Below are 288,358 nucleotides of genomic sequence, written 5' to 3'. Positions count from 1 at the left end.
TATTCTGATTAGTGGAAGATGTTGGTCTGAGGAATGTTCGTAGGATCAACGAATGGCGGCAGCATGAGCCTCAACCTGCAGCACTAGTGGGCGACCCAAACACCAGGGGCTGTAGTCCCCGACACATAGACTGATTCTGCTGCTCCCTGATGAAAGAAGAATGTTTCTGCTGGTTCCTGTTCAGAAAAAAATAAGAATGCAGGTGTAGAAATGTTAACTTGGTGTTGCTGGGAAGGTTCCTGTTCCAATGTTCTGATCGTGGCTCTGGACTCTGAGGGTAACGTGTTTTTCTAGAACAAACCAGATAAAACTTTAATGCCCTTGCAGTGGCAAAGAGCTTTGGTTTTATTTGATTATATTAATGTTTAGGTTATAGATTTACAAGAAATATGTTAACTGCTACTGTGTAAAAATACTGCTGTTAAAAAGCACTTTATTTGTTGACAGTGTTTGCAAACCAAATGTAACTGTATTTTTTTCATATAGCAGGATTGGAAAAATAAAAGTGCGAAATACATTACTGTTAAATATATAAATAAATATAGGGCCCTAATATTGTTGGTCCTTAGCTTAATATTTAAAGTTGCCAGGTAAACCGGTAACGTCCGCCTTGTTTCTCTACTGGAAACACTTTGATTCAAAGTCTGTTGTTTTAAATTTGCTGTATGAATAACGGTGACTTGATACAATTTGACATCTTGTGTGATCTCTCTCTACATGTCTACAATCTGACATGAGGTGTATCAGTTTCACCAGCAGGGATGTTGTAGAAGCAAAATCACTTACTAGGATCTACTGCTGTGCAGCTCTTCCTGAGTTTCATTACATCTGCAGGACTTCAGTGGGTCGTATTACTGTCTAATCTGTCTTATCAAAGCTTCCTTTTTCCACCAGAACGATGACTGGAGGATCATCTGTGTATTACACATCATCATACATCAGTTGCAATGTGAACAGAGACCTTTACCTTAAATAATTTGCTGCTCTTTTTAAAATCTTGCTGGTTTACTGGATTGGGATGCATTAAATTTACATTTAGAGCACAGCAGCACTTTAATAAAATGTTCCTGATCTGTGAGCAGCTTCAGGAGTGAAACCCTGAGAGCTTTTTGCTTTCTTTCTTGTATATCAACTAATTTAAAATTCTGAACTGAAGATATTTGTTTAAATCCGAACTGATAATGCCAAAAATATGTTGCAAATAGCAGTACTGGACCTAATGGAAAGCCTCTGAAATATGTCTCTTTTAAAAGACTCATTCAGCTGTGAATTTAATTTTTGTGGCAGAAGCGCCATTCATCCATCCATGCATTATCTATAATTATCTTATTAATTCTTTATTTTACCAGGTATCATAAACATAGGCAATTTCTCATTTACAATGATGACCTGACAATAATAAATACAACCAATAAACAATACATATACTAAAAAGGATGCACAAGTGTTGCTGCAGGAGGGATGCAGGAGGTTGGAGAGGTACTGAGGTGTCTCCCTGCTAGGGTCTTGTAGATGAGTAAAAGCCGGTGCTGGAGTCACCTGGTGTAAAGGGAGGACCAACCCACCAGTTAGTAAAGGTCACAGTGGTGGGTGGAAAAAGAAGGACCAGCAGCAAGACGGATGGCTGAGTGATGAAGGACATCAAGCCTGTGAAGGGAAACTTAAGGGTCATTTTATAGATGGCATCACCGTAATAAAACATGAGGAGGATGGTCATCTTTACAAGAGTATTTTTGGCAGGGTATGTAAAGGAGGCCTTATTAGGGTAAAGGAACCCCAGTCTGGATTTGATTTTAGCCTGTAGAATGTTGATGTGAGGAATGAAAGAGAGTGAAGAGTCCAGCCAGAGACTAAGGTATTTGTAGGAGTTGACAAACTCCAGATCTGAGCAATCTTCACAGGTGATCTTTGGGAGACTGGAGACGCCGTTTGTCCGGTTGAATAGCATAAATTTTGTTTTCTTGGAAATGAGGCACAAGCGAAAGGTCATGAAAAGACTCCTCGATGTGAGTTGAATGCTGAGTTGAAGGGTAGATGCAGCAGAGTGAAGTGATGGGCCAGTGGAGTAAATAATGGTGCATCAGCGTAGAGGTGTATCCAGGAGGCACTAATAGCTTTGGCCACATCATTTATGTAGATGGAAAACAACGCTGGGCCCAAAATGGAGCTTTGAGGTACACCCTTAGTGAAGGTCAGAGGTTTTGACATAAAGTTCTCTGACTTTACTTTAAGGTAGCAGGCAAACCAGTTAATACAGACAGATCAGTGCTAGAGAACCTTGCAGAAGGATCGTGTGGTCCACTGAATCCAAGGCCTTGACCAGGTCTGTGAAGGTAGCTATGCATGTCTGCTTGTTGTCCATAGCGGTAAAGATGTCATCAAGGACCTTCAGGATAGCGGTGATGATCAGCTGCTAGCGTGCAGTTTTGGTATCTCACGTTCTGCCTAAACCCAAGAGTGTGGTGTTTGGATTTTGGAGTGATTTTGTGTTTAATAAGCCTGCCTTGTGTTGAATTTTGGCTTTGTTTTTTATTTGGGTAAATAAATATTTTTTTGCTACACTATCAGTTTTCCTGCCTCTTTACCTGGTTTTTCCTTTATATTTGTTCCTCCCTTCATGCCCCAGCTCTGGGGGATGTAACATATGACAAAGATGTGACCAGTTGAAATGTTGAAGACCTTCACCCACTCCCTCCTTCCTCTGCCTGATCTCTAACAAGCTACCCTCCATCTTGTATCTGCAGCACAGCTACCGTGAGGTCGGCATCCTGCTGCTCTACCTGGCCGTCGGAGTGTCCGTCTTCTCTGGTATCGCTTACACTGCTGAATATGAAGAGGTGAAGTCTGAATGATTGTAGACTCTGGGCTCAGCTTTCTGATTTTATTTTGTGTTTATATTCCTTTGTTGTATTTGTCTTTCAATGCTTACTTCTACCTTTTTAGAACCACTGAAGCAAAATGTCTTGATTCCTGCATGAGTCCTGTCCTGAAATCTCAACTGCAAACTCCATTATCACATCCAAATTTTTTGATTTGTCCAGTACTTTGATTTATGATCAAATATCTTCAAAATAAACATATTCCTAATCGAAACAGCTGCTCTGTGGCATCGACACTGAAAATGAACAAAATTCCAGTTTCTTTTCTTGAGTTCACCATAACAGATGTTTTTCCGTCGTTTTCACTAAGCAGAGTCTGACTGAGTTTAGTGTAAAAGTTTGCAAAGACCCAAAGTTTTGAAAGTATAGAAGTATTTCAAATGAAAGCAGAAAAAAGGTGGTTTCTCCGCTATGAAACGTTTGGATGGTGAATTACAGCAGCACAATGTACAAACACCTGAAGACAAAACACAACTTTACATGTGTTTACTTCTTCCCTGCTCTGTGTTCACATATACTGTATTTTAACACAGCTGAAGTCCCCATAAAGCTTATTTTTATGTAGTTTTCTCTTTCTGTTGTCTGAGACTAGGTGTTAACCAGCAGTTCCAAGCTGCTGTCAATTAGTTTTTGTAGTTTTATCTATAACGTTTTCATGCAGATCTGTGTATGTAATAAAGCTAGAATAAAAGGAAACGTTGCTCTGTCATGTCAGAACATCACGTGGTGTGAAATGTTTATTCTTTTTAATGTCTTCTCCTGGAGAAAGAAGTGTTTTCAACATTGCATGTTTTAGTTTTAAATAATGGGGTGTATTCATATTTAAATGGGTCCTGTTGTTGAATTAGAAAGATGTAACCGCCTGAATGAACAGCCTGCCTCTCTGTCTGCTGTCAGGACGTGGGTCTGGACACCATCCCGGCCTGCTGGTGGTGGGGGACGGTGAGCATGACCACGGTGGGTTACGGGGACGTGGTGCCCGTCACGGTGGCCGGGAAGTTGGCGGCCAGCGGCTGCATCCTGGGCGGCACCTTGGTGGTGGCGCTGCCCATCACCATCATCTTCAACAAGTTCTCCCACTTCTACCGGCGACAGAAAGCTCTGGAGGCGTCGGTGAGGAACAACAACCGCAGGAAGATCAAGATGAGCTGTGAGAATGAGCCAGAGGAGGAAGAGGAGGACGAGGAGGAGGGATCAGACGGGGACAGTCGCTGTCTGGACGATGACGACATCGATGAAAGTGAGGAGGACGATATAGATTTTGAGGATGAAGGAGGTGTAATAAACTACAGCTATGTGGAGCATCCGTCCTACACGTCGATACTGAGGAAGAAGGAGCTGAACCAGCTGTGAAGACGAGTCAAACCTCTGAGCTGCTACAGGCTCCATTCACACTGGAGATTAAACCATTTCAGATTCAAATTTTGGAAACAAATGAAGTCATCTCTGACTTTCATTCATATTTGGTCTTGAATCTGACTTTTATCTGAACCAGAGTTGTTCAAAATATAGTGTGAGGTGTAGGCTTTATGTGTGATCTCGATGACCGACCGCTTTCTTCAACAAAGCAAATCTGGAGGAGAATAAAGGCAGAGGGCTGCAGTTTGAGACATAAAATAATCAAAGCTGGAGGGGCCATGTTATACATGACAAATGTCTGACATCAACCTGGGGCTTGGACCATCATTTCTGGGCTTCCATGATGATTAATATGTGCATGTTGACTGTTTCAGGAGTGTAGTTTATTCATTCTGATGTTGGATTTGTTGAAAAAAAAAACTCTTGAAGTGAATGTTAAGACCTGCAGAAGGACTGAAGTGAAGTGAAATAGCATGCACCCATGAAATGAAGTGAATAAAAACTATGCCAAAGCACTGCGAATAGTACTTTTGTGGAAAGAAGCTCAGTGAAGACAAATTTAAAGACTCAAATGTCTCTCTGGTAAATATAATCCTGTAAACAGCAGTCTGTTAGCTTAGCATAAAGACTGAATACAAGGGGAAACAGCTAGCCTGGCTGTCCAAAGCAAATAAAATCTGCATACCAGCACCTCTAAAGCTCCCTGTTTAACTCCTCACTGAAATATGGTAAATTGTAATTTTTACACAGAAGAGGAATGTGCACAGACATTTTGAAGGGCTGTTCTAATCTGAACAAAAGCGATTTCTTTGACATTAATGCCTCTATGTTAGCCAACTGACTTCATCCTTGCTTAAAAAGAGCATTTCAAGTCTCCAGGCTAATAGTATTTCTGGATAAATAACATTTCCTCCACCATTAATATGCAGATATCTACACTATGGCTAGTTCTGGGTAGCTATAGTCCTGTCATAATTCTGGTTCAGGTTTAATTCTCCTTAAGTCAACAAATGTGCATTGTTGGTTTTGGATGTCTTCAATTTAGTTTGAACTGCTAAATATCTATTGTGAATGAATGAATATTGACTGAATATCTTGAAATGAGTTGTGACTCATCAAAATGTAATTCTCAGAGCTTTTACTTGATCACAGCTGTTCTTCTGTTTTTGATCACGGTGAAATTACAGCTAATCAAAATGACGTTGTTGGGGCAAATGAGGTCCTCCACACAGAGTCTGTGTAGAGGACACTAAACACAACACTTTGTACTATTCAGAGCATCTACTCCAAATTTCATACAAGTCCATCTAGTAGTAAGATGAACCAACCATCATAGAGCTGCTAGTGAGGCTGAAAATCAGAAATCATGCCAGCTGGACTGGTCTGAAGAAGAACCAGTTCATCACTCAATCAGCTTGTTTTCCCTTCTAATTACCTCTGAATGTGCACACAACTCATTTTGAGTTTCAGAACAGATGAATTTAAAGGCACAACCTTTAATCTGAGTTATATGTTGCCTCATCAGACTCCAGTCAGACTACAGTCAAAGTAAAATCTAGACGTGATGATCTGCAGCATCAGATTTTCACTCAAAAGCAACCATAGAAAAGAACATTTGAAACAGAAGCGCTCGTCTTTCCTAGTGGGTCTGTGAGGACAGAAACCTGTGATTAAGAGCCAAACCCTGGAACTAAATAAAGAAGGTTCTGCAGTATTTGTAAGTTCTCACAGGACAGTTTGAGCCTGATGCGTCAGTGGCATCGTGCCACAGAGTTCATTTACAGGATGACTTTGACACACATCCAGCTGCTCTGTTTACAGGAAAATGGATCAAACCTGTCAAAGTGTCATTTAATATCACTGGTGATCCTTCAAACGCAGGAGAGTGTAGAAGCTGCTGTGCTGACGGCTGCTTTGAGCATCAGCGAACTCTGCATCCGTCTGAACTCATGGCTTCTTTTGTCTTGTCTGGTTTACTTTGCTTCCATCTACTTTCTCTCTTTTTCTGACTCCATGCTTTCTTTTCTTTGTTTTTACAAAGACATTTTTTAATTTCTTAAACAATATGATGTCTTAAAAAAAAGGGCCGCACAGTGATCGGTGGTCAGCACCATCACCTTACGGCCTTCCTGGATCTTTCTGCATGGAGTCTCCATGTTCTCCTGTTCATGTGTGGGTTTTCTCCAGGTTCTCCAGCTTCCTCCCACAGTCCACAAACATGCTGAGGTTAACTGGTGATTCTAAATTGTCTGTAGGTGTGAATGTGATTGTTTGTCTCTATGTGCAGTCCTGTGACAGTCTGTTACCTGTCCAGGTGTCCTCTGTCTTCACCCTCAGTCAGCTGGGATAGACTCCACCCCCCATGACTCTGATGAGGATTGGGCGTTGTCTGGATAACTGATGGATGTATGTCTTAAAAACAAAAAAATAAGCAAAATAAAATTCTAGATCCAAAAATAAAAGTTAAACATTAAAGAAGCACACACAGAAAAACTAGGCTTCTGTATGGTGGTGTTAGCTGATATAAATCTTGGTTAGATTAAGATTTATTGCTGTCTATTGTTTTCTCCTCAGACATGTACAAAAGCAACATCTTACATATAAAACACCTTTATTGGCATGATGTATGTCCCACATTCTCACAGTAATGCCCGTTATAAAATATATGTATGTATTGTTTTCATGGAAACCAAGTTATTTATAAAAGAAAATTGTTTTTTTTTATTTTGACAACTGTTAAAGAAAAAAAACTCACTGATGGAATATAAGTATACCTAAGAGCAGCTTTTACGTACTTCTGCCTTACTTTCCATGTTATGCTACGTTCTGCTTCAACACTACTATACTTTGAAGGCAAATATTACACTTTCTAGTCCACTACTTTTCTTTTAAAGTTTTAGTAACAGATCTATGTACTTCTTCCACAGCTGGAAACACTCGTTGCTCGTCGTCTTCTGATGCATTTTTGACGGTGGCTTAATTTTTGTGTTCTGCTTAAAGTGGATTTCTCTCATTTGGGTTTGTGTGAGCAGTATCTGACTGGCAGTTCCACCTCTGATTTTCTCAGTACCACCTAAAAGTGTACAGACAGAATCTTTGTTGCTACTAATTCAGACAACTTAAAAACTCTCTCAAATTAAGGCCAAACTATCGGTGAGATCTGCTTTGTGAGAACTAATCCCTTAAATGCAGACACCTCCCCTCTACTCAACCTTTGTTCTCAAAGACAGGTCAGGAGGAAAACTGTGCGACTCTCAGGAAGAGGAATGACATTAAGATGCTCTGCAGCTCAGATTGTGTTTCACATAATGGACGCTCCAATCTTCCGGCAGGTTTCCTTCCTCTCTGAGAGCATTAAGAAGGAGAGAGAAGATGATGCTAACACCATCTGAAGCTCTGCCATGATGAGTCAGGATGAAAGTTCTGTTGTCTGTCAGAGAAGATGAACAGAAACTGATGATGGTTTCATCATTTTGGTGTTATATTTCTCTGCTATAATGTTCAGGTCAGTTTCTGACTGGCATAATGACAAACAGAGTTTGGGAGAAAACATACATTGTTCTGTCTGCTGGACGGAACAGCTGGACGGATGGGATGTTATTTCTCTTTGAGTGTTTAATTGTAAATCAATGACTGTTTGAACAATGCATTAATTTTTTTTTCAAATTCAGCACAAAAGCTGACTTCGACTCAACAATGAACTGATTAGACTTCAGTGGTCAAATGTCAGAGGTCACTGTGACCTCACAAAGCACATTTTTTGCCGTAAACTCAGGCCACAGTTACAAAGTAGATAATATGTATTCACTCCCTTTGAAAAATTGACCTTTTCTTGTTTTTCAACTTTGAATCTTGGTCTGTTTAATTTGTTTTGTGACAAGCAGTAATCCCCTTTAAACCACCTCATTTAATTTAACACAGGTGCAGCCGGTTGGTTCTAATGGACACAGAGTGAAAAAAGATGATCAAATGCAGTGAATGTGTCTCAGTACTATAAGGACACCTGTCTCTGGAAGGTCCAGTCACTTCCAGCAGTCCTGACTATAACTACACCATGAAGATAAAAGAAAACTCCAACCAGCTCTGTGAAAAGCTCGTTTAAATCCATAAGTCTGGGGATGAACACAAGAAAATGCTCAAGTCACTGAATATTCTTTAAAGTAGTTAAATCTATTATTAAGAAATGGAAGGTACACAATCCATGGGTAAATCCTCAAAAACTGAGTGGCTGTGTAAGAAAGAGACTAGTGGAGGAGGCCACCAAGACCCCTGTGAGTCCTCTGAAGAAGTCCAGCAGCTGAGATGGGAGACTGTTCATACAACACACATTTATATTTCCTGTTATTCAACAGTCAATGCCTAATGGGAGAGTGGCACTGTCGAAAAAGTAATTATTTAATCTTGACCAGAGCTTGCAGGACAGCGTCTGGAAGACTCTGAAGTAAAGTGTAAGAAGATGCTTTGGATGGATTAGACAAAAACTGAGCTCAGATCAAACTGAACACTATGTTTGATGGACATCAGACACAGACTGAACATTTTCAGTGGAGATCAGTGGAGAAGCAACTGGACTTCTGTTTTTGGTCCAGTTCCTCTACTACATTTTCTGTTGTTGAATGCAAATATATGCAGTATAGTTTCCTCTGACGGGACGGATAAAACAACATAGTGACGCAAAATGAACAATAATTTTCCCTCTTTTAAAATTAAGTCAATGTCAAAGCTGTTTCCAAATAATGTCGCAATAACTTTTCAAAACTGGTCTAATGAACTCTTGGAGATTTATTCTCTGTGACTAAACACTTTCTCCTCTTTATTTGGGTTGAGGGAAACAGCACATCCGCAGTCACAGTGAAGGAGAGAGATCAAGTTCTGATTAAAAATTCATTTCCGCTATTTTAGCAGACAGAACTCTCGACATGGAGAGAAAACAAGACAACGAGAGCAAGTCGTGCCTTGAAAGTTTTGCTGTTTGTGATGGACCTGATGGGACAGGAAAAAGCTTTTAGAAAGTCTGCCTGACAACAAGCTCAGTCACATGTGAGAACTCTAAAATACACTGCCTGGCCAAAAAAAGGTCACACACTAATATTTGGTTGGACCGCCCTGAGCTCTGATTACGGCACGCATTCACTGTGGCACCATTTCAATAAGCTTCTGCAATGTCACAGAACTTATTTCTGTCCAGAGTTGCATTTATTTTTCACCAAGATCTGGCATTGATGATGGGAGAGTTGGACCGCTGCACAAAGTCTTCTCCAGAACATCCCAGAGGTTCTCAGTGGGGCTGAGGTCTGGAGGACAATCCATCTCATGCTCCCACATCCACTCATTCTCAGTGTGACCCCATGAATCCTGGCATCTTCATCTTAGAACATGTCCATACCATCAGGGAAGAAAACCTCCACTGATGTAAAGACCTGCTCATTCAGTTTATTCAGGTATCAGCTGACCTCATTCTTTGGAACATAACGTTGCTGAACCTGACCAACCCCAGATCATAACCCTAACCCCCACAGGCTGGTAGGCACTAACCATGATGAGCTCATCACTTCATCGCCTCTCTTCTTACCCTGATGCCCCCATCACTCTGGAACAGGGTAAATCTGGAGTCTTTATTTCCCAACTCACTGCATGGAACATGGCACACACTGTGAACCTTATTGGTGGTGCCTTCCTTAGACCTTTTGATCAGCTGAATGCATTCATGCTGAGTCTCTCACAGATGTTCTACCAAAGAAGGTATCTTCAGTTCATGACAAAAAAAAGCTGCCAACGGGAAGAAAGGCAAACATGCTTCCAAATCCATGTGCAACAAGGTGGAACTCCTGGTTTGCTGCAGTACAGTACCTTTCAGAGCACTTTGGACTGTACAAGGAGTTTATAGAGATGGAAATAAATGTAAGATATACACACACTGAGCAAACATTTAATCAAAAGTAATAGAGCTGTAAAGATAATTATTAAATTTATTGGCAGCTATTTTGATCATCAATTTGAGTTGATTTACTAAAAAGGTCAAAATTCTCTGATGCTTGCTTTTTAAATATGAATAATTTCTGATTCCACTGTTCCTCTGACAGTTATCTGAATATTTTTGGGTTGAGGACAAAGCAAGACAGTGGAGGAAGTCATCTTCAGCTTTAGGAAACACTGATCGTAACTTTTCACAATTTTCTGTCATTTTCGGCACCCCTCAGAGATAACATGTACACCAGTGCTTCTGTGATTGAGAAGTATTATTTTGATTGCATTGACACAATTTTGACTAGTTTGTGATTTTATTCATAGATCTGCGGCAGGAGCACACCACAGTCTGTGGAGAGACTCCACGAAATGCTGCAAAATCCAGATATGGCTCAAAGTCTGCAGGTCCAGATCAGCATCACGGCATCATCGTTCAACTCCTGGACTTCTTCCAGAGCAGACCCCCTGTGACCACCAATATTTTAGACTACCTGGAGGATCTGCAGATCAACGTTGCTGCAAATAAAGAGCTAAAGTATGAAGCATGTGCCCAGTACGTCGAGGAACTTGACATAACCTTTTCTATCAAGACACACATCCTCAACACAGTGCACCAGGCACACTACAATGCTGAGGAGAAACTCAGCGAGTACAGACCAGATGGACTGCCTGCCATTAAGTTTCTTCAGGAGGTCAGGGTGATCCTCGTCATACTGCATTTACAAATGATGATGTGTGTCACTACAAATACATCCCAGGCTCCAGTGCTGTTCCTAAAGAGGAACCGAATGCTTACTTTATCCGCTTTGATCCAGCAGCAGCCAGAGCTTCAGCATCTGGACTGGTGGATCTGGATGTGTTCTGGGATGGACTGAAGGAGAGACTTCCTGTGCTGAGCATCATGGCCAAACAATACAAAGATGTTATTATAAACCCAGCAGATGCTGAAAGAAGCAACAGCATCTACAAGCTGGTGTTGTTCAGCCAAAGGAGATCCATGACAAACAATCACCTCAAAGCCTTGGTCCTCTTACACCACAACCAACGACTCACCTGTGATTCTTTTAAAAGAAATAGGGTGAAAGAAGATTCTGAAGAGGACATGGAGGATAGTGAAGTCTAGTCAGTTGTCAGGATTTGTTGACTGACTCTGCATTTGATTTTGTTTACACTTCAGTGTTATTTGTGTTCAGTTATAAATACTGAGAAGAAGACATTGTTTTGTATTTATTAATTATGGATTTCTGTGAACCTGCACCTCATTTATTAGTGCAAGAGAACCACACACAAACCAAGGTTATAACACACCTCACCATGATACTATGAAAGGTAACCAGAGTGAACCTGTGGAGTCCACACACATTGGCAGTGACCAGAAGCAGAACTGAGCGCTTCAGGCGCTCCTTTGTGCCCACCGTCATCAGACTCTTAAACAGCAGCGGAGGCCACAGTACATCACTGCTCTGACCCCCCCATAACTACTGTACATAACTCCTGTTGATTACTGTATTTAACTCTTGTTACCCTTCACACTGTCACTTTAATATCACTGTCACTTTACTTCACTGCACTGCATAGCTCAGCTGTCCTGGATGACACTTTTTTTCACATTGTGAATACCTCATACTGTTTGCTGTTTATTGTTTCCCCATTTTGTTTTGTTTATTATATGTCACCCTCGGCTTGTCCTAAGACTATGTGTAATTCTTGAACCCAATGCATGCTATTACCCTTGTATCCTTGTATTTGCTCTGTGCTGCTGCAATACCTGAATTTCCCCTCTGGGGATCAATAAATCTATCGATCAATCTTATCTTATCTTATCTTATCTTATCTTATCTTATCTTATCTTACTAATGTGCCAGTGAGTCCTGTTCATACTGATGAGAATATCTTCAACCCACCTCAGATCCACAAAATGATTGTGGAACATGTCATTTGAAATGAATCAACCACTTCATCATCCACACAAAGGATTCAAACCTTCTCTGGTTGGATGGCAAGGCCAAACGGTGAAGTTGACTATGACCCTTGGCGCACCCAGGTTGATCTCCGTTTCAGTGATCCCTCCATTAATGATGCCCTAAAGGTGAGGAAAATCCTTGAAAGCTGACTGAGCCCAGTGATTGTGAAGCCCCTCAGACTCACCTCACCACCAAACACTTATGTTATCAGCTGGATTCTGCCTTTGGAGTTGTGGAGGATAGAATGTTTTTTCACGGCATTTCTCAGCTCCAACCAAAACAACGGCATGAAACCCTCTGCATACCTGAACAGACTTCATAGCCTCATCACTAGAGCAGTTTCTAGAGGGGGAGCCCCTACTGGAAACTCAAATCACCATTTACTCAGACAATTCTGCAGGGGATCTGTTGGGATCAGAGTATCAGCATAGGCCTGCAGTTAGAACACAGGAAAAGCAATCCACCATCATTCCATGAACTCTTCCTTATGTTAAGAACTGAAGAAGATTGCAGGTCAGCTGAGCTGGACAGGATGAAGAAGCATTTTGGCAGTACCAAAGCTGCTGCACATGCTCACTCCATCTTTGATATCTCTTTAAGAGCACAAGCCTCTCTCCACTTCCAACATAAAACAAAGTGAGACATCTAGGATTGATAAAAGGATAGCTGAGCTAATTAAACAAGCTGAAAAGTTGAATTGGGCGAAAGCACCAGAAATGACCATCTTGCTGTTAGCAGTAGCAGCATGAGGAAACCTTTCAAAGTACATGGACTGTCAAGGGCATGGTTCTGCTTTAAGTGTGGAGAAGCTAACCACATTGCTGCGCACTGTTCAAATGAACCAAACCCCATGCTAGTTCGCAGCAAGTCAATATCAGTCAATATTGTTATCGTTTTTTTATGTCTACCACGAAAACTGATAAAATAATGCCTGGATTTCGCCGGCATTTATCCATCCATCCATTCTCTATACACTGCTTTATCCTCACTAGGGCCGCTGGAGTCTATCCCAGCTGACTCGGGTGAAGGCAGGGGACACCCTGGACAGGTCACCAGTCTGTCACAGGGCTACATATACAGACACACAATCACACTCACATTCACACCTACGGGCAATTTGCATAACACATGCCTGTGACACAGCACAAGGTCATTTTTATTAAAGATTTAATCTGTCGGAAATTATACATCAACTGAACAGCCTTGGTGGAGTACTGCACTCTGAGTGCTTTTCTTATGTTGTGTCAACTGCTGAACAGTAAAATGTGAATTGAAAACATAGTTTCTGCATTTACTGTGGAAGTATTTATCAGTAATACAGTGAAAATGAGAGGGAATATGAACATTTACTTTGCAAGTCGATTTTGGTGAGTGCCCCTAAATTTTCTGCTTGCGCTCCTAAAATTTGAAGTTAAGGGCCACTGTGATCCTAAGAAAAAAAGTTAGTCTGGAGCCCTGATATTGAAATACCAGAACCTGAAGTGACACGTATCACCTGTTACAGATGACACGTATGTAGCAACGGAGGACCTGGTTGAGAGCGCTGACATTGGAGCACAAGAACCTGAGCCTGTAGGGTTGAGATGTTCTACTAGGGAGTGACACCAACCTCCCAAATTCACTTATGAATAAGGACAGCCATTGATATAGGAGATTAGTTCATTATTTTAGGCCTTGGGACTTGCATTCTCCTGTTCCCACACACATCCCTTCAGTCAGGTGTGCATGCAGAGCCTACATAAGGTTTCAGGTAGGTTTCCTCTAGGATCTTTTTGCCGGGACAGGTTCTCCGGGAGCGGTGGCAGCGTAAACAATTGACATTTGACTGCCGATTTTACTTTTGCATCTTATTCATGGAATGGCCAGTTGAAAATGGCTTTTTAAAGGCTGAATGCAAAAATAAATAAAACAATAAATTATTATTTTTTCTCAACCCGTTTAGAGTCCCCGCTTAAAGTCTGTGCTTCCCTATAGGTTTTTCTCCTCTACTCTCATGTCTTTCCCCCTGCTGTACAGTCGTGGCCAAAAGTTTTAAGAATCACACAAATAATGATCTTCATTAAGTCTACTGCCTCATTTTTTATGATGGCAATTTGCATGCACTCCAGAATGTTATGAAGAGTGATCAGATGAATTGCAATTAATTGCAAAGTCCCTCTTTGCCATGAAAATGAACTTAATCCCCCTAAAAACATTTCCAATGCATTTCAGTCCTGCCACAGAAGGACCAGCTGACATCTTGTCAGTGATTCTCTCCTTAACACAGTGAGAGTGCTGATGAGGACAAGGTGGAGATCACTTTGTCATGCTGACTGAGTTAGAATAACAGACTGGAAGCTTTAAAAGAGGGTGGTGCTTGAAATCATTGTTCTTCCTCTTTTAACCATGGTTACCTGCAAGGAAACGCTTTTTACAAAAAGGGTTTTACAGGCAGGATACTGCTGATACTAAGATTGCACCTAAATCAACCATTTATCGGATCATCAAGAACTTCAAGAGAGGGGTTCAATTGTTGTGAAGAAGGCTTCAGGGCACCCAAGAAAGTCCAGCAAATGCCAGGACCGTTTCCTACAGCTGATTCAGCTGTGGGATCAGGGCACCACCAGTGCAGAGCTTGCTCAGGAATGGCAGCAGGCAGATGTGAGAACATCTGCACGCACAGTGAGGCGAAGACTTTTGGAGGATGGCCTGGTGTCAAGAAGGACAGCAAAGAAGCCACTTCTCTCCAGGAAAAAACATCAGGGACAGACTGATATTGTGCAAAAAGTACAGGGATTGGACTGCTGAGGACTGGGGTGAAGTCATTTTCTCTGATGAATCCCCTTTCCGATTGTTTGGGGCTTCTGGAAAAAAGCTTGTCCGGTGAAGAAAAGGTGAGCGCTACCATCAGTCCTGTGTCATGCCAACAGTAAAGCATCCTGAGACCATCCATGTGTGGGGTTACTATTCAGCCAAGGGACTGGGCTCACTCACAATTTTACCTAAGAACACAGCCATGAATAAAGAAAGGTGCCAAAACATCCTCTGAGAGCAACTTCTCCCAACCATCCAAGAACAGTTTGGTGACTAACAATGCCTTTTCCAGCATGATGGAGCGCCTTGCCTTAAGGAAAAAGTGATAACTATGTGGCTCAAGGAACAAAACATTGAAATTTTGGGTCCATAGCCAGGAAACTCCCCAGACCTTAATCCCATTGAGAATTTGTGGTCAATCCTCAAGAGGTGGGTGGACAAACAAAAACCCACAAATTCTGACAAACTCCAAGCATTGATTATGCAAGAATGGGGTACCATCAGTCAGGATGTGGCCCAGAAGTTAATTGACAGCATACCAGGGTGAATTGCAGAGGTCTTGAAAAGGAAGGGTCAACATTGTGAACTGACTCTTTGCATAAACTTACTGTAATTGTCAGTAAAAGCCTTTGACCCTTATGAAATGCTTGTAATTATACTTCAGTATAATATTGTAACATCTGACAAAAAGATGTAAAAACACTGAAGCAGCAAACTTTGTAAAAACCAATACTAGTGTAATTCTCAAAACTTTTGGCCATGGCTGTACTCTTTGCTCTCCTTCACTTTGTTCCACGGCTCCTCCCTGTCTAATTTTACTTGTCTTATACAATTACATTAACATTAGATAATGTGTACTCACATCACATTTGATTTCAAGTGTGAACACAATTTTTTACCTAACCATCATCATTTATGAGTCAGTAAAAGACTAATCATACCTGATAAGCGTCATCTTCATCAGGTGTCTTCTGACAGAAATATTGGAACAAACTCATCTGTAAACACAGTCAGCAGTTACATCATGACGTAGATATTCGCGTAGTGCTATGAATGAGTTTATTCGCTGAGTTGGCACCAGGCCCAATTAACTGAAGCTACTGATATGTTAATTAGCATTAGCTGGACATCAATATTTTGTCCATTCAGGATTTTGTAGGCATTTATTCTGAAATTAATTATTTAATAACGCTCCAACTCATTTACACTAGCTGGTGGGAAATTAGCAGCAGCCATATCCTGGTTTAAAATGAAGTACTTGGTAGATTTAAGGCACTAAATGATCATTTACTGTTGAATGAATCATATTTGGACATGTCTGTCAGGGGCTTAAAAAGTTAATTTCACTTCCTGGCACACACGTGTTCACACACACACTCACGGCTTGTCAAATCAGTTAACAAGAAAAGCACTCAGAGAGCACAGTGCTCCACTAAGACAGTTCATCTCCTGACCTTGAGCTGAACACAGGCGTGTGTCATGTGTGTCAAATACATAGCGGGCGACAGGAATTGATGGGACTCAGAAACACCCCCACTATTTAATCAGTTGTTCCCTGTATCATTTCCAATACGTCCACAGAGGTAGATTTGTTATAGGATCACAATGATGTGATCATCAGCAGGCTGCTGAAGTAGCGTTCACTTGTTGCCATGGTTACCGTGCTGCTAGCAGACGCCGTGCCGCTACCTCAATGGGAAATTCTTAACAAATCCCTGGATCCAGACTTCAAGCTGCATCACTGCCAAAATCTAATCACTTGGTCTTTGGGTCATTTATGATCTTCACTGAAAATTTCATCCAAATCTCTTAGTCTGTTTTTGAGTAATGTTGCTAATAGAGAAAGGATTCACGTATACTGATTGTCACATAACTCCACCACGTTCCTTGGTGGAATAATTAATCTAATTTATCTTCATTCTTTCAGTGCTCTAACAGATCTGTATGCAACAGTTTCCATCATGGTGATTTATCTGGTCTGTGGTCTGCTCCTTTCAGCCGTTCTAATATGTGTCGTGGTAGAAAAGTGCTTGTCAGTCAATGATTTTTTTTGTATTCCTCCACAATATTGCACAGGTGTACAGCAATTTACTTCCGCTTTCGTGAAGAACGTCAGGGAATTGTTTATCACGGTCTTCAGCAGTCATTCTTGTTGGTAAATGAGAGACATTAGAATCAGACACGTCTGCATCTTCAAACCATAAACAGGAAGTGAATTTGGTGATGTACGTGCATTACGTTTGTGCTGGGGACTGCTTTTAATGGTGGCACTCATGGGAGGCGGGACAAAATTGCAGAAAAGTTGCAGTGATTGGACAATTACAAGGTTGCGCAGAATTCGTGGAGATTGGTTGAATTTGTATGAATTGGTGCGATCGCAACGTGGCGAATTCCTGGAGGGACTTGTAGTATCTGACCAGCTACTTGTGGGAAAACATACATTCCTTTTTCCCTATGTAGGCAGGTGGTCTCTGACCTGAGATGTGTTTTTGTCTGGGACTGTTTATGTTAAAGTGGTTTCTGTCTGGGAGATCGTAAAGTGATGTGGGGCCTGTCATTGAAGGGAAGCCATATGTTATGTTAGGTTTCCATGCATGGACCTATATCAGTGAATGACATCTGTTACCCTAGAAGAGAAACCCTATGCTATGTTGATTTAGGGGTTCCTGTTTTTACCAGAGTCGTCAGATGTTGATTTAGGGGTGCATCCTGTTTGTCACCAAAGTCTCAGAAGTTGAACTCACATCCTTACCAGAAGGGTATAAAACTGATCACTAGCCCATTGTTTGAGGAGGAATCAATTGGCAGGCTCCTTCCAGGCATCTTCTGTCTGTATTGATCCTGTTCTTTCTTTTAATAAAAAAAACTTATAAAGAAAGTCAGTGTCACGGACGTTTCTCCTTCACCTGCACATCACAGACATCTGAGAAACTACGACAGACTGGTTATGAGTTGTCTTAAGCTCATAAGTCTACCTTTTCTCCGGTAAGTCGCTGCCCTATTTTCCAAGATGACACTCCTCTGACACTCTGACCAGGTGGTCGACGTGACGTCACTTTCAAGGCCGCGCTCTCGCGAGTAATTAACGTCATATTAACCCGATTATCAAAGAACAGATACTGAGCAAGATAGTTACCTTAGTACTCATGAGTACCCAACACAGTGCAGAACTCTGCTGTGAAGGTGGAGACATGCGGCGGTGGTGTGTTTGCAACAATAAAAAAAGACAATTGAAGGAGCGGCAGCTAGGATTTAGGAATAGCAGCCTGCTACTCCTAAATGAATGGAGAGGAAACATTGACCTTTTTTAAGCAAGGCAGTGTATAAATACCAAACTCTGTTCATGAACACAAAGACGAGTGCCTTAAGTTTCATCATTTTTTTTATTTTCTTAGTTAAACAAGCAACCAGAAACAAACAACAGACACAAACTAAATACCAGTGATCTCAAACAGATTCCTGACTTGCACCACACATTTTAAGGCAGACACACTTCAGGAACAGAAAACTCAGATGCTTATCCTGAAAAGAGACAGTTTAGAAGATAGAAATGAAGCAGTGATAACTTCTGATCTTGAGTCTGCACAGCTTCTTGCTCACCTGCAGTTTGGCCAAAAATCTGATGAGGTGCAGCTGATCTGAGCCTGAAAACACTGACATTATGAATCCTAAATAAAACTTCCAAACCTTTCTGTCTTTTGTTCATTTACTGGTTCACTTTTGTAGACTTGGGTTTTCTGTGGAGGCCAGTGATGGTTGACATGTAAACACCATGTTTGTGCTTCAATACAAAGCTGACATTAAATTGCATATTTTACACAATATGAGCCAAACACCTGCAAAAACAAGAACAATTAGATGGAATTGACTGACGATGAATAAATTAGATAGTCGTTTATAGTGGCAAACATGAGAAAAGATGAATCCAGAAGCCATTTATTTTTCAGTAGGATTTACACTCCTTAAATAAATTGAACTGAAACACTGATTAATCTGAGTTCTCTACCTGAAACAAGCAAATAAATTAAAACAGAGGGAAAACAAACATTTTCCAGATATGTTTCACTGAAAAAAAACCCTGAATTTTCAACAAAGTGAAAGGTAAGTTCGCTGCTACTTAATCCTCGGAACCCCAAAACCTGCCAGGCAAGATGGAAAGGTAAAAGTGAAAAATGATCTTTGAATTGAGTTAAAAAATCATTAACTCAGCTGTAGTCTACAGTCATGTAACAAAAATCTGGGAATATTTGGCATGTTTACCCCTATCGGTAACACCTGTGTGGTACATATAGATTTTTTCCTCTTTTTTTTAATGATTTATGACATTATAACTGTGTCATAATGCACAAAAGAGATTTTTGAGTTCTCTCTACTTGTAGCCGTTGTTGTGCTGTGTCCATAGAAGTGCAGGAACAAAGAAAAATCAGCCCACAGTGGATGGAAATGTGATGAGAGCAAAAAAACGCCCAGAAACAGCTTGAGGTTCAGAGGGTTAAGATGAAGCAGGAAACAGTGGGAATTACTGTCCCAACCTTGAACGACCATTAAATAACTCAACAAATACCTGGTTTTGTTTTGGAGTCATTAGACAGTCATCAAAATCCCTTAAATGTCCATTTTGTTGATTAAAAAGGTAGAAATGAAACAGAAGTGATTCCACAGCATCCGGACAGTTTCATTTGCTCCTCTGTTCTTCAGTGATTTCAACTAAATGTTTGATGCGTTGCTCTTCTAACAGCAGAGTAACAACACCTGTGCATCAAATGTAATCAGTCAGGCGGCATGACTTTCAATATTTACCCTTTTTCCATGCCGATTCTGAAACCAAAGTAAACAGTTTTTGACCACTCAAAAAAAAAAAAGCTGTTAAAAACAACAGTGCATCCAAAGTTGACAAGATAAGGCAGAAAAACGAATCCCTTTTGCTTTGCTTTTAAACACAAAACTGAAAAATGAAGCGAGTTGTGCTCATGACTCAGTGTATTGCAGAAACATGGAGTTCTACACACCAAGAGGCCACAACACAGGCCTGGACATCCCAGATCAAATCGAGCTGAAGTGTTTCTCTCCAGAAATATCAGATGTTTGATAACTGCTCAATATTTGAAGCAATAATTCATTTTTTATCTAAACGCTTTAAGATTGCACCCTTCGGCCGATAAAACAAAACCTGATATACACATACAGCCGAGTGTTGCTCGTATATACAGACGTGACTCTGTATGAAGAATCTCAACTATCTACAGTCATTTCTCACCACTACCGTCGTTATCTTACACCCCTGAGGAGTTTCATGACCTGAGAAGCTTGTTTTTAATTCCCTCACACATCAGTGATCAAAACTCAGCCGTCTCCTCTCTGACCGCGGCGCCACTAAACCTACGTAGAAAAATAGAACTGTGCTTTATGCTGGATGTGCACCAGAAATGTCTGGAAAAATGAGCGGTCAAGCAGCTCCGAGGAATGTTAGAAGTTAAGCTGGACAAGACAGACCTGGGTCGACGCCAGATCAAGCTAATAAATCCAGGAAACACGAGGTTTGTTAAATATAAACCATGCATTTGTCAGCCCAGGTCTTTGTAGCTTACTCAGGAAGAAAAACAGACGCAACAAATCCAAAATTAAAAAACTAAACTACCTAAGAAGGGCACTGGTGGTTATAAAAAGGCCAAAGTGCTAACATCTCATTTGATTCCCTTTAAAACTGTTCTGGGTCTGTTGACATTTGACAGCAGGTTGCTATTTCAGGAATTGTGATCCTATTAAAGAGTCTATACTCTGCACATTTACAGGTTCATAGTTTCATTTTTTGGCTCAACCAGAACACGTCTACATGCATTTTCTTACGCTTTACACTGCAGCTGTTCTTTCTAAAACATTCTGTTTAAGCTCCGCCCCCCTCATCGGAAAAACCCCGGCTGTTTTGATTGGCCACTTGACTAAAGTCAGGCAGCCTCGGTCAGCTGGAGGTCTAGAGAGAGCTCTACCTCCAGCAGAAACATCTCTAGTGGGAAAACACTGACGGCTCATTCTTTGTTTGAGGGTCAAACTAGCGGAGAGGCAGGCGTCACGGAGATGTATTACTTTGTGATGTAGAAACGTAACGGAAGAAAAGCCTGGACTTGGAATGAGGCGTTTTAAGGAACAGGGTTGTTTGTGGGAGAGAACAGCTGCCTCTGATGAAGACTTCAGCCTTTGCCCAGTTTGCAAACCTTTCACGTGCTAAAAAAGCTACAGCACACTGATGGAAAGGTGAAAACCCAAAAGCAGAATACAGGCTCTTTAAATGAAGCCATCTGAAAAGTGACCACCATTCTGGAGAGATTCAGAAGTGAAATTAGCCTGTAAACTGAAGGCACAAGGAAAAATCAGAGGAATACTTTACCATTACTTCCATCTCTCCCAGTTTGTGCTGATGAACAACACACATTTACCAAACGCTTTGTAACACACTGGAATGATGGAGCTGCTACACTGTAACTCCTCCTGTGAGCACCAACCAGTGGAAGCTGCTGAATGAACACGCACCGAAAGTCAATGAACGTCCAACTAATATGGAAGCTCAGAGGAGAAGATGTGCATGTATTACTCTACAGTATGTTAGAAAGCATTCACTAAATAGTCACATAGTGATGAAGATGCTTTTGTTTCTTTTCAGAATTGTTGACCTACAGAGTTGAGTACTTTTTAAGGACAATATTTTTGCTTTTCACGTCTGCTGACAGTAAAATCTTCTGTGTAATTGGTCCTATAATTTAATGGCTCCATGAAGTTCAACATGACACGAGCAAAATTATTTGATACTAAAGCATTAATCTCCACCAGCTGCCCTTGGAAACAAACATGTTTAGAGATGACGAGGCATCGCTGTCATGAGCAGCCATTAAGAGTTTTAAAAAACCCTAATTACAGACCGAGCTCAGCACCGAATACTCATTTCTGCCTCTTAACTTCATGCTGATGCTGCAGAAATGGAAGAAAGCGGTCTCTAGCAGACAGCTGAAAGAACAAAAATATTTTAAAAAGGATGTTTGTGAAGTAGAAACACAAGCTTGAATATAATGAAGCGTTTCCTTTGTAACCATGAAGACTCATTTGTCGACCTTTTGAGAAGGGATTCCACTGCGGCTCCATATTCAGCACTGAGAAAATACAACAATGAGGAACACGTACCAGTTGAAGAGTTTTCATACAGTAACCAATGCTAAAAGACCTTTTTTTCAGTAAGAAATCAAACTGTAAATACATATGGAGAGTAGAAAATCTGACAGATACCAGATAAAGTTACAAAGAAAAACAAATCCTGCCATTTAAACCATGAAACTAAACTCAGTAGGACTGAAACCAAACACATGGTCTGAGGGCTGGAACAACTTTCCTCCTGTATTTTCAGGACTTTGTGTGACTTTGTTTTCAAAAATTGATCCCTTTCTTGACTCTTCTAGATGTTCTCAGTCTGCAGAGGGAAACAGAGAACTTGATCGTTGTTTGCCAACGATGACTGAACAGGAAACGGTCGAGGAATGAACAGACGAGTACCTAAGCTGAACCTCAGCGCTTACAATGAAGATGTACCGCACTATGAAGTAAAAAAAAAAACTATCGTAATGAGATCTGATGGGCTCTTTTAGCATTTTCACCGTACTATAGTGAATGCAAGCAGAAAGAAACCAGATGAGCCGATTCAAACCAGTTCATCTGGACTCTGATGATAGGAATGAAACTTTAACTGTCATTTCTTGAATTGTTCACAACAGAAATGCACCTCAGCTCTTCAAAGAGAGTTTGAATTCATTTCAGCTTGATGTGTTTTGTGTCAGTCTAGCTCATGCTAACTTTGTACTGATGTTTCACCTCTCTGAACTCAGCTGGAAACAAAAGACGCTGAGCTCTCCTGTCTCCTGGTTGTAGGAGCTATAGAAACATGTTTATTCCAGCTCGCTAATTTCGGTTTACTTTTCCATGGACTCAAAAATGATTTATGTAAAAATCGTCTTTCTTTGAAACGCTGCAAGCTAATTGCCCCCAGTTTAACTGTTTCTCCAAACCTCTACGATGAGGGTGGAGTGCAAAGGCAGCATGACAATCAGAGCCACAACAGTCATATTGATGGATATACAGCAGGTTGTAATAAAATATATTACTCCCCCTAAAGGCTCCAGATTACCTCAAGAAGGTGGAAAAAAGAATGAATATGGATCTTAAATCAAACAACAGTAAATGTCAATAACATTCTGTAGAAGAGAGAAACAGCTCTCTGGAAGTTCTTCTTTACCAAACACAGCAGTTTGACATCTGAAGTGATGATGGTCACGTCCTTACATCCAGCTGCATCATCTCATGACCGGTTATTAGGATGAAGAATTCTGAGCACAGCCTCAGTGACGTTTCTCCAAACTGCTGTAGAAACCATGACATCGATTCTCCAGTCGCTGCTGTGAGGAGCTCACAGGTCTGTCTCAGAAGTTCTGCTGCCGCCGCTTTTTGGCCTCAATGGCGTCGAGGATGGGCTGTCTCTTGGCCTGGTACCGCTGACGGATCTCCTCAATCTCCTGCTCCATCTGAGGGTCCAGAGAGGCGAGTCTCAGCCGCAGCTCCTCCACCGACCACGAACTCACCTGGATCAGAGCACAGAGTCAAAGCAGTTAATCTCATCTGTATCAGACAAAAACTCAGCCTGACCATCTCTTCGCTGTTGCATCACTAGACTGCAGGTGTGTTCCTCAGGACAGAGCGGACAGTTAGGAAAAACCCATGGACTACTGATGGATCTACTGCAGTCACAGCACTGATGTGAACCAGCCTCAGTCACAGCAGAACAATTGCAACACATAACTGATTAGTTTTCAACTTCATCATCATGATGAGAATTTTCTGCTGTCAAAGTCAAAGTTCTCCGACTCCAGCTCTGGAAATGGGATTACTTAATGTTTGTTTTTACTCCTCTGTGACGGTAAACTGAATACTGTTAGTTTGTGGACAAAAAAAGACAACTGAGAAACACTGACATTTTCCACTGTATTCTGAAACTTTATAGACTAACTGAATAATAAAGAAAATAATCAATAGATTAATCAACAGCAAAAATAATCGCTAGTTGCTGCCAGAGCTTCAGTATGCAGTCCTGCAACATGTTAGTTAGCTTCTATGCTAACTGCTTCCCTTCACTGTCGTTTCTGTCTTGTGCTGCTGGATGATTTGATGAAGCTCAAAGATTGATAGGTATCCAGTCCATTAACGGACACTTAAAAAAATCTTTACCAAACCTCAAAATATCTCACGTGTGACAGCAGTAACCAAGGTGTCTGATAAGAGCATCTATTTTAGTAGCTTTCAAAGGCTACATCTATTGACATTTATTCAATCTCTTTCTGTCTCTGTCGGAGGCCTCAGATAGGGACCTGGTGCCTGCTTTAGCTTCTCCCCTGAGGATTCCCCCTCTCAGCTTTTACCAGCAGCACTACACTCTCAGACTATTTATTACCCACAATCGATAGAGCTAAAATAACACTGGCGTCCTAGTCCACTAGACAGATAACCGTGAACAGAGGGTGGAAGGTCCTACAGCTGGACTACACCAGGGTCAAGGTAAAACAGACGCTGAGGGCCAAAACCTCAAATCATTATTAACCTCAACATTCACTGTAAATCCCTTTAATACAACATAATTAATGACAACTGTTTGGAAAATGAATTTATCAAAGTAGCAATTACTTATCCACACTTGGGAAGCTGTATGTTTGCAAGTTGGAAACACTTTTAACCAACTTAAAAGATTCAGTTATCAAAGTAGCCAACCAATCTTAAGTCAATAAACTAACTTAAGGTATGTGTCCACTGGATCCGTCAATTTCCCATTCATTGTCTATGTGAAACACACAGAGTACTAGACTCAGTCTCTACTTTATGCAAATTTGATGCGGCATGCAAAGATCTGATGCATCGCGAAACTTTGGTCAAACGTCTAAATGAGCTGTGGTTGAACAAAAAGGAGGACAGATTCAGTAACTGCACGGCTCATTTCTCGCCTCAAATGCTTTCAGAAATACTTTGCACTGAACTGTAGGGCGGCCCTGAATACCAGTTTCTGGGCTCTGGATGTCAGTAGCCTGACTTTTAGCCCATTTCTGTGCACATTGAAATTTGAGGCTATGTTTGAAAAACAGCATCTCAGGGACCACTGAATATAAAAGCCTGAAATTTGAACTGTGATTTTCATCATGTCATTAATTTCAATGCAACATTGGACAATTATATCAGATAATCTCTGATGATAGGTGAAATATAAAAAACACTTAGTCCCACTAATCAGCACACATTAAAAAGATTATAATGCAGAAGCCAACTAGTGATGTTTTCTGAACCAGGTGTAGTTGAATGTCACACTAATACAAAACTAAGCATGGAGATTACTTTATCATTTGAAATACATGGTTATAAGTAGGGCTGGACCTGAATATCTGAATGTTCAGTCGTTGTGGTGGTATCTGACTATTAAACATGAGATCTGAACACTCCGCCAAGCAGCTGCTTTACTGTCATGAAGCACTGGTATATCTCAGTCTTGTGGACTGCAGTGGCCTCTGGGGTCTGCATTACTTTTGATTGGCCAGTTGGCTGGCTGTATCACGCGGACCTACCAACTCTGACGTCACGCTTCACTTCACCTGTGTTTGTAAACAGAAGATGGAGATATCCATGCTACTGCTGTCGGACTCCGATGATGAACACCCTGAGGAGCATGATCAAAGTGCCAAGCGAGAGATGGAGCAGTGTTTAGTGGACTCCAGAGTCCAGTCTGGCCCCCTTGGATGGTGAAAACGAAACTGTGACTGCTATCCTAAACTGGCATTAGCAGACAAATACTGCCTGTGCGTTCCGGCCACTGTCACCCCATCGGAGCACATTTTTTTGAAGGCTGGCTGCACTGTGAACAAAACCAGGAGTTCACTCTTGCCCAAAAACGCATATATGCTCATCTTCCTGGCACACAACATGACGAGAGTGTAGGTAGGCTACTGACATGTCCGTTCATGTAAATACATGCTGTAATTAGTATTTAATTAGTATTTCATTTTGTTTAAAGTCCCTTTACTGTTGTAATAAATGAAGAAACAACAAGCCGAATATTCGGATATTCAACGTTAATTGAGCCCAAATATCCGGAGACCAGAAATCACTATTTGAACCAGCCCTGGTCATAAGTTATTTACATTTAACTTTCTAAACTGACTGAGCAGGTAGGAGAAGTTGCACAAAAAAAATAAAAGTACTGTAGTCTCATCCAAAAAGGACAGACGTATGCAGATTCAAAATGTTCTTCAAATAGAACTTAGAAATCAGTTTGGCTTTTATGTTAAATGTGGGCACATTTTTCATTTTCCAACCCCACCATTTCATTGGATGGCTTGAGATGGAATAACTAAGAGGTATGTTTTCAGCATCATTTGTCTAGCTGCAAGCGTAATTACACAAAAACTACAAAGCAGGCTGAATTTCATGAAAATAAGAGAGGTAGAGAACAAGAAGTTCAATTTTTGGTGTGACTCTGTATGAGCTTTAAAACAGTAACAAGGCCTTGGTGGAGCTCTGAGTCTTATGAGTGCATTTCTATCCACTTTAAATGATAGAGGGAAACAGTTAAACTGTACGTCATCACATGATGGTTAAACTGGGGCTGGGCATCCATATCCATATTTCTAGTTTGAGGAAGCCACATTTGGTGATTTTAATGAGGAACAGGAACATTTACAAGAAGATGCTAGTTTCTGCAAAGGACAGGAAATCAACTTAAATGTACACCACCGTTCAAAAGTTTGGGGTCACTCAGACAATTCCATGTTTTCCATGGAAACTCCCACTTCTATCCATGTGCTAACATAACTGCACAAGGGTTTTCTAACCATCAGTGAGCCTTTCAGCACCATTAGCTAACACAATGTAGCATTAGAACACAGGAGTGATGGTTGCTGGAAATGTTCCTCTGTACCCCTATGGAGATATTCCATTAAAAATCAGTCGTTTCCAGCTACAATAGTCATTTACCACATTAACTATGTCTACACTGGATTTATCATTCATTTAATGTTATTTTCATTGAAAAAAAAACTGCTTTTATTTAAAAAATAAGGACATTTCTAAGTGACTCCAAATAGTAGTGTATAATAGAAACATTTTGGAGAATTAAACCACACTAAAGCTAACTTAATGCAAACTCCAAAACTCTAGAATCAGACAATCTTCCATGATGTTCAAATGTCTGTCTGATATATAATTCACTCTAAGACACCAGATCACAGATTGAATGAAGTCCATTTTTAAATTAAGAGAGTCGCCAATGTGACTTCTATTCAGGTCTGAGAAAACCACTCAGAGTTCTAGATGTGCTGCTAAAACAGTCAGGAAATTAAATTTAAAAAAAAATACAGGGTTTGAATGATGGCAGGTCTTCAGTGGATATTTAACTATTAAACTATGACAGAACATGTGACTTGTGATGGGTTCATCAATAGTTGAGCCTGCATCCTGAGACTTTACCTTGTGTTAGACAACACTGTGGAGGGGGGGAGAGCAGGGAAGAAGTAAACCAGTAAGTCAAGAATAAAAATAGACAGGATGAAAAAATGTTAGAAAAGGAGGAAGGACAGAAAAGAGCAGGAGCCTGGTTGTTCTATGCCTGCTTCTCATGAATAATGTAGGTTAGAGCTTTCACATCACATGTTCTATGCAGCATTGTCACACAGCTGAAGTGCCCAAAGCTAAAGCCACAGTTTAAATGGTAAATATTAAGGTAAGGCAGCTAAATAAACATGATATTTTATTTATCATGGATTGAGAGCATGCTTTAATAGGTAAGGATTAAAACAACTTGTGTAAGAGAAAAGTGGCATCCTGCAATGGTAAAATGAAGCCTTAAATGCATATGAACCACAAACTGATGACCAGCCAACATGACTGTCCTGACTAACTACACATTAAGAAAACATCTGACAGCAAAATACGAAAATAGCAGAGTAGACGTATCTAAAATTAAACACAGTCAGTATGAAGCTGTCAACAAGCTGCCTCAACGTATTAAAGATCCAAAAAGAAATTAGCTTTTTATCCTCACATTTGCAAGTCTAATGGAACAATAAATCCCCCCGAGTGGGAATTGAGTTGTCAAGTGAAGCCTGTTAGATTTCGTCAAGCTGCCTCATACTACATGGTGCAGTAAAGTACAAAGTAATAGTGGTTTCTGGCGAATATTCGGATACCGCCGTAGCGAACGAATATTCGGGATATTCGGGTCCAGCCCTAGTACAAAGCTATGTGATGTTTTACTTCCACTGCCATCAGGTCTTGCTTCTGTGACAATAATCAGCATGTTACCACACCACATGTAGAGTCATGGAAAAAATGATTAGACCATCCTTGTTTTCTTCAATTTCTTGTTCATTTTAATGCCTGGTAACACTAAAGGTATATTACTTGAAGAATACAATGAACATGACAAAAAATGCAGCTGATTCCATCATACTTTATATCCTATTTGACATGCTTCAGTTTCATTGTATTCCAGGGTATATAAGAGGACATTTCAAGTCATCAGCAGCACTGCACATGTAAAGGTCTAGAATGGTTTCCTGCTGACATTCAAGTCGTAGCACAGCTCAGAAGTTGTCAGCTCTCACATAACGCCTAAAACTAAAGAATTATGTGAAGACACAAAGACAGCCATCTTGGTACTGCTGGAAATTGGTCTGAGTGAGAGACAGGTAGCCAAAAAACTGAAGATCTCCAAGACAGTCGTTCATTACACCAAGAAAAAACAAGCTGAGCATGGTTTTACCAAACTGCTAGCTGGTCAGGAAACATCTTTCTACCCACCAGATGACCATCACTCATCTGGTTCTGTGTCAGAAATCATCCTCAGACCTCCAGGGACCTTAAAAATGAGTCGGTACTGTTCAGAAATGTGACTTGTTTGGCAAGGACAGTTGGAAAGCAACTTGTTGAAGCTGGTCTGAAGTCACACAGGGCAGGAAGAAGCCCTTCATCAAGGAAAGGCAGAGGAAAGCCCGGTTAGTCTTTGCTGGGATCACAAGGATTGGACTGTTGATGATTGGGCTAAGGTTCTCTTCAGGGATAAATCCAGTTTACAGTTGATGTTCACTCCAGACAACTTACTGGTTAGGAGGAAGCCTGGAGAAGCTACAAACCAGACTGTCTGCCCCTACAGTAAAACATGGGGGTGGATCAGTGACCATCTGGGGTTGTTTCAGTCTGGGTGGAACAGATAGATAGATCGATAGATACTTTATTTATCCCCATAGGGAAATTGTTGTATCCGGCAGCTCATATAAAACACTACAAAAAAACACATAAAAACATTGTCACATGTGAAAACATAAAAAACATAAAAGGGGCAACCAACTTGAAGGCCAATGAACCAGGTCATGTACAGGACTACTCTTGAAAACAGCCTTCTTCCATCAGCTGGAAAACTCTTTCCTGCCTCCAATGACTGGATTTTCCAAAAAGACAAGGTCAGTTAAAGCCTGGATGGAGAAGCAGAACATTGGAACCATGCCTTGGCTGCTCAATCACCAGATCTAAATCCAACTGAAAACCTGTGGGAAACCATCAAACACTAAATGGAGAACCACAAACTCCAAAAACAAAGCAGATTAGTTAGAATTAGTGCAACAGGAATGGGCTGCTGTGATCAGAAGCTGGTAGAGAGCATGCCAAGATGCATGGCTGCAGTCATCAGAAACAATGGTTATGAATCAGTACTAACTCCTGAGTGGATCATGTCACTAAAACAGACAGAAAAGAAACATGGAATCCTAAAAGCTGTTTTTGGCAGAACAACACCATACACACGTGGACAAAATTGTTGGTACCCCTCAGTTAAAGAAGGAAAAACCCACAATTCTCACTGAAATCACTTGAAACTCACAAAAGTAACAATAAATAAAAATTTATTGAAAATTAAATAATCAAAAACAGCCATTACTTGTGAATTGTTGATTAACATAATTATTTAAAAAACAAACTAATGAAACAGGCCTGGACAAAAATGATGGTACCTCTATAAAAGATTGAAAACTATTTGACCAGAGTGACATGATTAACTCAGGTGTGTCATTTAATTGACATCACAGGTGTTTCCAAACTCATAATCAGTCAGTCTGCCTATTTAAAGGGAGACAAGTAGTCACCCTGCTGTTTGGTGAAAAGGTGTGTACCACACTGAACATGGACAACAGAAAGCGAAGGAGAGAATTGTCCCAGGACATCCGAAAAAAAATTATAGACAAACATCTTAAAGGTAAAGGCTATAAGACCATCTCTAAACAGCTTGAAGTTCCTGTGACAACAGTGGCTCATATTATTCAGAAGCTCAAGACCCACGGGACAGTAGCCAACCTCCCTGGACGTGGTCGCAAGAGGAAAATTGATGACAAATTGAAGAGACGGATCGTTGGAATTGTATCCAAAGAGCCCAGAGCAACCTCCAAAGAAATTAAAGGTGAACTCCAAGGCCAAGGTACATCAGTGTCAGATCGCACCATTCGTCGTTGTTTGAGCCAAAGTGGACTTCATGGGAGACGACCAAGGAGGACACCACTGCTGAAAAAAACTCCTAAAAAAGCCAGACTGGAATTTGCAAAAATGCATGTTGACAAGCCACAAAGCTTCTGGGAGAATGTCCTTTGGACAGATGAGACCAAACTGGAGCTTTTTGGTAAGGCACATCAACTCTATGTTCATAGACTCAAAAACCAAGCATACGAAGAAAAGAACACTGTCCCTACGGTGAAACATGGAGGAGGCTCAGTAATGTTTTGGGGCTGCTTTGCTGCATCTGGCACAGGGTGTCTTGAAAGTGTGCAAGGTACGATGAAATCTGAAGACTATCAAGGCATTCTGGAGAGAAATGTGCTCCCTAGTGTCAGAAAGCTTGGTCTCAGTCGCAGGTCATGGGTCTTCCAACAGGACAACGATCCAAAACACACAGCCAAAAACAGCCAAGAATGGCTGAGAGAAAAGCGCTGGACTATTCTAAAGTGGCCTTCTATGAGCCCAGATCTGAATCCCATTGAACATATGTGGAAGGAGCTGAAACATGCCATTTGGAGAAGACACCCATCAAACCTGAGACAACTGGAGCTGTTTGCTCATGAGGAGTGGGCCAAAATACCTGTTGACAGCTGCAGAACGCTCATTGACAAATACAGAAATCGTTTAATTGCACTGATTGCCTCAAAAGGTTGTGCAACAAAATATTAAGTTATGGGTACCATCATTTTTGTCCAGCCCTATTTCATTAGTTTGTTTTTTAAAATAATTATGTTAATCAACAATTCAAAAGTGATGGCTGATTTTGATTATTTAATTTTCAACAAATTTTTATTTATTGTTACTTTTGTGAGTTTCAAGTGATTTCAGTGAGAATTGTGGGTTTTTCCTTCTTTAACTGAGGGGTACCAACAATTTTGTCCACGTGTGTAGCTACTGATGGAAGAACTGAAGTGACTATAATTATTATCAAGAGAAACATGGAAAATGTCTGATATCAGCTCTGAAGTTAAACTCTTATGAGATATTTCTGTTGTTATCATTATATTTGTCCAATGAAATGTACCTTTAGTTGTACCAGACATTAAAATGAACAAGAAACTGAAGAAAACAAGGGTGGTCTAATCATTTTTTCCATGACTGTATATTGATAAAACAGGCGAAGCCCTTTTACTTAACCAAATGCCTCAAAAGCAATCGTACAGAAAAGAATAACAAAAACAAAGATAGACAATAGCACACTGAAATGAGGACTGCAATCAAAGAAAGAGAATCTTGGTCAACAGGATGAATATCTACGAGTTAACCAGATGATTGGTCGCAGGAAGGGAAAAAAGTTGTGAATGAACTCCACCTGCTATGGCTTTATTAGCCAAAATTATTAATAAATAAATATGCATAAAAAGATAGTTTTTGCTGCATATTAATCCTCTAAATCCCCTAGCATGACAGCCTTAAAACTATAAACTAAAATTATATCATTTACCAGAGCCAGAAACTGTTAAAACGTTGAGAGTATTGATATTTTCAATTTTCCAAAGGGGTGTAAACTCATCATGTGTGAAGGGCGGTTCAGTCTCATTAAACTATTACCAAAATAAAACCATCTGCAGCAGAGCCTCTAAAAATAAAAATTCGGTGCACCTCAGCACAACAAGGAAGCAATTAGAAAGTCAGCTGTGATCAACAGTTGTGTGACTGATCATGATTTGACATTAGAAGTACGCTATACTGCAAAAAAAAAAATACGAAGAGTTTAGTTGCAAAAACAGATAACTTCGTTTTTATAAATTTTCAAAAAACTTTTTTTAATTGTTTACTTGAGATAATATCAATCAAACTGAAGTTGAGTGGTTTTGACTCAGTAGAAAAATACATGAAAAAATAGGAAAAAAATGAATTATTAACATTGTTATTATCTCAAGTAAACAAAAAAATATGTTTTCTGAAAACTTATAAAAATGGAGCTGTTTTTGCACATAAACTCTTCACGTTCCTGACTCGTCTCTACTTCTTCATGGTCGTGTTGTTTCCGTGGAGGTGCAGGACGTTGGATTGCAGAGAAAAATGAGTGAGTGAAAACAAGCAAGACAGGAAATATTTTTATGTAGCTTTACAATGTTTGATGATACTATCATAATATGTTTGAGTTAATTTAAATTTTGTCCCATTCAATTCATGATATTAGAGCAGCTTTCAGCTGAGCCACGTTGTTCTCTGACTGGCATCACTTTGAGATGATTCTTTTACTAAAGGTAACATAAAATCTGACAGTACAGGTCACAGCAGCAGTGATATACCTTGAAGGTGATGCTGTGTATCTGTCTTTGTGCCAGTGTTTACAATATTAAAGATGCAGCGAAACAAGAGTGAAAATCCAGGTCAAGCGGTGGTTACCTGTCACTGTCTGTTAGTCTCACAGCTTCAGATGCACAATGGCTCAAATCTAAGTTTAAGCACATGTATGGAACACACAGACACACACAGACACAGACACACACACCACTGTAAAAAGCACACTTTGGTCACAACATGCTAGAACAGCCATTGTGGAATTTTACATAATTTAAGCACAATGTCTGCATTGCTAAGAACAATATCTGGATTTTTTCCCATTTCATGATCAAAAACATCAAGAAATCAGTGCCTAGTTGCTTTGGATGACATTTATTTAGGCTACTGACTATCAGCTGTGCTTGGCACAAAGACAGCTGTGTGATCTGGTAAGAGAAACCACCTCGTATTTAAAGGTCACATATTTAATATTTAATCCCGACAGCAGCCATTTGTCCTGCTTAAATGTCTCTGAGCATGACAAACAACCTCTGCTTTATCATTCACTGTGGTTTGATTTACACAAAGGCACTCAGGAAGGTGAGAACAACACAGTTTGTCAAACTGCACTTTTTAGCAGTTTTGAGAAACAAACAAAACCTATAGGAGCCACTAATTTAGAAAATAACGGAATATACTATTTTTATATCTTAAAGCTTTGAACTGAAATGACTATTTCAGAATCTTTTAACATTAGATGTGTTCAAAGGCCAATCAGCTGGACCTAAAGACATCATTTCAGCAGTATAGACACACACAGAGAGAACATCCACACAAACTGCACACAAACAGGTTGAAAACAGTCGTTTACAAATCTGACTCTGCATTGCTACAAAAAACACATCTGATGGTGACGCATTATGATCAAAACTGATGATGGTCATTGGTTTTTTAGACTTACTGACAGAGAGGCCCAGTGTGATGTAAACAGACTGAATGTGACGTGGATCCTGATTTGGGTCCACATTATTTACAAGACCAAAGCGACTTCACACCCTGATTATTGTAGCCAAAATAAACTGTGATTATCGCTCATCACTGCTGAGGTTATACTCTTTTACGGGTGGATTAAAGCTCGTGTCCGGAGTTTGAATCGCAGCGTCTCCCAAAACACTGGTGGTCCCTCCCTCCCTCTGATTTCGCCCCTTTATTTGTGCACGTGCGCAGTACATGAGAGAAGTGCCCGGAGTGCTGCAGCATCTTGCCTGTTTTGCTGTTTTCCACTCTTCTACATTTAGTACATTTAGTAAATAATAAAGGAATTACGTTAGAATGCTGTATTGAGTCTAACTTGTCCTAATACCAAAATAACATGAATCTGCTAGGACGAACGAGTAAAGTTTCAATATGTGATTACACTCGTGTATCCCTCTGGATGACGTTGTTTCAAAAACTTAGTGCATTTACGCGTGCATATGTGTTACTTTGTTTATTTATTTCTATCTGGAGTTCAGAATTGCATGACTTCTCTGACAAAGAGTATGTCCCAGACGCCCCAACATCTTCCTCCAGAGGTCGGGCATCTAAACGAAGCCGTCAGGCGGGCTATGGAGGCCGTGGTCGGGGAGCGACGCGAGCACCCCGAGCCAAAAAACGTCCTGCAGTCTCTTGGCCTGACAAGCCGTGGGATTGGTAACTTTTCTGGAAGTTGCTGAGCCCTGATGCTCTCTCCTCCACAAGCAAAACAAATGTGCGCGCGGTTGCGTAGTGTGTAGCTCGCCCACCTCTGCATGGACTTGCTTGCTGTGCGCGTAACCGTTGATTGACAGCATGACAAAGCTGAAGCTCGAACTTGATTGGTCGGCAGCGACCGGCGCTTTTTAGAATAACATGGGGGTCTATGAGAGGAAGGCGGAGCTCAGGAATAAATTTTCATATCACGTCATACTAACATTATATTATAGTATCGAACTAGACTAACACATTTGAGCTTTGTTAAACAATGATACATAAATTAAAAACAAACGGAAACTCCGGACACGAGCTTTAACCATAGCGGTGGAAAGTCGTACTTCTATTTCTTCACTGGGTCAGTCCGTCCGTCCTTGACTGACATGTGAAACAATCGATTTAGCTGTTGTGTGTTCCAAAGATAAAGCAATCGTTAGCTTTTTAAAAAAACAAATGAGGAGATAGAGGAGGCTGAGTGGTGCAGGCCAACTGAACCAGCGAAGAAGAAAACACGATACATTTAAATACAGCACTCTAGTAGGAATGCAAAAGAGATGAATATTAATCAATCATTCTTTTGACTTGCCCTAACTACATAAACGTGATGATCAACACTTAAAAACGTGCTCTTCTGATAGAAAAGTCTGCGTGCAGAAAACACACGTAGCTCCAGCCTGTTTAAACTCGACATCATGACCCTGTCACTCTTTTCCAGCTAATGTTTTGTCTCACACTAGTGTCTGTGAACAAAAAAGAGGGTGAGGAGTTGTGAGAAAGTTGGGCACACTGCTGCTACCAGGGAAAAAGTTACTCTGAAGCCCAGTACACGTTTATTACAGAAGTACATGATGAGCATCCTAACTGTGAGCATCTCTACGATGGCCCTAAGCTAAATTCAGACTAAATAAGAGCCACTGACAAATTGCGCATGTCATAATTCCGCGGTCGATTATTAATTTCAACATAGTAAAGTATAACATTGTCCAAACTCACCACTTCAAGATCTCCTTCAGCAGACAGCTTGCGGTTGTCGGCGTTGTTTTCTCCTCTTCCTCCTCCATCGTTGTGACTGTTGGCCTCCTTCTCTTTCTGCTCAAAATACTCCAGGAAGGACGGCTTGGCTGGCTGCATCGTCTCATCTCTCCCTGTCAAACACACAACCAGCAGCGTTTACTCCAGGACAGAAGATGACCAGCAGTCTTCACTAAAGTTGATAGTAAAGCACAAAAACACACAAACGAAAGACCTCTAGATGAGGAGAAGATATTCAGGGTTTAACAGCAGTGGTACATGCTGCAAAACCCAATGGCTGCTATAATGAGAGGAAAGACATTACTGTTTACATTATTTATTTCCGTTCACCAACTCCTCTGATTCATTTTCTCTTATTTAGAAGCTTGTAAAAGCAGTGGGTAATGCTGCATTCCTCAGTCACATCAGGATTAGCGACAGGAGAACAGGATTTTGCGATGACAGTAAGCAGAATAATTCACACTAATGCACTGAGTTCCCCTAGTTTCCCGTTGAATTTTTAATGTTTTACTTTTGTTTAACAGAAAAAGGGGTCTTCTGTTTGCACTTAATTTAAATCATTCACTGTTGATTTATTTAACCTGACGTCAAATTGTTTATTCCCTTTTTTAGTCATTGGTAAAATATTTAAATTGCTGTAGTGATTATAAAACATGAAGATGTTCAAGACGCTGGCAAACTTTAGTGTGCAGGCTTATGATGAAAGAATACAATTTGACCTCTTTTGTATCCACACAAGATAGTCTTAGCCTCTCGAATGAAGTCTTTTGCATCGTAAATTGTTAAGCAATGGAGGAGGGGAAGCAGTAGCAAACTGAATAATGCTATATTTTAGAATCAGTGTTTCAATAAAGACAGAACAAGAAAAGCACCGAGAGAGCGCAGTACTCCTCCAAGGCTGCTCAGTCTTTGGATGATTTCTGACAGACGAAATCTTTAATAAAAAAAACAACGTTGCGCTGAGCACAGCTGTGTGTTCTGCATGTGTACGTTATGTACAGATACCGAATCACGTGACCTAAATATGTAGCAGAATTGATGGGACTCAGAAACACCCCCACAGTTTAATCTGTTGTTCCTTGGATCATTTCTGATGGATAAGTCCTGATAAGTCCTCAGTGGTGGATTCATATCAGGATCACAATCAGCTGATGTAGTGTTCACTTGTTGTCATGGTTACAGTGACACCATGCCACTATCTGGAAATGATACAGAAATCTTTAACAAATCCATGGATCCAGACTATAAGCTGTATCACTGCCAAAATCTGATATGGTCCTTGCCATTTCTGACCTTCCCTGAAAATTTCATCCAAACCTGTTAGCCTGTTTGAAAGTAATGAGACAGACAGACGGACGGATGGACAGACAACTCCTCTGAGTTCCTTTGCGGAGTAACAACATGTGAAAACTGTCCTGCAACCACAAGATCTAGGTGCAAACATGCACACCAGCAAACATCTGCACTTTAAAATCCCTCAATCCCAGTTCCAGGTTATTATGCCCCGCCTCCACGAAGTGGAAAAGGGGGATATAGGTTTGGCCTCCGTCTGTCCGTGCGTCTGTCCGTCCCAGATGAAGGGGACAGCTTTTCTCGGAAACTATTACAGCTAGGATTACGAAATTTGGAGTGTAGCTTCACACCATGGACACCTTGATCAAGTTCGAAAATGAGACCTGTGCAGTAATATTTAACAGAGTTATGGCCCTTTATCACTATTTTGGATATAGACTCATAGACATCACATGTGGCGGGGGATATTGATGACCATGTCGTCTTGTTCATTCTAACTTCAGCAAACAAAAAAAAAGAAAAAGAGGAGTTCCCTTCAGTGGAGGGATCAGTGGAGCGCTGCATTATTAAAGCAGCAGTAAGCATGGCGCTGATCAATACCACTGAGTCACTTCCTCAGGTGCTTTCAACCATTTGCAGAGAAAAACAAGTATTTTCTAAAATAACTACTGCTAGTGAGACATTTACTAGTTATTGGTTCATTAATTGTCTGATCAATAATTAAAACGGTGCATTGTTTGATTAAATTCACAGAGAGGTTAAAACACAGGAGCTATACTTTGTTCATCAAGTCTCTGAGCAGGAATTCATTTTAATTCAAGTTAATAATCAACCATATTCATTCTAGATGCTGTGGAATTATTTTTGCAATACAAAACAATTCCAATCAGGAGCAAAAGCGACCAGCTCTGCTAAAAACACAGCTCATTTTAAGGAGTGTAATAGTGCAGTGGGAGATGCAGCTTCTAATTTTAAATGCAAAAATGACTGTAAAACATGAGTTAACTTCAGTCTAAACTATAGCAGAATAAATATACATAAAACTAGAACATCAAATCAACAAAAGGACTCCAAATCATTTTCATCTGGCCATTTGCAGGGATCACTTGAGGTAAACTGGAACTGGAACTATATCAGCCAAAATGTGATATGTAAAAGCCTCATGTGATGGCAGATGACATGTACATCATATTCATGGTGTACGTTAGTCATGAAACATTAAATAAGACCTCAGAGTCTCCATTCTGTTGGTTTGACAGAGATTCTGTTCCTCCCAGAGCAAACAATAATGGATTAATTCAGGAAGCCTGCTGATGTAGAGTTCTCTCTTTGTGAAGGCACCACTGGCGATGGTCTGACTGATGAGAAACTGGTGCTGCCAACCAGTCAACATGAGTTTACATTACTAAAATTCAGTGCTTGTTTCACCAGCATACAGGCAAATAAATCAAGGTATGATGGAAAACAAGTAGGCATGACCTCTTCTTGAATCACTTATTATTAAATACATTTTTGTCAATGCTTCTCAGCCGCAAATGGCAATAATTCCTCATAATTAATGCAACCTAGACACAAATAAGTGACCGTGATTGGATGGATGCACCAGCCCAGAAAATGATTACAACATTCACCAATCATGAGCCAAGTATGAATTTACAAGAAAATAAAAGAGTGTATTTAAAACGAACATAAAAATACAACCACCTGAAGAGTTCACAAAGATAATTTAAGATATTTAAGATAAACATGACATTTCATTAAAAAAATGATCCAACATAATTAAAAGAAGCTGCATGTGTGTTAATGAGTGGGATGTAATGAGATTAATGAGGTTCTCTGTGTGTGTGTGTGTGTGTGTGTGTGTGTGTGTGTGTGTGTGTGTGTGTGTGTGTAAGTGACAGAATGAATGTGATTGTATCTGTGTGTGCACTGAAAAAGCAACAGATCCACAGACAGTTAGTGTGTGGAGTTGAGGAGACAAAGCCTCGTCTGTAGCACCAGAAGAGCGGATCAATGAGGATATCATGAGTGCAGTTTGATTCATGGCTTTAATCGGCTGCTGTGGTGTTACAAGGCTAACATTCCCACTCCTGCAGAGTGTTCACTTACAGCCACTCTGATCGCTGTGATAACGGTTAATACTTCTGTTAACAATTCACATTCTCAGCTTTCTATCACGGTCCATCACGTTGACCCCTCCACTGTTCATTTGTAAGACATTATTCACAGACTCATAGCAACATGGCTCTGCTCTGAGACATTCAGTCCCATGTTTCTCCTGATGTCATAAGAAAGGGAAATTAGTGGTTGGTTTATGTGGGTACTCAAACATATTTATGGCCAAAGGTTCTATTACAGTACATGTTGTAACTGGGATGTCAGAGGGCTGACTTAGAGCTGCTGCCTGAACTTGGAATGACCAAAGACATGTTTGGACATTGGTCCAGGTGGCTGTGTGGCTTCTCCATTCCTCAGGTCTTACCGTTGCTGATGCAATGAGGACTTTTACTGATATTTAGGTCTGAAGGGATTGAGTTAGAAATAAGAATCCAGGAGCTGGAGCATTTCAGTATTTTGCATTTGTTGGCACTTAAACAGGGTCGATGTTTTCCAACACAAGTTTTGAAACTGTCAAAAGGTCAGTTTGTTTTCACACATTATACCACTTAGACCTCATTTCATTGGGTTACACAGCCCGGCCCACACATGGATGCATTTCTGAGTAACCCGGCAGCACAGATTCTATCCAAGATGCATACTGAGCTATCCTGTAAGCAGCTGCTGAGCCACAGCCGCTAATTCAATCAATCTCTGAGAGGTCCACCGGACAGGACTGTGAGATAACGTCCATAAAAATTAAATACCTGTAAAGAGCAGTGACAAACATCTTCTGCCACAAAAACTTCAACGCACCTTGAAACCCTCCCCAAAAACATTCGATGTTACAAACAATGGAGGTGGAGAGCCCAGTCCTAAACAAGCCCTCTGTGATTTTTAGAAAGATCTAACATATTGGACGGAACTGCAGAAAATTGCGTTTTGTTTTGCAGATTTTCTCAAAATCTGCTTCAGCTATGTGGTACATTTGAATGTGAACATAGCTGGAGTCATTTTGTTTCCGCAAAATGTACTAATTGTTAATATGCTAGCTGTAGAGCTGCACCGTTAGTTCATTAAAATGGCTGCAGTTCTTGGTAATGCATGGTTATAAAGATCTGTATATTAGTTTATACACTGAAAATATGCTAAAGTTGTCACGGTGTGTCCGCCTTCTAGTGGTCTAAATGCAGATTTAAACTCTCAAAAAACAATCAATAAAACAATCCATGTCTTTCCAAAACTTTGTCCTCGTCTTCTCTGCTTGGTAACGGTGATTAATGTCAACTGTCTAATGGGCTCATCTCACTTGTGGCTTTGTAGTTCGTTTTCATTTAAGCACAAAATCAATTTTAAGACCAGTGCTCCCCTCAGTAGAATTAATGACTGTATATTCTCTGCTCCGGCTGCCACTGGATTAAGCTGCCAAGAGCACAGACCTTGGAAAAGTCACTGATAAAGATAGTAGCCTCAGTTTCCCCAATATGGAGTTTTTTCAACATTATCAGATAACAGGAGGACAAACACATAAAAAACATGATCTAACTTCTCTTTGAATTCAGTTTGGTGTCCAGTGTTGTTTTATAACTTCAGCAATTATCTGACATGCCAAAGACTTTTGCCAACTGTGCTGCACGTTGCTATCAGCGGTGGCCTGCTGTGCTTTGTTGGTTGTCATGCCAACCCCATGTGGAGGCAAGCAAACGAGCGAGCAGTGTTTATTTATACTTGCTCATGTACACATCTTTATATTTTCTGTCACTGGTGCTGATAACTGGGATCATTAGTACACATCACATCTAGAAGAAAACAGGTTTAAGCTAGGAATGTCCATCCAGCTTTCAAAGAGAGAAGATCTATTTTTATGACCAGATTTATTCAACATCTTTACAGAGATAGGAAAGGTACCGTGTTTACTTCCTTTTTTCAGCCTGTCTGTCTGTTGTGTAACTCAATTTAAGAAGTGTTTGGGCAGTTTCAGCTGAAAAAGTTTTCTTGAATCCACACAAACACAGCATGAAAGCGTTAGACTTTGAGTATTTAAATGTGTTAACAAACCATGGGGGGGGTTTTCAAACATGATTCTTCACTTCAGTTTGAGAGAGAAAAAAATATCCCAAATTCAAAAGCAGTAGATCGCTTGAGCTGTTGGACCCAGCAAGGCAATGGTCCAAGTTGAATAATTTGGAATTTACATAAAACTTAATCATAGATACGATCTTTCCATACGACCTCTATGACAGTGAAACCAGGGCTTTGGAATGACTCTCATCACAGATTTGCATATATCAAAGAATTACATTATGAAGATGAATTAAACAAAACATTTTCTGGTCTTGCACCTCTGCAAGTAGGCTACTCTGTGTACACTAAGTGAATGAAACACTGACTGTTATTTCTTTGAAACACTAGGCACATATTTTCATACTGTAGGCCACCATCATGATTCTGATGCTGCCAGATTCCAGACAACCTCTCCTACCCAACAGTAAAAACATATATCGACTGTAACCATTTTGCGGTGAGACACAGGTTAAAAAAAAAGCAATTTCATAATATCAATCAATCAATCAACTTTATTTATAAAGCACTTTAAAAATGACACTGTCAACCAAAGTGCTGTCCATGTTAAAACAAAATAAATAAAAATATAAAGCATAAAAATACAACATAAAACACAGGTTGCACAATAAAAGCCAGCTCTAAGCTGAGCCATACGCCAAGTTAAAAAAGTGTGTTTTAAAAGAGATTTAAAAGTAGAGAGAGTCTGCCGATCTAATATGTAGTGGGAGCTCATTCCACAATCTAGGAGCAGCCACAGAAAAAGCACGATCTCCTCTCAACTTCTTTTTAGTCTTTGGCACCACCAGTAAAGCCTGATCTGCTGACCTCAGTGGCCGAGATGGGACGTGGGGAGCCAGCAGATCACACAAGTACAGGGGTGCCAGACCATGAAGACATTTAAAAACAAATAAAAGAAGTTTAAAATCAATACGAAGGTGCACGGGGAGCCAGTGGAGGGATTGCAGGATGGGAGTTATATGGACAAATTTTCGCGATCCTGTTAAAAGTCGAGCGGCAGCATTCTGAACCAACTGTAGTCTCGACAGTGAGGTTTTGCTGAGTCCTGAGTAAAGTGCGTTGTAATAATCTAAACGAGTGGAGATAAAAGCGTGAATCAAAATTTCAAAGTTGTGAGGTGATAAAAAAGGCTTAACTTTGGCAAGTTGCCTCATAATTTAATCAATTGTTCCTTGGATCATTTCTGATGGATAAGTCCAGATAAGTCCTCAGAGGTGGATTTGCAGTAGGGTCACAATCATGTGCAATCATGTAGTGTTCACTTGTTGTCATGGTTACAGTGCCGGTATTTCACAATGATACAGAAATCTTTAACAAATCCGTGGATCCAGACTATAAGCTGTATCACTGCCAAAATCTAATGAGGTGGTCTTTGTGTCATTTCTGACCTTACCAGAAAATTTTATCCAAATCCTTTCATCCGTGTTTGAGTAATGTTGCTGACAGACAGACAAACCAACGTCGATCATCACATAACTCTGCTACGTTACTTGGTGGAGTAACAACATGTGGAAACTGTCCTGCAACCACAAGATCTAGGTGCAAACATGCACACCAGCAAACATCTGCACTTTAAAATCCCTCAATCCCAGTTCCAAGTTATTCATTTTAACTTCAGCAAACAAAAAAAGGAAAAAGAGAAGTTTCCTTCAGTGGATTATTTCAACCAAATCTGTCAGTCCATCTATGAGTAATGTTGCTAACAGACAGACGCCAATCGACACTTAACTTTGCTGCACTTCTTGGCAGAGTAATAGTAGTATACTAAGGATGATCAAGATAACAGCTTAAAGGTAAAGCTAGTAAAATGACCCTAAAACAGCCGACAGCTCCTGGGGTTGAAGGATAACTTCAGTGTATTTCAACACGTACAACAACAAGAGTTTGGTCGTAGGATAGTAATGGCAAAACTCAGACATGTCAGCTAACTAGTTCCACCAGAAAACTTTCAGAGTGTCTCAGCTAATGAATGTAATTTTGGTTTTTCTCCTGGCAGTGTTAATATTGGTAATTGTGACAGAATGCTGCAGCCCTGAAACCAGACTGAACATAAACCAAAAGTTAAGCAACATACAGGTTTAACACACTTTCAACTGAGAATAAAGACCAAACCATGGTGGACTCTAGAGGACGTACTTCTGATCCTGCAAGTTCCCACAGCAAAATGAAACTTTAATAAATAAACAGCTGTGAGAGATGAGAATCCACACAGAGCTCTTCCATCTTTTTTAACGAGGCTTCTTACAAAGAGGCTTTTAGAAAACACATTACAGTGTTTGTTTTTTGGGGGCATTGTCTGCCTTTATTAGATATGACAGTGTGAGAGAGACAGCAAACATGGGTAGAAAAGTAGGGGAATAATATGCAGTAAATGGCCATGAGCTGGGTTCGGACCCATGACCGCTGCTTCAGGGACTACAGAGTCTGTCTGTGGGTCACCTGTTAGCCCGCTGAGCTTTCTGGGAGCCCTATGGTATTTATTTTGTTCCATGTGCTGTTTGTACTTAACCTTGCCAGCAAGTTGATTTCTCGCGATATTTGTGAGTTCACAAATCTCTCAAGAAAGCATCTTGCTCTGCTCCCGCATTCACTTTTCGTACAGCACCAAGTTGGCACGGGCCAATCACGCAGCAGTATTCGTGTGTGGGGCGGGATATTCGGGTGTGAAGACGACACCAAGCGCCAGTAGATCAAAACAAACATGGCAACGGAGGACAACGATCGTGTAGATGCTGCTATTAAGTCAGTTTTAGCTGAATCTCCTATCGCTTCTTTGAAGGAAGAACAACGAGAGGCGCTTTGCGCATTTCTGGATGGTAAAGATGTTTGTGCTTTTTTACCAACGTGTTTTGGTAAGAGTTTAATCTACCAATTGGCTCCGCTCGTTGTGAAGATCCCGCGATTGGCTAAAAACAAACCTGTCAGAGGCGGGACATACTGTTGCATTGTCCAATCGGTGCCTCTTTCCTCCGAACGGATTTACATGGAGCGGTCCCAGATTGATATTGTGGAGTACTATCAAGTACTACACAATTATTAATCTGGCTATTGCCAGGTTAGTTTGTACTTTGAAGTTGCTAAATAAATGTAAAGTACAGAAATGGCTAAACAAAGTATTTTTCACAGAGCAAAGCGTTAAAGCTGTGGACGAGAAAAATCCACTTAAATAATAATTCTGTCAACATAATGATGCTGTCTCCATGAATCTCAAACAACAAAGAGAAAGTTTGAATTGCCTTCACTTCACAGTGCCAGCTACCCTTCAGATTGTGTTTGTGTCAATCTTAAATGCATCTACCTGTTTTGGGGATTTTATCTCTTTTAGTGACTTTCTCTTACATTTTGAAATAAAATCCTAAAATACATCACAAGCTTTGTTCCAATAAATCCGGACTTCCTACAAGGGTATTGAGCAGCCAACTAGTGGGGGAAGTAGCCAGCTAGGAGTGTCCAAGGGCAGAAAAGGCTCAACTTGGTAGCTTCTAGCACATTTCAATGACAATACTCCAGTGAAGAGTGAACACTGAAAAGGAGAACTAGGCTTCATGTGCTAACACAGTCTGTAAATAGCAATTCTGACATAATTTTTCAACATTAGCACAAATTGGCAGATCCCTAAAAAGGTCCCAAGTTTTACATCAGACATGTGGGCACAAAAACGCCACTTTAAAGCCAAATGTCTGTCTAAATATACTCTAACTGCTGTACATACCTTAATATGAGAATGTGTAATCTCAGGCTACAACTACTCTTTTTATTTCATTAATATTAATATGACTGATGATCCAACAAGTGGAACTATTTTTAAAAACATGGCTGAAATGACTGTGCAATTGTAAAATGAGTTTATAAGTTCACCGACAGACTGCTTCAACTCCACTGTTGGGCAGAAAAATGCACAAAAACATCAAAAGAGTAGCTATATTATGAAAAATGATCCAATTTTCAGGCAGATTCTGAGTGTAATATCCTATTTTTAACATGAATGAGTTGGAGAAGGAGTGCAGAAGACAATGAGAGGCTTCTGATATGGATTCCAGTGAGCAACGGTTAGTGGCTAATCAGTGTAAATTAAAAGGCTTTTTATTTTTCAGTACCATTAGGAAGGATCAATATCTGATTTAATGTCTTATCTGGATCCTCGGGGTCCCTTCAGCATCAGATCACTGGCATTAGTCTGAGACACACACACTGAACAAGGAGCTCAGGCACAAGAAGATACACACTGACACAAACACACAACTGAAGGATATCAGGGTTCTAATGCAATTATGAACTCTAAATGTTCCTGCGTTAATGCAGTTTAAACTGCTGGCAGAGGAGATCCATAGTAACTCAATAGGAGGACATCAGACAGGAGACACCGTGTGTGTGTGTTTGTATTTATGAGATTTACAAGCTGCGATCGTGACACGGTAAATCACTCAAATGACTGTTTGTGCATGCGCTCATATCTACGGTAGGTCTAATGCAGGGCTGTTACATCAGTGGTGTAAATCAAGTGTGTGACGTTAGTGTACATGGTGTCCATCGCTCTGTTCAGCCTCTTATCTTAAATGTGTATATTTAAACTGCCATCATTAATCAGAGAAAATGTCAAGTCTTGTTTCTCTGTAGACAGCTCATTACACGGTGGCTCCAGATTACTGCAGGATGACAAATTACCCTGGTGAGCACCAAATGCTGCTAATTTCTGTCAGTGGCAGTAAATGTAACCGAGCTTCGCTGACCCAAACATGAATCTCATTAGATGTAGGGCAGGAGCTGTGATGCTATGACATAAAGTGGGGGATCAGTTATTAATGGCTTTGATGCAAAGTCAGTATTTTAAACCAATCCACAGCTCTGAATAGTTTTTTTCTAAAGTGCTTTAATTCAATGGAAGGTTTTTCTTCAGTATCATAACTGTTGCATCATGACATCGGCCATTTTTACAGCTTTAGAGGTTTGTGCCTGAAGCAGAGTTCTGTTTATAACTTTTCAAAGAATCAAAGTTTTGAACGTGTGAGATTTTGGGATTCCAATTTTAATTGTAATTTTCTCCGTTAACGATCAAATGATCAATTGTTGAACTCAACAAAATACAGTGGTACTGTTATTCCATATGCTGATAAAACCATTTTCAACCACAGACACGAGACGTTCACAAAAAAAAAAAAAAAAATTAGTCTGGAAACAGGAATTTAAAATAGATGAGGCAAACATCTGGTTACTTTAGTTGTACATGGACCTAAAGTTACTTAAAGCAGAGAGCTGCTACTGCAGAGTTCATCAACAGTGAGCAGTTACGGCTAGATTATACGGGCAGCTACAGACACCCATGGTCATGTAGTAGTTGTTGTACTAATATCTAGTCTGCTTGTAGTCTGCTAGGAGAACACCACTGCTATATAATCAGATCAGTCTGAACATTATGACCACCCGTCTAATATTGTGTTGGTCCTCTATGCTGCTAAAACTCCTCTGCCCCAGTGGTTCATGTCCTGTGGCACCGGGATGGTTGCAGTGAATTCTGTGGGTCCAATGAGTTGCAGGGTGGGACCTACTTAGATCAGACTTATCCTGGACCATCCCTCAGATGCTCAATAAGATCTGGATCTGGGGAGTGTGTCAAACATCCACATGAATGTCAGGACTCAAGGTTTCCCAGCAGAACATTGCATTAGAACAAGCTGATGGATGTTGTTCTCTTCACCTGTCAGTGGTCAGAATGTTGTGGCTGACTGGTGGGCTTCATACATGTAGCATAGTCGCCACATGGACAAAAATTCTGGGATGAAGGCGGATATCTACAGAGAACTCTGAGTGGAGTTTCGTCGACTGGAGGGATGATGTAATTTACATCTTGTGAAGCCTTCATAATCTTGGAATTGCAATTAATCAATTTCCAATTAATCATCAGTTTTAGAAAATGACAGGAGCTGCATAGTCAAGTCAGTACAGTGTACAAGTTTTTAAAGAGCCAAGACTAAAGACAGCAAGTAAGTAATTTAAAAAAAACTACTTCAAATGATCCCACAACAAAAAGGTGGTTTGTACACTACGTGAAGTTAGAATGGCGTCCCACAGCAGAATACACGAGCACCTGAGAAAACTCACTGGTGTTACTCTGGACGATGCTCCAGCAGAAAAGCTGTGTGCTGTCTATCTGCCAGCAAGCATAAAGGGAGCTTTAATACCTTTTGTCCCTGCAGCTGGTAAATACACTCACAAAACTCTAAAATAAAAAAACTTAAATCAAATGGTTGAAATGACTATTGGCAGAAAAATGATTTCTTTAGCAGCAGCCCTGACATATAAACCTACATAGTGTCTTTGTTTTCATCAGGAAATACTGTGGTGGTGTTCAGACACTCAGGGTTGTGCACTACAGGAATCACACAGAGCAAAAGCAAACGTACACACATTCACTATGCTCTGGTGTCTCACTGGGGTTGATTCTTTGTGCAGAAAAACAAACATATAAAACACACTCACAGACTGGCTGCACCAATGAAAGTCCAGTTCTTATTGAGATTCCCTTCAAAAGCACCCAATGCTTCCAACCCCCACACTGCAAACAGACTCCAAGAGACTGAAGCAGCATCAGCAGAGCTCTCAGTCAGGCGACCATCAGCACAAGTTCAGGTATTCATTACAACGTTCTGATGCTGCATGCTCTGTTTGGTCTGCGTTTCTTTTTACTCTCTGGCAAATAAAATCTCAATAAAATTAAGTGAACAGTGAAAGTGGTTAGCACAGAGGGTGTCCCAAAAAATGTATACACACTTTAAATAATTGTAAACTCTGTGTTTATTATAATTTTCAACATGTAAAATAATGTACAGACATCATTCTATTCTTTTGTCACCGCCTGTTCTCACACTGATGTCTGTTCTGGTCCAGACACTGCCGACAACGTGAAGCGATGGAACAGCACACACCATGAAACAGTTCCTTGGTATCTGCGTACATTCACGTTCAATGGCTGCTCTCAGTTCAGTGACTGTTACAGGTCTCATTGGCAGACTTTGTCTTTTAGGTATCCTCATAAAAAGAAGTCTAGTGGAGTGAGGTTAGTTAGTTATCAGCTGCTAAAAGGTGTATACATGTTTTTGGGACACCCTGCACATACCAGTGTGTGTGTCCCTGGTTCATGTCACTGCAGGTCACCTTTTTAATTGCCCCCTGGGGACAAATAAACTTTCTGAATCTGTCACTATCTAAAAAAGAAAAACTGCCCAAAAAATCTTCTTAAATATTTCTTAATAAGGTGAAGCTAACGGTTAAATGTGTAACTAAAACCAGGCACAACTGCCGTTTCTATGACAGCAGGGCTGTCAAACATGCGGCCCACGGGCCAAAACCGGCCCTCAAAGTGTAGAAATTACAGAGCAGACATTAACTGCAGACTATGAATTAGTAAAACTATACATTTAAAATAATTTCTAGACCATGACAAGTCGTTTTGATCAGAAAGTTAAATACTAGATAGTTTATTGTTCTTTTGTGTCTCATTTTGTAATATTTTGTCTTTCTTTATCTGACCTTTGTCATTTGTCATTTTGTGTTTCCTTTGGGTCTTGCTTGTGTTTTTTGTCTTACTTTTGCCATTTTGTGTATCATTTGTGTCATTTTGTTTGGGTCATTTTTAGTTTCATTTTTGTCACCTGTCCATTTTGTGTCCCTTTTTTTGTTTCGTTTCATGTTGTCTCATTTTTTGTCATTTTGTCTCATTTTTCTAATATTTTGTTTTGTTTTTGTTGTTTTGATCATAAAGTAAAATACTACATCATTCAGTTCCAAATGACTAAATGTTGTGCTCCTTTGAAACGTGTAATGTGTAAACAATAAACTGAGGCATATCATTGATTTTTCTTTAAACATTCATAATAGTTAATTAGTAAAAGATAACTGCTTAAATGTAAACTTTCTTGCACTAAAACAAAGGAAACATCTGGAGTTGGGGTTATTTATGGGTTATTATGCTGTGGTTTTACTGGTCTGGTCCACTAGAGATCAAACTGGGCTGAATGTGGTCCTGAACTAAAATGAGTCTGACACCCTGTATTAGAGTATTTGCCTTAACAAACAGAAAAAAAGATTCAACTTTCAGATTTAACTACACGTGCTGGATGGTGAAACATTCCTGAGATGACAGGTGGTTTAAACCCCGTTGCTAGCTGTGAGGCTCATAAATGTACGAACTTACAGGATGAGGAGTCAAACGCTGTCTCTGAGAACCAAGAAAAACTCACAATAGCACTGAGGTGAATCTTACTACTGAAAAGGCCTCTGAAGGAAATGCATTCAGAAAAAGAGTTTTTCCCAAGCATACAGGAAGAAAAAAAACTAGCTGATAAAACAGAAAGGCAGCAGAGCTTTGGGTTCATGACCTTTACATCTCCAAACAGTTACAGCTTTTTAAAGTTATTTTACTATTAAAAACTGGAATGTATATATAAAAAAACACATTTGGAAGTCATTAACCACTGTTGCAGAAAGATCAGTTGAGTCACTACGTGTGAGAACACTAAGCAGTGTCCAACACACAACACAGATTGTTGAATTCACAGGTCAGTGACGGTCACACTACGCCCCCTAGTGAACAGCAGAGGTTTTAGTGGTGCTCTATTCCTACTTTTTGTTTTCTGATGTTTTTACTGTATTCATTAATCAGGTAAATGTATTTTAAATGTGCTAAAGAAATAAAGTGCATAGTTATTATTATTAATGAAACTCTGCAGCAGCTACACAGAGAGATGGACCAGGCTACATCACATTACATACGATCAAGCCACAAATTCTTTTTGACAAAAGCCTGATAACATTTCATTTCCAGGATTGGGTTATTAAGAGTTTGCACTGTTATATTACTGGAACTTTTAATGAAGAACTCCCCTGTCCATGTTTAGGTTTTATTAGTACATTGTTCAGTAACATGTTTATTACGGCTAGAGAAACTCAAAGCAGCACATTGATGCGTGGTGTAAACTAAAGTGAATACAAATTAAAGGTGAAACAACATGTTTCATTTTTCTGACCTTGGGTTTACAGTGACTTTCAAAGAGTAACTTTGTTTTCAATTAGTGCCAGCATGTTCCTCATCAGCTAGTTCCTCTTACATGATTTGGAGTAAACTGGGAGCCAATTGTTTCTCATCAGACATGACAGTTTCGTGTAACAACTGATGCTCATATTAATCTAACTCATTTAGAGTTAGACCAACATCATCCAAACTGTCATCGTTACCACTACCATTACTAGTACATTCAGTGTGGGAGTTACGGATGGCTGATGAGGTCAACAAACTCAGGAGGTACTGCACACTTAAATAGGTTTGGAGCTGTAAGTTGAATGATAAAGTTGTAAAAACAAATCTAAAACTAAAAAGCAACAGCAAAGGAATGGGCTAATGAAGTAAATAAATGCACATTAGAACCGCAGCGAGGTCTGGAAAAAAGATTTTTGGAGAAATCTACTAACCAAAATGGTTGGTACCGTTTTAAAGGCAACCGATTTGATTTAGTTTTTCTGTTGCTATTATTATGAATTAAGCTAAGTGATGAATAAAAAACACTGAAGACACTCTCACTTTACTTTCAGTGCCAAAACATTGATTTAATTCTCTTTGTTGGACAGCCATAATGGATCACCTCTATACTGGGGTGTGGTGTGAGGAACTTACTTTTCATGGTACCAGCTTCCTCCTCATCCTCATCGTCAGAGTTGATGACCATGGTGCCTAGCTGTGACTGCATGGTTCCCGTGTCCTCATGCTCGATCATAGTCCGTGCTGTGCCACCAAGTGAACTTGCTAATGAACCGGCTGCCCGAATGGTTCCTGAATCACCTGTTCCCGCCCGCACCATCGTGCCCTGGTCGACCTCGTCGTCATCCTGAAGCAAACAGGCAGACAGTGAAGCACTGAAGTGTATCTGCAGATCCACTCACTTCCTTTCTACATGTTTGACTAGGCTTGTGGGTGTACTGCAGAGGTTGATGTTATTCTGATGACACTGATCACTATTCTATCAAAATCACATGTTCAAACAAAATCTTGTCGAGTCTCAACTTTGGTGCTTCAACACTTTGAGCCATTTCCTCCAATGTTTAAAGCTCGTGTCCGGAGTTTGAATCGCAGCATCTCCCAAAACACGGTTGGTCCCTCCCTCTGATTTCGCCCCTTTATTTGTGCACGTGCGCAGTACATGAGAGAAGTGCCCGGAGTGCTGCAGTATCTTGCCTGTTTTGCTGTTTTCCACTCTTCTACATTTAGTACATTTAGTAAATAATAAAGGAATTACGTTAGAATGCTGTATTGAGTCTAACTTGTCCTAATACCAAAATAACATGAATCTGCTAGGACGAACGAGTAAAGTTTCAATATGTGATTACACTCGTGTATCCCTCTGGATGACGTTGTTTATCAAACTTAGTGCATTTACGCGTGTATATGTGCTACATTGTTTATTTATTTCTATCTAGAGTTCAGAATTGCATGACTCCTCTGACGAAGAGTATGTCCCAGACGCCCCAACATCTTCCTCCAGAGGTCGGGCATCTAAACGAAGCCGTCAGGCGGGCTATGGAGGCCGTGGTCGGGGAGCGACGCGAGCACCCCGAGCCAAAAAACGTCCTGCAGTCTCTTGGCCTGACAAGCCGTGGGATTGGTAACTTTTCTGGAAGTTGCTGATCCCTGATGCTCTCTCCTCCACAAGCAAAACAAATGTGCGCGCGGTTGCGTAGTGCGTAGCTCGCCCACCTCTGCATGGGCTTGCTTGCTGTGTGCGTAACCGTTGATTGACAGAATGACAAAGCTGAAGCTCGAACTTGATTGGTCGGCAGCGACCGGCGCTTTTTGGAATAACATGGGGGTCTATGAGAGGAAGGCGGAGCTCAGGAATACATTTTCATACTAACATTATATTATAGTATCGAACTAGACTAACACATTTAAGCTTTGTTAAACAATGATACATAAATTGAAAACAAACGGAAACTCCGGACACGAGCTTTAAAGTCTTACTGAGTTGTCGTCATCTTCAGCATCCTGCTCTCTCTGTTCGGCCTCTTCTTGTCTCTTCAGTTTAATCTCCATGGCGTCTGTAATCAGGGCTCTGAGGATGGAACTGGGCTTGGCTGACTTAATAAAAGGATGCTGGAGGGGAGAAAGACAAAATTTTAAAAAAAAATAAGGAAGACAACAGTGATTAGATATTTTTCTTTTTCCTTCCGAGCAGAAACACGAACAACAGGAGAGGAAGATGCATTTTAATGGCTCTGAACTGCAGCAAGAGTTGCTGATTATGGTGAAAAAATGCATCTAAACGATACAATAGTTAATGTAGTAAGTGACTTTGTACATCCATCTGTCCGTCTGTCTAAAAGAAAAAGGCTGTAACCGTGCAAAATACTCACTTGATATTTATAGCTACAGCTGGACTTTAAAATAAATTCTTACACACAATGAAGGCTTTGGATTTGATACCCCATTTCTTATTTTGCAGTTACACAAAGTAGAGAGGATCCACTGAAGTCCTTTCATTAAAAAGTACTAATACCAGACCGTACAAATACTCCACTGCAACTTAAAAGCCCTGCTTTGAAAAGTAATAGTTGCATTTTACAGTTATATGCATAGTTGCTTGGATTTTTAACTATTTTGCATTGAACTGCAAGCGATTATTTTTCACTTTCATTGCTCATCTTCAGTCGGCTGCTCTTTGTGTAATTTCCTTTGTTAACTGAAATGATTAGGTTTGATTTTATGGAACAGTTTCTTGGTTTTGATGAATCAGCGGTTGATTAAAGCTACTTCATGTCCTATAAATAAAGCCAGTCCAGTCGTACCTGTAACAACTGTGTGGCCGTCGCCCTGGTCTCTGGGTTTTTCACCAAACACTGGCTGACAAAGTCTTGAAAGGGTGGAGACCACAGATCTGGGTTTCGAAACTTTGGAGGAGGGTTGGTGGGAATCATGAAAATTGCCTAGAAGAGGAAACACACACAAGATGAAGGTGTGAACATAAACTTAGAAGATACAAACCTTTGGCACACCAACTGAACACACTCTCTCACCCTCATCGGGTGTATGTCTGCATAGGGCGGTTTGCCCTCTGCCATCTCTATAGCTGTGATTCCCAGGGACCAGATGTCGGCCACACAGTTGTAGCCGATCTCCTGTATAACCTCTGGAGCCATCCAGAACGGCGTGCCAATCACTGTGTTCCGCTTCGCCATGGTGTCCTGAGAAACAGAGGACGGCCAAGAAGAAAGATGAGGGAAACTACCAGAGATACTCAAAAGCAGCTCCAACAACAGCAAAGGGGTAAAAAGCTGATGTTAAATGACCAGAGAAAGAGCTGCCCCACCCAAACATTCAACCAGGTCTGTCTATTAAATTAATCAGAATGTGATGTGTAATTTTCAGGGATAAAACTACCTAATGTTTTCTTTGCCAGTTCACTAACCTATACTGTACTTCCAGTGTCGGGTCAGATGTGACAAAGTATTTAAAATACAAAAAATAAAATATCTAAACAAAAGATAGTATACATTTAAGCCTTTCGGTTCTGGAATTCCATAGAAGTATGTGGCGTGGTGCACATTTTTTGCATAAACCAAGTTATTATTAATCAAAAATGGCTCATTACACAAGGATCAGAAATACGTCTCAGAGCCACATTTGAACCAGCTAAATGCTTAACAAGGAAATATTTCAGAGAGCACAAAATGTGTCCTTAAAATGAATCCCACACGAGTCCTTCTGCTAGAAGCTTTTCCATTGCCAAATAGGCAGACCACAAAGAGCTTGACGGTTTAATATTTAGTTCCTTACTGTCAGCTGTCCAGCAACTCCAAAGTCGGCTAATTTGGCTTGACCCTCTGTGTTCAGGAGGATGTTGCCTGCTTTGATGTCTCGGTGGATCTTCCTCATGAAGTGAAGATACTCCAGACCTTTCAGAGTCGACTGCAGGATGGTAGCAATCTCTTCTTCTGTAAGCTACAATTCACAGAAACGCATAAAAAGTGATACAGGGATGAGTTATGACACACACTGATACACACACATTCATGAAGCACAAAGCTTCAGCAAAGCATGGACGACTGCTCATGTGTACAAATACGGGATAACTAGATGCTGTTGTGGACCAGTAGTAAATGTTCAAAAATTAACCAACTTGTGGCATGAATTTAAAAGGATTCACATTAGAATTCAGGTTCCATTAAAAGCTAGAGCCCCGTCAATACAAACACACCACTCAGGGCTGCTTCTGTCGCCCTTCATTTGCTACTTAGTGCAGACTACACAAACTACATCCAAGTGAGTGTGGGCTGGAGTATTACGTTACCGTTTTGCTACGTATTCGGATGATATCAGATACTGATCCGGCACCACAATATTCCATGACGATCCACAGGTCGCTATTTTTGAAGTAGCTGCCGTAGTATCGCACTACATGTGGACTGAACACACAGACAGAGCTCTGTAAGGCCGCAGGATTTTTAAAAAATTTTACAGTTATACATTTAAAAGTGGAGTTTTCTACAGCATTCTTAGGTTTTATACGGTGCTCCTCTGAGATCATGTGATGCCTGAAATTCACTTTCTGAATGATTAAAAAAGAAATTCTGTCAATGCAGCAAAGCAGACATTATCCACACATTAGTGATACACCTAAATAGAAGATATCACAGATACTGCCACGTCTCACCACCCATACAACAGGCACACACGGTGCACTCAGAAACTCTTGGGACTCTTCACGTTGCACATGCATGCAGTGTGTGACGGTCCTGTATGTGCAACATGTGTGCTAAATGGTTTGTGTGATCCCTGGCAAAATTAAATGAAATTCAAGTGAAACGGTGGCCATAAAAACTGAGTGGAAGAGATTCAGAGGTGATTACAGATGCTTACAAAACAAGGCTTCAAGGCAGCATCACAAGAATTAAAGGAGCACCGGACAAAGAGAATACTTCAAAAAACAACATTTCTTTCTATGGACACCGTCTCTGAACTTTTTGACAGTCAAATCCTGCCTTGGTCAGAATACCTGTCACATCTGGAATACCTGTACTCATTCTTTATGCAACTCTTGGCTGATTATTAGCTCATAGGAAACTCAGCAAAAGACTCACTGCTAGCCATGTTGGACAGAGGCACCTGCCAGATAAAAGCGCTGATTGCTAATTGCCTTAAGTTTCTGACAGAACAAACCCTATCCATCCACTGTTCTCTTATAGGGGACTGTTACTTTTATTAGGTTTAGGGTAATATGTATTCCACAGCAGTAGAACATCTGGAAACAAAGAGCAGAACTGACCATGTAGCGCTCTGTCACACCAGTGGTGCATTTACTGGCTTTGTCCAAACTAAAATCACATTTGATGGCACACAGGTACCTGTTGCACTGCTGCATGATGGAGATTTCCTTGATTATCTCCTGAAGATCAGACTCCACAGGGACTTGTTTGATGGCCACAATCTCCCCTGTTTCTTTATAATGTGCCTTAAACACACAGCCATAAGACCTGCAGAGACAGACAGAAAGGTTTAATGTGCTGTTTCAGCTGTTTGCCTTACCTGTGAATGAGCATGGGACCAGTACATTACTGGTCAAGGCGATCTATAACAGGGAGTGTCAGTTAAGTTTTTCTGCCCTGATGCAATCCAAGTCACTTAACATTTTGTGTCTGCCAGTACTGAGTGCCAAGCAGACACTATTCTCCAGGAGAAAACAACTAAATGTCAATGAAACTGATTCTGTATTCTTCCTGATTGCAATTTCAGAGTGGTACAGATCACCTTCTCTATAATTACATCCTTAATAATCAAATAAATTACAAAGACTTGTAAAAAGTTCATACACAAACTGCTGAATGTTAAGTTTTAGCAGTCGGTATTATCTGAATGTTTTTTCTAGACAAAGTATGCAGATGATTTTTCCCTTCCATTGGCTGAACAGTAGGTATGATTTAATCAGACCAAGATCTGATTTATTTGAAAACAGCCCTCCAGAAATAATGAAGTAGAACAGAAAACCAGGATTCAAAATCAGCCCTGTTTAATTTCAGTTGATTTTTTTTCCCCAGCTCTGAACACAGCTGGTATAAATGGAAGTCTAGTTAACACCAGTGCTGCTGCTGAGTGGATTATGTTGAAAAAAGAAAGTAGACACAGAGAAGGAGTTGGAGGCTCATCCAGTTGTGCATGTCATAGTAGAACTGACTACCATTACACACACACAGACTCAGAGTCAATCAGCCACTCAGAACAGGAAGAACGTTGAGAAACAGGATATGAAGAGGCAATGTTTACGGTGACAGGCAGCCGAGGAGGGAGGAGCTTCATGGTTGACGAGAAAAACGGAGACACGGCGACATATCAAAAGGGACTGAGAGTGACTAACAGAGAAAGCATGAAAGAGAAGCGGATTATTGCAAACACTTCTATCTGATTGAAATGCAGACAGACTGAGGCGGTGGCACTTATCAGTAACGTGTCACTCATGGTCTGACTGAGTTCACTGACTCACCCTTCACCCAGCTTCTCCAGGACATCAAACACTTCCTCTGGCTGCTTGGTGAGGCTGTCCTCGCTCAGCTTCTTTAGCTGTCTGTAATGATAGAAAGACACTGGTGAAGAGAGGTGTTGAGGAGAGGAACGGACCAAAAATGAGGAGAGACTACGAAGTTAAAACGTCCAGAGCAGGGCTGCAACTAACAAATCATTTTATGTCTATAAAATGTCCAAAAATAGCTAAAAAAAAAAAAAAAAGTTATCAGTTTCTCAGAGTGAAAGCTAAATATCCTCAAGAGTCTTCTTTTGTCTGACCAACACTATGAAACCTAAAAATAATCAGTTCACAGATTAAAGGTAAAAAAAAAAAAAAAAAAAAAACTCAGAAAAGCAGTGCTTTTTACAAGACAAGCTGCAACTAGAAACAAAAGTCCATCTGTGCTGGGAAAAACAGGCCAGACCTAAACAGTGTGATGTGAGCTCAACAAACCAGAGAAATGTGAGCAGTTTGTCTTCCTTGTCTTTGAAAAGTCCAACCGTTTTTTTTTTACATTGTTTTTAAGCAACTAATTCATTTTCTGATAATAATGAACCTTTCAGTTTAGTTTTTCATATACATTAGCTCTTAGTTCAGAGTTTTTATAGTCCGAACGGTGATTAATAAATTAGCTGGAAGATAATCTGTAGAAAGAACATACAACTTGAATTGCAGAAAAGTTTGAAATCTGCACAAGGCTAAAATTTTCAGCAGTAACTGAAGCAATTAAGCAGCCAATATTCTTGTTTCTCAATAGTTGTGTGTGTAGTCAGGATGTGCTACTTTAAGAAATGAAAACTAGGCAGAACATTGAACTCATCCTGTCTGTGGGTGCCACTGATCACGTTTACTCTCTTGTGAAATGTGAGCAGAACTATAAAGCCTCTCTAGATGTCTGAAGTCAAGACAAAAATAGTCTGAGCACACAAACAAAAATAGATCCAAACATGTCCTAGATGCAGCTTCTGACAAAACAGTCTGAGGATGAATGCAGGAAGGCAGGAGGAAATATCAAATTAAGTCTGCTGCTGTGTGGCCCCATGGCTGCAGCAATGGCAGGGTGGTGGGTTGGACCGCCACCAGATACCTGCAAAACTAACGACATGCCCAACAGGCTCAGTTGCATCTGGTGTGTCGTGACACTAAGTAAGCGTTAGCACGCTAATACTACATGGTGAACAATGACTTGGAAACATCCGCTTTTTAGCATGTAAGCATTAGCATTTAGCTCTAAGCACAAATACAACCAGGAATTCAGGATGAAATTCACAGTATCCCGGCTGAGATGTTGCAGCGGTCAATGAGGAAACAGCAGATTTCAAGAATGCATTCATACAGGAGGACGCCATCTACAGGAAGTCATTTTTTTTTAAAAATGACAATTCCATCATTGTTTCTTAAATGGCATGTTTTAAGGTTTCTATTACTACGAATAAAATATTTTTCTTCCATCATTCTTGGTTTTATTGGAATGTTAAAAAGTTTTTTGCGTCACCCTGTACATGTCTGAGACTGTGAGGCGACCAGTTAGAAGTTCAATGCAATGGAGCGAACTGAGAAATGCCATTAATAGTGCAGATAAATTAAAAGGTCTACATGGTATTACAATGACTAAAGTCCATGTGTATCTACATTACCATTCAAAAGTTTGGGGTCATTCAGACAATTCCATGTTTTCCATGAAAACTCCCACTTTTATCCATGTGCTAACATAACTGAACAAGGGTTTTCTAATCATCAGTGAGCCTTTCAGCACCATTAGCTAACACAATGTAGCATTAGAACACAGGAGTGATGGTTGCTGGAAATGTTCCTCTGTACCCCTATGGAGATATTCCATTAAAAATCAGCTGTTTCCAGCTACAACAGTCATTTACCACATTAACTATGTCTACACTGGATTTATCATTCATTTAATGTTATCTACACTGAAAATAAATGTTTTTCTTTCAAAAATAAGGACATTTCTACCCCAAACATTTGAATGGTAGTGTACATATGACAAAAGTATACCAATATAAGCAAACTGTATTTAGACTCATTAACTAGATATTTTCCAAAGTGTGTACTAGCAACTAGTGATGTCATAAAAAGCACTGCTTTGGTATGAAGTCAGCAACAGGTCCATTGAGAACTGTGTGAAAACAAAAAAACAAACAAACAAAAAAAAACAGCGAGAATCATGCATGAAGATATTCAGTGTTTGAGGTGATCATCAGGGACCAGTTATAGAATGCCAACATGCTAGCAGAGTCACAGTGGAGTGAAGTGAGGACACACTGATCAAAACATCTTCAAGAACAGACATCCAGATCTGCACACAGGGTTTGGTCGAGAATTTAGTGTTAAAAATTACAGAAATTCATATAAATTTCTGGTATCGTGAGATCCCCACTATCAAAGCATCAGTGTAAAGTTACATACATAGATGTAAAAAAAGAAAGATAGGACTCAGTGCTGTAACAATGGTGCTTTTCATACTGGAACTAAAGTAAAACAGCAGAGGAAGCTTCCACATAGACAAACTATGATCGATTTACTGTTCCGTATTGAGATGAAAAGGCAGCTGGAAGCTGCTCTGAGGCCTTTCCCTCAATAACACATTTATTAAGAGAACATTTCTCAAATTCAGCCTACACTTCTTCAACAGAATTAACCCCAAGCGGTTTCTGGGCTGTCGTGGCTCCTGTCACATCTTTATTGGCGGTAGGCTCATTCTCACCGCTATAGAAAGTCCTGCACCTGCATGGAAAGAGCACAACCATGACTAGAAGAGAGCAACTATTTTTGGCACACTTCTGTTTGATGGCACAGATCGAATAAAGTGATTTTGATTAAATGTCATAATTTTTAAGCTGAGATTTGGGTTTGTTCTCCTACACAATGACATGTCATAGATGAGTAGCTCAGGGAGGATCAGAGAGTTAAAACCCAATAGCTCTCAAACCCACTGGCAGTTTCAGAAAGTTACAATTCAGTGCAGCAGAACCACTGACAGTTCTTCATTATTCATATATTTTTTCAAATATGCACAAGTATTCCCTTTGAAAGAACAAAATAGCCAGGTGTTGAGCAAATATAAGCATTATTTCCTGCCTTCTTGTTCTGGTTTGTATTTGTACAGTGTAGTACATTGATGTTTGTCATTGTTTAATCAAATTAGTGTGCACAGAGAGATAAAAGTTTTTAATATGTTACAGAAGGGTCTTTATTTTAGGTTTCTTAATGGCCATACAGGAAATGATAATCTCCAAAAACCAAACTTCTCCAGCAGAGTGTTGCCTTAGGGTGCTTTCACACCTGTTAGTCCATTAAAGTGGTTCGTTTGGACCCAAAAGTTGTTACAATGTTGCTAATTTCAACTGGTTCGGTTCACATTCACACCAGTGTTTTCGCAGTTGAACCAACTACGATGAATGTTATATCTCCCTCCAGTCGTTTGGCGGCGCTGTTCACAAAACTAAGGTGTTTTAGATGACGTAGTGAACGCTGATTGGCGCAGCATGTGAAGAGGGAAAAATGCCGGAAGGTTTATTCGTAAACAATGAACTATGCTCTCCTGTTCGTTCTTGTTGCCATATATTCGTATCATTGCTTTATGCAGCAAGCACAAATACTGCTGTTGTTCCAGCATGAAGCTCGCATTTGGTACGAGAACATTACACAGTCGTTTTTGGCACGGAGAAGATGCATTGCAAGACGTTATCGTTATTCCAAAATTCCCTGTGCAGGTTGCTACAGAAGCTCCCGTAGACCAAAAAGTCTGCTGCACCATCAAGCCGGTCCGAATGGAGACAGGTTTGTGTTCTCACCAGGAGCAAACCGAACTGGAGTTCACATAGAAGCGGACCGAGACCACCTTCGAGAGGTGGTCTCGGTCCGGTTCTTTAGTCCGCACCAAAAACATCTGGTCTGCTTTCACACCAGCCCAAACAAACCGTACTTGCTGGTGTTGTGGACTCCAGTCCGCTTTAAGCGGACCAAAAGGCGTATGTGTGAAAGCACCCACTAAGTTACTTTTAGTAACAGATGTGGTTTGTCAGTAACTCTGTGGCTCTACAAAGCCTCCAGGCCACATTTTAGACTTTGAGCTGTCCAGTGAACCAGCTTCAACCCAGCAGCTGCACAAAACCAGGAGCAAAGCATTGAAATGTTAATCCACGGCAGCAGCCCTTAATCTGCTTTCCCGGTGGACCCTGTGAACTTCCACAAATGTATGTGTGAGGGATGATATGCTGCAGGACACACCAAATGTTTACATTACATTTAATATGTCTTTCCTGAGCTCCATTTTTTGGTTAATTTTTGAAGTACCGTACAGTGGTTTCTCGTCTATCGTGGTGGTTACGTTCCAGAACTCCCCCACAATAAACGAAAATCTGCAAAGTAGCGACCATATTTATGTTACTATTTATATACACTTTAGGGCTTTATAAACCCTCCCCACACACCCCACACCACTATGAGCAGTTATAAGACGTCTGTGAAATGGGCAGGGCCAGATGCTGAATGCTGCTATGAACAGGAGACAGAGGAGACTGATGCTATGGTCGCTGAGCCAATCAGAGCGCAGCGCCGGATGCTACGCATTTTATTTCAATTAAATATTCTTTTAATATGTTTGAATTATTATTTTTTTATATTATTTTAATTCTTTAGGCAACAACATTCTTATTTTACTGCAAAAATAATGAAAATAACGTAGCGATCGCAGTGCCGGTCGCTGTGACTGAACTGCTGTACTGCAATGCATCATGGGGGTTCAGGGTGTTGGGTTTAAATGTCAATATAGTGGTTCTTGTTAGTGTTCCAGTGTTATTATGTTTTATTGTGTTTTTGTGGTTCAGTCAGCCTAGTTAGATTGCTTAAGTGTTATGCTGTCAGGACTGTGCGTGTGAAGTGTGTTCGATCACTTCCTGCCACATTTTTAATATTGCTGCCGTCTGTGTGTCAAAAAAAAATCATCTGTCAGTTGCAGAGTGCATCAAAGCCAGATATCCTTCAATGCCGTTCTTCAACGCAGCTCACCACAATAATAAATAAAGGAAAATACATATACTGCAAAATGTAATTTAAAAATCCGTGATAGAGTGAGACAGCGAAACGTGAACAGCGATATGGTGAGCAGGGTTTCCTCTACATGTAATTGATTGTGGCGCACCGCCACGGCAAAATAAAAGCCGCCACACCTTCAGAATATTTTTTTTTTACCTTGTTTTTATGTTGTTTTATGTTTATATTAATGACGATTATTGTATTAAATGTGATTTCGGCACAAAACGTGGCGTTTTTCGTGAAATGTGAGGCTACGCTGCAAATACCCTACCCTTATTTTGAAAAACCAACACCAGAGTCACTGCCTGGCACCTGCCTGTCTAACTGCTGCGCGTGAAATGCGAAGAGTAGAGACAACAGTCAGACGTGGAGGGAGAGAAAAGGGTGAAAGAAAGGTACCTAAACTAGGTTGTATTTGACACAGTTTTTTTCAAACCAGTGAAAACGAAATATAGATGGATTAGGCTACAGAAAAAAACCTGAGTCGTGATAAATGTGTTATTCATTGTTTAATACAGGATACGCATTATCATTATTTCAGAGAGATTCTTATTTTTATTTTATTTTTGTACCATTGACACTTGTTAAAGAGAGATTAATCTAGGCCTAATAAAGCATGTCGAGTCTTTGGTTATACAGTAGAGAGATAATATTTTGTTGTAGATTATTTTTTCTTTCAAAGGCCTTTTTATTGAGATTTCACGGTTCAACATGAAAACATCAGGCACTAACAAAGTGACTTTTCTTTTTTTTACCCTTAACATGTGCAGCACTCTCAGTCAAGAGAACGGTAGTGCTGGAACACAACAACAAAGTGCACACCTACCCACCCACCCACTTACCCACACCCCATAAGAGGAAAACAAAACAAAAAAAAACAAAACAAAACAAAACTAGACAAAAAACAACATCACACACACACACACACACACACACACGGGGGGGGGGGGGGGGGGGCTACTCTGAAATTATTGTAGCAGGTTTGTTAAAGAAATCTAGGAAGGGACGCCAAATCCTGTGAAACCTGTTGATTGATCCTGAAATAGTGCAACGAGTTTTTTCGAGACACAGAAGTGTCATCATATCAGCAATAGATATAAAAGGAAGGAGGTAAAGAGTAGAGTGTATTCATGCATATATCTATCAAGAATCCAGCAGTAGGCTTGAAATGCAAGTTATCCTTCAAAAAAATGACAGCACTAAATAGTGGAACCCAAATACTGCAGCAGCTGTGCTACATTTTTGTATTTTCCTACGTGTGATGCAAGCAAAGTGTATTATAGTGACGTTCATGGAAAACTCAATAAAAACCGTTAAAATAACTTTAAAAAACAATCATCATTGATTTAATCATTGAATTTCTTTCATCAAAATGACTTTATTCTGCACATATCATTCATAAATGTGTACAAAATAAACTGCACAAAACTAGAGTTTTATATTGTCTCTACTTCCACTGATTCCAAAAGCTGCAGAACTTTTTGTTTTTGAAAAATAACCCCACATTCAGTAGAAAAAAGAAGAAATGGCCAGAAATTACTGCTAAGTATCGTAGTAAGACATTAAAGAGGAAGAATGAATTCAAACCCTTTCCTGCATCAATAAAAAGGGATGAAAGTGACTCTGAACTCCATTCTTACATCAGCTCGGTGAGGAAACAGTGGACAAGTGAGTGGACATGATAACAGCGAGCAGCGAGCTTTACAGTCATCCTCCTGATAAGTGGACAGAATAGGAACTCATCAGTTCCTAGTGACAAACACAATGAACCAACAAACTAGTTCCTAAACAACAAACAAGCGCACGTCATTTAATAACCCATGCTATGAAGTCTGCTTTCTTTTATGATGTTCACAGGTTTCTGACAGTATCTGTGGTGATATTCCTCATAGTTTGAAGAGCATAAGTGGACCAGCTCATCTCCAGCAAATACCACCAGCATTAACATTACAAAAACACTAAAATATTTTATAAAAACCAAGCACAGTGTTGGTTTAGGGTGACAAAAAAACCTGAGATGAGATTTGTTAGAATACATTAAAAAAAATATTCAGTGTTCTTTCTCAGTTAATCTGCTGTTTCATTTTTGGATTGACTTTTGCTTGATAGAATGTCAGAAAACTATACTCTAACGGGACCCAATACAATATGTGATGGATGGATGGACGGACGGATGGATGGATGGATGGATGGATGGATGGATGGATGGATGGATGGATGGATGGATGGACGGACGGACGGACGGACGGACGGACGGACGGACGGACGGACGGACGGACGGACGGACGGCAACTCATTCTTGATTGACTTTTGTTTGATAAAATGTCAGAAAACTATGAAAAATACAAATGGTCACCTCCTAATGGGACCTGATACTGTATATACTTTTCACAGAAGACCACCAAAACCTTAAACATGCAACACTAAAGACAGTGGATAATTTGGAATATCAAAAATAGCTGGCCAATTAATCAAAACAATGTTTCACCTTTAACTATAATAACTATGATTACGGATCAAGGCAAACCTAAAATGAATTAAACTCTAACATTAACACATTAAAACAAAGAACCAACAGGATTTTCAGTTCAACATCTGTATCTATGGTTTGGTCTTCATCAGGTTTGGATAACTGAACTGACTGCATGTATTATAAATACAGAAGACACCTCAGTCACACACTGGACTGACCGACATGATAAAGACCCATGTGCTCTGTGTACACGACATTTCATTAAATTCTCAACCTCACTCTTTCCAGTGGCCTCATTTCTCTGCCACAAACCCAGTGCTGTGGTCTGTGATTCCCCACACACTTCGCTGCCAGAACGCTGCACCTGTGTCTGCTCTGAGCTCATTTGGTTAAACCTGATGAGATTAAAGCAGCTAAGCCAAGATCTACAAACACAGTTAAGGCATTTAATTGGATTACCAGGGCTTTGATAGTGATGTGAACAGCAGGTCAGGTCAATACAGGCCCTTCAGTACGAGCTATGTGGAAGTAACTGATAATCAGTGAAGCAAAATGGGCAAGTTCCAGCTTCAGGTGCTGCTTTTCTCTGTTACATTACAGTTAATGAAGTAACCGGTGGGTTTGAGGGGACAGACTTATGTACAAGTCACTATGGAATAGGGCTAAACGTATGCAAAATCCAACAGATAGGAGATTTAGAGAGGTCACGACCAACAAATCCTGATGCAACAGAACCTAAATATCATTGTTTGTATATTTGTTTCAATATAAAACAAATGCAAAGATTATCATTTCCTCCACATTCACTGCTCCTATTAAACTGTCTATCAAAAATAGTGGCAATGTGACTTTTCAGTTTTCTGTATATCACTCAGACCTGTTTTGGATTTACTGTCATCAGTTTTAGCCCTAGACTCATGTTTAACTTGTGAGAATACAGGCTTACAGAAGGACTTAAGGAAGCAATTTGAGAAACAGAAAATACTTCAGAGGAGCTTCAACATTCAACCAGAATGCTTTGAACTGACAGCACAGCAGGAAACATCTGATAAGAAAGTTAGACTGAGGAGCTGGAAATGCATCCAGAAATGCTTAAATGTGCGAGTTTAACCGTATCTTGTTGAGTTAGTGCTGTAATGTGATGCAACCTACTGACAGGACACTCGGAGGTGGAGGCTGGTCGTCTATTTGGCACATTTTCAGCCAAACTTCACCGAAGGCTAACAGATAAAATCAATGAGATGCCAGACTATTCCCGCCGTGTTTTCATTCTCAGCATAGCTTTACCTTCGAGGGTGGTTTCTCATCTGCACTTTGTCCTTGTTCTCCATGTTTGTCCTCTTCAGCAGACTCCTCTGAATCACTTGAAGCGAGCTGCTTTCAAACTACACACTGGATGCTAACAGGAGCTAACAGGCTAACAGCAGCTAACCTGCCGCCGCTGCCTGGGAGCCGACAGAAACACAACCTCTGCTTATCATTTTATAAAACGCCATTTACACGCTGCACAAGCTTGGCCTATCGGCTGTGGTGTCCTCCTCGCCGCTGCCGGGCTCATCCTCCCCTGGGTCCGGACAACTTTGGGCTTGTTTGACAGACCGTTTGGCAACCTCCGTGAAAAAAACCAGGAAGTGAAGCGGAGAGTGGGCAGGAAGGCGGTGCAGACAAAGACTGCAGGGACACAGTGGAACAGCAGGGGGCGATAGATAGATAGCTAGATCATTCTAGTTCAGATTCCACATTCAGCCCAATTTGATCTCCAGTGGACCAAATCACAGCATAATAACCTATAAATAGCCACAACTCCAAAATTTTCCCATTGTTTTAGTGCAAAATAGTACATTCTGAAAATGTTCACATTTAATGAACTACCTTTCAACAAAATATAATGAACAACCTGAAGTTTATTAAGAAAAATAAATTGAATTTCAACAACATTCAGCCTCAGTTTATCATTTCCACAATACAACTTCCAGATCAGAGTGTCTACAAAAGAACACATTTAGTCACAGGTATCTGGAACTGATGCATAGTATTTTGCTTTATGATCACAACAACAAAAGTCAGACCAAAAAAAGCCTAAAAATAACAAAACAAGACAGTGTTACAAAAATGAGACAAAATGACAAAAAAGACAAAATAAAAAGAAACAAAATTTGATTTAAAAAGTTACAAAACAACAAGAAAGGGACAAAAACCACAAGTGAGACAAAAAGAAACACAAAACGACAAACAAAATGACAAAAACATGAGACAAACGACAAAAATCAGACAAAACACAACAAGACAAAATATTACAGAACAATGGTAAATGGTCTGCATTTATATAGTGCTTTACTATACCTGCAAGGTACCCAAAGCACTTTACATGATACATCACATTCACCCATTCACACACTGATGGCGGAAGCTGCCATGCAAGGCACTAACCACGACCCCATCAGGAGCAATTCGGGGTTAGGTGTCTTGCTCAGGGACACCTCAAACACGACGGGGCAAGGATCAAACCGGCAACCCTTCGGTTGCAAGACGGCCACTCTACCCACTGAGCCATGCCGCCCCTCAATGAACAATTGAGTATTTTACTTTATGATCAAAACAGCTTGTCATGGTCCAGAAATTATTTAAAATTTATAGTTTTACTAGGGCTGCACAGTGATTCAGTGGTTAGCACTTTTGCCTTGCAGCAAGAAGATCCCCGGTTCAAATCCCGGCCTGGGATCTTTCTGCATGGAGTTTGCATGTTCTCCCTGTGCATGCGTGGGTTTTCTCCGGGTACTCCGACTTCCTCCCACAGTCCAAAAACATGCTGAGGTTAATTGGTTACTCTAAATTGCCCGTAGGTGTGAATGTGAGTGTGATTGTGTGTCTGTATATGTAGCCCTGTGACAGACTGGTGACCTGTCCAGGGTGTCCCCTGTCTTCACCCGAGTCAGCTGGGATAGACTCCAGCACCCCCCATGACCCTAGTGAGGATAAAGCGGTGTATAGAGAATGGATGGATAGTTTACAATCTGCAGTTAACGTCTTCTCTGTAATTTTTACATTTTGGGGGCCGGATGTGACCCTCTGGAGGGCTGCTTTTGGCCCACAGGCCGCATGTTTGACACCCCTGATGTACATGAAGAGATGAATAACATTTTCAAAATAAGATTAAACTGAATAAAAATGACCTGAGAGACAAAGCAGCCTTAATGACACTCTACATTTGTCTCTGTGTTATTACTGACATGTCTGAACTTCCTCATGGTCTGACCTCTTCTGTTCAATCAAGACGTTTAACTCACCAACGTCTCTGGCAGACCAGAAACTGTTTAAAATGGTAAATGGTTGTATTTATATAGCGCCTTTATCCAAAGCGCTTTACATGATACATCACATTCACCCATTCACACACTGATGGCGGGAGCTGCCATGCAAGGCGCTAAGCACGAATGATAATCACTGAATAAACAATGTTGTTGTTTTTTTTTTAATTTTTGCAATCGGTTTTCCCTCCTGGACTAAAACCTTTCAGTTCAAATGTCATTAATCTGATTTCAGCACTTGGTAGCTGAAATAATTAACTGATCAATTAACAGAAAATAATTAGCTGCAAACTTCTGAAGCTAAAAACACGTGAAAGCTTAGCGTTAGCAGCATGACTGATCTTAAAAGACCCTTCCTTCACCCTAAGTCAGGTGGGAATGACTCTGGTCCCCCTCCACCCTGCAGAGGACTAAGCGGTGTAGAGATAATGGATGATATTAAAACATCCTTCTGACTGCAGCAGCTGCACATCATTTTATTTTGTGCATAAGTGTCAAATGACCCGCTAAACGTGCACAGAATTTGAAGCAGGAAGCCTGAGTTGACAAAGTAAGCTGACAACCACCTTCATGCTACCGGTTAAATCTGATTGAAGGAAAAACTAACTTTATGATATGTAGTAACAGAGGTAAAGACATCGATTGTTCAGTTAATATTGATGGTACTGAACTTAATAGAGTGAGGGAAACTAAGTTGTTGGGTGTCATAGTTGATAAGAATCTGAACTGGAAATCACACATAAATTATGCTAAATCGAAAATATCAAAAAGTGAAAGGTTTTTTAGATAACAAATACTGTACATGTTCTATAATTCTCTGATTGTTCCATATCTGACCTACTGGGCTGAAGTGTAGAAATGCCTGGAAGACAAACATCCAGTTTTAATTGTATAGAAAAGAACCACAAGAATAATCAGTCAAAACAAATAGATCCAGCAAACCCATTATTCCTTCAGTTAAAACTGTTGAAATTTCACCACATAGTAGATTATAGTATTCAGAAAATTATGTTTAAAGCTCATAAAGAAACTTTATCAGTCAAAGTCCAGAAAAAGAGAAGGTTAGTAGAACTTAAAGGAACAGAGACCTTCATAAAATCAAGATTTAGGACCAAGTTAACGAAACGTTTCATGCAAAAGGGGTCAAATCACGGAATGAACTAGACAGGAATCAAAATTATCTAAATCACAGATTTAAAAATGTAATTAAAACCATCATATAATTAAAATACAAAGAAATGAAGCTCTTCTATCTGCTCCCTTTCATTCAGAAGTTTGGAATCTTTTATGTTTTGTATTGGGTTTTTTTTTCCTTTTATCAATGAATAAAATAAAAACTAACTGAGGCTTTAGTTTTTGTTGACTTCCACAAAGAAAGTCTAGCTGTGTAGGACCTGCTTCATGAACACTTCTCTGCTCCCCAAACGTTTCAAAATACTCAACTTTTTGGTAAAGTTTGATCGATGCAAGTTATATTAGACTGAATTATAGATTACATTATAAACAGCACAAAGACAAAACAGCTCTTACATCATTAGAATAGTTTATTTTCTTAGAGGAACAAAACAGCAAAGCGATGTTCACATCTGATCAGTAAATAACATGAAAGGAACCATCTTCAGACCAGGAATGAATGACAAGGGGAGCAGAGCTGCAGGGAGAAGAGAGAAGAAACAGCTGTTAAAGACAACACATGATGCTGAAGTTTGATGCTGCAAAAACCTCACTCACAGCGGTTTTACTCCCCGGAGGGTCGCACGCTCTCAAAGATACCGGCTTCCCTCATGGCCTTGAACTCTTTGGCGGCATCGTACTGCTTGTAGAAGTCAGCGTAGGCCTGTTTCCTGGGCTCTGTCACTGTGTACTGTGGGCAACAACAGAGCAGTCATGAAAGAAAACATTTGAAACACTGTCAAGTCCTACGCAGTACGTGACAAATGAAACTGTACTTGGATACAGCGGGATGAGGGAAACCTCGGTGCTACATTATTATACGCTGGATTAGATTTATTGGATCTTCAACACCAAAACTCAGCAGAGGATTCAAAAGATTTAAAAAAAAAAAAAAAAATTTACATTTATCAAAGCAACTAAAAACTACATGAACACTGGCTTCAACTGAACATGTGTGAATTGCAGCTGTTTAGTGAATCACATCTAAGCTTAAAAAACTGGATATTTCATCACTGTTTAAGAAAAAAAAGAAAAACTTTTTTTGTCAGAATCTATCTGCAAAAAAACACACAAAAAAAAACGGCCTTTCTTAATGCAACTGAAAACCAATGAGTGACTCAGCAGCAACATGCCAAAAATTCTGGGACTTCTGACTGAACTGCAGGCTGTGCCTTCACATCGCAGAGAGATGAGAAGTCTGGTAAACTGAAAAAATACGTGACAAAACCTGCATAGTAAAGTGTTGGTAATACCTGGAGGTATCTGGAAAAATGTCCATATTTTGTTTCAGTTTATTTTTTAAAACAAATAATTACAACTTATGCTATTATAACTTTGTTGTACTGCATAAAACAGATTTCTGAGTTGTTTCTGTTTATAGCCATGGCTGTGTTGTTTCCACAGAGGTGCAGGACTTTACGTTGCTGTTAAAAATGAGCCCACAGTGAGGAAAAATGCAACACAGGGAAAAACTCAGAGGGTTAATGTCATAACATTTCCATGTTGTGTCTGAAAGGAATCTCCTGTTAAATACATCTTTTAAAACATTTCATGAAAAATCTCAACTTGCCAAATAAATAGTAACTCTATATATATATATATATATATATATGAAGAGTTCATTTGCAAAAACAGATAACTCTGTTTTGATAAATTTTCAGAAAACTTTTTTTAATTGTTTACTTGAGATCATATCAATCAAACTGAAGTTGAGTGGATTTGACTCAGTAGAAAAATACATGACAAAATAGAGAAAAAATAAATTATCAGTGTTATTATTATCTTAAGTAAACAATAAATAAATTAGTTTTCAGAAAATTTATAAAACGGAGTTGCCTGTTTTTGCAAATGAACTCTTCATATATATATATATAAAACAAAGACTCGAATCCTGAAAAAACTGCACAACTAAAAAACACTTTATCTTATCTTTACATCAGATCTTTGATCTAACTATGATCAGTTTCAGTGAGGTTCAAAGACAAGAGACAGGAGAGGAAACAGCAGAAACTGTCTAAAGTTTTGGATGATTTCATGCTGAAACCTCTGCAGTGTTGGTAAATGGAAGTACACACGTGGACAAAATTGTTGGTACCCTCAGTTAAAGAAGGAAAAACCCACAATTCTCACTGAAATCACTTGAAACTCACAAAAGTAACAATAAATAAAAATTTATTGAAAATTAAATAATCAAAAACAGCCATTACTTTTGAATTGTTGATTAACATAATTATTTTAAAAAACAAACTAATGAAACAGGCCTGGACAAAAATGATGGTACCTCTATAAAAGATTGAAAACTATTTGACCAGAGTGACATGATTAACTCAGGTGTGTCATTTAATTGACATCACAGGTGTTTCCAAACTCATAATCAGTCAGTCTGCCTATTTAAAGGGAGACAAGTAGTCACCCTGCTGTTTGGTGAAAAGGTGTGTACCACACTGAACATGGACAACAGAAAGCGAAGGAGAGAATTGTCCCAGGACATCCGAAAAAAAATGATAGACAAACATCTTAAAGGTAAAGGCTATAAGACCATCTCTAAACAGCTTGAAGTTCCTGTGACAACAGTGGCTCATATTATTCAGAAGTTCAAGACCCACGGGACAGTAGCCAACCTCCCTGGACGTGGCCGCAAGAGGAAAATTGATGACAAATTGAAGAGACGGATCGTTGGAATTGTATCCAAAGAGCCCAGAGCAACCTCCAAAGAAATTAAAGGTGAACTCCAAGGCCAAGGTACATCAGTGTCAGATCGCACCATTCGTCGTTGTTTGAGCCAAAGTGGACTTCATGGGAGACGACCAAGGAGGACACCACTGCTGAAAAAAACTCATAAAAAAGCCAGACTGGAATTTGCAAAAATGCATGTTGACAAGCCACAAAGCTTCTGGGAGAATGTCCTTTGGACAGATGAGACCAAACTGGAGCTTTTTGGTAAGGCACATCAACTCTATGTTCATAGACTCAAAAACCAAGCATACGAAGAAAAGAACACTGTCCCTACGGGGAAACATGGAGGAGGCTCAGTAATGTTTTGGGGCTGCTTTGCTGCATCTGGCACAGGGTGTCTTGAAAGTGTGCAAGGTACGATGAAATCTGAAGACTATCAAGGCATTCTGGAGAGAAATGTGCTGCCTAGTGTCAGAAGCTTGGTCTCAGTCGCAGGTCATGGGTCTTCCAACAGGACAACGATCCAAAACACACAGCCAAAAACACCCAAGAATGGCTGAGAGAAAAGCGTTGGACTATTCTAAGTGGCCTTCTATGAGCCCAGATCTGAATCCCATTCAACATATGTGGAAGGAGCTGAAACATGCCATTTGGAGAAGACACCCATCAAACCTGAGACAACTGGAGCTGTTTGCTCATGAGGAGTGGGCCAAAATACCTGTTGACAGCTGCAGAACGCTCATTGACAAATACAGAAATCGTTTAATTGCAGTGATTGCCTCAAAGGTTGTGCAACAAAATATTAAGTTATGGGTACCATCATTTTTGTCCAGCCCTATTTCATTAGTTTGTTTTTTTTAAATAATTATGTTAATCAACAATTCAAAAGTAATGGCTGATTTTGATTATTTAATTTTCAATAAATTTCTATTTATTGTTACTTTTGTGAGTTTCAAGTGATTTCAGTGAGAATTGTGGGTTTTTCCTTCTTTAACTGAGGGGTACCAACAATTTTGTCCACGTGTGTAGCTTGCTATAATACTATAATGTCAAAGCTTCTGCATCACAGCAAAAACAAGAAAAAAAAACATACAACAGAGCGATGCGACATAGGGTAGTGTTACCATTAAATCAATATGACAGCTAGTCGATACAAAAGCTGAAGACCAGAGTCAAAAAAAGAATTCCTCAGATTCTGTCACCAACAGCTAAGTTAGCTACTTGAAGCTGCGTTAGCATGACCTCAGGTAGTGATGTCACCCATCAGACAGACTGAAGGTGACTAAGTTACCAGTAGTAATATAAATATAAGCTACATTTGTTTGACTAGTCTGTCTTCACCATCTTCCACTTTAGTCCAACTTGCTGTCTAATGGGCTCATGCCCAGGTGTGGTGCCTCGTCCATCTGGTGTTGTGAAATATTTTAAAAAGCTCAATATAATATATAAACTCTGCCTGAAACAGGATATTACTGTACATAATCGTTGGATTCCTAACTGCATTAGAAACTAAAACAAACATCAGTGCGGTACTATTTGTGAATATGCAGTATCTGCAGCACATTAAATGAACACAAAACCTCAATTTCAATATTGTCAGGAGAAAGAAAAAGTACGGTGTTCACTTTGGATGACAGCACTGTAGAATTTAAAACCAATCTGGAGCTGCACTTTCCTCTGACTTATTTTCTTCACAACTTGACAGGACGCCACATGATTCATTTTGTTCCGGCAGTCTGCTGAGTTTTAACACTGAAGTGTCTCCATGTGTACTTATCACTTATATCACAACATGATCAGGTTGAAGCTGCAGCCACAGTGATGTTTGTCCTCCTCCTACCTTGAATGCGATTGCAGCCGCGATAGAGACGCTAAAAGCGATGGACAGATGAAACCTCAGACGCTTGGCCAGCAGCCCCCTCATCAGTGGCTTTTGGAGAGACATGGTTGATCACCTGCAGAGAAAAGAAGACAAACTCACTATTTAGAGGACCTGTGCATTTGATATTTAACTCTGATGACATGAGGACCAGCTGGAACTAACAATTATTTCAGTTATCAATATTCCTGCTAATAGCTTGGAAAATGGATCAGTTGCTTTGTCTGTCTGATGTCAAGAAATATTTAAAAAATGCTGAAGATAAAAAAGTCCAATACAACATTGTTTACCAGCAAGTAAAACCAACAAATACATCATTTATTTGTTTATGTGAGCGTTTCTTATTGTTATATTACCATTAAAATAATCTGCACATAACTTGATAAACAGGTTAAAATGGTGTATAAAATCACTTCAATTATCTATAGCAAAAAATAGGCCATTAAATAAATCATCCATAATGAATAACAAAGAAAACGTAACTTTGTATCTTGACTGCCGTAATGTTGGCTACCTATGTGCTTTTGCTTTACATAATTTTTAGTGTTTTTTTTTTTTTTTACTAATGTTCCATACATTTCTGCACTATCCTCATCTCTAGGGCTGAGTACCGAACTTCGGTTCTTTAATGGCATCGACCGAAATGTTTCAGTACTAATGAGTATCAAAATAAGCCTCATCTTTCGATTCCATGTTCCGGTACTTATCACGTGATTATGATAAAGCAAACCTGTGATTGGCTGTAACATTACACGTGATTGTGGCAAGCCGGAAAAAAAACATGCTGTGGTGCGCCCCCCCCCCCATTCACAGACAGGTTTCATGTTAGGTACATTGACTTTACTGCAGTTGTGTAGCGTGTCGTCGAAGTGGGAAAAGATGCCTCTGAGGTCTAAAACGTGGCTCTACTTTTGTAAAGTGGACGCCAATAGTGCGCGGTGCAGTATATGCCAAAGCGGGTGGTAAACTCCATCTAAGGCTAAATACCGGCACGAGACCGATAGTCGACAAGTACCTTAAGGGAAAGTTGAAAAGAACTTTGAAGAGAGAGTTCAAGAGGGCGTGAAACCGTTAAGAGGTAAACGGGTGGGGTCCGCGCAGTCCGCCCGGGGGATTCAACTCGGCGGGTCAGGGGCGGCCGCTCGGTGCGGGAGGATCCCTCACGGGACCTCTCGCCGGGTGCGGGCCGTCCCCCGCCGGGCGCATTTCTTCCGCGGCGGTGCGCCGCGACCGGCTCCGGGTCGGCCAGGAAGGGTCCGGGGGCGAAGGTGGCTCAGTATGTACTGAACTGTACATTGCTTGCAAATGTTCTTTTGCACTGGAAAATTAAACTCAAGATGTGGAAAGTAATGTGTAATGCAATTTTCATTCTGTTAGAGTATACATTGTAAAACTGGTATCGAAAAAAGTATCGTTTAGGAACCGGTATCGAAGTGAAGGTATCAGTATTGGTACTGGTATCGAAACTTTTAGATTGATACCCAGCCCTACCCATCGCTAACGTAACTCCTTTAATGATGGATAGCAGTTGGAAGAATACAGTTCTTTTTCTTTTTTAGACAAAGCAGCTAAATTTGTAGTGTGGCCAGAGGATCTGATGGCTCACACAAGTTGATGTAACACTGGGGTGTCAAACATGCGGCCCATGGGCCAAAGCCGGCCCTCCAGAGGGCCGAATCAGGCCCTCAGGACAACTGTTCTAAAGTGCAAAAATTACAGAGAAGACATCAACTGCAAACTGAAAATCTGTAAAACTATAAATTTAAAATAATTTCTAGACCTTGACAAGCTGTTTGATCATAAAGTAAAATACTAGACTGTTCCTTGGTGGAGTTATGTGACGATCGGCATATGTCTGTTCATGTGCAGCATTACATCACTCAAAAACAAACCAACAGATTTCAATTAAATTATCAGGTAAGGTCAGAAATGACAAGGACCACCTCAGATTTGGCAGTGATACGGCTTATAGTTTGGATTCATGGATTTGTTGAAGATTTCTGTATCATTGCCAGATAGCAGCACAGCGTCACTGTAGCCATGGCAACAAGTGAACACTACCTCAGCTGCCTGCTGTTGATCTCATGATTGTGAACCTACTACAAATCCACCACTGAGGACTTATCAGGACTTATCCATCAGAAATCATACAAGGAACAACTGATTAAACTGTGGGGGTGTTTCTGAGTCCCATCAATTCCACTACATATTTTTAGGTCACAGTAATTCGGTATCTGTACATAACGTACACATGCAGAACTCACACCTGTGCTCAGCACAAGGTCATTTTTTATGAAAGATTTTATCCACTAGAAGTGATACAACTGCGCAGGATTGGAGGAGTACTGCACTCTGGACGCTTTTCTAGTTGTTCTTTTGTGTCTCATTTTTGTATTTTTTGTTGTTTTGCTTCTCATTTTTGTCATTTTGTGTTTCCTTTTTGTTTCATGTGTGTTTTTTCTTATTATTGTCATTTCGTGTTTCACTTTATTCATTGTTTTGTGCATCTTTTTGTCATTGTGTTTTTTTCCTCACTTATGTTTGTCTATTTTGTTGTCATTTTGTGTCTTATTTTTGCATTATTTTGTCGTTTTTGTCTGACTTTTGTCATTTTGATCATATCGTAAAATACTACATCATTCAGTTCTAGATGCCTGTGAATGACTGTTTTATGTCTTTGTAGATAAACTGTGATCTGGAAGTTGTAACTGTTGAATAATAAACTGAGGCAAAATGTAGTTGAAATTGATTTTTTTTTCTTAAGAAATTTCAGATTGGTCATGACGTTTAGTAAAAGAAAAAGATAATTCATTAAATGTGAGCATTTTCAGAATGTACTTTCTTGCACTAAAACTGAGGAAAAATCTGGAGTTGTGGTTACTTATAGGTTGTTATGCTGTGGTTTTACTGGTCTGGATCACTTCAGATCAGGCTGGGCTGAATGAGGAACTTGAACTAAGATGACTCTGACACTCCTGGTGTAACACAAGTTAACAACCAACAGGTCAATTAACTTAAGTCATCGAAATGAAGCCACCGTTCTCAAAGTACTGACTTTTACTTCACCAGCTTGAAAACAAAGAAAAGTCGATTCTATGAGGAAACATTACCACTGGTCCTCATCTGTCATTAAGGTGTTCCTGAACGCATCATGCACGGCTGCCAACTCATGTCAGCACTCATATCGTGTGACCTTTCTGTGAAAGTCTAACTTTACTACCTGAAGCACGAGTCCTTTTTCACTATTAGAGTCGCATATTAAACATATGTCAACATCATCAACGTCCTTCAGCAGCACAATGGCGACTACCGTCAGAAGTCTGGGTTTAACTGCACCAGCGGAGGGTCAAAGTACTGTTAGCCGGAGCAATACGACACGGAGAAACCTGTTTATCTAGTCATGTTAGAACAGTTTGTCTCCTAAATCATACAAGATGGGGAAACACTAAAATAAGTTGCACATGTTGCTACTTTGGTATACAGTTATTAGGAATTACGAGCTATCTGTTAGCACTAAGCTAATGACAGTCGCATGACGAGCTAACCGGAGCTAGGTTGACAACAGCTAACGGCTAACTGCCAGCAACAGAAAAGCGGCAAAATTTCGGAAAACTACAAATATCCAGAAATCCTTAATTGTTTGAAAAAGCAACACGTTACATCCAACATCCGACACACACGGCTCAATAGCTGTAATTAGACGAGATACTCACGGGTTGGACTCACGACCTTCACAAACACCGCTTAACACAGTTCAGCTGCGCTTCTCACTGCCGGAAGAAACTCTACTGGAACCGCGGAGGGACAAACTTCATGGAGTAAAAGCGAAGCGCAGCAGGGCAGCTGAGGTCAAGGAAACCGAAGACATACAGACAACAAGTAAGGAAGTTAGAGGGAAAGATAAAGGTTATTCCAGCCCAAATCATCAGGAAACTTCTGCTGGAAGATTTCTGGTTTAATTATAATTTAAAAATGTTCTTAGAATCATTTTCAAAACCCAGAACTTTGTTCTATTTGATGTAAGTTATCACACAGAATTTCTGTTTTTGTTTTACAACTAGCCATACCTGCTCAGTATTAGACAGTATTCCACATGTTTGGTTTATATTATTGTGACATGCAACTACATATGGTAATATGATTTTTTTTGTTAATGTTTGCTTCAAACATCATTCTTTAAATGCCTCAATAAATCAGCACCACAGCCACCCTGTGTCTTCAAAGACAGAAGAGCAACAGAAGCTCTGCTTAAAACAAATGCAAAATTTCTTACTGCTGAACTACATTTGGACAGACAGTCTTTTAAATCAAAGGCTGTCACATCGGGAACACAGTACCAAACAAAATTAACATGTTAGCAAATTTTAAAAAAATTACAGCAAAAGCTATGTATTGGCTGAAAGAAAAACAAGAATGTGTCACCTATGACATCTATAAGGTCTGACTGACTGTGGATTGTGTCATTATGTGTTTGTGTAATGTAGTTTAAAATGCTGTCTGTGCTGTTTTTACGGCTGTTGTTGGTCCTCTTTGTCTACATTAAGTGAAAAGTCCAGCCAAGGACTCCTTCATAATGGCATACTTGAGCTATTGTATTGAAGTGTGGGGAAATTGTTACAAAACTAATTTGTTACCTTTAGTTACTCTGCAGAAACGAGCCATCAGAATTGCTCATAAAGTGAAGTATAATGATCACACTAATCCACTATTTCTTAATACCTTTAACTTAAAATTACAAGACTTAGAAAATTTTAAAACAGCTCAAATTATGTATAGAGCATAAAAAAATTCATTGCCCAATAACATCCAAAATTGATTTCAAAACAGAGATGCTCTTCATAAATATAATCTGAGAGGAACTGATAAATTATACCAGCCCAAAGTAAAGACAACCCTAAAGTCTATGTGTATCTCGGTGAAGGGAGTCATATTATGGAACAGCCTATCTGAAGAAATTAAAGCTTGTAAAAATTTAGTTAGGTTTAAAATCACATTTACAGGGCTTAAAGTGAGAAAAAATCCTGAGCCTGAATTTCTAAGATCCAATTTATAGTGTCAATAAATGTATTTAAATGTGTTTTAAAACGCACTAAAACACAATATATATGAGATTCTATTAATTCAGAGCAAATATGAGGTCATCTGGTGGAAATAATGCCCATTATGATCCCACTATTTTATTGTTGCTCAAATGTAAAACCTTACTTGGCCAAAACTTAAGACATTTTAGAAAGTGCCCAAAGTCAGATTTTTTTTGTGTTGATGTTTCAATACCACACCACTATAATTGCAAAGATTTATTTTAGTGTAAAGGGGAAAAAATCATGAAAATCAAGTACATGTATTATTAATAACTTTTAATCATTTTTATCTCTTCAGTAGATTTAACAAGAACTCAAAACAACACCAACCACAACAAAACTGCTACAAAACTCTGCTGCTTTCCTTCATAAGGCACAATTTTTACTTACAACATTATCTCAAGTGTCAGTCTCAAGAGAATATAAGTGCTTGGAGAACACTGTTTGAAAAAGTCATTTCTTTTTTCGTTTTTGCTTTGTGAATTTTCTGAACATTTTCTTTTTAACATGTTGTTCAAAATGTTGTTTGTTGAAATAAACTGCAAAACACAGACAACAGAATTAACTTGTTTAATATTCTCTGGAACACTACAAGAGAATAAATTGTCATATGTCACTTGCTATACCAACTTTGTATTTAAGCAGGTAATAAAAGTACTAGTATTAACTCTTAAATGCAATTTTAGTTATTGCCTCACAATATAAGATTCCTCTGAATAAGTTGATCATGATGCTGACTCTCTCAAACTCTGTAACTAGCAAAGAAATTCGGGCCTTCCTGATCTGGTTTATCTGGGTCCTGGCGGCAATGGACTGCTCATGCTGAAGAACTTCTACTCTGGCCTTTTCCTCTGGAGTCAGCCCATTTCTCACAAAGATGTGATTAAGAAGCCCTCTGTAGCACATAACCACACATACATGTTAGTAACTGCTCATTCGATACACCTCAATAATCTGTGTGATTAGTTTAAATCATTTGATTTTTAATTTGAACTGACACACATTTTGTTTGTTTTTGGTAAGGGAAAAAATGTATTCACTGTATAATTTGTTCAGTTGGCTTTCAATTTAAATGTTTCTATTTTTTATCTATATTTTGGGAAGAAAAAACGGTGAAAAGCAAGCTAAGAACATTCTTATTTAACCATCTATCCATTATTCATTTCACACAACCCATACGTTCATTCTGTTCTTACTAATAATATTTGCTTAAGATTGGAGATTTTTTGTTTGTGGCTAGATGTCATTCAGATGCATAAGGTCACAAAATCTGCTGAGAGCTATTTAACTCATTATTACAAACATCCTATATGTCCTCAAATAAAAAAGGTTCATATCACCTAAGCTACATTCAGTTTGTGCATATTTAACTAAACAGATGTTCTGAGGAAAATAATGGGACAAATCTGTATGGCTTGATCTTTGATTTTTTTCCTTTCAAAATAAAATCCAGCAAACTAAAGAGCTGTTTCTTTTTTTCTTTTTGCCGTTGTAAAACACATAGACAATGTTTAAAGATTAAGAAATCAAACAAAATCAACAACTTCTGTTTTTGTTACTTTTTTTTTAATTCAATACCTAAGCCCGCTTTTATTTTGTGGCGAAACCATGGGGACTGTGGGGCGTGCACACGCATCGCCACTGACGCACTTACGCCAATGGGGCAGCCCGCAGATCGGGGCGTGCCTCAACGTGGGCGGAGTTAAACGTTGAGCTCCGCCCACCTTGAACTAAACGTGGGCGGAGTGAAACGTTTAACTCCGCCCGCATAGCGCAGTTGAACCCTTGAAGAAGAAGAAGAATGTATTCGAGAAGAAGAAGAAGTTTCCAAAATGGAGGTAAGCACGTTTATCTTTTGTTTAAATGTTGCTGTTTTGCTATTTTGTGACAGACAAGGAAGGAAGTGATATTATTTTATCTCCAGTTGCATTATCTCCTTGCATTAGTTTCAAACTTACGTCAGACTTATTTATTTTGTCACGTGCTAAGTAGCAAGCCCATTAGAAAAGTGACGTTTAACAAAACATTTAAACGATGCCATTCCTTTTAGAATTAGACTGATTCAAAATATTCAGAATAATCTACTGGAATTGGAGGAGAAGCTAGAGGCGTGGAGGTTTGCCCTGGAAAGGAGAGGAATGAAGGTTAGCCGCAGCAAGACGGAGTATCTGTGTGTGAATGAGAGGGACCCAAGTGGAAGAGTGAGGTTACAGGGAGAAGAGATCAAGAAGGTGGAGGATTTTAAGTACTTAGGGTCAACAGTCCAGAGCAATGGAGAGTGTGGAAAAGAGGTGAAGAAGCGTGTACAGACAGGCTGGAACGGCTGGAGAAAAGTGTCAGGTGTGATGTGTGATCGGACAAGGTACGTTTTATCCGTTTGTTTCCTGGCTATAAAAGACACAAGCAGAAACAAAAAATCAAGCCGTTTTTTCGTTTTTTCGTTTTGAGCAAAAAACAAAAAAACAGGAAACGGTTCGTTTTTTCGTTTTTTCGTTTTCACCCCAAAATGAAAATACGACTCAATATTCCGTTTCATTCATGGGCGGGGCTTCGGACCCTGCCAGTGCACAATAAAGCTCCTGCCCATCACAATAAAGCTCTTGCGCTGGCATTCATAGACAGACTGACTTTCATTGTATTGCCTGCCCCCACTGCACTTCCCTAACTCTAAATCAAAGCAAGTCGTGTACACAGTAATGACAGTCATAACCAGTGGTGTAGTCTAGTTTTTTCTACTGGGTATACTCCAACCTCATAAACCAAAGCCAGGTCAGGTTCTCATATATGTGCGCGTGCACACACACACACACACACACACACACACACACACACACACACACACACACACACACACACACACACACACACACACACAGCACCAGCTCCTTTATTTCAAACAACCAATTAGATACTTATAGAGATTATAGCGTCAGCAGCTCCTCCTCCTGCCATCAGGTAGACCTGATGTTTCCTCTTCATCAGGTAGACCTGATGTTTCCTCTTCATCAGGTAGAGCTGATGTTTCCTCTTCATCAGGCTCCCTTTCCTAAATGTTAACCTTAGCTCCAGCTGTAGTGTTCCCTAAAGTGGCAGTATTCACAGGACAAGCAACAGGCTTATTAAAACACTGAAATAGTTTCATTTAGCTTTGCTTTCTTTTTCTTATTTTTTCTCCACTGACTGATGTTGGGTCATTAGAAGTTCTAGACTCATGTCCCTCTTCTGCTAAGCCAGGGGTATTCAGCTAAAATTCAGGGAGGTCCAGTCAGCAAAGGTCCAGAACATCATAATGTCTAACTTGAGTTACTGTGATATATGCTGATGTAACCTGGTAGTTTTATTAGAGTCTGCCTGTAATCAAAAACTGACCGTCAAATAAATTCAGTACGGTTCAAAAACATTTTGACATTTATTAATAAATAACTTTTATGTAACTGTATATCTTAAAATAAAGTGCAGAACTTAAAAAAGCATGACTGAACAACCTGAATCAACTTCTATACATCTTTTATAATACCTAAATCTCATAAATGTAAACATTTGAACACTTTTACATTTTTGTCTCATATCACTCCCCTAATATCTCTGCAGCTTAATGGGAGAGCTGAGCTGCTGCTTGTTTGAGCCGTTCTCAAAACATATTTTGATTATGTTCATAGTTGAGAAAGCTGCCTTACAGCTGTTTGCTGAGCCAAACATGTTCAGCATGTGACCACAGTCTGTCCTCTAGAGATGTATAAGGCACAAAAGATAGGACTCTCAGAGTCGATGCTTTGTAGTGAATCTGAAGAGCCGACTCCGAACGTATTTAATGGAGTATGGAGTTTAACACTGTCCTAGCAGAAAACATGTTACTGGATCCTAGATTAAAGAAGCTTGCCTTCAGTGACAACAGAGCTGTTGATGAGACACTTCAGAGAATATGAGCAGCAGTCTGACACCTCCACCATTAGAGGACCAAGTGGAGGAGGAACCTCAAACTTCTGCTGTGGAGGCTCTTTGATGGAAGAGCTACAGGAGATGATTCAGGAGAAATCCTCCAGCTGATGTGGTAATGGAGGATCATATCTAGAGGAAGTCCTCATCCAACCAGCAGACGACCCACTGAGCTGGAGCAGGACAAGGCCTCAGTCTGCCCCACCTGGTGAAGGTGATGGAGGAGAGACAACTTCTTCCATCTGAGAGAATCTTCTCAAAAACACGGCAGATATTCACTGAAAGAAGAAATGTATCAGCCCATCCAAGCTCAGCCATCTGATTTTTGTGAATGTCAGCCAGCTCTGAGGACATTTATACTGTTTGAATACTGAGTCTGGTTCTGGTTCTGTTCTGGTTCTGTGGGTTCATGTGCAGAGTTTTGTTCATTTATTTTTTGTGCAAAAAAGTTTGGTGGAAATAATAAACAAAAGCAAGAATACCTGTTTTTGTAACAGAGCAAATATACAAAATGAGTCAATTATAAGGCTTCTCATAAAAACACTGAGCGAAAAAGAGTTTGTCAAAACGATTCATATTTGCCAGGTTAGGCAAAAACGTGAGGCTACAAAGAATAATAAATTAGGAGCCATTTGGGAGCCAAAAGAACCGGCTTTTCTTTGGAAGCAGTGCCAAAAGCTCTCTGAAAAGAGCTGAACTTCCATCACTACTGTCCTCTTTGTCCCTCATCTCTCAGCTGCTTTTTGAAGGCAGAGCTGCGATGCAATTCAGCGACGTCATTGGCTGAGTAGCGTCACGTGGGATGCCTGAACTCGTACATAATTGGTCTGTGCGTTTCTGAGCCGATAGACCAATGATAAACACTGGAAAGCTGCACCGGTAAAATAGAAGCGACCTGTCAAATTTACACCCGTATAGACGACGTCTGGGTCCGGATCCGGACCGCGGTCGGCCTTTAGTGAACCCTGTTCTCAGCCAGACACCTTCCTCTGTCCCATACAGCTTCACCGCTTCCTGACACAGAGAAAAATGAACGTTATGTCAAAAAAACATACTAATACATGTGTTTGCGCATTTTTAAGTGGTTATATGGAAATTCGGACCGTATGTTTTGTGTCTTGTGCTCTAGAGGACAGACTGTGGTCACATGCTGATCATGTTTGGCTCAACATACAGCTGTAAGGCAGCTTTCTCAACTATGAACATAATCAAAATATGTTTTGAGAACGGCTCAAACAAGCAGCAGCTCAGCTCTCCCATTAAGCTGCAGAGATATTAGGGGAGTGATATGAGACAGACAAAAATGTAAAAGTGTTCAAATGTTTACATTTATGAGATTTAGGTATTATAAAAGATGTATAGAAGTTGATTCAGGTTGTTCAGTCATGCTTTTTTTAAGTTCTGCACTTTATTTTAAGATATACTGTTATATATAAGTTATTTATTAATAAATGTCAAAATGTTTTTGAACCGTACTGAATTTATCTGACGGTCAGTTTTTGATTACAGGCAGACTCTAATAAAACTACCAGGTTACATCAGCATATATCACAGTAACTCAAGTTAGACATTATGATGTTCTGGACCTTTGCTGACTGGACCTCTCTGAATTTTAGCTGAATACCCCTGGCTTAGAAGAAGAGGGACATGAGTCTAGAACTTCTAATGACCCAACATCAGTCAGTGGAGAAAAAATAAGAAAAGAAAGCAAAGCTAAATGAAACTATTTCAGTGTTTTAATAAGCCTGTTGCTTGTCCTGTGAATACTGCCACTTTAGGGAACACTACAGCTGGAGCTAAGGTTAACGTTTAGGAAAGGGAGCCTGATGGCAGGAGGAGGAGCTGCTGACGCTATAATGTCTATAAGTATCTAATTGGTTGTTTGAAATAAAGGAGCTGCTGCTGCTGCGTGTGTGTGTGTGTGTGTGTGTGTGTGTGTGTGTGTGTGTGTGTGTGTGTGCGCGCGCGCGCGTGGACATGTGAGTGCACGCGCACATATATGAGAACCTGACCTGGCTTTGGTTTATGAGGTTGGAGTATACCCAGTAGAAAAAACTAGACTACACCACTGGTTATGACTGTCATTACTGTGTACACGACTTGCTTTGATTTAGAGTTAGGGGAAGTGCAGTGGGGGCAGGCAATACAATGAAAGTCAGTCTGTCTATGAATGCCAGCGCAAAAGCTTTATTGTGATGGGCAGGAGCTTTATTGTGCACTGGCAGGCTCCGAAGCCCCGCCCACCAATGAAACGGAATATTGAGTCGTATTTTCATTTTGGGGGTGAAAACGAAAAAACGAAAAAACGAACCGTTTCCTGTTTTGTTTGTTTTTTTGTTCAAAACGAAAAAACGAAAAAACGAACCGTTTCCTGTTTTTTTGTTTTTTGCTCAAAACGAAAAAACGAAAAAACGGCTTGATTTTTTGTTTCTGCTTGTGTGTTTTATAGCCAGGAATCAAACGGATAAAACGTACCTTGTCCGGATTGGATAGTATAGTTCAATTATCTATCTCTGTTACAGAGAATAGAGCACGTGTTTGCTGCAAACAGCCGCGTCATTGCCACATGGTTTCCACCATCATCCACAAACCCCATGGATCACCTGCCGGTAATTTGTTAAAAAGTTTTGCTTTTGTAGTGGAGTTTGAGCATTTCATATTCAGTTATTGATATCTTTTTACAGGACAATGCAGCCAGTCTCCAGTGGGTTCTGCTTCCTATTTGTACCTGGACACTGGATACTCTGTAAATACATTTATATCTTCCTCTATTATGACCTTACACAACAAAGTTGCTCATTGCTGATTTACATTTTTTGGTATATTAAATGCATGGCAGCTTTGTTAGTATTTCTGTAACATTCCATAACTTTATGTGTTTGGTTATATTTGAACACATTTAGCAGATACTGAGGCCACAGGCTAGAGAGATTTTCTTTCTAGATCCCCTCTGTGGCAGCGGCTGGAGAGATGAGAGTAGAGTCCATCTAGTCAGGTTTTTAGGACACCTTCCAAGATCCTTCCTGGACAGTGGTAGTTCTGTTTTAAACCACTTGTCCTTTGTTTGTTTAATAAATGCTTCTGTTTTTATTTGAATGCATTAAAATGTTCCAAACAAACAAAACAAACAACAAAAGTGAGTGTTTGTGAGGGATAGAAGTAATTGTTACCTTATTCTTATTTATTTTTACATTATTCTATGCAGATGGAAACAGAACCATATGTTTTGTTTGTTTAAGCCCATTACAAAAACGTTTGATTTGAAGTTCCAGCCTCTTCCAACTTTGTTCCAAGTGTTGCTTTAAAATGCTTTATTGTACTTTTATTTACTCTTTGACCAGGCACATTGCTCACATCTCCTGGCCCTTGGAGGCAGCTTGGTGTGAATGATGTTCAGGTGAGACATTACTACATTGCATTTGCTAACATTTGCTATTTCCTTGCCATTCTTTTATTAAAACACTGCAAAGATGCTCCACCAACTGTGGCGTGTTTGTTTTGATGGTAAGAACTACTCAGTATGTTATATCGATGACCTCTATAAAATGTTTTATCTGCATTTAAAACACACTCTTTGTATTGAAAAACTGTATCCTGACAGAATGTGCATGATATTATATTAACCAGTGTCTCTGTACATTGTAATGGGGGCCTGTTGTGATTTCAGTGAGGTTTTGTGCAAATTGTGACACGTTATGCTTGACTCTAGCGATGAAGGTATTATTTTTGGAAACATATTTTAATCTTCTGCATTTCCTTCTTCACAGGAAAACATGCTGCAGATTAGAAGATGGTGGTGTCTTGTTCTCCTGCAGAACTTCCCCATGCTGTAAGCACCCTCAGTATCACACCTTTAAACCAGATTCTTTTAAATCACGTTTTACTGTATTCACTGTCATCTGACCTGCATGAATGTTTTCATTGTGAATGTTTGTTGACATTAAATCACCAAGATCTGAAGAAGAGAGATTGCAGCAAAGAAAAAGGCAACGAGAGCAGAAAAAACTACAGGTGAGAGGTCATGTGATAAATTGGTATATAGTGAAACTATTGCTCGAAGACTGATCCCCGCCACTTATTTCAGGATGTGGCTGAAGTCCCCCTGAAAATATTTAGGCTTTCAGAATCTGCCACTGAAGCATCAGGTATTGTTCCAGCCAGCATTGTCTCACACATATCCATCAAGGTTGTTGAGGTTCGATGTCACAGAGCAGTCATTATTTCTCTGTGTACTTAAAATCAACCACTTAAATCTTGCATTGTCATTGTGCCTGTATACACCACAATCTGTTTCCTTTCTAGATGAGGCTGAGAACAGGACTGGGAACAGGAAACGGGGTATATTGCCTGAGATGGGTAGTCTCATTTCAGTGTTTTCTGCAATCTCCGAGCCTTTACTTAAATAACTGTTTTCTTTATTTTTGTTTAGGAGAATCCTTTGATCAGGGATGCAATGGCGGCAGCCCGGTGGTGTGGGACCAGAACGTTCAAGGGAAAAATTTCCCTTCCCCAAGTTGTTACCATGGCCAAGGAGCAACGCGTGAGGGCAGTGGAACTCCTGTGTGTCTGTGATGGCCAGGAAGAAGAGGAGACCGCTGATCTCAGAGAACCGTTCCTTTTTCTTTTTAGTCTGCAGGAAGACTATGAGACATTCTGTCAAGAAATCGTTGACAGGAGAAACATGAAGGTGTTTTGTGCTTTTGACAGAAAAGAATAAAGTTGTGTTCAACGGTGCTGAAGCTTAATTCATTACATCTGACCCCTACAAATGTACATGGTTCGTGAGTTGTACAGACTCTGATATATTATGTCTGGCATAATCCTATACAGAAAGTCTCTATACAGAGATCAGAGATTATGTTTTTGTTTCAGTTATGTAGAATGAAGGCCAAGCTAAGAGCCCTCATTGATTTGAGGAAAGACATGTAACATAGACTGTCAGTTCAGTCTTATATCCTTGAGTGGATTAGTGACACTTTAAGAAAGTCGTTAGTGCAAAGTTTTGGAAATCTGTGTTATCAGCCAGGAATTACCATGCATGGTCAGGTATCAATGGCAGAGACATTGCTGCTGTCTCTGATCTCCTTTAATGTTGCTGATATAATTCAGTGTACAAAAAAATCCAAATGTGTCTATGTATGCTGTATATCACAAATTTCACTTCACTGTTTCAGTCCAGCTAGCCCTAGTTAGACAGGGTTTGAGTTAGGTGAAAGCTGAACCCAAGTAAAAAGTTGTGTCGGCTGTAGTATTACAACTCCTGGCAAAATGATGGAATCACCAGTCTGGGAGGACGCTCGTTCAGCTGTTTTAATTTGTAGTAAAAAAGCAGACCACAAACATGACAAAAAACTAAAGTCATTTTATTTTGCAACTTTCTGGCTGTAAGAAACACTAAAAGATATCAAGAGGGAAAATTGTGGTAGTCAGTAACAATCACTTTTTTAGACCAAGCACAGGGATAAAATTATGGAATCAATTCTGAGGAAAAATGATGGAATCACCCCATAAATTCTCATTCCCAAAACTAGCTCCCATATCAGATTAAATCTGCTCGTTAGTCTGCAGTTTAAAAGGAGTGATCACACCTTGGAGAGATGTTGCACCAAGTGGCTTGACATGAATCATGACTCCTACATGAGAGATGTCAGCTGAAACAAAGGGGAGGATTATCAGACTTTTCAAAGAGGGTCAATCATCACGAATTGTTGGAGATATCCCAGATTGGTTCTGCAAATGATCATCAAACTGACGTGGGACGAGAAAAATTGCAGCAGCAGCATCAAAACCAAGTTTATTTGGCCCAGCAGCAACAACCAAATCCACAGTCTGCATGAGCAACAAGCTGGTTTGGTTGGAAATCAGCAAACTGGTGTGCTGCAGCAACAACTTCCAGTCACTCTTGGTCTAAAAAAGTGATTGTTACTGACTACCACAATTTTTCCTCTTGATATCTTTTAGTGTTTCTTACAGCCAGAAAGCTGCAAATTAAAATGACTTTAGTTTTTGTCATGTTTGTTATCTGATTTTTTTCTAAAAAAAATTAAACAACTGAACGAAAGTCCTCCCAGACTGGTGATTCCATAATTTTTGCCAGGGGTTGTATATGTTGTATTTGTGGGATTTGATACTACAAGAAAAATGTTTTCCCAAAGAACTACTTTTTGGCTCTAGACCTGATCCTGATATAAATAGTAATGCTGATATAAAATTAATCATGACAGTAAATCACATAAGATGCTCGGTTTCTAGGCCAGCATTTAGAAGCTGTATTGACGTTTGTGAATGTGCTATTTAGTCTCCGCCACCAGATGGTGACAATAAATGAGTCAAGCTCAATGTGGGCGGAGCTCAACGTTTAACTCCGCCCACGTTTAGTTCCAAGGTGGGCGGAGCTCAACGTTTAACTCCGCCCACGTTGAGCCACGCCCCGATCTGCGGGCTGCAGTCAGGGGCTTCTCTCTCAATGGGGCGAGTCAACACAACGCGGCTCAGGGATCGCGGCAGCGGCTGCTCTCTTTGTTAATCAGCAGAGACACATCCTCTCTCCTCTGTCACACAAAGTCTGAGGAAACTTTAGTATCTGCGTCTTTGGGCCAAACACAAGCTCCACCGCTACTGACCAGTGATCAGCTGCTCGATTCTTCACCGCACCACTCACAGATTGGAGCTCCGTGCGCTCTGGAGAGACCAGGCAGCCAGTCATGACTACGTTGACTGGAGCTCTGCTACAGAAAGACAGTTAATTTTCTGCTGGGGTTCAGAACATACAAGATTTCTCAAATCTACTGAGATGTTTTTGATTTGAAATTAGAGTTACCTTAAATTAATAATATATATTTTTGATACTTTCTCTAGAAAAGCTTCAGGTGTAGCTGCTGGAAAAGAGCCTGCAAGTCAAACCCCGACGGGGCAGCAGCTTAAGATGAAATATAAAAACATTGTTCAAACAGGTCAGACCTCGGCATTATCTCATGGAGGTACTTCATGTTGATCATGTTTTACATTGTAAAGTAGCCTAAATATTAAGTGGCTGTTTGACTGTGCAGTTGTTTTATCCACACATAGCCTAAATGTCTGCATCCATATCATGTCCTGTTAAATAATTAAGACTATTTAAACTAACATAGACTTCTGCTCAGCGAACAGAAAGAAAGCAGATGCCTGTAAAACGGTGGTATAAAAGGTCATGGATGCATATATATATATATATATATATATATGGCATGCCGTTTAGGAAATTATATATATAATGAAAGTCGATATATATATAATGAAAGTTGATATATATATAATGAAAGTCGATATATATATAATGAAACTTGATATATATATATATAATGAAAGTTGATATATATATAATGAAAGTCGATATATATATATATATATATATATATATATATATATATATAAAGTTTCATTATATATATATAAAGTTTCATTATATATATATCGACTTTCATTATATATATAATTTCCTAAACGGCATGCCATATATATATATATATATATATATATATATATGTCCTCTATGTATTCCCAGTTATCAGTAAAACAGATTTACAAACTGCATTTGCTGAGAAAAATAAAAAAAAACAGATTAGGAGGGCAGATCTGGAAATTGAAACACTGGAGCACAAGTTAGAGGTGGTGATGGTCACAGGTGAATTATGTTAACTACTGGAACATGAACTGAACTATCTCTTTTATTTGTAGGAAATAAAGAAGAGCAAATGAAATGTGTATCATGTCTTTATTTGCTGTGGTGGTGATGATGGAGACTTAAACTCTAACGTGATTATTGCATACGGTGTCTCTGACTGCTCTGCTGTCCTGGATAGCTGCAGGTGGATGGGCTCATCATCTGGGTCTTCAGTTTGTAGGGCAGGGTGTTGCTCTCCTCTAATAGTGGTAATATTATGAAGAACAACACATGCCACAGTAATATCACAGGCCCTCTCAGGGGTCACCCTGAGGAGACGTAGGCTCTGGAAACGGGCTTTCAGCAGGCCTATGGTCATCTCCACCCGGGCTCTGGTCCTGCAGTGAGCCCGGTTGAAGTTCTGTTGGGGGCCTGGTTCAGGGTCAGGGTATGAGGTCATCAGCCTGGGTTGGCATGGTAACCCCTGTCACCCAGCAGAAGGCCATCAAACTCTCCTGTAATGTATAGTGGATACATCAGAGTATATTAAAGGAGGGAGACAAGAGAATTCTATTGTGAAAATCTTTAGGCTGCTGACCACGCTGCAGTCTGTTGCTCAGGTTAGACTCTCCATAAATCCTGGAGTCATGAACAGACCCAGACCACTTGGCCTCCACATTAGAAATGATGCATGCAGCATCACATCTGATCTGGACAGTGCAGAGAATGACAGATGTTGAACTATGATGCAGTCTTTAACATTTAGAAACAGTAGTCAGTCTACCTGTAGCCTACCTGCACATTTATGCTGTGAATGGACTTCCTGTTCATGATGTGAGGGAGCTGTGATGGGGATGTGTGTGCATCTATGCAGCCAATCACACTGGGAAATCCTAAAAGAAATTAAAATGACTAATCCCAGTCTGAGGCTGCAGCACAATGTCATGAAGAGAATATGATTTAAAATGAACTTAACAGATCTCTACATCATTCACCTGCAATCCTGTGGAACTCCTCCTTGATGTTCTGACAGGTTTGTGTCCACAATGATGAGTAAAAGTCGTTTCAGAGCCAGGAAAACTTTTCTGAATGTCCTGCATACAGTTGTCTTACTGTAGTGCTCTGCATCTCCGACATTATATAAAAACTTCCATTTGCAAAGAACCGCAGCGCAACACACAATATCTGCTGGATGTGAGAGCATGACTGGTTGGTAATGTAAATGTAAGGACGGATTAGGTTGTTTATGTAGATTATGGACTTAAAACGATTACGAAACGGTACCGCTCAAACCTATAATTGTCCGGAAATGCGAGAACATTTATGCTCGGTCTGATAACAATCTACCGACGAATATTTAATTATCTGTGCAGTAATGCTGCTCCTTTATCCACTGGATCGTTAATAAAAGCTGTTCTACGCCAAAACTCGCTCGCTTACTGACTGAATGAATGAGGAAATGAAACAGCGTGTGGCTGAAAGAGGGCGGAGACAGAGAGAAACTCGAGGTTTTCTCAGATAAACCTGCTGGTGACCAGGTTAGAGTCATAGAGTCTGTTACTGCGGTAACTGACCGAGAGTTTAAGTTACCCCTCTTTGTGAAACAGGCTAGAGTTACCCCTCTGTCTCAGGGTTAAGTTACCTCGCTTCGTGAAACGGAAAACTCTGAGTTTCCCTCATTTCAGGGTTAAGAAACTCAGAGTTTTCAGTGAACCTGCTTCGTGAAACAGGCCCCAGAGGAGATTAACGGGGTTAAGGTTTTTATTACTATGAAAATGGGAATGCTTTGAAGGTTTTGATCACTATGAAATGGAGATGTTTACAGAAGAGTTTGATCACCTGTGAAACCAAGAGATTACTAACTTGGTAATGGAGCAAGTAGTCTGGAACTAAGATAAACTTGAATTAAATGCTCACAGTAAAGGTTCATTAGCTCTGTATAGATTTTGGGGGATTTCTTGTCAGTCTGTGTGCATTGTGCAGAAATGTACAGTGTGGGTGTTAGTGAGAGTTAGACGCTGACATCAGCTTCTCCTGTTTCTCCACCAGAGGCCTGTGCTGGGCGGCAGATGAACCAAATACATGAATAGACCGGATGAAAGGGCTAAACAGGTGGTTTTGGTTCATCCGGACCACGCGGGGGCCATGAAGTCGGTGGATGGGGGAAGTGCACAAGTGAGGAGGGGGGAGGATGTATGCTGTCATCGTGTATGTAAATTAAAGTGTGATGTCATCACGTATGTAAATTGAATATGATGTCACCGTATATGCAATTTCTGAAGAGAAGCAGTGATGTTCTAAAATGCACCTGTTGGAATATATTTGTTGGGAGTTGTTGTGGGGTAGTCACTTGATGCAAACCAGACAACAGTTCTGAGCATGAGGGATTTTACCACAGAACTTTGGACGGGTGATTCAACATGATCTGCAAAGGAATATGTGTTCTACTGGGATTATGGACTGAAGGACTGCTCTTACTGCTGTTTGAGGATTCTAAAAATAACACTGACTGAAGGGACATTACTGAACTCTATCATTTCCAAAGGAACGACACCAGAGAGGATTATAACAAAGTTTTTATTGGCCCAAACAACAAAAAAGGACACAAGCAGATCTAAATCTGGACTGAACTCTCTCTGCTTCCCCCTGGAGGCTCAGAGGCTCGTCGTTCTTCAGGTGATCAGCCGGATGTGGACACACCGTCTGCTCTCCCCCTCCAAATTACATAATGTGGGTGATTATTACTCTTCTTCTAAGAAAGCATCGTAGCAGTTAGGAATCATGACGAGCCACTGAAATATTAACTAACTATTGATTCATTGTCTGATGATTTAATGGATATTGCTATTTCCCTGCTGAGATATATTTTAATAAAGCATTATCCTGCAATTAAAATCAACAGATTGGAGCTTCTATTTATCCCTATCACAATGGTTAGATATATATATTTTCTCAGAGTGTATAAAGTCAGGTTAATGCGTACATCACAACAGTAAAGGTTCTGTAAGGTTACCTAGTCAGTCCACATTTATTCTATTCAACATTCTGAAAGTTTTTACAGAAAGGTTTGTTCATATATCATTTACAGTCTGATTTATAACACTTTTTCCCTAAAAACAGACTGAAATGCACAAAATGAGACATAAAATGAAAAAAGCAATCTTAAACAGATGCAAAATGACTAAAATGAGAAATAAAATGAGCAAAACAGACCAAAAAAAGATGAAAAATGACAGAAATGACCAATGAGTCACAGAATGGACAAACTGACATGAAATGACTAATATGAGCAACATGAACAATTTTAACCAAAAACAACCTCACAGACACATGAAATGAATCATAAAATGACCAAAATGGTACAAAAACACAACATAAAGAGATGTAACATTACCTGAATAAGACACATAAATGACCAAAACTTGATGCAAAATAACCAAAATTACCACAAAAAAACCCTGAAAAGATGCAACATGTTTGAAAAGGACCAAAAGATGTAAACTGATCAAAATTAAACACATTCTGACACAAAATTAGTATCAAAATGACCAAAATGATTCAATAAGATGCAAAATGACCAAAATTGAACAAAAACAACCTTAAAGTGCTGGAAAATGACTAAAATGAGAGATAAAATGAGCAATTCAGAGCAAAAATGAGATGAAAACTGAAACACAAATGGCCACTGAGTCACAGAATGATGAAATAGATGAGAACTGACCAAAAGAACTAACTAGACGAGCCCTCAGTAGAGGGCAGAATCACGCCCTCTGCTGGCGAAAACCCTGTCCTCCCTATCAACTGATGCAATATGTATCCATTTTGATCATCGTATGTATCTCCCTCCCTACTTGATCTGCTGACCTGTAACTCCACAGCTGAGCAGGGGACCTTAGACTGATCTTCAGTGCCAAGTTTGATTATCCTCAGCGGTTGCAGAGATATCGGACTGGACATAGCCACATACATACATACATACTTACCCAGCCAGATACCGCACCGAATGCAATAACTCCACCGACATACCCGTCAGGCATGGTTAACAAGATGAACAATTTTAAACAAAAAGAAACTTAAAAACACTCAAAAAAATAAACAAAATGAACCACAAAATGGTCAAAATTAAGGCACAAAATAACCAAAATGGAAGAAAAAATACCATGAAAAATGCAAAATGTTTAAAACCAGACAGAAAGACGTAAACTGACCAAAACAAAACACATAATGACACAAATGAGACACGAAATGATCCAGAAATCTTCTCTTACAGTCATGAAACTGTCCACATTCCTTCTATTCAACATTCTGAGGGTTTTTATAGAGAGCTTTGTTTTGTTTACTGTCTGTGGACCTGGAAGGAGCAGCTTCATATCTGGAAAAAAGATTCACAATCAACGGTTTGTTTAACAGAAGAGATCATCTTAGTTCAAAGTGGCACCAAATCCATGTCATGTTTGGGTCGTATGTTGGCCTTTAACTTTGAGCAGGTGTGTTATTATTTACAGTGTTTATGGTAGAATGTGGCCGTTTTAATGGCAGATCACATGGAAGTAACATGAGCCAGTTTGAAACAGTGAGTTATGCAGAAGAACAACATAAAGAAGAAATTCAAAGTTTTTAATCAGTAAATATGTTAGATTATATTTTTAATCTATTTTGTGTACTCGTTGATGAAAAACGTTTCATAAAAGAAACCTTAATAATGTTGCCTTTTAATGTTTTAACGCTCCTGTTGTCCTCATTTACAGGCACCAAAAAACATTGTTTCCTTGTCTAAAAATTTTTTTTAAAAATTCAGCCAAAAAAAATCCCCAAATTTCTGAAAATCTGTAAAACCTTCAGGAATAAAATTCCAGTAATTTCTTAAAAGTTTTCTTTTCAAAAAATCCCTCAAATTTGGCAAGAAAATTGTTGTAAATATTTTCCAAAAAAAATGAGTAAAAATCTTCCAAAAAATCCTAAAAATATCTAAAGTGATTACACACATTTCAGTAAAGCTTCTAATATTTTCTTTAAGAACATTCACATAAAAATCAACCAAAATCCAGTGAATTTCGCTGGATTTTGTTTGATTTTTTTGTGAATGTTCTTTAGAAATATTTGTAACTTTTTATTTCCACCTAAAAATGTTGAAAGATTTCCCAAAAATGTTGAAAACGTGGACATCAGAAGTTTCACTGTGAAAATATTTTTTCCCCCCACATTTTCAAACTTTCAAACGACTCAATTTTGACCCACAGGACAGGGTTAATTAGTCATGTGAGAAGTTGAGTGCAAGTGAATTTTTTATTATATAAAGTTAAAATATATTTTTTTAGTCATTTTCTAATTCTCCAGGATTAAGGACTGTGTAGAGACCTGTAGGGGGCAGTAACCAGCACCTACTATGATGTTCTCCACTGGCTTGAAGCAGAGGGATTCCTCAGCATGACCAGATGAACACACTCAGGCTGAATCCCAAACCGCCCCCTACACACTATCCCTACACACTATCCCTCCGTTTGCGCGTTCCCGCGGAGGGTCCTCCATATTAAGGGCCGTCCCAAACCGCGTAGTGCGGAGGGGGAGTGGACTGTTCAGCCCTTAAATAGCGAGTCTGCATTGATGCTCACTCTGGACAACTTTTTCAGGAAGTGCAACGTCGAAATTGAGGAGGAAACAAACATATCGATGTAAGTTCCACATGCGTTTATTTCTCCCACGCCTTTTTCACACTGACAGAACATCACAAAAAGAGTGATGTAAAAAGATAAATCAAAAGAAACAAATCTTCTTCTCTGCTGACGTTTGATTTAATTGTGCACCCCCTGACACCTTCAAATTTGAACACAACTGACAGAATTCATTTATTCATTTGTTGGATTTGAAATGCCAGATAATAGGATTGGAAAAAATGTGAGTGAAAAAAATGGGATGCTTTCGTCTTCTGGAAGCAGCAGCGATCCTTGTTAGCTGCAACCTGTGCCACAGCGCTACAGCCATGCACAGTAGGCGTCTTTGTGTTACCATGGCGATGACGTCTTCCGTTTTCCGGTGAGGCAACAGGGCGTCCCATTCCTGCCGATCGTATTTATACCCTCCCCCTTCAGTAATAGGTGCCCTCCACAGCTGCGAGTGTGACTTCTTTTGGAGTGACACTCGGTAGTGTAGGGGGAGTGTGTAGAGGGCGGTTTGGGACTGAGCCCTATTGTGTTTCCACTACGTGTTCCTGCCATGCCTGCAGGATGACCTTCATACTTGTGGCAGTGGTTGGACAATCATCCAATCACAACGCAGAGCCACATGACACCCAACCAGCTGTGGGTGCTGGGTCGTACACATCACCCAATTCCTGGAGCAGAAAACACAGAGCTACACGCAAATACAATGTGACTTGAACCAAAACATTGATTCTTGTGTTTTAACAATATTAGAGGCCAAGAAAAGTGAACAGAGTCAGAAGTCCCTCACTGGAAGACAATTTCTGACAAGAAAAACCTCCAGGAAGAAGTCAAAGGATGCTTTTCCTCACATTAAGAGTCTTCCTTACTGGAGCCGCTGAGAACTTGGACATTGCTGCGTAATTTCTACTGAGAAACTGTTCCAAACAAGAACATGAGTGTTGTTTTCAGAGCAGTTGTGGCCTGTGTTAGGACCATCTGAAAGACAACGTCACAACTGCAACAATGGAGCACTGATGCTGGAATCAGAGATTGAGGTTTTTCAACAGTGGAACTCCATTTCAAATCACTGACCATCTCCCAAAAAATATGTCTTTTTTTAATCATAAACTATGGATATTTCTAATGGCATCTATGAAATATTAGCTCAGTATGTCAGATACTTCCTTAGTGGTTTTTCAGTGGACTGTAGACCGAGTTTCACTCGTTTTTATTTTCTCACTTTGAAATTTGAGGCTGTTTGAAGATGAATATCTCAAGAACAATTCTAGATAAAAGCCTGAAACCTTTACTTGTTTGTCTTGCTAACATCAGCAGATCAGATTGCTGTTAAATACAGCAGTGGAAAAAAGTGTTTGGACATCCCATACATTTGTGAAATACTGCATTAAGAATCACTTTGAGGTCTTCAAGAGTCATTTATTTTAGGCAAGGCAAGGCAAATTTATTTATATAGCACATTTCAACAACGAGGCGATTCAAAGTGCTTTACAAAGGCATTAAGAACAGAGGATGATGATTATTAAAAGAAAAACAAAAGAAAACATTTATGAAATCATTTTAAAAAAAGTCAGAACAGTAAAAACATCAAAAACAGAAGTCAGAAAAAACAAGGGCAATTATTAAAAGAAAAACAGAACAGTAAAAAGATCAAAAACAAGAGTCAGAAAACAAGGGCTGTTTAAAATAACTGTTAAAAGTAACTGTCATAAAATAAGGTTTAAAATAATTTAAAATACTTTAATCAAAAGCAGCTGAGAACAGGTATGTCTTAAGAATGGATTTAAATGTGCTGAGAGTTTCAGCTGATCTACAGTTTTCTGGGAGTTTGTTCCATATATATGGGGCATAGAAGCTGAATGCAGCTTCTCCGTGTTTGGTTTTTACTCTAGGAACTACTAGAAGATCTGATCCAGATGACCTGAGTGGTCTGGGTGGTTCATACTGAGTCAGGAGGTCTCTGATGTATTTTGGTCCTAGACCATTTAAAGCTTTGTAGACCAGCAGCAGGACTTTAAAATCTACCCTCTGAGTGACAGGAAGCCAGTGTAAGGACTTTAAAACTGGAGTGATATGATCTCTATTCTTGGTTTTAGTGAGGACTCGGGCAGCAGAGTTTTGAATCTGCTGCAGTTGTTTGAGTGTTTTTTTAGGTAGACCTAGTAATCAAGCCGACTGAAAATAAATGCATGGACTAGCTTTTCCAGGTCCTGCTGAGACATCAGCCCTTTAATTCTTGAGATATTTTTTAAGTGATAGTAAGCCGACTTTGTAACTGCTTTAATGTGTTTTCCAAAGCTGAGTTCTGAGTCCATCACCACACCCAGATTTCTGGCCTGGTCTGCAGTTTTTAACTGTAAAGACTGAAGCTCTAGGCTCACCTTTAATCGCTCTTCCTTGGCTCCAAAAACCATTACCTCAGTTTTGACACAGCCACTCATTTATCTGTTCAATACACTTTCCCAGCACCTGTATAGGGCCATGGTCTCCTGGGGACATTGTAATGTAGATCTGCGTGTCATCTGCATAGCTATGGTAACTTACATTATTGTTTTCAATAATCTGAGCCAGTGGGAGCATATAGATGTTAAACAGAAGAGGCCCCAGGATGGAACCTTGGGGAACTCCACATGTAATTACTGTCTGCTCAGACGTGAAGTTACCTATAGACACAAAGTAATTCCTATTCTTTAGGTAAGATTTGAACCAGTTGAGTACTGTGCTGGATAGTCCCACCCAGTTCTCCAGTCGGTTAAGTAGTATATTGTGGTCGACTGTGTCAAACGCAGCACTCAGATCCAGCAGGACTAGGACCGACATCCTGCCGCTGTCTGTGTTTAAGCGGATGTCATTAATTACCTTGATGAGAGCCGTCTCAGTGCTGTGGTGCTGTTGAAAACCTGACTGAAAAGCATTGAAGCTGTTTTTTATTTTTTTAAGTAATTGTTTAGCTGTTGAAAAACTGCTTTTTCAATGATCTTACTTAAAAATGGGAGATTAGAGATTGGTCTGTAGCTATTCATTTGTAACTTGTCGAGGCTGCTCTTTTTTAAAAGTGGTGTAATCACAGCAGTTTTTAAAGCCTGAGGAAAAACACCTGACATAAGAGACAAGTTCACAATCCATAAAAGATCCGCCAGCAGTACTTGGGAGACTTTTTTGATAAACCTTGTTGGCAGAATATCCAGACAGCAGGAGGAGGAGTTTAGTGGATGTATAATGTCCTCCAGGTTTTTGTGATTAATAGGATTAAATTGCGTCGTGGTGTTTAAAATGGTTTTACGCTGACACAGGACATATCCTGAACCTGCTGTGGGGGCACTAACTGCTTGTCTAATGTTTTGGATTTTCTCTATAAAGAATGATGCAAAGTCGTTGCAGGCCCTGGTAGAATGCAGCTCAGGGGCTACTGACACACGAGGGTTTGTTAGTCTGTCCACGGTAGCAAATAAGGCTCGTGTACTGTGACTGTTTTTGGTGATTATATCTGCGAAATAAGATTGTCTTGCATTTTTAAGTTGTAAATTGTAATTCCACAGTTTCTCTTTGTAAATGTCATAATGAACCTGGAGTTTTGATTTTCGCCATCTGCGTTCAGCTTTCCTACACCCTCTTTTGCCATTTCTGACCAGTGTGGCATTTCTCCATGGAGATTTTTTCTTACCAGAGATAACTTTCACCTTAGTTGGAGCAATGGCATCCATAATGTTTACAATTTTAGCATTAAAACTACCTATCAGCTCATCGACTGAAGCCCCAGACGGAGCTGGTGTAGAATAAAAAGCCTGGTTAAATATTTCAGAGGTGTTTTCAGGAATACACCGTTTTTTGGTTACCTCTGTGAAAGTTGCTGACTGCGCCGAGACAGTGCTCTCAAAGAAAACACAGGAATGATCAGAAAGACCAACGTCAGACACTGTAACATTGGAAATACTCAGACCCTTGGAGATAAGTAGGTCTAACGTATGCCCTTTGTCATGTGTGGCCTCTGTTACATGCTGAACCAACCCAAAGTTGTCAAGAGTGTTACATAGATCTATAGTCCCTCTGCCCTGAGGATTGTCAATATGGATGTTAAAGTCGCCAGCAATAATTACAGTCAAAATCAATGCAGATCATAGACAGCAGTTCACTAAAATCATCAAAAAAGTTTGCACAGTATTTAGGAGGCCTGTAAACATTAAGTAGCACAACTCGAGATGAGGACTTCAGTTGAAGGGCTATGTACTCAAACGAGGAGAAATGTTCAAAGGATAACTGCTGATATTGAAAAGATTCTTTGAATAAAATTGCAACACCGCCCCCTCTCTTATGCACCCTGGCCTCACTGATAAAACTGAAGTTGGGAGGGGTCGACTCGATGAGAACAGCTGTTCTGTTATTTTGGTCTAACCAAGTTTCAGTTAAAAACATAAAATCAAGATTGTGCTCAATAATAAAATCATTAATTAAAAATGTCTTCCCAGCTAAAGATCTAATGTTTAATAGAGCCATCGTTAATGTTTGAGGAGTTTTGCCTGCCATGTGAGCGGAAGATGTTTGTGGTTCACAAATAATATGTAATGTATTTAAAAGCTTTTTCTTTCTGTGTCTTGACATAGCCACCTTTCTTTTCCTGTTGCCTACTAGGACAGAAATAATGTTTACCTGATTTCCATAAGGCCCCGGCTTTTCCTGGCTGATGACATTAATATCAGCTTTGAAGCCTGGACCTGGCACATATCAGACATCAGAAACAACTGAATTTTCAAAGACAAGACTAGTTGGCAAGCATATGGGATTTCGGCGTGGTGTCAGTTTTGTTCCAGCATTAACACGCCTTTTCATGTCATCTGTGAAATCCAGATGAGTAGGGGAAGGAGAGAGACTGGCTGGGGAGGGTAAGGAGTTAGGGGAGGTTTCCTCTTGCTGTGGGGGTGAAGATTTGACAGTGGTCTGTTGGATGAGTGGCAGGAGGCGATGATGTAGTTGACGCCTCTCTCTGGGATCCTTGTTGCCCTTGATCTGTTGGATGAGGGGCAGGAGGTGTTGACGTAGTTGAGGCCTCTTCCTGGGTTTCTTGTTGTCTTTGATCTGTTGGATGAGGGGAAGGAGGTGTTGACGTAGTTGAGGCCTCTTCCTGGGTTTCTTGTTGTCTTTGATCTGTTGGATGAGGGGCAGGAGGTGGTGACATAGTTGGGGCCTCTTCCTGGGTTCCTTGTTGTCCTTGGTCAGTCCTTATCTCCAGCAGCAACAGTTCTTCTCCAGCGTGCTGTGCAATCTGTTGTTTTGAATGTCCTTGGCTTTTATCTCTGACTGGCTGGTGTCTGACGCACGGAGTAGAAAATGTTTGAGGACAGTAGCAGCAGTCCTGATCTGTTAAGGAAAATTCCATTTGCCTTAAAGAGGTGTCTGCGTTCCCAAAAGATGTTGAAATTGTCAATGAAGTTTATTGATTGAGCAGTACAATCATAAAACGAAACACATCCTAAAAAAGACATTCAAAACCAAAAACTGACTTGTTCCATAAAATGAGAAATTTGGTAGAATTTAGTTTTGTTAGTTTTTCTTGTAAACAACAAATAAAAATAATAATTTGTATTTGTGTCTGTCTGACGCAGCCACACCCTTAGAAACACACAAAAAAACAAACATTTCATGCTAATATTTAAGATTGTGTAAAAATTTTCAGGGTGTCTGAAAACTTTTTTTCCCTCACTGTATCTGTCAAAGCATGAAAATGTGCCGTTATAAAAATGCCACTATCTCCAGACACATATATGTGGTCATGGTTCCATGATGCCAATGTCATGGTAATGACTGGATGCAGCTAATTTACAAAGAAATGATAATAAACTACATGTCAGCTTTCAAAGATTGGACCTTTCATCCAACACTTAGTGTTTTTATATTTCAACTCACACATAATCAGAGATTAGTTGATCTATTTGTTTTATATTAGAGATTCTTCATCATGATAGATGATAGACATATGAATCCTAAGGCCAGTAATCTCCTAAATTAATTATGATTGATCATCAGAGAATCACTGAACCAGTTCTGCATCTAACGGGTTCCTGCAGCCCAGACGGATCTGAGGAACGATTAAGCTGGTAATCGAGGAAATTCGTCCTGCTGCTCACTGCCTCCATCCAGACGTCTATCCCTCTACCACTGATAATTTAACTGAGTCACCACTGTGAATGGTTTAATTAATTTACCAGTCATGTCTGTTAACGACAGCTTTCCTCTTCATGGATTTTGCAACGAAGACACTAAACAAGAAATTAGACCTGAATTCTGTGAAGCCGAATCTCAAGGACTTTAAGTTTGTGGAGGACTTCATGAACTTTTACTGAACCCTGCATGGAGAAATCTTCTTGGCAGGGGTTCAGTCTGTGTCCAGTGTGCATACACTGGTGTTGTTGCAGGGTTCCTTGTTGGTTGGACGTTGGTCCAGATTGGTAAAAGCAGCACTGTTCACCGTTGGTAGAGTGCTGACGAGTCTGAGAGTTTTGTCCATCTGTTCCGTTCTGCTTGGAAAACAAACACACAAACACAGAGAATGTCAGTGTTTCCTGCAGCATTGAAGAACTGATGCCTTGCCTGAGATAGAGAGCACCCCAAATGACATCTGAAGACACTTTTACCTGTTGGAATTTAACATTCAGTTGTCTGATTACGTCACAATTCCTAATCTACCCTACATCCCCAGATTAACCTGGACCAGATTTCTGTGTCAAAACGAATACAGGTTAGACTGAACGATAGCTGATAATGTAATAATAAGAATTCAACTGACCAAAGTTGTTCAAAAACAGTTTCGAAACAATTTTGCAGCAATATCAAAAATGATCCAATACATAATTGTGTGTACACTGTGACTGAGACCAGTCTTTACATACCTCACTGTGACACTGATTGAATGCTTTCTTTCTGGTGTGGAACTGCTGGTGTTGTTTCAGGGAACCCAAAGTTGTAAAAGTCTTCTTACACTCATCACATCTGTATGGTCTCTCCCCAGTGTGGACACGTTGGTGAATTTTGAGGCCTGCAATGAAGCTGTAGCGTTTCCCACACTGGTCACAAACGTATGGTTTAACCCCAGTGTGGGTCACTTCATGAGCTTTTAACTCTGAGTACCGTACAAATGGTTTGCCACAGTGATCACATACATACACATCATGTCCAGTGTGGATGCGTTGGTGACGTTTTAAGCTCTGTTGGGAGCTGAAAGTTTTTTCACAGGAGTCACAGTGGTACCGCTTCCTACCAGAATGGGGGCATTGATGGATCAACAACTGTTCATGTTGAGTAAAGGTTTTCACACACTGATCACAGTTGAATGGTTTAACTCCACTATGAATGAGGTGATGACTTTTTAACTGACTCTTCTGAGTAAAAGCCTTTCCACACTGATCACAGTTGAATGGTTTCACTCCACTGTGATTGAGTTGATGATATGCGAGAGTACTCTTGTGAGTAAAAGCCTTTCCACACTGATCACAGTTGAATGGTTTAACTCCACTGTGAATGAGTTGATGACTTTTTAACTGACTCTTCTGAGTAAAAGCCTTTCCACACTGATCACAGTTGAATGATTTAACTCCACTGTGAATGAGTTGATGATTTGCTAGAGTACTCTTGTGAGTAAAAGCCTTTCCACACTGATCACAGCTGAATGGTTTCACTCCACTGTGAATGAGTTGATGGCTTTTTAAGTGACTCTTCAGAGTAAAAGCCTTTCCACACTGATCACAGCCAAACAATTTCACTCCACTGTGAATGAGTTGATGGCTTTTTAACTGACTCTTCTTAGTAAAAGCCTTTCCACACTGATCACAGCTGAATGGTTTAACTCCACTGTGAATGAGTTGATGTCTTTTTAAGTTACTCTTGTGAGTAAAAGACTTCTCACATTGATCACAGCCGAACAATTTCACTCCACTGTGAATGAGTTGATGATTTGCAAGATTCCTCTTGTGAGTAAAGGCCTTTCCACACTGATCACAGCTGAATGGTTTAACTCCACTGTGAATGAGTTGATGACTTGCTAGATTAATCTTCTGAGTAAAAGCCTTTCCACACTGATCACAGCTGAATGGTTTTACTCCACTGTGAATGAGTTGATGACTTGTTAGATTACTCTTCTTAGTAAAAGCCTTTCCACACTGATCACAGCTGAATGGTTTGTCCACAGTGTGAATACGTTTGTGAATTCTTAGCTTTGTTGCTGTGATAAAAGTCTTGCCACATTGCTCACAACTGAGTGATTCATCTCTTTTTGCTGTTGTTGCCGAACCATCCTTATCCTCCTCAGAGCTCCGACATCTCACTCCATTGCTGTGTTTACATTTCTGTAGCAAAAGACAAAGATAAAAACAGAGGCAGTGATGGAAGAGCAATCATGAAAAAATTGAACCTAAAAGTCTCAATTTCATGTAGTTGGACACGAGGCTGAAACAAGATCAAGAATCTGCAGACATGCTAGCAGCTTTGTCATTAGAAACCTAGAAATGTGTCAACAGCACACTCACAATGTCAACAAAACTATTTTCACAGGCCGATAGTTTTCAGCTTTCTGCACGGTAGTTTTAGAATATTGGGTAGTAAAATCTGTCGATCACAGTGAAAAGCAAAGCAGAGCTGGGACTGATGGGATTGTACCACCAGGATCTCTTGATCCCCAGACTTTCCGTTAAGTTACATTACTGGAGAAATGGACAAAATGAAAAGCATACAACATCAATGTCCAGATTTAGGTCTTAATGGCAGCAGGGTCAATTCAGACCACCAACACTTTCTAGTTTCTCCTAGGGGATCAGATGTTGATACCAGGCCAGAAAAGATCTGTAATTCTGCCACTGAATTCTGGATTTGACCCCAACGACCCGGGCAATATGTTGTGCAGCAGTTACACAAGCGTTCACCATCAAACAACAAAAGCAACAAAACAGTAAAACAGTTAAAGGAACAACAACGATAAAAGGAAATGTTTTAAAAATGTAAAAAACACAGTAAAACAATTACAAGCAAAATAAAAGCCATTTAAAGAAAAATCTAACAAAACATAAGATAGACAGGGACATCAGCAGCAATCTTGGTCATTTAGTCAGACGTAGTAAAAGTTTTCAATAAACCGCCACCAATGTAATCAGGTAGAGGACTTTTCTTTGGTCTGCACTGTTTGAGACACCAGATTACATTTCCCACATCAAGAAAGGGATTCTGTGGAGAGGCTGACATGAGACAGTTTTTAGTCTCAGCATGTTTAGCCCTAAAATCATGGGAGTCAAACCTGACATAAAAACTGTTTAGACTTTGAGCCAGCTCTAAATCAGAATTATAACCACTGAGCTGAACTCTCTCATCGACACATTAATTAGTCTCAGTGATCAGATTCATGCCATCCCAGACTGAACTAAGGTTGTTCATTTTGAGCTGAGACTCAATTTTGTCTTTGTATTGTCTTTTGTGGGTCCTGATCTCCTACTTTATTTCCTTCTGTCGGTTATACAGATTTAGTGCATTTCCTTCTCTGAAGACTGTTTTCTTTCTGTACAGTAGGTCTTTACACCCTGTGCCAAATTATTAGGCGAGTAGGTTTTTTTGTCCAAAACATAGTCTTAGAAATAAGTCCGGGCCTTCCCGCTTTTAAATAGTCTTCTCCTACGCTAACTTTGTATTGTCAGACATCATTTCAAATTATATTACATTTAAAACAAGAAAATTACCACTTGTGCCAAAAGTGCATGTGCGAAATTATTAAGTTTTAGCTTTCATCAAAATGGGACAAAAAAAAGGATTTAACGGCTACAGAAAAGAACCAAGTAGTTCAGTTGCTGTCAGAAAAACTTACCCCCAATAAAATTGCCAAGAAATTGGGAAGAGATACTAGGACCATCAAAAAGTATATCAAAAACAGTCAAGATGGCAGAAAAGAGCGAGTTGAAAAGAAAAGAAGAATGTTATCAAAGGATCTGAGAAGAATTAAGCGAGAAGCAGTCAGACGACCGCTGGCATCAAGTTCTACCATCTTTAAAAGCTGTGACTTACTTGAAGTTCCTATAAGTACCAGATGCCGCATCCTAAGAGAGTACGGAACAGTTAAGAAATCACTCAAACAGCCTCCACTCAACAAAAACCACAAAGAAAAACGGTTGGAATGGGCAAAACAACATCTAAAGACCAACTTCACGCATGTTTTATATACAGACGAGATGAGAGTCACCTTGGATGGCCCTGATGGCTGGGCAAGGGGACAGGTGACCAATGGACAGGAAACCCCACGACGTTTACAGCGGCAGCAAAGTAGCGGTGGTGTCATGGTTTGGGCGAGACTTATTAAAGATGAAGTTGTGGGTCCCTTTCGAGTTCCAGAAGGGGTAAAAATCAACTCTGAGACATACTGCGAGCTACTAAGCAACACTCTGTTCAAACAGTGGTTCAACAAGAAGCCTGCTTCTTTCAAAAAGGCTCTCATTCTGATGCAGGACAACGCACATCCCATGCCTCAAAGTTTACCACATCAGGGCTGGCTAAAAACAGTGTCAAGGACAGCAGATTGATGGTTTGGCCACCATCATCCCCTGACCTCAACCCAACTGAGAACTACTGGTCTCTGCTGAAGCAAGAAATTTACAGAGAGGGTAAATAGTACACATTCAAGGACAGTCTTTGAGAAGCAGTGGTGGCTGCAGCATCGAACATCGGTCCAGACCACAGCAGGAAGTTGACCGACTCGGTGGATGGGAGGCTGATGAGCATCATTGAGAAAAAAGGTGGACACATTGGCAAATGAACTGAAAATTGAACTTTGTACAGTTGTTATATAGAAATTTAGTTGTTTGGTTAAAATTATACAAAAAGTTACAATAATATTTATTTTACTTTCTTTAATGACTACTTTAGAAAATCTTGCACTTGGAAATAAATATATGAGTGGTACCAAACTTGCCTAATAATTTGGCACATGCACTTTTGACATATGTGGTGATTTTCTTGCTTTAAATGTAATATAATTTGAAATTATGTCTGACAAGACAAAGTTAGCGTAGGAGAAGACTATTTAAAAGTGCGAAGGCCTGGACTAATTTCTAAGACTATATTTTGGACAAAAAACCTACTCGCCTAATAATTTGGCACAGAGTGTAAGCTTCTTAGAAAGCCATGGCTTAGTGTTCAGATATAGTTTAACAGTTTTTTCAGGAACAACACTGGTTTCACAGTCTGTGACCCAGCTGCTCACAACATCAGTCGGTTCAATATCAGCTGAGGACTCCTTAAACACGTCACAGTCAGTAACCTCCAGACATCCCTGCAGAGTGTGACAAACTTTCACTCTGATGTTCTGCACTTTGCCTTGCTTCAGTACAGTGGTAGACAGGGATAAGGAGGATGCAGTTGTGGTCAGAGGAACCCAGAGTAGAAGCACCTTTCACATTGTTGTAACAGATCAAAGATGTTGTCTCATCTAGTGGGACATGTGATGTACTGATGGAAGTCTTTCAGTGTGTGTTTTAGTGTGCAGTGGTCTCTGGATGACCTGATGGATAAGCCCACAGGGATTTATTTCACTGGCCTTTGGACGGATATAGACAAGTTTCACAAATATCTGGGGAAATTTCTGAGGCAGATATAGAGGGCACAGTGAAACAGAAAGCAGTTCTAAGTCAGTAGTGTAGTTTCTCCAGGACAGTGTCAGATTTGCACCAGCGCTGTCCTTGTCCATTTGGAATACCCACTTGTGCCCAAGCTTTCATTTGCTGGCTGATGTTGCTTCAATATTTCCACATAATGTTCTATCCTCTTGATGCCATCTATTTTGTGAAGTGCACCAGTCCCTCTTGCAGCAAAACACTCCCACAACATGGTGCTGCCACCCCCATGCTTCACAGTTGGGATGGTGTACTCAGGCCATCCTCAGCCAGCATCTTCACGAGGTCGTTTGCTTTTGTTCTGGGGTTGATGAGCACATTTCCCTCCAAAACAATCCTAACCTTAACCAATCTCCATCTTGAGCAGTAGGATGGCTTGACATTCCCATGGTCTTGATCTGTGCATGTAATTGTTTGGACAGATAAACGTCAAACTACAGCAATCTGGAAATTGCACCCAAGGATGAACCACACCTGTGGAGGCCCACAAATGTCTTCCTGATGTCTTGGCTGATTTCTTTAGATTTTCTAATGTCGTCACACAAGGAAGCAGTGTGTTTGAGGTGTGCTCGAAAATACATCTTAATCCATCAAAAGCTTTCAAAGCCAGGACATCATTATCTTGAAGGTATAGAAATCTTAGTGTATGCAAACTTCTGATTGTGAAGAAAGTAATAAAAATTCTCTAAAAAAAAATCTCTTTCATTATTCTGGCATTTAAAGATAATTTTGGTCATCAGGAGAAGCATTGCCAGATTTAATGTCAGATCGTGTAAGTTAAAAAAAAGGGTTATGTGTCGTTTATACAGTGTAAGTAAACTTCTGGGTTCAACTGTCTGAATTTCTTGAGAAGGAAAAGGCTGGTAAACTCACAATGCTCAAAAGTATTATTCTCTACCAAAGAAAGTGCTGCTCTTTACCTTCCTGAACAACTTGCTTGAAAAACAAGACTTTTCTTCCCTTACTTATCTTCATCACCATGTAAGACATTTTCATAAAGTATGATCAGCAGCTAGTTCAGCCTCAAACAAAAAACAAGCAGCTTCCTAGCAGTCCACCATTATATCCTCAGTACAGCTGCTTCTGCAGAGCTACATCTCTCCAGCCAACGTCACCTGGCTTTGGTCGGCCCATCTAACCAACTGGAGCAACTTTAGACATTTTAAAGAACAAATTAAAGGTCCCATATTATGCTATTTTTCACTCAAGTCATATAGGTCTCAGAAGCGCAAAAACATAGTATTTAATTTTGTTCGCCCCAAAATCATCTTTTGTTCGGAGTTTCAGCGGTCGAAAAATTCATTCTCACCAGCCCTCCTCAGAACAAGCTGTTTCTGGGCCTGCTTCCAGGTATGCAAATGAACACATCAGTCCACTCCCCCTCCCATCTCTGGGAGAGGACGCGCTCAGTGCTACATTGGTGTCAGAAGTGGGATGGCGCTCGCCCGACTGCAGATGGAGGAAGAACTGAGGGAGCTCCAACAAGCTGTCACCGAGGGACTGAGCCGCCTCTTGGGAGCAAACCCAAGAGGAAAAGAGCCGGCCAGAGGAGAGTTCGCTCCCGTAATCCCCGACAGCTCCACCACACCAAGAACCAGCCGCGGCGAAACGGTGGGCCGCCACAGGCGGCAGCCGCTAGCAGGAGAGATGCTCCGGCATCTCTCCTGCTAGCCGACGTTTGAGCAGGCATTTTCACAAAATGTGGTGTAGCAAGGCAGGGAGGAAAGACAGTTTTCAAATTCGAACCTGATAATGAGCTACTGCAACACACACTACTGTAAGAACACTTTCACAAAGTGAGGTTTGCATAATATGTCCCCTTTAATGATAATGTTACAGTCATAGGTGAAAGTAAGCCGGAACGCGCCGGAATGCACCGGAACGCCGTGCCGGTAAGAAATATACTGGCCTCTTCTACCGGAACGCCCCTGAAAAGCAACTTTCACTCATGCATACAATGTGAGCCCATGGGCGTAACGGACGCGGGGTACGTGTGGGACATGTCCCCTGCACTTTCCACATCTGTCCCCTCTGTCTCCCGCACTTTTTTCAGCCGTTACAACAGCTAAACCCGTTACAACAGCTAAACCCGTTATTAGCGTCTAGTAACGTGTTTTCCCGAGCCGTCTTTGAATGCACCATGAGCGCATGCTAACGCAGGTGTTCCACAGGAGACGTGCTGCTGTGCTGAGCAGTGCTGAACGTGCGTCTGGAGTAATGTTTAGCAAACCAGCCAGAGCTAGCAAGAAGCAAAAAACTTTACACAGTTCTTTCCAAACAAACCGTGTAAGTTGTGTGACCTTGTTGGATGCAAACAATGTTAGAGTTGTTAGCTAAATGATGACAAGGTAAAACTTGGCAATATATCAATATGTTAAGCTAGTTAATAATTTAAATGTGGTTGCCTCTGTTACATTACTGCTAATTAGTTTATTCTTGGAATAAACCCAGTCCTCTTTCATTTCTGGGCAGAAGATGTGCTCACAATTGCTCTCCATGTATTTAAGTCTTTTGGTCCCAAAAGAGGAGAGTCAGGGAGGAGAAAAAAGAATAGGCTATCTATGGTATAAAAGTGGTTAAATTTACAACTATTTTTACTGCTTCTCTTTCAAATTCTATCTCAGAATTTTGATTTTCAGATTTTTTAATGATTATTTCCATAACAAAGAGCAGAGTCAGGCAGGAGATGGACCAGAGGCCAGCAGTAATGTTGACCATGCAGGGTCTGCAGAGGTGAAAAATATATATAAGTGGCTGAGAAAAAAATATGTATCTATGGGTTAAAGTGATTATGAGGTTAAATTCTACTGCAATTTTTACTCTTCCTAATGCTATTTCAGAATGTTTCTTACCACATTTTTTATGTTTATTGCCATAACAGAAAGAGCAGAGTCAGGGAGGAGATGGATCAGAGGCCAGCAGCAGGGACAAGGATGTAGGGTCTTTACAGGTAAGGAGAGATTATAACTTCCTGAAAATAAGATATCTATTGCAGGGAGAAACCAGGCAGTACTGATCATTTCATGTTCAGTGTTTGGCACCTTTGGCTACTCGTCCAGTAGATGTTCAAGGGACATTGTTGTCAACTCAACTAGAGTTTGGCCACTAAAACTTTAGATTTTATAGTTTAAAGTTTTATACTTTATAGTTTAAAGAACTAGCCTAGTTGGTCCCCTGGTATTGTACTGTGGCTGTTAGGGATTATGTGGTTCTTTAGCCACTAAGGACGGTGCAATTAAATGTAAGAGAATGATAAATCGCTCTGAAAAATGTGTCCCCCTCACTTCTGAGATGGTGGTTACGCCCATGTGTGAGCCCTTTCTTTTTTCAAGCAACATTTTACCGAAATAAGTGTAAAATTGATGAATACATAAAACTCATCTCCAGATTACATCTTCTGTGACGTGTTGAACAAGGTTAATGTGCCTGACGAGCACTAGGCTATCATATGTACGATACAGTACTCGCTTACCGTGATAGGTTGCAGCTTGTAGTAGGCAGTCACTCGCTGTAGTGTAACGTTAATCCAATGTCCACTGTTGTGTGTTTTTTTGCAGACAACAGGGTAGTCATTTTTGCAAAATAAACAAAACATAAATCCACAAGTAATAAATTGTGAAGTTTCATGCGTCGTGAAATACTCTGTCTCTCTGTCATGCGAGCAGCATCACTCCTTCCGCAAACAAGCACACGTGAAAGTGAGGTAAACTCAATGCGTTCTTTTCATTGGATGGCTGGTTGCCTAGGTGATGTAAGTACCCCTTTCCCCCCCATCTCTGCCTCTCGAGACAACCAGGACAGGTCAAAAATGCAAAGAAAAATTGACAATATTTTCAAGAGGAAGAGGGATGACAGGCAGGTTGAGGAAAAGAGAGCGGAAAGTGCAGAGGAAGCACATGGAGCAGGTAGACTATGCAGTAGACCAGAGAGGGACCATGAAATCTATTATTCTGTCAAAAATGGCTGACAAGGTTACTAGACTAGAACACAAAAGTAGGCTGTATTTTTTTTTTGTGTGTAGCCTACATTTACTGTGGGCCTCGGCTGTAAGCCAGCTGTGCAGCTTTCAGCTAACCTGCTGCAGCATGAGATAGCCTACATTTTTTTGTAACACTGAATTAACCCTTGAGTACTGTTCCAATTCCCATCCTTTCTTTAGGGCCAGAAACAGCCACTAACAAAAACTGCTGTAAAAATATATAAGATAAATATTTTTTTCTCTATTTTGCGTAAATGTGTTAATTTACTGCAGTTCTGATCAAACTAAACATTAATTATATTTTTTTATTTAAATATTTTAAATGCCAATTTTATAAGTGGTGTCACTGATTTTGGGAAAAACACACAAAATGACTGATTTTCAATATAAAAAATTATTGGAGCCTGGAGATTTTTTTACCTGTTATCACAGTGTTGGATATAACAAAGATTTGTAACAAAACTGACTTTGATGCATTGTTAGTTTTTGTGTACCGTCAGATTTTATCTTTTTCTCCCTTTCATACAATTAAGGCCAAAAAAGCCACTAACAAACACTGCTGTTAAAATTTTACATAAAACTATTTTTCTGCTTTTTTTGTATAAATGTGTTAAATAGGCCAGAAGTCTCATTTTAGCAGGCTAATAACTCTGACATTGGGGTCCGATGCCTTATGTGAAGACATGGCTGGCCAAGGGAAGGAAAGCAGCCATCTCAACTACAGGCATGGCTTGGCACTATAAAGAAAAGGAAGACAACTACAGCCCTCTGTGGAAAATGTGGAAATCTCTGTAATTCCATTTCCCTTGTTATCATTTATGAGGCACAGTGCCGTAAATGCAACAATCTGTTATTTTGTGTGCAAATAACAGATAAAGGCCAGGGAAAACATTGGTTAGCACTATCACCTGCTGGTGTCAGAGTCGTGCTACTGCACTACTAATAATGTTTATTGTTCTAATGTTATCTCCCCGACTTCCCCTAAAGAAAATAAATGTTTTGCCATATATTAAATTATGTGTCTAACATCTTACATTATGCACTCAAGGATGTGGACAGGAGTCAGAAAAGAGCAGGATTTATCAACATCTGTCTTGTACGATGCTTGCATGCTTTGCGCACAAACTAAAATTTTTTTGAGTTGCACAGTTCCTGCAAGAATCTTATCTTACTTTCACCCCTGGTTACAGTGATATGTTTCTCACTTTTTGTGAAGAATCCATGTTTCCTCCGTTGTTGAGCTCAGACTAAATGGCTGCCAACATTCCTCTGCTCCTCCGTCAGACTCTCCTCCTCCTGCCAATCACCTGTCACATCAAACACATCTTCATTAGGATACCACTCTATACACAAGTGTTGGAGTGTCCCATATGTTCATCAGCCAACACAGAGGACACATTTCAACTCAATAGTTCACTTTTAGCTCTTTTCCATTTCACCTAAAACGGATACAAATGAACTTAAACTGTTAAAAATAAGGAACATAGACAGAAAACAGACATGGAAAAAGAGAATAAAGAGAACATAAAGATGCTACTGCAGGTGATTCAAGACAGGACTGCTGGTAGAAAACTGTTCATGCTGTAAGTTAATGAATGTATTTTACTGCTCAGTGTTCTGTTTAAAGGCAGCTCTCACTCTCTGTTCTTTGCACTCTCCCATAGTGTCAAGTGTCCTCCCACTTTCAATGACAGGTGATTCTCATTGATGATTTTTCTCAGAGTTTCTGCAGTTTCCCCTCTTGAAAAAGGATGTTTCATCTACCCAGGGTTTGAGCAGGACTCCACTCAATCAGACAGTTGCTTTCTTTCTTTTCCCTCTTATTTTTGCAGTGGTCCCAAATTCATGAGACACAGAGGTGGAAACTTCCATAAGTCCATAAGTTTAGTTGATAGATTAAGGTGAAAAACCTTTAAACAGAACACAAAAGGACAATGTTCACATTACTGCATTCAGCAAATAGTAACAACCATTCCTCATGGACATTTTCACCACATTGGTAAATGCTACTCCACTCAATTTATGTTTGTCAACCTCAACACCACATAAACTGAAGCGACAAATCATGGCATTGTAGTGCTGAAGAACAGGAGTCTGAGGCGGAGTGTCAAATGCAGGTGCTAACCTCTTTACTGACATCAGTTGACAAAATAATACCACTCAGTACATGTGGAGCGTAACTTAACAACATGAAGAGTAACAACCTAAACCGTCCGTGTTCACACACAACCAACACTCCCAACGTTCCGTGGGTGAATTATGTAAACCCACTACACAAGCCCCCCCAGAATTCACCCATAGTCAAAGTCCGCGCGCCAAGGAGGGACAACGGCCCGACCCCGACGGGTACGCACAACAGAGGCGGAGAGGGAGGGAAAAAGGGGGGAGGCGGGCGAAACAAAACAATCCACCGGTCCGGGAGATAACGATCCCGAAGAGGAAACGGGGACCGGGTCGGGGCGGGGAAGAGGGGGGCGGCCCCTGCGCGGAGCCCGAGCCAACTCCAACGGCCCAGAGACGTCCACATGTGCGGGCTTAACCCTGTCAATAGACACTGTCTCAGCCCGTCCACCAACGTCCACAACCAGAGTCTTATCCCCGTGTCGCAGGACCTTGAACGGGCCATCGTAGGGGGGGCGCAGAGGCCCCCGGTGGGCATCATGGCAAACGAACACAAAACCCGCCGAACGCAGGGCGGGAGGCACACAGGAGGCAGGAGTGCCGTGCTGCGATGTGGGGACAGGAGCGAAAGCACCCGCGGCCTCCAACAGGGAGGACCGCTGCCTGGCAGCCGACCAAGCGGTCGTGGCCTCCGGAATGAAATTCCCAGGGACTCGAAGCACTTGTCCATAGACGAGCTCGGCCGACGAGGCCTGCAGGTCTTCTTTGGGGGCGGTCCTGAGACCGAGCATGACCCAGGGAAGTCTGTCCATCCAACCGCCGTCCGTCAGACTGGCGCGTAGGGCAGCCTTCATAGAGCGATGGAACCGCTAACACAACCCGTTAGCCTGCGGGTGATAGGCCGTCGTGCGGTGCAACTTGACTCCTAGGCCGTCGGCCACCGCGTTCCAGATCTCTGAGGTGAACTGCGCGCCCCGGTCCGAGGAGAGGTCGGAGGGGGTTCCGAAACGCGCAACCCACGTCCCGATGAACGCACGGGCCACGTCCGTGGACAAGGTTGAAGTGAGGGGCACGGCTTCAGGCCAACGGGTCGTCCTATCCACCATGGTAAGGAGGTAGGTGAAACCATGGGAGGGGGGAAGGGGGCCTACGAGGTCGACATTAACGTGGTCGAACCTCCTGGCAGGGACGGTAAACGGCTCTAATGGGGCTTTGGTGTGGCGATGCACCTTGGCAAGCCACGCACGAATCGACCCACGATCGCATGTCCTTCTTCAGCCCCCTCCAGACAAACTTCTGAGCCACCAGGCGCACAGACGCCTTCCTGCCAGGATGGGAGAGGCCGTGCACAGCCTCAAAAACAGCCCGCCGCCAACCGACAGGAACAAGCGGCCTGGGCTGGTCAGTGGAAAGGTCACACCATAAGTGGGCACCCGAGTCGCCGACCGCGACCTCCTTCAGGTGCAGCCCCGTGTCCGAGGCTTTCAGGCTCCGAATCTCATGGTCGGAAGCCTGCTCCGCCCCCATGCGGGCGTAGTCCAGCCCTAGATGGACCGTGCTGACGGACGCTCTGGAGAGGCAGTCCGCGACCACGTTGGACTTGCCAGAGATGTGGCGGATGTCCGTGGTGTATTCGGAAATGAAAGACAGCTGCCGCTGCTGGCGGGCAGACCAAGGTTCGGCAGACTTGGACATAGAGAACGTGAGGGGCTTGTGGTCAACAAAGACCGTGAACTCACGGCCCTCCAGAAGGAACCGGAATAATACCACTCAGTACATGTGGAGCGTAACTTAACAACATGAAGAGTAACAACCTAAACCGTCCGTGTTCACACACAACCAACACTCCCAACGTTCCGCGGGTGAATTATGTAAACCCACTACAGCATGAGCAATATTCAATCCAATACTATACCACACATGAATTTATCTGCATTTTAAAGAGCTGATTTTGAATCACAGTTTAACAAATTACTCTGCGCATTTTTATCAAAAAATGTTTTAACCATTTTATACTTTTTACTTCATGGTTTTAAAATTATTTAAAGTGCTTTTAAAGTGCAATCCTTTCTAGATCCAATAAATCAATAAAGGGCATCGTAAAAACCCACCATTACAAACAAGATGAATTCACTGGTCTTAGCTGGAACCCTCTAATTAGCACCAATTAGCCTGCAATCTTATTTTCATCTGAACAATTACAAAACACATGGCAATTATTGGTAAACAGACAAAGTTGACACCAAGCCGCTCGTGGCTGACGTCGATCCCGTGGCTAATGCTAATGCTAACACATACTGCAGCGGCACACATCGGCAGCTTAAACAGTCTTTTAGAGTCTCCAGAATTCTGCTCTTACCGGCTGCAATCCGGATTTTGGAGATGAAGGCAATCCTGCACAGTTTACCGCAGATCTTGATGCTTTCCCAACAGAAACTCACGGCCACTTTGATTGAACTCGGTCATTCATTCTCAGTTCCTCCTCAGTGCTGCGTGCGTCCCCTTTTTTTTGCCGCCGGTGGCAAACCTGCAGCCGCAGATTGGTTCCGCCCCAGCTGAGTGTAGGACCTGTGTGTAAATGCTTCTCCTTTGAGTTCTCAGCTCCTTCCAGTTTGACTTGACACATAAACTGCTTTGCACTCTGTGTCACCTGTACCTTCAGAGCTCTGAATAAAAGAACAAAAGATTTATTGCAAAGAACAAAAAGGTTTTGCCTCCACAGCAGCTTGTTATGAAAATGATTGTATTTGATGATTGAATGTTCTGATTCATTGTAATACTGTGTGATGTGTGCTAAAAGAGAAACAAGAACACGAGCTATCATCAATATTATTTCATCTTACATGTCTAATTTTAAAAAATATGACATTATATAAATATGCACTACTGTACCATCCTTGTTATTGAACTGTTTTCCATCATTCTGAACTTTTCTTGCCATAAATCTCCATAACTTTCTGATGGGATTAAGGTGTGAGGACTTGGCAGTCAGTTCATCACATCTAGATCACTCTTTCCAAAGTATTCTGTGCTCTTCTGCGGTTTGTGGCAAATTAATCCTGAAATCCTTCCATTTCTGTCCTCAATATTCTACCAAATATGAAAGATTCCTTTGGAAGCAGATCTTCAAGGATTTTAGATTTGATTTCCAACAATCAGAATGTTAGAAGTTTCCCTGTTGATCATATTTTACTGATAGTTTCTCCCAAATGTTTCAGCTCATTTTTACTGGAATATTCTGAAGGAAAGTTTGTGTTTTATGGTGAATGGATCAGATCTCACATTTAGTTTCAATCAAACCCTGAGGCTTCTGGAAAATACACACAGCTTTAAAATAATGTTGGATGATCTGATGACTGTGTCATTATTAAATGGTTTTAGAGTTTCTTTATTTTAACCCTCGTGTCATTTTAAAGTTTGAAAATGTGGAAAATAATAAATATTTTCACAGTGAAACTTCTGATGTCCACATTTGAACATTTTTGAACATTTTTTGGTGGAAAAAGAAGAAATGTTTCTAAAGAACATTCACAAAAATAGATTTTTATGTGAATGTTCTTAAAGAAAATATCAGAAGTTTTACTGATAAATATGGAATCACTTTAGATATTTTTAGGATTTTTTTTGAAGATTTTTACTCATTTTTTGAAAATATTTACAAGAATTTTCTTGCCAAATTAGGGGGATTTTGTTTAGTTTTTTTCAATAAAACTTATAAAGAATTATTGGAATTTTCTTCCTGAAGGTTTTTGCACATTTCCATAAATTTGGTGAATTTTTTTGCTGAATTTCTGGATTTTTTTCCTGTTTTTTTGGTGCCGTAAATGAAGCCAACAGGAGGGTTGATATCCAGAGCTAATAATAAACAGCAGAGGACTGATGGGTCTCCTTGGTGTTTGCTCCTGTTAACATCTCATCTTCTAGTAGTTCCACATTGAAGGAATTCTGCTGGACAACACTGAGAGCATATGAATGAATTTTCCATCCAAAATAATGCAGTGAATGTCAAATAAAGTGGTGTTGAAACTTGTCAGAAGCTTTCAATGAATGTAGAAAGAGTGTAAAAGCAGCATCCTTCTTTTGTCCTTTTGTGTCTCATTTTTGTTGTATTTTGTCACGTTTTTGTTATTTTTTGTCTTTTTTTGTCTGACTTGTCGTTCATCTCATGTTTTGTTTCTCGTTTTTGTCGTGTTGTGTTTCCTTTTTTTCTCGCTTGTGTTTTTTGTCTTATTTCTGTCATTTTGTGTCTTGCTTTATTCGTTGTTGTGCGTGCCGTTTTGTATATTTTGTCACGTTTTTGTCGTTTATTCATTTTTTTGCTGCTTTGTAACTTGTCTAATTTTTTTGCCCTTGTTTTTATTTTGTGTCGTTTGTCTCTATTTTTAACGTTTTGTGTCTCATTTTCACAATATTTTGTCTGGTTTTTGTCTCATTTTGTGTCTTTTTTAATATGACTTTTGTGGTTTTGATCCTGTAGTAAAAGGTGGTCCGGCCCACTTGAGATCAAACTGGGCTAAATGTGGAACCTGAACTAAAATGAGTGTGACTCCCTGATTGAAAGCTTCTTTGAATGCTTCAAACAGTCATTCTCTAAGATCAGCCCAGAAAAACGGATCAAAGTTGGTTGTAAGTCCATCTGGAGCCGCTGATTTCCCTAAAGACATTTTCATTCCAGCTCTATCAATCTCTCCAAACACGTGCTTTTAAAGTCAGTCTGAGGGATAAATGCTTTGACTTTTTAAGAAACAAATGACGAGGGGGACTGATTTTGCTCTTCAAGGTAAAATGGGAAAAGTAAGAAGGCACTTCAGTGGTGCAAGAAGAGACTCAATCATTCTAACCTGGCTAAGACTCAGACACTGCAGTCTGAAAAGTGGACTGGCTTTGATTGGGAAGCACAGAGATAAGAGCTGTGAGTGAAGTGAACTAGAAACTGTGAGAAATGCTCTACTCATGACATCAGAAGAAACATTAGCGACTATGAGCAGCTGGACGAACTGTTTTTAATCTTTGCTTTCTACTTAACATGGAGGAGTGGACAAATAAGAAGAAACTTCTGAACTTTCTCATGACCACAGGACTGCATAAGAAAATATCGAGGATTCTCTAAGGACTATGAGTAACATCCAGTAGGTGGCAGCAATACGCCGGTGATGCGTCTAGTCCGCCTAATTCAATGAGGAAGAAGAAAGTAACTCAGTGTTTCTGCCGGAACTTCACAGTGTGACACCCGGCGGATGTAAACAAAGAAGCATGAGCAGAGTTAGCTTCACTGCTGTGTGGACTGAGCTGTAAAACGGCTGTATTATAGTATGAATGAGAAATATCAGAGCGTTAAAGTAACGATGTGTTCAGTTGAGTATCTGAGAGAGTTGATCAGCGACAGACTAGCTGCTGCTGCTGGAGAAATATTCTCAGAGTTTGAAAAAACCATCGTCCAGTACCAGGAGGAGATCGATCGTCAGCGCAGACTGCTGGATGTCATCTGGAAACCATACATCCCCTTACAGCTCATAGGTGTGTATGTGTTTTGATGGTGAAGAATTCCACTTCTAGCATGTAGAACATCATGAAGTGTTCAGATGAATAGTTAACGGTGAACTGAGACACACTGTGAGGAAGAGAGAATGGGCTCATAATATGGAGTCTGTTCGTTGATGCTGTGTAGAGTTTTAAAATCGTGATCGTTGTGTTGATTGACCCTGGAAGCAAGAACCAAAGTTTCCTGTTCAGAGGTGCTGGAAGTGTTTATCTGAACTACTCCACACTGACAGCAACTGCATTGTGTTATCAAACAGTTTAATAATAAAACTCTGACAGAGGACTCAGTCATTCCATCATTTCAGTCCAGAGACATAATTCCATGTACAGAGATCATTCATGATCTAAAGAAAGTGCACATACAGAGTTAGAGAGTATAGAAGTTATGTGTTCAACTGCATTCCACTTTTAACATGTTGGGTTTCACTGATGAGTCAAATCAACAGTACAGTAACCAGCAGTAAAATAAGAATAACATTAAAATCCAAATGTCCTCACAGGTTTGAAGGCTGAAGAGGACAGCAGCTTTATTCAGACAGATTTTAATGGATCCCCATTAAACCTGTCTGTGTGGTGTGTAGAAAAGTACCCAGTGGTGTTTACCATTAGAATCTCTGTGATCCTGTATCCACTGTGGAACAACGTGTTCATAGAAATGTTCAGTCATTTGGAGATGCTTGTATCATTCCTGCTGCTGTCTCATGGCTCAAAGACTTCTGTTATAAACCATCATATTCTTTTTGCGTCAAACATTCGACTCTTGAGCTGATTTTGTTGGAGACAGCCAGTCCTGGACAAAGTGACAGATGTGTGTTCTCTCATCATCACAGTAGTAACCATTATCTTTTGTCTCTTTGTCCCTCCAGAGCTCCCACAGTCTTATGTCTGTGAGAATGAGAAGACTGTCGTTGACCATCAGCCCCATGACCAGGAGAGAAACTCCATGGTGGACCATGAGGACCCAGAGCCTCTACGGATTAAAGACCAGCAGGAGGAACTCTGTACCAGTCAGGACCAATCAAACCCAGAGATTTCTCAAATTAAAGTGGAACAGGAAGAATTGTGCACCAGTCTGGACCAATCAAACCCGGGGTTACCAAAAATTAAAGTGGAACAGGATGAACTCTGCTCCAGTCAGGAGGAAGAGTTAATTGGATTGAAACAGGAGACTGATACCTTTGTGGTGACTCCTGCTGATGAGGAAAGTGACCACGGTGAACCAAAACCAAACAGTGATCAGCTCCTGTTTCACATCTCTTGTGTAGCTGAGAGCCCAGATCAGGAAGGAAGCAAGGATGTAGACTCAGGATCAACTCGATGTATCGAGCTGAAACCAAGACATCAGAGTAACAGCAGTCACAGTTATGATGTAGACAATGCTCCAACGTCAGCGAGACAGTGTGATAATGACAAGGCAACAAAATCTGCAACATGCGAGGTCTGTGGAAAAGCTTTTAGGCATAAATCAAATTTAATCAAACATCACAGAACCCACACAGGTGAGAAGCCGTATTCTTGTGGAACCTGTGAAAAAAGCTTCAGTCAACGGACCTCTTTGACTGCCCACATGAGATGTCACACAGGTGAGAAGCCATATGTTTGTAACACTTGTGGAAAAAAGATTTTCTGATTCATCAGCACATAATAGGCACATGACAGTTCACAAAATGGGAAAACCATATTCTTGTGGAACCTGTGAAAAAAGCTTTAGTCGACAGGACCATTTGACTGCCCACATGAGACTTCACACAGGCAGCGCTCGATTTAGACGGTCGCCAGGTCGCCATTTGCGACTAAAAACCGATTTTGGCGACCAAAAATGACAAAAACCACCCTGGTTAGGGGTCAAAATATTTTGATTTTGGCGACTGACCTCCAAATCCAAGTTTTAGCTGAAAATCACCGAGCTGAACCGCCTATGTTTTCTTCATGGGGACAGTCATTTTTTATGATGTCATTAACCTCCCATGATTCCCGGCGCTCGGTCAACATACGTAGACGCCTCATAGGCTGTCGAGAGACGTGCCTGCCGCGCCGCCATCTTGAACTGGGGCCAGCGGAGGCAGCAGTGCATAGACCTCTACGGAGGCAAGAGGTACTTTGCCTGGGGACCAGACAGCCTTTATATTGTGTATTACAAATACACATAAAGTCAGTCTGGAACTGCTCCATTGAACCAAATCTAGCCCAGAGGCGGGACGACTGATCACAGCTATAATTGGAGAGAGCCAATCAGCGTAACACATGTGTGACGCAATCACTAAGCGACCGAACAATTGCCTTTCTGCCATGATGTTTTGTAGTTTTAACAGCTTCCTTCGCCGTACAGGGGTCCTGAGGAAAATCTAAGCTCTCCCTTTCAACAGTGGAGGGCAGCATTACGCATTCTATCGTACAGCCTGCCGGAATTAAAAGAAGAAGAAGAAAAAGTAGTCCAAACAGTTATGGCGACCAGTTTTAAGGACAAATTCAGCCCGTGCAAAACAGAGGAAAGCGCACGAGAGAAACCTCGCTCTGTTGCGGTCGCCATTTTGTTTGTATGCGGGAGGTGCACAGGTGTTAGATGGGTAATCTCGGCCCTGAAGATGACGCATCGTTAACTCCCGCCTCTGGTGCTCTGATTGGTTCGGTCTGATCCGCTCGGAGCTTGAAAACCTGTCAAAATGTGTCAATGGAGGAGGGCTAGACCGTATTCCCGTATATCCCTTATAACGGGAATACAGTCTAGCTAAGCTAGGCTAAGAGGTACTGCTGAATCTCAAAGTGGAATTATTCGCTGAATTTTGAACCGATTGCCAAACTGTTTGATTTTTAGAAACGTCACACGTGTAGCTACTATACAAGGTGCTCGGATATTTTTTACAATGCTGGTTTTGCCACTCAACACTTAAGCTACACACTATCTCCCTCTGACTCCAGCATAGTTATGTAAAGATTCCGGACTTCTGTTCAGCCTATGGATGCTCTAATGAGAGCTGTAAGGAGACAAGAGCTCGTGGGATTACTTTTCACATGTAAGATGTACAGTGCCTTGTGAAAGTATTCGGCCCCCTTGAACTTTTCAACCTTTCGCCACATTTCAGGCTTCAAACATAAAGATATAAAATTTTAATTTTTTGTCAAGAATCAACAACAATTGGGACACAATCGTGAAGTGGAATGAAATTTATTGGATATTTTATACTTTTTTAACAAATAAAAAACTGAAAAGTGGGGCGTGCAACATTATTCGGCCCCTTTACTTTCAGTGCAGCAAACTCACTCCAGAAGTTCAGTGAGGATCTCTGAATGATCCAATGTTGTCCTAAATGACTGATGATGATAAATAGAATCCACCTGTGTGTAATCAAGTCTCCGTATAAATGCACCTGCTCTGTGATAGTCTCAGGGTTCTGTTTAAAGTGCAGAGAGCATCATGAAGACCAAGGAACACACCAGGCAGGTCCCAGATACTGTTGTGGAGAAGTTTAAAACCGGATTTGGATACAAAAAGATTTCCCAAGCTTTAAACATCTCAAGGAGCACTGTGCAAGCAATCATATTGAAATGGAAGGAGTATCAGACCACTGCAAATCCACCAAGACCCGGCCGTCCCTCTAAACTTTCACCTGGAACAAGGAGAAGACTGATCAGAGATGCAGCCAAGAGGCCCATGATCACTCTGGATGAACTGCAGAGATCTACAGCTGAGGTGGGAGAGTCTGTCCATAGGACAACAATCAGTCGTACACTGCACAAATCTGGCCTTTATGGAAGAGTGGCAAGAAGAAAGCCATTTCTCAAAGATATCCATAAAAAGTCTGGTTTGAAGTTTGCCACAAGCCACCTGGGAGACACACCAAACATGTGGAAGAAGGTGCTCTGGTCAGATGAAACCAAAATCCAACTTTTTGGCCACAATGCAAAACCATATGTTTGGCGTAAAAGCAACACAGCTCATCACCCTGAACACACCATCCCCACTGTCAAACATGGTGGTGGCAGCCTCATGGTTTGGGCCTGCTTTTCTTCAGCAGGGACAGGGAAGATGGTTAAAATTGATGGGAAGATGAATGGAACCAAATACAGGAGCATTCTGGAAGAAAACCTGTTGGAGTCTGCAAAAGACCTGAGACTGGGACGGAGATTTATCTTCCAACAGGACAATGATCCAAAACATAAAGCCAAATCTACAATGGAATGGTTCACAAATAAACGTATCCAGGTGTTAGAATGGCCAAGTCAAAGTCCAGACCTGAATCCAATGGAGAATCTGTGGGCAGAGCTGAAGACTGCTGTTCACAAACGCTCTCCATCCAACCTCACTGAGCTCCAGCTGTTTTGCAAGGAAGAATGGGCAAGAATTTCAGTCTCTTGATGTGCAAAACTGATAGAGACATACCCCAAGCGACTTGCAGCTGTAATTGCAGCAAAAGGTGGCGCTACAACGTATTAATGCAAGGGGGCCGAATAATATTGCACGCCCCACTTTTCAGGTTTTTATTTGTTAAAAAAGTTTAAAATATCCAATAAATTTCGTTCCACTTCACGATTGTGTCCCACTTGTTGATACTTGACAAACATTTACAATTTTATATCTTTGTTTGAAGCCTGAAATGTGGCGAAAGGTTGAAAAGTTCAAGGGGGCCGAATACTTTCACAAGGCACTGTATGTAAGGAATAATATATTGTTAGCAGGTTGTCATAGCTAGAGTGAAATAAACGCCGAAAAGACGGATAGAACCCCATCAGCTCTGTGTCTGGCTTCTACCTATGATCTAACCAGCTCTCTACATCATCCTGTGTATTACTCAGCTGCTTACCGGTGAAATAACTAATCTGAGACAATTTTTTGTTTAAAATTTGATGTTATGAATCTAGCGTTCCTAGCAACAGCCTGTTACAAAGAAAAAAAACAGACTTACTGCAGTAATTGGTGGGTTAGAATACAGCATCTGATTGATCTAATAATAGCCCTGATTTATGATGGAATTATTTTTGTTGTAGACAATTCTTTATCTCTGGCTACTTTTCTCACGTTTAAGCTTTCCTAAAGAACGTGATTTATACACGTGATATAATAGTAATAATAACAGTAATAATAATTACGATAAAAATACCGTATTTTCACGACCAAAAGGCGCACCGTACCAAAAGGCGCAGTCTCAGTTATGTGTGCCATTACTGTATTTAACACACACATAAGGTGCACCTGATTATATGGCGAGGGTTTTATATACAATCCACGCCCACACTTCCCCCTTTAACGTTCTCATGGTGTCCTCTACTACGTCGGCCTTACAACAACACACACACACACAAGCATACAAGTGTACGTATTTAAAAATAGAGCCGGAGCAAAACTGAGTTTGGTTGTGCTTTATTTAAGTATTGATTACAAAGTACTAACATTTTTTAATCATCAATAGTCGCGGGCATGGTAAAACACACGGATTAAACAAGCACACAAGTGTGCGTATTTAAAAATAGAGCGGGAGCAAAACTGAGTTTGGTATTCACTTTTTTTTACCGGTAATCGTCATCAATCAAACCCATGGATGTCCTCATCCTCTGTTTCTGAATTGAACAGCTGCGCTAAACCTCCATCAAACATGCCAGGTTCACTTTCTTCACTGTCAGAGTCACTTTCCGTGCCGTGCGGCTCCTCGGAAATGATGCCGGCTTTTGCGAAAGCTCGAACAACAGTGCCAGCAGACACGTTAGCCCAAGCATCTACAATCCATTGGCAAACTGTGGCGTAACTCGCCCGGCGCTGCCTTCCACTCTTAGTGAAACTGTGGTCTCCATCGGTCATCCATCGCTCCCACGCCGCTCGCAGCCTTACTTTGAACGGCCGGTTCACACCGATGTCCAGCGGTTGGAGTTCCTTTGTCAGGCCTCCCGGAATGACAGCAAGCTCAGAGTTCATTTGCTTCACTTGTTTTTTCACATCGGCTGTGAGATGGGCACGCATAGAGTCACAGATCAACAGCAATGGTGATGCGTGGAAAAAACCACCTGGTCTACGTCCGCCTTACAACAATAACAACAACACACAGGACGCACTGCACCATAGGGCGCGCCGCACAATTTGAAGAAAATCTAAGACTTTTATGTGCGCCTTATAGTCGTGAAAATACGGTAATAGTAATGGTAGTAATAATAATAATTGATATAGTGATAATAATAATAATAATTATTCACAGCTGAAATAATAGCAGTATCTATCTATCTATCTATCTATCTATCTATCTATCTATCTATCTATCTATCTATCTATCTATCTCAGTCACCGACAGGATGGCTGACAAGTGGAGCTTTCTGAAACAGGCCCCTGGTAAAAAGCCTGCCCAATCTGCAAAGTAAGTTCTACTTTTTTTAAACAAATAATGTATTGAGTTTGTTTTAGAGGAATTATTAGCTGACATATTTATTAACTGATATATTATACATGAAAGTGTTTGCACACATGGGTGTCGCAGAAATTTTAAAGCAGTCCATTCTATGTGAAAGATGGTTGTGGGACCTGATATTCTTTGTGAACAGCAGGGTTTAAGGGTTGTTATAAAAATATTTCAATTCCAGGTATGAAGCTTATGGAGGACGGAAGCCCAAAAGCAGCTGGAAGCAAGGCCGTCCCTGGCTTCAGTTTGATGGAAATATAATGAAGTGTGCCTGGTGCACAGAACTTTCTGACCATGAATCTGCCGGAACATACACATGGACATCTGCAAAAGTAGAAACTGTGAAAAAGCATGAAACAAGCAAGGTCCATACACATAACACACGGATCATGGCAAGCAGACAGGCACCTCTCGGCACAACAGAGGCAGAGAAAGCAGTGGAAGCTTTAAACAAGGCAGAGATGACAAGACTGGACAAACTTTTCAGGAATGCCCATGCTCTTGCCTTGGCTGGGCGACCGTTCTCTGACTTTGTTTGGATGGCACGTCTAGACAAGACCAAAGGACTGGATGGGAGCACATACATCACAGGCAGAAGTGCCCGTGACTTTATGAGGGCAATTGCGGAGGTGGAGGATGAGAAAATTAGGTCTGAACTTTGTAAGGCTAAATTTGTTAGCATCCTCTGTGATGGGAGCACAGATTCAAGTGGTGCAGAAAATGAGATAATTTATGTCCGAATTTGCTGTGACGGCTTAGTAAAGGTCAGTTTTATTTAGCTTTTCTGGCCTAAATCAGATGTGTAAATGATCAAGTTAATTGCAAAATTTGACTCTCTCCTCTCTGCAGTGCAGCACTGTGACCGAGTGGTTATAAATGTTGATTAAATAATTTTATTAATTTCTACAGACATATTTCATCAACTGTGCCCTAGTTCCAAGAGGTGATGCCAAGAACATATTAGCTGCCCTGAAGCGCTCCATTGAGATGATTGGCATTCCCTGGGGATCTTTCATCGAGAAGCTAGTTGGTATGGGCAGCGACGGTGCATCAGTTATGCTGGGACGTAAAGGCGGTGTAGCTGCCCTCCTCCGTCAGGAGCAGAGTGCTCTTGTGGCAGTGCATTGTTTTGCTCACAAGCTAGAACTGTCCCTGAAAGATGCCCTGAAGGCTGTTCCCCTGAACAACAAAATCTCTGTTGGTTTGTTACAGGGGTTATTCTACATGTACCACAACAATCCTCTGAACAGGTAATAATTTACTGACTACACCTAATGATTAGGTGTACTAGTCAGGCTTGCTCTAGTAAAAATGTACTTTTAACTACTTGGTGCTTCAAAATTGAAAAGTATAGCATCAATCTCTGGTTCAGTCAGTTTTAAAATATCAAATTTTGTTTGTTTTACTTTAGGGCCAACCTGAAAGCATCTTATGTGTCTCTTGGCATGAAGCCTCTCATGCCAACAAGAGTTGGTGGAACAAGATGGGTGGGCCACCATCTGCGTGCACTGCAGAACCTCATGACGGGGTATGAGGCTATCAAGCAACATTTAGAGCAGGTAAATAATTGTCTGTTCAGAACCACATTCAGTGATCTGTACAATTGTCATTTATGATGTCTATGTTCAGAATAATTTTTATCAGCAAATGTTTTGAATCCTGAATATAGGTTGGGAGTCCCACTGAAACAGTAACCGCTTCCACCAGTGGAAAAGCAAAAGGTCTCCTTCAGTTACTTTCTTCGCAGCGTGTGATGAAGTATGCGTTCTTTCTGGCTGATGTTCTCACAGTGCTGACCAGAATGTCGAAGAGGTTCCAGGAGAGGACCTGTTCAGCTTCCGATATTCACTCCATCCTGGAAGAGTCATGCACTTTGCTTGAGCAAAACAAGACTGTGTAAGTCATGGGTGGAAAAAATCATTGATGTTTGCTTAATCCTTCCCCTAATATATTTTTTATAGCTCCAGTTATATTAAATATTATTGGAAGAACAGAACTTGCAAAGGATTGTATTAAATAATCTTACCAAGTCATTTAATATTTTTTTCCTTTGTCCAGGGTACAATTTTCTGACACCAAAATGTTATTTTTTTCTAACTAAAATGTATAATTTTGCAGTGATGGTCCATACCTCACTAATGCCCTAGCCATGTTCAAGTCAGATGAGTCTGACATGACTGTACAAGGTGAAGCTGCTGAAGACATATCTGTACCAAGAACGACCTTCCTGCAACGCCTTATCGACAGTTTGCGAGGTCGGTTTGAGTCCGACAACAGGGATGTAATTGGGGCCACAAAAATTGCAAATTTCATGTCCTGGCCTCTACCTGAAGACCGTCAAGACATCAGAGGTGCACTGAGTGTTGAAAGTTGTCTAATCAATGTTTCAATGTTTCTACTAATGATGTTTTTGTTTTCATATCTGTCTTTGTTACAGTTACTCTAACCCAAAACCATGATGATGCATGTTGTTTTGTTTCAGCATAAACAATTATGAATAATGAAGTTTCTATTTCAGTTGTTTAATTTTGTTACATTGACATGTTTGTTTATAAGTTTGCTAACCACTGTACACAGAGATTTGATCATGAATTTTTACAACAACAAAACTTTATGTCAGAAATGCTAATTTCAGTAATATATTTCCAGTGTTTGGTGATGACTGCCTCCGGTCTATCCTGGACCATTACAGTGAGATTGTTAAGGACGCAGGCATTGATACAGCAACAGCTCATGTCGAATGGTCTGCTCTCAAGTCTGAACTTTACTCGAGGTATTTTCTCCAGTCTTACTTTAGAAGTGATCTATACTAATAACTAGCTGATCTCATTTGTGAACAATAAAACTGTATAACAAAATAAATCCGCTGCATTTTGCAATTTAAATGTTAATTTTTCAGTTTTTTTGCAACTTATTCCTTTCATTTGGTTTTCAGTAGGCCCAGTGAGATCAGGTCTCTCACTTGGGACAGAGTTCACAGACTTCATTCTTCTTCATTCGGGACCATTCTTGCTGTGATGGACCTGGTTCTTACCATACCAGGTTCATCAGCAGAATGTGAGCGAGGCTTTCGACAAGTCAAGACCATCAAGACAGATGTCCGGTCAACACTAGGAGAGGCCTCTCTATCTGATCAACTCAAGATCAAGTTGATGGCCCCTTCCATTGAAGAGTAATTTTCCAGTTTTGCATGTTTAGATTGAGACATTTGCTAGTGTGTCTGTTTTACTTATCATTTTTTCTTATGTGTTCTCACTTCACTTCAGTGCTATGAAAATGAATCATTATATTTTTAGTTTTGATCCAGTCCCAGCAATCCACCTGTGGAACAGGCAGAAGGCAAGGAGACCACACAGTGACAGCGGTGCCATGGCAGCCGCCAAAAGGAAGTGTGTCCGGGAGTTTACTGATATTGCTGCTAGTGCGGTGCCAAGCACAAGTGCTACTGCAACTTCAACTGGCCCGGCAACTGATGAAGCCCTGCTGTTTGAGGAAGAATCTTCTGACAGTGTCTCAGAGTCTGACTCTGATTTAGAGGAAATTGTTACGTAGGGGATGGTTGAGGTTGAGATGGCCTTCAGTCATAATCTGCAAAGTTCTAGCCATCTATGTCTGATCAAATGATCAGAAACAAGCAGTAGGGCTTGTAGGACAATATTAAGACATGTTATGTATTTTCAAGTATTTCACTTTAGGGACCAGTTCAATTTGTTTTACTTTCATAGCCAGTTGTACCAGAGTAACTGTGACTTTATGTGTTTCATTTCTGAGGAATTACAATTTTTTTATTTAAAAAATACTCTTGACTTAACTCTGAAGACTGTGACAAAGACCTATCTTTTTTGTATTCTTGTACACTCTTAAGCACTGTTGATTGTATTGCAGTTTGTTTCAGGTTGAACTCTAACATGCTCTAAGGGCCAGTACTGCTGCTCTTTGTTATGTTTTACATTTGTGTAGCATGAATACGTGTTATTAAAGAGTCTACTCAACTGTGAAGAGTGTGACAAAGTACTGTGTTGTCTTTGATTTCATAATAATCTGGTTGTTAGTGCATCTCCTGATGGAGCCAGTAAGATCAAGAATTCACCAGTAATTCTTCAACTTACTCCTGTACAGTACTTAGTACAGGCCCAGGTCCTCCTGAGGTTGCCTGGCTAAGGACCATGTGGCTATTGTGTAGAATGCATTGCAGTGCTGAAAAATAAAATATAATTTCTAAAAAATAATGGAATGTGCAGAAAAAAGAGTGCAAGCAATTAGCAGGAAGCAAATACAAGAGGCATTTTCCAATTTTGGTCTACTCTTAACAGTAACAGAACTATACCCAGCACCAAGCACTGCAAGACTGCCACTCATCATGCAGCTATGTTAAGTTCCAACAGACATGCCACAGAGGATGACAGAGGCCCAAGGGCACATAAAATGCACTAAACATCTCCATGTGACACACAGACAAATTATTAAGAAAAAGTAGGATTAAATTTTTTTGGCCACTAAAAGTTGATTTTGGCTCCTAAAAATGTCTAAATTAATGTATGTTGGTGGCCAAAAAAATGTCATTTTGGCCACCGGACCTCTCGGCCTTAAATCAAGCGCTGCACAGGTGAGAAGCCGTATGTAACACTTGTGGAAAAAGATTTTCAGATTCATCAGCACATAGAGGGCACATGGCAATTCACAAAAAGAGAAAGCCATATTCTTGCGGAACCTGTGGAAAAACCTTCATTCAACGGGACTCTTTGACTGCCCACATGAAATGTCACACAGGTGAGAAGCCGTTTTCTTGTGGCACATGTGGACAAAGCTTTAGTCAACGGGGCTCTTTGAATCTCCACTTAAGACGTCACACAGGTGAGAAGCCATATTCTTGTGGAACCTGTGGAAAAAGCTTTAAACATAGTTATCAATTAAAAGCCCACATGACAATCCACACAGCTGAGAAGTCATGATCCTGAAACATCTGTGAAAAATAAAAAAGAACTAAGCTTGAAACAATATGTAAGAATTGGTACATGTTAAAAGTAGATGTTTTACATTTCAAGCACCTTTAGTCTGTGCTTCAACAACAATTGTGAGGAAGTATGTAAGCAATCCTTGATGATTAGACCAGATGGAGTCTGGACTGTGGTGGTGGTGGAGCAGGCAGAAGAACCAAACTGAATGTCTGGATGGATATGGTATTGGTACAGAATGCTACATTTCTGTTATCATAACATCCTTCATCAGCAGAGCAGTGATTGGAGATGTTGTGAAGGTGTTTGGAACATTTTCACGTCCTGCTGAGAGAACATGGCTGTTCAGGTGTGAACATACTGCTGGAATCCACTCAGCTTGAGCTCTGCTGTCTTTCAAGTAAAAGGAGGCAACGAGATACAGAGACATTGTGACAGTAGGACACAACAGAGTGTGTCACTGCAGCAGAGGAGATCTGGATGTGAAATAAAGTTGTAATAAAACGTCTACAGCTCCATGACTGCTTCATGAAATGTTTTGAATGTTTTCAAACAGATGAACATTTACAAGTTGTTTCATAATTAATGGAACATTGAAGATCCCCAGCAAGAATATCTGAGTCAGATATCAAAGACATAACCAACATTATTATGTTTTGAAGCAACAGACAAGTGGTTTTACTAGTAGGAGCTGATACACTCCTGCAAATGTCAAAACCAGAAATGTTAAAAACAGGTGAAGCTGTGCTGCAGTTTCTGCTGGTTAGATAAAGGTCTTATGCTATTTATTTCTTCTGTTGTCACCACATAGGTCATCTGTGTGATTTGTTAGTAGGATCTCATTGTGTGGTCATACAGCACATTGAACCCTTGTATTGTCTTAACGTCCTGAACACTCCTCCTGTCCTCAGGGTCAAAAATGACCTGCCTCCACTGAGCCTCTAAAATAGAGCAGCTTAATGGAATTTTTAACCAAAAATATATTTTACATGAAGAAACAACCTGTCATGCATCACACACTTTGTGAATGCCTGTTTTTGCTTCCTCAGAGGGTAGAAAGACTGTATTTAATGAGTGAACACCATTCATTTTTATACCATTGTTCATGCTGTAACTGTTTTCTTTCTTTAAGTAGAGGTTTATTATCACTATTATTGCTGCTACAGATACTGCATAGGTGTAAACATTTCTTGTTTTGCAAGAGATAGTACTTCTATAGCCTAATAAAGTACCAGAAATGTGCAGAAATGAACCTGAAATGCATTTTTGAAGGGAAACAACAGTGTACAGTATACTGTACAATGGAATATAAAACTACAAAACTCAACTACAAAATACTAGAATTCTCTCATCTTTTGAATCATTGCTCCCACTGACAAGCAGCATAACCTACATCAATCATAAGAATAGAAAAAAATAACAGATTCAAAGCAAAATATTCTGAACATATTAAGCTTTAATTAACACATGGAGGACGGACTGCAACTGTATTTGTCACACGTGCAGCACACAGTATTTGTTTTACAGTCATTCTTGGATGACTGAAAAAAAAAATCTGATCTCTGACCTGCTGGGTACTGAAACCTGAAAACTGCCCTCATGGCTTCAGCAAAGAGAGAACTGGTGGTGTTGTCATGTGCAGCACCTTTCTAACCTCTGAACACATTCCCCGTTAGTAAACGATGCTTTCAAGAAACGTGTCATTTGTTTGAAACTGCTAAAACTTGAGATTTGTTGTGGATGGTTGATGTGGCACCTGCACAAGAAAGTTTTAGTTTTTGTGAGATCAATCAGTAGCACACACTCAGTTTCTGTGTGTGTGTGTGTGTGTGTAGCCCTCCTACTGATATATACATTTCATTTTTATGAAGAAAACCTCAGGATAGGAGCTCAATCAGCGTGAGCTACTAAATTACCCTCGGATTCTGAACACACACTGTGAATGCGGGCAATGCTCTCATGCTAACTTTCATCTCAATTAAACAGTGAAACTTACCTCTTGCACTAAACACATGAAAATACCTGCGACTGGTCTGTTAAAATAACACAGCAACATTTATTCACTGAACTTGATGATAAACAGGTTAACCCGAGGTCACGCACCCCAAAATCACCCAGGATTGTGTCTGTTCTATGGTACCAGGCCTTTGTGTCCGTTGAAGCTCGTGAAAAAGCACACAGGGAGGGAAAATCCAGCTTCGCTTCCAAAAAAAAAATAGAAAAGTCCAGCCTCAGTGTCCAAACAGAAAAGTCAGGCTTTAGCTTCCAAAAAAAAAAAACCCACAGTTCAGTTTCACTCCGAAAAAAACTTCTATCCAACCGTGCTCACGTCTTTTTTTCTTACAACTTTACTTAAAGTTTCAATGATCTCAAACATAATTATTTTCACTACAAATGTAATTTTTTTAACCATTCCCTACCCATTTCAACAACATACAAAAAAGAGAGGAAAAAAATGTGTATCAATACTTGTAATATTAATAGTACAGCAAAAAAAAAACTTCATAAAGATAATAGTTATTAATTAGTAAACACAAACAGTCCAGACAAGAAAAACAAAACAAAGCAAGAACAAACAATAACAAAAACAGGGTGTGTGTGTGTGTGTGTGTGCAGTCACCTACAAGCTGTCCTTACAGATAAACTTGTGATATAATGATGTTATATCTGCTCCAACAGATACAAAATAAAAGGTTACCAGATACGGAGAAACTTGTCCTTAGAACCTTGCCATGAAAGACGTATTTTTTCTAGCTTCAAGTAGTATAATGTATCCCTGACCCAGTGTTTGAATGAGGGGGGGTTGGGGTGTATCCATTGTGTTAAAATAAGCCTTCTAGCTAGTAGAGTGATATATGCTATACAGTTCGATTGAGTCTTTGGCAGATTACTGTCCTCAGGTTGGATTCCAAAAATGGCTGTAAGAGGGTTTGGGGTAATTGGTCTTCCAAGTCTTTTGGACAGTGCCTTAAAAATGGGTAACCAGTATTCTGAAAGTCTTGGACAATGCCAGAAAGTATGAACTAAATTTGCAGGGGAGTTACCGCATCTATTGCAGGAGTCAGTAACTGATGGATACATTTTTGAAAGTCTGGCTTTAGATAGATGAAGTCTATGTACTATTTTGAACTGGATCAGTCCGTGCCTGGCCCATATCGATGAGGAATGTATTCTTGACATTGTATTTGACCACTCAGTATCTTTTAAGTTAATATTTAGATCAGTCTGCCATGCTTCTTTTAATGCGTCACAAGAAGCTGTTTGATAGGATGAAAGCTTCAAGTATAGGATAGATATTGTGCCCCTCAAGGATGGATCAGCTGGGATCAAAGTGTCGAACGGCTGCTGTTCAGGAATTATTGGAAATGATCTGGTATGATTGCGAAGCCAATCTTGAACCTGCAAGTATCTTAGAAAATGAGAGTTTGGTAAGTTAAATTTTGCTCTAAGCTGGTCAAATGAGCCAAAAATATTTGCTATGTACAGATCCTTAAATGCCACCATTCCTTTCTCATGCCAAACCTGAAAGGAGTTACAGTGAAATGAGGGAAGAAACTGATGATTTGCTAACAGTGGGGCACAAATTGATCCTTCATGCCAGCCAAATTGTCTCCGCACCTGAGTCCAGATACGCAAAGACTCGTTCAGTCAGGGGGCAGATATCATATGCTGTTGTGCAACAGGCATTGTTGTACAACAGAGCAGGTAAAGATGTTGGACGAGAGATTTCTGCTTCAATCTGTAGCCAGGAGGGTGGACTGTCTTCTTTATAAGCCTGAAGCCAATATGCTAAAGCTCTCAAGTTACACGCCCAGTAATAAAGCTGGAAATGCGGTAATGCCATGCCCCCTAGAGCTCTAGGCCTCTGTAGAAATTCCTTGCGAAGACGAGGTGGCTTTTTTATTCCAAATAAAATCAGAAATAATCTTATTATGGTGTGAAAAGTAAAGAGTTTTTTTTTTTTATAAATATGGGTACAGTTTGAAAAAGATATAAAAATTTGGGTAAAATGTTCATTTTTATTAAATTTATTCTGCCAGCTAATGAAAAAGGGAGTAATGACCACCTATCAAAAGTCACTTTGGTATGTTCCAAAAGCGGACCAAAATTGAGCTTAAAGAGATCATGAATTCTTTTAGCTATGATGACGCCCAAATATGTAAAGCAATCAAGAGCTACTTTAAAAGGATAGGAGTCAGATGGATAAGACTGTGCAGTCAGGTTTAATGGAAAAAGTTCACTTTGGGAAACATTTATCTTATAACCTGAAATTTCACTGAATTTCTGAAGACATCTGGGGGTCTGTTATATACAAAAGTAAGTCATCGGCATATAATGACAGTGTATGCTCCACTTCACCTCTTCTAATGCCACGCACATCAGACAAAGATCGCAACGCAATTGCAAGAGGCTCCACTGCAATAGCAAACAGGAGGGGGAGATCGGGCAGCCCTGTCTTGTGCCACGCTGCAGTGGGAAGTAAGGAGAACTGGTGTTATTGGTACGAACAGAGGACAATTGAGAGTTGTATAGTAACTGTATCCAAGCTATGAATTTGGGTCCAAATCCAAATTTCTCAAGACTCTGAAAAAGGTAGTTCCATTCAACTCTGTCGAAAGCCTTTTGGCGTCAAGAGAGATAACTACTTCAAGCAGTCTTTGATTAGGTTCAGGGGAATATATAATATTTAAAAGTCACCGGACATTAAAAAAGGAGAGACGTTTTTTAATAAACTCAGTTTGCAACCGTGCTCACTTCTCACCGCCTCGGTACCTCACAGAAACCTTTGACGCTGTCCTTCTTTACCTGGCGAGCGGCAGCCCTCGGTTGTCGGGTCTTTAACTCACAGTTCTCCACTGGTGTTCAAGATTAACTGGTGATAGCAGGGTTTCTGAGACAGATGTTTCGTCGGCGTGGCTTTTCAGGACCCCTTACCTACTGACCAGGAAATAAACAATGGGACAACTTCGTCTATAAAATGAGATTTCTGCTGTTCTATACATTTCGGTCTTGACAAAATAACTTGAAATAAGAGGCGTTCTCATTTTAAAAGTCATGCGCTGTCAGGCTACATGAAAGAAAAACTACGTCACCGCGGTTGGAACATAGACTGTGGAGCCAGTGGAGCTGCGATCTCTGTTTACTGTTAAAACCTGTTAAAGCAGCAGACAGGAGACCAGCACACGGTGTGCACGTTATTGAACAAGAGTTCACCAAACCGGGTGATAACAGAAGGCCGAAATGTTGCAGTATAGCATTAATATATTGATACAGTATTGGCAGGTTTAGATCACATTGCAGCTACACTGTCGTATTTAAATAACACAAACGTCAAAATTTGACCAAAACAGCCCAGCAGTATTTAAGGTATTGGATTTGAAATGCAGCAATTTAGCAAAATTCACAGGACATTCATGTTCAAACCAGCAGCAGAACTTTGTTGTGTCATACTACTCTAAACTGACACGTCACTGAGAAAAGACACCAATTCCTTTCAGTATGTCACATACACTGGGGCATTAGCTTGGGTAACTGAACAGGAGATCTGTCAACAGAAAGATAAACCTGATGCAGCGGCCCGAGTTCAACTCCAGCTCACTGCTTTCTGCTGTAGGTTTTCTCCCTACTTTTCCATCCGTCTCTCTACTTACCTGTCAAATAAAGTTAATAAAAAGGAAAAATAACATTTATTCACAGCTATTGGTAGTCATAAGTATATATAAGTGTAAAGGTGTTCAGTGAAGAGGCAGTTTTTAGTCTGAGAGGGAATCTGCAGATGGAACTCATGGTAGAACAACTCAGCAAGATGATCTATTTGGTCTGTTTGTATTCATTCTTATTTTACTGTTTCACGTCTTGAGTTGTGAAATCTTGTTTGAAACAGCAGCGAGCTGTATAGTTCAAGGGTGGGCTCGTTAAGGTTTTGTAGAATAAATATAATCGTCTCTATTATTGTTCTACGTCTTTAGAAATAAAAAAAAATTAATTTTGTGTTCTGTAAAGTCAGTGCATTTAATTTACAATGCATTGATTCTATAGAATACAATGTTGATTAACTTGCAATGCCCCAGTAAAATAAATAAATCCTGAATAATGGGGGAAAAATTAGATGAAGCATATCGATGTTCTGAAGGCTGGAATGTGAAATCTCTGGTTAGAATGTGGTCAGATGGTTTATATGATATCATTGTTTTACTTAAAATCTGTTTAAAAGGGGAACAACTCAGGTCCAACTGGTTTATCGCAGCAAGCTTTGAAAACGGTATTAGAACTTCTCTTGCTGTTTTTGTCGGACTGAGGCCACAGACTGTCACCAGTTAATCTGATGGAGATCGTCACAGTCTGCCACAGTGAAGCGATATTTCCACTCCGTTAGGTGGAAGTCCTCATTAAACCGAGTGTTTTACTGGTAGATTGAACAGCCGTGAATCCAAACAGAGCAATAATGACAATGTTAAAGCTGACAACAAGAACATTTTGGAACAGCTTATTGACGTCTGTGTGTTTTGAACAGGCATCGGTACAGTCACCTATGCTATGTATTGCCGTTGTAACAGCTGTCTCGCTCACTGAATATCACCAGTTGATCGGAACGCCAGTTAATCTTGAACACCATTTGTAGCCTAAAATATTTACCATAATTAATTTGTGCGAAACCAGCTACCAACTTACCTAGCGCGGAAGCAGCCATCAACAGCACAGAGGGGAGCGGTGATGGAGAAAGGTCAAACTGACCAATAGGAACTCTTGTCTCTTCCACCAGCGTTGGCCCCGCCCATTTGGTTCAGTTAGATTCGCAAGCAAAACTTTTGAGATTGCAAGCAAAACTTTAGAATTCACAACCAAAACTTTTGAGCTTGCAAGCAAAAATTTTAAACTTGCAAGCAAAAAATATTAGTTTTGATTGAAGTTAAGTCAATATGTTCTCAAATTATTATATTTTCGTTTGCAACCTGTTCTGTTTTGATCTCAACTTTATGTTTTTGGTCTCAACTCTCTTTTTGATTGATTGAATAATAAAGAAACAAAATTCACTCCATAATAGATAGATCTGAATCCTACGGTCAGTAATCTTCTCAATTAATTATGATTAATCATCAGAGAATCACTGAACCAGCTCTGCATCTAATGGGTTCCTGCAGCCCAGAGGGATCTAAGGAGCGATTAAGCTGGTAATCCAGGAAATTCGCCCTGCTGCTCACTGCCTCCATCCAGACATCTATCCCTCTACCACTGATAATTCAGTTAACTGAGTAACCACTTTGAATGGTTTAATTAATTTACCAGTCACGTCTGTTAACGACAGATTTCCTCTTAATGGATTTTGCAACGAAGCAACAAAGACACTAAACAAGAAATTAGACCTGAATTCTGTGAAGCCGGATCTCAAGGACTTTAAGTTTGTGGAGGACTTCATGAACTTTTACTGAACCCTGCATGGAGAAATCTTCTTGGCAGGGGTTCAGTCTGTGTCCAGCGTGCAAACGCTGGTGTCGTTGTAGGGTTCCTTGTTGGTTGGACGTTGGTCCAGACCGGTCAAAGCAGCACTGTTCACCATTGGCAGAGTGCTGACAAGTCTGAGAGTTTTGTCCATCTGTTCCGTTCTGCTTGGAAAACAAACACACAAACACAGAGAACGTCAGTGTTTCCTGCAGCATTGAAGAACTGATGCCTTGCCTGAGATAGAGAGCACCCCAAATGACATCTGAAGACACTTTTACCTGTTGGAATTTAACATTCAGTTGTCTGATTACGTCACAATTCCTAATCTAACCTACTTCCCCAGATTAACCTGGACCAGATTTCTGTATCAAAACGAATACAGGTTAGACGGAACGATAGCTGATAATGTGTTAACAAAATTCAATTGACCACAGTTGTTCAAAAGTTTTGAAACAATTTTGCAGCAATAGCCAAAATTAGCCAATACATAATTGTTTGTACACTGTGACTGAGACCAGTCTTTACATACCTCACTGTGACACTGATTGAATGCTTTCTTTCTGGTGTGGATCTGCTGGTGTCGTTTCAGGGAACCCAAAGTTGTAAAAGTCTTCTTACACTCATCACATCTGTATGGTCTCTCCCCAGTGTGGACACGTTGGTGAACTTTGAGGTTTGCAATGTAGCTGTAGCGTTTCCCACACTGGTCACAAACGTATGGTTTAACCCCAGTGTGGGTCACTTCATGAGCTTTTAACAGTGAGTACAATACAAATGGTTCACCACAGTGATCACACACATACACATCACGTCCAGTGTGGATGCGTTGGTGACATTTTAAGCTCTGTTGGTGCTTGAAAGTTTTTCACAGGAGTCACAGTGGTACCGCTTTCGACCAGAATGGGGGCATTGATGGATCAACAACTGTTCACGTTGAGTACAGGTTTTCACACACTGATCACAGTTGAATGGTTTAACTCCACTGTGAATGAGTTGATGCCTTGTTAGATTATTCTTATGAGTAAAAGTCTTTCCACACTGATCACAGCTGAATGGTTTCACTCCACTGTGAATGAGTTGATGATTTGCTAGAGTAATTTTCTGAGAAAAAGCTTTTTCACACTGATCACAGTTGAATGGTTTACCTCCACTGTGAATGAGTTGATGGCTTTTTAAGTGACTCTTCCGATTAAAAGCCTTTCCACACTGATCACAGTTGAATGGTTTAACTCTACTGTGAATGAGTTGATGACGTCTTAACGCACTCTTGTCAGTAAAAGCCTTTCCACACTGATCACAGCTGAATGGTTTAACTCCACTGTGAATGAGTTGATGATTTGCTAGAGTAATCTTCTGAGTAAAAGCCTTTCCACACTGATCACAGTTGAATGGTTTAACTCCACTGTGAATGAGTTGATGATTTGTTAGATTACTCTTCTTAGTAAAAGCTTTTCCACACTGATCACAGCTGAATGGTTTGTCCACAGTGTGAATACGTTTGTGAATTCTTAGCTTTGTTGCTGTGATGAAAGTCTTGCCACATTGCTCACAACTGAGTGATTCATCTCTTTTTGCTGTTGTTGCCGAACCATCCTTATCCTCCTCAGAGGTCTGACATCTCACTCCATTGCTGTGTTTACATTTCTGTAGCAAAAGACAAAGATAAAAACAGAGGCAGTGATGGAAGAGCAATCATGAAAAAATTGAACCTAAAAGTCTCAATTTCATGTAGTTGGACACGAGGCTGAAACAAGATCAAGAATCTGCAGACGTGCTAGCAGCTTTGTCATTAGAAACCTAGAAATGTGTCAACAGCACACTCACAATGTCAACAAAACTATTTTCACAGGCCGATAGTTTTCAGCTTTCTGCACAGTAGTTTTAGAATATTGGGTAGTAAAATCTGTCGATCACAGTGAAAAGCAAAGCAGAGCTGGGACTGAATGTCAGTGCATGGTTGAATTCAGAGTGGTGATGGCTTTTGGAAAGAAACTGTTTTTGAGTCTGTTATGGATAGTAAGATCCAGAAAATGGATACTGTCTTTACTATACCCCAGAGACAACTTGATGTTAGGGTTAGTATTGTTTAAGAAGGCGTGAAATTCCAATAAATCTACTTCTGTGCCAGACCAAAACAAACACACATCATCAATGTAACGACCCCACCAGATGATGTGGTCCAGAAATCTGTTCTTTTCATGATTAAAAACAAAGTCGTCTTCCCATTTACCAAGGTACAGTCCTGCATAGGAAGGACTATAGCAGGCCCCCATGGCACAACCTTTTATCTGTTTGAAAACCTTATCTTGAAGGTAGTGTCTACAGATACGGACCCGTACCCGTAGCCTGTGGCCTACGGATACGGCACTTTCCATTTGCCAGACAGATACGGACCCGTACGCGAGTCTCGCGAGTCAAGAAGCTGCTAACCACTGCAAACTGTTGAAAGGTAAGCAAAGGTTAAGGTTAGGGTTAGTGTTAGGGTCAGGTTTAGGGTCCATACCTGTAGTACCGATGCTACGGGTTCGTACCGCTAGCGTCTACCGGGAGTCACGTGACCAGATCTCGAGTATCTGAGTACGGGTCTGTACCTCTAGCAACTACCTATCTTGAAAGATAAATACGTTGTTATTTCAGGTCCATTCTGTTAATGCCAGTAAAAATTCACTAGGTGCTGCTTCAGATTCTGACCGAGTGTTTAAATAATGTTTTAGTGCTGCCAAGCCTTGTGAATGCTCTATTGTGGTGTAGAGTGATTCTACATCCAAGGTAGCCAAAAAGGCATCAGTACCAATGCTGTGCAGTTGTTTAATTTTGCTCAGTACATCTGTGGTATCCTGGATGTAGGCAGGAAGTGATGGCAAAAAAGGTTTGATGAAATAGTCAACATACAACATAACCCGGGCAATTTGTTGTGCAGCAGTTACACAAGCGTTCACCATCAAACAACAAAAGCAACAAAACAGTAAAAGAGTTAAAGGAATAGCAACGATTAAAGGAAATGTTTTAAAAATGTAAAAAACACAGTAAAACAATTACAAGCAAAATAAAAGCCATTTAAAGAAAAATCAAACAAAACATAAGATAGACAGGGACATCAGCAGCAATCTTGGTCATTTAGTCAGACGTAGTAAAAGTTTTCAATAAACGGCCACCGATGTAATCAGGTAGAGGACTTTTCTTTGGTCTGCACTGTTTGAGACACCAGATTACATTTCCCACATCAAGAAAGGGATTCTGTGGAGAGGCTGACATGAGACAGTTTTTAGTCTCAGCATGTTTAGCCCTAAAATCATGGGAGTCAAACCTGACATAAAAACTGTTTAGACTTTGAGCCAGTTCTAAATCAGAATTATAACCACTGAGCTGAACTCTCTCATTGACACATTAATTAGTCCCAGTGATCAGATTCATGCCGTCCCAGACTGAACTGAGGTTGTTCATTTTGAGCTGAGACTCAACTTTGTCTTTGTATTGTCTTTTGTGGGTCCTGATCTCCTACTTTATTTCCTTCTGCCGGTTATACAGATTTAGTGCATTTCCTTCTCTGAAGACTGTTTTCTTTCTGTACAGTAGGTCTTTAAGCTTCTTAGAAAGCCATGGCTTAGTGTTTGGATATAGTTTAACAGTTTTTTCAGGAACAACACTGGTTTCACAGTCTGTGACCAGCTGCTCACAACATCAGTCGGTTCAATATCAGCTGAGGACTCCTTAAACACGTCACAGTCAGTAACCTCCAGACATCCCTGCAGAGTGTGACAAACTTTCACTCTGATGTTCTGCACTTTGCCTTGCTTCAGTACAGTGGTAGACAGGGATAAGGAGGATGCAGTTGTGGTCAGAGGAACCCAGAGGAGGGAGGGGGATGGACTTATAAGCACCTTTCACATTGTTGTAACAGATCAAAGACTTTGTCTCATCTAGTGGGACATGTGATGTACTGATGGAAGTCTCTCAGTGTGTGTTTTAGTGTGCAGTGGTCTCTGGATGACCTGATGGATAAGCCCACAGGGATTTATTTCACTGGCCTTTGGATGGATATAGACAAGTTTCACAAAAATCTGGGGAAATTCATCAGGCAGATACGGAGGGCACAGTGAAACAGAAAGCAGTTCTAAGTCAGTAGTGCAGTTTCTCCAGGACAGTGTCAGATTTGCACCAGCGCTGTCCTTGTCCATTTGGAATACCCACTTGTGCCCAAGCTTTCATTTGCTGGCTGATGTTGCTTCAATATTTCCACATAATATTCTATCCTCTTGATGCCATCTATTTTGTGAAGTGCACCAGTCACTCCTACAGCAAAACACTCCCACAACATGGTGCTGCCACCCCCATGCTTCACAGTTGGGATGGTGTACTCAGGCCATCCTCAGCCAGCATCTTCACGAGGTCGTTTGCTTTTGTTCTGGGGTTGATGAGCACATTTCCCTCCAAAACAATCCTAACCTTAACCAATCTCCATCTTGAGCAGTAGGATGGCTTGACATTCCCATGGTGTTGATCTGTGCATGTAATTGTTTGGACAGATAAACATCAAACCACAGCAATCTGGAAATTGCACCCAAGGATGAACCACACCTGTGGAGGCCCACAAATGTCTTCCTGATGTCTTGGCTGATTTCTTTAGATTTTCTAATGTCATCACACAAGGAAGCAGTGTGTTTGAGGTGTGCTCGAAAATACATCTTAATCCATCAAAAGCTTTCAAAGCCAGGACATCATTATCTTGAAGGCATAGCAATCTTAGTGTATGCAAACTTCTGATTGTGAAGAAAGTAATAAAAATTCTATAAAAAAAAATCTCTTTCGTTATTCTGGCATTTAAAGATAATTTTGGTCATCAGGAGAAGCATTGCCAGATTTAATGTCAGATCGTGTAAATTTAAAAAAGGGTTATGTGTCGTTTATACAGTGTAAGTAAACTTCTGGGTTCAACTGTCTGAATTTCTTGAGAAGGAAAAGGCTGGTAAACTCACAATGCTCAAAAGTATTATTCTCTACCAAAGAAAGTGCTGCTCTTTACCTTCCTGAACAACTTGCTCGAAAAACAAGACTTTTCTTCCGTTACTTATCTTCATCACCATGTAAGACATTTTCATAAAGTATGATCAGCAGCTAGTTCAGCCTCAAACAAAAAACAAGCAGCTTCCTAGCAGTCCACCATTATATCCTCAGTACAGCTGAGGGCGGCATGGCTCAGTGGGTAGAGTGGCCGTCTTGTAACTGGAAGGTTACCGGTTCGATCCTCGGCCCGTCGAGCTAATGTCGAGGTGTCCCTGAGCAAGACACCGAACCCCTAATTGCTCCTGATGGGTTGTAGTTAGCACCTTGCATGGCAGCTCCCGCCATCAGTGTGTGAATGGGTAAATGTGACATATCATCATGTAAAGCGCTTTGGATAAAAGCACTTTATAAATACAACCATTTACAGCTGCTTCTGCAGAGCTACATCTCTCCAGCCAACGTCACCTGGCTTTGGTCGGCCCATCTAACCAACTGGAGCAACTTTAGACATTTGAAATAACAAATGAATGATAATAATGTTACAGTGGTATGTTTCTCACTTTTTGTGAAGAATCCATGTTTCCTCCGTTGTTGAGCTCAGACTAAACGGCTGCCAACATTCCTCTGCTCCTCTGTCAGACTCTCCTCCTCCTGCCAATCACCTGTCACATCAAACACATCTTCATTAGGATACCACTCTATACACAAGTGTCAGAGTGTCCCATATGTTCATCAGCCAACACAGAGGACACATTTCAACTCAATAGTTCACTTTTAGCTCTTTTCAGTTTCACCTAAAACTGATACAAATGAACTTAAACTGTTAAAAATAAGGAACATAGACAGAAAACAGACATGGAAAAAGAGAATAAAGAGAACATAAAGATGCTACTGCAGGTGATTCAAGACAGGACTGCTGGTAGAAAACTGTTCATGCTGTAAGTTAGTGAATGTATTTTACTGCTCAGTGTTCAGGCAGCTCTCACTCTCTGTTCTTTGCACTCTCCCATAAACTGCTTTGCACTCTGTGTCACCTGTACCTTCAGAGCTCTGAATAAAAGAACAAAAGATTTATTGCAAAGAACAAAAAGGTTTTGTCTCCACAGCAGCTTGTTATGAAAATGATTGTATTTGATGATTGCATGTTCTTATTCATTGTAATACTGTGTGATGTGTGCTAAAAGAGAAACAAGGACATGAGCTATCATCAATATTATTTCATCTTACATGTCTAATTTAAAATATATGACATTATATAAATATGCACTACTGTTCAAAAGTTTGAGGTCACTTAGAAATGTCCTTTTTCTGGAAATCAGTTCTTTTCAATGAAGATAGCATTAAATAAATGATAAATCCAGTCTAGACCTTGTTAATGTAGTAAATGACTGTTCTAGCTGGAAACATCTGATTTTGGAGATTCGCTTCAGGTCTATTTTCTGCGCCGCTGCTTCAAAATTCGTGAATTTTTGTAAAATTCACGAAACTTCACGTAAAAATTCACGTAAATTCACTGTCATTGAGAAAGCACCAGACAGGAAGTTAAACCGGAACTTTCAAAATAAAACACAATGCACGACCTCTGGGACGTAAATTTTTTCCTATATGTTGTTATTACACCTCCGGAGGCACGAGCATCAGGTCAACAGGGTCCCAGATACAACACAACGCCATGGACGAAGAGAAATTACCGTTTTTTTATATAGAATAAACCATACAAAATTAACTATTGGATAAAGAAAAGCACTCATTTGAGATCAAAACATAAATCATGTACTCAACCATGCTAGAAGTCTATAAATCACAGAGCAATGTGGCTGGGTCAAGCAGAGCAACCTTGTAGAAGCGAAATGAGGTGTGGTTTATTTATTTTCTGTTTATATCATGTGTTTTTATCGCGTGATATCGCTGTTCACACGAGAGCCTCTCTGAGGAGCAGCCCTCCCCATCCAGACGGCGCGCCGCTGCGCTTGCTGTGTGCTTTGACTTTCGGAGCAAGACGGCGGCGCTTCGTTCCATTGTGCGGCGCGATCGCGTTATGTGGAAATTCGGGGTAACCAAAGGACGCATCTCCGAATCAACCACCCACTCACTGCTGCGAGTATTCAATTTCCGAACGTGAAGGCACAAGCCAGCAACAGTAATAGTCATGGTAATACCGTATACCCCAGTAAAATATGAAGGAAGTTTGACGGTATCAAAATTTGGAAACCGCCCAAGCCTAATCTACATACACCACTGTTCAAAAGTTGGATTTTCATATTTTACATTTCTAAGTGATCCCAAACTCTGGAACGGTTGTGTATGCGTCAGTAGACTGTTTTCTGCTCAAGTCTGCTAAAATTGGATCCAAGCTGTTAACCTGCACACCAACTGACCTATAAGAGCTGCCACGTTCATGTGCTGGGGATGCACATTTTGGATAACTGGTGGCCTTAACAAAGAACTGAATTATCATTTGCATGAAACAAAGCCAGGAGACATCATGATGTGACTGGTTCAGCAGGCTTTGAGTGACACTGAATTAAACTTCTGCTTCAGGAAAACATGAAAGCTCTAACCAGCAGCCATTAATCGTCACAGGAGACTTTTTGATGCACTTTACTGGCTAAACTCCCACAATGCCCTCTGCTTGTCAACACGGAACAGATTTAAGCCCAAGTGATGTGGTGTAGATAGGTATTACAGCTAAAGTACAACCTTATCTGTTAGAACATTTACAATCAACTCATTTAATTAACTGAATGATGATTAATCACTATCATGCATGGAACAGTAGATGCAAAGCTACTGAGCATATGTGGAACAAAGAGAAGAAAGTCATTTGGCACTAACTACATGTTCATTGTGCTTCCAGTTATCCGTGTCCATGAGGGAGAATATTCAAGGTGTGGCGAGTGGAGCATGGGGGGGCTAGACAAAAATGTCAAGAGGCGGGCATGGATTCACCTGACAGCTTAAAATAGTTACCGACAACGCCACCTTGGTTCTTACAACCAAGGAATGGCACACAAGTTCACCACACATTTGAGACAGGAGACGTGGTTCAAGCACAATGCACTGAATTTATTGACAATCAATTAAAATCCTAAATAAAACAAGTATACTAAAACAGGGAGGGGGAGTGCAACAGGGTAGAGGCTGGCTTACCAAGTGGAGAGTGTCAACGGGAGAAGGAGTAGATCTCAAGGGAAGGGCACCAGGTGAAAAAGACACTGCACACGTGTGAAGGACAAACCAAAAGAAAACAGAAAAAAAACCAGGGTTCACAAGCCGAACAGGGAAGGGGTACCACCACCACAGACACCACCACAGCTGCTCAGCCTCTGGAAATAAAAATAACACAGTTAGTGGGGACTGTGGTAATGATTAATCATCTCTGATTAACATTGATTCTTAAATATTGTATTGATATGCTTATTAGGTGTTGTATTGATCTGAGCAATAGGAGGGTGTCAAACATCATTCCCACGCTGTGATTGGAATGAATCAAAGATGGATAAGACCAGATCAACATGAAGGAATGCAAGGCCTTACATCTTAATACCTTATAATCACCAGCTACCAGGCAAAGTGCCTTTTTGATTAGAAGTTGAGAGCAGTGGAACACAGTACACAGTAAACCCAAACTGCTCTGACCAGCGAGAACACCTGACTGCGGTCACGGCAGCTGCGCTTTAAAATAGCGTGCGCGTTTACAACGCTTCATACGGTAAAGCGAGGAATCTTCTACTGTATACTGTGGATAACTTCAAGCACCAATTACTCTAAAATGCTACAGTGAAATGAGTTGAAAACTACCACAGGGGGAGTTGAGGACATGCAGAACAATAGTCTGGTGGAAGTCACAGAAAACAAAATGTTTTTGACTTTTAATTAATATTTTAATTTGCCCATGAAATCAAGTTTTATTCTGCATGCGGTCTGTAACTTCAGCAGCAGATTCCAAAATGTTAAAGTGAAACAAGTTGAAAATTACACCAGAGGTAGTTGAGGACATTTAGAACAACAATCTTGTAAAGTTTGCAGAAAACATTTTGCTTTAGACTTTTTAATTATTAATTGGATTAGTTGAGGACGTGTGCCTGAATGCCCCACGAAGCGGCTTCCTCACTTTACTCTGTTTTGAAGCGCAGCTGCCGTGACCGCAAGTTCGGTAAAGTTGGAAAGATGTTCACAGATTCGGACTTCCAGCATCAATAACTCATGAGCTATACGTTGTCAAAACATAAACGATGCATCTTTCAAATCGTTGTAAGGTAGACAATGTGCTACAAGACCAGTTTTATCAAAAGTCGCTGTCTTTAAAGCTGCAGAAATAACATTGGCGTCTATGAGCAGCCGGCGGTGTGACGAGTGAACAGGGACCGTCTGCAAATAGCAAAACTGCTGCAACAGCGAAAAGAGACACTACACAAATATTCAGTAACTTCACTCTTACACACTGTTGAGCAGGGGTGTCAAACTCATTTTGGTCCAGGGGCCGCATATGACCTAATTTGATCTCAAAGGGGCCGGACCAGTAAACTTATAGCATAATTACCGAGAAGTAACAATAAGTCTAAGTTTTTCCGACGTTTTAGTGCAAAAGAGAACAAGTATATTAGAAAAATCTTTAAATGTAAGGAACTGTCCTTTTAAAAATTATATTAGAAACAACCAGAGATTAAAGTAAGTGCAATTTCAACAACACTATGACTCAGTTTAACATTGATTTGTGTGCACTGTGCATTACAATTGATCACAGTGATTGTACAATGGCACAACATATTTAGTCACGGGTATGTGGAATTTAAAAACATAGTCCTGGAATTTTTAAAAAAAATCAAACTTATCAACACACGTTTTTACCAGCAATGTCAACATACATAAACTCAGCCTTCCATCGCTTTGAAAGGCTCTGTTTTCAGAATCAACTTTTCTTTTCACCATTGTTGAGGGCTAGCTTTGACGTTACAATAAGGTTGCAGACAATAACAGACGCTTGACTTGAATGACGCGATAATTGCTTCCAGCTAACCTCTCATTCAGCAAGGCAGCTGTTGCGCTGCATTATGGGATCTGTAGTTTGTGTGTTGTCAGCGTTTCATATCGTCAGACAATTAATAACAATAATAATAAATCAATGTAAAATTATCTCGCGGGCCGGATATAATTGTATTACGGGCCGGATATGAGTTTGACACGTGCTGTAGAGCCACCAAAGTAACTGGAATCATCAATGGGCTCCTGCTGGTCATACTACAACTCTTGGTTAGGTGCTACATGAAAAATCTGAATTTTAAGGATTTTTTATTTTTTATTATTATTTTATTAGTAAAAAAAAAAATCTATAACTTCACTCTTACACACTGTACAGTCACCAAAATCATTGAAGTCATCAATTGTCTCCTGCTGGTCATACTACAATTCTTTGTTTGTTGCTAAATCAAAAATCTGAATTTTAAGGAATTTTTGGTGTCTAATCAGCATCTTGATATGGCACACCTGTGAGTTGTGTGTGTGTGTGTGTGTGTGTGTGTGTGTGTGTGTGTGTGTGTGTGTGTGTGTGTGTGTGTGGTAAAGTGCGTGTGTGTGTGTGTGTGTGGTGTTAGTGTGTAGTGAGTCCAGAGTTGTGTCTGTCACTAAAGCTGCTCCTCTGTCTGGAGATGCTGGAAGTGCTCACTATCACAGATTTGTGAACAATATGAGAGAAATGGTGATATTGTGTATGAGGAAAAAGTTTTAGATCTGAGTTCATCTCATAAAAATGGGAGCAAAAACAAAAGTGTTGCGTTTAAATTTTTGTTGAGTGTAAAATATACCACATACATCAAGAAAAGTGTCATCAAAGCTAGTTTACTCAATCCATAAACTTCACATACAAGCACACACACTAAATTTTGTACACAACATCATATGGCAATAAACAACCCAAATGTAATAAAACTGAGTCCCTAAAAACAGTGGGTGATCATTTTTATCTGTTAAAAAAATCTGTCCCAACAAAACAAATTCAAAACAATGGACAGTTTTTCTGGAATTATTTTTGAAACAGTTTCTGATCCTTACCTCAGACCAAAACCCTCTTATTTCTGATAAGAGCCAAACTTGTGTACAGCCTCTTCCACTGTGGCTGTTGCACAACACACAATACCAAAGGATATTTTTGTATTACTAATAACATAGAAATTCCTTAAAATTCAGATTTTTCATGTAGCACCAAAGCAAGAGTTGTAGTATGACCAGCAGCAGCCCATTGATGGTGTGTAAAATTGAAATTATTGAATATTTGTGTAGTGTCTCTTTTCGCTGTTGCAGCGGTTTTGCTATTTGCAGACGGTCCCTGTTCACTCGTCACACCGCCGGCTGCGCATAGACGCCAATGTTATTTCTGCCGCTTTAAAGACAGCGAATTTTGATAAAACTGGCCTTGTAGCACATTGTCTACCTTACAACGATTTGAAAGATGCATCGTGTATGTTTTGACAACGTATATCTCATGAGTTATTGATGCTGGAAGTCCGAATCTGTGAATATCTTTCCAACTTTGACCAACTGTGACCGCAGTCGTCACACGCGGTTAGCCGCCCTAGCTTCCTCCGATGAAACCAGGCATTTAACGTGTTTATACCGGATCCTATCCTAAATGAACCATGTGTAGCGCGATTACCAGTGACCCTTCTTCTTCTTCTTTAGTTTTATGGCGGTTGGCAAAAAACTTTAGGTTGTATTTAAGCAGTGACCTACCCGCAGCAACGTGAACGCTGTTATGAACGCTCCAGCCTGATACCTGAAATGTTTGAAGCAAGCAGCCGACACAACAAAACGACCGGAAGTGGAGCGATCGGAAGGGGTGTGGCCTCAGCCTCCAAGAGTGAGAGAGAGGGGGAAGAGAGATATCCTCGAGTTTATTGTCAGCGAGACACGGCTGACAACCCACAGTGATTTTAGAGCAGAACTCTCCTGCTAAAAAGGCTTAAAACTGCTCTCTGTTGCAGAATGAATAGTTGTAATATTGGAGTCATTTTGCATGTTTGAACCAGAAACCGAATCTGAAGAAGAATAAAGACACGAAAAGTCCAACCCTGCAAGTTGACAGCATTGGTTCCTTTGGTTTGTTTCGTATAAATCCATGTTCTGGAGACTGTCTATTAAGATATTTCAGTCATGATGCATCTTCTAGTGTACATATTTTTTAAAAACACCACATGAACATGTTAACAACTTGATTTTCAGCACAATATTTCCAAGCAAAAACAGTACATAAAGTCAAATAAACTCTGTTTAAGAGCTCTGCTTCTACCTTCGAAGCACCTTGAGATGTTAATTCAAGTTAAAGAATAAGGCTGAGGTCTGCTTTCTATCCAAAGCTCCATCTATTGGTATTCTCAGACTTTTTCATTCATCATTTTTGGTGCTTCAAGACGCAGTAAATGAGCTGTAACTTGCAACATACTTCTTTCAATAGGTTTATTGTTGATTTTGGAGTTTCATTGATGCTGTCAGTGTGAATTATTTCATCATTATTGGCTAAAAAGTTACCCAGTGTTTCACTAGGCATGTTGTGGATTGTTGGAGTTACAGTAGATAAAGTTTCTGGAGGGATTTCTGGTTGAATATTTGATGTTTTTTGGGGTTTTTTGCCCCCTAAAGACTGTGTTTGAAGTGAGGGTTAGACATCAGATGCTGCTGATCAACACCTACAGAACTGCCGGTTTGTGGACCATAGAAGTAGACATGTGTTTAATTGTTTAAATGACAGATTTAAACCCTCTATTTTCTCAAACAGAGAGTTAATGTTGGGTTTACATCTTACTTATTAGATGTCTGTCAGTGTTTAGACATTCTGCACACAAAGAAACTGACTGAAGATCCATCAGAGGGTTCAAATGCACAAAATGATCAAAACTTGTTTGGTTAAAAAATTTTCATAATGCCACGAGCTAAAGGAAAAATAGAGAAAAAAGCCAGTTTCCTACAATTCAACAATCTCATTCAGCAGACACTTTTCTCCAAAGCCTTTAATAACTCCTCCAGACCTCCACAAACACTTGTTGTGCGCTCCGTTAATTAGCAGCATCAATTACACAGTAATTAATTACACCTTTATGCGTTCAGGGAACATTTTTTGATTGAAAATAAGTGAAAACGGAGACTTAAATGAAGAAAAAGTGTAAAATTCATGGCATGCATGAGCGCCCACAGGCAGAAACATGTTTTGGAAAACATCCGAGAAAAGCCACATGTTGTGTTCTCATTCCAACTTGAATTAACCGACACTGAAGTTTTTCTGTTTTTTAAAAAGAAGGCACAGAAAGGAGGTTTTAAATGTGGTTTTACTCACCGCTCCAGTTGAGCAGGTACACATAGAGGAAGATGGGTAGAAAAGAAAAGCTCCATGCAGAAAAGACACGTTCTCCAAATGCAGCCCAAAACTGCCTCTGCAGTTCGGTGCTCCGACTGTGTGGTGGAGGCAGCTTATCAGTGTTTTCTGCTGCTACAAATTCACACAGAACACATTTGTTCTCACTAGAAAGTCCTCAAGGTCGGACCTTATTCACCTTATGAGGACACTTACAGTTTTTATGATTGCATAAACATGAAAGAAAAAGAATTACCTAATTTTCAACACTTTACATTGGAAAAGATGCCCCTCTCAAAACAAGGAAAAACTGATTTCAAAGAATTTTTACCTTGAATTAAATGAAAAATCTGCCAATAGAACAAGAGAAAAAATGGTTTGGTAAGATCTCTTGAAATAAGATATGATACTTAGAATATTGAGCTCTTAAAATTAGCTGTGAAACTTATTTTCAGCTTTATTTTACCAATGATATTGTGTCAAGCTGAGGTGTCTTAAGCCTCCTGTTGTCGTCATTTACAGCACCAAAAAATATTGTTCACATCTGAAAAAAAATCAGCAAAAAAAATCCCCAAATTTCTAAATGTTTGCAAAATCTTAAGGAAGAAAATTCCTTAAAAGTTTCCCTTAAGAGTTTTGTTTAAAAAAACATCAAATTTGGAAAGAAAATTTTTAAAAAATGAAAAAAAATTGTAAATATTTTGAAAAAATGAAGAAAAATCTTCCAAAAAATATCCTAAAATTTCTAAAGTGATTCCATATATATCTGTAAAAGTTCTAATATTTTATTTAAGAACATTTGGGGGAAAAAATCAACCTTTTTTCTGAGTTTTCTTAAAGAAACATTTTTTTTAACATTCCTTATTTTTCCACCAAAAAATGTTCAAAATTGTTTCAAAAATGTTGAAAAAGTGGAAGTTTTCACTGCAAAAATATAGATGTTTTCCCACATTTTCAAACTATAAAATGGGTTAATTTGACCTGCAGGACGACGTGAGGGTTAAAACAAGAAAATTTCAAACAAGATATTTAAGATGCATTGCCTTAAAACAAGTCCCTCCATCTGCTGAAATGTCTCTTGTGAAGTGAATTTACCTGAAATCAAGCGGGATGAAACATTCTGACTAAAAATAGGACAAATAGACTTGGTAAGATTTTGAGTTTTTGCAGTGCACACTCAAGGAGTAAAACATTGGAGCAGATTTTCACCACTATAAACACTAAGTCTGCCTCACACTTTTGCAGAACAACACACACAGTGATTTAGCAAACACTAAACACACGTGTTACATTAGACACAGAAGTCTATCATGATGTCACTTCCTTTCAGTTCCAAAGCACTGACTGATAAATCAACACACCTATGAGCCAGTTGGTTAAACACACACATGAAACACATGAATGCTTTATTGTAGACACACCAATCAGGTTTGAGCTCTAGAAAACCACCGTCATGCCAATATGGGCCCTTACAACACGGATCCCATTTTTGGACTCGTTCCACAACCTCCTCACAGTAATGAACCAAATCCTCCAGATGCAGCTCATTATCATCTGGAACCATATTTCATTCCACCGCTCTGCTCTGCTCTGCTCCACAACTGGTTTAACACCATCCACAGTTTACAGTACTGGACCTTCCACCGTGTTCTACATTTCTAAACCCCCTCCAAGAGTTTTTTTTCCGCCATGGCGGTTCCAGGTTCCCCTCATTGAGGCCATGGAAGAGGCTTGTGACCAAATCGACGCTGCAGCTGCAAGGATGGATCCATCATTCAAGACAGTTCTTCCCACATTGTCGTGTCCATGAGGATATTTCCTGCCATGTTGATGAAATTCTCTGTCCAGATCCAGCTAGGCAAAGAGATGTGTAGTACTGAATTTATTTTCTTCAAATTTCTTTCATTGTTCAGTACTTTAACCTGCACTGGTAGTACAGTATTTTTATTTGTCTGTTTTCTGGGCTTACAGTGTTGGGACATGTTTTGTTGTGATTGTCTGATTTTGGTTATATGAAGAGAAATAAATCATATTTTCAACAGTCTGCAGCACTGATCTTGTGTTTGGTGAATTTACCATGTTGTATATTTGTAATTTCTCTGTGTACTTCACTGACAGTAATCTAACCACTGAGAGGTAGAACTGCTAGAAGTGTTTTAAGTTAAACACAGCAGTGTGTATCTGGTTCAGACAGAATTAATCCTAATGAAATGTGTGTTTCATGTAGTAACATAAGGTTTTGTTTGAATGGTATGTTTCATTTTGCACAGGACCTGAGGTGTTGTGCATATTGTGTGTAGTGATTTGAAATTCTGAGCCCTGTTTTCAAAATCATGCTCAAGCAATCTTTAAAAAACAAACAAACAAAAAAACTAATGCTAATGTTTCACAGATGAGACTGACAGCACATATCTACAGCCAGCAGCCAGTTAGCTTAGCATAAAGTCTGGAAACCACACACTTGTCACAAACAGCAGGTCTGGACTCGAGCAGGGAACCACGCTACCAAGGCAGAACGGAGGTAGAACAGGTTTTATTGATAAGGAGGGGTGGATATGGACGAGGAGATGGATCCAAGGGAGCAGCGGCGTCGGTGGAGGGTTCCGGCTGCAAAGGTGGCCGTGGGAGCTCCGGAGGGGAGCAGAGTGCGGCGGCAGGTGTTTAGCAGATCCCTGGCGGCTGTTAGTTCCAGGTGGTTCTGGACAGGCAGGAATTGTGAGGGCTCGGCGGGTCTGAGGGGCACCAGGAGGCAAGGAGGGCTGGGGAAACCAAGGAGGGAATCTTTGGGCAACATAGTCCACATGGTTCTGGGAGTGAGCAGGTACAGGAGTCCGGACAGCAGATCTGAGGCAAGCAGAAGACAAAACCACATTAGTCTTGGAGCAAAAACACAGCAGAATCAAACAAGGCAAGACGGCAACTGACTCATGAGTCTAGCACAACAATCTGGCAGAGAATGGATGAGTGAGCCGGTCCTTTATTGTCAGGTAGGTGATTAGTGGAATGATTGTCAGCTGTCCGGACTCCAGGGCGACACTGATTGCTCAGATGAGAGCAGCTGCTGGCTGTGCTCTGCGTCATGCTCTGCAGGGGAGAGAGCAAGGAGAGGGAGAAAAGAGGAAGAGGGAAAAAGGGAGAAATGAGGGAGGAAAAGGGAAGAGAAAAGGAGGGAGAGGGTCTTGGGATGCCAGGTGGGAGAGGGTGAAGAGGGAGCCCTGACAACACTGGGATAAATAAAGGTGCTAACAGGAGCTAAAATGGTTCCTAACAGTAATGCTACTGAGAAAACACTGAAATTCCACAGAAAATCTCCCATCTAGATTATATTTAATTCCAAAAAAAATCTGAGAAAATTCCGCAAACTTCCAGTAATATTTTTAGTGGAAATTTTTCTTTTTATTCCCAAAATGTTCCAAAAACATTTTTTCGAATGCCGGAGTGAGAACGTCCTTCTTTTGCTGTCATGAAACATTTTACAGAAGAACAATCTCAACAGCAATATCCCCAAAACATCCTCAGAACATTATAGGCAAAATGTTTCACTGTTGTTAGAGTGTCACAGGAACCTTTGATAAAAACGTTCTATCATTTGATGCTGCAAGAAAATCCTGAAAACATTTTCTGAATGTTGGTTCTTCTATTTATTCTGCAACGTAATCTGACAACATCCTCCAGGTGCTAACTGGAGCTAAAAATGCTTCTTGAAATTCCCTTGTATCTATCTATCTATCTATCTATCTATCTATCTATCTATCTATCTACCTATCTATCTATCGACTCTCTACATGCTTTTCCATGCACGTAGAGAGAAAACAGCCAATGACAGCCTCTCCGATAGCAGTGTCTCCTGCAACACAATGTCAGGTTTATACCAGAAAGAAAATGCTCTAAATCATAGATGTCAAACTCTGGACCACAATGTAATTATATTTGGTCCATCAGGAAATACCAAATGACTACTAGAGCTGGCCCGCTAGTATTATATCGCACATGTACTGTTATTACTACAAATGCCAGAATGCTCTGCTGGTCTTTTGTCTCGTCAATCAGGACAAGACCGTACTTGTCCGTACTTAAGTTCTGGTGTTCTTATAAAATGTCATCAGTCAGAGACCAAGTACGGACCCAGTTCAAAGCAGCATCTGATCAAGAACCAATGAAATACCTGGATGTGTTCTGGCTCCGCCCGCATTATGGAGGATCATCAGACCAGACTAGTGTGGACTTGGAGCCAAATAACCCAGAATGCATTTATATCAGCAGCAAAGACTCAGGAGAAAACTTTCAGAGGAAACTCAAGTATTTTGGGAATACTACTGTTATTGTGACACAAAATGTAGTTTTCAGATGATTTCAGGTGAGAAAGCGGTTGTAAAAACGTCCAATCTGTGGTCAGTTTATCCAGATGAAGCTGATTAAAAATGAGCTCCAACGCTTTCAGAGATGTGAGGTCCAGGTTAGACAGCTATGATGGACGCTCAGCCTCACTATAGAGCTCCTTATCTGGACCAGACTTTACAATCTGCTGCTCTGACGCTTCTATAGCGCTTAAACAGGATATTAGTAGTTTATGTTGATCTAACCGTCACACTTTGACCTCACACTTTATTTCGATTGTTCAGAGAAAAATCAGTTTGAAAGAAGTTAAAGTTCACAACTTTAGATTGTTCATGTTTTACTCGCTCACTGACTGTGATAATAAGAACAGATAGAAATTAAAACATAGAAGATCATTTATTTACAAGTTTGGTTTCTGAGTCTTTTCACCACTAAAAATATGAAGTTTTTTGTTCTAGTCTTTGTAGTTCTTTATATTTGCTTTTAGGGATAAATTTAAATAAATAGAATTAAAAATGGAGACAAAAAGATAAAAATAAAAGCATCAGTTTTACTGCTTTACAAAAGATATTTTTTCTGTTTTCATTTCTGCCGTGGAAGAGGATAAACGTTGATTATTCAACATGGAAAATTAAATTCCACTGATCAACAAATAAGCAAACAAACATGAAGATCAAAGTGTGTTATTAATCATTTATTGAATAAAAAAGAAAGTTCTAATAGTTTAAAAGCCACAGGCAGAGCAAATAAAAGTGGAGAAAGACGTATTAAAATCATTGATCTTGTTCAGGAAAAATCAACCACTGCAATGAAAATAAAAACTAAGTTAGACATTGATTACAGCACAAGATCTGTTCAAAGAATTTAGACCATGGAAGGGTTCAAATACACCAAAATGTGAGGAAAAGCTCCTTTAACGGCCAAACAGAACATTTATAGAATTGAAAAGGCTAAAAAATGTTGAATAGTCCTGGTGGGTTTAAATTCTACTGGAATCATATCGATGCTGAAAACATTTTCATCCAGAGATAGCTGGGGTTATGGGAGCTTTTATGGAAAAATAAAAACCTTTATAATTTGTTGATGAAACCATAAATTCAGAATCTTATAAAAAAAAAACTTATGAAAAAACATTGAACCACTTATTTATTGTAAAAATGAAAATTGGATCTATCAATAAGACATAAATGACAGAAGAGCACAGAATACTTTGGAAAGAGTGATACAGATGAAGGAAGTTCTCATTTCATCACTAGAACAGGACTTAAAGACTCACATCAGGATCAAGTGTGGCTGCACAAAAAGCTGATTTTTACTGGACAATAATGTGTGAAAGTCTGTCAGCAGTTTGGAGATTCACTGCTTCCTCTCTCATTTCACACTGTGCAGCTCAAATGCTTTTAGTTCAAGTGAGCGTCAGAGGAACACCACATCCTGATTTTCACTCTCAACATTTGACTGGAAAAACACGCAAACACCACATTTGGCTCCTGGAAGAATCACAACTTCCATCTTTGAAGAGGAACAAGTTTACAAGGAATCATTTAGAAGGATTTGACAAAGAAACACATTTAATCCATGAATGTGAAAACATGTTTGTGAGGGACAGAGTCATGGAGAGACTCAACTATCTGTTCAACACTGTTTCTGTACCAGGAGGAGACTCTGGAGACTCAACTCAGCACACAAACACTGAGGAACCGGACGACCAGAACCCAAATCCAGGATAGAGAGGCTGAGTGAATGTGGTGTTGAAGGTGTGGAGGAGGAACAGAGAGTCAGAGGAGACTCTGTAGAAGGACAGAGTTCCAGCAGGAACGTCCACATAAACTGAAACTCTGTGAGAGATTGAGGAGGACCTGATGGATGTTTCACTGTTATTGTGATAGACAAAGTAACCACTATCAGAGCATCTCAGACTCCAGGACTGATCATTACGTCCAAACACACAGTCATCACTGAGTCCTTTCCTTCTGATTTCTCTGTAACTCACTGATATATTAACCCACCCTCTCCACTCCACCTCCCAGTAACAGCGACCAGTCAGACCAGTTCCACACAGCAGCTGATGACACCAGTAGTCAAATCTGTCTGGATGATCAGGATACCACTGATATTCCTCCACACGTGTCACCTTCCTGTTGTTGTCAGACAGTTTGAGGTTTCTGTTTACTGTGTTTGTGTCGACTGTGAGTTGACAGGAATCTGACGGAGAGAACAAACACAACACAGCTGCAGTTATTGATGGATCATGTGATCAGTATTAAAGCTTTGATGATGACCTCAGAGATGTGACACTTTGAAGATGCTTGAATGTGCTGCTTTGTTTCCATCAATCCATTAAAACACACTTACACTTCCTCAGACCTGGTGTCAACCATCGGACTCCAGCAGGCGTCACCCTGAAAGGAGGAGGACAGTCAGAGCAGCAGAGACTCTTTCAGCAGCACACATGGACGTTACATGGCTCTCACACTGTTCCACTGATAAAGGACCAGTCCAACATGGAGACGCAGACACCTGAATGCAGCACCTCTAAAGTCCTGTCCTGTGTTCGTCACGTTCCAGCTCAGTTTACACTCATTATTCAGCTTTACTCATTGATGCTTCCTCTGTTCATGGAGCTAGGCTAACAGTTCACCCTGCTTCCTGTCTTTGAGCCAAGCTAGGCTAACAGTTCACCCTGCTTCCTGTTTTTGAGCTAAGCTAGGCTAACAGTTCACCCTGCTTCCTGTCTTTGCACTAAGCTAGGCTAACAGTTCGCCCTGCTTGATGTCTTTGAGCTAAGCAAGGCTAACAGTTCACCCTGCTTCCTGTCTTTGTACTAAGCTAGGCTAACAGTTCGCCCTGCTTGATGTCTTTGAGCTAAGCTAGGCTAACAGTTCACCCTGCTTCCTGTTTTTGAGCTAAGCTAGGCTAACAGTTCACCCTGCTTCCTGTCTTTGCACTAAGCTAGGCTAACAGTTCGCCCTGCTTGATGTCTTTGAGCTAAGCTAGGCTAACAGTTCACCCTGCTTCCTGTTTTTGAGCTAAGCTAGGCTAACAGTTCACCCTGCTTTCTGTCTTTGCATTAAGCTAGGCTACAGTTCGCCCTGCTTGATGTCTTTGAGCTAAGCAAGGCTAACAGTTCACCCTGCTTCCTGTCTTTGTACTAAGCTAGGCTAACAGTTTACCCTGCTTCCTGTCCTTGAGTTAAGCTAGGCCAATGACGTATATATAGAGCTAGACCGCTCACTGGCTGCTGAGAGGCAGTAAATAGGAGCTGACTTCCAGTCGTGGCAAAACGGGGATTTCAGATTGGAATGCCAGCACGGTATGTGACTTTGTGTTTCGTGATTTACCAGGGTACAGTAAACTTCTGTGTTGGAATCAAGTCACAATGCTTGAAATACGTTGAGAACACCAGGCCAGGAGGCCCTAGACCAGCACTGGCAGGGTTTTTCAGTGACTGCAGCTGAGCAGACTCTCCTCAGGAGAGTTCCCCAGTTTGCTGCCATGCATTCCCATTCCCCCTGTGCCTGTGGTCTCACTCTGACCTGGTGACGGGTGACAAGGCTATTTTTGTCATCAGAAAATATGTGTTAATGAACTAGAAATCTGTTTGAGAAGGTGAACACCACGGCATGATCATATCTGACACTGACAAGTGCATACGTCACTGCATAGCACTTAGCAGTTAGCACTTCTGCTCGCTCCTTCAATGCACGAGTTTTGTTATTCCTTGTCTGGAATGTAAGTGAAAGGAAACGTGCTGACACTCACCTTGCAATCATCACATCATGAACCTGTTAATTTAAGTGTCTCTGTTGTTATGGTTTCAGGTGGGTGTGGCTAATATCTGACCATGGTGAAGTCGTGTGCTTCCATCTCCTGCACCAATTGATTTGTAATATATCCTTTCATAAGTAAGTGGCTCTTTTATTTGGGACATTCTACCTCAAATTTGCTCTGCTTCTTTGTTTGCAAACAGAAACTTCTTCTGACCTTGGCTTGAGTGCTGCACTCAGCCAGTTTAGCTGAATCACTAACTGTACAGTGTAAGCTGGTGTGACTATCAGTATTCAATGACAGTCACAGTGCATCATTGTGTATGGATGTATTATAATATGCCACACATTTCAGGTTTCCCACGCATTCCAAGGACAGCACACTGAGAGAGCAATGGATACAGGCCATCAGTAGAGAAGCGGTGGGGACCAAGAGGAGATGATCATAATTATGTATGCAGCAACCATTTCAGGGAGGAGGACTTCATCCTCTCAAAACATGTGCAACACAAGCTTCTCAGGCCAGGGGCTGTACCATCCCTCAATTTGGGGAAACCAGAGAAAAAGGTTATGTTCCTCAACTGTTAATAGTTGCTCATTATTTCAATTTAGTACTTTTCTTTTCTTGTCAATTTGTGTGGCTATGAAAATGATTCAGGATCGGTTTTTGGCTTTCATAGTAATTTGCAGCCATTCATTGTGATAATGTTTTCTTTCAGGTATTGGTGAAACAGAAACAAATCTTTTGGGAATTTGCCATGTTAATTCTTTTATCAAATGTTTTAGATGAGGACAACCCAAACCAGCCAGGCAGCAGTGGCATTATACCAGCACATCGACATGGAGCCTGAACAAGAGCCTAAAGAGGGCAGTGCTGCTGTTACTGAAGACCATGCATACTGTACAGACACTGACACCCTGAAGAGGAAATATGACGATCTAATTGTACAGCATGAAAAGCTGAGGCAGGACTTCCACAATGCCAAACGTAGAGAGAAGCGCTGCAGAGTGACGTTGGAGGCCATGTTAGCTAAAACCAAGGAAATACAAGCCCAGACTCCTGCCCAGACTGTAGTGAAAGCTTAGTCCAGCAGGCAGGTGGCCAAAGGCATCAGTCATGACTACTACAACTAAAGAACAATGGAGGTCTTGTGGTGCCCTCAAATGATGTTGTTAAACTTGTGAATCACTGTGAAGTTGTGCTCAGATCTTCAGTTGATGTGAAACATGTCCGAAGTGGGCACTGGGAACAGATGACAGTGTTGAAACTGTTGGCTGGCTTGCCATCTGACTTGTTTGCTTCATTGCAAGATCACTTTGCTGCCACTGCTCGAGGAATTGATACTCATTTCGCCACCTTGGTCCATGTGTTGTGTGAGGAATTTGTGCGTTTGAGAAGATTTCACACTGTAAATTTGACGAACATCAAGCTACAGGGAGTGTCTGTGAGGAAGTCCTTCACTAAAACAGTTTTATTTAGAAATCAGTGACAAAGGTGTGCACATGCAGTGATATTAAATAAAGTCACAAAGAGGACAAGTTTAACGTAAGACTACGAAATTTGCCATGCATATGTCAGTGTGAACAAAAATGTCTGTTGGAGTTATATTCTAAACGCAACAGGAACTGTCATTTTGAATTGAATGAAGACATCCATATGCCAATGTGCACTCATTCATAGCATCACCTGCTGTAGAGGAAATTACATGTTTTGCACTTTAATGTTGTACTATACTTTTAATAAATTTATCTGCAGTTTTTTTCATTTACTTTGACTTCTTTTCTATTTGTTGTTGCAATTAGTGTCTTACATGCTTTTATTTTTTCCATTTCTTGTCTTTCTTTGGCTGTTTTACTCAATCAGTTTGAATTATTCTAGAAATGAGTGTCCATTGTATTCAATGAACCTTTTCTGACTAAAGTGACTTCATTTTTTTATTACACTACTTACTTTACTTTTACATTTTACTCTGACAAACCTATGTGTATGTTAAGGTACTACATAAATAATGTTGCTTGATTTCTTGCTCAAGAACTTTTTTGCAAGCTGTTCTTGTTGACGTGTTTGTGAAACTTTCACGAAAGTTCTTTGACATTTCAGGTGTCAGAGTCATCTGGTTCACATTTGACAGAACAAAAGCAAATTAAGCTTTTCATAGGATCTTAATTTTTTTTTTATTGTTTTGAATTCCACAGCTGACTTACAAATAGAATAGCTGAAGCTTGCTCGGTTACAGAGGACCAATTTCCAATGCAGGAACTTGCATAATTTTGTTTTGAGGCAACCAGAACATTTGTTTGTGTTCTGACTGCAAGAATTGCTCCTTCAGAAACTGTTTATGGCCATTTTTGTGGAAGGAAAAAAGCAACCATTCCAGGGTATGTGGGTCTCAGCAGCTGTGACAGACCACTGTGCAGGTTCTGAAGCTGATTAGTTTAGCTTGTAGATGACAACATGCAGGAGTTTTCTGCCCTGTTGATATCCTTGTGAATTTTCCATCCCTCTTTACACGAAAACATAATTTGGAATTTTTGACTACTGCATGTGCTGCTTTTCAAAGTCCGACTGAATAATTTGAATTGGAGAAAAACAGTTTAAAACACTAATTTTCTTATTTGGCATTGGTTGGAATATTTTCTAGAGCCCAGGTAAGTGAAACACTAATGCTGCAGAAAGTATGACATATTTTTTATTGACACAATCACTGCATCAGCATTCAGCAATCATTATCATTGTGTGGTGGTCTCTGTTTGTTGTAGCCTCATGTAGGCAGAACGTGTGAAGAGGCTAAATATGAAGGATATTGGAATGGAGGCTCTGTGTTTTGCGATTATATGAGTGTGATTGCCATAGAAACATGCCTTGTGCTTTGTTTTTTCTTGTCTGTGAGGGCTAAACAACGCTGTGATTGCCGTGAAAACGTGCCTAGGACAGAGATTTTATTGTCTGCTAACAGTAAAAGCCATAACATAACATATATTGTCCCATCAGTGATGACAAGCAGGCCTTGAAGTTGGTGTATTCACACAGGATCAAATAGCACGCCGGAGCTTCTTGCCACTACCGGAAGTCAGCGCCGATTTACCATGGCACCGCTGTTGTTTGAGCTAAGCTAGGCTAATAGTTAATTCTGCTTCCTGTCTTTGAGCTAAGCTGTGTGTGGTGGCGGCGGCGGCGGCGCAGCAACTTCCAATCGTTGGGCCGTTTACAATCGTCGTTAACAAGCTATCATTAACGTCGTTACCATCGCGCGGGAGTATCAGCGACAATAAAGTGTTCAAACTTCAAATGAAATCGGCGGAAATCCGCGGATCCGCGGTAAATTCCCATCCCTGAAAAAAGCGGAATTCCGCGAATTTGCGGAAAAATCACATCCCTGAAGCTAATAACTTTTCTCCGGTAAGTCGCTGCCCTATTTTCCAAGACGACACTCCTCTGACTCTCTGACCTGCTGCCTGGATGCTGGACGTCACATCGATCCGTCCTCTCGCAAGTAACATCGTATTAACCTGACATATCAAAGAGTAGATACTGAGCAAGACAATTATCCGTAGTTCACTTTAGTACTCACGAGTACCCAACACAATGCAGGACTCTGCTGTGAAAGAGAAAACGTGCAGCAGTGGTGTATTTGCGACAACAAATTTGAAGGAGCGACAGCTAGGATTTAGGAATAGTGGCCCGTCACTGCTGAATGAATGTAGAGCAAACACTGGGATCCGAAGATCAACAGGACTCCAAACGAATACATGCAGGCCGGCGAGTGTCGGAGATTGACGGCTGGGACGCGTATTTTAACAGACAAAAAATTAAGACGTTTTATTTTGATGTTACAAGATCACCATAATCTTCAAATTTAGAATTAAATTTTAATAATTAACAATCTAAAATAAAATACATTTTAATTAAATAGCCTGCTGATTATTTATTTTTCAAAGCTGCAGGGAGCCGCAAAAGAGGGATGAAAGAGCTGCATGTGGCTCCGGAGCCGCGGGTTGCCGACCCCTGCCATAGACATATATACGTAGACGTCTCATTGACTGCGGCCGCCCACTCCAGCGGCGTGCCTGCAGCGCCTCTATCTTGGATCGGGGCCACTCGCTCCTACAATGCATTACTTCCATAGAGGAATGATGTGCTTCTACAATTAAAGTTGTCATAAATCGCTCAATTCTCAAGCAATTTTGACGGAGTTTGCTTGTAGCAAACGCCAGACACGCTAGATAGACAGACAGATAGACAGACAGATATAAATAAATTAAAAAAACAACAACAAACAGAAAATGTTCAGATGTGCTCAGGTTTTTATTAACTTTACATTTACAGCTTTACATTGCATTGGAGTACAATTATTATTTTTGTATTATTGTACTACTACTGTATTTCTGTTATTGCTATTCATATAATTATCATTATACTCCTATAATATTGTATGATTATTGTTTATTATTTTTGTATTACAGTTACTGGTATTATTATTATGATTATTATTACTATTACTTCTATTATTGGAATGGCATGGGAGAGTGCAATTAACACAATCCGCTAACTTTTTAATTCGTACTTGTTAACTTCGTTCCTATTTATATATTGACTTTGATTGTTTTTATCTTGCACTAAATTTTAATTTTATTTCGGGTGTTTTTTTCTTTTGTATTTTATCCTGTACTGTTAGTGCTATGTTGTCACTGGAACTACAATTTCCCTGAGGAACTCTCCAAAGGGATCAATAAAGTTATATCTATCTATCTATCTATCTATCTATCTATCTATCTATCTAGCTATCTATTACTACAACTATTATAATTACTCTTACTATTATTACTGCTATTATTACTACTATTACTATTATTATTACTATTATTACTACTACTACTACTACTACTATTACTATTATATCAATTAGTATTATTATTACTATTATTACTGCTATTATTACTATTATTTTTTATCGTTATTATTATTATTACTGTTACTACTACTATTACTATTATATCACGTGTATAAATCACGTTCTTTGGGAAAGCTTAAACATGTGAGAAAAGTAGCCAGAAATATAGAATTGTCTACAACAAAAATAATTTCCTCATAAATCAGGGCTATTATTAGATCTATCAGATGCTGTATTCTAACCCACCAGTTACTGCAGTAAGTCTGTTTTTTTTCTTTGTAACGGGCTGTTGCTAGGAACGCGAGATTCATAACATAGAATTTTAAACAAAAAATTGTCTCAGATTAGTTATTTCACCGGTAAGCAGCTGTGTAATACACAGGATGATGTAGAGAGCTGGTTAGATCATGGGTAGAAGCCAGACACGGAGCTGATGGGGTTCTATCCGTCTTGTCGGCGTTTATTTCACTCTAGCTATGACAACCTGCTAACAATATATTATCCTTACATACATCTTACATGTGAAAAGTAATCCCATGAGCTCTTGTTTCCTTACAGCTCTCATTAGAGCATCCATAGGCTGAACAGAAGTCCGGCATCTTTAAATAACTATGCTGGAGTCAGAGGGAGATAGTGTGTAGCTTAAGTGTTGAGTGGCAAAACCAGCATTGTAAAAATATCTGAGCACATTGTATAGTAGCTACACCTGTGACGTTTCTAAAAAATCAAACAGTTTGGCAATCGGTTCAAAATTCAGCGAATAATTCCACTTTGAGATTCAGCAGTACCTCTTGCCTCCGTAGATGTCTATGCACTGCTGCCTCCGCTGGCCCCGGTTCAAGATGGCGGCGCTGTAAGCACGTCTCTCGACAGCCTATGAGGCGTCTATGTATATATGTCTATGTGTTTAGCTGCCTGCCTGGCTAAATACTGGAGCTATGTCAAAAATTAATTTCTCCATCACTCACATGTATGAAATGACATGAAAACAGACCCCAGGTTGAAAAAAAACGAAGTTCCCCTTTAAGGCGAAGTGCGTCTGAAGTGATTTTTTATTTTTTATTTTCTATGTTAGTATTTTTTGAATGTCAGCGCTGGCCAATCATGTTCTACTGTAACATCATGTTATACTGTAACATGATTGGCCAGCGCTATCGTCATGGCATAGTTCTGACCAACCGGGTTGAGCCCTCATAGAAGACGGGAGCTGGCGGTCTTTCATTTCCATTGCGAGGAAAAGCTTGGTTATTTTTATAGCATTGTTATTTTTCTCTTTCTGTCTAGTAGTAATTTTTATATGACAGAAAAAGTACTGATATATTATTTATGTCTTTCAGGTTTGAAAATGTATGCATATGTGCGATACATTGCTGACAATGTCCACAAGACTGTGTCCACAAAAGAAATCGAAAATTTCCATCCCCGAAATCTGGATGACTTCAATGCCAAGAAGCGGTATAAAATCCTCTGCAGAAGAACCCCAGAGGAAAGCGGCTCTTATTATTATGGGCAAATTTTAAAATTGGCAGGTAAAAATTCATTATGGCCTTACAAATTTTGCATCTTTGCCATGTTAGTCTTGATGAATTAAAGAGGACATGAAACAGTCAACTAAGTTGTGATAGTTTACGAAATGGACTTCCCCTCTAATTAACTATTATATATTAAACATAATAAATGTAAGCATTTAAGAGAGAAAAAGAAGCTCTGTTTTAGATTTCGTAGTAAGTAAAAAATAAAGACAATGAGATGTTATTGGCTGAAAAGAACGCCAAAATCCAAAAATTACAGGACAAAAATAAGGAACTTTCTGAAGAGCCCAAGACAATACGAAGTCTGAATCTGCGCTTGCAAGAGCAGCTCCTCAGTACCCCAGGTTTCTTCTCAAGTTTTTTTTCTTATTAGATTAAGGGGCTGTGTCCACCAAACACGCTTTTTAGCAACTGATTTCAGAGCGCTTAGCGCTCTCTCCTCAGAATGCCACAGTTGCTAGGTTACAAAATGAGTCCTTTCATATTTCCGTGTTCTCTCCAGTTGTGTTGCTGTCACTAACATATGCCTACTCCTTTATTTTTATTGGTCAGTGTGAGAAAAGTGACATTGACGAGCATCACGCTGTTCCAAAAGTTGACCAGATTACAACTCATTACAACAAATAAAGTCAGCTCTGAGAGCATTATTTCTGCCAAGGGTGCTGAGCGCTGTGAGCACCAAACTACATAGGATCGGAATGTAAAGTAGATGCTCAGAGTTTGGTGGACATGACCAATAAATTAGTGCTTTTGTGTTTGAGTGGCATGTGCAGCAGCTTTATTATCCAGCCTGTTTGTCTGAGTGTGAGAAGAATTGATGCAGTGCCTGTACTGTAGCCACAACCAAACTCAGAGTTCATACAGTGCTACTTACTGGGTGTTTTTATTTTTATACAGTGTAGAATTTTATTCATATTTTTTATTCTATCCTACAGGGATCCTGAAACAATCTCTCCCCCAGTCTGGAGAAACAGATCTGGAAGGACCTGACGTGATCACCCCAGAGCTGGACGAAGAAGGAAAAGTAACCATTTCACACACAGTTTTGGTTTGATAATGTCTTTCAAAGGGATGTAGTATACCATTTGAAAGATTGATCATTATTAATAGGGTTGTATGGGGTCACGGTAATACCGTTTAATAACGTTGTTAAAAAATGTTGATGGTATTAACAATGCTGTCGGTGTCGTCATGGTTTGGTGCGCCGTCACATACTGTAATGTTGCTGGCTACAGATTTCTGTCGTAGGCATGAGCACTGAGCAGTGTGTGGAGTCTGGATAGTCTCGATAGCAGATTGTCCTCAAATTTTTTCCAGTATTAGCACTCAGTGACCTTAAGGTGTGGAGGCTGACATGACATTTGGCCGGAGTTCTCCTTTAAGTCTCAGGTCTAACAGAACACTTGTTTTTATTTTTATAGATCAAACTTGGCCCAGGAGTTTCCCTGAACAAGGAGAAATGGCAGAGGGTGCAGGAAGTAAAATCAAACTCCCAATTCTTCAAGTCGTTGGCAGTTTGCATTTGGGGCACAGAGGGACTGAGGGAGAGAAGCGTCACAGGGGCCAAATCAAACACGGTCAAAGACTCTGTCCCCAAGCGCATAGCCGTCAGTTTAGGGGGGACGGTGGGGATGTGTCCCCCCCACTTCTTGTCAGGGGTCATTTTGTCTTCACCACATTCAAATTCTTCACATGTAAGCCGTTGTAACCCCGGTTATTTTCAGTAGTATAGAAAATTCCGACGCTCCTGAACGCACCATCCGCACTCGGCCGAGAGTTGCACAGACATGCAGCACACCTTCGTGAGGTTAAAAAAAAACGTGGAGATCCTAAATTTGCGCCTGTGCCAAGTGGAAGCTCCGACCCAGGGTGTGCATTTCCATCTGACAATGGCTGTGGTGAGTTTGAAAACTTGTTTGCTTGTTTAACCCTGTGATTATCATATTTAATAAATATATGCAAGGGTGGGGGGGTTGTTTTGTTTTGACGAGTGGATGTCTGAATAACTACACTGAACACACTATCTTACCAAATTTACTAATGGTACAATTTGCCGTGAGTAAAACGCTCTGTCAGGAAAATGTGCATTATTCCTGATATAATAATACCAAATCCAGTTAGAATATGGGATGCCAGATGAATTGCAGCACTTTTGGAACAACATTTTGAAGCTGTTCAGCCTTATCTTAGCAATACCTCAGTCGGGATGGAGCAGAGCTGATGTTAATTATCACTAATAATTATCGTCCCTGGGATAGCACCACGTGGTTCTACTGAAACTAAAGAAGCTACTCTTTGTATAAAGATGTACACAGGGCTCTCACGTTTTGATCTCAGGTCACAGTGAGATTTTGCTGGCTTGCGACAGGGGGGTGGTGGTGCTGGGGTAGGGGGGTCCTCACCCATCCTTAAGCACTTATAATATTTTAAAACAAAACCCAGTTAATTAGGACTCATGTGCTTTTTTTGCCGCCACAATTACCTAATGGGTCATTATGTTACTTTGTGGTATTAGCATATTACATCAGGTAATGATGCAACATATACTGCAAATGTGACTCTTTTTTTAGTATTTACCTCTAACATTTCTATAATGCTCTTTCAAACTGAAAATGTGCAGTTTTTATTTTAATTATAGATGAACACTTCTCATGTTCAAAGTATAACTACCTAACTTAACATTGATTATTGGTTTAAGTGTGGTACCTGACCAGAGTTTGTATGTTAATGTGATTAGACTTTGCTTTTCCATGTAATGTGGTGTGGTGTGGAGGAAGAATAAGGTTAAGCTCTCGTTTAAACATTTTTTCCGTAGGTTTTTTTCTAGTCATGGTACTTTTCAGGCTTTGTATGATCAGTGGCTCTGTGTATGTAATTAATGGTCTATGTTTTGTGTCTAAGGTTTTCAAGATACAGTTTCCTCTCCCCTGTACATCTGTACTTCCTTCTTGTTCTTGAACACTACCAGCTGCAGTCTGGAATTCCACTTGCTGTGAAGGTATGTCAGAATTGGAGAACTGAATGGGTTCTTTGTAAAATTGTCACTGGTTAAAATGTTTTTGAGATTGTACTTTCTGTGAATTTTATTGTTTGTGTTGGAGAAACTAGTTACTGTAGTGAAATTACAAAGTATATGTATTTGTAATCAGGTTCAGTCACTGAGAAAAATATGTAATAAATTTAGTAAAAAATTCATATTTTTTGGGCAATACAAATGAATTTCAACTGATTGTGTTCAGCAAAAATCTCATGTTTAAAATTTGACATTTTTTCTATTGCTTGTCATCATTTCTCTGTGCAGTAAAGCTTCTTTTTTCAGATATCTGGACAACTTTGGTGGGCCTGGGATCTTTCTGCATGGAGTTTGCATGTTCTCCCTGTGCATGCGTGGGTTTTCTCCGGGTACTCCGGCTTCCTCCCACAGTCCAAAAACATGCTGAGGTTAATTGGTTACTCTAAATTGCCCATAGGTGTGAATGTGAGTGTGATTGTGTGTCTGTATATGTAGCCCTGTGACAGACTGGTGACCTGTCCAGGGTGTCCCCTGCCTTCACCCAAGTCAGCTGGGATAGACTCCAGCACCCCCCATGACCCTAGTGAGGATAAAGCGATGGATGGATGGATGGATGGATGGATGTACAACTTTGTTCGTCCAAGCTGAGTTGGCAAATGAGATCAATATTCAACATCAATGGTAATGTCTTTTAACCAAAGACTGTATAATAATTTATTAGAAAAATAATCAAGACACTTTGATGTGATCAAATAAGTACATATTACACTTACGTCGTAACTAGTAATCTGTAACCTACAGGACAACCTCACTAACTCTGATTTTCTTTATTTGTTTGTGTAGACCTCACCTCTTCATTCTCAGTCACCTGGGGGGTATTCCACGAAGCTGGCTAAAACAGGCTGGGCTTACGCCGGTAAGCGTGGCTTGAATAAGCGGCAACTTTAATCTCAGCTACAAGTAGTTCCACAAATGAGGCTCAGCTGTTTTTCAGAGACGCTTATTCAAGCCAGGCTGATCCAAGCCAGGCTGAGCGCGCGTCCGGGGGAGATAAAAAGCCCCGACGTGTCGATCGTCGAAATGATGATATTTTGTCCAAAAACAGAGCGGAGAATTTCTCTTCGGCGGAGCAGAAACTTCTCACAGAGTTGTACAAGGACTACAGGGAGATTATCACAAGAAAAGGCAACACGGTTGATAAATAAAGCTCAAGACGCTGCCTGGCAAAGCATTGCCGACCGTTTAAATGCGTAAGTGTTTATTTTCTTTTAAATGAAGCACTTAGTCTGAGCGTACACACGCACACGTCTGAAAATTAAATTTTCAGAGGGCAAGTTTTTGACACTGATTAGGGATAACCCACAACTGCAGTGGTTGATGAATTTTTTTTCCTCACCCTGAAGTATATATATATATATATATATACATATATGAGAGGAAGAGGCTACAACATAGCCTGCTTTTGTGTAATGTGATGGTGGTTTTCACTTTTTACTCTGGTAGGCCTAATTCATGTTCTTGATTTGACAAATATATATCCACCATAGATGAATAAAGCAGCAGGTAACACCTAAAACCAAAGTAGGAATACTTTGGAAAAAAGGGGCAACTTCATGTGGAGATGTTTCATCAAACACTCAAACTTTGAATAAAAAAGCAGAAAAAAACATGTAGGCCTATAGAGGAGATGTCATTTTTATTAGAGATGATAGTGCTACTGTGCCCTACATTTAAATAAGGGAGAAGACACAAATGAGCTGTACACAAAATAGTTCTCTCATCGTTTGGCATCACCTTTGGATTATCATCATGATCAGATTGGACCGCTGGTCAAAGGAAGGTATTCTTTATGGAAAACTGTGGCTGTTGTGTCCTGCTTATTTTAACACAATCTGTGCCTATTCCTGTTACGTGTTGACTGCACTTTGAGGGTGAAAGAAGAAAGAAAATCAGATATTTCCAAGTATTTACCGCTGATGGATTCGAACCCACGGCGCAATGAAAAGTAAAACCACATTTAATCTACTTAACTACACTTTAACCACTGATCCACAGTGACAAAATGTGTAGTGTAATATGATAGAGTTTGATTCACGGTTATTCCGGCGTTATTTAAAAAAGGTCTCAATGTATGTCACCGAACAAGAACATCATTGATTACAGATCAAGATGATTTTAATGTGTAACATGCGGTTCACAGGCGTCTTTCTGAAGCTCGTCAGAACCTTCTCTGACATGGGGCTAAAGTAAGCTTGACTGTTAGCCTGCCCTGGACCAGGCTTGTCGCTCTGGCTGAGTTACCATGGTTACCAAGCCAGGCTAGCCCTAAGTTGGTGGAACAAAACTCTCACTAAAGTTAGCGAAGCTGACCAAAATAAGCCAGGCTTAAACCTAAGCCAGCTTCGTGGAATACCCCCCTGCTCTGGCAGCTCTTTGTTTATTTCTGTTGAACTCTGCTTCTAGACAAATAAAATGATGGAAAAACACACCTGAGATTGATGGTTTTCTGTGTTTCACGTACCTTGAATGTTCAATAATGTCTGTACTTGTGTCAATGGTATGGTTACCATTTTAATATATTTCTTTAATGGTGCCAGAGCATTTTAACCATGGCAAAAAATGTGGTTATACTTGGTATGTTTGCGTGTTGAGTCTAAAGATATTTGAGGACATCTAGTGGTGATTATTAAGGATTACCAGATTGTTTTAATTTGCCTCAGTGAAAGCCAGAACGTGGCTGTATGGATGGAAAGAGTTTTGATAAAATGGCTCATAAGGCCAAAATGTTTCAGTTGTCATTTATTAACTAAAGTTGTTGACGACAGTAATGGTAGTCAAATTGGTCCTGCTAGATAAACCAGAAGGTAAACTCCATTATATTCATGGAGTTATTGTACAGTAACTGTACAAATATCAGAGCAATTGCTGTTAGATGGCACTTACGTTGCATTTCTGCGTTGTGAAAAAAGCTCTGTTGGTTGCTTTTCTTTTTGACATGTTCATCGGGTATTTGCTGAGATTTTATTAATGAAAGAAGGCAAAAGAATGAATGGCCGCACACCGGTTGTTTAGGAGGCGGTAAACACATAGGCGTCAGTTTAGGGGGGGACGGTGGGGACGTGTCCCCCCCACTTTTTGTCAGGGGTCATTTTGTCTCCAACACATTCAAATTCTTCACATGAAAGCCGTTGTAAACCCAGTTATTTTCAGTAGTATAGAAAATTCCGACGCTCCTGAACGCACCATCCGCACTCGGCCGAGAGTTGCACAGACACGCAGCACACCTTCGTGAGGTTTAAAACAAAAACAAAAAAAAACCGCGCAGATGCTAAATTTGCGCCTGTGCCAAGTGGAAGCTCCGACCAGAGGCGTGCAGGGGCAAAATTTCGGCCCGGGACAATTAGTACTATAGCGGCCCACAGACTCCTCTACCCACATGTACCGATGGCGCAACAGCTTGAGCCTCTGCCTTTGGTGTGGTGGTTGTGACTTCGAGCCCAGCTTGTGGCATTTTGCCGCCGTTCTTCGACATTTTCTCAAAGTGCTGTGGTCTCCATCCCCCCCCACTTTTAAAAACAAACTGACGCCCTTGGGTAAACACAACGTAGCAAAATCGAACTCTTCCAAGAAACACCACAGAAGAAGAGGAGGCCATGACCCGGATTATCCATCCATGGTGGAATTTCACTTGAATTAATAAAGAAAATAATGATAATTATAATGATAATAAATGTTTCCAGTCTACAAACAAGATAGGTAATAAAAGAAGCCTTCATATTGTGATATTTTCTTCTTCCGCTGCTTATTTACTGGGTTTTTGCAACAGTTTGAGTTGAGTTTGAGTCATGAGACAGATTTATCGTGGTGGCTTTTTTGGAGAGCTGGCTATCTGTGTTTTTGTAATTTTTCCTTTTACTCCTTGAGTTGCTTTGTGCTAAAACTGTTTGATTTGAGTGGGAATGGCTGGTTAGGCTTAAAGTCAATATTCTCCCGCTCACGGACATACGATGGGTTGTCATGGTAACAGCTTGTGCTCCGATGTAACTCCAGCTATGGTCCTCAGTGACCCCTGGTTTATTCTCTTGTATTCAAAATGGCTTAACCTTTATCTTATTTGCAATGAAGAGAGTTGAGTGGTTGCTTTATGTGCTGTCCCTGATTTCAACATGAAGTTCAACATCGTTAGGGGTTCGTAATTCATGTAAAAGTGTCGGCACAGCTCTCAAGCGGGTTTTATTCAATACATGACAATTACTTAAAACATGAAATAACTCTTATGCATTTTATAGTAGCATACCAAAAGCAACATCAGTTACAGTCATCATCCCAAGCACTTCTCAAATGTCACTTTTGCCAGTCTCCATCCCCCCCACTTTTAAAAACAAACTGACGCACTTGCCCAAGCGTCCCCTGACCCCAGAAAAAGTGGCTGTCATAAGAGGTAAGTACCTTATAACCCATTATACAACAGTTAGTTCCAACTGAGTAATTTAACTGGATGAGAGGCATTCTATGAGTGCTGATATACAGTACAACATCACTGGGACTTTTTACAGACCTATCACTCCAGTGTACAGTCATCCTATTAACTGTTAATTAGCATTACAGGGAACCCCGACACACAGCAGAGGGAATTACAATCACCGGCTCAAAATACGTGATTTGAACTCATTCTATTGATTGAAAAACTGCATGCGGGGACCCGTGGCCATAGTGTCATATTGTCTCGGCTTGCTGCGGCGCTGTGTACGGAAGCCTGTGAGGGCGCGCAGAGAAACGGAGGGAACATCAATAAAAATTGATTTTTAAAAATTATGAATGAATTGAGAATTGTAAAGGATAATAATCCCGACTCTTATATAAATGGATTTTTTTCTCCCAGCCCTACCTCTTTTTTCTTTTAAATTGATTTCTCACAGCAGCTTTGTCGTAGTTTGCTAAGTCAAATACTTTGTCTTTGGTGACAGACTGCCTGAGGGACCGGCTTCAGAAGATGGGCGATCCAAAGGAGGCCATTGAACAGCAGCCGGCCCTAGTTAGACGAGCCATATCAGAAAAGATTAGTGATATTAGGAAGAGGAGCCCTCAGACAGAGGTGAGTATTGTGTTCAAACTCTTGCTCTAGTTTTTCGGCAGCAGTGGTTAGGGACTTCAGGTCCAAAGCTTTTTTCAGTATATTCAGAATACACACTGCAGTCCCTTGCTTTGTACTGGAGCAATTGTAAATATTGAAAATCACACCACTCATTTAGTAGAGCTGTAACAGTTCACCTAACCTGTGGTTTACTTCAAACCTCGGTTTTTGACTCACGGTTTAGTTCAAACCTCGGTTTTCAAAACTACTAAAGAAATGTTTTGAAACTTTTGAGACAAAATGTCTGGATTTTATTAAAGAAATGTTGCACTGCAATAAAGAACATGAACGTTACATTTCAGTGTAACACTTTTCGTACCAGATCACAATAAAAAAAAAACTTCTCTTAATCTGTTAAAGCAGCACTGCAGAGCATTTTACTTTGGTCCACTTTAGCGGCCACCAATGGTCTTTCGGGTGCGTTGGAGAGGCCATTCTCTCTGTTACAGCACCAAGCCCCACAGAACAGACTCGGAAGAGAATATTTGAAGGTTCAAAAGTTCTGCAGTGTTGCTTTAGCTATCCAGGAATACAAAAAAAGTGGATGGGAAAATAGGACCAGGGTGGATAAAACTATACTTCCCATATAGTAGTGAAATGTTCTTGAAATTGCTGTGTCACTTGAATGAGGCTGTGACTAAAATATTAACAATTTTTCTTTTTCTGTTTCTCTCTAGGAAAAGCAGTAAACTGCTGCTGTCGACTTTGCCAAAGTTGTTGTTTGGTTTAAAAATAAATAAAAATGACAAACTGCAATGAGTTGTCACACCCCATATGTCCTGTTCCCAATTCGGAGGGGAAAATATCCGAATACATACACAATTACACACATGCATAGATGTCTCTGGTGTCCAGAGTTAAATAATTTTTGTTGCAGCAATAGGTTTCAGTAAGTTTTAGTTTTCAATTGGACCAGTTTTCTAATGTTTTTACATCCTAATGGGACCATTAGGTTCCTAATGGTTTTACATCCTAATGGGACCAGTACATTCCTAATGGTTTTACATCCTAATGGGACCATTAGGTTCCTAATGGTTTTACATCCTAATGGGACCAGTAGGTTCCTAATGGTTTTACATCCTAATGGGACCAGTACATTCCTAATGGTTTTACATCCTAATGGGACCAGTAGGTTCCTAATGGTTTTACATCCTAATGGGACCAGTACATTCCTAATGGTTTTACATCCTAATGGGACCAGTACGTTCCTAATGGTTTTACATCCTAATGGGACCAGTACGTTCCTAATGGTTTTACATCCTAATGGGACCAGTAGGTTCCTAATGGTTTTACATCCTAATGGGACCAGTACATTCCTAATGGTTTTACATCCTAATGGGACCAGTACATTCCTAATGGTTTTACATCCTAATGGGACCAGTAGGTTCCTAATGGTTTCTTCTAATGGTGTTCCAATTCCCATTAGACCGGTAGAATCCTAATGGTTCCTAATGGTTTTTTCTAATGGTATTCCACTGGATTTTTCAGCAGGGTGTAGTATTTCAGATCTCCTGCTCTGTGGTGTGTTCACTGCCCCCAGGGGGCGCCACTATTTAAGAAGCACTGAGCTAGGCTAAAAGGTTCCTGTCTGTCTGTACCTGAGAGTTTCCAGTCTACAGTGTGGATCCTCCACTTTAGCTCTCAGCTTCTTCTCTCCTGAGTCTCCTGGATGGTTGTAGCTCAGGTCCAGCTCTCTCAGATTTGAGGTCTTCAAGCTCAGAGCTGAGGCCAGAGAAGCACAGCCTTCCTCTGTGACCAGACAGCCTGACAGCCTGCACATACAAAACAACACAAACCTGATGGACAACACTTGGCTGGATGTTTCTCACTCTTTCTTTTCTTCTTTGTCTTTCAGATACATTTTGCTGCATATTCCATGCATCTCAAGAAAATCAACAATCTCAACAATGATTAGTGGGATTTAATCATGTGAAAAATAAACCCTGACAAAGTCCTGCACAAGTTCAGTAAAAGCTCATTTGATGAATCCCATCAGCAGAAATGATTGTACTCAGGTTAGCTGTTTATCCACTGATAGAAATCACATCAGTTTCAAAGTGTGAGTCCTGACCTGAGAGCTTCCAGTTTACAGTGTGGACTCTCCAGTCCAGCAGAAAGACTCTCCACTCCTGAATCCTGCAGGTTGTTGTTACTCAGGTCCAGCTCTGTCACACTGGAGGACTGGGAGCTGAGGACTGAGGACAGAGCTCCACAGCTTCTCTCTGACAGATTACAGTTATTAAGTCTGAAGAGACAAAGACAAGAAAAGAAGTAAAACATTAAGTTCAGTATTGTCTGTCCTGTTGAAAAGACAGCAGTGAATTTAACAACAAATACATCCCACTACGTCCAGAATACAGCAGCACTGAGGACAGTCCTCTGAAATATTATTTAAATGTGTAAATAATCCAAAGTGGAGAACATTACAGTAATCACATTACTTTGAAGCTGAGCAGTAAAGTTATTGATCTGATTAAAAATAAACTGACAGTTTAGATTTCCTAAATGAAGAATACAGGCCAAACAGCAAGAAATGAATCCAATAAAGGTCAGTACATCTTTCATTACTGTCATTAGAATGTTGGATGTATTTACTACTTTCTATGTCCACATTAATTTTTTGATGACACATTTAATCCTCCTCAGCATGAAGAAACTACATTTCTGCAGAGATGTTCCTCCATCTTCAGAGACTAGCTCTTCATCTGCTCTTTGTTGGAGGATTTGTGTTGCTCTACCTTTGTCTTTAAAATACCCCAAAGTTGTAGCCTAGCCACGCTAGACAACCGACGGCAACGAATTTAATTCTCTTCCAGGGTCGGTCCAGTTACCCTTGGTAAGCCTCGAGGTTGGATGCTCCTAAAACTGGCCGACGAATCACCATGAAGTGTAGAGTCAGAAGGCGGGCGTAACTAAGTGACGAAAGAGGCGCGATGATTCTGACAGAAACAACCGGAAACAACTAGCCTAGCTGCGCCAGACAACCCACAGCAACGAATTTAATTCTCTGCCAGGGTACAACAAAAATGACAACAGTCGTTGAGCTCCTGTCAGAGAGAAGCTCCGCTGAGAGCTCCCACATAACATAAGATATTCACCGAACCAGAAAGTCACGGAGACTGTAATTTTACTTGCAAGGGTAACACAGCACAGTGTAACAAGACACATTAGTGCGAGCTACAAAGACTGCTCCCATACGAAGTTTATTTTATACACGAGCAGAAATGAAGACATGGCATAAGATAAGAAATAGCTCGAGTTACACAAGGGGGTGTGCTAAGCTGAAAGAGTGGAAATATATTGGGATGTGGAGACTAGGGAGAGAGAGAGAGGGAGAGATATGTGCAGATAGAAGTGAGTGAGTGGTATTCTATAAAAATAGTCATGTAAAATACTATGCACACACAGTTAATGCTCTAAGGCTCGATTATGATAAATGTATTTACAAATTCAACTCTAACAGCTCCATTAGCACCGACTCTGAATAATCTTTCTGTTAACATGTCTGTAATATACTTGAGCTTCACCCATTGACTGTATAAATAAGGCTTCAGCGAACTCCCGCATCTTCTGATTTCCGGCGCTCTAGGAACTACATCAGCCTATTTGTTGCGCTGATTGATTGTATGCCTACCCAATTGCTGCAAAGTGATTTGAAAGACAACCTTTTAGCCCACTTCCCTCCCTGTCGAGAGTTCCTAGACCCTTGCATCTTCAGACCTGGGTCTAGCGCGGCTAGGCTACCAAAGTTGGTCTGTTGGATTCAAATCAGGACACACACTTGGACAAGTCACACTTTGGACTTTTTCCTTCTTTACAATCTGAAAAATAGTCAACTTGATGCTGATGGCAGTCATTAAATCACTGTCAGACTCGCTTCCATCTCTGATGTTGTTCCAGAACAAACGTCTTCTTATCTCCAGTCCTTCTTCTTCAGGTTCCTTCACTTCTACTTGTGCTGTTGAGACTCATGCTTTGGTTTTCACTCACAGATCAATCCCACTGGAACCAAACTGTAAATGCCTTAGCCACTTGTACATGTTTATAATTTTATATTTTTCTATCGCTAAACTGGTCAGTGATTGCTTAGTAATACGTCATAGAGAATTTACAGTTAAAGCTTTATTTTGAAAGGACGTCCACTAGGTGTTGTAAAGCAGGAGTAATTACAGTAAAGCAGAAAGCAGCGCGAAAGGTCCGATGAGCAGAAAAAGGTGCTCCACGGAAAATAATTGAGACAAAACAGTTTTAAGGTGTTCTCAAAGCTGCTGACGGTCACTCTAGCACCTGGTTGATAAGGAGAACAAGGTTTGTATTGGAAACTGTTATTTACATGTGTTTTGATATAGTTATGAAGTGTATTAGTTGCTAATCTGCTAGCTAAAAGTAACATGGTCTATCTCCTGGTACAAGGTAAAACGGGATACAGCTAAAAGGTTTATATAAATACATAAATTCATGGTAAATAGCACTCTAATAGAGATTGTCAAGGTATAACGGTCAAGGATTAAAAAGCAATTCATATGGTAATAAATATGGCTAAAAAGGGCTATAAATACATGGCATAAAGGGTGTAAGAGTTGCTAATTGTATTCCTATTTGTCTGCATTGTAGCTCTTATGGTGGATATGGTCAAGGCAAGGCAATAAAACACTTTTCAACCACCAGTTAAAGAGACCAACCTTTATTTGTCAACCGGGGACGCTACAGTAAGAGCTTGCCTCCAGGCGCAGTAAGCTCGTCCGAGCCGGAGGTCCAGCGAGAGCCGGACGGTCGCCATTTTGCTGAACAACGCGGTCTCAAGGTTCAACGGCAATACCCGCAACGTCCAGCAGATGGCAGAAGGACCACGGTTAAAAGCTCAAAATGGAAAATCTACAAGGTGCATCAGTAAGTCTCATGGAGATAAACGAACAGATTACAAGTTTACAACAAGAAATTCAAGACTTAAAGAACTCACTTAAAGATGAAAGTGAAAATGAAGAGGACATTAAAGACACAATTGCATGCAAAGAGAAAACTTTAAGAATACTTCAAAATAAAGTACAAGGCAAGTCAGATTTGCCAAGACGTTCAGAAAGAGTTAAAGTTCAAACAGAAAAGATGATGGCATATCAACAAGAAGAAATAAGCAAAAAGGAAAGAAGAATTTCAACTCTATATGAACAATGGAAGACAGAAATACGTGTAACAAGAGAAAAGTTAAAATCAGACATCACTGATAAAGAAATGTCAGACCTTGCAGACATCATAGAGCAAAGGAGAGATGATGTCCTCAAGTTGTATTCAGCGATGAGAAGCCAAATAGCACCCCCAAATGACATCAGGAGAAAAGTTGATGCATGTGATGCTGTGACTCATGAAATTGTGAAAATAATTATGGAGAGAATAAGTCGTATTGAGGACTTTGACGCAGAACGTGAAAGGATTCGTTTACGGGGACTTTTGGAGCACAACTACGCTCGATCTATATATGGCTCAACTGCAACATCAAGCCGCACCGTGGAGTCTTCAACTTCGCAACTCACAACCAAACGAGCGGATGCAGCGGCAGAACTTGCAGCGAAAGAGGCTGAGTATGCGATCACAATAGAACAGCAAATGCAACAAGAAAAGATAAGGGTGTTACAAGAGGAGCACAGGAAGCAAATCGCAGCTCAAACATCGGAGTTGGAACGCCTGAAAGCACAGAAGGAAATGAAAGCAGCTCGAGCCAGGTTCGAAGTATATAACAGAGAGTTATCACAGGCAGGTGATGTACAGTCAATGAAAGGTGAACAGGTGGGCTTATACACCACACCTCAGCAGCCCGCACCAGCACACACATTCATTCCTGTGCAAACAGTTCCCTCCAGTGTCACTCAGCTTGCACAAGCAGTTCAAGATAGCATTCGAATGAACAGACTCCCAACACCAGAGCCAACAGTGTTTAATGGTGAGGCATTAAACTTTATTGAATGGAAATCTACATTCGTGTCATTGATCGACCAAAAGGACATCTCAGCTGCAGATAAACTGTACTATTTGAAAAGATATGTAACAGGTCCAGCTCGCAAATGCCTCGAAGGGACTTTCTTTAGAAATGATGAAGAGGCTTATAAAGATGCATGGGACAAACTAAATCAAAGGTACGGCCAGCCATTCGTGATACAGAAGTCATTTAGAGAAAAGCTATCAAACTGGCCTAAGGTACAGCCCAGAGATGCTGAAGGACTACGGACCTTTGCAGATTTTGTTAATGCATGTGTGCTCGCTATGCCACATGTAAAGGGTTTGCAAATACTGAACGACAGCGAAGAAAATCAAAAGCTGTTGCACAAACTACCGGACTGGATAAATGTGAGATGGAACAGGCAGGTAACAAAGACTTTAATGGAGGGTGGTGAATTTCCCAGCTTCAGTGATTTTGCCTCCTTCCTCTCTACGGAAGCTGAAGTCGCCTGCAACCCAGTTACCTCCATCCACGCACTCCGCTCCACTGAAACAAACAGTGACAAAAGGTACACAAGAGAAATCAAAAGGAGCAAGGCAAGTGTATTCAACACAAACACAACGGAACAAAGCGACAAAAGGGCAGTAACAAAAACATCTAATGGTTTTTCGTGCACATTATGTCAAGGCACACATCAGCTCCACAAGTGTCCAGACCTAATAAAAATGACTCTGGAAAACAGAAAGAAATATGTAAAGGACAATAAACTTTGTTACGGTTGTTTGAAACAAGGACACAGTGCTAAGGACTGCAAACGCCGCCTCACCTGTGAAACATGCACAAAGAGACACCCAAGCTGTCTTCATGATGACAACTACAGTAACAGTCAACGGAAAGAAACAAGAGTGAGTGCAGACAATGCAACTCAAGGTAACGCACCAGAATCAGCTACAGTCTTGTCACTCAATGTCGCCAGATCTGAACAGACAGTCAGTACCTCAATGATTGTTCCCGTGTGGCTGTCAACCACTGCAAATCCACACAAAGAAAAACTGGTCTATGCATTATTAGACACTCAGAGCGACACAGTATTCATTGATCAGGATGTAGCACATGAACTGAAAGCAGATGTCCATCCAGTTAAGTTGAAACTGACTACTATGATGGGTAATAATGCAGTTGTCAGTAGTGGAAAGGTGTCTGACCTCTTAGTCAGGGGTTATAGCTCAGCTGCAGTCTTGAAGCTTCCTACTGCATACACTAAGGACTACATACCTGCAAAGAGAGAACACATACCAACATGTGAAACGGCAAAACAGTGGAGTCACTTGCTACCCATTACGAATGAGATCCCTCCACTCCTTGATTGTGAAGTAAGTCTCCTTATAGGTTATACTTGTCCTAGAGCTCTTGCACCCAAACAAGTAATCTTAGGCGAAGAAAATGAGCCCTATGCCATTCACACAGACTTAGGATGGAGCATAGTAGGCAACTCAGTACCTTGTATTGAAACGGACATGACAAGCAGTCTCTGTCACCGAGTCACCGTAAAAGAAATCCCTCCTTCCACTCCAGCAGACGCAATACGCGCTTTGGAAAGAGACTTTAAAGAAGTGGACAGAAATGAAAATACTGTGTCACAAGAGGATTTAGTATTCCTTCACCAACTCGAACAAGGCATAACACAAACTGAAAATGGACATTATGAAATGCCATTACCATTTAAAGAAAGGCCACAAATGCCAGATAACAGACAACAAGCAGAGAACAGGCTGAATCAGCTGAAACGCAAATTCATGAGAGATGAAAAATACAAAGCGGATTACTTAAAATACATGGGCGACATCATCAAAAGAGGTGATGCCGAAGAGACGGATGATTATGGTCACCCAGGGGAGACATGGTACATACCACATCACGGCATCTATCATCCAAAGAAGCCTGAAAGGTTGCGCGTGGTCTTTGACTGCTCTGCAAAGCACAAGGGTACCTGTCTCAACGAACATTTACTAAACGGCCCTGACATGATTAACAATCTCACTGGTGTTCTTGTGCGCTTCAGACAGCACCAAGTAGCTCTGTTATGTGATATCGAAAAAATGTTTCACCAGTTCAAGGTCAAAGAAAGTGATCGCAACTACTTGCGTTTCTTATGGTGGAAAGACGGAGACATGAGCAGCCAACCACAAACATACAGGATGACGGTGCACCTCTTCGGCGCTGTTTCATCACCTGGTTGTGCAAACTATGGACTCAAACGTTTGGCTAAAGAGAACAGTTGCACATACCCTGTAGGATCACAGTTTGTAGCCAGAGACTTCTATGTTGACGATGGAGTCAGTGGCGCAGGGACAGTAAAAGATGCTATACAATTGGCAAAGGAGGCACGCAAACTATGTGCAAAGGGTGGACTAAGGTTACACAAGTTCGTGTCCAACAGCTCTGAAGTTCTCAACAGTATTCCAACTTCAGAACATGCAACAGATATCAAAACAAAGGACTTGACTTTTACAGAAACACAGACAGAGAGAGCTCTCGGTATCTGTTGGAATGTGGAGAAAGATTGCTTCACTTTCAACATCACGTTAAAGGAGCAACCACCAACCAGGCGCGGCATCCTGTCCACAGTAGCAGCAATATACGACCCGCTTGGATTTATAGCTCCCTATGTGCTCAATGGTAAGAGCATCCTCCAAGAGATGTGTCGTCAAGGCACAGACTGGGATGACCCGCTTGTAACCCATGTTAAAATATGACATAAATAAGAATAAATAGTTGAATAAAAGCTGCATAAATAAGTTTGAAAGTTAAAAGTGATTCATTTAATGTCAATTAATCATCAGAGTTAATTAAAAATGTTAATTCGGCAATCATTTAATGTTTAAGATTAAAAGTCTGTTGACAGAAAATAACGTCGTTGCCCCTTTAAGGGACCAGCGACACAGACGCAGCGCCTCAGTGACGCTGCAGCAGAGACCTGAGGGAGAGAGCAGAGGAGGAATCGGAGAAAACAAGCGGTGATTAATTAATAGAAAAAGCAGTGAAAAAGTCGATAAAACTGTCGAAAAACATAACTTGCCTGGTCGGGAACTGACGGGGATTTTATGAGAACTAAGCCACATTGGTTTTGGTGAGTTTTGTGTTCATTTTCATGTATTTTCACCGTGTTGTATTTTTTTTCTCTGGCGGAAAGCTAACGCTAAAAACGTAGCTGGTTACAAAGAAATGCGCCGTCATAAACTGTTTACCAGTTAATATTTTGGGTTATGAAGACTGTGAATGTTATAAAAGTGTGTGTAAGCTGTGTAAATGAAAGATTTGTGCAGTAATTAGTGCGGGAGATGGAGCCCTGAGATAAGAGACCGCTCCGCTGCCATTTTGAGTTAAAAAAAAAAAAAAAAACACCGTAGCAGTAACGTTACAACTCAGAGACTGTGAAGGATTTATTGTGTGATTCAAGGATTTAAAAATAGTTTTATTGTGTTTATGGCCTGTTACACAGGTCAGGTTTTTTTGCTCGGTTGGAAACTCGGTCGGAGTGAGGATTGGTCTGCCATGTGCGGGCGTGCACATCCACAGACGGGATTCAAGATGGCGAGCCAGACCCAGACCTTCAACTCATCTTCTTCATCGCGTCATTGAGGAAATCCTCTGCGTGTGGTAACTCACTGCCAGAGTGGTAGGAGTATCAGGAACTAGTTTGAACTGAACTGAACAGAACTGAGAACTGATTGAACTATTATTTTTTGGACTGAGTCGAACTGAAACTTTTCATTGAACTGAACACTTGAATTCACATTTGGACTTGAACTTAAATTTAAAGTGTCATACTTTTATTTGCATATGTTTATATTTTTGAATGTGATTTGAATAACTGTGGTCAACTTTGATTTACTTGGGTTTTGTAGGTAATTTCTTGCCTGTAAAAGAAAGGAAGCGTTAACTCTGGAAGAAAAATAGGAATCCAAAATAGGTACAACCTAGGAAAAAGAGACTGATCTAATTAAATTAGATTAGCTGTACTAAAATAAACTAGGTGAACTAAAGAACAAAAAGGAAGAGTGAAATACTTTTTTTTTTCCCATTTCCCTTGTTATTGGGAACCTGCAGGGTATTTTTGGGTTTATGTACTGTGTTTTATATTTGTGTTTCACATTCAGTAAATTGCCGGCCTTTTCTACTTAAAGCAACGGTCTCTGGTGTAATTTTCCTTGCTCCCCACTCCTTAGAACCTAGAACTGGTCCAGTGGCGCAGTTAGTGGTGTGATACCGGTGCTACAAACTTGGCGAGCCAGCCAGGAGTGGCTTAAAGCATTTAAAACTAGAAACCAGAGACCGTGTAATATTGCTATCAGTTTTCCAATATGGATATCATTCAAACGAGTAGTGTAAAAATCCCTAACTCAGTCATAGTTAGCGGTGTAACTGGTACAGAAACTGATGAAGAACTACATGACTTCCTGAAACAATATGGTTCCATTCAAAGGGTAATCCCAGTAGATTTCACTGAACAAGAGTCAGGCAAACAGGTTATTGTAGAGTATGTGTATGGTACAGCTATACAGTCTCTCTTACCTTCATTGCCACACAGACTTAACAGTAGGACTAAGACTGATGTCACCTACCACATCAGAGCTTTAGCCAGTGTTTACACACCTGTAGCCAGCAAAACAGCTACACAGACTTATCTTACAGAGTTAAAGGACATTGCAAAACAGACTGGCAAAGACTTTGCAACTGTCCTCAGAGAAGAACTCTCCCTCATCAGTGAGACTGTCGATCTAGAACACTCAGAGACCCAAGATGAAGATACAGAGCAGAACTCACCTGATACCCCAGAGCAACATGACCCTGATAATGCTGCACAGGTAAGCCCCCTGCCCAGCATGGCCCCAGAGCAGCATGTTCAACATCATTGGTCTCCACCATCGAAAGAAAAGACACAGCCTGCTCTGAAACTTTCTGTCGTCAATCCACCTGACATACAAAAAGTAATTGTTGAGCACATAGTGAGGAATGAAGACTCTGCTCTGCAGGTGCAGATTTCCTTGAGACTCAGACCCTTCTCTGGGCGTGTCCCACGTCCCAACAATGAAGTGGATTATGAGGCATGGCGCTCCAACGTCGAACTACTTCTTAAAGACACAACACAGTCTGATCTTTACAAGTCACGAAAGCTCCTTGAAAGTCTCTTATCACCTGCTATTGATATTGTGAAGTACCTGACACCCGAATCTCCCCTTAATGTGTACTTAGAGATCTTGGACTCCGCTTTCGGCACCGTCGAGGACGGAGATGACCTCTTCGCAAAGTATCTCAACACAATGCAAGATAATGGTGAGAAACCCTCAGCTTATCTACAACGGCTGCAGGTGATGCTGAGCACCACCCTCAGGAGGGGAGGTGTAACTGCAAGCGACCTTGACCGGCATCTTCTCAGACAGTTCGTCAGAGGCTGCTGGGATAACATCTTGATAGCTGAACTCCAGCTAGAACAAAAGAAACAGAACCCACCTACCTTCGCCGAACTTCTCCTGTTACTCCGCACAGCAGAAGATAAGCGTTCTTCCAAAACATCACGCATGAAACAGCACTTCAATGTTTCAAAGCCAAGAGTGTCTTCTCATTATCAAGGTGTTAATGTGCAGAGTGAAGAAGACTGCAACTCATCTCAGCCAGCTCTCGATCACACGTCTGAAATCCAAGATTTAAAGAAACAAATAGCTGATTTACAGTCCCAGCTCACATGTATCACACAGAAAGACAGTAGAAAAGCTAAACCAGCTGCCAGACCACTAGCTCCCCAAACAGCTAGCACACACTCCCCAGCTATCACTTGCACATCTCAAAGGCTGCAGCCCCACAGCCGAGATGTAAACAACACCACCAGCAATAGACCAAGGCCCTGGTATTGCTTTAAATGTGGAGAGGACGGACACATCAAGCCTCAGTGTGAAAGTGAGCCGAACCCATCTCTTGTAGCTGAGAAGAGGAAGCAGCTGAAAGAAAAGCAGTTAGCATGGGACAGTCAACATGGCGCCCCAAAGCCTTATCCTTTAAACTAGACTCAGTTCCGGTTGTGGGACAAACGGGGACTGGAACACAGACAAAGTGTCCCAAAAAGAAGCTGCACAGAGCCCATGTGTACTCTCATACACAAAGGCAGTCAGTGACCCTGCCAAAAGGTCTGATTGGAGCCAAGTGCACCGCACAAGTGACCATCGCCGACAAAGACTGCAATTGCTTGTTAGATTCAGGCTCTCAAGTAACAACGATCCCCAACTCTTTCTATCTGGAGAACCTGTCTCACTTACCTCTCAATTCTTTGAACAACCTGCTTGAAGTGGAAGGAGCCAACGGTCAAAACGTCCCTTACCTTGGCTATGTTGAGGCCACCATCAGATTCCCTGAGAGCTTGCTTGGAGCCGACATCGAGGTACCTACGCTGGTCTTGGTTGTACCTGACATGCGCTCCACCTTGTCATCGGTGCTTATAGGCACAAATACTTTGGATGTTCTCTATGAAAAGTACGCAGACATCGCACCCCAGAACTATGAGTCTCTTCCTTATGGCTGCAAAGTCGTCTTAAAGACCCTTGATATCCGGAAAAGACAGTCCAGCCTGGGAGAGGTGAGGCTTCATAGTAGAGACTCCGAGACCATTTCAGCTGGACAGACCAAAGTCCTTGAAGGATCAGTGAGCTGCAGGACGCCTGATGTTGGAAAGTGGGTGATGGTAGAGTCACCAAAGTCATCATCCCTGCCAGGTGGCATCTTGGTGACAGATAGCCTGGTAAGTCTACCACTAAAGCTGCCACGCTGCATACCAGTCATTCTCAAGAACGAGTCACACCATGACGTCACCCTGTCTCCAAAGGCTGTCATAGCAGAAATACACGCTGTCAAGAGTGTTCAATCTGTCAAGACCCCTGGCTCAGACTTCCCCACTAAACCTGACCAAAAACCAGATCTCAACTTTGACTTCACTGACTCTCCTGTATCCAATGAGTGGAAAGAGAGGATAACAGAGAAATTGAGTTCCATGCCGGAGGTGTTTGCACTGCACGAGCTAGATTTTGGCCGCACTGATAAAATCAAACATCACATAACCCTCAGTAACGAGACGCCATTCAAACATAGGCCGAGACCTATACACCCCCAGGACATAGAGGCTGTGCGTACCCACCTCCAGCAACTCCTCGATGCAGAAGTCATCCGTGAATCGGAGTCACCTTTCTCCTCGCCAATTGTGGTCGTCAGGAAAAGGAATGGCGATGTCAGACTCTGTATAGATTACAGAAAATTGAACACACAAACAGTAAAGGATTCATATGCCTTACCTAATCTGGAAGAGTCCTTCTCGGCGTTGACCGGGTCCAGGTGGTTCTCGGTGCTCGATCTCAAATCAGGCTTCTATCAAATAGAGATGGAGGAAGCAGACAAACACAAAACTGCATTCGTCTGCCCACTAGGATTCTTTGAGTTCAACAGGATGCCTCAGGGGATAACCAATGCCCCTAGCACGTTCCAGAGGCTTATGGAGCGTTGTATGGGAGAGTTGAACTTGAAGCAAGCCTTAGTTTTTCTGGATGACCTCATCATCTTCTCTTCGACACTGGAGGAGCACGAGGAAAGGTTGATGCGCGTGCTCAACCAGTTGAAAGAGTTTGGCTTGAAACTGTCGCCAGGGAAATGCAAGTTCTTCCAAACCTCTGTAAAGTACCTCGGCCACATCGTGTCTGAAAAAGGCATCAAAACCGATCCTGACAAAGTAGCAGCATTAAAAACCTGGCCAAAACCAAACAACTTGAAGGAGCTAAGAACCTTCCTGGGTTTCTGCGGTTATTACCGCCGGTTCGTAAAAGACTATTCAAAGATCGTGAAGCCACTCAACGAGCTCACCGCTGGCTACCCGCCGCTGAGGAAGCACGCTAAAACCACAGTGAACCCTGAGAAGTACTTCAACCCAAAGGACTCCTTTGGTGACAGATGGATGCCTGCTTGCCAGGCAGCGTTCGACACCATAATCGAAAAGCTGACAACCGCACCCATCCTCGGGTTTGCTGACCCTAAGCTCTCCTACATTCTACATACGGATGCGAGCACCTCGGGCCTCGGTGCTGCCCTCTACCAGGAGCAACAGGGACGGAAGCGCGTCGTTGCTTATGCGAGTCGAGGTCTGTCGAAGTGTGAGTCCAGGTATCCGGCGCACAAATTAGAATTTCTTGCCCTTAAGTGGGCAGTAACGGAGAAATTCCAGGATTACCTGTACGGGAACACATTCCTTGCTGTCACAGATAGTAATCCATTAACATATATTCTTACCTCTGCTAAGCTCGATGCCACGAGCTACAGATGGTTGGCCGCTCTGTCGACGTTCGATTTTCAGCTACAGTACAGAGCTGGTAAGCAGAATCAAGACGCGGACGGGCTGTCCAGACGTCCTCACAGCAGAGTACCTGATGACACAACATCACAAAAAGAGTTGGAGAGGATACAGCAATTCACAAAAAGACACTTGTCAGAGGCTGATTATGCACATCTGAATGAAAACACCATCAAAGCCATCTGTGAGAAGCACCTGGTCCACCAAGTGACCGACAATCACCCTGTGGAAACATCACCCAGTACCACCTTGGTTGTGTCACTTGCCCATCATCCAATGGCTCTCCCACAAAGCTTTGAAGAGGAGGATCAGCTTGGTGGCTTACCTGTCGTCTCCTCGTTAACACCAGCTGAAATAAGAGACAAGCAAAATGCTGATCCCTGCATATGTGAAGTTCTCAGGCAAGTGGAGTTGGGAGAGAAACCCCCGCCATCCTTGAGGAAGGAACTTCCTGAGCTCGGTCTCTTATTGAGAGAGTGGAACAAACTGGAGGTGTTAAATGGTGTCTTGTATCGCAGGCGGCAAGAGGGCGCTCAGACTCACTACCAGCTTGTGCTCCCTGAAGCCCTGAGATCCTTAGCCCTCAAGAGCCTCCATGACGACATGGGCCACATGGGCACAGAGCGCACCCTAGATCTCGTTCGGAAGCGGTTCTATTGGCCCAAAATGTCAGCCGAGGTGGAAACTAAGGTCAAAACCTGCAACCGCTGCTTACGACGGAAGACCATGCCCGAGAAAGCCGCACCACTCGTTAACATCGTGGCCACAAGACCACTCGAACTCGTGTGCATGGATTTTCTCAGTGTGGAGCCGGACTCCAGTAACACAAAAGATATTCTGGTCATTACCGACCATTTTACGAAATATGCAGTGGCAGTCCCCACCCCGAATCAGAAAGCCAGGACAGTGGCCAAGACCCTGTGGGACCACTTTTTCGTCCACTATGGCATTCCTGAAAAACTCCACAGTGACCAAGGTCCCGACTTTGAGTCTCGAACAATAAAAGAACTGTGTGAACTCATTGGTACTCAAAAGATAAGAACCACACCTTACCATCCGAGAGGGAACCCTGTAGAACGCTTCAACAGGACCCTGCTCAACATGTTAGGAACCCTCGAGAACCAGAAAAAGAGTCATTGGCGGGAGTACGTCAAGCCGTTAGTACATGCTTATAATTGTACTAAGAACGAGACAACGGGCTTTACCCCCTATGAGTTAATGTTCGGGCGTCAGCCAAGATTGCCAGTTGACCTAGCCTTTGGCCTACCAGTCAATCATCAGCCAGGCTCTCACTCGCAATATGTCCGCAACCTGAAATCCCAACTCGAAGACAGTTATAGAGTAGCAACTGAGAATGCTAAAAAGACAGCCAGTCGCAACAAAGCGAGGTTTGACAAGCACGTTGTTGACTCCACCTTGGAAGAAGGCGACAGAGTCTTGGTCCGACACGTCCGTCTCAGAGGCAAGCACAAGTTAGCCGACAGGTGGGAGTCCGACGTGTATGTTGTCCTGAGACAGGCTGGAGACGTCCCAGTGTATGTTGTGAAACCTGAGACCAGAGATGGTCCACAAAGAACTCTTCATCGTGACCTCTTACTGCCATGTGGTTTCCTTCCTGTGACCCCAATTGAAAGTGGAACTAATCCGCCAAAGGCAGTGAGGCGACCAAGAACTCGACAACATTCTAAAAATGACACATCGGATGGAGCTGAAGGGGATGAATCCCAATCTGACTCTGAGGAATATCACTATCACAGGAACCTACGAGCGGAAACACTAAGTTTCGATCTGACCCCCGAACCTATGGAACACTTACCTGAAAGGGATGAGCCGGAACCTTCCAAAGAGTTGACTGCTGTTGAGCAAGATCCTTCAGACGTAGCCAAAGCTTTCCCTGAGGACTCTCCAGTAGAGACTTATGACCTGAACTTACCTGAACCTAGAGAGAAAGACTCACCTGATTCCGCAGTTGATGACTTACCTGATCCTGAAAAGAAAAACTTGCCTGATCCCGAAGAGAGCAACTCAACTGCTGAACAGGAAACTGGAAACCTACCTGAGGAAGACTTGGAAAACGTCCATCCTTCTACTCCACCTGCTCAGGAGAGCAAAGAAAACACAAGTGATCTGGACCAAACTGACAACCAGAACGCAAGCGACTGTTCAGGAAGACCTGTCAGAGACAGAAAAGCGACTAAAAGACTGACTTATCCTGAGCTAGGAAACCCGTTGGTTACAATAGTTCAGTCTTTATTTCAAACTTTGAGTGATGTGTTTACAGACTCCCTTGAAGAACCTAGCTTTCCAAAACCCCTTAGAGTTATGACAGTATAAATTCAAAATGCACAGGGACGTGCATTAGGTAAAGAGGGGAGGATGTAACCCATGTTAAAATATGACATAAATAAGAATAAATAGTTGAATAAAAGCTGCATAAATAAGTTTGAAAGTTAAAAGTGATTCATTTAATGTCAATTAATCATCAGAGTTAATTAAAAATGTTAATTCGGCAATCATTTAATGTTTAAGATTAAAAGTCTGTTGACAGAAAATAACGTCGTTGCCCCTTTAAGGGACCAGCGACACAGACGCAGCGCCTCAGTGACGCTGCAGCAGAGACCTGAGGGAGAGAGCAGAGGAGGAATCGGAGAAAACAAGCGGTGATTAATTAATAGAAAAAGCAGTGAAAAAGTCGATAAAACTGTCGAAAAACATAACTTGCCTGGTCGGGAACTGACGGGGATTTTATGAGAACTAAGCCACATTGGTTTTGGTGAGTTTTGTGTTCATTTTCATGTATTTTCACCGTGTTGTATTTTTTTTCTCTGGCGGAAAGCTAACGCTAAAAACGTAGCTGGTTACAAAGAAATGCGCCGTCATAAACTGTTTACCAGTTAATATTTTGGGTTATGAAGACTGTGAATGTTATAAAAGTGTGTGTAAGCTGTGTAAATGAAAGATTTGTGCAGTAATTAGTGCGGGAGATGGAGCCCTGAGATAAGAGACCGCTCCGCTGCCATTTTGAGTTAAAAAAAAAAAAAAAAACACCGTAGCAGTAACGTTACAACTCAGAGACTGTGAAGGATTTATTGTGTGATTCAAGGATTTAAAAATAGTTTTATTGTGTTTATGGCCTGTTACACAGGTCAGGTTTTTTTGCTCGGTTGGAAACTCGGTCGGAGTGAGGATTGGTCTGCCATGTGCGGGCGTGCACATCTACAGACGGGATTCAAGATGGCGAGCCAGACCCAGACCTTCAACTCATCTTCTTCATCGCGTCATTGAGGAAATCCTCTGCGTGTGGTAACTCACTGCCAGAGTGGTAGGAGTATCAGGAACTAGTTTGAACTGAACTGAACAGAACTGAGAACTGATTGAACTATTATTTTTTGGACTGAGTCGAACTGAAACTTTTCATTGAACTGAACACTTGAATTCACATTTGGACTTGAACTTAAATTTAAAGTGTCATACTTTTATTTGCATATGTTTATATTTTTGAATGTGATTTGAATAACTGTGGTCAACTTTGATTTACTTGGGTTTTGTAGGTAATTTCTTGCCTGTAAAAGAAAGGAAGCGTTAACTCTGGAAGAAAAATAGGAATCCAAAATAGGTACAACCTAGGAAAAAGAGACTGATCTAATTAAATTAGATTAGCTGTACTAAAATAAACTAGGTGAACTAAAGAACAAAAAGGAAGAGTGAAATACTTTTTTTTTCCCATTTCCCTTGTTATTGGGAACCTGCAGGGTATTTTTGGGTTTATGTACTGTGTTTTATATTTGTGTTTCACATTCAGTAAATTGCCGGCCTTTTCTACTTAAAGCAACGGTCTCTGGTGTAATTTTCCTTGCTCCCCACTCCTTAGAACCTAGAACTGGTCCAGTGGCGCAGTTAGTGGTGTGATACCGGTGCTACACGCTACCTGAACATCTCAGGCCACGGTGGGAGTGCTGGAAAGGAGATCTAAAGAACCTGCAAAAACTGCAAATAAGCAGATGTTATGTTCCTGCAGATTTTGGAGATGTAGTGAAAAGAGAAATACATCACTTTTCCGATGCAAGCTTCACAGGATATGGACAATGTTCTTATCTGAGACTCATAAACAAAAATAAAGAGGTTCACTGTACCTTCATTATGGGCAAAGCTCGCGTCTCTCCAACAAAGGTCATCACAATCCCAAGATTAGAGCTCACTGCAGCCACGGTGTCAGTTGCTGTGAGCATCATGATGAAAGAGGAACTGCTCTATGACAACGTCGAGGAATTCTTTTGGACTGACTCAAAGGTTACTCTTGGATACATAAACAACGAAGCAAGGCGCTTCCATACGTTTGTTGCTAATAGAGTGCAGAAAATCCGCAACAATACTTCTCCACAACAATGGTTTTACGTGCCCACCAGTGAAAACCCTGCAGACATGGCTTCAAGGGGCACATCAGTAAGTGAACTGCTTTCATCCAACTGGCTTACAGGTCCTTCGTTCCTGTGGCAAAAGGAGATAAATCTTCCAACAAAAGAGACTATTGAGCTTCCAGTAGGAGACCCAGAGGTGAGAAAGGTACAGGCACTAAGCACACAAACTGTTGTACATAAGAGCCTTAGTGACCACATCGCAAAGTTCTCATCTTGGTCCCGTGCAGTCAGCGCAGTCGCACGTCTCAGAAGATACTTGCTCAAAGACAAATCAAAGACTCTCACTACTGTAACTGAAAGACAAAATGCAGAAATGGTGATCATCAAGGATTTACAAAGACAAACATATCAAAATGAAATAGAGACACTCAGCAAAGGCAAAGAACTATCAAGGAACAACAAAATGTACTATCTGGATGTTTTCTTGGACAAAGACAATGTGCTCAAGGTGGAAGGAAGGCTTCAGAACTCATCTCTTCCCTACTCATTCAAACATCCCACTATCATTCCCAGAGAACATCACATCGCAAAGCTGATAATTGCCCACTGTCACAAAAGGGTCAATCATCAGGGAAAGGGCTTCACAATGAATGAGATACGATCCAGTGGTTATTGGATTCCAAACTTAAGTAAAACAGTCGCATCCTACATTCGCCAATGTGTGTTTTGTCGAAAACAAAGAAGACCTGTGGAAGGACAAAAAATGAGAGATCTACCAGCAGAGAGGATCGAGCACTCTCCGCCTTTCACATACTGTGGTATGGACGTTTTCGGTCCATTCCTGACCAAACAAGCTCGAAAAGAAAACAAAAGGTATGGCCTACTTTTCACATGCTTCTATTCTCGTGCAGTTCATATAGAAATGCTAGAGGACCTATCAACGGACGCTTTTATAAATGGACTCAGATGCTTTATTGCTTTGAGAGGCTCTGTCAGACAGATAAAATGTGATCAGGGTACCAACTTTGTAGGTGCTAAAAATGAACTGAACACAGCACAAAGTGAAATGGACACTGACAAACTGACAATCTTCCTTGCAGAGAAACAGTGTGATTTTGTTCTAAACACACCTCATGCTAGTCACGCAGGTGGAGTATGGGAACGACAAATACGGACTGTGAGAAATGTTCTTAAGGCAACTTTAGCTCTCACACAAGGTCGACTCACTGATTCTTCACTCAGAACCTTCTTGTATGAAGCAGCTGCAATTGTAAACAGCCGCCCACTAACGACAGACAATCTCAACGATCCAAACAGCTTGGAGCCGTTAACTCCAAATCATCTCGTCACAATGAAAACTTCAACCGCTCTGCCTCCTCCAGGACAGTTCATTAAAGAGGACTTGTATGCGCAAAAACGTTGGCGTCAAGTACAGTATCTTCTCGAACAGTTTTGGAGCAGATGGAAAAGGGAGTACTTGCAGAACATAATGCTCCGACAAAGATGGAACACACCTAAAAGGAACATGCAAATAGGAGACATTGTCATGGACAAAGAGGAAGTGCAACCGAGATCCCAGTGGAAACTTGGAAGAATCTTGGACACTGTGGAAGACACAGATGAACTTGTCAGAAAGGTCAAAATAGCCTTCGCAGACAGAAATCTTGCCGAGAATGGACAACGTCTCAATAAACTGTCTGTAGTAGAACGCCCAGTTCATAAGTTAGTTCTGCTATTGGAAGAGAAGTAAATATGCAATGCTTTTGAAATGTTCTAAAGGGTTTAAAAGGTTTTGGAAATTATTTGTGTTTTATATGTGTAACAAAATAATTTGGTGGGAGTGTAAATGCCTTAGCCACTTGTACATGTTTATAATTTTATATTTTTCTATCGCTAAACTGGTCAGTGATTGCTTAGTAATACGTCATAGAGAATTTACAGTTAAAGCTTTATTTTGAAAGGACGTCCACTAGGTGTTGTAAAGCAGGAGTAATTACAGTAAAGCAGAAAGCAGCGCGAAAGGTCCGATGAGCAGAAAAAGGTGCTCCACGGAAAATAATTGAGACAAAACAGTTTTAAGGTGTTCTCAAAGCTGCTGACGGTCACTCTAGCACCTGGTTGATAAGGAGAACAAGGTTTGTATTGGAAACTGTTATTTACATGTGTTTTGATATAGTTATGAAGTGTATTAGTTGCTAATCTGCTAGCTAAAAGTAACATGGTCTATCTCCTGGTACAAGGTAAAACGGGATACAGCTAAAAGGTTTATATAAATACATAAATTCATGGTAAATAGCACTCTAATAGAGATTGTCAAGGTATAACGGTCAAGGATTAAAAAGCAATTCATATGGTAATAAATATGGCTAAAAAGGGCTATAAATACATGGCATAAAGGGTGTAAGAGTTGCTAACTGTATTCCTATTTGTCTGCATTGTAGCTCTTATGGTGGATATGGTCAAGGCAAGGCAATAAAACACTTTTCAACCACCAGTTAAAGAGACCAACCTTTATTTGTCAACCGGGGACGCTACACAAACTAAGGATCTCCAAACTCCTGTGTTTAAACTCTATCTCCACTCTTGATGAAGTCTGGACTCCTCATAGCGTCAGTGAGCAGGACTCATCATTCTCTCTCAGTCTCAGGAGACACTCTGCTGCCCAGTGATTGGCTCTCAGTCCCTACAGTCTGAAAGGAACCAACAACCTTTGAACAGCCTCACATCTGAAAAGGCTCATAGGGTCCCTATGAGGGTGTAGTTCCTCTTCAGGGAGAGCAGAAACACACAGGTGGGATGGATGTTCTATCCTTCACCAACACTTCAGTTGATGGGACTCAGCCATCAGCAGCAGGAAGACTGGACTGACCTTAACCACAGACCAGAGGACATGAGGACACTGCTTACCAACGGTCATGACTGTCCTCACCTGCAGGGCTGCTGCTTCACTCCATCATTTCTGACACACCTGGAGTCCTGGAAGCTGCTGTTCCAGGAAGTCTTTCCAAAAATGTTTAGCCAGAATCTGAGTATGTTGTCATGTTCTTCAGCCCAATTTCTCAGTTCCTCATGAACCACCTGAGGTAGGGACGTGTCCTGAAGCCCAGTGAAGACAGAGTGGAGAGTGATGGGATCAGGATCCACAACATCTGAGGAGGTGAACCCAAGAGGATCTGAACTGAGGATCTCTTTGATCTCAGTGACGACAGAAGACAGCACTGCTTCAGTGGCTGTTTGGGCTCCAATGGTGAGAAAGAATGCAATGGTGAAAAAGAATTGGACCTGAACCTCAAATAAGAATGGAAACAACAGTCCAACTGTCCACCAGCTGAACTGCATTGAGTTCAGTCATTGAACAAACTGAACATTCTACAGTTTCATTTATCAGACGCTTTTATCCAAAGAGATGAACATCTGAGAGTAGAAACAACACAATCAAGGATCTAGTTAGGAGAAAACAACCTGCAGAAGATCCAGAAAACAAGTTCAAGTGTGAACATGAGATGTTCGTCCTGGTGTTTCCTTTTCATCAATGTCTATCTGAAACATTCTATTTAGTAAAACAGTGGAAACTAAAACAGAACCTGGAACCAAGACTTCACAGGTTCTTACAGGTTCTGGTTCTGTGATGCAGGTTCCAGGTTGTTCAGTTCCTGTAGTGGAAGAGGCCTCATGAAGAGAAACTAGAGCTAAAGGTCAGTAACAGAACTGATCTGAGACATACAAATACAGAAAACCTCCCACCTCAGCTGTTCTGCTCATCATGAATAAAAACACATTTCAAATGGTCATCAGTTGAACAGGGTGATGAGTCCTGACCTGAGAGCTTCCAGTTTACAATTTGGACTCTCCAGTCCAGCAGAAAGACTCTTCACTCCTGAATCCTGCAGGTTGTTGTTAGACAGGTCCAGCTCTGTCACACTGGAGGACTGGGAGCTGAGGACTGAGGACAGAGCTCCACAGCTTTTCTCTGACAGATTACAGCCACTCAGTCTGAAGAGACAAAAAGCACATTATACTGATCAAACAGCAGCAAAATGAAAAAGGATCTTCAGTCTCCAACTACTTACACAACTTTCTTGGAGGCTTTGACCACTAGCAGCAGCCTCAGAAGAGCCTCCTCTGAAGCAGAGTATTTCTTCAGGTCAAACACGTCCAGATGTTCTTCTGATGACAATAAGATGAAGCCCAGAGCTGAGCACTGAGCAGGAGAGAGTTTATCTGTGGACAGACATCCTGATCTCAGGGACTGCAGGATCTCCTCCACTAGAGAAACATCCTTCAGTTCATTCAGACAGTGGAACAGATTGATGCTTCTCTCTGCAGACACATCCTCATTGATCTTCTCCTTGATGTACTTCACTGTTTCCTGATTGGTCTGTGAGCTACTTCTTGTCTGTGTCAGCAGGCCTCGTAGGAGATTCTGATTGGTTGGCAGTGACAGACCCAGGAGGAAGCGCAGGAACAAGTCCAGGTGTCCGTTTGGACTCTGTAAGGCCTCGTCCACGGCTCTCTGGTGGAGATGTTTTAGTTTAGGTTTATTTAGAGATACTTTCAGCTTCTTGGAGGCAGTTTGTTGTTTTTTTTCCAACAGGTTGATTCCAGAGTTGATGAAGGTCAGATGGACGTGAAGAGCAGCCAGAAACTCGTGAACGCTCAGATGGACGAAGCAGAACACCTTGTCCTGGTACAGTCCTCTCTCCTCTTTAAAGATCTGTGTGAACACTCCTGAGTACACTGAGGCTGCTTCCACATCGATGCCACACTCTGTCAGGTCGGACTCATAGAAGATCAGGTTTCCTCTCTGCAGCTGATTAAAAGCCAGTTTTCCCAGAGACTCAATCATCTTCCTGCTGTCTGGACTCCAGTGTGGATCTGTCTCAGCTCCTCCATCATACTTGACCTTCTTGACTTTGGCCTGAACCACCAGGTGGTGGATGAACATCTCAGTCAGGGTTCTGGGCAGATCTCCTCCCTCTCTGCTTCTCAGCAGCTCCTCCAGAACTGTAGCAGTGATCCAGCAGAACACTGGGATGTGGCACATGATGTGGAGGCTTCGTGACTTCTTCATGTAGGAGATGATGTTGCTGGCCTGCTCCTCATCTCTGAATCTCTTCCTGAAGTACTCCTCCTTCTGTGGGTCGGTGAACCCTCTGACCTCCGTCACCATATCCACACAGTCAGGAGGGATCTGATTGGCTGCTGCAGGTCGTGTGGTTATCCAGAGGCGAGCAGAGGGAAACAGCTTCCCCCTGATCAGGTTTGTCAGCAGCACATCCACTGAGGTGGACTCTCTAACATCAGTCAGGACCTCATTGTTATGGAAATCCAGAGGAAGGCGACACTCATCCAAACCGTCAAAGATCAACACAACCTGGAAGTCTTCAAAGCTGCACATTCCTGCTGCTTTGGCTTCACTGAAGAAGTGATGAACAAGTTCCACCAAGCTGAACTTTCTCTCTTTCAGCACATTCAGCTCTCTGAAAGTCAATGGAAACATGAAGTGGATGTCCTGGTTGCTTTTGTCTTCAGCCCAGTCCAGAGCCACCTTCTGTGTTAACACTGTTTTCCCGATGCCAGCCACTCCCTTTGTTATCACTGTTCTGATTGGTCCATCTCTTCCAGGTGAGCCTTTAAGGATGTCTTCTGCTCTGATGCTTCTTTCTGCTCTGTCTGCTTTCCTGGATGCTGCTTCAATCTGTCTGACCTCATGTTCATCATTGACCTCTGCAGTCCCTCCCTCTGTGATGTACAGCTCTGTGTAGATCTCATTCAGGAAGGTCTTCTGTCCTGCTTTAGCGATGCCCTCAAACACTCTCTTGAACTTCTTCTTCAGACCACATTTAAGTTCACGTCCACAAACTCCAGCAGCAAGTTCTGAATGAAAACACAACAAAGAAAGAGTGAAGTAGAAGTAACCTGGATATTAAAGCACCAAAGTAGCAATAAAGTGAAGGTGAAAGTTTGTCCCCTAAAGACTGATTGTGTGAAGATATTCTGAGACTTTAGTAAATGTTCTGTTGATTAGCAGCTTCAGTCTTTACACAAATCCTCTTACTGCTCTGCAGACAGTCAGCCAGCTTCTCCTGCTTCATCCTCCTCAGGAACAACACTGTGATCTGCTGCAACATCTCTCTGCTGCTCCTCTCATCTTCATCATCACCCTCCAACTCCTCCTTATCTTCCCTCTGATTCTCTGAGGAGCATTCTGGGTAATCTGGACTCACAACCTTCTGCATCTTCTTCAGCTCCTTCTTCACAAAAGTCATCATGTTGTCCTCCAGCAGCTGGAACAGAGACATGTGTCAATGAGTCCATCAGTGTCAAATCATGGAGCCAAACATCAAATCCATGTTGGACACACTGACAGTTGTCAAGTGGGGCCTAGTTATTTGAGATCCCAGGAGCAACCACTACCTAAATAAAAGCTTTAAGCAAACCAATGAAAAGTTAAAATGAGAAACATTATAAGTTAACCACATGATTATGCTTATGCTTGATGCAAGAATGATTTTAATAGGCCGATATATATTCTGAAAATGATGATTGCTATAGAAGAGAATGATTTAAAATAAGTTATTTGATCAGGCTAAGAAGAATGATTTAAAAAAGTGATTCAGTGTCACTAAATGAGTTTTGAATCGAAGTAATCTGTGCTGTTCTGAGCTGTGTGCAGGGCAAAAAGCAGAAGTCACCGTGACACTGCAGAAAGGAGGACATTCAGAAAGTTCTGTGGCCAAATATGGTCTTGGCAACATGTCTCAAGCAATGTGTGTGTGTGTTAACAACGGAAGGTGGATGATGTGTATTTGCTGTAAAACCATGACTTCTGTATTACTGATGTATGTGATAACAAGTTGATTGCATGAGTTAGACGGTGTCAGGGGCGTACCTAGCCAGAGATGTGTGTATTAGAGGATGACACTATAAAAGAGAGAGTCAGAGACACTGAATTCGGAGTTCTCCCTCAGAGGGGGGAGATGCTGCTCGCCGGAGCTGCCGGGGAGCATCGCCAGAGCTCTGAAGATTCTTCACCGCGTCTGTTGCCCTAGAGACGGGAAGACAATGCAGGACTTAGGCTGCAGAGTTCTTTGAGGACGTCGTTGGAAGCAAAGTTGTTCTAACTTTGTTCAAAAGAAGACCACACTCTGCTGAAAAGAGAGTCCTGAGAGGTCTACAGTTATCCAAAGAGATGAAGAGAAGACAGCACCTACGACATCCAGAGAGGCGAAGGAGGCAGCAGCAGAGGGCTGCTCCACTCCAGGGGCTGGAGGACCCAGTGACCCACCACAGCCTGGTGTGACGGGGGCTTTCCACCACCACCACCCAACTGAGAAGACAGCTGAGACGCCCGCACTTGTGTTCCAGCTGCTACTAAAGATAACTGCCAGACCAACGATTGGCTTTCGGGACCTCTCCACTCCCCCTGCCTAGGAAGAACACCCTCCACCCACAAAGAAGACTCCGTACTGAGTCTACTGGTCGATCGAGTGGCTCTCCCAGATGCAGGTCAAGACTGGGTGAAACAGCGGTGGCCACGCTGTCCACTCTCTCTCCTAAATTTACTAATTAGAGAAGATTCTTAGGTACGCTCAGCTTAGTTTAGTTAGAAATAATCAGAAATAATTAAATTGTTTAATCATGAATTAATGCTGTGCCCCTGCTAATAATTGCTTAATAAAACGCTATATTGCATTTAAAGAGAAGTCTAATGAAATGATTATGATTCACCTATTCTGCATAGTGGTAAAAAGTTAAGTTGATTCTGTGCATTAAATCTAATGGTTCTTAAAGGTTACTTTAATCCAACTAGTTACTTTAAACATTACCCCTGAGGTTAGTTTTCCAAACCTCTAAAACGAACCTAGGAATATCACCAAGTTCCACAGTTTTAAGAGGAAAAGCTGTCGTTAACAAACGTGGTCAATAAATCAATTCTATTACTTAGGAGGGCTGCTTAGTAAGAGAGTATTTATTGGAGTAAGAGGGGTAAGATGTTTGGAAGAAGACAGTTAGGACCTAGGCGAGTATTCCTCGACACCAGCTTAATTATTCTGCTGAAACCTGTCAGGTGGAATACTAATAGGCAGATAGAATCTAACCCTTTAAACGGAGAGCTGGTCCTGATTTAACCTGAGGCAAGGGTTAAAGAAGGCTATACTGACTGACACAGTCCACTGGTCTACAAAGAGCAGCATGGAGACGCCTGAACACAACAGATGGAGAACAACTTGTTGTCCATGAACTCACCATGAATATGGAGTCCAGGTGATGCTGCTGGACAGACTGAGCTCTGGGAACCTCTGAGTTCCGCTGCTCCACTCTGTGGATCAACAGCAACAGTTAACTCTCACTTTATTACACAGAGACAAACACCAGCTGAAGGTCCATGATGTTCATTAGAGATTCCAACATTAGTCCGTTTTCCACTGCAGGAACTTTCTCTTCATTTTGGCTCATCATCAATCTTTGTTCTGACTGCAGGAACCGTGCCTGTAGAACCTCTTTCAGGACTGTTTCTAGGAGTTCAAAGTTCCTCCTCCAGGATTGGAACTTCTGAGAAAACCTGGAAAACTGCTCTGTAGGTCTGGATGGTGACTGATTAAACTCAGAGAGGACAACAAGAACCATTTTTCTGTCCTCTCCATCCTTGCCCAGCATCAGTCAACTCCATCAGCAATGTAGAATTCACCCTATAGGCTAACATATAGGCTAACATGTAGGCCATTACACAGACTAGCGTACAGGCTAACATAGAGGTTATCATACAGGCTAACATGTAGACTAACATGAAGGCTAACGCTTAGGCTAACATGTAGGCTAACATAAAGGCTAACATGTATGCTAACATGTACGCTAACATGCAGGCTAACGTACAGGCTAACATAGAGGCTAACATGTAGGCTAACATGCAGGGCGACATACAGGCTAACATGTAGACTAACATACAGGTTAACATACAGGCTATCATGACAGCTAACATTTAGGCTAACATGTATGCTAACATACAGGCTAATATACATACTAACATAGAGGCTAATATGTAGACTAACATGTAGAGTAACATGTAGGCTAACATGTAGGCTGGTATGTAGGCTATTACACAAAGTAGCATACAGGCTAACATAGAGGTTATCATACAGGCTAACATGTAGACTAACATGAAGGCTAACACTTAGGCTAACATGTAGGATAACATGTATGCCAACATGCAGGCTAACGTACAGGCTAACATACAGGCTAACGTAGAGGCTAATATGCAGGCTAACATGTAGGCTCACATACAGGCTAACATGTAGACTAACATGTAGGCTAACATAGAGGCTAACATGTAGACTAACAAATAGGCTGATATATAGGCTATAACACAGACTAGCATACAGGCTAACATAGAGGTTAACATGCCAGCTAACATGCAGGCTAACGTAGAGGCTAACATGCAGGCCAACATGCAGGCTAATGTACAGGCTAACATGCAGGCTAACATACAGGCTAACATGTAGACTGACATGTAAGCTGACATGTAGACTAACATATAGGCTGATATGTATGCTATTATACAGACTAGCATACAGGCTAACATAGAGGTTAACATACAGGCTAACATGTAGACTAACATGAAGGCTAACACTTAGGCTAACATGTAGGCTAACATAAAGGCTAACATGTATGCTAACATGTACGCTAACATACAGGCTAACGTACAGGCTAACATAGAGGCTAACATGCAGGCTAACGTACATGCTAACATGCAGGCTAACGTACAGGCTAACGTAGAGGCTAACATATATGCTAACAAGCAGGCTAACATACATGCTAAAAAGGCTTATATGATCATAGAACTGCAGTTTTGTCCAGTAAAACTATTTCTTGACGTTTTAGTGAACTCAGAGTTCTTGCTGTGATCCACCTGGTTCTGTTTTTAATGTCTCTGTGAATGATGTTCATGTTATAAGCATCACTTCTTCAAAACATTTGTTCTGTTTGATGAGGAGCCAATCTGCTATCAAACTAGCAGTTCTGAAACCTTACCTCTCTGCAGCAGGACCTGGTTCTCCTTTAAAGTCAAAAATAAGTTCCTTAGACTGGTCACTCTTGAAGGACACACAGCTGGATGCAGGTCCAGAGGACTCTGGTCTCTGATGGATTCTGGTAAACAGAGAGGAAGATCACCAGGAAGGAAAAGTCATGAAGCAGAGTTTCAGAGTGATTTATTGATGGAACATATTTGGAACAATGACAGAACATTTGACACAACAGTCAGTAGTTTGATTTCACAGCTTACTTCTCTGCAGCAGGAGGTTGATGATCTTTAAAGTTAAGGAAGCTATGCTTAGATTGGTTACTCTTGAAGGACACACAGCTGTATGGAGGTGGACGTCCAGGTCCAGGTCCAGGTCCAGGTCGATTCCTGTCAATAGTGATGCAGCAGTGATGTGATGCTGAGCTCTGACATGCAGCAGAGTCCTGGACAGTTAGAGATGGTGGTCTCACCTCTGAGCTTTGCTCTGGTTCTCCTGTTCCCCACACAGAAGGCTTTTAGAGGGAGGGACTCCCTCCTCTCTGTCCTCACACTCATCCATGATGCTCAACTCACAGCAGCTCACACACACTTTCTACCTTCACCTGCACAGAAAACAAACATCATTCATCCACTCAGATCCTCCTGGAGAAGATCAGCTGCTGCACTTCTACTACCAGTCCAGCAAATGGAGTCATGGAGCTGCAGAGACTTAGCCTAGCTGCGCTAGACAACCCACGGCAACAAATTTAATTTTCTGCCAGGGTGGGTCTAGTTACCCTCCATAAGGCTCGAGGCTGGATTCTCCTAAAACTGGCCGGACAAATCACCATGAAGTGTAGAGTCAGAAGGCGGGCGTAACTAAGTGACGACAGAGGCGCGACGATTCTGACAGAAACAACCGGCGCACAATAAACAGTTATCTTTCGACTCGGCTTTGACCACAGCCCTTAAAGATTTGAAGCTAAAATTCAACTTGAAAGATAAACAAAGGACGGCACTGAAGTGTTTCATTGAGAAGAAAGACGTATTTGGACTTATGCCGACGGGATATGGCAAATCCTTAATATACCAGTTGGCTCTGCTGGTTGGGAAGCTAATGGGACTTAGCCACAATCGGCCGGCGCTCTCGGAACTACTCAGCCTATTCGTTGTGCTGATTGGTTGTATACCTACCCAATTGCTGCAGAGTGATTGGAAAGACAACCTTTTAGCCCGCCTCCCTCCCTGTCGAGCGGCCCTAGACCCTTGTGCCTTCAGAACATGGGTCTAGCGCGGCTAGGCTAGCAGAGACTCACCCACAAACCCAAAGTCAGAAAGACAAAGCAACAAAGAAACATCAGCAGCTCATCAAACTGACTCAAGGCCATAAATAATCTCATAGAAATACTGACTGATTGCAGTCAATCAATAAGCTAATAATCATATTGATCCATGTTTAAACGGCAGTCATCCAAAGTTTGTGCTGAAATTAGAAGTGAACATGTAGAAACTTGACAGAGCAGAAACAAACAGCAACATTACTGAAGTTAAAGCAGCAAACAAAGCAAACGTACACTTTATTCAAAGCGCTAAAGAAGAAGAAGAAAGTTTCCAGTCCACTCCTGGACGCTCAGACAGGTGATCTGTTTCCCGGAACTAGTCAGGACTCCACCTATGAGGAGGCAGCAGGCAGACTTTCACAATAAGAGCACATTTTCCAGGCTGATTCAAACTCTTTTCATGTGACCCATTATTAACCACGCTCGACGGGTACATCGGTGGGGTTATTGCATTCGGTGCGGTATGTATGTATGTGGCTATGTCCGGTCCATTATCTCTGCAACCGCTGAAGTCAGGATAATCACACTTGGCACTGAAGATCAGTCTAAGGTCCCCTGCTCAGTTGTGGAGTTACAGGTCAGCAGCTCAAGTAGGGAGGGAGATACATACGATGATCAAAATTGATACATACAGCATCAGTTATATAGGGAGGACAGGGTTTTCGCCAGCAGAGGGCGTGGTTCTGCCCTCTACTGAGGGCTCATCTAGTTTCAACATTCAACCTTTTTCATGTCACTCAACATCCAACACAACTTGTACAAACCCTGTGCTTCATGAAACCAGAAGTTCCCATCAGGCTGTAAATCCCTGACAGATAACATTCCCGAGAATGGGATCACTGGACAGAACCAACATCAGCAGAGATCACACTGATGCACATTTCCCTCAACATGTCTGCTCTCAGTCTCATTTAATGCTGCATTTAAGAAACATCTGAACATTTCTAGCATTTGGTTTCTTCAAAGTGTATCAGGTGAACTTTATTTCAGTTTAAATCTTTTCCCCTCTGCTAGACAGATCAGATCACAGGTTGTGATTGACAGATAATAAGAACAACTCATGTTAAGAACTGCCTGACAAACACAAATTTACTGATAAAACATTGATTTCAGCATCAGTTTGAGAACTCCTGCTGGTTGGAAACACCCCAACATGTCTGAAGATTTGGTTTTAGGGAATAAAGATTGATTTAATGTTTTAATTGTGTCACAACAACGTTATTTTTGAATTAAAATACAACAAATGATTCAATCAGTTTTATGTTCTATAGATATGTAAAAGATAAAAACAGTTTAAAGTGTCTTTTACTCACATTCAGACGGAGAAAACAAGCTGAGACACGAAGACAGTAAAAGACAGAGGTCCCCTGAGGAACAGGTAGGGACGTGACATCACTGTTGTCAGGGCAATGAAGCAGGAAACAGATTTGTGCCTGTTCTGACAACAACACTTCACAGAGGGAACTAGCTGCCAAGCCTAACAGGAGATAGCTGCGCCAATCCAAAGAGATGTCACCAAACCTCAGACAACGGCCAGAACAACAAGACAAACACCTGAACTACTGGAAACACAAAGCAGGTGTAACAGGTATCAGATCGGACACCCGTAAACAGATAAGGTTCCTGTAAAAACAGGATATAAAGATGAGACGTGCAACAGTGCTTCTGTCCTGTTCAGCCTCGCTCAGCAGAGTGAGGAAGTCCGTAGCAAGAGAGTCCGTAGCGAGAAGTAGAGTGCCTGTATAACCAGAGTGGCGACATGATGGGTCCAAAAAATTTTGGTCACGTGATCTATAGGAGCCATTTTGTTTCCAATTCATGAACGCCGGTTATGCCTGTTAACGGTGTTTACAACGCAGAGAGTAATTCTAGGTCTTTTTTGGCTTCATAAATACCTGAAAAATGACGGGCTGTTGTGCCTTTGGGTGCACAAATCGATCGGAGAAGGGATTACACATGTTTAGATTTCCCAGGAGTAGTGAAAGAATGAAACTTTGGGAAAATAAAGTCCGGAGAGTGGGATGGAAACCGACTTCATCATGATTTTTGTGCCAGGTTAGTCCCATATATGTACTTTCATGTTATGATGTATGGATGAATGACAGAAAAGTTTGATGTGATTTTAGGCAGTTGTGGTTATTTTGACTTTGACCATTTTCATGCATGGAGATGCATGAAATACGGGCCGCTGAAGTTTAACGGGGTAACCCGTTAAACTTCAGCGGCCCATCTGAGCTTCGACAACAGCCTCCCTGTTCATTGACATGATTTCCAATTCCACAAACAGCTGACAGTTTTCTGTTTCCTATTTTCTGTTTTCCGTCCAACCTGCAGTCACTTATCAGCCTCATATGACCCGAACAGGCTCCGTGTTGTTCTCTTGTTTCTGGGCTGTTAGCCGCCGTTAGCATGAGGATGCTGTTAGCCATTTGCTTACAGCTGCAGCACCGTGCAGGCGGACGGGAAAACATATTTTACTAAATTGACCGAAGCTGCAAACTCGATGATAGAAACATTATACACCCAAAGAAAGCTTAGATTCTCATGAATCCGCCGGTGTAAACCACTTTCAGATGTGATTACCACAGCGGATAATATAAACACATTTGTCCAACAAACAGCAAATAACGTAAACAGCACAACTCACCTTTGAAGGCTCAAAACTAGTCACAGATGAAAATATTCCACAAAAAACGGCCATAATCCAACCTTGGACATCCAGACAAAACAAGCCAGTAAATTATTTTGTCCAAAACAGGTTTTGAAATCAGTAAACAATCCATAGTTTTCGTGAATGTGCACCTCGCGCTGCGCGTCCCATATTGAGTGAATGGAAACAAAATGGCGTCAAATCCCCAGTTGTCGCCACTCTGGTTATACAGGCACTCTCGCGAGAAACATGTCACACTGCCTCCTATGGCCAAACTGAGGTATCCAGCAAAAACTCCACTGAATTAAAGCAGTTGTCACATTTATATATTCAAGATTATTGTTTCTTTTTCCTCACGGAAAATATTTCCACAGTTTTAAAATAACCAAACAAACACAAAACGTGACGACATATTTTGTGTCCGTCACACAGGGACTAAACACACCTCTACAAGCACATCAACATCATGAACACAACTGAGATTTGTTCTCACTCACTCATTGGCTGAAGGATCCAAAAGCAGACACCCTGCCAGCTAAAGCAGATCAAGCAGTTTTCTAACAAGCGGCCCGTCTGGAACATGAAGCAGACCAAGAAAACAACACAAACACATGACACACAACATCAGCTCCAGCTGGATCAGTGCTCTGCTCTTATTTTGGGGAGTTTAATGACTGGAATGATCCATGAACCAGATCCGGGGCTCTTCATAAACACTGGGGGCTACAGCTTGGGATGTCCGGCTCTGATGACGCCACTGAGTCCAAACAACAACCTGAGTCTCACTAAACAGCACATTTCGGTCACCAGTTTGGTGTTAAGGATAAAACAGGATCAGATGAAATGTCCAGTCCTCAGTCTGATGGGATGTCTGTGTCCTCTGGAAGAAAACTTCTCTCTGTCTGCACACTTGCTTTCAAAGACATTGAGCCTCATGTTTGTGTTTGTTGGTGATGAAGGAGGAACCTCAGAGACTGCAATCAATCAAAGTTCTACTCACTCAGCTTCTTCCCACCAGTACAGATCTCTGCTGTCTGGGTTTGAGCAGAAACATAGAAAATCCTGGGCTACTTCTCCGTCACCGGTCCTCTGTGTCTGCAGGCTACCGTCACTCTGAAACACCTCAAACATGTCAGAAAGCTCCTTTATTGGACCTGATTATCACAAATCATTCACCTGCAGCTCCTTCTTGCTTCCACTCCCTTAGAAAGAACTAAAAACTGATAAATCTCCTGACCTGTCAATGTTTTCTCTATTTGGAATCTGAACATTAAAGCTGTCAAAATAAAACATCGGCTCTGATACATCTGATAAACTGGACATAGTTCACTTTTTAGACACACACAGCTCGTGGACATGCTTCTATCGTCCTCTTCAGTTTAATTCACGTCCTTGCTATAATTAATTCCAGGCCCGGACTGGCAATCGGGAGAGACGGGACTTTTCCCGGTGGCCTGCCTCCTTATTGGCCTGCCTGGACAGGCCAGCCACGGACTGGCAGGCCAATGAAAGAAAGTTGATCTGCTTTTTGGCAGACAGGCCAGAGACAGCAGCGCTAGAAGCCTTACAGAGTACACGCCCACCCTCCTGTCACTCACACAAAGCAAGTGCTCTGAGCTCTAAATCAGAAGGATAGGGATTGGTCAAAGGGACATTTTTTTAGAAGAAACGTGCCATGATTGGTTAGTTGCTTTATGGTCCGCCCCTTCATAGCGAGAACGGGGAAGCATGCACTGCAGAGTGGTGATATGAGAGTGAGGCGAGAGAGTGGAAGGAGTGAAGATTTTGGAGCATCCTACTGTATGGAGCTGTCGTTATGGTTGTGTTTAATAGACTTACTGTCTGTTTAGTAGTGTTGTAATTGCTATAACATAACTGTAAAAGGCATATTTTTGGATGGAAAAAAACAAAATTTTGGTCCATTATCCCACATGACACAACCCTTGCGGTGGCGGAAGTGGCCTGACTGATTGGAAATCTCCCGGCCTGAATTTCTTTCCCAGTCCGGCCCTGATTAATTCCCACCAACACAGAGCTGTCTGTGGCTTCCTGACAGAGAAGCTAACAAGCTAACAGTTGGTTTAGCAGCAGCCTCTATTACCTAAATGTGGCAGTTTGAGGTCTTTAAAACAACTTTTTAGTCCCATGAAGGGGCGAACACAGAGCTGTGGAGCCACATTGCTGCTGGAACTAAACTAACAGCGAGAAAACACGTTAAAGCAGAGGTAGCCAACACGGTGCATGGTTGCCCTCAGGGACCATGTGAGTTTCCTGCTACACATGCTTTAAAAAAAACACTAGTCACCATGATATTCCTTCTAAAATATACAGTCCCTGACAAAAGTCTTGTCGCTTCTCTTAAGTTGTAGAACAACAAATAACAGCTGGACTTGTAGTTGATCAATTGGAATCAGAAATGGCTCATATGAATGACAAAGCCCTCTAAATTATATTTATTATGCCAAAATAAAGTTTTGTATCATTCATTGAGTTTTGTCATTTAATTAGGACAGAAAGGTCAGATTTTGCTTGGACAAAAGTCTTGTCACATACAAAAATAATGTATTATACATATACTCTATTCTGAATACACAAATATGCTATAAAAACATCAGAACATTAAGTCATGGTGTCTTGCAAAAAAGAATTAATATTGTGTGTGACTTCCAGAGCTTGGAGGACTGCATCCATAAGTCTCACCAATGACTCAAATAACTTATTGATAAAGTTATCTTAAATGGCAAAGAAAACAGTCTTGCAGGGCTCCCAGAGTGCATTAAGCTTCTTCGGTTTCATTTTCCAAGCCTTCTCCTTCATTTTACCCCAGACATGCTCAATAATGTTCATGTCCGGTGACTGAGCTGGCCAATCCTGGAGCTCCTGGACCTTCTTTGCTTTCAGGAACTTTGATGTGGAGGCTGAAGTATGAGGAGGAACGCCATTCTGCTGCAGAATTTGCCCTCTCTTATAGTTTGGGATGTAATGGGCAGAAAGAATTTCTTGATACTTCAAGCTGTTGATGTTTCCATCCACTCTGCAGAGCTGTCAAACATCCCATACCGGATACAACCCCAAACCATGATTTTTCTTTCACCAAACTTGACTGTTTTCTTGGTGAATCTTGGGTCAGTGCGGCTTCTGCAGGATTTGCGTTGATTGGGATGCAGTTCAATGGATGATTCATCAGAAAAATCAACCTTCTGCCACTTTTCATTGTCCATCCTTCCTGCAAGCTGTGGACCTTGACAAATGCAACACATTTTTTTTGTTGTCTTCTGTTTGATGCTGGTTTTCTATGCACTAAGTTGACTATGGAGAACACCACGTGAGAGAATTTGACAAACTGTTCTTGTAGATACAGGGATTTGTGGCGACCAGTTCACGTGTAACTCTGTTGCAGGTGAAAAAGGGCTGGCCCTGGACTGTGGAAGCAACAAATACTCTTCTCTAACAGGTGTCTGCCTGACCTGGGCTTGTCATAAACATCACCAGTTTCTTCAGATCTTTTTCTTATCCTCTCTACTTGACATTTGGATACATTAAAGCTGTCTGCCACCTCAGCAGGAGACTTGATCTTCAGGGTCTTGATGATCAGCACTTTGGTCTGTGGTTGGATCTTTGGCATGCTGTTGGGGTCAGGTTGGGCTTCATATGAAGGTCTTGTGTCTTGGGTTTCTTTTTATACACACCTGGGAATGTGTCAGTTACAGTATTTGTCACAGGTGAACTTCTAATCTGTGATTGGTTGAATCATTTAGAGCAGTGGTTCTCAACCCTGTTCCTCAGGACCCACTGTCCTGCATGTTTTCGATGCTTCCCTGCTCCAACACACCTGATTCAAATGATCAGCTCGTCATCAACCCTCTGCAGAAGCCTGATGACGAGCTGATCATTTGAGTCAGGTGTGTTGGAGCAGGGAAGCATCTAAAACATGCAGGACAGTGGGTCCTGAGGAACAGAGTTGAGAACCACTGATTTAAAGACATGACAAGACTTGTCCTTGCAAAAACAGATGTCATGGGCTTTACCAAGACGTGAACATCAGGACACTTTATGACGGGTTCAATTTGCACTCAGTTATTAATGTGAAAGCCCTTGACATTAAAATGAGCCATTTTTTGTGAGAACTGATTGATTAGAAATAAAGTTATTGAAAATAAAGTGCCATTTAAGGTTACTATATCCTTATGCGACAAGACTTTTGTCAGGGACTGTATACAGTCACTGTTCTTTTTGAACCAAAAATACTTACATTATTGCAGATTCTAAATGAAAATATTGAATCGAATTTTTAAAAAGTTTTAAACGAACTTTGACCTTGTCTGAAGTCAAAGCTCACTGCTCATGTCAAACCACCAGGTCACTCTTTGCTGAAGCGGACGCAGACACTTTGGGAAGCTAGATGTAGTTTTTACCCCAAAACATGGCAGAGAGGTGAAAGCAAAAACATTATTTTCAAGGAAGAAGAGTTCTTCTGTACGACAGTGACAGATAAATGCATGTGTCTCATTTGTGGGGCGACTATTGCGACGGCAAAGCAACACAATTTGTACAGATTCTACTGGACCCGTTACAAAAGCTTCCATGCTAACTACCCACCTGGTAGTGCACTATGGACAGACAAAGCCCCGGACGTAAAGGCAGCTTTGGGTAACAACCCTCTATTTTCACAAGGCCAGCAATAAAATCACAAAAAGCAACTGAGGCTTCGTTTAGAGCTGCACATTTTTTGATAAAGAACAAGAAAGTCTTTTGGGATGGGGAGGTCTTGAAAGAAGCAGTGATGATCGTTGCAAACACTGTGTTCAAAGACGAGAAGAATGGTCCAGATGCCATCTATATTCTCTCCAACGTCCAACTGGGGGTAAGTCGGATGGTTAGAAGAATGTTGGCTGTATCTGAAAACTTGACAGAGCAGCTGGACGGGATCTGGCTAAGTGCAGGAGGTTTAGCATTCAGTGGGACGAGTCTGTGGACAGCAGCAGTACAGCTCAGCTGATGATGTTCGTCTGAATGGTGTTTGATGATTTCCCCACTAAAGAAGAACTCCTGACACTTTTGCCCCTGCAGACAACAACAAGGGGAACTGACATCTACAGCGTGGTGAAAAGTTTCTTCATGGATAAAAACGTACCGTTAGAAAAGCTTGTTTCAGTGACGATGGATGAGGCTCCTCCATGATGGGTTGGCATGCAGGCTTCATTGTACGATGCAGAAGTGATCAAGACTTCCCAGCATTCCTACATTACCACTGCATCATTCACCAGCAGGCCTGATCACGTGATGATTCATGTGGTGAAGATCATCAACGCTACAAAGCCAAACAACCAGGACATTGAAGGTGCTGCTGGAGCAGCTGTCAGCTGGACTTGTTACTGCTCACAGAAACCCCATCAGCAGGGGCCAGTTTTGCTGCGTTTTTTGTCACTTTTGGCCCAAATCAAAGAGTTGATGCAGTCCAAAGGGGAAGACATCTGGCTGCTTGAGGACACTGAGTGGATTCTTGACCTTGATTTTTAACAGACATCACTGGAAACTGAACCATTTGAACTGTGAGCTGCAAGGCAAAGGTAAGACTGTCTCTGAAAACTAACCTGGCAATAGCCAGATTAATAATTGTGTAGTACTTGATAGTACTCCACAATATCAATCTGGGACCGCTCCATGTAAATCCGTTCGGAGGAAAGAGGCACGGATTGGACAATGCAATAGTATGTCCCGCCTCTGACAGGTTTGTTTTTAGCCAATCGCGGGATCTTCACAACGAGCAGAGCCAATTGGTAGATTAAACTCTTACCAAAACCCGTAGGTAAAAAAGCACAAACATCTTTACCATCCAGAAAAGCACCAAAGCGCATCTCATTGTTCTTCCTTCAAAGAAGCGATAGGAGATTCAGCTAAAACTGACTTAATAGCAGCATCTGCACGATCGTTGTCCTCCGTTGCCATGTTTGTTTTGATCTACTGGCGCTTGGTGTCGTCTTCACACCCGGATATCCCGCCCCACACACGAATACTGCTGCGTGATTGGCCCGTGCCAACTTGGCTCTGTACAAACAGTGAATGCGGGAGCGGTGCAAGATGGTTTCTTGAGAGATTTGTGAACTCACAAATATCGCGAGAAATCAACTTGCTGGCAAGGTTAGCTTTACAGGAACTATAGTCCGAGAGGGAATCTACACTCTACATGTCACCTGAGGAATCCAAACCTTCTCTGGCTTCATCTTCTTCTTTGTCTGCTGCTGTGGACTTTAATCCACTCCTCATTTCAATGTGGAAGCTCAATAGTTTAGTGTTCTGCTCTCCTTTAGTCTCTTCTTGGATTTTATCACTTTATGAGTTTTTCTGGCTCTTTGCTTTAAACCGCTTCCTGTCGTTTTTCCACATTCTTGAAAATGTCCTTTAGATGAGATGAATCCAATGAAACTTTGAAGAATTTCACTCATTCTTTCCCATTTCATTGCTTCATTGGTATATTTGACTCTCATAATTCCACAGTTTGGTAAATGTCACACTTTGAGCCTCTAGACTCACAACATCACTTTGTAAATTCTGTTTTTAAGGATCATTTAATGTCCTTACAGCTGAGAACCTGCACAGTAAAACTTCCAGAGTCCATAAAACAGTCAAAGAGTTCATTTCAACACTAAGTCAGTGAACTTATGGCCCCAGTCCAGACAGTGTTAAAGTTACACTGAAGATAGTTCACAGTTCATTTAACTCTAAGGGCTAATATTGTATTTAGTGTAAAACTTGATCAACATGACCCTAAACTGAGCAGTGTTCATCAAGTTTTACTCTATGTGACAAATGACACTCTTAGTGTAATTTACTGTTAACACTAAGGGATTTTAGTGTTAGTTAGAATGAACTCCTTAAAGAGAGTTAAACCTGTTTAACAGTGAGAGCCCAAACTAGAAAAATGACACAAATTAAGACACAAAACAACATAAATGGGAAAACATACACAGAAGTTCAAAACGAAAGACAAATTATAACATAGATGATACAAAGGCAACACAAAATGGTAAAGATTAGACAAAACAGAAAAATGACACAAATTAAGACATAAAATGACAAAAATGAGACAAATTAGGGCATAAAGTGGTAAAAAAAAAATGAGACAAATAAAGACAAAATGAAAAAAATTAGACAAATTAAGAAACAACATGAAAAAATGGTCAAAATATGAAACTAAATCATAAAACTGAGACAAATTAGGAAACACAATGACAAAAATGGGACAAATTAAGAGATGAAATGACAAAAATGAGACAAATAAAGACACAAGATGACAGAAATGAGACAAATAGAGACAAAATGACAACAAATAGAAAAATTTAGACAGAAAATGGTAAAAAAGGAGACAAACTGAGTCCAAAACTATAGAGAAAAAGACTGAAAATGACAAAGTGAAAAAAATGAGGACATAAAACTACACATAGGAGACATAGAATGGTAAAAATTAGACAAATTAATACACAAATGCTAAAAATTTGACAAATTGAGACCCAAAATGATAAAAAAAATTAAATAAATAAAGACACAAAATGACAAAAATGAGACAAATTAAGACAGTAAATGGAGAAAGAAATGAAGGCTGCAGAGGTCAGACAGAGAAAGTGAAATTAGAGACTGGTCCAGCTGGTCCTCTTAGGATAAATATTATTCTAGTATTATGTGTTTGAGAAAGAATAATGACCTTTTAGGACTAAATATGATCTGATTGAGTTCATCTTTCCATTTTAAGATCATAAATAGACCCTTAATTCTTCACAATATCCAGATATTGGAATTATAGAGTGAAAAATGGAAGAAATGTCCCAAATAAAACACATTGATTTCAGCACTATTTGCATCAGTTTGAGAACTCCTGCTGGTTGGGAACACCCCAAGATATCCGAACATTTGGTTTTAGAGAAGGAAAAGATTTATTTAATGTTTGAATTGTGTCACATCAGTGTTTTTTTTTTGTTAAAATACGATGAATGATTCAATCAGTTTTATGTTCTATAGATATATAAAAGATAAAAAACAGTTTAAAGTGTCTTTTACTCACATTCAGACGGAGAAAAGAAGCTGTGACACAAAGACAGTGAAAGACGGAACTCACCTGAGGAACAGGTAGGGCTGTGACATCACTGTTGTCAGGGCAACAAAGCAGGAAACAGATTTGTACCTGATCTGACAACAGCACTTCACAGAGGGAACTAGCTGCCAAGCCTAACACACAAAAACAGGTTTAACTTGTTGGTCCAGTCTCTGTCCTCAGGTTTCAGCTCCCCTTTGTGTCCTGATATGGTCTGGATGTTCTGACTTTATTTGATAAGGTTATGTTTATTTACTGAGTGGATAATTAATGTGAGAAATTAATAGGTAAGTAAGAATGGACTTTTATTTGGGTATTTACACAAATAGTGAATCAGTTAAGGATAAGGATAAGGATAAGGATCAACTTTATTGTCCCCTTGGGGAAATTTGTCTTGGGCTCACATCTGATGAAAAGAAGAGAAAAACACATACATTCGCAAAGGACAACAGCAGCTCGTCTACCTTATTACAACAGAAACAAATGTCCAGAGTATTGCACCGTCCCTAAAGTACAAGTGCAGATTCTAAGAACAGTTTATAAATACAGAACAGTACCCGACAGACTGATTATTGCACCTCCCAAATTAAAGTGCTTGCACAAGAGTTTGAGACTTATATTATATATGTCCCTTCGAAGTGCCAGTATTGGATAATAGGTTATGTTGCGCTGCCCATTCAAAGTGCATGTGCTGAGGTAGTTAACAAGATAATTGCAAGCCACACATAAGAACATGAATCAAATAAATATCTGCTCTAACACGGTGACTCACCCATCACCCCCGAGCAACCAAAAAATGCCCCTCACCTGTTATTGTTGAGCAAGGCGACAGAAGTTGGAATAAATGAAAACTTAAATTTGTTGCTTTTGTGCCTAACAGCTCGATAGCGCCTCCCTGAAGGCAAGAGTTCATATTCTTTATGCAACAAATGAAAAGGCTGACTGATGATGCTTTTTGCCTGTGCCAGAACTGAAGATTCAAAGATAGATTGAAGGGAAGGGTAATCCCTTAGGCCTATGGTTTTCATTGCACTTTTTACAAGCCTCTCAATTTTGTTTTTACACTGAACAGTAAGGGAGCCGAACCAGGCAACAATACAGTATCTGACTAAGCTCTGCAGTACAGCATTGTAGAAGCAAGACATTATTTTAGGGCTCACGCCAAACAACCGGAGCCTTCTAAGAAAGTGAAGTCTTTGAGACAGTTTTTTACAAAGTTCAACTACATGCACATTCCATTTTAAGAGGTGGTCGATGTGCACCCCGAGATACTTCACAGACTCCACTTGTTCAATCACACTGTCACCAATGACGACCGAGTCATGATCTAGCAAGCGTTTTGGGTCAAAAATGAGCTCTTTTGTTTTTACTGAGTTTAGAATGAGGTGATTATCCTCACACCAGGAGTGGAAAGAAGCCACCTCCTTGAAATATGCAGATGGACACATGTCCACTGTAAGTAAGCTTAATATTATTGTATCATCGGAGAACTTCATAATCTTGTTGTTCGGGTGGATACTCCTGCAATCATTTGTATATAGTGTAAAAAGAATGGGAGAGCTTACAGCTCCTTGGGGCACCCCTGTGCTGCTGGACCTAACAGCAGACCGGGAGCCGTTGAATCTGACTTGCTGTGACCTCTCAGTTAGAAAAGAAAAGAACCACTTTATCAAGGATGGACTTATGTTTAGATCTTTCAACTTTTGCACAAGTAAGTATGGACAGACCGTATCAAAAGCAGAGGTGAAGTCTGCAAACAAGACGCGTGCATAGCCATGAGTATTCTCCAAGTGCTTACTTACAAGATGTGTTAAACTAACAATTGCATCAGTTGTACTTAATCCCTGCCTGTAAGCGAACTGTAATGGATCTAAGGACGTGAACACCTCTGCCTTAAGCCTAGCAACCATTATTTTCTCAAAACATTTCATGACCAAGCTCGTTAAAGCCACCGGTCTATAATCTTTGTAAGACGCCGGGACAGCAGTTTTTGCAATGGGAATAATAGTAGACATTTTCCAGAACTGTGGGACAACACAACACAAGGCTGAGCTCTGAAAAATTGGAAACCATGCCTCAGATAATTCCTCTGAACAGTTTCTTAACACAAAGGCTGATAGGCCATCCGGGCCAGCTGCTGTTTTCAAAGACACTTTGCTAAAGACGGACTGAACACTTTTTTGGTCGATTTCTGGAAAATCACAGTCCGTCCCAGAACATATTATTTGATTAAAACTACTTTTTTGATTATTTTGCTGCTCGAACCTTAGAAAAAAATTATTCAAATTATTAGCACATTCCACATCATTTGTTGTTGTAATATGCTGTTTCTTAGTGTGGATGCCGGTAATCTTTTTCATAGAGTCCCAAAGTTTTTTATTATCCCTAGAATCAAAGCTTCCTTCCAAGCGCTCCTTCTCCCTTCTCCTTGCTTTGCTAAGGACTACATTCAGCTCTTTCTGAGCCAAGGCTGAAGCAACTCTATCCTTTTCCTTAAAGGCTAGTCGTTTTTTATTGATACTAGCCTTCACCTCTCTAGTAATGTACCCCTTATTATTAGGAAAGTGAACAATGTTCTTTTTAGGGACAATAGAGTCCACACAAAAGTTTATATAGTCTGTGATAGTCTCTGTGGCTTCGTTGATTTCCAAATTGTGAAAGATGCTCCAGTCGGTACAAGCAAAGCACCCTCTGAGTATTTCTACACTATCCTCAGACCACTGTAACACAGTTTTATGAACCGGTTTGGATGATTTCAGCGCAGTCTTGTAAGTGGGCATAAGATGAACCGTGACGTGGTCAGAGTTGGCCAGGGAAGGGAGTGCTCTGGCCTTAAATGCATCCTTTATGTTCCCAAAGCATTTGTCCAGCGTGTTCCCGTTCCTAGTGCTGCATTTTATGTACTGGTAGAACCCAGGAAGGGACCCCTCCAAACGGCAGTGGTTTAAGTCCCCAAGTATAAACACAGCTGCCCCCGGAGTACGATGCAGTTGATCATGAACACATCTAATCAAATGGCTGGAAGCTCTGTGCGCATTTCCACTTGGGGGAACATATGCGGCCATAATAATGACATTCCCGAACTCACGGGGAAGATAGAACGGGCGCATAGACAGACACAAGAGTTCGAGGTCCGGGTCACATGATTGTTCTCTGACAGTGTACTGTTTGCACCACGCCTCCTTGATGTACACACAGATTCCCCCTCCTTTAGTCTTCCCAGAGACCATAGTCCTGTCGGCGCGTACACACGAAAAACCCTCAATTCCAATTAAACTGTCCGGAATGTCCTGCCGGAGCCAGGATTCAGTAAAAACCATGAGACACGACTCCCTGTGCTCATGACAATAGCGGCAATTGGAGCGCAGTTCATCAATTTTACTAGGTAGTGAGCGGGCATTGCTCAAAATGATAGAGGGAAGCGGTGGTTTGTTACCTCTTCTCCGAAGTCTCTGTCGCGCCCCGCCACGTCTTCCTCTCCTTCGCCTCTTCCTCGTGGCAGCGGTGCCCGAAGAGGGAGCCGGTGTCCTCCATATTAACTCGGGGGGCAAACCGCTAGGTAGCGCGTCGCCTTTCCCCTGCAGCGAAAGCAGCAGTTCCCTCGAGTAGGCAATACACAACCTATCACCCGCTGGGAGAGGCGATGAGTGAAGCAGCCCCTTGCACAAGGCTTCACTGACGGCCCAAAACAGCAGCAGCAACTGCCACAGGAGAGAGGTTGATCCGAACCACATAGCTGCCTGGAGCGGCGGATGTTATGATCCGAATCGAAAAGGGCCAACGAAGCGACCAATTGTCCTTATCACAATCACACAGATCATTCAGGGAACATCAGAAGGAAAAAAGAAGTAAAAGTAGTATAGAAAATTAAAAGATTAAAAGATTAAAAAAAATTAAAACCTCAGCGTGAAAGCCCGAGTCGCCACAGTGCAGCGCCACCGGAACCGGAAATCAAGAGTTGAACTGTGGGACTATTACCCATGATGCTCGGGTTCAAGCAAGGTATTTTGGGATTCTACAGCGCATACAGGCACAGAAAAATGTTTAGTTTATGCTAGTAGCAAGTTATACTGTGCCATGAGCTGAAGCTGCTGTTCCCTTTGTCTTCACTAAAGCAGTTAACGAAACAGAAATCCAGACTCTTGTCTATTTTTTGAACGTCACTGTGGAAGCCAGTACACTGGAGTCCTCTCCAGACTTCTCTTGTGTTGTTATTCTGTAGCTAATCCTCTATTTTCTTCCTGTAGCTGGACTTGTACTACCACAAATATGTATAAAATGACCAAAATATTAAATAAAACTCTCACAAATATGTATCAAATGACCAAAATATGAGATAAAACTACCACAAATATATAAAATGACCACAAATATGAGATAAAACTACCACAAATATATATAAAATGACCACACATATGAGATAAAATGACCACAAATATGTATCAAATGACCAAAATATGAGATAAAACTACTACAAATATGAATAAAATGACGAAAATATGAGATAAAACTAACACAAATATGTATCAAATGACCAAAATATGAGATAAAACTACCACAAATATGTATCAAATGACCAAAATATGAGATAAAACTAACACAAATATGTATCAAATGACCAAAATATGAGATAAAACTAACACAAATATGTATCAAATGACCAAAATATGAGATAAAACTACTACAAATATGAATAAAATGACGAAAATATGAGATAAAACTAACACAAATATGTATTAAATGACCAAAATATGATTAATTGATTGGCTGATAATGGATCAGTATTGTTTTTGATTATTGATGGGTTGCAGATTGGCTGATAATGGATCAGTATTGTTTTTGATTATTGATGGGTTGCAGGGACAGAGGTTTGTGTGTGAGTCTCTACTGCCATCTAGTGGTGGATCAACAACATGACTTTTCCCAGATTGAATCCCTGAGAGAAGAGGTTACAGAATGCAAGAAGAAAAGAGTGGAGCTGGAAGAACAGGTGGGAAAAGTGCAGAAAGAAGTGAAGACGCTGACTGAGAAATGACACCAACAAGAAAGGTAGAAGAGAAGGTGGAATCTGAGAGTCAAAGGGCTGGAAGAAAAGGAAAATGAAAAGATGAGAGGAACGCTGATCTCTCTTCTCCAAAATGTCTCCAGGAGTGCCATGGTCAATAGAGGACATGGTGGACACCGTTCATCACATCGGGAAGAAAGAGTAAAACCACAGCAGGCAGCTCATGGTTCAGTTTGTGAAGCGTGAATGCAGAAATGAAATGTGGATGCTGTCAAAAGGCTGCGAGATGTGTAGAAAAGCTGAAGAAGATTTAAGAAAAGGAGACAGAGCAATGCGGGAGCTGACGTGGCCAAAGGTAAAAGAAGCCAGAGATCAGGGAAAGAGAGCAGACTTTGATAGAAGGAGTCCAGATATTCCCATAGAAAATGAAAAGCGATGGAAATATGTGTTCTGGTTAGGGTTAGGGTTAAACAGAGCCAAATGAGACTCAGAGTTTATTGTCAGGGATCAACATAACAGTTACTTTCTTCATCCAAACTCACAGCCTGAGTGAAGTGACTTATTGTTACTTAATATTATGTTCACATGTTCAAAGTTGTCTTTGATTTCCTTAAATACCAGGAGACTGAAGACAGCACGAAGAGAAAGGCCGGATTTTTATTTTACAAGGGACTACAGGCACAATGTGTTTGTGTTTTTTTAACAAGAGACTCATGTCACTGAAGAGCAGTGTTGCCACAGTTACCTTGAAAGAGTAATCTGATTAGTGACTACTGATTACTCCTTTAAAAAGTAACTTAGCTACTTTACTGATTACTTAATTTTAAAAGTAACTAAGTTAGATTAATAGTTACTTCATAAGTTACATTCAGCAGCTGCTGACAACCTGCCTCAATAAAAAAAAAAAAACACAACCGGTTTTGTCATTCACTTTATTAGAAGTGTATTTTTAACAGTAACGTCAAGTAAACAATGTATCTCCTCTCATTTATAAGTTTAACTTAAATACTATTTCCTGAAAAAAATATGTTTTTATAAAATAAAGACAGTCTTTCTTGACTTGACGTAAATACTTTTTATATAATATGAAATAAAGACAGTCTTTCTTGACTTCACATATTTAACTGTTAACACTGTAATGGCATAACATACTATTTCTAATCTACATTGTTTAATTGTAACTATTAAATTGTTTTATAAACACTGAACCTGATTTTCACAGCATTAGAGCAGCAAGGAGTGGTTTTACAAAACAAAACAGTAATAACACTACATGCAGGTTGATATCCTGATATCCCGGGCACACTGGCAGGGCTCTGTGCTGCAGGAGCAGTTGTGCAACACTCTGCTGTCAGAAGTTCCTTTACTTGTTCCCTCCTACCTTCATCTCTCAGCCATCTGAGTTTGAATTTTGGACAACTGGCAGCTGCAAGAAGGGCATCTTTGTTGTCCAGCACACTGGCAAAACGGGTTTGGATAGACTGAAAAATATCATTGATGTGTTTATTAGTATTACCTTGTTGTAGCCTACAAGGCCTACTATTTATTATGTAATTGAATTACTTGCAAACCATGTCTAATGTGGAATCAATATTATGGATTTAATATTGTTTAAGGTTACTTAATGACATTTTTATTTGTCTTACTATTAATTTGCAGTGATAATGAATTCTGTTCCATGTTCATGAATAGTGTGATGCAAGAAGTTTGAAGTAGCTTAAAGATGGATACCTGCACTATGGCATCTGGAAGGCCTGCAGTCATCCTGGAGAGAGCATCTCTGAAAGCCAGGGTCTTCTGCATCAGAACTTCAAGTGTGGGGAGTAAAATCCCATAAGGACAGTCACCTTGTAAAATATCCAGTGCTGCAGTTAGAGGCTTCATGGCGGTGCAGTACTCGTGCAGAAACTGGTACTCTGTCTTTGAAGCTCTTAACTCCCATCTTGTTGCACAGAGTATTCAGCTCATTCATGGGGATTTCTGTGATTCTCTTCACAGCATCAAAAAAGGAATTCCACCTTGTGGATGTCGGTACGAGGAGCTTTCTTTTAGTGACTTCCTCTACTGTTTCTGATGCAAGAGTAGATCTGCTTGATTTGGTCCAAAGAGCTGTGCATTTTGCTGTGCTACTCCTATACACCGCCCTGCTCTCTGCATTGGACCTTAAATATTTCTCCACATCAGTTGTGGAAATTATGTTGATGGTGTGTGAGGCACATCTGTGGTGAGGGGGAAGAGACAGCTGGCCATCACTTTCATTCTCGTCTGAGAGGATTGCTGACAGATCTAAAAAAGTGACATCATCACTTGTGGGAGTGGACTCTTCCTCCTCCGTCTCATCATCGGACTCTGTGAGAGGCTGATAAACTTTAAATGCCTTGACAAAGTTGGATCCGTTATCAGTCACTGTTGCAACTACTTTGTTAAGTAGTCCATATGAAGAGTGAATCTTTTCGATTTCTGCACCAATAACATCATATGTGTGCCTACCGCGAATTCTCCTACATGCCAATGCAGCCTTGTTGCGCTCTAATGTGGATCTACTGATCCAGTGGAGCGTTACTCCCATATAGCTTCTGTTGCTAGCAGTCCAAATGTCCACAGTAGTTGACACAAAGTCGACCTCACACAGCGCGTCCTTCAGATTTCTCTCCATCTCTGCGTACTCCTTCTCCAGGTAGGAAGAAAAAGATGTTCTGTGAGGCAGCTCGGCATTGATAGTAGTAGGAATCTTGTGGCATGAAACAAGGGCGAGTCAACCATGTCTAAGGGCAGCATTTCCTCGACAACATACCGCCCGACCAATTTCTTCAACTCTCCCCCACTTACTGCTTTTGCGCCGAAGTCCAGCTTTTGTTGTTTGGGTGGCGGGTCCCCTCCTGAAGAAGTTGAGGCCGTGGTTTTGCTCGCAGCTCTCTGCTTAACACCACCTGGTGTCAACTTGACTGTGCTGTGCTGCGACTCTAAATGTTTCTTTAAATTAGACGTTGTGTTTTTGAAGCTTGACGGTATTTTGTTGCAAGCACAGAGTGTACAACGAACCTTAACATTATTGTCTTTAGCTGACACGAACTCAAAATAATGGCTGTATTTCCAGGTAGAAAAGGCGCATCTCTCTCCTCCCTCCATTGCTGTTTACGTTTGTGCCGCTGCGGTTACACGTGAGCTGTCCTCATGCTGAAAACGTGACTTGTCGTGTACGTGATGTCACTCCCCGAAACGCAAGAAGAAAGCAAAAAGAATAATTTTTACTAAGGAAAATGGCAAAATAGTAACTCAAAGTGACTTGGATATATGTAACTTTAATCTGATTACTGATTTGGAAATAGTAATGCATTAGATCATTACTGACAAAAGGGGTCAGGTTAGAGTAACCGACATCACTGCTGGAGAGTATTTAATATTTTGGACATAGGCGTCAGTTTAGGGGGGGACGGTGGGGATGTGTCCCCCCACTTTTTTGTCAGGGGTCATTTTGTCTTCAACACATTCAAATTCTTCACATGTAAGCCATTGTAAACCCAGTTATTTTCAGCAGTATAGAAAATTCCGACGCTCCTGAACGCACCATCCGCACTCGGCCGAGAGTTGCACAGACATACAGCACACCTTCGTGAGGTTAAAAAAAAAAACGTGCAGATGCTAAATTTGCGCCCGTGCCAAGTGGAAGCTCCGACCCAGGGTGTGCATTTCCATCTGACAATGGCTGTGGTGAGTTTGAAAACTTGTTTGCTTGTTTAACCCTGTGATTATCATATTTAATAAATATATGCAAGGGGGGCGGGGGGGGGGGGGGCGGTTGTTTTGTTTTGACGAGTGGATGTCTTTGAATAACTACACTGAACACACTATCATACCAAATGTACTAATGGTACAATTTGCCATGAGTAAAACGCTCTGTCAGGAAAATGTGCATTATTCCTGATACATCTTTATACAAAGAGTAGCTTCTTTAGTTTCAGTAGCACCACGTGGTGCTATCCCAGGGACAATAATTATTATAATTAACGTCAGCTCTGCTCCATCCCGACTGAGGTATTGCTAAGATAAGGCCGAACAGCTTTAAAATGTTGTTCCAAAAGTGCTGAAATTCATCTGGCATCCCATATTCTAAGTAAGTACACTTACGTTGTAACTAGTAATCTGTAACCTACAGGACAACCTCACTAACTCTGATTTTCTTCATTTGTTTGTGTAGACCTCACCTCTTCATTCTCAGTCACCTGCTCTGGCAGCTCTTTATTTCTGTTGAACTCTGCTTCTAGACCAATAAAATAATGGAAAACACACCTGAGATTGATGGTTTTCTGTTTTCACGTACCTTGAATGTTCAATAATTTCTGTACTTGTGTCAATGGTATGGTTACCATTTTAATATATTTCTTTAATGGTGTCAAAGCATTTTAACCATGGCAAAAAATGTAAATGTTTATGTTTGGTATGTTAGCATGTTGAGTCTAAAGATATTTGAGGACATCTAGTGGTGATTATTAAGGATTACCAGATTGTTTTAATTTGCCTCAGTGAAAGCCAGAACGTGGCTGTATGGATGGAAAGAGTTTTGATAAAATGGCTCATAAGGTCAAAATGTTTCAGTTGTCATTTATTAACTAAAGTTGTTGATGACAGTAATGGTAGTCAAATTGGTCCTGCTAGCTAAACCACAAGGTATACTCCATTATATTCATAGCCTAGCTGCGCTAGACAACCCACGGCAATGAATTTAATTCTCTGCCAGGGTGGGTCTAGTTACCCTCCATAAGGCTCGAGGCTGGATTCTCCTAAAACTGGCCGGACCAATCACCATGAAGTGTAGAGTCAGAAGGCGGGCGTAACGAAGTGACGACAGAGGCGCGACGATTCTGACAGAAACAACCGGCGCACAATAAACGGTTATCTTTCGACTCGGCTTTGGCCACAGCCCTTAAAGATTTGAAGCTAAAATTCAACTTGAAAGATAAACAAAGGACGACACTGAAGTGTTTCATTGAGAAGAAAGACGTATTTGGACTTATGCCGACGGGATATGGCAAATCCTTAATATACCAGTTGGCTCCACGGCTCCGCTGGTTGGGAAGCTAACGGGACTTAGCCACAATCCGCCGGTGCTCTCGGAACTACGTCAGCCAATTCGTTGCGCTGATTGGTTGTATACCTATCCAATTGCTGCAGAGGGATTTGATAGACAACCTTTTAGCCCGACTCCCTCCCTGTCGAGCTTCCCTAGACCCTTGTGCCGTCAAAAACATGGGTGTAGCATGGCTAGGCTATTATATTCATGGAGTAACTGTACAAATATCAGAGCAATTGCTGTTAGATGGCACTTACGTTGCATTTCTGCGTTGTGAAAAAAGCTCTGATGTCGGTTGCTTTTCTTTTTAACATGTTCATTGGGTATTTTCTGAGATTTTAGTAATGAAAGAAGGCAAAAGAATGAATGGCCGCACGTCGGTTGTTTAGGAGGCGGTAAACACAATGTAGCAAAATCAAACTCTTCCAAGAAACACCACAGAAGAAGAGGAGGTCATGACCCGGATTATCCTTCCATGGTGGAATTTCACTTGAATTAATAAAGAAAATAATGATAATTATAATGATAATAAATGTTTCCAGTCTACAAACAAGATAGGTAATAAAAGAAGCCTTCATATTGTGATATTTTCTTCTTCCGCTGCTTATTTACTGGGTTTTTGCTACAGTTTGAGTTGAGTTTGAGTCATGAGACAGATTTATCGTGGTGGCTTTTTTGGAGAGCTGGCTATCTGTGTTTTTGTAATTTTTCCTTTTACTCCTTGAGTTGCTTTGTGCTAAAACTGTTTGATTTGAGTGGGAATGGCTGGTTAGGCTTAAAGTCAATATTCTCCCGCTCACGGACATACGATGCGGTTTGAATGGGTTGTCATGGTAACAGCTTGTGCTCCGATGTAACTCCAGCTATGGTCCTCAGTGACCCCTGGTTTATTCTTTTGTATTCAAAATGGCTTAACCTTTATCTTATTTGCGATCAAGAGAGTTGAGTGGTTGGTTTATGTGCTGTCCCTGAGCTGTAAATCCTGTTCAGATGTAGGTGGTCTATTTGACATGCTGATTTCAACATGAAGTTCGTTAGGGGTTCGTAATTCATGTAAAAGTGTCGGCACAGCTCTCAAGCGGGTTTTATTCAATACATGACAATTACTTTAAACATGAAATAACTCTTATGCATTTTATAGTAGCATACCAAAAGCAACATCAGTTAAAGTCATCATCCCAAGCACTTCTCAAATGTCACTTTTGCCAGTCTCCACCCCCCACTTTTAAAACAAACTGACGCCCTTGCCGGGAAGAAAATCCTAGAAGCTGTCAATCTGCTCACAGACAGGTTTGATATCCAGGAAAAACACATGGAAGAGCTGAGCAGAAAAATGGAGGAAAAGTGCAGCCTGGTAGCAGTGATGAGAGAGGAGGTTACCGAATACAAGAAGAAAAGAGTGGAGCTGGAAGAACAGGTGGGAAAAGTGCAGAAAGAAGTGAAGACGCTGACTGAGAAATGGCACCAACAAGAAACTCTATTAGAAGAGAATTTAGACGCAAACACCAACTGATCATATTTTAGTGAATTGTGTTCCTGACCAATGGTTGGATAGACTCCCTACCAAACATGTGGAGCACAAGTGAAAAATCTTATTTTCAGTTAAGTCAGATGATGGCGTTGGTTCTTCTGGAAGTAAATGTGAATTTTTCCAACATAAAGTGAGAGAAAACTCAGTAGATTGTGGTAAAAGAATGTGTCAGAAAGCCAAAGAATGAGAAAGACAGTTGATGAATGATATGAATGAGTGTTGTAAAATGAATGTGTTCTTTGATAGGAAGAAAGAAGAAGTGATTGGGTTCCAATCTAAAGGAGATGAATTGGATTGGAATAAAGCACCAGGTGCATTTCTAGCATCCAGAGCTAAATGGATGGAAGATGGGCAGAAAAACAGTTCCTATTTCAGTGGATTAGAGAGAAATGCAATCAGCCTCTAAATGTTGATGATCAAACTGGAAGCAATCCAGAAGAATGAGCAGATGAAAGATTTAGATTCTATCAGCATTTACATTCTGTCACACTCCTCCTGTGCCAGCCCTCTGATCCAGCAAATCGAGCTCAGCTGAGAAGCTCAGCCGAGGAAACACAGCTGAGCTCCATGAACAATCAGTGCAGCATTTAAGCCTGACTCTCGGCTAGTGATGGTGAAATCGAAGCTTCATGAAGTAGTGAACCACTTTGCCACATCTGCTTCAAGAATGACACATTGCTTCGAAGCATTTGACACAACCAGAAGAGTGACATCTGCTGGTCATGTGTCAGAACTGCATCCAAGTGGAAAAAAATGAAAAAGCCTCAGGACTGCTTGTCTCACACTGCTTTGTACTTGCAATAAATGTTTTAAAACGTTATATATGTGTTTGTGTGCATATATTTATAGTGTGTTTCTATGAATGAATGTGTGTTGTGTATGAGTGAATCTATGCGTATGTGTCTGTGTTTTTTTAATGTATGAAATGCAACTGGATATATCTAAACCAAATTCTAACTAAATGCATACTCTCCCTAACTTCTCTCAAAATGACAAATGGCAAATGCACTAGCGTGATCTCCTCCTCTCAAAAACCCACAATTTGAGGAGTGAATCAGACCCCTATGCCTTTTAAGACCTGGACAGATTGAAATGTCCCACCCCTTCAAAGTTCGCGCGAAGCACCGCGACACGCGATGTGACGTAACGAGGCCTCGTTCTCGATAGTCACGTGATTGTGGGCGTGCTGAAGCAGGGATCAAAACCATAGATATATACAAACGCTAGATGGCTCATGAGCGCTGTCAGCCTATGGGGAGCAACGTCGCCACATGGCGGCCATCTTGGGACAGGGCTGCTCGATCACTCATAACATTAAAGTCAATGGAGCATGGATTTTAAAATCACTGTAGATTGCTCAATTTTCAACCGATTTTACAACAGCTTGGTTTGTTATAAACGTCAGAGATGTACTTGTTTTACTGCTTACATAAGAATAATTAAAACCATTGAATTCATATAATAATGAACACAGATATCAGCTTTTCTCAGCATAAATGGATGTAAATGTAATTTTAATATTTAGCATTGCACTTTTTTATTACTATCAGCTTTCTAATGCACAGATAAAAACAAAGCTCAACCAAAATCAATGCACAACAAAAAGAGATGATGTCTTTTCTTTTCATGAACCTGGTGCCTACATTACCCACAATGCATTTCGGCTGCAGGCTAACTAATCCAGGCATAGATGTATACAAACAACAAGTCTAAGGTCTCAATCAAAATCTCTTAACAAGCAAATAAATACAACCACAAAGAATGTAATTTCGCCTAAAGATTAGGTTCTCAAAAAATGTTGGTCTCAGGAAAACCTAATAATTGAAAATCAGATTGTGAGTAACACCATCTTCAATGTGAGTAGCCAGGCAGAAAAGACACACAACTATGCCGCATTTTTCAAAACGAAAAGCTGCGATTTCGGAATTGAGCCTGAATCATAGCCACATTAATAAGGCTTGTAATAAACTAAACCGTTTGTAAATCAATCAAGAATTGAGCGAGTTATGAGTGTTAAAGTGAAGAAATCATCCACCTTACCATTGACTACAGTACAGTGCGCCAGAGCAGTCCCCTGTCCTAAGATGGCCGCCAAGTGACGACGACATCTAGTGTTTGTATATATCTATGATCAAAACACCGTCTCGGAACACTTTTGCTTCAAAAGCTCGGCACTGTGTCGAGCAAACTGGCTTGAGCGTAACCTCACTACTCTCGGCACAGTCTGATGCTGCATTATTGTCCTATACTCTCCACCACGCCATGCATCCTGCTACCTGCTCCACGCCGTTTGCCGTCTCTTAGACGTCACTCTCCTGGACTCTGCTTTCTTTTGATAATCAACGCTGCGCCCCCGCTCCTCGGACCCCGTCGCCCCTCCCGGATGAAATTCCCTGCTTCCCCGCCTTCGTCTCATTCCTTGCCGGCTCAGTCTGCCCTGTCCATTCCTGTCCTCCATAACCCGGACTCAGTAAGCCACCTTCCCCCTTGATTTAAATTCGGTTTTATGTTCTGATTTTCCTCGGCCTTCGGGTCCGCCCTTTGTTTAGTTAGTTCTGTTTATTTATAGTTTTTACCTCAGCCCCTGGGGGGTATTCCACGAAGCTGGCTAAAACAGGCTGGGCTTACGCCGGTAAGCGTGGCTTGATAAGCGGCAACTTTAATCTCAGCTACAAGTAGTTCCACAAATGAGGCTCAGCTGTTTTTCAGAGACGCTTATTCAAGCCAGGCTGATCCAAGCCAGGCTGAGCGCGCGTCCGGGGGAGATAAAAAGCCCCGACGTGTCGATCGTCGAAATGATGATATTATGTCTAAAAACAGAGCGGAGACTTTCTCTTCGGTGGAGCAGAAACTTCTCACAGAGTTGTACAAGGACTACAGGGAGATTATCACAAGAAAAGGCAACACGGTTGCGATAAATGAATCTCGAGACGCTGCCTGGCAAAGCATTGCCGACCGTTTAAATGCGTAAGTGTTTATTTTCTTTTTAATGAAGCACTTAGTCTGAGCGTACACACGCACACGTGTCTGAAAATTAAATTTTCAGAGGGCAAGTTTTTGACACTGATTAGGGATAACCCACAACTGCAGTGGTTGATGACTTTTTTTTCCTCACCCTGAAGTATATATATATATATATATATATATATATATATATATACATATATGAGAGGAAGAGGCTACAACATAGCCTGCTTTTGTGTAATGTGATGGTGGTTTTCACTTTTTACTCTGGTAGGCCTAATTCATGTTCTTGATTTGACAAATATATATCCACCATAGATGAATAAAGCAGCAGGTAACACCTAAAACCAAAGTAGGAATACTTTGGAAAAAAGGGGCAACTTCATGTGGAGATGTTTCATCAAACACTCAAACTTTGAATAAAAAAGCAGAAAAAAACATGTAGGCCTATAGAGGAGATGTCATTTTTATTAGAGATGATAGTGCTACTGTGCCCTACATTTAAATAAGGGAGAAGACACAAATGAGCTGTACACAAAATAGTTCTCTCATCGTTTGGCATCACCTTTGGATTATCATCATGATCAGATTGGACCGCTGGTAAAAGGAAGGTATTCTTTATGGAAAACTGTGGCTGTTGTGTCCTGCTTATTTTAAGACAATCTGTGCCTATTCCTGTTACGTGTTGACTGCACTTTGAGGGTGAAAGAAGAAAGAAAATCAGATATTTCCAAGTATTTACCGCTGGTGGAGTCGAACCCACGACGCAATGAAAAGTAAAACCACATTCAATCTAATTAACTACACTTTAACCACTGATCCACAGTTACACACTGTGACAAAATGTGTAGTGTAATATGATAGAGTTTGATTCACGGTTATTCCGGCGTTATTTAAAAAAGGTCTCAATGTATGTCACCGAACAAGAACATCATTGGTTACAGATCAAGATGAATTTAATGTGTAACATGCGGTTCACAGGCGTCTTTCTGAAGCTCGTCAGAACCTTCTCTGACATGGAGCTAAAGTAAGCTTGACTGTTAGCCTGCCCCGGACCAGGCTTGTCGCTCTGGCTGAGTTACCATGGTTACCAAGCCAGGCTAGCCCTAAGCCTTGTTGGTGGAACAAAACTCTCACTAAAGTTAGCGAAGCTGACCGAAATAAGCCAGGCTTAAACCTAAGCCAGCTTCGTGGAATACCCCCCTGGTCCTCCTTTAGTTAGTTAGATTCTGTTTAATTCTCCCTCCTGCTTAAACTGTGATGAGTTCCTGTTTTGGCTACCTTTTCTTTTAATTAAAACATTATTTAATCCATCTTTCTGTTTGCGCCTGCTGCTTGGGTTCTCCTGTCTGGTTTTCATGACACATTCAGCAGCTTTTTCTTTCATAAGTCAAAGCATTTATCCCTCAGACTGACTTTAAAAGCATGTGTTTGGAGAGATTGATAGAGCTGGAATGAAAATGTCTTTAGGGAAATCAGCGGCTCCAGATGGACTTACAACCAACTTTGATCCGTTTTTCTGGGCTGATATTAGAGAATGACTGTTTGAAGCATTCAAAGAAGCTTTCAATCAGGGAGTCACACTCATTTTAGTTCAGGTTCCACATTTAGCCCAGTTTGATCTCAAGTGGGCCAGACCGCTTTTTACTACAGGATCAGAACCACAAAAGTCAGATTAAAAAAGACAAAAAATGAGACAAAAACCAGACAAAATATTGTGAAAATGAGACACAAAACGTTAAAAATAGAGACAAACGACACGAAATAAAAAAAAGGGCAAAAAAATTAGACAAACAAGTTACAAAGCAGCAAAAAAAAATGGAGAAACGACCAAAACAAGACAAAAATACACAAAATGGCACACAAAACAACGAATAAAGCAAAACACAAAATGACAGAAATAAGACAAAAACACAAGCGATACTAAAAGGAAACACAACACGACAAAAATGAGACACAAAACATGAGATGAACGAAAAAAAGGCAAAAAAAACAGACAAAATATTGTGAAAATGAGACTCAAAAAAACAATCTAGTATTTGACTTTGTGATCATGGTCTAGAAATGATTTTAAATGGATACTTTGACTCATTTACAATCTGCAGTTCATGTCTTGTCTGGAATTTGGACACTTTTGATGATGATTGATGGATTGTGCTCATTTGGTAGAGGATGCTGCTTTTACACTCTTTCTACATTCATTGAAAGCTTCTGACAAGCTTCAACACCACTTTATTTGACATTCACTGCATTATTTTGGATTGAAAATTCATTCATATGCTCTCAGTGTTGTCCAGCAGAATTCCTTCAATGTGGAACTACTAGAAGATGAGATGTTAACAGGAGCAAACACCAAGGAGACCCATCAGTCCTCTGCTGTTTATTATTAGCTCTGGATATCAACCCTCCTGTTGGCTTCATTTACGGCACCAAAAAAACAGGAAAAAAATCCAGAAATTCAGCAAAAAAATTCACCAAATTTATGGAAATGTGCAAAAACCTTCAGGAAGAAAATTCCAATAATTCCTTAAAAGTTTTATTGAAAAAAACTAAACAAAATCCCCCTAATTTGGCAATAAAATTCTTATAAATATTTTTCAAAAAATGAGTAAAAATCTTCCAAAAAATGAGTAAAAATATCTGAAGTGATTCCATATTTACCAGTAAAACTTCTGATATTTTCTTTAAGAACATTCACATAAAAATCAACGAAAATCCAGAGAATTTACTGGATTTTGGTTGATTTTTATGTGAATGTTCTTCAGAAACATTTCTTCTTTTTCCACCAAAAAATGTTCAAAAATGTAGAAAATGTGGACATCAGAAGTTTCACTGTGAAAATATTTATTATTTTCCACATTTTCAAACTTTAAAACGACACGAGGGTTAAAATAAAGAAACTCTAAAAGCATTTAATAATGACACAGTCAGCAGATGATCCAACATTATTTTAAAGCTGTGTGTATTTTCCAGAAGCCTCAGGGTTTGATTGAAACTAAATGTGAGATCTGATCCATTCACCATAAAACACAAACTTTCCTTCAGAATATTCCAGTAAAAATGAGCTGAAACATTTGGGAGAAACTATCAGTAAAATATGATCAACAGGGAAACTTCTAACATTCTGATTGTTGGAAATCAAATCTAAAATCCTTGAAGATCTGATCTTTTGATTTATCTTTTTACATCACTCTTTTTGTGATGTTCTGTCAGTGTGAAAAAGGCGTGGGAGAAATAAAGGACGCATGTGGAACTCACATCAATATGTTTGTTTCCTCCTCCATTTCGACGTTGCACTTCCTGAAAAAGTTGTCCAGAGTGAGCATCGATGCAGACTCGCTATTTAAGGGCTGAGCAGTCCACTCTCCCTCCGCACTACGCAGTTTGGGACGGCCCTTAATATGGAGGACCCTCCGCGGGAACGCGCAAACGGAGGGGTAGTGTGTAGGGATAGTGTGTAGGGGGCGGTTTGGGATTCAGCCTAGGTGTCTTTCTGTTACCATGGTGATGACGTCTTCCATTTTCCGGTGAGGCGACAGGGTGTCCCATTCCTGACAATCGTATTTATACCCTCCCCCTTCAATAATAGGTGCCCTCCACAGCTGCGAGTGTGACTTCTTTTGGAGTGACACTCGGTAGTGGAGGGGGAGTGTGTCGGGGGCGGTTTGGGATTCAGCCCCAGAGTGAGCATCGATGCAGACTCGTTATTTAAGGGCTGAACAGTCCACTCTCCCTCCGCACTACGCAGTTTAGGACGGCCCTTAATATGGAGGACCCTCCGCGGGAACGCGTAAACGGAGGGGTAGTGTGTAGGGATAGTGTGTAGGGGGCGGTTTGGGATTCAGCCTTCGTTTGTCATCGGTCACGTGACTTTTTCAGAAGCGACCCAAGCCTTCAGCTTCATCTGACACGCCCACTTTTACTCGAGACACGCCTCGATGCCTCGGTTCATTTGTCCCATCACTAGCAGCCGTAAGAGCAGAATTCTGGAGACTCTAAAAGACTGTTTAAGCTGCCGATGTGTGCCGCTGCAGTATGTGTTAGTATTAGCATTAGCCACTGAGATCGGCGTCAGCCACGAGCGGCTTGCTGTCAACTTTGTCTGTTTACCAATAATTGCCGTGTGTTTTGTAATTGTTCAGTTGAAAATAAGATTGCAGGCTAATTGGTGCTAATTAGAGGGTTCCAGCTAAGACCAGTGAATTCATCCTGTTTGTAATGGTGGGTTTTTATTTATTTATTCGATCTGGAAAGGATTGTACTTTAAAAGCACTTTATGCACTTTAAATAATCTTAAAACCATGAAGTAAAAAGTATAAAATGATTAAAACATTTTTGATAAAAATGCTCAGAGTAAACTGTGATTCAAAATCAACTCTTTAAAATGCAGATAAATTCATGTGTGGTATAGTATTGGATTGAATATTGCTCATGCCATGATTTGTCGCTTCAGTTTATGTGGTGTTGAGGTTGACAAACATAAACTGAGTGGAGCAGCATTTACCAATGTGGTGAAAATGTCCATGAGGAACGGTTGTTGCTATCTGCTGAATGCAGTAATGTGAACATTGTCCTTTTGTGTTCTGTTTAATGGTTTTTCACCTTAATCTATCAACTAAACTTATGGACTTATGGAAGTTGCCACCTCTGTATCTCATGAATTTGTGACCACTGCAAAATGAAAGAGGGAAAAGAAAGAAAGCAACTGTCTGATTGATGAGTGGAGTCCTGCTCAAACCCTGGGTAGATGAAACATCCTTTTTCAAGTGGAGAAACTGTGAGAAAAATCATCAATGAGAATCACCTGTCATTGAAAGTGGGAGGACACTTGACACTATGGGAGAGTGCAAAGAACAGAGAGTGAGAGCTGCCTTTAAACAGAACACTGAGCAGTAAAATACATTCACTAACTTACAGCATGAACAGTTTTCTACCAGCAGTCCTGTCTTGAATCACCTGCAGTAGCATCTTTATGTTCTCTTTATTCTCTTTTTCCATGTCTGTTTTCTGTCTATGTTCCTTGTTTTTAACAGTTTAAGTTCATTTGTATCAGTTTTAGGTGAAATTGAAACGAGCTAAAAGTGAACTATTGAGTTGAAATGTGTCCTCTGTGTTGGCTGATGAACATATGGGACACTCCAACACTTGTGTACAGTGGTGGAGGAAGTACTGAAGCTCAGTACTTAAGTAAAAGTACAGATAATCAGCAAAATATATACTTAAATAAAAGTAGAAGTACTACATTACAATCCTACTTGAGTAAAAGTAAATAAGTACTTACTTTTAAATGTACTTTAAGTATTAAAAGTAAAAGTACTCGTGCAATGGGCTGTCACTTAATGTCTATATAGCAATAAATACCTAGTATGGGGCTGTGTTGCCCTGTAGGGTAAAATATTATCAACAGAATTAAAAAAATAGAGTGTGAAATGTATCACAGAGAGTAAGCATAAGTACACTAACCTTTACAATAAACTAAAGTTGTTGCTGGTAAATATTACTAATGGCATCTGCAGAGGTATAAGAATTATTAGTAGTGACATCTGAATTTTCTAATATCGTTAGGCAAAACCAATAGAGAAGACGGTTATTTTTTCAAATCATTTATTTTATTGTGATTCTATTCAAAGTAAAACACAGGACTCTGTTGGCTGCATTATAGAAAAAAATGTATCCAGAGTTGACATGCCAAAAACTGGGCTAGTAAATGACTGGGGCATTAATCAGTGACAATTTTTGTAGTAGTAATTAGTTTGACTAATTACTTTGTGACATTTTAAGAACATTACTTAAATTAAATTATCCCTCACTAACAATTAACTAAAGATCTTAGTGCAATAACAAAACAAAGAATTTGAGGACAAAATCTCAAGATTTGGAAAAGACAGATTGTAGCGTACCAGTTGAAATCAGTGAAAGCCAGGACTGATGGTCGAATGTCTTTTATTACAGGTCATAAACCAGGCTGCAGTTTGCACGTCCAACTTAGACCAACGTAGCTCAACATAGGACCAACGTAAGAGCTACAATGGAAATAAACACAGAAATATCACATTAGCTTGTCACACTAGCTTCAAAAGTAACACCGTATTTCCTTTGAACCACAACCTTGAGAAGATATATTTACTGTACCTTGTTGCCACTTTCAACTGGAGCTAAATTCCTTATTACACCTTACTCTCCCGTTTATCCGTGCCGTTTTTATCACTCCTTACTCTGTGCTTCTTGCCGTTTTTACAGTGTACTGTTTACCTTTTTAGCTCAGTATACGCGCTAAGTGACCTTTCAAAATAAACTTCCTTTATAACAGGAAATAACATAAAACACATTTCAAAATAAAATCCGTATATTTTAACCATAATGAATTTGAGTCTTTTACACAGATCATGTCACATTTTTCAGTCATTTATCTAATCAAACGTGCTAACTTTTCGGCAGATTAATAAACTGTGAAAAATAAAAATTTAGTTGCCCTTTTTCAAATCTCTCTTTTTTTTTAGCTTCTGACAGGTCGCGAACATGAGAATTCAATAATGCTCATCTTAATGCTGGCAAGGTTCATCCATAAACACTGTCCTCTTTTTTTCGGCTAATGTGAAACAAACAAGCTTATGCCTGTGATAAATTACGTTCCCTTAAGTGTTTGTTTTTACCACCGACAGGTTAAACTGGTTGTTACTAGGGTATGAAAACATTAAAAAGGATTTATAAAGAGACAGGACTGCTGTTAAAGGGTCAGAATAAAAAGACAAAATAAGACTAATTTTACCTGCACTATCTAGGCATTGAGCTAGTGCAAACGTGCACATTTATACGAATTTCACAACATAGAAAAGCTAGACCCTGTATTACATTGTAAATTACGTCAAGCTAGCAAGCTAATTGACCTCACGTTCCCATGGAAGTTAGCTAAATAATGAAAACACTGTTGTACTCATTTCTGGCTGTTTCTGTATATTAATATGTACTCTGCTAGATTATAGCATTTATAACATGATGTCAGTAAACAAAATTAATATAACTTTGGCTAACGTGTATAATCCCGTGAAAATAACTTTGCATTGCAAGAGTTCCGCTTACCTCAATGTGTTTCTTAAGATTCGAAGGTGAATTTTTGAAAGCCAGCAATTCTTTCCTTTGCGGCAGACAGCTGAGGCATTGGAATATCCACGAGTCCTTCTTGGAACCGATATATCTAAACAATTCCTTTAAATACGGCCAAGGGTGGCTGGAATCAGTCTCAGTCTCCGTGTCCATGTTCGCACTGCCGCTTCCAAATACACGCTCTCCTGTCACTGGAGGCCGGGATAACAGAACGTGATTGGTTCAAACTTCCGAGGCAGCGACCATAGTCTATGAATGCATCCAATACTCTTTGTGAAGACATTTGGCGACTAATCAATTATAAAATGTAACGAGGTGCATTTTGGAAATGTAGTGAAGTAGAAAGTACAGATAATAGCTGCAAAATGTAGTGGAGTAAAAGTCAAAAGTATAGTCTATATTTTTTACTTAAGTAAAGTACAGATACGTGAAAAATGCACTTAAGTACAGTAACGAAGTATTTGTACTCCGTTACATTCCACCACTGCTTGTGTATAGAGTGGTATCCTAATGAAGATGTGTTTGATGTGACAGGTGATTGGCAGGAGGAGGAGAGTCTGACAGGAGCAGAGGAATGTTGGCAGCCATTTAGTCTGAGCTCAACAACGGAGGAAACATGGATTCTTCACAAAAAGTGAGAAACATACCACTGTAACCTTATTATCATTCATTTGTTCTTTAAAATGTCTAAAGTTGCTCCAGTTGGTTAGATGGGCCGACCAAAGCCAGGTGACGTTGGCTGGAGAGATGTAGCTCTGCAGAAGCAGCTGTACTGAGGATATAATGGTGGACTGCTAGGAAGCTGCTTGTTTTTTGTTTGAGGCTGAACTAGCTGCTGATCATACTTTATGAAAATGTCTTACATGGTGATGAAGATAAGTAACGGAAGAAAAGTCTTGTTTTTCAAGCAAGTTGTTCAGGAAGGTAAAGAGCAGCATTTTCTTTGGTAGAGAATAATACTTTTGAGCATTGTGAGTTTACCAGACTTTTCCTTCTCAAAAAATTCAGACAGTTGAACCCAGAAGTTTACTACTGTATAAACGACACATAACTCTTTTTATAATTTACATGACCTGATATTAAATCTGGCAATGCTTCTCCTGTTTTATGTCGGTTAAGATGACCAAAATTATCTTCAAATGTCAGAATAATGAAAGAGAGATCTTTTTTAGAGAATTTTTATTACTTTCTTCACAATCTTGGACTTGACTATGGACTTCGGCCATACTATGTTCCAAGGGAGTTCAGTCACATCATAACAATACTTGTATACATTCCACCCAAGGCAAATGACTTGGTTCCATTTGATGTTTTGCATGATACTGTTGCTAGGATACGGACTCAACATCCCGAGGCACTTGTAATAATATCAGGAGATTTCAGTCATGTCAGCCTCTCCTCTCCTCTGACTGGATTTACACAGTTTGTTAACTGCCCTACCAGAGAGAATAAAACCCTAGACCTGCTGTATGCCAATGTCAAAGAAGCTTACAGAGCTACTGCCTTACCACCACTGGGCAGGTCAGATCATAACTTGGTTTATCTGCAGACCTGTTACAAACCTTGTGTGCTGAGACAGGCTGCAACTAAAGTCAAAATCAGAAGATGGACTCCTCAAGCTAGTGAAGCTCTGAGGGACTGCTTTGAATCAACAGACTGGAATGTGCTTCTGGAAACAGATGAGGACAGTATGAACATTGACAGACAGGTTGATTGTTTTACTGAATACATCAGCTTCTGTCATACAGTCATACCTGCAAAGGCTGCCTGTTCTATGGAAAACATCCTGTATTGTACCGGTACCAAAAATCAAATATCTGGCTGAACTAAATGGCTACAGATCTATTGCTCTGACCTCACACATCATAAAAACTCAGGAGCGGCTGGTTTTATGTCTACTGAGGCTTGAGGTCAAAGACAAACTCGATTCCTTGCAGTTTGCATACAAAGATCACATTGGAGTGGATGATGCCATCCTCTTCATGCCTCACTGTGCCCTGGCTCATCTGGAGGAACCTGGAGTTTATGTGAGAATCATGTTCTTTGATTCTTCAAATGCATTCAACTCCATCCAACCCACCATCCTCAAAGACAAGCTCACAGAGATGGGAGTGGATCCTTCCTGTGTTTCATGGATTACAGATTACCTGACAGGAAGGCCACAGTTTGTCAGGCCGGGGAACTGTGTTTCTGGGACATTAATGAGTAGTACTGGGGCTCCACAAGGAACAGTTCTGGCTCCATTCCTGTTCACACTGTATACATCTGACTTCAAATACAGCACTGAGTCCTGCCACATTCAGAAATACTCTGATGACGCTGCTATCGTGGCATGTATCAGAAATGGACATGAAGCTGAATACAGAGATCTAATGACTGCCTTCAGTGACTGGAGTCACAAAAACTGCTGCTACTCAACGCCTCAAAGACAAAGGAAATGATCATAGATTTCCGCAGATCCAGACCCCCTCTTCATCCAGTGAACACTTGTGGTGTTGACATCGAGATGGTGACATCATATAAATATTTAGGTGTCCACCTTGACAATAAATTAGACTGATCAAAAAATGCAGACTTCATCTACAAAAAGGGCCAGAGCCGACTTTTTTGCCTAAGAAGACTTCGCTCAATAGACATCTGCAGTAAGATGCTGCAGATGTTTTATCAGTCTGTGGTAGCAAGTGTCCTGTTTTATGCTGCAGTCTGCTGGGGAGGCAGCATGAAGAACAAGGATGCAAGGCGTCTGAACAAACTGATTAAAAAAGCTGCTCTGTGGTTGGAATCGGATTGAACACATTGGAGGATGAGGTGGAGAGACAGACACTTAGAAAGATGGAGGCCATTCTGACAAACATGGATCATCCACTTCACATCTGCCTCAGTGAACAACAAAACATCAGTAGATGGCTCCTATCCCTGCACTGCAGGACTGAAAGAGTCAGGAAATCTTTCTTGCCATCAGCAATCAAAATGTTTAATTCAAAAGCAAAAACATAAGACCAAACAATTGAAATTCCCTTTGCGGATCAATATTCTTCTATTCAGAAGTTTGCAAACACTAAGATTGCTATACCTTCAAGATGATAATATCTTGACTTTGAAAGCTTTTGATAGATTAAGATGTATTTTCAGGCACACCTCAAACACACTGCTTCCTTGTGTGATGACATTAGAAAATCTAAAGAAATCAGCCAAGACATCAGGAAGACATTTGTGGGCCTCCACAGGTGTGGTTCATCCTTGGGTGCAATTTTCAGATTGCTGTAGTTTGACGTTTATCTGTCCAAACAATTACATGCACAGATCAACACCATGGGAATGTCAAGCCATCCTACTGCTCAAGATGGAGACTGGTTAAGGTTAGGATTGTTTTGGAGGGAAACGTGCTCATCAACCCCAGAACAAAAGCAAACCTCATGAAGATGCTGGCTGAGTGTAACTGTAGGAGCCTAAATGCAGTTTATTTTATGTTGGACATTGACATTCAGTGATTTAGAAGTTAAGAAATACACAACTCATAATTTCAGTAAGATAATAAGTTAATGGTTAAAATGTCTTATAATGACAGAATGATTGATAATTGAGTTAAACTAAAAACGTTTAAAAATCTCATTCATATTACATTTGTGGCTTTTTGGAGCAAGTTGTTGTCAGTCAAGTTGTCGATAATCTTATTTGTTTGTGACTGTGTAACCCAGTGGTTATCTAGCCAGCTTGTTATGCAGTGTTAATAGGTACACTGTCTCTTTAAGAGTCACAACAGTAAGCTCTGCTTTACGGCTGTAGAGCAGTGATCTCGGAGCGGGAACGTTCGCGGGTAGAACTTGAATTATGCTGAGAGGGGAGAAGACATTGCTGAGCTGTAGCCAGTTTGTACTAGCCGTCCTGCATATCAAGTCACTGCTTATATGTTTTTCCTGCTAGGTGAGCACATATAATGATGTTATGTGATTGTGTTTGTGTTGTAAAAAGAGGTTGCTGGTGTATGTGTAAAAATTAATGTGCAAATATGCATTTTACGGTGTTAGACGCTATTCATGAGCTAACCGCTAATTCATAGCTGGAAGCTAACAGCAAACAGGCTTGTAAATGAGTAGCTGTAATGATTTTGTTGTTCATGTATGTTCAATATTGTACACCCTGTACAGAGTTTAAACTGGAGAACTTGAATTATGCTGAGAGGGGAGAAGACATTGCTGAGCTGTAGCCAGTTTGTACTAGCCGTCCTGCATATCAAGTCACTGCTTATATGTTTTTCCTGCTAGTGGACCGTGAGGCTAGTTAGCGATCTGCTAACATTCGTGGAGTGCACTGTGTGGGAGGACTGGAGTCAGGCAGAGATAACTGTGTTCCAGGACTTGTCGCCAGCCATCACCCAGCTCTGCTCGTGGATAACTTGAGTATCAGAAACAAAACTTTCTTTTCTATAGAGCTCTATAGTATTTTTTTGGGGTACCCAAATTTGGTTTCCTTTGTGGAGAGTTTCCTTTTGGATTCAGAAATACCATATGGTGGATCACCACAAGATTGTGGAGGAGTGACTGTTCATTATTCTGGACTAAAAAGACTGATTTATTTTATTTTATTTTTTTGATGAACATCGAGACTGATTGAAAGAGACATTTTACAAAGTTTCAACTTGGAATATTTCATTTATATTGTTGGCAACTGATTGTGTTACAGGACTAAGTTAGATCATTTATATTGGAGCTGAAGAGAATTTCTTTCTTTTTTTTTGTTTGTTTTGTTGTTGTTGTGCTTGTGTCATTTAAGGAAAAAAAAACATAATTTGAGGTAAACAGACACTGATTTAAAGGAAGGGTACGTTCCAGTCCATGAAATATTTTATTTTATTTTATTGGACTTAGGCAGCATACTACTGCCAGACCCAGAATAAATTCCAGCCAAGTTCATGAATCTGATCTCATTTTTTTTTTGTTGTCATTATTGAATGAGTGACAACTTAATACTTGGTTACAACTGCACTACTTTATTTTGGTAGATTCATAACGTGACATGAGAGTTTTGGGCCAGGTGGTCACACACACAGCAGTTCAGTCAGGCTAAAGGAGAGTGAAGCCACACAGTTTTTTGACCTCTCTTTTGTGGATCGATTCCTGCTTCTATTAACTGTGGAAATAATTTTGTACTACATTTTTGTTCTAAGTAAACCTTTAAACGATTCTAGTCGTTCTGTGGATTTTTCGTTGTGGATTAGTAGGAGTGGAATTGTCGAGCGTCAAGCTAACGGCTACATTCATTAGGAACTACAGTAACCCACATAAAAATCACGCTTCCTCAAACGAAAATAATTAATATAAAATATTTCCCATTATTTATGATCCGTAAATGCACCTTCACGTACGCTCTCAGGTTGTGTAGCGTTTCGACCAATCGGGTCACTTGCGGGTCTGTTTAATACAGCTGTGCTCCTCTCCACACACACACACACACACACACACACTGGTGAGGAGACGAGCCACAGGATAGCTGCTAACACGGTTAGTCTTTAAACAAACTATCTTTTGCTTTTAAACATTCGTTGATCATGCTTTTAAATACACTGCACTCTGTAAACTTATAGAAATCGGTTACCGCCGCTTCGGAGAACAGGATTTTTGGCTGAGACTGATAATTGAGGGGAATTGGTGAGTCTGAATGTCTGAATGTTTGAATGTTTGTGCTAACTAGCATTAGCATATCAATGCGGTCGGTAATCACCTAGCTGCTTGTCTATAGTGCTCCATTGATATGCTAACGCAGCTATATTACTGTATTGACCATCGTAACCTATGTTATTTTGGGTAAAGCACCTTAAGTCCATCTTGGCTAAAGATTTTTCACTTTTTAAAGTGTAATGATTTTGATTTGTGTACTTAGTAAATGCACTGCACCTGTAAGCTAAATATTATTGGATTTGAAATGTATTTTTATTCATCTAAATGTGAAATGGAATATTGAATATGTGTGTACACCAACTAAAAGCTAGCTAAAGATAATGATTTATGATGAACGTTTTAACTGATAGTGGTCCTGTCTGTTATATACAGGCCAGGTGTGCCCTGGCGGGCCTATCACAGGAGGCGAGCTCGAGCCCACGAGCCTGAACCTCACTCAACAACATCCCGCTGCGGTCAGGTAGGTGGCTGTTAGCAGCCAGTCCTCTCCCACCTAACTTTTGTCACCTTTTCAGGGTCATATTTGAACTCTGGTTTTGCGTGCTCATGGACATTTAGCAATAACTCATGAACTCTCTGGTTGAACCTATGGACAATTAACCCACACTGCATTGTGGGAGAAAACCACCAAACTTTGTGTACCTTGAATTGTGTTTGGGACATTTTTTATACTGTGCTGTTAACTTGTTGGAGTGTGACTGTGTTATTGGTGAAAACTAAAGGAAGAAAACATAGCTGAAGTGCACTTCTTCATAGATTGATTGCTATCTGAAACAACATTGTTATCTGCAGATTGTAAATATTGTAAATATATTTTTCCACATTGTTTTTCTCACAAACAAAATAATAATAAGTCACTTAAACCAAAATTTCTGCCTCAAGTGTCTTTACTGTACCTCTACCTCCCAGAGCCGAATCAGAATCTTCTGAACTAGTCCAAAATCTTGTTAACTCTTTTCATAATTTTTATGTACACAATTCATACATGCTACATGAGGATGGCCTGAGTACACCATCCCAACTGTGAAGCATGGGGGTGGTAGCACCATGTTGTGGGAGTGTTTTGCTGCAAGAGGGACTGATGCACTTCACAAAATAGATGGCATCAAGAGGATAGAACATTATGTGGAAATATTGAAGCAACATCAGCCAGCAAATGAAAGCTTGGGCACAAGTGGGTATTCCAAATGGACAAGGACAGCGCTGGTGCAAATCTGACACTGTCCTGGAGAAACTGTGCACTACTGACTTAGAACTGCTTTCTGTTTCACTGTGCCCTCCATATCTGCCTGATGAATTTCCCCAGATTTTTGTGAAACTTGTCTATATCCATCCAAAGGCCAGTGAAATAAATCCCTGTGGGCTTATCCATCAGGTCATCCAGAGACCACTGCACACTAAAACACACACTGAGAGACTTCCATCAGTACATCACATGCCCCATTAGATGAGACAAAGTCTTTGATCTGTTACAACAATGTGAAAGGTGCTTATAAGTCCATCCCCCTCCCTCCTCTGGGTTCCTCTGACCACAACTGCATCCTCCTTATCCCTGTCTACCACTGTACTGAAGCAAGGCAAAGTGCAGAACATCAGAGTGAAAGTTTGTCACACTCTGCGGGGATGTCTGGAGGTTACTGACTGGGACGTGTTTAAGGAGTCCTCAACTGATATTGATGAACCGACTGATGTGAGCAGCTGGTCACAGACTGTGCAACCAGTGTTGTTCCTGAAAAAACTGTTAAACTATATCCAAACACTAAGCCATGGCTTTCTAAGAAGCTTAAAGACCTACTGTACAAAAAGAAAACAGTCTTCAGAGAAGGAAATGCACTAAATCTGTATAACCGACAGAAGGAAATAAAGTAGGCGATCAGGACCCACAAAAGACAATACAAAGACAAAGTTGAGTCTCAGCTCAAAATGAACAACCTCAGTTCAGTCTGGGACGGCATGAATCTGATCACTGGGACTAATTAATGTGTCGATGAGAGAGTTCAGCTCAGTGGTTATAATTCTGATTTAGAGCTGGCTCAAAGTCTAAACAGTTTTTATGTCAGGTTTGACTCCCATGATTTTAGGGCTAAACATGCTGAGACTAAAAACTCTCATGTCAGCCTCTCCACAGAATCCCTTTCTTGATGTGGGAAATGTAATCTGGTGTCTCAAACAGTGCAGACCAAAGAAAAGTCCTCTACCTGATTACATCGGTGGCCGTTTATTGAAAACTTACTACGTCTGACTAAATGACCAAGATTGCTGCTGATGTCCCTGTCTATCTTATGTTTTGTTAGATTTTTCTTTAAATGACTTTTATTTTGCTTGTAATTGTTTTACTGTGTTTTTTACATTTTTAAAACATTTCCTTTAATCGTTGCTATTCCTTTAACTGTTTTACTGTTTTGTTGCTTTTGTTGTTTGATGGTGAACACTTGTGTAACTGCTGCACAACATATTGCCCGGGTCGTTTGGGTCAAATCCAGAATTCAGTGGCAGAATTACAGTTCATTTCCGGACTGGCATCAACATCTGATCCCCTAGGAGAAACTAGAAAGGTGGTCCGAATTGACCCTGCTGCCATTAAGACCTACACACGTGGACAAAATTGTTGGTACCCCTCAGTTAAAGAAGGAAAAGCCCACAATTCTCACTGAAATCACTTGAAACTCACAAAAGTAACAATAAATAAAAATTTATTGAAAATTAAATAATCAAAAACAGCCATTACTTTTGAATTGTTGATTAACATAATTATTTAAAAAAACAAACTAATGAAACAGGCCTGGACAAAAATGATGGTACCTCTATAAAAGATTGAAAACTATTTGACCAGAGTGACATGATTAACTCAGGTGTGTCATTTAATTGACATCACAGGTGTTTCCAAACTCATAATCAGTCAGTCTGCCTATTTAAAGGGAGACAAGTAGTCACCCTGCTGTTTGGTGAAAAGGTGTGTACCACACTGAACATGGACAACAGAAAGCGAAGGAGAGAATTGTCCCAGGACATCCGAAAAAAAATGATAGACAAAAATCTTAAAGGTAAAGGCTATAAGACCATCTCTAAACAGCTTGAAGTTCCTGTGACAACAGTGGCTCATATTATTCAGAAGTTCAAGACCCACGGGACAGTAGCCAACCTCCCTGGACGTGGCCGCAAGAGGAAAACTGATGACAAATTGAAGAGACTGATCGTTCGAATTGTATCCAAAGAGCCCAGAGCAACCTCCAAAGAAATTAAAGGTGAACTCCAAGGCCAAGGTACATCAGTGTCAGATCGCACCATTCGTCATTGTTTGAGCCAAAGTGGACTTCATGGGAGACGACCAAGGAGGACACCACTGCTGAAAAAAACTCATAAAAAAGCGAGACTGGAATTTGCAAAAATGCATGTTGACAAGCCACAAAGCTTCTGGGAGAATGTCCTTTGGACAGATGAGACCAAACTGGAGCTTTTTGGTAAGGCACATCAACTCTATGTTCATAGACTCAAAAACCAAGCATACGAAGAAAAGAACACTGTCCCTACGGTGAAACATGGAGGAGGCTCAGTAATGTTTTGGGGCTGCTTTGCTGCATCTGGCACAGGGTGTCTTGAAAGTGTGCAAGGTACGATGAAATCTGAAGACTATCAAGGCATTCTGGAGAGAAATGTGCTGCCTAGTGTCAGAAAGCTTGGTCTCAGTCGCAGGTCATGGGTCTTCCAACAGGACAACGATCCAAAACACACAGCCAAAAACACCCAAGAATGGCTGAGAGAAAAGCGTTGGACTATTCTAAAGTGGCCTTCTATGAGCCCAGATCTGAATCCCATTGAACATATGTGGAAGGAGCTGAAACATGCCATTTGGAGAAGACACCCATCAAACCTGAGACAACTGGAGCTGTTTGCTCATGAGGAGTGGGCCAAAATACCTGTTGACAGCTGCAGAACGCTCATTGACAAATACAGAAATCGTTTAATTGCAGTGATTGCCTCAAAAGGTTGTGCAACAAAATATTAAGTTATGGGTACCATCATTTTTGTCCAGCCCTATTTCATTAGTTTGTTTTTTTAAATAATTATGTTAATCAACAATTCAAAAGTGATGGCTGATTTTGATTATTTAATTTTCAATAAATTTTTATTTATTGTTACTTTTGTGAGTTTCAAGTGATTTCAGTGAGAATTGTGGGTTTTTCCTTCTTTAACTGAGGGGTACCAACAATTTTGTCCACGTGTGTAAATCTGGACATTGATGTTGTATGCTTTTCATATTGTCCATTTCTCCAATAATGTAACTTAACGGAAAGTCTGGGGATCAAGAGATCCTGGTGGTACAATCCCATCAGTCCCAGCTCTGCTTTGCTTTTCACTGTGATTGACAGATTTTACTACCCAATATTCTAAAACTACTGTGCAGAAAGCTGAAAACTATCGGCCTGTGAAAATAGTTTTGTTGACATTGTGAGTGTGCTGTTGACACATTTCTAGGTTTCTAAAGACAAAGCTGCTAGCATGTCTGCAGATTCTTGATCTTGTTTCAGCCTCGTGTCCAACTACATGAAATTGAGACTTTTAGGTTCAATTTTTTCATGATTGCTCTTCCATCACTGCCTCTGTTTTTATCTTTGTCTTTTGCTACAGAAATGTAAAAACAGCAATGGAGTGAGATGTCAGACCTCTGAGGAGGATAAGGATGGTTCGGCAACAACAGCAAAAAGAGATGAATCACTCAGTTGTGAGCAATGTGGCAAGACTTTCATCACAGCAACAAAGCTAAGAATTCACAAACGTATTCACACTGTGGACAAACCATTCAGCTGTGATCAGTGTGGAAAAGCTTTTACTAAGAAGAGTAATCTAACAAATCATCAACTCATTCACAGTGGAGTTAAACCATTCAGCTGTGATCAGTGTGAGAAGTCTTTTACTGACAAGAGTACGTTAAGAAGACATCAACTCATTCACTGTGGAGTGAAACCATTCAGCTGTGATCCGTGTGGAAAGGCTTTTACTCAGAAGAGTCACTTAAAAAGCCATCAGCTCATTCACAGTGGAGTTAAACCATTCAACTGTGATCAGTGTGTGAAAACCTTTACTCCACATGAACAGTTGTTGATCCATCAATGCCCCCATTCTGGTAGGAAGCGGTACCACTGTGACTCCTGTGAAAAAACTTTCAGCTCCCAACAGAGCCTAAAATGTCACCAACGCATCCACACTGGACATGATGTGTACATATGTGATCACTGTGGCAAACCATTTGTATTGTACTCAGAGTTAAAAGCTCATGAAGTGACCCACACTGGGGTTAAACCATACGTTTGTGACCAGTGTGGGAAACGCTACAACTCCACTGCATACCTCAAAGTTCACCAACGTGTCCACACTGGGGAGAGACCATACAGATGTGATGAGTGTAAGAAGACTTTTACAACTTTGGGTTCCCTGAAACAACACCAGCAGATCCACACCAGAAAGAAAGCATTCAATCAGTGTCACAGTGAGGTATGTACAGACTGGTCTCAGTCACAGTGTACAAACAATTATGTATTGGGTAATTTTGGATATTGCTGCAAAATTGTTTCAAAACTGTTTTAAACAACTGTGGTCAGTTGAATTCTGTTAACACATTATCAGCTATCGTTCAGTCTAACCTGTATTCGTTTTGACACAGAAATCTGGTCCAGGTTAATCTGGGGATGTAGCTTAGATTAGGAATTGTGATGTAATCAGACAACTGAATGTTAAATTCCAACAAGTAAAAGTGTCTTCAGATGTCATTTGGGGTGCTCTCTATCTCAGGCAAGGCATCAGTTCTTCAATGCTGCAGGAAACACTGACGTTCTCTGTGTTTGTGTGTTTGTTTTCCAAGCAGAACGGAACAGATGGACAAAACTTTCAGACTTGTCAGCACTCTGCCAATGGTGAACAGTGCTGCTTTGACCGTTCTGGATCAACGTCCAACCAACAAGGAACCCTACAACGACACCAGCGTATGCACCCTGGACACAGACTGAACCCCTGCCAAGAAGATTTCTCCATGCAGGGTTCAGTAAAAGTTCATGAAGTCCTCCACAAACTTAAAGTCCTTGAGATCCGGCTTCACAGAATTCAAGTCTAATTTCTTGTTTAGTGTCTTTGTTGCTTCGTTGCAAAATCCATTAAGAGGAAATCTGTCGTTAACAGACGTGACTGATAAATTAATGAAACCATTCAAAGTGGTGACTCAGTTAACTGAATTATCAGTGGTAGAGGGACAGATGTCTGGATGGAGGCAGTGAGCAGCAGGGAGAATTTCCTCGATTACCAGCTTAATGGTTCCTCAGATCCCTCTGGGCTGCAGGAACCCGTTAGATGCAGAACTGATTCAGTGATTCTCTGATGATCAATCATAATTAATTTAGGAGATTACTGCCCTGCGGATTCATGTCTGTCTGTCTGTCTGTCTGTCTGTCTGTCGAAACATAAACACAAGAAGTGTTCTTTGAAAAGTCCAATCTTTGAAAGCTGACATGTAGTTTAGAATCATTTCTTTGTAAATTAGCTGCATCCAGTCATTACCATGACATTGGCATCATGGAACCATGACCACATATATGTGTCTGGAGATAGTGGCATTTTTATAACGGCACATTTTCATGCTTTGACAGATACAGTGAGGGGAAAAAGTTTTCAGACACCCTGAAAATTTTTACACAATCTTAAATATTAGCATGAAATATTTGTTGAAAAGTCTTTTTTGTGTGTTTCTAAGGGTGTGGCTTCATCAGACAGACACAAATACAAATGATATTTTTTTGGTTTGTTGTTTACAAGAAAAACTAAAAAAAAATGAATTCTACCAAATTTCTCATTTTATGGAATCAGTCAGTCTTCGGTTTTTAATGTCTTTTTTAGGATGTGTTTAGTTTTATGATTGTACTAAAATAAATGACTCTTGAAGACCTCAAAGTGATTCTTAATGCAGTATTTCACAAATGTATGGGATGTCCAAACACTTTTTTCCACTGCTGTATTTAACAGCAATCTGATCTGCTGATGTTAGCAAGACAAACAAGTGAAGGTTTCAGGCTTTTATCTAGAATTGTTCTTGAGATATTCATCTTCAAACAGCCTCAAATTTCAATGTGAGAAAATGAAAAAAACGAGTGAAACTGGGTCTACAGTCCACTGAAAAACCACTAAGGAAGTATCTGACATACTGAGCTAATATTTCATAGATACCATTAGAAATATCCATAGTTTATGATTAAAAAAAAAAAGTTTTTTGGGAGATGGTCAATGATTTGAAACGGAGTTCCGCTGTTGAAAAACCTCAATCTCTGATTCCAGCATCAGTGCTCCATTGTTGCAGTTGTGACGTTGTCTTTCAGATGGTCCTAACACAGGCCACAACTGCTCTGAAAACAACACTCATGTTCTTGTTTGGAACAGTTTCTCAGTAGAAATTACGCAGCAATGTCCAAGTTCTCAGCAGCTCCAGTAAGGAAGACTCTTAATGTGAGGAAAAGCATCCTTTGACTTCTTCCTGGAGGTTTTTCTTGTCAGAAATTGTCTTCCAGTGAGGGACTTCTGACTCTGTTCACTTTTCTTGCCCTCTAATATTGTTAAAACACAAGAATCAATGTTTTGGTTCAAATCACATTGTATTTGCATGTAGCTCTGTGTTTTCTGCTCCAGGAATTGGGTGATGTGTACGACCCAGCACCCACATCTGGTTGGGTGTCATGTGGCTCTGCGTTCTGATTGGATGATTGTCCAACCACTGCCACAAGTATGAAGGTCATCCTGCAGGCGTGGCAGGAACACGTAGTGGAAACACAGTCGGTGTGTTCATCTGGTCATGCTGAGGAATCCCTCTGCTTCAAGCTAGTGGAGAACATCATAGTAGGTAGAGTCCCTATATTACCAGAGTAGCGACCGGACGGGTCCAAAAAAATTTGGTCACGTGATCTATAGGTGCCATTTTCTTTCCATTCACTGTGCCACGCTGTAATGCACCCGTGACTGTGTGTGTACTTGCTTAGCTATTTGTGGATTGCTTACTGATTTCAAGACATGTTTTGGACAAAATATTTTACTGGCTTGTTTTGTTTGGATGTCCAAGGTTGGATTATGGCCGTTTTTTGTGGAATATTTTCATCTGTGACTAGTTATGAGCCTTCAAAGGTGAGTTGTGCTGTTTACTTTATTCGCTGTTTGTTGGACAAATGTGTTTATATTACCCGCTGTGGTAATCACATCTAAAAGTGGTTTATACCGGCGGATTCATGAGAATCTAAGCTTTCCATGGGTGTATAATGTTTCTATCATGGAGTTTGCAGCTTCGGTAAATTTAGCAAAAAAAGTTTGCACTTCTCAAGACGGCCCGAATGCGCAAGTTTAACGGGTTACGGTACCCAACAGTCACACATCTCCATGCATGAAAATGGTCAAAGTGAAAATAAGCACATCTGCCTAAAATCACATCAAACTTTTCTATCTGTCATTCACCCATACATCATAACATGAAAGTACATACATGGTACTAACCTAGCACAAAAATGATGATGAAGTCTGTTTCCATCCCACTCTCCGGACTTTATTTTCCCAGTTTCCTTCTTTCACTATTACTGGGAAATCTAAACATGTGGAATCCTATGGAGTAAGATTACTGTCAAAAGTATTCATCCACAATTCTAACCATTCGTATTCGTAATGTTAAACATTTGTATGTTAATAAAAAATTTGTACACAAAATTCTGCTGTCATATGCATGAGTTTGATAAATTAAGGGTTAAAATTCAGATTTTTAATTTAGCGCCAAAGCAAGAGTTGTAGTTTGACCAGCAAGAGCCCATTCATGGCTCCAGTGATTTTGGTGGCTCTACAGGGTACAAGAGTAAAGTTATTGAATAAATGTGTAGTGTCTCTTTTCGCTGTTGCAGCGGTTTTGCTATTTGCAGACGGTCCCTGTTCACTCGTTGCACCGCCGGCTGCTCATAGACGCCAATGTTATTTCTGTAGCTTGAAAGACAGCGACTTTTGATAAAATTGGCCTTGTAGCACATTGTCTACCTTACAACGATTTGAAAGAGGCATCGTTCATGTTTTGACAACATATATCTCATGAGTTATTGATGCCGAAAGTCCGAATCTGTGAATATCTTTCCAACTTTACCGAACTCCGCCAGATTCATTGTAAACTAAACTAATGCGCGTGTCTGAGTTTGCAAAGAACTAAAACTGGACTTAATTTACAGCAATTTAGGCTGTACAATGGGCTGATTCATACGCCAATTGCCACGATTCATAATCTCAAATTATGTTTGTTTTGTTATTAAGCCTCCTTAGCCTCCTCATTAGCCTCCTTGCATTAGAAGGCTAATGTGTCACCGGCCCGGCTCGTTAGCGTGCAAGCTAAGCAGTACCGTCTTTCGTCCATAAACTGTATATCAATTAAAACAGTACAGTTTCATGAAATAAATAAATTACAAGAAGTTGGATGTGTTGTTTACTTGACCTGTGAGGCGTCACCTGCCCCGGTAGGTCCACCGGGTCCACCCGGCGTCTACTCTTTATAAATGGCGCATGCGTGTTTGAAGCAATCGGTGTTCGATTACCTTCCCCTGTGACCTATGTGACGTCATTCCAGTATTTTTCTACTCGTACCCATAAACTTGAATTCGTCCTCACAGGGAAGACTTCGTAGTCGTAGAAATTAGAGTTGCACTCACAACTTTTAGGTTCATACTCGTAAAAACAATCCTAACCCTTAATTTATCAAACTCATGCATATGACAGCAGAATTTTGTGTACAAGTTTTTTATTAACATACAAATGTTTAACATTACGAATACGAATGGTTAGAATTGTGGATGAATACTTTTGACAGTAATCTTACTCCATAGAATCCCTTCTCCGATCGATTTGTGCACCCAAAGGCACAACAGCCCGTCATTTTTCAGGTATTTAGGAAGCGAAGAAAGACCTAGAATTACTCTCTGCAGTGTAAACGTTAACAGGAAAAGCCGGCGTTCATGAATTGGAAACAAAATGGCGCCCATAGATCACGTGACCAAAATTTTTTGGACCCGTCATGTCGCTACTCTGGTAATATTGGGACTCTAATAGTAGGTGCTGGTTACTGCCCCCTACAGGTCTCTACACAGTCCTTAATCCTGGAGAATTAGAAAACGACTAAAAAATATATATTTTAACTTCATATAATAAAAAATTAACTTCCACTCAACTTCTCACATGACTAATTAACCCTGTCCTGTGGGTCAAAATTGACTCATTTTAAAGTTTGAAAATGTGGGAAAAATATATATATTTTCACAGTGAAACTTCTGATGTCCACATTTTCTACATTTTTGGGAAATCTTTGAACATTTTTAAGTGGAAATAAAAAGTCCAGATTTAGATCTGCTTGTGTCCTTTTTTGTTGTTTGGGCCAATAAAAACTTTGTTATAATCCTCTCTGGTGTCATTCCTTTGGCAATGATAGAGTTCAGTAATGTCCCTTCAGTCAGTGTTATTTTTAGAATCCTCAAACAGCAGTAAGAGCAGTCCTTCAGTCCATAATCCCAGTAGAACACATATTCCTTTGCAGATCATGTTGAATCACCCGTCCAAAGTTATGTGGTAAAATCCCTCATGCTCAGAACTGTTGTCTGGTTTGCATCAAGTGACTACCCCACAACAACTCCCAACAAATATATTCCAACAGGTGCATTTTAGAACATCACTGCTTCTCTTCAGAATTTGCATATACGGTGACATCATATTCAATTTACATACGTGATGACAGCACACTTTAATTTACATACACGATGACAGCATACATCCTCCCCCCTCCTCACTTGTGCACTTCCCCCATCCACCGACTTCATGGCCCCCGCGTGGTCCGGATGAACCAAAACCACCTGTTTAGCCTGTTTAACCCTTTCATCCGGTCTATTCATGTATTTGGTTCATCTGCCGCCCAGCACAGGCCTCTGGTGGAGAAACAGGAGAAGCTGATGTCAGCGTCTAACTCTCACTAACACCCACACTGTACATTTCTGCACAATGCACACAGACTTACAAGAAATCCCCCCAAAATCTATACAGAGCTAATGAACCTTTACTGTGAGCATTTAATTCAAGTTTATCTTAGTTCCAGACTACTTGCTCCATGACCAAGTTAGTAATCTCTTGGTTTCACAGGTGATCAAACTCTTCTGTAAACATCTCCATTTCATAGTGATCAAAACCTTCAAAGCATTCCCATTTTCATAGTAATAAAAACCTTAACCACATTAACCTCCTCTGGTAACCAAAGCCCTCACTGCTCACAGTGAGATGCTGCCCCCATGTGGTCACTTCAAAACACAATCAAACAATCCTCTTTGTTGCAATTAGACTCTGCTGTGACTCAGTTGCTACTAAACCAGGATTATAAAAGACAAGTATTTAAAATAATCATCTCATCACTTTACAGTGAGGCACTCTTCTGATTTTTACATTGTTTCAACATTTAAAGAAGATTAAAAAAAAACAGGCATTTGGGCAGTTCAGATACATTCATCAGGTTCTCGCATTATTTTGATTATAAATCACAGGTTCTAATATCATACTGTGTTCCCTTATTTTGCTGTCACTCTGCCAGAGCCCCATTCTTACGGCTGATTCATGGATCTCATACCTGTATGATTCTTGACAGACTTTAAATGTATTTTTATAATCCTGTTAAATGTTGAGTAGAATAAAGCAGATGAAAAACAAACAGATGACATAATGTGTGTTTGTAATGAAGAACTCAGAGTCAGGATTTTTAGTTCTCATTTCATCACTAGAACAGGACTTAAAGACTCACATCAGGATCAAGTGTGGCTGCACAAAAAGCTGATTTTCTCTGGACAATAATGTGTGAAAGTCTGTCAGCAGTTTGGAGATTCACTGCTTCCTCTCTCATTTCACACTTTGTGCAGCTCAGATGCTTTTAGTTCCAGTGAGCGTCAGAGGAACACCACATCCTGATTTTCACTCTCATGGCTAAAATACCTGGCTCACCTTTTTAAGGTGGGGGACTTGACTTTAGGGGACAGCCTGTAGGTCCTTCCACCTTCTAGAACGAGGTTCTGGGCAAACTTTAGTGTTTGTCTGTGGAAGGCGGGACCAGCGTCTGGCCTTTGGTTGGGCGGGGTTTAAGCCTCTGGGGAATTTTGTCCCTGAGCTCGGTTATGTGCAAACCTATTGATTCAATACGTTGAATTTGGTACCCAGATTCACCACACTGAAATCCCACATTAAATTTGAGGGAACTCCTGTTGAATTCTGGCACCAAATTTTCCCAAGTATTGTGTAAAACTTTTTTAGAATTTCTCTAAAAGTCATATTAAAATTGGTCTGATCAAAAATTGAAATTGACACACATCAGAGTTCAGATGCAGCTGACAGTGATGCTCTGAGCTGCTGTTTGTCTTCATTGTGTTTTGTTTCTGTGTGTGTGCTGAATGCCTGTTGTTGACTGAAAGAATTTATTCATGGGTTGTCATTAGTCCAAATCAGGCCAGACTCATTTTTCAAATGTGAAATCAGTAAATAATTCTCCTAAAACCCAATCTAAATCTAATTCTTATGCATCCCCAGCTAAAATGAAATCTGATGCGTCTCCACTGGTCAGTGTAGCAGGAATTCAGTCATTAGCCAGAGCTAAGAACACAGATGAGAAACTTGAGATAATTGCTCTTCTTCAGGAAGAATTGACTAAGATAAAGAATAAAGAAGATGAATGTGGACTTAACATAGAACCTGACTCAGGATCAGGCTCAGTTTCAGGAGACAGTGGTGTAGAGAAAGGACTGAGTCATGATGAGTTGATGAAAAATGATGAACAGTCTGGGCGTCCTTCACCTGTTTTTCTTCAAAGTGATAGGACAGAGGAGTCAGAACCTTCTAAAACTAATCCAGCTTTCCCTAAATGCATTGTCATTACCACAGCTGTGTGTGCATGTTAAACATGCGCGCTGTACTGCTGAACCTTACAAGCTTCATGTTTGTGTGCAGGATCATGATGAGCCCCTGCCAACATTTATCAAACGGTTTGAGGAAGTGTGGGAGTCAGCAATGGGTTGTGATATTAATGACAACAGTGTAATGGCCTTTAGCATACTTCTAGAAATTGTAAGTCCTGAGATTTCTTACAGGTATAGAGTCTCAAATCAGTCATGGCATAGTCATACGTGGATAGACGCAATGTGTTGATGGAAATGTACAAGGATGGTTGTTTTTCCACTAAATGATGCGCTAAGGTTAAACAAATGCATCAGTCACAGCGTCCTTTTTCTCTGAAGGCCGCTCCCCGAGCAGAGCAGAAACGTGGACAATGCCAGAAATGTAGGAGAATGGGACACTGGAGTAGAGACTGCAGAGCACCCAGGAGCTAATCAGTAGAATGGAATGTTTAACATTCCCCTGTTGAAAATCTAATATGATCAGTAGCAAAAAGAAAAGGGCATTTCAGCATCTGATGGTTTGGTACTGCTTTGCTTCGTAGTGGGAAACTAAAATTCCATCTGTTCTGGATTTAAATTAATTATAATCTTAAAAATTAACTATGTTAAATAAATGAATGTCTCTGTAGTAAATAAAATAAAAACACTGTTAAACGTTTGATATCTGTAGTTTCAGGGAAGTATACAAATAACTGATTTCTTTCAGGTTCATCATGAGAAAATCAAACTTTTACAGAGTAAATTGAGAGCAGGACAAATAGAACAGGAAGATCAGTCAGTAAAATTAGTAAAATATGGTAAAATCTGTGCCTATCAATATGTTTTTAAATGATTTTCTAAAATGCAGTGTACCACCATTATGTAATTAAACTGAAAATATGAACTGATAAAGGAGCTCCACGTTCTGCTGTATGTTTCACTGATTATTTCTGATTTTTGCAGGAACACTTTGGAGTCTGACGGGAAGAGACCTTCTTTGTAAATTCAAACCTGGTATTCATTGCTCTCCAGATTACTTGTTTCTAGAAAATAATAAAATCAGTTCAGTGTTCGCAATCAGCTAATGATTTTCAATATTGTTAGACTGTGGAAAGTTTTAATATGAAAGACACTTTTACTGTTAATCACATCAAATGTATTAGGAAATCTTGTCCAGTTTATGCGTGTTTGCTGTCTGCTATGAGGTCTGTGTTCAGTGGCGGCTGGTGAAAAATATTGTAGGTGGGGCTGTGCCATATCAAGTCAGTAACCATCCCAATACAACTGAACAGACACGACAGGATATCAGTGCTCTGTGAAATAATAATTATTTAATGCCAATTTTAATAACTTGAGGCATTTTTGCACAAAACATGCACAACATATTGCGTAACCACAATTTTGGCAATAAATTATATATACAGCTGAGCACATGAAACAGCGCATTAGTGTCGAATTGACGACTCAAGTATTATGTTAAGTGTTAAGTATATTAAGAATTTAATACTAGAACAGAAAAATACTGTACAGCAATTTATGATAAAGCTAAATGTTACTAACTGATCAGAACTGCAACTATTAAGTGATTTTTCAATTAGCAGACAAAGGCTGTCTCCCTCTGATCGCTCTGATCGCGGTCAGCCTGCGCCCTGCTGTCTCTTGTATTGAAGAGGAACGAACTGCGCATGTCAAAGTTATAACGAGAGTCAATGGGGAAAGATGAGTGCGCCCCGGACGTTTCTAATCTGACTTTTTATTACAAATTACACATTTTAGTAACTCTCTACAGGCTCTATTATCCATTTTGCTTGTTAAAAACATAGGATATACATGCAAATGTAATTTTAAAAGCGTTTTATTAAAGGAAGGGCTGTGACTCTACATGATGTGAGACAGAGGGGGCGGCACCCTAGCGCCCTCGATTGACCAGCCGCCCCTGTTGTGTACATAAATTAAAGTGTGCTGTCATCACGTATGTAAATTGAATATGATGTCACCGTATATGCAAATTCTGAAGAGAAGCAGTGATGTTCTAAAATGCACCTGTTGGAATATATTTGTTGGGAGTTGTTGTGGGGTAGTCACTTGATGCAAACCAGACAACAGTTCTGAGCATGAGGGATTTTACCACATAACTTTGGACGGGTGATTCAACATGATCTGCAAAGGAATATGTGTTCTACTGGGATTATGGACTGAAGGACTGCTCTTACTGCTGTTTGAGGATTCTAAAAATAACACTGACTGAAGGGACATTACTGAACTCTATCATTTCCAAAGGAATGACACCAGAGAGGATTATAACAAAGTTTTTATTGGCCCAAACAACAAAGGACACAAGCAGATCTAAATCTGGACTGAACTCTCTCTGCTTCCCCCTGGAGGCTCCGAGGCTCGTCGTTCTTCAGGTGATCAGCCGGATGTGGACACACCGTCTGCTCTCCCCCTCCAAATTACATAATGTGGGTGATTATTACTCTTCTTCTATGAAAGCATAGTAGCAGTTAGGAATCATGACGAGCCACTGAAATATTAACTAACTATTGATTCATTGTCTGATGATTTAATGGATATTGCTATTTCCCTGCTGAGATATATTTTAATAAATCATTATCCTGCAATTAAAATCAACAGATTGGAGCTTCTAGATATATATTTTTTCTCAGAGTGTATAAAGTCAGGTTAATGCGTACATCACAACAGTAAAGGTTCTGTAAGGTTACCTAGTCAGTCCACATTTATTCTATTCAACATTCTGAAAGTTTTTACAGAGAGGTTTGTTCATATATCATTTACAGTCTGATTTATGACACTTTTTCCCTAAAAACAGACTGAAATGCACAAAATGAGACATAAAATGGAACAGAAAAACCTTAAACAGATGCAAAATGTCCAAAATGATACAAAAAATGACCTAAATGAGACACAAAATGTTCACAATGGAACAAAAAACTTTAAAAGCACAAAAAATGACGACTAAAAACAATCCTAAAGACAAAAAGTGATCAAGGTTAGAGACAAAATGATGAAAATGAGCCTCAATGAGACACAAAATGCGCAAATTCAACAAAAACAGTCTTTAACCCTTTAAGCTTCAGTCATTTCCAGCCGTTTTCAGTACAAAAAATCGCTAATATTCTATTTTTAAATTTAAAAAATTACGAAAAATACAGGGAATATTGGACGCGCATTGCGAGGTGTATTTCCTTGAAAACGACCGATTCGTGGATTTTATACTGACTTCAGGACATGTTTTGGACAAAATAGTTTACTGGCTTGTGTCGTCTGGATGTAAAAGGTTGGATTATGGCCGTTTTTTGTGGAATATTTTCATCTGTGTGTAGTAATGAACCCGGAAATGTGAGTCGCGCCGTGTGCGTTGAAGCCGTGTACAGAGAACGGATGGATGAATATTTGTTTTTGTTGGACAAATGTGTTTTTCTCACCCACTGTGGTAATCGCATCTGAAAGTGGTTTATACCGGCGGATTCATGAGAATCTAAGCTTTCCATCGGCGTGTATTGTTTGCATAATCGCGTTTGCAGCCGTCGGACATTCTTGAAATTCCTATGCCTACACTGAAGCACAAAGGGTTAAGTCACCAAAACGGAACAAAAACAACAGGAAGAGATGAAAAATGGCAACATTTTATCCACTAACAACCCTAAGGATGCAAACTGATCAAAATAAGCCACAAAATGAGCAAATGTTAGCTTGTCAGTGTTTTGAAAACTTCAGTCTAACATGTCAGTGTGTAGTTTGATATCTGGAGCTGAGTTGCAGCTCATTGTCTGGACTTCTGTCTGACCTGAATGTTTCCTATCTGGCTTCATTTTTCTGTCAGTCTTTGCTCACAATGTCTTCACAAGTTTCACACTTGAAATCTTCACCACAACTCTCCAATATCTCCAAGGTTTGTGTGTTAAACTGACTTTCTCAAGTGTTTCCATGTTTTTCTTCAGAATATGGAATGTGGTAACAGTTGTTAGTTCTTCTCTCTGACATCACAATGGACTTTAAAAAATGCATTTACTGGCTTAATACTTGTACTCTGTGCAATGACAGTAAAGTAGATTCTAATCTAATCTATAAAATGACCAAAATGAGACAAAAATGGACAAAATGTTTCAGTGGTGAGAAAAAGACCCAAACAGAGTCTACTGAACGGTCCAACAATGTTATGGGACAGTTCAAATGGGACACAAAATGACCAAAATGGAACATAAAACATCCGACCAAGAGAGAAAAATTACCATAAAATTCCAAAATGGACATAAAAAAGACCAAAAGTGGCCAAAATGGGACTAAATTTAAGCAAAAATGACAAAAATGACCAAAACCAGGCACAAAAATTACAAACAAAATGACGAAAATGAGACACAAAATGTACAAAATGAAAAAAGCAATCTTAAACTGGTGCAAAATGACTAAAATGAGAGCTAAAATGAGGAAAACAGAGCAAAAAAAGATGAAACATGAGACAGAAATGACCAGTGAGTCACAGAATGGACAGACATGAAATGACTGATATGAGCAACATGAACAATTTTAAACAAAAACAACCTTACAGACACATGAAATGAATCATAAAATGACCAAAATGGTACAAAAACACAACATAAAGAGATGTAACATTACCTGAATTAGACACATAAATGACCAAAACTTGATGCAAAATAACCAAAATTACCACAAAAAAAACCATGAAAAGATGCAACATGTTTAAAAACAGACCAAAAGATGTAAACTGATCAAAATGAAACACATTCTGACACAAAATTAGTCTCAAAATGACCAAAATGATCCAATAAGATGCAAAATTACCAAAATTGAACAAAAACAACCTTAAAGTGCTGGAAAATGACTAAAATGAGAGATAAAATGAGCAATTCAGAGCAAAAATGAGATGAAAACTGAAACAGAAATGGCCACTGAGTCACAGAATGATGAAATAGACGAGAACTGACCAAAAGAACTAACGAGATGAACAATTTTAAACAGAAATAAACTTAAAAACACACAAAGTGACCAAAATGAACCACAAAATGGTCAAAATTAAGGCACAAAATAACCAAAATGGAATAAAAAAATAACATGAAAAGATGCAAAATGTTTAAAACCAGACAGAAAGACGTAAACTGACCAAAACAAAACACATAATGACACAAATGAGACACGAAATGATCCAGAAATCTTCTCTTACAGTCATGAAACTGTCCACATTCCTTCTATTCAACATTCTGAGGGTTTTTATACAGAGCTTTGTTTTGTTTACTGTCTGTGGACCTGGAAGGAGCAGCTTCATATCTGGAAAAAAGATTCACAATCAACGGTTTGTTTAACAGAAGAGATCATCTTAGTTCAAAGTGGCACCAAATCCATGTCATGTTTGGGTCGTATGTTGGCCTTTAACTTTGAGCAGGTGTGTTATTATTTACAGTGTTTATGGTAGAATGTGGCCGTTTTAATGGCAGATCACATGGAAGTAACATGAGCCAGTTTGAAACAGTGAGTTATGCAGAAGAACAACATAAAGAAGAAATTCAAAGTTTTTAATCAGTAAATATGTTAGATTATATTTTAATCTATTTTGTGTACTCGTTGATGAAAAACGTTTCATAAAAGAAACCTTAATAATGTTGCCTTTTAATGTTTTAACGCTCCTGTTGTCCTCATTTACAGGCACCAAAAAACATTGTTTCCTCGTCTAAATTTTTTTTTAAAAATTCAGCAAAAAAAAATCCCCAAATTTCAAAACCTTCAGGAAGAAAATTCCCGTAATTTCTTAAAAGTTTTCTTTTCAAAAAATCCCTCAAATTTGGCAAGAAAATTGTTGTAAATATTTTCCAAAACAAATGAGTAAAAATCTTCCAAAAAAATCCTAAAAATATCTAAAGTGATTACACACATTTCAGTAAAACTTCTAATATTTTCTTTAAGAACATTCACATAAAAATCAACCAAAATCCAGTGAATTTCGCTGGATTTTGTTTGATTTTTTTGTGAATGTTCTCTAAAAATATTTTTACATTTTTATTTCCACTTAAAAATGTTCAAAGATTTCCCAAAAATGTTGAAAACGTGGACATCAGAAGTTTCACTGTGAAAATATATATTTTTTCCACATTTTCAAACTTTAAAATGAGTCAATTTTGACCCACAGGACAGGGTAAATTAGTCATGTGAGAAGTTGAGTGTAAGTTAATTTTTTATTATATAAAGTTAAAATATATTTTTAGTAGTTTTCTAATTCTCCAGGATTAAGGACTGTGTAGAGACCTGTCGGGGGCAGTAACCAGCACCTACTATGATGTTCTCAACTGGCTTGAAGCAGAGGGATTCCTCAGCATGACCAGATGAACACACTCAGGCTGAATCCCAAACCGCCCCCTACACACTCCCCCTACACTACCGAGTGTCACTCCAAAAGAAGTCACACTCGCAGCTGTGGAAGGCAGCTATTATTGAAGGGGGAGGGTATAAATACGATCGTCAGGAATGGGACGCCCTGTCGCCTCACCGGAAAACGGAAGACGTCATCGCCATGGTAACACAAAGACGCCTACTGTGCATGGCTGTAGCGCTGTGGCACAGGTTGCAGCTAACAAGGATCGCTGCTGCTTCCAGAAGACGAAAGCATCCCACTTTTTTCACTCACATGTTTTCCAATCCTATTATCTGGCATTTCAAATCCAACAAATGAATAAATGAATAAATGAATTCTGTCAGTTGTGTTCAAATTTTAAGGTGTCAGGGGGTGCACAATTAAATCAAACATCAGCAGAGAAGAAGATTTGTTTCTTTTGATTTATCTTTTTACATCACTCTTTTGTGATGTTCTGTCAGTGTGAAAAAGGCGTGGGAGAAATAAACGCATGTGGAACTTACATTGATATGTTTGTTTCCTCCTCAATTTCGACGTTGCACTTCCTGAAAAAGTTGTCCAGAGTGAGCATCGATGCAGACTCACCATTTAAGGGCTGAACAGTCCACTCCCCCTCCGCACTACGCGGTTTGGGACGGCCCTTAATATGGAGGACCCTCCACGGGAACGCGCAAACGGAGGGTAGTGTGTAGGGATAGTGTGTCGGGGGCGGTTTGGGATTCAGCCCTATTGTGTTTCCACTACGTGTTCCTGCCATGCCTGCAGGATGACCTTCATACTTGTGGCAGTGGTTGGACAATCATCCAACCACAACGCAGAGCCACATGACACCCAACCAGCTGTGGGTGCTGGGTCGTACACATCACCCAATTCCTGGAGCAGAAAACACAGAGCTATATATTGTATTGTCTAATGTTATATTGTATTGTCTGTTGTTGTGAATGATGTCGAGTGAGGGGCTGGAGCCTTATAAGCGTAAGCTTCTTCCATCCCCTTTTCAAATCACAGGAATGTAAATTTGTACTTATATCTATATATTATTATTATTATTATTTGTTGTAAAAAGTATGAACTATGTTATTGCACCCCAGTACTGATTTGAAATAAAAATAAATTAAAAAAAACAAACAAAAAAAAACATGCAAATACAATGTGATTTGAACCAAAACATTGATTCTTGTGTTTTAACAATATTAGAGGCCAAGAAAAGTGAACAGAGTCAGAAGTCCCTCACTGGAAGACAATTTCTGACAAGAAAAACCTCCAGGAAGAAGTCAAAGGATGCTTTTCCTCACATTAAGAGTCTTCCTTACTGGAGCCGCTGAGAACTTGGACATTGCTGCGTAATTTCTACTGAGAAACTGTTCCAAACAAAACATGAGTGTTGTTTTCAGAGCAGTTGTGGCCTGTGTTAGGACCATCTGAAAGACAACGTCACAACTGCAACAATGGAGCACTGATGCTGGAATCAGAGATTGAGGTTTTTCAACAGCGGAACTCCGTTTCAAATCACTGACCATCTCCCAAAAAACTTTTTTTTAATCATAAACTATGGATATTTCTAGAGATCGACCGATTATCGGTCGGGCCGATTATCGGCGCCGATATTTGGAAATTTGACGTATATCGGCATCGGCCTTTTTTTAATCCGACCGGCCGATATGAAGAAATCAATTTAAAACTGGGTTATTTCGGCTCAGATGCAGCCGCGCCTCTCTCTCTCGTGCCTGCTGTCTCCTGCACTATTCACCCCGTCCTCTGATTGGTTAAGCGGCAGAGGCAGAGCCTCCGAAGAAGAAGCTGTCCTCACACACACTGGAGAGGAAAAGTTTTCTTGTGTGAGAAGCTCCGGACAGAAAACATGTGTCAAAGGTAAATGCAGAAAGCTCTTCCGAAATTGTAATAAACATCCCAGTACTCTGCATCTCACAACTACTACTAACGTTGCAGTGAGCAGCAGAATAGCGTAAGAGCAGAGTAAACCTTAATGGCAGCTCTGCTAACTCATATTACGTCCCAACATGTCTGTGAATTATTTAACCCGTTGCGCTTCAGTTGCGCTTCAGTGTCCCGCCTGCGGTGCACTTTGAGATCTGCATAAGCAATTTGCCAAAAGTCTGAAACTGCAAACGCGATTATACAAACACTATATGCCGATGGAAAGCTTAGATTCTCATGAATCCGCCGGTATAAACCACTTTCAGATGTGATTACCACAGTGGGTAATATAAACACATTTGTCCGACAAACAACGAATATCCATCCATCCGTTCTCTGTACACGGCTTCAACGTACACAGCGCGACTCACATTTCCGGGTTCATTATTACACACAGATGAAAATATTCCACAAACGAGAAAAGCACTCGGAGAGTGCAGACCTCTGCCAGGCCATCGCTCAATTGTACAGATGTCTGTCTGTTTGTCTGTTAACAGCATAACCCAAAACGTAATGGACGGATTTAATTTAGTTTTAACAGTTTGTGCACAAAGCATAACATGCATGTACAGTGTAACAGCACAGTGTTTTGACGCACACACATAACGGTAGCGTTGCGCGCGCGTGTGACGGTACCGTACGCGTCGCTGCCGCTTCGTTCCGTCGGTCCCGACTCGCTCGGGCAGGCCGAACCGGCCGCGCGGAATTCGGCCGTCGCCTGGGATCGATCCGGCGACCTCTGTCTGTACAATTGAGAGATGGCCTGGCGGCCGCAAAAAACCATGTGTGTGTGATTAAGAGAGAGTGCATAAAAAAATCAGTTCACTTGTTTTAGGGAGCGCGAAGGTGGAGGCTGCTTAGCTTTTACCATAAAATTAGTTCGTCGATCTAGCTCTAAACGCTCTGCAGACTATGTATTAGCAATGGGGAAAATACACCGTTCTTTCCGGACAGTAAGCCGTTACTTTTTGTCACGCTTCGAACTCTACAGCTTATACAACGATGTGGCTAATGTATAGATTTCTACGGGCCAGCTTCATGAGGTCAATACGTTTATCCTCGTCAGAATGAAATTACTGAACCGGTCACAGTGGACCAATGAAACTGTTTGAATTGAATCAAACGCACTCACACTAAATTCTTCAGATCAGTCATTCTGCGCTTCATGCACACACCCTCATCATGGAAAACACACGAAGGAATGCATATGATTTAGCTTTTAAGTTAAAGGCAATCGATCTGTCGGTCAAAGAAGTAAACAGAGCTACAGCACGTATTTATTTTGAGATCCGAATATTCAGATCCTTATATTCAGGTGCGCTCAATAGTCCGGAAATCACGGCATGTAATGTGGAGAATAGTATGTAGTTAAAGTCACGTGAAAAACTCTACAACTCACGACTACTAACGTTGCTATGAGCTTTCTGGTCCTATGATCTGAAAATGAACGGGAAGATGAGAGTAAAATTCAGAAATGATATTACTTTATAAAATCTCTGGAAGCAAGTTTTTATTTACATTTACTAGAGATACTGCTGAGCCTGAGAACTCCTGCACTTTTTGTTTGAAGTTAAAACAAAGTTAAATTATTTCAGTTATATTGAACTTTTACTTTATTGTGAAAAAATTCAGGAAGCTATTATTTAAGTTTTTATTTGCATTTACTAGAGATAATGCTGAGCCTGAGAACTCCTGCACTTTTTGTTTTTGTTTGAAGTTTTTTATAAAAGATAAGTCATTTCAGTTGTATTGAAATTTTACTTTATTTACTGTGAAAATAATTCAGGGAGCTATTATTTAAGTTTTTATCTAACTTTACAAGAGGTGCTGCTGAGCCTGAGAACTCCCTGTATTTTTGTTGTGTTTGAACTAAAAACAAAGACAAGTCATTGTAGTTAAATTTAAATTTCACTGTATTTTCTGTGGAAAAATTTCAGAGAGCTATTTATTTAACCTTTTATTCAACTTTATAAGAGATGTTTCTGAGTCTAGGAAATTCAGGCGCTTCTGGAGCTATTATTTTCTATTTGTGTGATTCAATAAACATGCTTTAGGCATTTCAATGAAGTTCAGTGTTTGCATTATTCAATTTTTTTACACCAATTTTTACACTTTTACTGCAAATGAATATCGGCTCCAAATATCGGTTATCGGCCTCCGCTAACTACTAATAATCGGTATCGGTCTATCTCTAGATATTTCTAATGGTATCTATGAAATATTAGCTCAGTATGTCAGATACTTTCTCAGAGGTTTTTCAGTGGACTGTAGACCCAGTTTCACTCGTTTTTTCATTTTCTCACATTGAAATTTGAGGCTGTTTGAAGATGAATATCTCAAGAACAATTCTCGATAAAAGCCTGAAACCTTTACTTGTTTGTCTTGCTAACATCAGCAGATCAGATTGCTGTTAAATACAGCAGTGGAAAAAAGTTTCTGGACATCCCATACATTTGTGAAATACTGCATTAAGAATCACTTTGAGGTCTTCAAGAGTCATTTATTTTAGTACAATCATAAAACGAAACACATCCTAAAAACACATTAAAAACTGAAAACTCACTGGTTCCATAAAATGAGAAATTTGGTAGAATTTAGTTTTGTTAGTTTTTCTTGTAAACAACAAACCAAAAAATATCATTTGTATTTGTGTCTGTCTGATGCAGCCACACCCTTAGAAACACACAAAAAAGACTTTTCAACAAATATTTCATGATATTTAAGATTGTGGAAAAATTTTCAGGGTGTCTGAAAACTTTTTTCCCCTCACTGTATCTGTCAAAGCATGAAAATGTGCCGTTATAAAAATGCCACTATCTCCAGACACATATATGTGGTCATGCTTCCATGATGCCAATGTCATGGTAATGACTGGATGCAGCTAATTTACAAAGAAATGATTCTAAACTACATGTCAGCTTTCAAAGATTGGACTTTTCATAGAACACTTCATGTTTTTATATTTCAACTCACACATAATCAGAGATTATTTGATCTACTTGTTCAATATTACAGATTCTTCATTAGTGTCCTGAGATGATGATGAGATTGATAGATGAGGAAATTCGTCCTGCTGCTCACTGCCTCCATCCAGACGTCTGTCCCTCTACCACTGATAATTCATTTAACTGAGTCACCACTTTGAATGGTTTCATTAATTTACCAGTCATGTCTGTTAACCACAGATTTCCTCTTAATGGATTTTGCAAGGAAGACACTAAACAAAAAATTAGACCTGAATTCTGTGAAGCCGGATCTCAAGGACTTTAAGTTTGTGGAGGACTTCATGAACTTTTACTGAACCCTGCATGGAGAAATCTTCTTGGCAGGGGTTCAGTCTGTGTCCAGTGTGCATACGCTGGTGTCGTTGTAGGGTTCCTTGTTGGTTGGACGTTGGTCCAGACCGGTCAAAGCAGCACTGTTCACCATTGGTAGAGTGCTGACAAGTCTGAGAGTTTTGTCCATCTGTTCCGTTCTGCTTGGAAAACAAACACACAAACACAGAGAACGTCAGTGTTTCCTGCAGCATTGAAGAACTGATGCCTTGCCTGAGATAGAGAGCACCCCAAATGACATCTGAAGACACTTTTACCTGTTGGAATTTAACATTCAGTTGTCTGATTACATCACAATTCCTAATCTAAGCTACATCCCCAGATTAACCTGGACCAGATTTCTGTGTCAAAACGAATACAGGTTAGACTGAACGATAGCTGATAATGTGTTAACAGAATTCAACTGACCACAGTTGTTTAAAACAGTTTTGAAACAATTTTGCAGCAATATCCAAAATTATCCAATACATAATTGTGTGTACACTGTGACTGAGACCAGTCTGTACATACCTCACTGTGACACTGATTGAATGCTTTCTTTCTGGTGTGGATCTGTTGGTGTTGTTTCAGGGAACCCAAAGTTGTAAAAGTCTTCTTACACTCATCACATCTGTATGGTCTCTCCCCAGTGTGGACACGTTGGTGAATTTTGAGACATGCAATGTAGCTGTAGCGTTTCCCACACTGGTCACAAAGGTATGGTTTAACCCCAGTGTGGGTCACCTCATGAGCTTTTAACTGTGAGTACCGTACAAATGGTTCGCCACAGTGATCACATGCATACACATCATGTCCAGTGTGGACACGTTGGTGAACTTTGAGGTATGCAGTGGAGCTGTAGCGTTTCCCACACTGGTCACAAAGGTATGGTTTAACCCCAGTGTGGGTCACTTCATGAGCTTTTAACAGTGAGTACCGTACAAATAGTTCGCCACAGTGATCACATGCATACACATCATGTCCAGTGTGGATGCGTTGGTGACATTTTAAGTTCTGTTGGTGCTTGAAAGTTTTTTCACAGGAGTCACAGTGGTACCGCTCTCTACCAGAATGGGGGCATTGATGGATCAACAACTGTTCATGTTGAGTAAAGGTTTTCACACACTGATCACAGTTGAATGGTTTAACTCCACTGTGAATGAGTTGATGACTTTGTAACTGACTCTTCCGAGTAAAAGCCTTTCCACACTGATCACAGTTGAATGGTTTCACTCCACTGTGAATAAGTTGATGACTTTTTAAGTGACTCTTGTGAGTAAAAGCCTTTCCACACTGATCACAGCCGAACAATTTCACTCCACTATGAATGAGTTGATGACTTGTTAGATGACTCTTCCGAGTAAAAGCCTTTCCACACTGATCACAGTTGAATTGTTTCACTCCACCGTGGGTGAGTTGATGTTTTTTTAAGTGACTCTTGTGAGTAAAAGCCTTTCCACACTGATTACAGCTGAATGGTTTAACTTCACCGTGAATGAGTTGGTGGGACTTTAAATAGAACAGCTGAGTAAAAGCCTTTCCACACTGATCACAGCTGAATGGTTTAACTCCACTATGAATGAGTTGATGTCTTTTTAAGTGACTCTTCCGAGTAAAAGCCTTTCCACACTGATCACAGTTGAATGGTTTAACTCCACTGTGAATGAGTTGATGTCTTTTTAAGTGACTCTTCTTAGTAAAAGCCTTTCCACACTGATCACAGTTGAATGGTTTAACTCCACTGTGAATGAGTTGATGTTTTGTTAGAGTACTCCTCCGAGTAAAAGCCTTTCCACACTGATCACAGCTGAATGGTTTTACTCCACTGTGAATAAGTTGATGTTTTGCTCGATCACTCTTCTGAGTAAAAGCCTTTCCACACTGATCACAGCTGAATGGTTTTACTCCACTGTGAATGAGTTGATGACTTGTTAGATTACTCTTCTTAGTAAAAGCCTTTCCACACTGATCACAGCTGAATGATTTGTCCACAGTGTGAATGCGTTTGTGAATTCTTAGCTTTGTTGCTGTGATAAAAGTCTTGCCACATTGCTCACAACTGAGTGATTCATCTCTTTTTGCTGTTGTTGCCGAACCATCCTTATCCTCCTCAGAGCTCCGACATCTCACTCCATTGCTGTGTTTACATTTCTGTAGCAAAAGACAAAGATAAAAACAGAGGCAGTGATGGAAGAGCAATCATGAAAAAATTGAACCTAAAAGTCTCAATTTCATGTAGTTGGACACGAGGCTGAAACAAGATCAAGAATCTGCAGACGTGCTAGCAGCTTTGTCATTAGAAACCTAGAAATGTGTCAACAGCACACTCACAATGTCAACAAAACTATTTTCACAGGCCGATAGTTTTCAGCTTTCTGCACAGTAGTTTTAGAATATTGGGTAGTAAAATCTGTAGATCACCGTGAAAAGCAAAGCAGAGCTGGGACTGATGGGATTGTACCACCAGGATCTCTTGATCCCCAGACTTTCCGTTAAGTTACATTACTGGAGAAATGTACAAAATGAAAAGCATACAACATCAATGTCCAGATTTAGGTCTTAATGGCAGCAGGGTCAATTCAGACCACCAACACTTTCTAGTTTCTCCTAGGGGATCAGATGTTGATACCAGGCCAGAAAAGATCTGTAATTCTGCCACTGAATTCTGGATTTGACCCGAACGACCCGGGCAATTTGTTGTGCAGCAGTTACACAAGCGTTCACCATCAAACAACAAAAGCAACAAAACAGTAAAACAGTTAAAGGAACAACAACGATAAAAGGAAATGTTTTAAAAATGTAAAAAACACAATAAAACAATTACAAGCAAAATAAAAGCCATTTTAAGAAAAATCAAACAAAACATAAGATAGACAGGGAGATCAGCAGCAATCTTGGTCATTTAGTCCGACGTAGTAAAAGTTTTCAATAAACCGCCACCGATGTAATCAGGTAGAGGACTTTTCTTTGGTCTGCACTGTTTGAGACACCAGATTACATTGCCCACATCAAGAAAGGGATTCTGTGGAGAGGCTGACATGAGACAGTTTTTAGTCTCAGCATGTTTAGCCCTAAAATCATGGGAGTCAAACCTGACATAAAAACTGTTTAGACTTTGAGCCAGCTCTAAATCAGAATTATAACCACTGAGCTGAACTCTCTCATCGACACATTAATTAGTCCCAGTGATCAGATTCATGCCGTCCCAGACTGAACTGAGGTTGTTCATTTTGAGCTGAGACTCAATTTTGTCTTTGTATTGTCTTTTGTGGGTCCTGATCTCCTACTTTATTTCCTTCTGTCGGTTATACAGATTTAGTGCATTTCCTTCTCTGAAGACTGTTTTCTTTCTGTACAGTAGGTCTTTAAGATTCTTAGAAAGCCATGGCTTAGTGTTTGGATATAGTTTAACCCTTTAAGCTGCAGTCAATTCCAGCCGTTTTCAGTACAAAAAAATCGCTAATATTCTATTTTTAAATTAAAAAAATTACGAAAAATACGGGGAATATTGGACGGGCATCGCGAGGTGCATTTCCTTGAAAACGACCGATTCGGGGATTTTATACCGACTTCAGGACATGTTTTGGACAAAATAGTTTACTGGCTTGTGTCATCTGGATGTAAAAGGTTGGATTATGGCCGTTTTTTGTGGAATCTTTTTTCTGTGTGTAATAATGAACCCGGAAATGTGAGTCGCGCTGTGTGCGTTGAAGCCGTGTATAGAGAACGGATGGATGAATATTCGTTTTTGTCGGACAAATGTGTTTTTCTCACCCGCTGTGGTAATCGCATCTGAAAGTGGTTTATACCGGCGGATTCATGAGAATCTAAGCTTTCCATCGGCGTATAGTGTTTGTATAAGTGCGTTTGCAGCCGTCGGACATTCTTGAAATTCCTATGCAAATTAGCAGGTGTACCGCCGGCGGTACACTGAAGCTTAAAGCTGCTGTCCGGAGTTTGAATCGCAGCGTCTCCCAAAACGCTGTTGGTCCCACCCTCCCTCCCTCTGATTTCGCCCCTTTATTTGTGCACGCGCGCAGTACATGAGAGAAGTGCCCGGAGTGCTGCAGCATCTCGCCTGTTTTGCTGTTTTCCCCTCTTCTACATTTAGTACATTTAGTAAATAATAAAGGAATTACGTTAGAATGCTGTATTGAGTCTAACTTGTCCTAATACCAAAATAACATGAATCTGCTAGGACTAACGAGTAAAGTTTCAATATGTGATTACACTCGTGTATCCCTCTCGATGACGTTGTTTATCAAACTTAGTTCATTTACGCGTGTATATGTGTTACATTGTTTATTTATTTCTATCTAGAGTTCAGAATTGCATGACTCCTCTGACGAAGAGTATGTCCCAGACGCCCCAACATCTTCCTCCAGAGGTCGGGCATCTAAACGAAGCCGTCAGGCGGGCTATGGAGGCCGTGGTCGGGGAGCGACGCGAGCACCCCGAGCCAAAAAACGTCCTGCAGTCTCTTGGCCTGACAAGCCGTGGGATTGGTAACTTTTCTGGAAGTTGCTGAGCCCTGATGCTCTCTCCTCCACAAGCAAAACAAATGTACGCGCGATAGTGTAGTGCGTAGCTCGCTCACCTCTGCATGGACTTGCTTGCTGTGCGCGTAACCGTTGATTGACAGCATGACAAAGCTGAAGCTCGAACTTGATTGGTCGGCAGCAACCGGCGCTTTTTGGAATAACATGGGGGTCTATGAGAGGAAGGCGGAGCTCAGGAATAAATTTTCATATCGCGTTATACTAACTTTATATTATAGTATCGAACTAGACTAACACATTTAAGCTTTGTTAAAAAATGATACATAAATTGAAAACAAACGGAAACTCCGGACAGCAGCTTTAAGGGGTTAACAGTTTTTTCAGGAACAACACTGGTTTCACAGTCTGTGACCAGCTGCTCACAACATCAGTCGGTTCAATATCAGCTGAGGACTCCTTAAACACGTCCCAGTCAGTAACCTCCAGACATCCCTGCAGAGTGTAACAAACTTTCACTCTGATGTTCTGCACTTTGCCTTGCTTCAGTACAGTGGTAGACAGGGATAAGGAGGATGCAGTTGTGGTCAGAGGAACCCAGAGGAGAAGCACCTTTCACATTGTTGTAACAGATCAAAGATGTTGTCTCATCTTTTGAGGCATGTGATGTACTGATGGAAGTCTCTCAGTGTGTGTTTTCGTGTGCATTGGTTCAAGTCTCCCAGACTGATGTTAGGTGTATCCGGGGAGTTGGACTGAAGTCTCTGCATGACCTGATGGATAAGCCCACAGGCATTTATTTCACTTGGCTTTGGACGGATATTTTTTTTATTTTATTCATTTATTTAACAGGTACAGCACATATTAATGAACATATAAATATGTATACATGTCAGATTATAGCCACAGGCTAATTTCCATCTGTTGTCCCTAGACAGGCTGGTGGAATGGTCACTTTAAACAGTAACAAAAAAAATTAGGGCTGCAGCTAACGAAGCCTCGACTAATCGTCTGAGCACAAAACGTCATCAAAAGCGGAAGTGAGCACGCAATGCAACAGAAATCACCGTCCAACCGGAGCGCGGAACACGGACGGATGTCGGTGCTGCATCGTGCATATATTATGTCTGCACGATGCAGCACGGACGTCCACGATCTATCGTAAAAATGGATGTCAGCGTTTACTATACAGCTGTATCTAAACGCGGACACTTTTTAGTGTTATTAATCAATGCTCACATTTTTGATTAGATCTGAGCCACTCCTTTAAGTGACCTTTGAAAGTTTTAAAACTCAGGGCCTCCCTCACCGAAGTTGGTATTTTGTTCCATTGCACACAACCTTTATAGGACAGGACATTTTGACCAAAAGTTGTTTTCCTTACTGGCACCTCACAGTCAGCCCTGCTTACGGCCCTGGTGATCCGTGAACTGGTTGGTTTGTATTTAATGTAATTTGAAAGAGGTGACGGCGCCAACCCATGTAAACATTTGTAGATCAGGCAAGCATTTTTAAATGTCATAAAATTTTCAAAACTTAATAGATTTAATTTTGTTAGAATGTTACCATGGTGATAGGAAGACTTTTTTTTAAATCAAGAATTTTTAAAGCTCTTTAAAAAGACTTTCAATTGGTTTTAATGTTGAGCTGCCTGTCAAAGACCAGCTAGTAGCACAATAGCCTATGTGTAAGAAGATCATACTGTGCAGAAACATCATGGCAGCCTGATCAGTCATTGACCTTCTAATTTGATTGAAGTCGGATACATTAAATTTAATTACTTTAACTAACATTTTGATATGACTTTTAAATGAAAGAGTAGAGTCCAAAAGCACTCCTAAGTATTTAAACTCCTGGACTAACAGCAGTTTGGTGCCTCCAAAATACACATTAGGGCGAGCAATATTTAACACTTTTTTAGAGAAAAACATACAGACAGTCTTTTGTGTATCGAAGTGCAAGCAAGACTGTTTGAGCCAACTTTGAATGTGTGTCAGCGCTGATGTTAGAGTTTGAGCTGCTGTCTCAGCTGATTTAGCACCTGTATAGATCACCGCATCGTCAGCATATAGCTGTATGTTCACATCTTTGCAAACATCCGATATAGACAAGCTTCACAAATATCTGGGGAAACTTCTGAGGCAGATACGGAGGGCACAGTGAAACAGAAAGCAGTTCTAAGTTTAGTTTAGTTTATTAGTGGAAAGCCCCTTGAGATGTTGCATCTTGTTTTCGAGAGGGTCCACAAACAAAGAAAAAACAATACAGAACAAAAGCAATTGCAATACTAATACATATATGGAGAGAATGTACTCATTCAGCAATTACAATATATACAATACCTTGTAAAACAGACAGACCTACACACACATTCACACAAATTCACAAGACAGACATGCTCCAGGTACCCCCTTCCCACCACCTCCACAAACAGTGCAAGACAAAAATTAACAGTGGTTCTCCAACCATAGCAGTTCATAATTATTGTGCAGGTGATTCATAGTTTTACACAGTATATTATATTTAAATATTCAACAAAAATACAATATATTATGTTTATTATGTATGTATGTATAGCTAAACAATTATAATCTAAATTATTATATATTGTATTTATATATTATTATTAAAATAATATTTCAAGTTATGGGATAATTCAATCAAAATCAAATATATGTTAAATGTTTACTAGTGACACAAGATGGCTTAATAAAAAAAGCATAATGTTGCGAAAGCTAGGAGAATTAGACATCTTTTGTGAAGTGTCACCTGTCAGGCAAGTTAAGGAACCACGGTTTGACAAAGATCAGAGACATAATAAAAGAGACATAAATAAAACAGTAGAATATAATAAAGCAACAACATCAACAACCAGGGAAACTAAAAACATAAACAAGTTCTTGTGAGATGTACATATAGCATAGATTGAAATTGTCCAAACGATGTTGTATTTCGAATAGCTGAAGGTAGGTTATTCCAGTCACTTGGTGCCTTAAACTGAAAGTCAGTAGTGCACAGTTTCTCCAGGACAGTGTCAGATTTGCACCAGCGCTGTCCTTGTCCATTTGGAAGACCCACTTGAGCCCAAGCTTTCATTTGCTGGCTGATGTCATCTAATGATGATATATATAATGTATAATATAACATATATATGTATAATATAATATATAATGATCTAATCTAATGATCATAGATTTCCACAGATCCAGACCCCCTCTTCATCCAGTGAACACTTGTGGCGTGGACATCCAGATGGTGACATCATAAATATTTAGGTGTCCACCTTGACAATAAATTAGACTGATCAAAAAATGCAGACTTCATCTACAAAAAGGGCCAGAGTCGACTTTATTGCCTCAGAAGACTTCGATCAATAGACATCTGCAGTAAGATGCTGCAGATGTTTTATCAGTCTGTGGTAGCAAGTGTCCTGTTTTATGCTGCAGTCTGCTGGGGAGGCAGTATGAAGAACAAGGATGCAAGGCGTCTGAACAAACTGATTAAAAAAGCTGCTCTGTGGTTGGAATCACAATGAACACATTGGAGGATGAGGTGGAGAGACAGACACTTAGAAAGATGGAGGCCATTCTGACAAACATGGATCATCCACTTCACATCTGCCTCAGTGAACAACAAAACATCAGTAGATGGCTCCTATCCCTGCACTGCAGGACTGAAAGAGTCAGGAAATCTTTCTTTCCATCAGCAGTCAGGCTATTTAATTCAAAATTAAACAGATAAGAACCCTGACAACTGAATTTCCCTTTGGGGATGAATAAAGTGATTCTGATGTTGCTTCAATATTTCCACATAATGTTCTATCCTCTTGATGCCATCTATTTTGTGAAGTGCATCAGTCCCTCCGACAGCAAAACTCTCCCATAACATGGTGCTGCCACCCCCATGCTTCACAGTTGGGATGGTGTACTCAGGCCATCCTCAGCCAGCATCTTCACGAGGTCGTTTGCTTTTGTTCTGGGGTTGATGAGCACATTTCACCCCAAAACAATCCTAACCTTAACCAATCTCCATCTTGAGCAGTAGGATGGCTTGACATTCCCATGGTGTTGATCTGTGCATGTAATTGTTTGGACAGATAAACGTCAAACTACAGCAATCTGGAAATTGCACCCAAGGATGAACCACACCTGTGGAGGCCCACAAATGTCTTCCTGATGTCTTGGCTGATTTCTTTAGATTTTCTAATGTCGTCACACAAGGAAGCAGTGTGTTTGAGGTGTGCCTGAAAATACATCTTAATCTATCAAAAGCTTTCAAAGTCAGGACATTATCATCTTTAAGGCATAGCAATCTTAGTGTATGCAAACTTCTGATTGTGGAGAAAGTAATAAAAATTCTCTCAAAAAAATCTCTTTCGTTATTCTGGCATTTAAAGATAATTTTGGTCATCTTAACCGACATCAAACAGGAGAAGCATTGCCAGATTTACTGTCAGCTCGTGTAACTTAAAAAAAGGGTTATGTGTCGTTTATACAGTGTAAGTAAACTTCTGGGTTCAACTGTCTGAATTTCTTGAGAAGGAAAAGGCTGGTAAACTCACAATGCTCAAAAGTATTATTCTCTACCAAAGAAAATGCTGCTCTTTACCTTCCTGAACAACTTGCTTGAAAAACAAGACTTTTCTTCCGTTACTTATCTTCATCACCATGTAAGACATTTTCATAAAGTATGATCAGCAGCTAGTTCAGCCTCAAACAAAAAACAAGCAGCTTCCTAGCAGTCCACCATTATATCCTCAGTACAGCTGCTTCTGCAGAGCTACATCTCTCCAGCCAACGTCACCTGGCTTTGGTCGGCCCATCTAACCAACTGGAGCAACTTTAGACATTTGAAATAACAAATGAATGATAATAATGTTACAGTGGTATGTTTCTCACTTTTTGTGAAGAATCCATGTTTCCTCCGTTGTTGAGCTCAGACTAAACGGCTGCCAACATTCCTCTGCTCCTCCGTCAGACTCTCCTCCTCCTGCCAATCACCTGTCACATCAAACACATCTTCATTAGGATACCACTCTATACACAAGTGTTGGAGTGTCCCATATGTTCATCAGCCAACACAGAGGACACATTTCAACTCAATAATTCACTTTTAGCTCGTTTCAATTTCACCTAAAACTGATACAAATGAACTTAGACTGTTAAAAATAAGGAACATAGACAGAAAACAGACATGGAAAAAGAGAATAAAGAGAACATAAAGATGCTACTGCAGGTGATTCAAGACAGGACTGCTGGTAGAAAACTGTTCATGCTGTAAGTTAGTGAATGTATTTTACTGCTCAGTGTTCTGTTTAAAGGCAGCTCTCACTCTCTGTTCTTTGCACTCTCCCACAGTGTCAAGTGTCCTCCCACTTTCAATGACAGGTGATTCTCATTGATGATTTTTCTCACAGTTTCTGCAGTTTCCCCACTTGAAAGAGGATGTTTCATCTACCCAGGGTTTGAGCAGGACTCCACTCATCAATCAGACAGTTGCTTTCTTTCTTTTCCCTCTTATTTTTGCAGTGGTCCCAAATTCATGAGACACAGAGGTGGAAACTTCCATAAGTCCATAAGTTTAGTTGATAGATTAAGGTGAAAAACCTTTAAACAGAACACAAAAGGACAATGTTCACATTACTGCATTCAGCAAATAGTAACAACCGTTCCTCATGGACATTTTCACCACATTGGTAAATGCTACTCCACTCAATTTATGTTTGTCAACCTCAACACCACATAAACTGAAGCGACAAATCATGGCATGAGCAATATTCAACCCAATACTATACCACACATGAATTTATCTGCATTTTAAAGAGTTGATTTTGAGTCACAGTTTACTCTGAGCATTTTTATCATTTTTTTAAACAATTTTATACTTTTTACTTCATGGTTTTAAAATTATTTAAAGTGCATGAAGTGCTTTCAAAGTGCAATTCTTTCCAGATCCAATAAATAAATAAAGTGCATCGTAAAAACCCACCATTACAAACAGGATGAATTCACTGGACTTAGCTGGAACCCTTTAATTAGCACCAATTAGCCTGCAATCTTATTTTCATCTGAACAATTACAGAACACACGGCAATTATTGGTAAACAGACAAAGTTGACAGCCGATCTCCGTGGCTAATGCTAATGCTAACACATACTGCAGCGGCACACATCGGCAGCTTAAACAGTCTTTTAGAGTCTCCAGAATTCTGCTCTTACCGGCTGCAACCCGGATTTTGGAGATGAAGGCAATCCTGCACAGTTTACCGCAGATCTTGATGCTTTCCCAACAGAAACTCACGGCCACTTTGATTGAACTCGGTCATTCATTCTAAGTTCCTCCTCAGTGCTTCGTGCGTCCCCTTTTTTGCCGCCGGTGGCAAACCTGCAGCCGCAGATTGGTTCCGCCCCAGCTGAGTGTCCCACCTGTGCGTAAATGCTTCTCCTTTGAGTTCTCAGCTCCTTCCAGTTTGACTTGACACATAAACTGCTTTGCACTCTGTGTCACCTGTACCTTCAGAGCTCTGAATAAAAGAACAAAAGATTTATTGCAAAGAACAAAAAGGTTTTGCCTCCACAGCAGCTTGTTATGAAAATGATTGTATTTGATGACTGAATGTTCTTATTCATTGTAATACTGTGTGATGTGTGCTAAAAGAGAAACAAGGACATGAGCTATCATCAATATTATTTCATCTTACATGTCTAATTTTAAAAAATATGACATTATATAAATATGCACTACTGTTCAAAAGTTTGAGGTCATTTAGAAATGTCCTTTTTCTTGAAATCGGTTCTTTTCAATGAAGATAGCATTAAATAAATGATAAATCCAGTCTAGACCTTGTTAATGTGGTAAATGACTATTGTAGCTGGAAACAGCTGATTTTTAATGGAATATGTCCATAGGGGTACAGAGGAACATTTCCAGCAACCATCACACTGTTAAATACCTCGGTGTTTGGCTAGAAACTGACCTTTCCTTTAAAACGTATGTACATGAACTACCAATAAGCTTAACTATCGCCTAAGAACACTTTATCAATCTGTAAGCTGTTTTAATTATCAGGTAAGGAAAAGAATAGCCACTCAGTTACTGCTACCTATTCTGGATTATGCAGATATTGTTTATTTCAACGCTGCTGCCTCCTGTCTACATTCTCTAGATGTGGTCCATAACAGACTCTGTCGTTTCATTCTTCAATGCCCTTATAGGACACACCACTGTGTTCTATATGAACAGCTGTCTTGGCTCTCACCTTCTGCCAAAGACACTATCAGTGGTTGCTGTTTATTTTTAAGTGCATTTACTTTAGGTATCCAGAATACTTACAGCAATATTTAGTGCCTTATACTTCTCCTTATAGCCTACGTGACACTGACCATCTTCTCTTTACGGTTCCTAGAACTAATAACGAATATGTGAAATCAGCTATTTGTGTTAAGACTCCTCAAGACTGGAACAGCCTTCCTACTAATGTTTGATCTATAATCTCATTTCCAATTTTCCAGAATGCTATTTTAGGGCATCTTAGGAACATTTGTTTTGTTTTTAGTTTCTACACAAATTAGTTTTAGTTGATTGATCATAAATGAGGACATGGTCTGTCTTTTTTGTTGTGCCTAATGTTTGTAATTTTTGTGGTGTAAAATGCAACACTCAATTTGTATATGCCAGGAATATTTATGCAACTGTTTCACTTTTCCACCTGTGGTATAAGAATTTCTAGCGTTGTGCCCTTATTGATATGCAGAGTGGGAGAATGGTTGAATATTGAGAGCTGGTCTGTGTAGGTGTGTTGTTATGACTGTTGTGCTTTTAATGTGGGATTTTGTCGTGTTCAGTGCACTCTGCTACTCTTTTCATTTCTATAGAGGACCCCCTTGAAAACGAGATGGTTCATCTCAAGGGGCTATACCTCTGTAAATAAATGTAAATAAATAAACTACATTTGGTAAGTGAGGAATTACCAAATAACTACTAGAGCTGGCTCACTGGCATTATATCGCACATGTACTGTTATTACTACAAATCCCAGAATGCTCTGGCTTCCAGCTCCACAGAAAGTTTCCAGAGAGGCTCAAGTTTCTGCTGCTTTTCTGAACAAACGTCCAACATTAAAGAGTTTAAAGGCTACTGACATTACCTTCACACAAAGGATGGACCGGAGGACGTAAACTGCGCCACAGCTTTGGAAGAACCAAAGTGAAAGTTAGACAGAGAGGCGTTTGGGTTCCAGAGGAAAAATCGGACATCAGAGAGTTCAGCTGGAGATGAACCGCGTTTAGGGAAATCAAACACCGTGAAAGATCTCTGAATGTTTGCTGAGCTTCAGGAATAATTACACTGAAAACATCATGTAGTTGTTTTTATTTATGGCTGTAATCTGACACTGGGAATCCAAAACATGACGAACCACAGATTAAAGATTTATCCATATTTATGGGAGAACTATTATTATTATTACTGTTTTACATTTTTATACTCTTCTACCTCTTCATGTTTTAGTGGATCTGCTGTATTTTTACTGTCATTCTTTAATATATTTTATTTATTTTCTTGTCAGACACATGAGAGCTCTGCTGATTATTAGTAAAGTCTCCCTCATTCATAAAACACATCAAAAATAAAAACAGAGGTCGTGCCAAAGTGCTTTCCTGCAGACAAATCAGATTGGTTTGACAAATGAAATGAAGCAGTTTAAATAGAGGTTCAGACCCTCCAGTATTACTGATCATAGAGAGAAACTAACATGTAGAAATATGAAGGTTTAGACCCAACAGTGTTAGAAATGATGGAAATTCATCAGACTCATTGAAATATTAACAGTAAAACCAGAAATTTGCATAAAATGACCGCCATATGAGATAGTACTACCACAAATGTGTATAAAATGACAAAAATATGACTCAAAATCGCCCCAAATATATAATAAATGACCAATATATGAGCTACAACTACCACAAATATGAATAAAATGACCAAAATATGAGACAAAGCCACCTCAAATACGAAAAATGACAAAAATATGACTCGAAACGACCACAAATATTGGTTGATTGGTTGATAATGTATCAGTATTGTTATTGATTATTGATGGGTTACAGGGACAGAGGTTTGTGTGTGAGTCTCTGCTGCCATCTAGTGGTGGATCAACAACATGACTTTTCCCAGGTTGAATCCCAGAGAGTCCTGACTTGTTCGTTGGATCAGAGAGACTTCCAGTAAGATGGAGCTCTGAGCAGCAACACTTTCCTGAAATCTTCAAATGCTCCCTCATAGTTTGTTTCATCTGAAGTTTAGTCTAAATAAATGAAGTGTAGGACTTTGAACAGAAAGGAGACTCATTTTCTCTTCCTTTGGGGATGTTTGGATCACGACTACTCATTGGTACCTGGAAGAAAATCCTAGAAGCTGTCAATCTGCTCACAGACAGGTTTAATATCCAGGAAAAACACATGGAAGAGCTGAGCAGAAAAATGGAGGAAAAGTGCAGCCTGGTAGCAGTGATGAGAGAGGAGGTTACCGAATACAAGAAGAAAAGAGTGGAGCTGGAAGAACAGGTGGGAAAAGTGCAGAAAGAAGTGAAGACGCTGACTGAGAAATGACACCAACAAGAAACTCTATTAGAAGAGAATTTAGACGCAAACACCAACTGATCATATTTTAGTGAATTGTGTTCCTGACCAATGGTTGGATAGACTCCCTACCAAACATGTGGAGCACAAATACAATCAAAACATCAAAACATTTGGCACAAATGGAGACATAATGATGCTAATTTCAGACAGTTTTCATGGATCAGGCCTCATGGAAGCTGTAAATCAAGAACAGATCTGTGGCTGACAACTCTAGAAATCAAGGGCGTCAGTTTGTTTTTAAAAGTGGGGAGGATGGAAACTGGCAAAAGTGACATTTGAGAAGTGCTTGGGATGATGACTTTAACTGATGTTGCTTTTGGTATGCTACTATAAAATGCATAAGAGTTATTTCATGTTTAAAGTAATTGTCATGTATTGAATAAAACCCGCTTGAGAGCTGTGCCGACACTTTTACATGAATTACGAACCCCTAACGAACTTCATGTTGAAATCAGCATGTCAAATAGACCACCTACATCTCAACAGGATTTACAGCTCAGGGACAGCACGGAAACGAACCACTCAATTCTCTTCATTGCAAATAAGATAAAGGTTAAGCCATTTTGAATACAAAAGAATAAACCAGGGGTCACTGAGGACCATAGCTGGAGTTACATCGGAGCACAAGCTGTTACCATGACAACCCATCGTATGTCCGTGAGCGGGAGAATATTGACTTTAAGCCTAACTATTCCCACTCAAATCAAACAGTTTTAGCACAAAGCAACTCAAGGAGTAAAAGGAAAAATTACAAAAACACAGATAGCCAGCTCTCCAAAAAAGCCACCACGATAAATCTGTCTCATGACTCAAACTCAACTCAAACTGTTGCAAAAAACCCAGTAAATAAGCAGCGGAAGAAGAAAATATCACAATATGAAGGGTTCTTTTATTACCTATCTTGTTTGTAGACTGGAAACATTTATTATCATTATAATTATCATTATTTTCTTTATTAATTCAAGTGAAATTCCACCATGGATGGATAATCCGGGTCATGACCTCCTCTTCTTCTGTGGTGTTTCTTGGAAGAGTTCGATTTTGCTACGTTGTGTTTACCGCCTTCTTAACAACCGACGTGCGGCCATTCATTCTTTTGCCTTCTTTCATTACTAAAATCTCAGAAAATACCCAATGAACATGTTAAAAAGAAAAGCAACCGACATCAGAGCTTTTTTCACAACGCAGAAATGCAACGTAAGTGCCATCTAACAGCAATTGCTCTGATATTTGTACAGTTACTGTACAATAACTCCATGAATATAATGGAGTATACCTTGTGGTTTAGCTAGCAGGACCAATTTGACTACCATTACTGTCATCAACAACTTTAGTTAATAAATGACAACTGAAACATTTTGGCCTTATGAGCCATTTTATCAAAACTCTTTCCATCCATACAGCCACGTTCTGGCTTTTACTGAGGCAAATTAAAACAATCTGGTAATCCTTAATAATCACCACTAGATGTCCTCAAATATCTTTAGACTCAACACGCTAACATACCAAATATAAACATTTACATTTTTTGCCATGGTTAAAATGCTCTGGCACCATTAAAGAAATATATTAAAATGGTAACCATACCATTGACACAAGTACAGACATTATTGAACATTCAAGGTACGTGAAAACAGAAAACCATCAATCTCAAGTGTGTTTTTCCATCATTTTATTTGTCTAGAAGCAGAGTTCAACAGAAATAAATAAAGAGCTGCCAGAGCAGGTGACTGAGAATGAAGAGGTGAGGTCTACACAAACAAATGAAGAAAATCAGAGTTAGTGAGGTTATCCTGTCGGTTACAGATTACTAGTTACAATGTAAGTGTAATATGTACTTATTTGATCACATCAAAATGTCTTAATTATTTTTCTAATAAATTATTATACAGTCTTTGGTTAAAAGACATTACCATTGATGTTGAATATTGATCTCATTTGCCAACTCAGCTTGGACGAACAAAGTTGTACATCCATCCATCCATCCATCGCTTTATCCTCACTAGGGTCATGGGGGGTGCTGGAGTCTATCCCAGCTGACTTGGGTGAAGGCAGGGGACACCCTGGACAGGTCGCCAGTCTGTCACAGGGCTACATATACAGACACACAATCACACTCACATTCACACCTACGGGCAATTTAGAGTAATCAATTAACCTCAGCATGTTTTTGGACTGTGGGAGGAAGCCGGAGTACCCGGAGAAAACCCACGCATGCACAGGGAGAACATGCAAACTCCATGCAGAAAGATCCCAGGCCCACCAAAGTTGTCCAGATATCTGAAAAAAGAAGCTTTACTGCACAGAGAAATGATGACAAGCAATAGAAAAAATGTCAAATTTTAAACATGAGATTTTTGCTGAACACAATCAGTTGAAATTCATTTGTATTGCCCAAAAAATATGAATTTTTTTACTAAATTTATTACATATTTTTCTCAGTGACTGAACCTGATTACAAATACATATACTTTGTAATTTCACTACAGTAACTAGTTTCTCCAACACAAACAATAAAATTCACAGAAAGTACAATCTCAAAAACATTTTAACCAGTGACAATTTTACAAAGAACCCATTCAGTTCTCCAATTCTGACATACCTTCACAGCAAGTGGAATTCCAGACTGCAGCTGGTAGTGTTCAAGAACAAGAAGGAAGTACAGATGTACAGGGGAGAGGAAACTGTATCTTGAAAACCTTAGACACAAAACATAGACCATTAATTACATACACAGAGCCACTGATCATACAAAGCCTGAAAAGTACCATGACTAGAAAAAAACCTACGGAAAAAATGTTTAAACGAGAGCTTAACCTTATTCTTCCTCCACACCACACCACATTACATGGAAAAGCAAAGTCTAATCACATTAACATACAAACTCTGGTCAGGTACCACACTTAAACCAATAATCAATGTTACGTTAGGTAGTTATACTTTGAACATGAGAAGTGTTCATCTATAATTAAAATAAAAACTGCACATTTTCAGTTTGAAAGAGCATTATAGAAATGTTAGAGGTAAATACTAAAAAAAGAGTCACATTTGCAGTATATGTTGCATCATTACCTGATGTAATATGCTAATACCACAAAGTAACATAATGACCCATTAGGTACGTAATAGTGGCGGCAAAAAAAGCACGAGTACTAATTAACTGGGTTTTGTTTTAAAATATTATAAGTGCTTAAGGATGGGTGATGACCCCCCCACCCCACCCCAGCACCACCACCACTCTGTCGCAAGCCAGCAAAATCTCACTGTGACCTGAGATCAAAACGTGAGAGCCCTGTGTACATCTTTATACAAAGAGTAGCTTCTTTAGTTTCAGTAGAACCACGTGGTGCTATCCCAGGGACGATAATTATTAGTGATAATTAACATCAGCTCTGCTCCATCCCGACTGAGGTATTGCTAAGATAAGGCTGAACAGCTTCAAAATGTTGTTCCAAAAGTGCTGCAATTCATCTGGCATCCCATATTCTAACTGGATTTGGTATTATTACATCAGGAATAATGCACATTTTCCTGACAGAGCGTTTTACTCACGGCAAATTGTACCATTAGTAAATTTGGTATGATAGTGTGTTCAGTGTAGTTATTCAAAGACATCCACTCGTCAAAACAAAACAACCCCCCCACCCTTGCATATATTTATTAAATATGATAATCACAGGGTTAAACAAGCAAACAAGTTTTCAAACTCACCACAGCCATTGTCAGATGGAAATGCACACCCTGGGTCGGAGCTTCCACTTGGCACAGGCGCAAATTTAGCATCTGCACGTTTTTTTTAACCTCACGAAGGTGTGCTGCATGTCTGTGCAACTCTCGGCCGAGTGCGGATGGTGCGTTCAGGAGCGTCGGAATTTTCTATACTACTGAAAATAACCGGGGTTACAACGGCTTACATGTGAAGAATTTGAATGTGGTGAAGACAAAATGACCCCTGACAAGAAGTGGGGGGGACACATCCCCACCGTCCCCCCCTAAACTGACGCTTATGGTGTTTCCCACTGTGTTGATGCCATAGACTGTAGGGTTGATGCTGAAGGAAGTAGTAGCATTTATCGCCAGATGGACGACGGTAAAGACGTGAGTACTAACTGAATCGTTTTTAGTTTAACTTTATTAAACAAATAAACGATTGGTTTAGAGCTTTTTATTGTTTAACGTTATAAACATTTCTGCTGTTTTCATTTCCGGAGATAAGCTGTTAACCTGGTAAACTGAGGAACAAGTTATGTTTAAGCTCGTCATTAATTAGCACAGATGACTATTTTTACATAGTTCCACTGCTGTAAAACCAACGTTTAGCCTGTTTGACAATTTGTTTAATTGAGTCCTAGCCAGATTTTAGCAGCCCAGGTCCAGGTGATGATAATTAACTACAAGCAGCATATTAACTAACCCTTCACCAGATGGTAAAAGCATGTTAAAATGATCTCTTCCTTTTAGAACTGTTGGTGTTCTACTGGTTCTCTGGCATAGTTTACCAAGAAACTTTATGGACCTGTTATTAGTTTTTATTTTTTTTGATGTGCCCCCCACAGTGGCTATTGGCTGTTCAGAAACACCTAGGCCTTGGGAAGAAGACAGAAGGGTGTTTTTTTTTTTTAATTTACACAATTCACTAAAATGTTTTTTGTTTAATTGTGAAGGAGGCAGAGTCCATATCCGTGGCAGAGGTCGCCGAGGTAGTTAAGAAGCTCCTCGGTGGCAAGGCGCCAGGTGTGGACGAGATTCGCCCTGAGATGCTGAAGGCTCTGGACATTGTTGGACTTCCAGAGGAGCAATGCAGATTCCGTCCTGGTCATGGAACAGCAGACCAGCTCTTTACCCTTGCAGAGTGTCCCCCAAGGGCCACTGTAGGGGGTACTACAGGAGTATGGGGTACCAGGCTCGTTGCTACGAGCCGTTCGGCCCCTGTACGACCAAAGTGAGAGCTGTGTCCGCATACTCGGCACTAAGTCAGACACGTTTCCAGTGGCTGTTGTCCCCTTGTCCCTTGTCTGAACCGTCGTGGTGAAGAGGGAGCTGAGCCGTAAAGCGAAGCTCTCGATTTACCAGTCCATCTGCATTCCAACCCTTGCCTATGGTCATGAGCTTTGGGTAGTGCCCGAAAGAACAAGATCGCGGATACAAGCGGCTGAAATGAGCTTCTTCAGTAAGGTGACTGGGCTCAGCCTTAGAGATAGGGTGAGGAGCTCAGGCATCAGGCGGGAGCTCAGAGTAGAGCCGCTGCTCCTTCACCTCTAAAGGAACCAGTTGAGGTGGTTTGGCCATCTGATACGGATGCCTCCAGGGAGACTTCCTTTGGAGGTTTTCCGAGCACGTCCGTCTGGGAGGAGACCCCAGAGTAGACCCAGAACTCGCTGGAGGGATTATATATCTCATCTGGCCTGGGAACGCCTCGGGATCCTCCAGGAAGAGCTGGAAAGCGTCACTGGGGGGAGGGACGTCTGGAACGACCTGCTTAGCCTGCTGCCTCTGCAACCCAGCTCCGGATAAGCGAAAGAAAATGGATAGATGTTTACTAATACAAGTAGTTGCCACCTTCTTTAAAGCGTACCAATGTTTGTGAATGTGTCCTCTTTAAGTGTTACCAGTATTTCTGTCAAGCCTGCAGTGATAATGTTGTCTGACTACTATTTCAGTGAAGTGGAGGAATTCTCTCGAAGGATCAAAAGACCTGAAGAAAGCAGGCAGACTGTTCAGTTGGTACGTGCTGCTCATTTCAAAGGAGGTATATTGGCTTGAAATGTTAAAAAAATATTTTACCAAATTAAATAAGTGAAATATGTACAGTTTATCAGATATATCGGTGCTATATCTACTTCTGCTTATTAATGTCTGTGTGTCTCTATCAGGAGGAAGTCTTCAGCGGGAGTCATCGACTTCACTTATGTGTGCGTTCAGCTTTTATTTTTATTTCATATTATTGTGTAAAATAGGCTCCAGCACCCCCCGCGACCCTAGTGAGGATAAAGCGGTGTATAGAGAATGGATGGATGATTATTGTGTAAAATAAATGTATATCTGTCTTCAGAGTTGTCCCTGCGTTTTGTCCCTTTCCAACCTTTTAGACTGTCCTGTTAGATCTAGACTCCACAAAGGCCATTACAGATGATTCCATTAATTTATCTGATAATTGCACAATTTGTCCAAATGCTAGTCTCAGCAACCAAAGTATGAGTGATGACTTGTGACATTGTAATAAGTACCACTTAGTTTGTGGTTAGGGTTAGTGGCGTAGTGGTTATCACTTTTGCATTGCAGAAAGAAGATCCCTGGTTCGAGTCCCCGGCCTGAGCCTGGGATCTTTCTGCATGGAGTTTGCATGTTCTCCCTGTGCATCCGTGGGTTTTCTCCGGGTACTCTGGCATCCTCCCACAGTCCAAAAATACGCTGAGGTTAATTGGTTACTGTAAATTGTCCGTAGGTGTGAATGTGAGAGTAATTGTTTGTAGCAGACTGAGACAGACTGGTGACCTGCCTTTACCCGAGTCAGCTGGGATAGGCCCCCCACAACCCTAGTGAGGATAAAGCGGTGTAAATGGTTGTATTTATATAGCGCTTCACATGATACATCACAGTCACCCATTCATGGCTGCCATGCAAGGCGCTAACCACGACCCACCAGGAGCAATTGGGGTTCAGTGTCTTGCTCAGGGACACCTCGACGTGAGCTTGACGGGCCGAGGATCGAACCGGCAACCTTCCAGTTACAAGACGGCCACTCTACCCACTGAGCCATGCCGCCCCATAGGTGTATAGAGAATGGATGGATAGCTTGTGGTCATAGGTAGGACATGAAGTTGGTGTGGTCCAGAAAGAGCAGCCTCCAGCTCTCTTTAAGAGATTCAAATTATTGCATATGGTTAATTTCTTTATTTAAAGGACAAATGATGCAGGGGCACTGGGGAAAGTGTGTATCTGCACAAGACTACATTAAAGGAAACAGCAGCTAAAGTGAAATCCTAAGCATCAAACCTGAACTTCTTGATCACTCCTGATGTCAAGACGTGTTCATAATAGGTTTAATTCTTGCTTCAGTTTTCATCGTGTGAATGAAGTGTCCTAGTCAGTCTCTTTGGTGCCATCAGGTGTGTTACTTTAACCTGAAACAGAAATAATCCACAGAGACTGTCTGCTGCTGTAGAGTGACACAAAAAGAAAAAGCCTAACATCACAGGACATTAAATCACACGTCTTCCTTCTCCATTTCTTGATTCATGACATCTGTGTCCATCTAAAGACCCTGCACACAGAGTGTCTTCATGACAGCTTCTAATGTGACAGATAGTGATGTGTTGTTTGCTAATAATTGTTTTCTGTTGGCTGGAAAGCTGTAAAGAATCTTGGTGTTTACTTAAGTAATTTTTTTTTTAAAGTTTTGAGCAGCACACCACACACTGTGAAACTGCGTTTTTGCCGACATAACTATTCCAGTCAACACTCTCCTAACTATTTTTCCTGCTTTCATGTCCCCATGCTTTTATTGTTATCGAGGCTTTTTAACTTGCATTAATGGACAATCTGTTGACTAACTCCAGACTGTAGAGGACTCAGCTGCCAGGAGTTTAATCAGAAACCAGGGGTGTCCCCACGTCACTCCTGTTTCAGCCTCTTTACAGGGGCTCCCAAGATAGGTTTTAAGATTGAATTGATGACTGTAGAGACTTTTCAGCGCCTCTCTCCATGCTATGATTCTGACCTCTCGGTACTACGCAGTCTGACATCAATGTGCTGAGGCCTTTTATCTGTTCCTGGTCCCCAGCTGACAATGTGAGGGAATAAAAGCACTTGTAATTGGTGCCACAAGAGTGCAATTTGTTCTCTTAAATCTCCCTCTTAAGCATAATTTGATGTAAAACTCGTTCCTGATTTTTTTCTTTGCACCATGTTCGTTTAATATGTTTTAAAGAGGCCATATTGTTCGCATTAACAAGGTTAGATTTGTTTTTTCTGTTTTGGGT

At 40.5% G+C, this 288,358-nt stretch overlaps 7 protein-coding genes, 2 long non-coding RNA genes and 1 pseudogene across 24 annotated transcripts in view; 3 read left to right on the top strand and 7 right to left on the bottom strand.

The window, feature by feature from the left end:
* si:dkey-43k4.5 (potassium voltage-gated channel subfamily S member 2) overlaps window positions 1-4,753 on the top strand; it is a 29,679-nt gene extending 24,926 nt beyond the window's left edge. The window contains exons 9-10 of the mRNA XM_022219721.2: window positions 2,745-2,837; window positions 3,777-4,753. Of these exons, the coding sequence (XP_022075413.1) occupies window positions 2,745-2,837; window positions 3,777-4,232 (549 nt within the window). The 3' untranslated portion in view covers window positions 4,233-4,753. The remainder of the gene's footprint in view (window positions 1-2,744; window positions 2,838-3,776) is intronic.
* A 13,573-nt stretch (window positions 4,754-18,326) lies between these two features.
* LOC110969598 (serine/threonine-protein kinase 4-like) lies at window positions 18,327-65,768 on the bottom strand. Its single transcript, XM_022219715.2, has 11 exons — window positions 65,396-65,768; window positions 56,560-56,640; window positions 55,427-55,555; window positions 54,373-54,487; window positions 53,859-54,023; window positions 53,099-53,266; window positions 52,871-53,008; window positions 52,047-52,178; window positions 50,706-50,916; window positions 35,528-35,679; window positions 18,327-23,580 (listed from the first exon to the last, which is right to left on the bottom strand). The coding sequence occupies exons 1-11, from the start codon at window positions 65,437-65,439 to the stop codon at window positions 23,422-23,424; spliced, it is 1,494 nt and encodes a 497-aa protein (XP_022075407.1). The 5' UTR covers window positions 65,440-65,768; the 3' UTR covers window positions 18,327-23,421.
* Window positions 65,769-68,940: 3,172 nt separating this feature from the next.
* On the bottom strand, window positions 68,941-76,921 carry LOC110969599 (cytochrome c oxidase subunit 6C-1). The gene is made up of 4 exons (XM_022219716.2): window positions 76,858-76,921; window positions 73,106-73,220; window positions 69,148-69,280; window positions 68,941-69,067 (listed from the first exon to the last, which is right to left on the bottom strand). The coding sequence occupies exons 2-3, from the start codon at window positions 73,208-73,210 to the stop codon at window positions 69,155-69,157; spliced, it is 231 nt and encodes a 76-aa protein (XP_022075408.1). The 5' UTR covers window positions 73,211-73,220; window positions 76,858-76,921; the 3' UTR covers window positions 68,941-69,067; window positions 69,148-69,154.
* Window positions 76,922-89,895: 12,974 nt separating this feature from the next.
* On the bottom strand, window positions 89,896-90,814 carry LOC127533975 (uncharacterized). Its single transcript, XR_007941873.1, has 2 exons — window positions 90,402-90,814; window positions 89,896-90,318 (listed from the first exon to the last, which is right to left on the bottom strand). It is a non-coding gene; the product is annotated as an uncharacterized LOC127533975 (long non-coding RNA).
* Window positions 90,815-96,878: 6,064 nt separating this feature from the next.
* On the bottom strand, window positions 96,879-277,076 carry LOC127533929 (zinc finger protein OZF-like). Of its 5 annotated transcripts, none has more exons than XM_051948045.1 (4): window positions 276,954-277,076; window positions 112,284-112,385; window positions 102,348-103,799; window positions 96,879-101,978 (listed from the first exon to the last, which is right to left on the bottom strand). In XM_051948045.1, exons 2-4 carry the CDS (start codon window positions 112,299-112,301, stop codon window positions 101,730-101,732), a joined length of 1,719 nt encoding a protein of 572 aa, XP_051804005.1. In that variant the 5' UTR covers window positions 112,302-112,385; window positions 276,954-277,076; the 3' UTR covers window positions 96,879-101,729. The 5 variants fall into 5 exon arrangements, with proteins under 5 accessions (XP_051804005.1, XP_051804007.1, XP_051804004.1 ...); XM_051948047.1 differs by lacking the exon at window positions 276,954-277,076 and adding an exon at window positions 276,068-276,216; XM_051948044.1 differs by lacking the exon at window positions 276,954-277,076 and adding an exon at window positions 115,559-115,697.
* LOC110971817 (zinc finger protein with KRAB and SCAN domains 5-like) lies at window positions 118,404-130,586 on the top strand. 9 transcript variants are annotated; one of them, XM_051948004.1, is made up of 11 exons: window positions 118,404-118,716; window positions 119,607-120,323; window positions 125,009-125,081; window positions 125,305-125,887; window positions 126,033-126,373; window positions 126,535-126,682; window positions 126,793-127,019; window positions 127,242-127,474; window positions 127,773-127,896; window positions 128,059-128,295; window positions 128,431-130,586. In XM_051948004.1, exons 1-11 carry the CDS (start codon window positions 118,512-118,514, stop codon window positions 128,480-128,482), a joined length of 2,940 nt encoding a protein of 979 aa, XP_051803964.1. In that variant the 5' UTR covers window positions 118,404-118,511; the 3' UTR covers window positions 128,483-130,586. The 9 variants fall into 9 exon arrangements, with proteins under 9 accessions (XP_051803964.1, XP_051803966.1, XP_051803968.1 ...); XM_051948009.1 differs by having other exon boundaries at window positions 118,405-118,716; window positions 125,305-125,772; window positions 128,420-129,122; XM_051948003.1 differs by having other exon boundaries at window positions 118,405-118,716; window positions 128,420-129,122.
* On the bottom strand, window positions 131,515-149,423 carry LOC127533932 (zinc finger protein OZF-like; annotated as a pseudogene).
* LOC127533939 (NACHT, LRR and PYD domains-containing protein 3-like) lies at window positions 155,887-202,858 on the bottom strand. The gene is made up of 11 exons (XM_051948109.1): window positions 202,716-202,858; window positions 202,507-202,632; window positions 202,254-202,370; window positions 200,472-200,544; window positions 198,280-198,508; window positions 196,292-198,098; window positions 196,041-196,214; window positions 175,617-175,790; window positions 175,144-175,317; window positions 157,563-157,609; window positions 155,887-157,412 (listed from the first exon to the last, which is right to left on the bottom strand). Exons 1-11 carry the CDS (start codon window positions 202,802-202,804, stop codon window positions 156,886-156,888), a joined length of 3,537 nt encoding a protein of 1,178 aa, XP_051804069.1. The 5' UTR covers window positions 202,805-202,858; the 3' UTR covers window positions 155,887-156,885.
* Window positions 164,136-167,077, top strand: LOC127533957 (uncharacterized). Its single transcript, XR_007941852.1, has 3 exons — window positions 164,136-165,110; window positions 165,204-165,395; window positions 166,334-167,077. It is a non-coding gene; the product is annotated as an uncharacterized LOC127533957 (long non-coding RNA).
* LOC110945765 (zinc finger protein OZF-like) lies at window positions 265,273-277,076 on the bottom strand. 4 transcript variants are annotated; one of them, XM_051948038.1, is made up of 5 exons: window positions 276,954-277,076; window positions 275,635-275,736; window positions 267,153-268,391; window positions 266,772-266,984; window positions 265,273-266,404 (listed from the first exon to the last, which is right to left on the bottom strand). In XM_051948038.1, the coding sequence occupies exons 2-5, from the start codon at window positions 275,650-275,652 to the stop codon at window positions 266,156-266,158; spliced, it is 1,719 nt and encodes a 572-aa protein (XP_051803998.1). In that variant the 5' UTR covers window positions 275,653-275,736; window positions 276,954-277,076; the 3' UTR covers window positions 265,273-266,155. The 4 variants fall into 4 exon arrangements, with proteins under 4 accessions (XP_051803998.1, XP_051803995.1, XP_051803997.1 ...); XM_051948035.1 differs by having other exon boundaries at window positions 266,772-268,391; XM_051948037.1 differs by having other exon boundaries at window positions 265,273-266,401; window positions 266,772-268,391.
* Window positions 277,077-288,358: the final 11,282 nt, after the last annotated feature.

The sequence above is a fragment of the Acanthochromis polyacanthus genome, chromosome 5, assembly GCF_021347895.1.
Source record: "Acanthochromis polyacanthus isolate Apoly-LR-REF ecotype Palm Island chromosome 5, KAUST_Apoly_ChrSc, whole genome shotgun sequence".
Classification (NCBI taxonomy): Eukaryota; Metazoa; Chordata; class Actinopteri; family Pomacentridae; genus Acanthochromis; species Acanthochromis polyacanthus.
The sequence above is the reverse complement of the archived record's forward strand: the minus strand, read 5'-3'. Positions and strand labels throughout refer to the sequence as shown.

Bases quoted from the DNA above. Each gene is read 5' to 3' on its own strand.
- LOC110969598 (XM_022219715.2), bottom strand. From the start codon at position 65,439: ATGGAGAACAAGGACAAAGTGCAGATGAGAAACCACCCTCGAAG. The intron at 55,556-56,559 runs GTGAGTCAGTGA...CTGTCTCTGCAG, and splicing joins CTGGAGAAGCTGGGTGAAGG to GTCTTATGGCTGTGTGTTTA. The intron at 54,024-54,372 runs GTAACGTAATAC...TGTGAATTGTAG, and splicing joins TCCGAATACGTAGCAAAACG to CTTACAGAAGAAGAGATTGC.
- LOC110969599 (XM_022219716.2), bottom strand. From the start codon at position 73,210: ATGTCTCTCCAAAAGCCACTGATGAGGGGGCTGCTGGCCAAGCGTCTG. The intron at 69,281-73,105 runs GTAGGAGGAGGA...TGTTGCCCACAG, and splicing joins CGGCTGCAATCGCATTCAAG to TACACAGTGACAGAGCCCAG.
- LOC127533929 (XM_051948045.1), bottom strand. The intron at 101,979-102,347 runs GTATGTAAAGAC...TTGTTTTCCAAG, and splicing joins TCAATCAGTGTCACAGTGAG to CAGAACGGAACAGATGGACA.
- LOC110971817 (XM_051948003.1), top strand. From the start codon at position 118,512: ATGAATGAGAAATATCAGAGCGTTAAAGTAACGATGTGTTCAGTTGAG. The intron at 125,888-126,032 runs GTCAGTTTTATT...TAATTTCTACAG, and splicing joins GCTGTGACGGCTTAGTAAAG to ACATATTTCATCAACTGTGC. The intron at 126,374-126,534 runs GTAATAATTTAC...GTTTTACTTTAG, and splicing joins CACAACAATCCTCTGAACAG to GGCCAACCTGAAAGCATCTT.
- LOC127533939 (XM_051948109.1), bottom strand. From the start codon at position 202,804: ATGGATGAGTGTGAGGACAGAGAGGAGGGAGTCCCTCCCTCTAAAAGC. The intron at 198,509-200,471 runs GTGAGTTCATGG...TCTCTGTTCCAG, and splicing joins ACCTGGACTCCATATTCATG to CTGCTGGAGGACAACATGAT. The intron at 157,610-175,143 runs GTACAGACAGAC...TCCTCCTTTCAG, and splicing joins TGTAGACTGGAAACTCTCAG to GGTGACGCCTGCTGGAGTCC.
- LOC110945765 (XM_051948035.1), bottom strand. The intron at 266,405-266,771 runs GTATGTACAGAC...TTGTTTTCCAAG, and splicing joins TCAATCAGTGTCACAGTGAG to CAGAACGGAACAGATGGACA.